Here is a 288,358-nt window from a genome sequence, read left to right as displayed (position 1 = left end):
TCAGAGATTACTCAGCCATGGGGGAGCATTCACTTATTCCACTTACAGTTATTCATTGAGTGCCCATTATTTGCTAGTAACTGTATTAGCAAAATAGGAATAGAAAAATGAACATATCTCTTGCAACAGTGAACTGTAAGATAATGTGTGTTATTTGAAGCCATTGAAGTAGTTCAGATAATCTAGGGAGAGATTGGAGATTGAAAATAGGAGAAGGATGAGGACAAAACCATGTGACACCAGCATTTAATGGACTTACAGAGCATTACTTTCAAAAAAGACAGGAAAGGAGTGGTCATAGGAGAATAGAAAAGAGTAGTGTCACAGAAAAGAGGGAGCAAAAGATATTCATGAGGTACGTTCACTAGATTTCACAAAGATTTATTTTACTTTTCTTTCCTGTGTAACAGGAGTGGTATTTTAAAAAGAATCCCCAATTTACATTACTTTACTGAAAGTGAGTTTCTTTCTACCTATACTCTATCTGATACTTCAGTTTCAGGGAAGTGTGTAGAGGATATGTCAACTCCAAGAATCAGAGAAAGCAATGGGAGCACAGCCAACCCTTCCCAACTCACGAACTGTGGTAAGAATCAAACGAAACAAGATGAGAGTAGAGGGATAGCCGGTGGGTGAGCTATGTGGATCCAACCTCTGGACATTGGCCTAGAATGTGACAAATGCATTAGATAAATGGAAGAGAAGATCAAAGGAATGACACTTTGGAGAAGTAACTGATCTACAAGGTGATTTTCATGCCAACAAAGAGCCTTGCCAGTATATCTATGAGGACTATGTGGTGTGGTCAAATGGGAAAACTCTAGTTCTCATTTTATTAGAATCATGGATGCCAAATTTAGAGCCAATAGATTTGTCATGGGACATGGCATGGCGTGGAAAGAACTGAAAGGTGTACAGTACTGCCACAAATCCAAAGATGGATAAGTAAGAAAAAAAGTCCATCCCGGTTTTGAGCAAACCAAGAAGAAATAGGCCATAACTTAATCAGGTGGGCATCAGCAATCCCCAGTAGACCGAACTGGGACAGAAGAGTTAATCCCTATCTCAGGTGAGAGCTCTGGCACACACAGAACCATCATTGTAAAATCAGAGAACTCCTTTTTCCATCACCACATGGTCCTGAATGTCTCTCCCTCAAACCTCAAGTGTCTTACAGAAGAGCAGGGGAAAGAGGAAGAAATCTGAAAGTTCTAAGTTATTATTCCAAAGTGAGTGAATTAAATCTAAAGAAACCCTTCAAATTAATATGTACTCTAGGTTTTAAACTAAATTGATCACTATTTAATTCTTCCAAGCCTCTGCCCCACAACTACTCAGGGAATGAGAAAGACAAGACAGATCATAGTAGCTTTAGACAATGAGGAAATTGTATATTTTTCTGCACAACTGAGTATAATGTGAGTAATTTTTCAACCAACCCATTATGCTTCATTTGTTTTTATTTCTCATCACTCAGTAGAATCCATTTTGCAAAGTTTACCCTTCATTTGAAAAGAAGATGCAAATTTGGTGAAGTTAGATCTCCCTGCTGTCCTACAACCATCCTTTCCTCAAGCACACACATATTTTTAAAATTACAAAACTTCTAAAAATCTTTAATAACTGATGACTTGTGGAAAAACTCTTAGTAAGAGAGGTATAATGAGTGGCTATTGGCAATTTAGCATATGTTGATTATTTGGTATTTGGTTTATTTCAAGATAGGGCACAGTTTGTATAAACGTTTTGTCAGAGGTAGAAGAAGGGAGGTCTGATGTATGGAATAGTTAGAACATTGAGATAATAGCATCCAGTTGAAGCACAGGAGATTCAAGTGGGGAGAAACTTCGAAACATAGGATATACCTACATTTGGCCAGGAGTCATGGTTCACACCTGTAATCCCAGCAGTTTGGGAGGTCAAGGCAGGCACATCACTTGAGGTCAGCAGTTTGAGACCAGGCTGGCCAACATGACAAAACCCCATTTCTACTAAAAATGCAAAAATTAGGCAGGTGTGTGGTGGTACGCACCTGCAGTCCCAGCTACTAAGGAGGCTGAGGCAGGAGAATCACTGGAACCCAGGAGATAGAGATTACAGTGACCCGAGATCATATCACTCACTGCCCTCCAGCCTGGGTGACAGAGCAAGACTCCATCCGGAGAAGAAGAGAGAAGGAAGAAAGAAGAAGAAGAAGAAGAAGAGGAAGAAGAAGAAGAAGAAGAAGAAGAAGAAGAAGAAGAAGAAGAAGAAGAAGAAGAAGAAGAAGAAGAAGAAGAGGAAGAAAGGAAGAGGAAGAGGAAGAAAGAAGAAGAAGTAGAATAGAAGAAGAAGAGGAGGAGGAGGAGAAAGAGGAAGGAGGAGGGGTGAGGGGGAAGGGGAAAGGAGGGGGAGGGGAAGGGGAGGCTGTGGAAAGGAAGGAAGGAAGGAAGAAAGGAAGGAAGGAAGGAAGGACGGACACACAGATTTTAATCACATGTGATGTTCCAGTGGACTCTCACACCAACCTCAAGATGTGTTATGATCTCTGTTTTACTGAGTCAAAACCCAAGATTCCAAGTGATAAAGTGACTTTTCCAGGATCACATCACATTAAGTCCAAGAATCAGGACTTGAATCCAAGTCTTCTTCCTACATGTCCATTTCTTTTGCCACTACAATTACAGTAGCAACTTTTCAAGCATGATAATTTTACTCACACCCAGTTCCATGTTTTGATCTATCCAGAACAAGCACAAAATCTTCTTTAAAAAAAATGGCCCATCAATTTTTGAGATTGTAAACATTTCAGCTCATGCAATCCAATCTAATCTCTCTAGCTCTGTTTATTAGTAATATTTGTACTTGCTAACAGATGCTTAAAATCTAGGATCAGTGTCTTTGAAATGCTTTTAGTAAAAATGATTTCAGTTTGTCTAAAAGTAAGGAAAAAAATGATAAGTAAGGAAGTAAAGGAAAAGTAAAAGGGAAGACAGGGAAAGTTATCTGTATTTTAGACTTGTTAAAATGAACAAAGCAAATGAAATATAATAATGAATATCAATTAATGACTCAAAGAATATTCAGTTGTATTTGAATGTATAAAAATACAAGATACAAAACATACAAGATATCTCAGTAGAGATACAAGAGGATAACAAAAATGCATTTTTTCTGGTTCTAAGAAATAATATTTTTGCCTTCATAGTTCAATAAAAATAGGAATTTTATTACTGTGCAATGGGCACTTAATAGTAAATGGCTTTGGAGAAAATACTCAATAATTATTACATGAAGAGAATATCTCCAAGGAAGAAGAAAACACAGAATTAAGAAAGAAGGTTAGACATGAAAGCTATTCTCATGTGGCTAATGATAGAAGATACCTAAATTAAGGATGGGGGAAAAGAGGGATAATGCCAACGACATTTATTTTTATTTAAAATGCACAAATATTTTAACCAAATATGATGTTCCATTGGACTTTCACCCCAACCTCTACATGTACTCATCACCATTTATGAAAATCTGTTTTACAAAGAGAGATGTCAAACTGCATAGCTTTCTTTTACCTACTGTTTTTATCATATACATTTTTCATCTTCCAAGTGTCAATATTTCTGTATTTTTTTATTATGGACTTTTTTTGTAAGTAATTCATAGTTAGATTTTGTTTTTTCACCTAGTCTGACGATCTTTGTCTTCTAATGTGAACATTTTTAGTCCACTCACAGCAAAAATGTTTACTCTTGTTGATGTTGCCTAAAAAGTCAGCTGACTGGCTGTCACTAATTTGAAGGGAGTGCATCTTTTTGGCCACACTTAAAGTTTATATTTGTCTTGGTTTTCTATTGTTTACATATTTGGTTTTCTGGAAAGTATTGAATTTCTTGAAATTGTGGATAAGTATCTGTGGCATGTTTTATTATATTCTTCCCTCTCTGCTTCACCATAGCTTAACTGACAATGGACAGCGTGTATGTCTCCAACTCACTGGTAATGAGCTACAGAATGTGCTTTGGTCTGTAGAACGCAGAAGTGAGAATATTTCAGTACCTAGCCAAGCCCTTATGGAATACCAGGTGTTTCTATTTTTACCTCTTGTGCTAACACCAATGACCATGAGAAGAGCATGTTTAAATCAGCTGCTAGTCCCAAAATACGAGTCCCATAGAACATGACTGAACTTGATCCTCTATTAGTCTGATAAATTGTGAGCATAAAAATACACTTGTTTTATTGTAAGTTACTAAAATATGAGAGTTATTTGTTATGTAGCATTATTGATACAAGTTTCTGAGTAATGCAGTATCTTTTGTCAGTTCTGGAAAATTCAAAACCACCATGTCTTTTTTTTTTTTCTTTTGTCTCTCTCTCTCTTGCACTTATACATATGTTAAACCTTTTCACAATTTACTCTCTTTTAGTCACAAATAGCATTTTTTCATCTTTTGATTATTATATACTGTACTTGAGATAATTTCTTCTAACCCATATTCCATATCACAAATGCTAACATTTTAAATCTTCTTTTTAAAATGTCTATTGTGGCTTCTTCATAATTTCAATTTGATTTCTTTTCAAATATGGTTGTATCACTTTAATAGATTTCTTACTCCCTACAGATATCTTCACTCTTGTCTTTTTCCCCTTAACTGTAGTAAGGATATTATATTTTTTATCTGCATGTAATTATTGCATAATCTGAAGTCTTTACAGCTGTTTTTTTTTTCTCTTGTTTCTTCTGATTTACATTTATTTCCTCTGTGACAGATTAATTTTTATCACTGGTTATATTTTTGAAATGTTAAACTATGGGAAAGGTTCCTTTTCATGGGACAAGATTTGTGTTCTCTTATGAGAAACCGAGAGCACTCCCCATCTGTGTTCACCTTAAACTATGCCAAAAGTTTCAATTCTTTGGACCACTCAAGGAGTAGAAAACTGTGTTGTAATTTCATGCAAGAAATAGTTCTTTTCTGGTTTATGTTCACCCAGAGGGTGTAGCCCTTAGAGTTCCAGGTAACATGAGAGTCTCCTGTCACATTCCCTATCTATATGTGCCCCACCTTTGAGTTGTATCTTTTTTATCATAAGGAAGTTTATTTCCTAAGTCAACAAATACCTACAGGACAAAGGAAGCATCTATGTTTGCTTGCTTCCTTGGTTTCAACTCTTCCCCTATTTTACCATGATAATTGATTAAAGTATTTTTTTATTTTCTTACTGTTTTAAAGAGGGGAGTTTTTTTTTTAAGTATTTTACCCAGGCTTTAAATTGCTTTCAGGAGGATGATTGATCTAAAAAATCTATTCCATCATTATCAGAATCAGAGAGCCTCTTAGAGTTTTTCTAGGCCTTTCATTGCACTGCTACGATATTCTGTTTAATTTCCTTTTCTTCTCTCTGTTCTTCCCACCATCTCACATGTTTGTCCTAGAATCAATTTTGACCCAAATTTAAAATACATTTTAAAAAACCTAAAACAGCATAAAGTTAGTGTTGCCATTAGTCTGGCTGTAGTAAAGTCATTTTTTTTTTCCTTCCTACGTAAGAGATCATGTCTAGAAAGCCAGAAAAAATCTCTAGAATGGCAGCACTTTCTTTTCCAGTTCCTCTTTCCCATTACTGAAATCCTGTCTCTGTTCCTCAAACCCCATCACCAATGTCATTTTTTTAAAAACCTCTTATCTTTATACATTATTTTCTATGGAAACCCTGGTTACGTTTTATTTGCCTTATGAAAATCTCAGTGCCACTTTTTAAACCTCCTTGATACTGATTTCTAATCAAATCACCACCTTTCATCCTACTTTCTGGATGCCACCTTCTCCTTCTAACTCACTTTCTTCCACCTCCCATGGTTAGCTATCTGGCATATCCACAGCTTCTGCCTCTTTCATGGACTGGGTGTACTTTCACATCCAGATATCTCTTTGATGATGCTTTTAGCTTCATGAACTTTTTTAAATAAACTTCCATGTCACAAGACAATTCTTCACCATTTACTATTGAAAGGCAAGTAAAAAAAAAAGATAGTAATTAATCAATTATTTGTATACACATTTTATCGAAGGAATGATGTTCAATGGTGAATAAACCAATTGAATTGGCAACGTTTTTTAAAAATAAATATCCCGTGTTCCATATCTATTCCAAAAGTTCTGGTTCACCTCTTAACAACAGTCACACCCTGCTTTTGGCCTTTGAAGGTTGATTGCATTTACAGATCTCTCTCTCTCTCTTTTTCTCTCTCTCTCTCAGTAAAATTTATTAAAGGCACTTCTCTCAGTATTTTTGCTTACTTTTGCAACTTAACTCATGGAGGAAAGGTATCAGACATAAAATCTGAACTACAGCTGTGTTGTTTCAAAATGAATAATGTCTACTGGGTGAGACACTGAGTCAAGGGCTTAGTTTGCAGCATAAGGAAAATATTTGTGAGTGTTGCTGGAAAAGCTGACAGCATACCATATGCAGCCTCACTTTTCGATAGAGAAACATGCAAAAGAGAGCACAATGCTACTTTGGCTAGGAAAGCAGATGCAACTTTTGTAACCAAGTCAGCAGTATCCATAAGAATCTCCATTTGATTACAAGTAACTATCTTCTGTTCTTCCTTGTGCTAGAAAATAAAGCTATAAACTTTAAAAAAAAAATAAAACAAATCTCTGATAATCAGGGGGAATAGAATTCCTGGAAAAAGACAGTGAAAACTTTCCTATTGCTCAACACAGAGCATTATCTACAAAATATAATAGACTTAAAATTAATGAGTTCACTAGCCATTGCTTTCACAAACATAAATCAGGAATATGATTTTTGCCTTGACTGAGGCAATATGCAGATTAATTGAAGGTATATTTTCTAAAATGATAATTTAGATAAAGTTTTTTTATTAAAAATGTCAGTTCTCCCATGAAGCACTTTCACTAGACTATTAATACTAAAAGTCAGAGACAGTAGTAATGACCTTTAAAGAAAAATGGATTTTAAAATATTAGGCAGTCTGCATTTTTTCTATTTTATTTTTAATTTTTTTTATTGCATTTTAGGTTTTGAGGTACATGTGAAAAACATGCAAGATTGTTGCATAGGTGCATACGTGGCCGTGTGATTTGCTGTCTTCCTCCCCTTCACCTATATGTGGCATTTCTCCCCATACTATCTCTCCCCAACTCCCCACCCCCCGCTGTCCCCCCCGCTGTCCCCCAACAGACCCCAGTGTATAGTGCTCCCCTCCCTGTGTCCATGTGTTCTCATTGTTCAACACCTGTCTATGAGTGAGAACATGCGGTGTTTGATTTTGTGTTCTTGTGTCAGTTTGCTGAGAATGATGGTTTCCGGGTTCATCCATGTCCCTACAAAGGATGCGAACTCATTGTTTTTGATGGCTGCATAATATTCCATGGTGTATATGTGCCACATTTTCCCTGTCCAGTCTATCATCGATGGGCATTTGGGTTGGTTCCAGGTCTTTGCTATTGTAAACTGTGCTGCAGTGAACATTTGTGTGCATGTGTCCTTATAGTAGAACGATTTATAATCCTTTGGATACATACCCAGTAATGGGATTGCTGGGTCAAATGGAATTTCTATTTCTAGGTCCTTGAGGAATCGCCACACCATCTTCCACAATGGTTGAACTAATTTACACTCCCACCAACAGTGTAAAAGTGTTCCTATTTCTCCACATCCTCTCCAGCATCTGTTGTCTCCAGAATTTTTAATGATCGCTGTTCTAACTGGTGTGAGATGGTATCTCAATGTAGTTTTGATTTGCATTTCTCTAATGACCAGTGATGATGAGCATTTTTTCATATGCTTGTTGGCCTCATGTATGTCTTCTTTTGTAAAGTATCTATGCAGTCTGCATTTTTAATTCAAATTTTAAAATCATGATCTAAATTAAAGCTACTGAAAAGAAATAGGTGGGTGTTAAGCTAGGTAGAAACCTTAGTGTATTTGGTAAAGGGGTTTTTATTTGCTCTCAATGTCGAGCCAAATGTGTGCTAATATATGAGCATACATGTATATATAATTTGAATGTTTATGTACCTTGATGCAATTGAAATAATACTTGAGTAGCAGTCAGAACAATCTATTTTTTTTTTTTTTTTTTGAGACGGAGTTTCGCTCTTGTTACCCAGGCTGGAGTGCAATGGCGCGATCTCGGCTCACCGCAACCTCCGCCTCCTGGGTTCAGGCAATTCTCCTGCCTCAGCCTCCTGAGTAGCTGGGATTACAGGCACGCGCCACCATGCCCAGCTAATTTTTTGTATTTTTAGTAGAGACGGGGTTTCACCATGTTGACCAGGATGGTCTCGATCTCTTGACCTTGTGATCCACCCGCCTCGGCCTCCCAAAGTGCTGGGATTACAGGCGTGAGCCACCGCGCCCGGCCCAGAACAATCTATTTTTTAAACCACCATAAACTGGCTGTGTAACTGGGAATAAAGAGAAAAGCCTCTCTATTTATATTGAAGCTCTTTGAAAGCACTAAAAGTATAGTAACATGATGAATAGATCATTGAAAGGGAAGACTAAACTTCTCCATAAATCCAAGTATTTTCCAGAGTTAAACAACAAGTATATATTGAGCTTCAGGCTTACATGACGTGATCTTGCGACAAGGAGATCTTCATCTCCTTGTGGAAACAACACTGATACAAAAGCAAAATCCAGAATAGATTATCTGTAAGGTTATTTTCAGTCTTTACATTCTAGGAAAATTCAAGATTAAAATGGGTTTTCTACCTGCATGTAAACTAGGACTTCAGAATCAAAAAAGTTAGGAAAGAAGTACAGTGCACACAGAGTTAATGGGGGAAAATGAGCTAATGAACTCTAGGGAGGCAACCATATTGCAGTATAAAACATTTTCTTGGCTTCTAAAGTAAGTATTGATTTAATAATGCAATAAATGAAGTAATAAGAAAAAAGAGAGCCAATATCAGTCAGTCAAAGTCCACTAGCAGGCTGACAAACATGACCTCGCAACAATCCATTTGCATGAGCAAATAATCACCATTATTAACAAAGTCGGTATAATAGAGAGATATTTAAATTTAACAAGTACATTTTAGGAATAAATTGCAATCATTATGAAAGATGATTGGAATGTTAGATAGCTTTAAACATTTATGATTTATCTGTTTATATGAAAAGGCTTAGTAGTCCCTTTTGATTATTGCAGACAACTAGATTCATTGAAATATCATCATTTGCTAACAGTGCCTAAGATCACGTTTAAAATCAGTAATGTCTTTTAGATGTGGTCCGAGGAAGAAGTTTTCAAACCAATGTATTTGGTACAATATAAGAGACCTGAGCAAAAAAAGTGGGGGCAGGGAAAGAGAAGGGAAAGAAAATATAGTTTCTGATGATTCAACTGGAACTAGTTAAATCCTTAGGGATTACCAACAAAAAGTCCTTTCGTCTTGCTTAAGATGGTTGGTTTTTAAATTTGTCAGACATAGGTGAATTAAATTAAAACAATGATGAAATCAGATAGTACTGCCAGTAAATTTGCCCACTGCCTCCCCGACCTCTAACTCCACTAAGAAAAAATGAGAATGTTCTACAGAATAAAGAACTAAGAAATTAGAAACACATATAAATACGATTTTCTCTTTTCCTTCGCTTAGGCAAATGAGAAAATACTTTTATGATGTAAGATGTCAACAAATTAATATAGTTGCTTTGCAACCTTGTAAATTCAAAATACCGAATTCAATTAGATTCCTTTACCACTATATAATCAGTTTGTTAGCCATTATTATCATGATACATTCTTGACTGATTTTAAGTCACTAATACTACCATTTAAAACAGAATGTGGCACAGTACAATTTCTGAGATATTTCACAGTTATTAAATTAGTTGTTACATGTGTAACCTAATCCTGACATGACTGATTTTCTTCTACACTGAATTATTTCAAAATTAATTTGTGTAAGAAAGCAAAACCTCACATATGCGTAAAGGAAAAAACTAGTCATGCTAGTATCTAAAATAGACTTGAAACCATTATTTAATTCATCCGTGCATGAAATTTCCAAGTCATTTTTTATTAGGGAAACAATTATTTTCAATGTCTTCAAGTTAAGAAAAAGAAAATATGGGTTCTTTACAAAGTAACAAGTCATTTAACTAGCAAAAAAAGAAAGAAGGAAGGAAAATGCTGTACTAGTAAATGTTCTCTATACTTTCTATACAAAATAATACAGGGGCTCTAAAGTTTGTTGCTATGAGAAAATATGTAAGAATTAGTCAGCATTTACTAAAATATGTTTTATATAGCATATTGTATATACCAGTTTGAGTTTTCTTTAATTAAAAAAGCCTAACTAAAATATTTTTACCTCCTTTATAAGACATAAGGAATTTTAGAAAAAGAAGAAATAAATAAATAAGGAAGAGGAAGGAAAGGAAAGAAGAAAAGGAGAAAAGAAATTCAAATCTATGTTACTTTTTCAATAAAGATGTTCTCTTTTCATCTACCTACTCAATGTGTTTCCATCTTTAAATGATCTTTTTTTCTGAGAACTAATTGTAAGATACGGGATTTTATGGGGAAAAAAGTTTTCTTCATACAGTAGTTTTTAAATGCTATTGGACTGATGAATTAGCTAAATATGTATCATTTCTCATAAGCATGGAAGTCCCCCAACTATAATAATGGTATCACTTATAAAGTGATGTCTTTTACTCTCATGGATCCAGCATCGAATTAATGAGACATTAATCCAACCAACACATGGTATAGTTTTTTGTATGTGGGTTAGTATTGAACATTGCATGTCTTGCTGTTATCATGTTTTGATATACTCTTGGGGTTTCTTTTTCCCCTGATGTTGAACATCTGATTTGTAAAGTTAATATATGCAGTTAAATTATACAGTGAGTACTAAGTCCGTATTCCACCTGCCTCAGTTAAGCCAGTGGTCAGTAAGATACTCTTGTTCAAGAACTTGAACCAAAAGCCCTGGAGTGAACAGGCTCTGAGTCACATTAATGATGGCACACCGGAGGGGCAGTCCTTCAAACACCACTGCTCACTCACCTGGCTGAAATCATCATCGCTTATGCACAGATATCCCTGGCATTCTTCTTAGTTATTCAATTTTTGTTCAAACTTTGTAAAACACCTAAGTACTGTTCCACAAATGATATGTATTACTAAAAACCAGTTTTCTTGATTCGAAAGAGGGGAATTACACAAGCATGAAGGAAACTGGAAACTACATACTTTAAAACCTAGGGTAGACCCTTAGAAAGGTTCATATATAGATCTTCATATTTTCTATTATAATATGGGCCTAGATACATCTTTAGAAGAAAGCCTATTGTCATTCATTGCATAAATTTTGTGTAAAGAGTTTATTTTTCTGTGTGGATTTTTGAATTTTTAGTTTTTATAAATATAGCCAAAAACCTCATTAATTCTAAGAAAGTACTCATTGTCAATTAGAAACACAACATTCACAGCATCTTTTATTCTGTTTGTTGTTTTGGAGAGTCAAATACCTAACATGACTTAAAAAGTTTTTTTATTTTTGTTTAAAGCACATGTATCCTTCTTTTCACCAATATGCTTATCAAGCGCCAGATTAAGAGCTAAATCAAGCTGAATCAAGAAGCTAAATATTTGTATTTGACCTTGACTAATAATTGAAATAAATATAAATTTTAAAGTCTAACGATATAGTGGAATTATCCAGAAAATAAAGCAAAAGATGAAAACACACAGAAAAACAAAATACTTGGATTGTTACATGACAGAATCATTCTCTGTGAGATCACGACTTCCCACAGCCTCTACCAGGCAGGGTAAATGGTTTTAAAGGAGGATCATGCTTAAATAAATACATTCTCAGCCGCCCAAGGGTTTGCTGACTTCTGAAGGTCCAGAAACACTGGCGAATGTTTGGCATCTCTGATTTCTGACCTGGATTGAACTGGACATGCTGAAATAATGTGAGAAAGGCTGTTTTCTGGCTAGAACTGGTAGTATATCTGCCAGCATTCCTGTGAACATGCTTTTCTTCTGTCCAGCTTTGACGTTTGAGAAGTCAAGTTATGTTAGACCTCGCTTGTATTCTGAACTATAGCTAGACCATAAAACTGTTTTGAAAATGATAGAAATGTTTAACCCAAATTTGTGAGGGCAGAGCATTTAGAAGTGATGAAATTTTCAAAAGTCAGAAACATGATGAGTGAGAGAAATGAATTGTTAAAACATGTGTCGGTGGAAATGTCATCTCATTCAGGGAAGGTGGATTGAAAATATCTTCTCGCCTAGTGTATATCCAAAAATCACACCAGACAAAAGGCCCCCAGCAGAAGATTTTGAGACATTAGAGATATCTATCACACCATGTTTAGTGGGAAGAAGAGGACACATTAATAGTTAAATCTCCATTTAAGACAAAGCATGCTAAGTTCATATTACACTAACAGGTTATTTGAGATGGCCTAATTTTGTAATTTATAAATAACCTTAAACTTTATTATTCTTCAAATTGATCTCCACCCACCAAACATTCCTTTTCTTTTTAGAGTTACAAATTTTCTAATGGGGAACAAAGAGTGACTAATGACTTACCCAAGTTTGTGTGTTGTTGTTAGCATTCTGAAAGTTTTTTCTCCTACTTATTATTTTATCTTGTTGAAACATAATTTGATTCTCTTTTGGAATCATGAAATAGAGTTGGAAGGCTTCTTTAAAGGTCAAACATCCCAGAAAATCCTTTGAGGAAAAGAGCAGCATATTATCCCCATGTTATACAAACAGTAGATTTTGCCTAGGCCTATGTCCACAAGATCATCACAAATTGAACCCATTTTTTGCCTTTTCAGTCACCAGTAAAGAAGGAGAACAGCTGGCTCCACTCCTTTGTATATTCATCTTTTATATACTTAGCAATCAGCCCTATCTCTCAGTGTTTAACCAAGACTAAACAAGAAAAGATCCTTTGGAACTTACTCATCACTTTCATTCCCAGTTAATTAATAATCATGTAGCTGACCCCTGAAACTTTCCTAAAGTTTTTTCCTGTTCAGTTGTAGGATTATAAGTGAGCATAATTGTCTTGAAAGAACTCAGCCATTACTGAAGAACATATGTTGAAAGTATTTTGTTACATTTCTTAAAGTTTATTACAAATTACTCTTTTTATAAATGAGGATAACACATAGTTGACTCATGTGCTTAAAATGGGTTTGTTTTTTCACTCATTACCAGCCATGTTCTGTGAGTATGCTGATAGTATAGATTTTCTTCTCTGTGTCCTCTATTTTCATCCCTAGCCCCAACTAAGAAGTTAAACATTTCTGTTTGATTTTGACTAATAACCAATCTGATGTCCACAACCACCTCCTGTCTATATGCCTATATGCATATGAAGGGTATTAAAATATTACCACTACCTAAGGCAAACATCCCAAAATTATCTAAATTCACTTCAATATAATATAAACTATATTGAAGACATATTATTACCACTACCTGTTGCAAACACCCCGGAATTACCTAAATTCACTTCAATACAACATAAACTGTATTGAGGAGAGATTATGACCGCTACCTGTTGCAAACACCCCGGAATTACCTAAATTCACTTCAATACAACATAAACTGTATTGAGGAGAGATTATGACCGCTACCTGTTGCAAACACCCCGGAATTACCTAAATTCACTTCAATACAACATAAACTGTATTGAGGAGAGATTATGACCGCTACCTGTTGCAAACACCCCGGAATTACCTAAATTCACTTCAATACAACATAAACTGTATTGAGGAGAGATTATGACCGCTACCTATTGCAAACACCCCGGAATTACCTAAATTCACTTCAATACAACATAAACTATATTGAGGAGATTGCAAACACCCCAAAATCACCTAAATTCACTTCAATACAACATAAACTATATTAAAGAGAGATTATGACCACTACCTGTTGCAAACACCCCAAAATCACCTAAATTCACTTCAGTAAAACATAAACTATATTAAAGAGAGATTATGACCACTACCTATTGCAAATACCCCAAAATTATCTAAATTCACTTCAATAAAACATAAACTATATTAAAGAGATATTATTACCACTACATATTGCAAACACCCCAACATTATCTAAATTCACTTCAATAAAATATAAACTATATTAAAGAGATATAATTTTTAATACAACAGAACATTTGAAATTCAATTATGCCAGAATGAATTACCCTGTGACTATTGCTTCAAATCAAATTGTAATTAAACTTTCAAATGGGCTCTACTGCTAGATAAATAATTGTAACAAGCATTCAGAACTAACCTTCTTCAAGACTTGTTGTTTATCATATAACCTCTGTGGTTTATAGCTAAATTGAAAATATCAGTGTATCTAAATGTATGCTAAATGAGGAAATCATTACTATTTACCTTGTTTTTTGTGAACGGGTATTTAATATTTTAATACGCATATCAAATACTGTTTTCTAAATGGCGGTGTTTGTTAGGAAAGATTTGGCAGCAATTAACACACTGCATCACTGATGGTGGATTAAACCATAAAAATATTTATTGTTTTCTTAATTAAAATCTGTCATAACCTTGTCCAGGCAATTCAGTGATGTCAGCACGGATCCAGGCTTATTCTTCCAGCCTTACCATATTTTCATTTTGTTCCATCTTCATAGCTCAAGGCAAGTTATATCCATCTTCAGAGCAGGAAGAAGGGGATATAGGGGGTTCATTTAACATTAGTCTCAATTATCTCTTTCACTGGGAAATAAATTTACTTTTTCAGAACCACCTCCACCCAGCAGAATATCTCTGTGATCACTTGCTTACTAACACCTGCAAGAAGTCTAGAAAAATAAGTTTCTATCAGATGAGAATTAAAGTTAGCACAATTGGCATAAACAAATCACAACTCATTTCCTGGGTTTGGCAGATTGCCTTGTCTTCCAGAGAGCAAGGGCTCTTAGACCACCACTTAAACAAAATGGGCTCCATTGGCAGAAAAGAAAGATTTGGGGAGTGGCTTTTGGTAGGCAGCCAAAAGTGTCTAGCATAGTAGCCATTCCCCTTGAGCTATTATTGTGCGCTTAAACAGGCACTACATATCATCAAACATCTTGGGGGAGATATGTTTTAGGAAATAACAAAAGATAGTTTTATCTAAAAAGTATGGAGCCATGTAGAAGAGACAAAACGGTTCTTAGTTGAAGAAAGGCTAAAATGTAGAGATGAAAAGGGCTCACTCTGTCTTCAGGCTCCACATCAATGTCTTACCAGGGGTTAGGATTACTGCAGGACTGGGCTTATGCTGAGAAAGCCGCTGGATCTACCAATCTCCCTCTGGTTTCCCTTTCCCCACAATGACCACACTGTTCCCACAGTTATGTCTGCCCTTGCTCGTGCTAACACCCCTCTTCTCAATCCAACAAGATTCAAATGTGAGCAAGACTCATCCCAACCCAGCCTCAAGGAGACTCAAACAGCAGGTAGAGATACCAAGAACACAAAGGACCGTATTGAGAGCTGTAACTAAGTCATAAATAAATATATAAAGTGGAGATAATAATAGTATATGCCTCACTGAGTTGTTGCAAGGATTAAATAAAATAGTTACACATGATAAGAGATAAATTAATATTGTAGTATTATAATAAGGGTGGACTCATATATATGGAATAAAATTAATGGTGAATGGTCACTGCTTAGATACCACTAGTGAAATATTTGAGGTTCAAAGGTAAATAATACGAGAGACTTCTCTTTAAAAAAATATAAATTTTACCTACACAACAAGAAAAATAAGAATTATTTCTTCTTCCTCTTCTACCACATTAAATGCTAAAAGACACTATATCTACTGAGTTTTCAGGGGAAAGGTTTAAGAACTGACCCAATTCTACTCACACAATAAAAACAATAGAAAGACAGTCTCAAATACTCAAGGACTCAGATTATAACCCACACAGTCTTCATGAAAAAAACAGTTATTCAAAACATACTTTAACCAAGAATAGCAGTCAGCGTCAACCTTTTAAAAACTAGGTCAAATCATGTCATTCTTTCTGCTCATAAGCCTCCAGTCATCCCCATTCACCTCACAGTGGTCAACACAAGAAGGACCAGAAAAATCCGGCTCCCTGATTTCTCTTACCTCATGTCCAATTCCCCTCACTCTTGGTCACTCAGCTGCAGTCACAGTGACTTGAAAAACTGGAGACATTCTCACCTCTGAACTTTGTAGAAACAGTCCTCTCTTCCCCCCACTCCCTCCACCATTATCTGAAAGACACTCTGTCATCTTCTTGCTTAAACATCTGTTCTTTCTGCAGACTCCTTGACCAATTGTTCATTGGATTATCCTCATCCCCAGTTCTACTTTCTCTCTTCTGGGCATTTCCAATACGTGCTAGAATGTGAGTTCTCTGTGTCTCCCCTATTAACTTGTCTCATCTTTTTTCTTTTTGGTGTGTGGTCTGGTCATTTTGCTCAACTTTTTTTCCAATGTGCTAATTCTTTTTTAATAGCTCTGTATTGTTTTCAGATTATTTGCTATATATTTTTAATTTTAAAGAGCTCTTCTTGGTCTATAATTACTCCTATTCTCCAATAACTTGTTCTTGGCTTATGGATGATATATGCTTTCAAATATCTATAAGGACACATATTCAAATTTAAAAATTCTCTGCTATTTTTTATATCATTTCTATGTCTGCGATCTGTTAATCTGTTTGTCCACCTTGGTCTTTCTCTCCCAGACTGTTAGTATTCTTCAAATGCCTAGTTATTCTTGGTTATACATTCATATTTATTAACATAATTTTATGTTACTCAGCATTAATTTCTATCATACTTTTTTTAGTAGTGTAATTCTGTCTACCTGAATAGGAAATGCTCATGGAAAGCTCCATGGAAGTTGGTGGATTCTGCTGAAAATCAAGCTTTCCTTTATAGTGTATAACCTTGGAGCAGGGAAGCTAGCTCAAGAACTTCACAAATATCAAAATGAAGCATGTTACTTTGGAAGTAGAATAATTCTCCATAATAGGGTTCTGTTAGGTACTGATTCTTCCTGGAACATTGTGGAAATATGGTTTCCTTTTAGGTTCTTCTTTACTTCATTCAACTCACTCTAAACCTTATGATCAACTCTTCCCCATGTCTATTAATCACTCATTATAGCAGGTAAGTCTTGGGTTTCCATCTGTGAACGAATATTGTAGAATTCTGCTCAAACATGCATGGGAAAATGAGGCACCACCTCAGATTTCTGTGATTCTGCTCAAGTCTTTTTTGGCCTTCCAGCTCCAAATTTATAATTTCTCTGGGGCACAGCCAGAGAAAAAGCCAGGAAGAGCTTTTTCTTAATGTGTAGCATCTTACTCCTGTAACATTTACAAACTATAATCTTTTTTCACACATCTACTTTACTTATCAGTAAATCCCTTCCCAATATCAGAGTTCTACAAGTTTGTCTACTCTACGGTTTGCTGAAGGAATCCTCCCTTGTTTACAGTATTCCCAATAACTCACTGTGTTTTATATCTTTGCTGCCATTTGGTGGCATCTATAGATAGAGAGGAGGCACATGTGCATGCCCAGTTTGCCTTGTAGACTGAAAGACAGGTTGGAAGTGTTAACTGTACAGTGACAAGAAACACATTTCAGATGAAAACAGTAGAAGAATAGGTATAGGAATGTTGATTCAGGGGGTTTTTCCTGAGAGATCACCAGAGCATTCTTGATTTTTCCATTTTTAACCACTGGTAAAAGGAATGTTATCATGTTTTTATATCCTTAGGTCTTAGCTCTCTTTGCTTCCCAAGGCTACTCATCAAATGCAAAATAAAGGCACTTTGGAGCCAATACGTATCTTTGTAATCTGTGGGTAACCCCCCATATAGGCACCAAGGATGGAGAGCTAAGCAAAATCCTGGCACAATTAGTGATGAAGAGTATCACAGTATATAGTGTTACTACTCAGTTATTTCCTTTTATATAATCCTTTATATATAATCATATATTAGTTCATAGAATGAATACCTAAAGAATATCTTACCACTCAGTTATTTCCATATATATATATATATATATAACTATATCTCAGTTCATAATCAGAGGAATGCCTAGAGTAGACATAGTACAGAGCATGAATTAAGGAATAAGCAGCTTATAGTTGGAGGAATATCTGGAGCACACACTGTGCAGAGCATGATTTAAGGGAAAAACAGTTATACCAGGACAGGAATCCATGGCCCAGGCAGCAGCATTCAGTACCATAAAGATACCCACTGTATGGCAGGCTTGGGGCAAGAGCCACTCCTCCTGATATAGGAGTTGTAGGACCTTGCTCCAGTTCTTGTGAAAGGCTGCCCTCAGACTGGCAACCCCTCGAGCATCTGAGGGCTCAAAACCCCTCCGGATAACAGCACCTTGGTGACTGAACTTTATCAGCTCTTGTTACTGTGCTAGCTCAAAAGCATCCTCCTATAGAACTCATTGGAAGCTGCCAGCAGGTGGCAGTAGACCCTGACAGCTCTATCACTGCTGTGTGACTTAAGCATCCTCCTGTAGATCTTAGGAGTAGCATGCCCATACATAGGGGTATTGCACACTGCACCCTCTTCACTGCACATGGCCCACCTCCATGCCTCAGTGACCTAGTAGGGGTGGACCCTTTGCTGCACATGGCCTATCTCCTTGCCTCAATGACCTAGTGGGGGTAGACCCCTTGCTGCAAACTGTCCACCTCCTAGCCTAGGTGGCCTAGTGGGGGTGGACCCCTTGTTTTATTGCTCACAACCCTATTACTATCCTTAAAGATGACTTCACTCACTACCCTGCCCCCTAACCTATACCCAATAAATACAGACCCTTCTAGACATTCAGGGCCTAGCCTGTCTCCGCTTATAGGTGGCATGGCCCCCCTGAACCCAGCTGCATTTTCCTTGTACTTCTGTGTCCTGTCTCTTTATTTCTCAGATCCTACACCTCAGCACAGCATAAGGGACACCCCATAACCCTGTCGGGCCCTTGCCCTACATTAATCTAATTCTAGAATTTCAGAAAACGTAATTGTAGATGCCAACCTGGAAGATTAGGCTCTGGACTAAAGTTTCACGGCAAAGATGTCCATAAACCATCAAAGAAAAGGATGGCCCTTGTTCCAAACCAATTATGTAAACACGACATAAATTTTATGGAAAACAATCTATAAAATTTCATGGCTGAGATTTCTCTCAGTCTTATTTCAACCTATGTCCTTATTCTGACTTTTCTGTTTGCTGATTTTCTTGATTTTTTCCTTTGAATTTGTTCTTTATTCTTTTCATTCCATTTCTCCTGCAAAGTCCTGTAAGAAAATTATTCAAGATGATAGAGAAAGGAACATCTTAACTTGATTATTGTTTTCCATCCCTTAACAAGTATCATGATTAGAGAATGACAGATGTAATTGGCCCAGGAGTCTAACACTAAAACTGAGTTTTTGAGAACAAAAGTTAAAACATCAAAGCCAGAAGGACAAATGAGGAAGGCATAAACATGTGCATTTTCTAATTTGAAATAAAGAAATATAAGTTATTTTTCATTTTAAATTGATGAATCAAATAAAATTAGGGTAAGGGAAAATAGAATGTAATAGAATTGTCCAATTTGATGCAAATGTTATTTCAGTAAATATCATTGTCTTTTTACTTGCCTTAGTAACTACTGAAAGATACGTATATTGATGATGGCTGTCACTTAAGTCTGGTTGTATTAGATGGTGAAGAAGATCCCTTAGGAGGCTTTATAATTAGCATAGACAACCATCATCTGTTTTGGATGATTTTGGAGACAGAATTTTTAGGCCCCTTCCAGCTCTGATCCTGTGTCTGGGTCTAAACAAAATGAATCATTTCCAAACAATGTTCTCAAATGCACACATCAGCACTTCCTGGTGCTGCCTTGTCTGAGAGGCTCAACTACAACCACAGATTTGGAAATAACCCTTTACCTCCCTTATCCTACCACTTACCCCAAAATACATTTTTTGTTTTCACAGTGTGCTCTGTTTCCACCTTCTCACACCTGCTTTTGCTCTCTGTCCTCACCCTGTCCACACACTGTAATCGAATACATATACTTACTGACTCTTTCCAGCTTACCAACTAATCCCTCATTTCCCTCCAAGTCAAGACTGTCCAGCTGTAAGAAGTATCATTAAATCAGAGTTTATATGCTCTCTTTCCTCTTCTTCCTGCTGTAATATGAAGCAAATAATTATTTCAAAAAGTGTTTTTCTCTGGAAAAGTTTTCTGCTTTCATAGACTGAAGTTTTTACATAAATATAAAGGAATCCAAAGTTTTGGACTTGGTAGAAAGAGACACTTGTTCACATTTGCATACAACAATCCACCATTAAGTAAAATTATTAAGCTCAACACAATCCATCTTTGAGCTATAAATTATAGTTACTCTATCTCAGATATACATATATATATAAACATATATATGCACATGCACATACAATTGCAAAAATTTCTCAATAAAATTAATATATCTAATAAAATACTTTAGAGTTAATATATGTCTATGAATCTTATCTTTCCATTGAGTTTTATTTAAAAATTACCAGGAAAAATTAAAATAGTAATAGAAATAGCTAATATTTTTTGAGCTCTTACCATGTTCCAGGCACTATTACCACCACTTCAAATGGAATCATCCATTTAATCCTCATAACATCCCTTTGTACTGGGTGTTATTTCTACCCATATTTTATGGATGATGAAATGAGATACAGAGATTTTACAAATTCTACCCAAGGTCAGTGCTACTAAGTGGCATAGTGAGGATTCAAATCTGTAGTCTAATTTTCAAATTCATGGCCTTAACCAACACAATTTAATGCATCATGTTATAATGAAATAATGCTAAATAGAAATATACCCAAAAAATTATCAAATGGAAACTTAATGAATAGAGTACCAGTGATGTCATTGAACATTTTAATAATAATGTAGTTATATGTGGCACAATTTCATCACAACAGGTTAAAATACATCTTTGCTTGCAAGAATAAAGTGCCTTCTTATGGTAAAATTATGCCATGAAGTGAGTCTTTGTGTACCTCCAAATTTATGTGTTGAAATCCTAATCCCCAAGGTAATGGCATTAGGAGGTGAGGATAATGGGAAGTGATTGGTTCATGAAGGTAGACCCCTCATCAATGAGATAAGAGCCTGTATTAGTCAAGTTTCTCTAGAGGGACAGAACTAATGGAATATATATATATGTATGTATGTATATGGAATATCCATATTCCATATATATATGAGTTTATATATTCCATTAGATCATATATATGATCATATATATATGTATATATGGAATATATACATATGTATAATATATATGGAATATATACATATGTATAATATATATATGGAATATATACATATATATTTTATATATATATGAGTTTATTAAGTATTAACTCACAATTGGCCATCTACAGGCTGAGGAGCAAACAGAACCAGTTCGAGCTCCAAAACCGAAGAACCTGGAGTCCGATATTCGAGGGCAGGAAGCATCCAGCATTGGAGAAAGAAGTAAACTGAAAGGTTAGGTTGGACTCTATTTTCACATTTTTCTGCCTGCTTATATTCTAGCTACACTGGCAGCTGATTAGATTGTGCCCACTCAGATTAAGGGTGGTTCTGCCTTTGCCATCCCACTGACTCAAATGTTAATCTCCTTTGGCAGCACCCTTACAGACACACCCAGTATTAATACTTTGTATCCTTCAAGTGGACACTCACTATTAACCATCACAAGTCCACCCCTTGTCAACTTGAACCCATATACATCTCCTGAGATTATACATAATCTTCAAATAAAAACAATAAAACGTTCATGATCACACCTAACATAATACAACTTTCCTTCATACAACTGAAAATGCACCAATCCCCAACCCAAATCCTATTACATAAAGTTAACAATACTTAAATGCTGATGTGAAGTCAATAAATTTGATGTCACATGATAAAGAAGAGATAAAATAAAATGAAGATATTTTCTTAGTACAAGTGTATACACGCACAAACATGTCTTTAACAAAAGAAGGAGGAAATACTCATGACAATTACACTCCTCCTTTCTGCAGCTGGTCACATGGTCATAGCTATTATTGATGACTACCTTCTTCTACTCCCCATTCTGTATTCCCTTTGCTTTCAGCAAGCACCTTGGCAGGTAGTGTTTTTTTTTTTTCCTGGTGAAGTGACCCAAATATTCATTCAAAAAGGGTCTGCGTCATTTGTAGTCCTGCCTGGATTGAGCTGTTGTAGTTTCCCATTGATCTTAATCACAGGGCATGATAATATTAAGAGACACCCTAATGGATTTCTGTATTCCATGCAATCTCTTCCTTACCTCCATTGTAGAGTAGTAGACAGATTTCATCTTGATAGTCTGGGTCAGTCACCCCAGCCAACACTATAACTCCCTTCTTGCCCTGTTGACTTAAAGGTAGGAGGAGCCCAAAGTATCCAGGTGGCAATCTTAACTTTCAGTTTAATGGAATCCTTGTTGTATCTCTTGGTGGCAGTGTTCCTCCCTCTGAAACTAAGACCTCTAAGCCAGCAGAACGTAATGTCATGGGTATAGGAAGCAAACACTTTGCTAGTGGACCACTAGAGGTGATGGTGAGTGGTGCCACTTTCACTTCCATCCCTTGATTCCTGGACCCATGAATCCCAGCTGTGGAAGAAACAGTACCGTATATTGGATGCTGATTCAGAGCAAGCACAGCTTTCTGGAGAACTTTGCCCCAGCCCTGCAAAGAATTTTCACCTAGTTAGTGTTGTTTGATTTCAAAATGCTATTCCACCATTCTGTCATTCCAGCTGCTTCAGGATGATGGGGAACATGGTAAATTCAGTGAATTCCATGAGCAAGAGCCCACTGCCCCACTTCTTTAGCTGTAAAGTGAGTACCTTGGTCAGAAATGATGCTGTATGGAATATCATGATGCTGGATAAGGCATTCCATGGTTCACAGATGGTAGTCTTGACAAAAGTATTGTTTGCAGATAGGCAAACCCATATCCAGAGTAAGTGTCTATTCTAGTGAGGACAGGCTTCTGCCCTTTCCATGATGGAAGAAGTCCAATATAATCAACCTGCCACCAGGTAGCAGGTTAATCACCCTGAAGAATGGTGTCATAATGAGGGCTCAGCGTTGGTCTCTGCTGCTGGAAAATTGGGCACTCAGCATTGGCTGCAGCCAGGTCATCCTTGAGGAGTGGAATTCCATGTTGTGGAGCTCATGTGTAACCTCCATCCCTATTACCATGGCCACTTTGTTCATGGGTCCATTAAGCAATGACAGGGGTCACTGGGAAAAGAGTCAGGGTGATGTCCACAGAAAGTGTTATCCTCTCCACTTGATTATTAAAATCCTCCTCTGCTGAGATCACCCTTTGGTGAGCACTCACATGGGATACAAGTATCTTCACAGTTTTTGACCACTCAGAAAGGTCCATTCACATACCTCTTCCCCAAATTTATTTGTCACCAATTTTCCAACCATGCTTCTTCCAAGTCCCTGACCATCCAGCCAAACTATTGGCTACAGCCCATTAATCAGTAAATAACCGCACATCTGGCCACTTCTCCTTCAAGCTAAGTGGACAACCAGATGCACTGCTCAAAGTTCTTCCCACTGGGAAGATTTTCCTTCATTGCTGTTTTTCAGGGATGCTCTAGAAAGGGGTGGGAGTGCTGCCACTGTCCACTTTCAGATGGTGCCTGCATATCATGCAGAAACATCTGTGAACCAGGCCCTAGTCTTCTCTACCTCTGTCAACTGATCATAGGGAACTCCCCATGAGGCCATCGGTGCAGACTGAGGGAGAGAAGTCAGGGTGGCAGGAGAGGAGACCATGGGCATCTGAGCCACTTCCTCATGTAACTTACTTGTGCCTTTAGGACCTGCTCAAGACCAATCATGTATATACCACTTCCATTTGATGAAGGAATGCTGCTGTGCAGGACCCACTTTATGGCTAGATGATAAGAAAGCATCCAGTTCATGATATGCAGTTCAGGTCACATGGTGACCTGATGAGCTGTAGTCAAACATTCAGTTTCCATCAACACCCAGAATCAGGCCAAGAAATGTCTCTCAAAAGGAGAGTAGTTATCTGCAGAAGACAGCAAGGCCTTGCTCCAAAATGGGGCCTCCACTTTGATTTACCTGTGGGATCCTGCTATAGGCTACAAACAGCATCTCTATCTGCCTCTGACACCTCAATCAGCACTGGATCTGCTGAGTCATATGGCCCTAGTGGCAGAGCAGCTTGCACAGCAGCCTGGACCTGTTGCAGAGCCTTCTCCTCTTCTGGACACCACACAAAGCTGGCAACCTTTTGGGTCACTTGATAAATGGACCAAAGTAACATACCCAAGTGAGGAATCCAAATTTGCCCACAAGGAAAAATACAAATAGGCCCATAAGGCATTATGTCTCTTTCTTAGTTTTAGGAGAGGCCAAATGCAGTAACTTATCCTTCACCTTACAGGAAATATCTCAACAGGCCCCATGCCACTGGACTTCTAGAAATTTTACTGAGGTAGAAGGTCCCTGAATTTTAGTTGAATTTATTTACTATCCTTTGGTAAGCAAAAGTCTCACCAGTATGTCCAGTGTGTTTGCTATTTCTTTCTCACTGGATCCAACCAGCATAATGTCATCAATGTAAGGGGCCAGTGTGATATCTTGCAGAAGCAAAAAGCAATCAAGGGCTCTCTGAATAAAAATATGACACAAAGCAGAGAGTTGATATACCCCTGAGGTAGGACAGTAAAGTTATGTTGCTGGCCTTGCCAACTGAAGGCATATTGCTTCTGGTGGGCCTTATGGACAAGAGTGGAGAAAAAGGCATTTGCCAAGTAAGTGGCTGCCTCCCAGGTACTAGGAGATGTATTAATTTAGTCAAGCAATGAAACCATATCTGGTACAGCAGCTGCAATTGGAGTCACCACTTTGTTACGCTTACAATAATCCACTGTCAATCTCGAAGATACATTTGTCTTCTGCCCAGGCTAAATGGGAGAGTTGGACTGGAATGTGGTGCTAATCACCACCCCTGTGTCTTTCAAGTCCTTGTTGGTAGCACTAATCTTCACAATTCCTTTAGAAATGCAATCTTGTTTTGGATTTGCTATTTTTTTTTTTTTAGGTAGAGGCACCTCTAATGGCTTCCATTTGGCCTTTCCCCCCATAATAGCCTTCACCCTCCTAGTCAGGGAGCCAACGTGGGGGTTCTGCCAGCTGCTAAGCATGTCTATGCCAATTATGCATTCTGGCACTGGGGAAATGACTACAGGATTAGTCCAGGGCTCCACTTGCCCCACTGTAAGTCAGACCTGAGCTAAAACTCCATTAATTACCTCACTTCCATTAGCCCCTCCTTTAACTGGAGGACCACAGTGACATTTTGGATCCCCTGGAATCTATGTCAGCTCAGAGCCAGTATCCAGTAATCCCCAAAATGTCTGATTATTTCCCTTTCCCCAATGCAGTTACCTTGGTAAAAGGCAGGACATCACCTTGGAAAAGGATGGGAGAAAGATTAACAGCATACATCGTTGGTAATGTAATGGAGTCCTTCCTCAAGGCCACCCAGCCTCCCCTTCATTCAAAGGGTTCTGGGTCTGTAAACAGGCTCAAGTCTGGAAATTGATTGAGGGGCCATGATTCTCTGTTTTTATACTTCAAGTTAGTCTTTTGTCCATTCAACCTAGAAGTTTTCTTCTTTTATAAGTTAAGTAGGAATGCAGTAGCCTTTCTATCAATTTCACTTCTAGGATCACCATGATTAATTAGCCAATGCCAGAGCCCCACATGAGTCAGACTATTCTGATTGGCACTTTTCCTCTGCAGTTCATTACTGTGGTAATGCCCACCTTGCCTTTAACTGTTGAGTGTTGCCACTTGGCCCCTGCCTCCTTGGGGATTCAGTTATTCCCAGTGTATTTAAATTTTGTAGTTGAATGACTGCAGCTAACTCCATTAGATCTGACATACAGAGAAGAGCAATTATAGGGCTCTCCAAAGATGTAGGTGCTGCCTTACAAATCTATTTCATAAGGCATTGGTCAAGGATATATCTGCTGGACCCTCCCAGCTGTGATGAGTAGGTCTAAAGTGACTAATCCACTACACCATACCAATCTCCCTAAGCCTTTGGATTCTTTCCTCTACATTAAAACAAGGGATATCAGGCATTTTCAGGTCACTCACAATGGGCCATCTTTTAATCCATATTTTAGCTAACACAGAAAATAAACTACTAGAATCTTTTTTACATATTAGTCTTTTTATTATGTCAGGTATGTCATGAACATCTTTTTCAACTAAGTACACACTATCATTTTTGCTAACTGTGTATTATATCAATAAAATTGACTATAATGAGTTAATCATTCTTTTAAATTTGTATTATATCTAGAGTAACATTCTACAAAGAACATCTTTCTTAATTGTGTGTATTAGTATAATGATTTTGCTCTTATAAATAAAATCTTTCTTATTTTGTTTAAAAATGATTTTTAGTATAAAGAAAAACTGCTGAACTCTATTTGTCTTGTACCTAGTCCCTTCATGGCATTTATTTTATTAGATTTAACAAATTTTAGTAAAATTTTCTAGGAGTACACTAATATCATCTGAGAATAATTATGATATTAACCCTCCTTTTATGATATTTAGTATGATTAATTGTGCTTGACATATTGTATTTGGTAAAAATTGTGAAAGTTATTTGAACAATAGTGGTAATAGAAATTATCCTAACTTCTTTCCATACTAATACTTGTGAAATACAGTCATTTAAATATATGTGAACAATTAACTTTGACTAATTTTTAGTTATATTTAGGAAGTTCCCTTTTATTATTTATTGACTTTTATCATGAATAAATGCTATTGATGTTTATCAAATGCTTTTTGGAGGGAGAATTTCTTGATGTAATTTCTTACTTTTTCTTTGTTAATGAAATTAATTAATATGGTGAATTTCCTAATAATAAATCACCCTTTCATTCCTGAAATTTATCTGCTTGCACACTAGTTATTATATGCTGCTTTATTCACTTTGTTATACACCTGGATTTTCTTTAAGGACTGGAAGAGGTATGTTTCTGTATCCCTTTGGCCACAGTGGCATGAAGGAATAGTCATGAAATTTTGTTTTTCAATGAAATGAAATCAAATTCTATCTTCATGTTTTAGTACTGTGGGACATAGGCAAATTAAAATCTCTGAGTCTAAATTTTTTCATCTTTATTCAGAAGTGTTACAAGTTGCTGAATATAAATTTTGTGAAGAATAAAATGTAAGAAGATAGATAAAACCCTAGCATGGTCCCACTCTCAGTAAATGTTAATTTACCTGTTCTGTGAGCTAAAAAGTAAGGATGCCAGGACAACATATAGCTATGCTTTCAAGTGTTTTTGTCCTAAACTACGGTGGAAATGTCCAATTGTGTGTACATAAATAGCAAAGGTGATATAAATTTCACACTTTTTTTTTTTTTTTTTTTGTTACTACTTTAATAATAGCAGCTGCCAGTGCGTGAATCTTCTGGCTGGAGTACCTTTACAGCAATCTGTTATTTTTGTAACAGAACTGTTTGATCCAAACATGTGTTTTTGTCAAACCTTTCCCAGGACTCCTTATTTATAACTACAGTAAATGTGTCCAGTGGCCAGTGTAGTTCTCCTTACATATGATCACTAAAACATATTTGCAATTGAATAGTTACTGCTGTTTCCTTCTCTGAATTTCTTTCTAGGACACATGGAAAAGCAGAAGGCCACTGTTTGCACAGCCAAACATCCTCTGTGTCTGGAAATTTTGGCAGTCTATGCAGTAGGTTTCCAAGTATGATTAGCATGCATCTTACATTGGAAATTGTGAAAGCAGCTACCAGTACTACACCTGGCACAAACCAGATTTTAAATAAATATATGAATAAATGAAAGGATAAAAAATTATTAAAATTTTAGTACCTTGAAGAACTAAAACAAATGGTTTTATAGAAAATGTAACTTATCCATTCATTCACACATTCATTCAAATAAATATTGATTGAAGGTTTGCTATTTTTCAGACACTAAGTCACTGCAAACATTCTGCTCACTATGACATCCTGGCCCACATGGAGATTACAGTCTGGTGAATAGATAGTTATTGAACACACATGTAGTTCCAAAATTAGTGAAGGTTATAGAGAAATCTATTATGAAGCTTATAACAGGGAATAAAAATATAGAAATTTCATGTTTTATCTTTAAAAATATGAGATTTGGTGCATCAAATCCTCCTTAATCTGTATTTGTACTGTCAATGTATAAGAATAGCAATTGAACATATCACGATCACCTTCTGAATATAGGATTATCTAAAATCTGATTGAAGCTCTAATATTTAAATGACATTTATTATAAAACTGATTATCTACAAAATCAAGAGATCACTTACAAAGAGAACAACATTGAGTCAGTTATTTAGAGGTTGACTATTTTCTTTCCAAAACTAAACATCTCTTTATCACCCATTAGCAACACAACACTGAAAAATAACACTATTCAAAAATAGGCAGCTAAATCTTTAAATGCTACCATAGTATAATCTAGAAAACCCTGACTGGATATAAGTAACATAAAAGAGAGTAGAATATGCTCAACAAATTGAAACATAATCAAAACAATAAAATACGCTCTAATTCAATATAGAAAAAAATACATAAGGAAAAATCACAGATAAATTTTACATAAGATTGAAGGCCCTACATGGATATTTAAGGAACAACTACTCTTGGACTAGTCTGAGCCTACATGCTAAACATGGCTAACTTTCACTTCTTGTGAGAAAAAGGCAAACCAACTAGCACGCATTGCACTCATCCCTGGCAATATTTATCAAACTCCCTTACTCTCTTCTCATAACCTTCTGGCAACAGTCTATAGGACCTTGAAGATCCGTCAGCTTCTACTCACAGAAATTTCACTATGACTACATGAGGCACTCTTGGTTAGATACTCAAAAACAACATACATCAGTTTTGTGAGCTTTCCCTGACTCTGCCCCATTTAATGCATTAAGAGGACCCCTCCCATCACTTTCTACCCTTATGAAATAATGCTCTCAAGGAGCTCAGACTTCACAAAAGACAAGATTCTGAAAGGCACACTCAACCATCCTTGGAAGAAATTGCCAAGCTCTGGCTCTCCTCTCAGAAAGGGAAATGGAAAAGTAAAGTGAGCACAAAATGCATATCAAAATCTCAATATTCTCAGCAGAAACTTCCTTTCCTTTGGATCCCTTTCATCAGAATTTTAAATCCTTAAGTATTTCCCATCAGCCTAAAAACAAAAATAAAATAAAAAATAATTTGTTTACCATCAATGATATCTACACTGTCAAATTCATGTCAGACTATTTTTTTTCAGCCTTCTGAGTTATTGATCTGATTTTGAATAGAAATAAACTTCAATAACAAACACACTGCTAATCTATCTTCTCAGCTGGTTTTCAACATTTTTGGTTAGCTTTTCCTTCATCAAAGCTAATGAAAGCCATCTTTGACTGTTTTTGTCACAATTCTATAACTAGGCATTTCTAGTATAGGCATTCATTTTCCCCAGGCTTGATTTCTAAATTGTCTGACTGTTCTCTTTGGATCCACTCCTACTGTACTCCAAACCTTTCCTCACACCAACGTTAAAGTAATGTTTTGATAGCTAAAATTTCATCATGCTTTTCTCTCTTACTTAGAAATCCTTCAATAGCATGTTGGCCTATTGAGAAGAAAGTCTTATACCTTCCTATAGTATATAATGCCTTACTCAATTTCATTACTGCCTACATTTCCTGCTTTGTCTTACCAATCCACCCTTGCCATCTGCTCCAGCTTCACTGACATTTTCTCAGTTTCTCAAAATAAATAATGCTCTCTCCCACAACAAGTCTTTTGCTAAAACTATGCCCTATACTCTACTGCTTTCTCAACTTTGAAGAAAGTTCTCATTGATGTCAACTTTCATTTCCTGAGAGTATTTTCATATGTCATAAATCAGGTCAAGAACTTGTGTTATATACTTTGGTAGCACAACACACCAGTTCTTTATAATGGCATTGTTATATATCAAATAGTATTTGTAATAAATTGATCATTGTTCCTCTTTACCAGTTCCTCTCCATGATGGCAAAAATCTTTGAGTGTTTTTGTCACAATTATATAACTAGGGTCTGGCACAGAACTTGCCATGTAATTAATGTTTAATAAATTTTATGGCATGAAAACCCCCAAAAAACTAATTTTATAGAAATAGATACTAGTTAATTTGATAAAGTGAGACTGGGTATGGTAGCTCATGCCTGTAATCCCATCACTTTGGGAGGCTGAGGCAAGTAGATCATTTGAGCCCAGGAGTTCAAAATCAGTCTGGGCAACACAGTGAAACCCTGTCTCTTAAAAAAAAAAAAAAAAAAAGATAGCATAGCCAGACCTGGTGGAACACATCCATAATCCCAGCTACTTGGGAGGCTGAGGTGGGAGGATCACCTGAGCCCAGGTAGATACAGTGAGCCGTGATTATGCCACTGGAATATAGCCTTGGTGGCAGAATGAGACCCTGTCTCAAAGAAAAAAAATGCCATAGGGGAACAAATAACTACCTTTTTTTCAATCATTTATCTTTGATCAAGAAGCACCTGGATACATTTTTAACAATGTACACTGACATTAATAAAAATGCCTATTTTCTTCCCCTTGCATATTTTAATAATATTTTTGAATTATCAGTAGAAAAGCAGGAAAGAGTAAGGTGAAATTTATATTTCTTTCATTTCTCCATTTTCATAATGCAAAATGTTGGCTCTTATTATGTATATATAACCTGAAACATATTGCTGGTTTATATCTATAAATATAGATATAAATATTATATATAAAATAAATGTAACAACAAAGTGTTTAAGGGTATTGGACCCTTCCTATCTTCAATAGTGAAACTTAAATCAGTCTTATTTAAATTTAGGAAGAGATATTTTTGACAACTTCTTGGCAGTAGTAGAAAGTGATAATAAGAATTTATCAAAATGTATCAAAAGATGAAAATGTCAAACAATGCTTAACTGTATTGAGAGACCTATGGAATTTTATTGCACTTGGTAAAACTTGAACATAACTAGCTGATTTACCACTCAACATGTTGGAGGCAAAAACAAACAAACAAAAGGAGGCATCATTTTAAGTAGTTGATGCAATTTATGGTGCTTATTACCAACTTTGAGCCATTTGCAAGCTCAGAAAAAAATTAGACACCACTGATCAAATATATATATCCCAAGGCTATATAGCTAATTTACTAGCATGATCAAATCTTTGAAAATTGCTGTAAAATTTAAATACATACATGCTATCCACTAAGATACAAATGTAATTTTTATGTATAACATAAGATATCAAAATTGATTTTACATTTTTATTTTAAAGTGTTTATTAGGTGTTCATTGACTGTGAGGCTGTCTATTAGTCATAAAATTCTCAGTGGAATATATCCTAAAATATAATAAATTATTATGTGCCACTTTACTGCTAATATTTTCAAATCCAAATTTGTACAACACACTCTCCAACTTCTTTTAAAAAGCTATAAAAACTATGACACATGCAAAAACACTAAGACCAGATTCTAAGTATTTTCAACTGAGAAAAATGGCAAATGCACATTTAGCTCCCAAGCAGAAGACCTCTCTTTATTTTATCCAACAAATAAATTAGCTACATACTACACTGGTAGCTTAGAATATTCGCGACCTCACGGGGCTTCATCTAGTTCTCTCCAAAAATTTTAATCACAACTTTGGTAAATCCTGTGAAATATAGATTTATTTTTACCCTCAAGCATTGTTTGTATTATAATTCTTATTATATTAAAATAGCACTTGAAGTTGACATTTAATTGTTCATATCACACATGTCAAGTAGACAAAATAAGTATTTTGATTCCTTAATATTTGATTTTGTCATTTTTTCAAGTATTTTAAAAAATTAACTTCACATGTACATCAAATGAAAAACAGAATAAATATTGTCTTTAGAAGGGAAATTGGTTTTTCAATTCATCCAATTACCAAAAACTTCATATTTTAAATTATTCTAGGTCATTTTAAAAACAAATGTTCTCATCTGTTCCCCTTCACTATTTATACACCTACATCCCACCCCATAGGTTGGCAGGAATTTGCATGGTTATGTTGTTGGAGGGAAGTATTCATGTTGCTAGAGTGGAGCATGAATGAAAGGGTGTGTCCAGGAATCTGTAAAAATGTTTTTCTCAAACTGTATTGACTATTCTTTAATGCCAGTTGACTCATGCAAGATCACACACTTCCAGTACAATAAAGGGAATAGTCTCTGTTCTCCATCTATGTAATTTGAGTGGATTTTAAAAACCAGCTATCTGGTTTCCTTTATCTGTTCATCACAAAATAATAATTTGCAATTAGATTAACCATAATACCTGGATGTACATAGAAATGATTTGTATACAATTATCACTATTGATAGATTACGTCAGTGGACAAAATCAAAAACGCATTTTAACACTCCTCCCTTTGTCTTATAATTACCAATGATGTGAATGCCTCCTGATCTGGCTCTACCATCACAAGGAAGTTCCTTAAGGACAAAAAAGTACATGTCATTTATATATTGTAATATTCCCAATATTTAGCAAATATTTGGACATTTAATAAGCACTAAAATTTGCAACAGTAGAAACAAAATATGCGAATTATCCATTTAATGGTCTGATAAATTAATCGACAACTCACAATGTACAGAAGAAAGACACTGGAATTATATCACTGATAGGTTAGATTACTGTCATCAACTCTGCCTGTTTGTTGATCTTGAAGTGGTTTTCAATTTTGACCACACATTGGAATAACCTAGAGGATTTAAAAAATGTCCCACCCAGAGCACTTCTCAGATGAAATAAATCAAAGTCTCTGGAGGTAAGATGTCAGCAGCATCTGTGTTTCCTAAAGCTACCCTGTTGATTTCAATGTGGAGCTATATTTGGAACACCTTTCTAGAGAAACCTGAAGAATGCACTTATTTCACTGATACATGTTAAAAGAGAATACTAAGATGATTTCAATAATTGATAACAAAGAAGATAGTTAATTCGAATAGACTTAGAATGTCATGGAGAAGAATGATTAAAATTTTGGTTCCTCAATCCCAATAATTTGGGGAACATTCCCAGATCAAAATATGAAAATGTATGTGTTTGAAAAGTTGCATATGATAGAAAGTACATTAAGTCTGGAGGATGTTTCCTGGGTTCTACAGATGGTCATCCATAAATTAAACTGTACATCTCAGTTTTCTCACCTGTAAAATGATCAGGTTAGGCTGAATAATCTCTATGATTTACTCCAGCCCCACAATTTTATAACTGGTTTATCCTGAATAACTATTTTAAACAGTTTCTAAAATGTATGATTTTTCCATTGGAGGGTATATCCTTTATAATTATGAAGAAATAGGTCTTTGGTAGCAATCAAAATTCTTGGTTTTATATTTAAGAGCTCTATTAAATAAAAAAAATAAATGTAGAGTCTTTTGGTTTTGATGAACGGTTTTTCTTGGCTCAAATTCTTTGAGGTTGAGTACAGATAACAAGATTGCTGCCCATAGTTCACATGAATAATTCCAACAGTATTGGCTACCATACTCTGTAAATCCCAGTTAATGGAACAAGGTTGATTCTGACTGAAAGAAGGCTTTACCACCTAAAGAGAACTGTAAGAATTAGTACTAACTCTGGTAAAATAATATGACATATATTATTGGTTCAGAGTTAGTACAATGAGACTAAAGTTGAACTTACTATTAAAAGATCTTGCTCTGAATTTTAACATCAAGTTGAATCGTCCATATTTCTCCCATGCTGTGTTAGTCCATTTGTGTTGATATAAAGAAATGCCTTAGACTGGATAATTTATAAAGAAAAGAGGTTTATTTTGGCTCATAGTTCTGCAGGTTGCATGGGAAGCATGGTGCTGGCATCTGGATCCTGGTGAGCCCTTAGGAAATTTACAATAATAGCAGAAGGTTAAGGGGAACCAGTCTCTTATTACATGGCAAGAGAAGGATCTAGAGAGAGAGAAAGCAGAGATCCTAGACTCCTTTAAACAATGATATCTCACTTGAACTGAGTGAGAATAAACTCAATACCAAGGGGATGGTGTTAAGCCATTCATGAGGGATCCACTCCCATGATTCAATACCTTCCACCAGAGAGATCCAAGATGGCCGATTACTAGCAGCTCAGGATTGTAGCTCCCAGTGAAAGTGCAGAGAATGAGAGGATGCCACACTTTCAGACAAATTTTTGTTGCTCACGGACCAGGAGATTCCCAGCGGAGGAGCCCCATGGGTCACCAGCACTACTCTTGTGGCTGGCGTGGCGGTTTTGCTGGCACCTCAGTGTGGCAGTTCTCGGTGCAAAGTAAACGGGACTGGGTCCCCTTCTGGTCAATGTTTGGAGCTCCAGGAAGGCAGAGTCGCCCATTCAGCTGATTGAGAAAGGGGGATTCAAGAGGGAAGCCAGACTGGAGATTCCTGGACAGAAAAGCACCATGAATCTTAATGCCGCTGTTTTAGCCAGTGTAGTGGGTTGTTCAGATTCCGGCGCTGGGAATCAATAAGTTTGACATCCACTCAGAGACCTAATTTGAAAGTTGGTAATTACAAAGATGACAGGTGGATAAATTTACAATGATGGGAAGAAACCAGCCTAAAAAGGCTGAGAATACCCAAAATCAGAATGCCTCTTCCTCTACAGGGGATCACAGTTCCTCATCAACAGGGGAACAAGGCCTGATGGAGAATGAGTGTGTTCCATTAACAGAATTAGGCTTCAGAAGGTGGATAATAAGAAACTTCAATGAGTTAAAAGAACATGTTCTAGCCCAACGTAAAGAAACTAAGAACCTTGAAAAAAGGTTTGACGAAATCCTAACAAGAATAGACAATTTAGAGAGGAATATAAGTGAATTAATGGGACTGAAGAATACAATACGAGAACTCCACGAAGTATGCACAGGTATTAACAGTCGAATTGATCAAGCAGAAGAAAGGATATCAGAGGTAGAAGACCAACTTAATGAAATGAAACAAGAAGACAAGATTAGAGAAGAAATAGTAAAAAAGAATGAGCAAAGTCTCCAAGAAATATGGGACTATGTGAAAAGACCTAATTTACATTTGATAGGTGTACCTGAATGTCATGAAAAGAATGAATCCAAACTGGAAAATATTATTCAAGATATTATTCAGGAAAACTTTCCTAACCTAGTAAGGCAGGACAATACTCAACTCCAGGTAATACAGAGAACACCACAAAGATATTCCTCAAGTAGAGCAACCCCAAGACACATAATCATTAGATTCACCAGAGTTGAAATAAAGGAGAAAATTCTAAGGGCAGCTAGAGAGAAAGGTCAGGTTACCCATAAAGGGAAGCCTATCAGACTCACAGCACATCTCTCAGCAGAAACCCTACAAACTAGAAGAGAGTGGGGGTCAATATTCAACATCCTCAGAGAAAAGAATTTTCAACCCAGAATCTCATATCCAGCCAAACTAAGCTTCATAAATGAAGGAAAAATAAAATTTTTCACAAACAAGCAAGCACTCAGAGATTTCATCACCACCAGGCCTGCTTTACAAGAGTGTCTGAAAGAAGCATTACACACAGAAAGGAACAACCAGTATCAGTCATCCCAAAAACTTACCAAAAGGTAAGAGTATCTCCATAATGAAGAATCTATATCAACTAATGGGCAAAATAGCCAGATAGTATTAAATGACAATATTAAACTCACAAGTATCAATATTAATCCTAAATTTAAATGGATTAAATGCGCCAATTGAAGACACAGACAGGCAAATTGAATAAAAAGTCAAAACCCATCAGTCCGCTATATCCCGATCCATCTCATAAGCAAGGACACATAAAGACTCAAAATAAAGGATTGGAGGAAGACTCACCAATCAAATGGAGAGCAAAAAAAAAAAAAAGAAAAGAAAAGAAAAAACAGGAGTTGTAACTTTCATCTCTGACAAAATAGACTTTAATAGTAACAAAGACTAAAAGAAACGAAGGACATTACATAATGGCAAAAGGATCAATGCAATAACAGGAGTCAATGATCATAAATATATATGCACCCAATATAGGAGCACCCAGATACATAAGACAAGTTCTTAATGACTTATAAAGAGACTTGGACTCCCGTACAATAATAGCGGGAGACTTTGACACCACATTGTTAATATTCGATGGATCAAAGAGATAGAAAATTCACAGTGACATCTGTGATTAGAACTCAGACCTGGAACAAGTAAACTCAGCGAATGTTTATAGAATTCTTCACCCCAGGTCCACAGAACATACATTTTTCTCAGTATCACATTACACCTATTTTGAAAGTGACCACATAATTGGAAGTAAATCACTCTTCAGCATTTGCATAGCATTTCACAGACTTAAATGAAATATTGGTTGGCTGTTTGTTATTTCCTTTCATTATTCCTTCCTGTCTCCACTGTTAAGCACAATTATTGGCATAAAAGAGGTTTTTAATACACATAAAACTATCATTTAAAAAATAAATAAAGTATATTTTTCATGGAAGAGCTTTGATATGGCATTTCAAACTTTCTTCAGCAAACATAAATCTAATTTATCCTCCCAAGTATAAGCTATTCCATTTCCAAGCCATTCTAGAAAACCCCTTCCCAACATATTTCTGTGTGAAATCTCACAACTGTGAAATTTCTGTTTAAATCTTCATTTCCCCAGGTTAGTGGCAATTAGTGTAATATATGGATATTACCTGCTGCTCCTACCTAGGTGTGTTATACTTTATATACAAATGTATACATACTGTTGTGAAAATGTAAAAATACACACATAATCTCCTTAAGGCTGTTAGAGATGGAAGGGAAGGAACTGCAATGGGACTTAGAATGGCAGCAAGAACCTAGGGAATTTTAGCAACCATTTTGTTTCTCTTTCATAAACTGCAGGATTTTTCTCTTAATGCATTTCTAACAACCTATTTTCTCTAACTTCTAATAAGTTTAGCTTCATCTTGTCATAATATGATTCACATGTATAGCAAATTTTTTAGTTCTGATCTTTTTCACCATTGGCAAATTATTTCCATACTTCTGACTCAGAGTTGTAAGAGAGAGAACCTGGCTGGATAAGCTCACTTTATTCCACCAGTCCACATTTAAGGCCAGTAGCCAGTCTAAGGAGGGCTACCACTGGATCCCTGAGGCAAAAGAAGGGTGAGATTACAATCTCTAAAATTGACTGCCTATGCAGACAATAGAGATAGCTGCTTCTAAAAACAGACTTTGCCCAGTAGTCATTAGCTCTAATAAAGACCTCATATTTATTTTCTCTGTCTCTCTGATTTACAAACTAAAATTCGCCTTATCTCCTCCTACTGAGATTAGAGAAAAATCACACTTACTAATAGGTGGGAAACATAGGTACAAAAACAAATCTTTTCAATTGAAAAATTACAATACGACTAAGCTTTCCACAGATTTTACCCAAAAATAATTTTCTTGTATGTCACTATAGTTGTATTATAACTATTATGTCTATAAATGTAAATGGAAAATAAAACTAAGCCAAAGTTAATTTTGAAACTATCAGATAATCAGAATTGAGCTGGGAATAAAGTTATTAAATTGTGTCCCTAAATCTTTCAAAAAATATTGACCAATAAATGAAAATTTTGGTTTGACATTGCTTATATTAAGATGAACATTCTGGTTCTAATTTAGCCAACAGTGAGCAATGCTCTGATCAAACTGTTCTTTAATTTCAAGAATATAATAAATGTTATACGAGTTCCAAGGAGATAATGTTACCCTTTTCTTATATAACTAAAAATAACCTGTCAATTTAGTCTTGCCTTTGGATCATTAATGATTCCTAGACACATACAGAACAGGAGAGAAAGGCACAGCCAAACGGGATAATAGTATGAGTAAAAGTAAAGCGAGGGTGAAAATGAACAATGCCAGTTGAGATAATATGAAAACATGGAACAAAGCAATAAAGTGTTTCAGAAGTTGGTTTATAATAAATTAAGCCCTTGATATTCAGGATGTATGGACAGAAATATGTAAAATACACTGCTCATAACAATCTAATGAATATAATACATTTGATAACAATAACTGAGGTTTGTCTGGCCTTTAGTTAACTTTATGTCAGAACCTGTTCTTTATATGTATTAACTTACATAGTTCTCACAATAATCCTTTGATATAGATGTTATTGTTTTTTTCCATTTTACAGATAATGGATCTGAGGCAAAGCAATTAAATGACTTGCCCAAGCTCAAATAGTTAAAAGAGAAAGTTAAAACCAAATATATCTTACAAGCTAATATATAATTTTGTTACTAAACCTACTTTTTCTAACCTGTTTACTTTTCTATTTTGTGTATTACAAGAAAATTAGGTACAGTCTGTAAAGAAATCAATTATATACCTGTGAGTATGGGGAGCTATAGATGAGTATGTTTCTGTGTTACTATTTCAAGAGCTAACTGGAGAGAAAATGGCAACATGAGACTCAAGTTTGGTTTGGATTGGACAAAGCACAAACTTGTTGAACCTAAAGAGTATGTTCATTTTTTAAATGCATTTGGAAAACTAATAAACAATTATTTTATGGGTAAATTTCCTAGTAGGCCATTTTTAACTCTGAAATGTTTTGACTATCCAAGGCAACAATCAATATGCCATTCATTTCAAAGAGCATATAGTTTATAACTCTGAGTTGTTATTTATCCCCAGTTCCCACAATTTATCTATTTGGAGACTACAAACTTGAATTCCTTTTTCAGAATTTAACTATGTTTTCCTTCATCTAGTTTATAAAATTGAGATCTATGGAAGTGTATTCGTTCTTGCATTGGTATAAAGAAATGCCTGAGACTGGATAATTTATAAAGAAAAAAATGTTTAATTGGCTTATGATTCCACAGGCTATACAGAAAACATGGTAGGGTATCTGCTCAGCTTCTGGGCAGGACTGGGGAAACTTAGAATCACGGGAGAAGGTAAAGGGGGAGTGAGCCTTTCACATGGCTAGAGTAGGGGAAAGCAAGTTAGGGGGAAGATGCCACACACTTAACCAGATCTCATGAGAACTCTATCAGGAGAAAAGCAGCAAATGGATGGTGCTATACCATTCATTAAGGATCCATTCCCATGATCCAATCACCTCCCACCAGGCTTCACCTCTAACACTGGGAATTACAACTGAATCCAGATCAGGGTGGAGACACAGATCCAAACCATACCAGGAAGCTTCTTGTCAATTTATTCTCTAGAGGGCAATAATTTGTGATAAATACTAGTCTTAAAAATAAAAGGAAAAAGACGATTTTCTTAAGAAAAAAATCCTAGCCTTTTTTGTGGTGTTTGATTGTTGAATGGACTGACATAAAAAAGAACACATCAAATAAATTAGCAACTAGTGATTTTTTCTCTAAATTTGTACATAGCTACTAATATTCATTGATACTGTCTTTTTATCCATCAAGTTCAGGGAGCTAGAGAAGCATACTTCCCGACCACTCCATTTCGCCTCTTCAGGCAATAGAGCCCTATGTATTACTGATGTATTTTATTCCAATGATGGGCTTATACTCTTGGTTGAAAAAGTTTTCATTAGTCAACTACTCATGTACTGAATTTAACTGAAGGCTGGAGGAATCAAGATCCCCAAAAAATAGGATCACCATAAACTTGCATAAAAATGTAGAGATACTGATCTGTTTAAATGACAGTGGTTAGTAAATTAGTAGTTAATAGTAAATTAGTTTCATTTTAAATAGAAGTAAATTAGTAGTCCATTAATGTTATTTTTAAACAATCTTGGAAATTTTTGAGTAATTGGTTTTCATTTTCCAAATGGAAGTTTTTTGAACATAAAAACTTCTACAACTTATTGAAATGTGATGGTTTTCCTTTGACTCAAGAAACTCTTCATGTGGTCTTCTCATGTTTTCATTGTCTCCAAGTTAACTCTGGTGGTCTAACTGACCCAAAAAAATCAGCAACTTTGAAAGAAACCACTAAGGTTTATATAGTTTTATTAGACATTTCTCTAAAGCCATTTTATTTCAAGCTCTTTAAGCTGTATACAGTCACTTTCAAAAGACATATTTGTTTTCTTTTATCGTTCTCTGTCTAGTCAAAGGTCTTAATTACTTTCTAAGTAAATATATAGTAATTAAATTATAATCTAATGTTTATATGAAAGTTGAAGACTTCATTGCTTTAGGCTTTAGACTTTCAATCTCCTGCAGAGATAAAAATCAGATAATTTCCTTACCAAGTAACATCTGATTTGTATATGCAGTGTTTAATAAATATCATCTAAATGGTCTCTCAGTTGTTCACACATGTGTAAATAACCTAACAGGGAGTGCTTACTAGTGCACAGCTAAATTTTCAGTTTTATTCTGTAAATTTTTTCATGGAATTTTTCTTCTAAGAGCATACTTCAGGTCATATTTTCTTTATCCCGTGAAAGGTAGTCAGAGGTGGCATGCCAATTACCAGTAGGAACAATTAAGAGTGGTCCAATTCTCTGTATTCTCTTCACCTAACACAGAAAACCCTAAAGTTAATAGACAGAAGATCTTGTATCAGTCCAATTCCCTGAGTGACTGCAGTGAGCAGAACCCCCACTGATCTGCAGTGATATGTAGCATAAACACACAATAAATCTCTGTTATTTTAAGAGTTCTTGGTATATTATAAATGTAAGTCTTTTATCACATATGTGTATTTTTTCCCAGTCTGTGGCCTGTCTCTTCACTCTGTTATCAGTGTCATTTACAGAGAAAACTTTTAAATTTTAATAAACTACAAATAATTTTTTTCAATGCATTGTGCTTTTGGTATTGTATTTAAAACTAATACCTGAACATCAGGTCATGCAGATTTTCTCTTATTTTTCTTCTAGAAGTTTTATGGATTTGCATTTTACATTTATATCTTTGATCCATTTTGACTTAATTTTGTGTGAGGTATGAGATTTATATGGATGCTTATATTTTTGCTTAGGGATATCCAATTATTTCAACAGCATTTCTTGAAAACACTATCCTGTTTCCATTGAATAACCTTTCAGTGGAATAACCTTCACACCTTTGTCAAAATCAGACGGCTATACCTGTGTATGCTTACCTTTGGGCTCTCTATTTTGTTCCAGGAATTCATGTATCTAATTTTTTTGTCAATGCCAGACTGCTTTGATGATAGTAACTTTATAATAAATGTTGACATCTGGTAATGAGAGTATTCCAATTGTTTGTTTTCAGAATTGCCTTTGCTTTTCCAGTCCCTCTTCCTTTCCATATAAACTTTAGAATTATTTTTATATTTACAAAACAAGGTTGCAGGAATTGTTATTGGTATTATATTTAATCTATAGATCAGATTGGGAAGAACTGATGTCTTACCACTGTGGAGTCTCCTAATCCAGGAGCATATCTGTTTTTCTATTTAGATATTGTTTGATTTATTTCCATAGTAATTTGCAGTTTTGTGCATACATATTTTATACACACTTTGCTAGATTTATAACTATTTATTTCATTTTTACTTTTGGTGCTACTATTTGTTTTTTAACTTCAAATTCCAGTTTGTCATTGCTGGTACATGGGAAAACAACTGGCTTGTGATTCTTGCTTTAAACTGTTGCATTTTTTCTTTAACAATTGACTATCTCTTAGTGATTATGAAAACAGAACCTAAAGCATAATTATTCCCTTTAAAAAGTCCTAAAATATGTCATGCTGTCTTAGGGACACAATAGCTGGTATTGGGAAAACTGAATCTGGAAACTGAAAAGATAATGATGCGTGCGCTGCAGCATGGAGATAAAACATTTGCTGAAGCCTGTACTAACACGCAAGACAGCTCATGTTCCCAGTGTACTTGTAGCTCTAGGGGAACATATTGGAAAGCAAATGTTGGTTGTCTGTATTGGTTGCCACTGGATAGTTTTGCAATAGATTGCAAGAAACAAAGGAACTCAGGAAAGAATTAGCCAGTTTCCAAAGAAGAGGAGAAAGGAAATAGAATGAGTCCAGAAACTACTTTTTTCATCCCAAACAGCCAAAGATTGAGAAATACTTTGTGAGACAAACATTCACTAAAACCTTTTAATTAATTAAATTACCTCTGGGCATGGAGCAAATTAAAGGTATAAAGCTCAGTAATTTTGTTGTTAGTTTTTTAAAAAAGGATTCATTATTACATGCTCCAGTCTCAAAGGACCTAACACAAAGGAGAGAGTGAGAAAGAGCAAGAGAGAGAAAGCAAAGAAATGTAGCCGTTCTGACAACTGTGTCTCAGAAAATAGTGTTAGTCTGGTTACAGACCCATGACTAAAATCAGACAGATAATACGTTCGGTGAGTTTCTGAGAGAGCTGTACTTCTTAAAGAACCAGGAGTCTGTTCTTCCAGACTTTAAATGATCTTTGAGCACCCAACCATATATAGGCAGTAAATGAGTTAAGAAAGCAGCACAGAGTATTCCCTATTGCCTACTTTAGCTGTGGCCAAGAAATATATTGGAAAAAGCCAACTCTTACAGAGGGTGTAGCTAGTGACTTGCAAAACAATGAACAAAGGAGTTCTTCCCAAGGAATAGAATCAGAGCATAACCAAGGAACATTCTATACCTCCAGGACAGAGAAGCTCATAATATCTTACCAGTGGAATTTTAGAATTGAGGTGAATCAGGGCCTGTAGAAAGTAAGTCCCCTATTCTTTCTGTTTCTGAAGGAAAGTGTTTATGATCTTCCTTTTCCATCATTGCATATTGTGGGTGGGGGGCAGCACAGGGTAGGTGAGTGGTTGGGTAGGTGGTACCTTTTAGCTTTGTTTAGCTCACTATTCTCTAGATCAAAGCAAGCCAAATTCAGACCTAATGAACAGAACAGTGCACATCCTTAGAGAGAGCTTGAAGTTTAAATTCCATACCATGACTGGAATGACTATTGAGTTGCCTCTCTTTAAGTGGTATTGAGTATGTGCTACCTGTGGGAAGGAGAGTAATCAGAATACTTACTGATCAAAAAAGCAAATTGTAATAAGGATGTTATTATGATTTTCCAAGATTTTAGGTCTCCTCTGCTTCCATAATCATTCACTTTTTATGTTTAAGTACAGTCCTAAGACTTATTTTAGTTAATGAAATGTGAGTGAAAGTGATATGTCAGTCTGAACAGAAGCATTTGAAAACTTCAATTCGCCATGTGTTTGTTGATTTATTTTTAACCTAGCAGGGCTAAGCCTGAAGTCTCACTTCGAGTGGCAAAAGAACTTGAATCAAGGTAGTCTTTTTAGAAACCCCTTATCTGCCAACCCACATTCTAAACATATTATGAAAAAGAAAGAAAAAAAATGACATCGCAAACCACTGACACATTTTTTTTTTTACAGTTTTTGTTTTACAGCATAAGGTTATCCTGATTATTGCACCAGGCTTAACAACACTTGACACTTGGAAGATTAAACTCAACAACTTTGTAGATAAGTTAAAATTTTCAGATTATGCATGAAATTCTCAGGGAAAAAAAAATCAAAATTCTACTTCCTTCCAAAATGCATTAGTCATAATAAACACATAAGAAGAATAAGACATGCAGATCTGAAGCTAGGAAACCTTTTGAAGCTTGTTTTTTAAATCCTTCTACTTCCCTTTTCTGTGGATATTCAGTCTCCAGAGAGCCCTCATCTCTATCCACCAACCCTCACCTCTAAATACGTAATTGTACACAATTTAGAACATGATGGTTTTGGAGAATATGCAAAAGCAGTGCCATTTGGAGTTAGCAAAAATTATCTCTATTGTTTGGTTTGGAAACTGGAGAAAACCATATAGGATATAAAAAACAATGAACAGGTTTATACACATTTATCTCTAGATGCAGTAGTCAATAATACTTTCCCTTCTCTTCTTTCTCTTGCCTTCTTTTTTTCACTGTTATCTTTTTCCTGTAGATAAAAGAAAGATCTTTTCCCACTTTGTATTCTTAGAATATGCTTTTGAAAAGGTATTTTTAAGATAAAAATCAAAAATTGGTATGATTTACTAGGATAATATATGTAATGGTATGTCCATTTAAGGTATTTTTTCTCAGAAATCTGTTTTAAGATGTCTTATCTACATATTATACAAAGTCAGAATGTGTTTCGCTTTAGAACTTCAAAACTGAAACACAGAGAAGTTCATTTATCTGGCATTTAATTATAACAGGAAATTTAGGTATTCTTGCTGGTGGAAACAATTTTGACTAAATGGTAATGTAGGATCTCAAATTTCATAAGCATGAGGTGTGCTATTCATTATACTGAGAAGTTTTACTAAATGTTAAAAGATATATTACAATTTTATTATAAAATGAAGGCAGATGTTTTATGGAATACATTCTAGTTCTCCTGTCTCTCAAGATATTATTAACTATTATCCAGCAAACCATTTTCTTATACATTTCTTAACACCTAGATACAGCTTAAACTTTCCAATGTCTTACAGCTATAAGAAATTAAACATATAATACACTAAGCTCCAGGGACAAGAAATCAACAAATACCTGTTTGCAAACAGCATTTTTCAATATTATTTCAACATTAAATGGAGAACAAGTTGATTTTAATAAAATATTATTTTAAAAGTATGGTTTTATAAAGCTATGAAGTGTCAACACAAAATACACACAACAAATTAAGTCTGTTAGTATAGAAGGCATTTTGATTCTCTCAGGAGTATGTTCTCAGGATCAGACCATTTACTGAGTGCTGTTTTCCATGACTGTGATGAAATTCAGCTGGGCCACTAACAGTCTTCTCCAGGGAGCTGGCAAGTCGAAAGGGAATTGCTACAATTGGCGTCCCTTCTCCCCACTCCCACTTCACTGCCCTCAGTGAAATTGACTGTCTGGGAAGACAAAAGTATACAGACAGAGAATTCAACATTGAGTTTAAAGCAGTGCCAAAACCCACTCTATTTAATGTAGACAGTGAGTTTCCACCCACAGCTTCCATGTCCTGTAAGTGTTCCAGTCCTGTCGGCTCATGAACAATCTTTTCCTGTGGACAACTGCCAGTTACTTGATTATTATATTTTTCTTTCTAACTTTGAACTTGAATTATCTTTCACCAGTTGAAAGTCTTTCAAAAATATGCCACAATAAAAATTAACTCTTTCTATTAATTTTTCTTTTTATTTATAGAAAATTTAAGAATATGAGCCTCACTAGCAGCACTAAAGAAAAATTGGAGTCAGAAAAATAAAATCAAGTCTACATATTTTATTGTCAAAGAAGAAGAAACTGGTTGATGAAGAGAAAGTAGTTGATCTTTGATATTGTATATTATTTCTTTCAATGAAGACCTCAACCTCTGCCACTGTATCTTTTCTTTAACTTTTTGGAAAGTTGCATTGAATTTGTTCTCATATTCATGAGTATGACCATACTGGTTGGGTTTCTCCAACCTAATATTTTTTCTGTTAGCATTCTTCATTATAGCTCCTCTTACTTGAGAATAAGGCACTATATGTGACTTTGCATATAATCTAGTATGGCTATATTAGACAAAAAAAGAATAAAAAAGCTTAACCAAGTTCATTACATTCTTAGTACACTGACATTTTTACCAATAAATATGATAATTAGCAATATGGAAATGGTAATAATTGGCTTAAACACTGGACATAACTATCAACTGAAGAGACAACACATAGATATTCTTGAATACTTATCCTCTATGTAAAAATATAATAAATATTAAGCACTAGGTCTGGTTTACCTACACCAACTAAAGTTTTCTATAAATTCCAAAATTTTAAACCATATTTCATTAGGAAAATAATGTGTGAGGCTTAAATCTCATGAGGGATTGATAAGACTTTGTTTTATTGATTTGTGTATATACATTGGTTCATATATGAATATGAAATACCTAACTAATATGAAAAGGAGTGTAAACATGTCCTACCTTCTACAGACAAAAAACAAACTTAAGAGACTTTTTAAAAAATGGTATTTTCTTCAAAAACACTCTTTCTCTGTTACATCCTCATGACACACAATATTTCCAGCTCTCGGGTAAATGGTTCCATTTCATTTGAGGACAGGTGCCATGTGAGGTCAAGAGTACAGTGGTAGAACACGTAGTACACGTTGGCAGTAGGAGACATGACTTCTGGATAAAAGAATGAGAAACTAATGTTTCCATCCAGAGTGTCAGTTAAAAACTCAATATTTGGTGATGATGACAGGAGGGTGGGGAGGGCTTTGTATGACTTTCTCTTAATGTTTTTTTTATGATGTTTCAAAAATTTATACACTGTTCCAAAATAAACCACCTAGTTTTAAATAATAATATAATTGGGGAATTGTACAAATTTGAATGGTGCTATTTGCTTTGATATAAAAAAAATCTGCAAAGTAAAAAATATGGCTTTCCATAGGTAATTGTGGTGTTCAAATAATAATAATAACACAATTAGCAAAGAAAATTATCTATGGACATTCTAAACAGTTGTCATAGGACTAGATTCTTATCCAGTTGGAAGGTGACAGAAAGATTTTTTTAATTCAAATCCAAGATTTCTTTCCATCTTCACTAGAACACCTGTTGTCAAAATCCATCAAAACTTTTAAACAAGGGCACTAGTTATAAATCTTCTTGATATTTAGTAAATTAGTTCTTGAAATAATATTGATTACTTGTCATTTGTGTCTCCTCTATTTTCTTAGCTCATAAATTTTAATTTGAGGTAACTAGTTTAATCTTTACAGGTACTATACAGAGAGTATTTAATTTATTATATGATTTGAGGAAAACTCTCTTTCTATACATTTGTTCATATAAGAGTCCAGGATAGTAATTTCTACTGGCTTGTAAGCTCCTGTCACGTAGAACCAGAGTCTTTTATATTGATTGGAAGCACTGACTTTGTATTAGTTTCCTTTTGTTGTTGTAAAAATTACCACAACATTGTGGCTTAAAACAACACGTATTTATTATCTCATGATTCTGGAGATAAGGAGTCCAAAATGAGTCTCACAGGCTAAAATCAAGATGTCAGAAGAACTTTCTTCCTTTCAAGAGGCTCTAGAAGAGAGTCTGTGTTCTGGCCTTTGCCCGCTTTTAAAGGCTGTCCACATTACTCCACATTACTTAGTTTGTTGTATCCTCCCATCTTCAAAGTCAGCAACGGCTGGTTGAGTCTTTCTCACGTCATATCACTCTGACACTGACTCTTCTGCCTCTCTCTTCCTAATTTACAGACCCTTCTGATTACCTTGGCCCCACTCAGATAACCCACGATAATCACCCCATTTTAAAGTCAACTGATAAGCAACCTCAATTCCATCTGCAGTTTTAATTCCTTTTGCCATGGAACCTAATATATTCACAGCTTCCAAGAATTAGAATATGGGCACCTTGGGCAGGCCATTTTGCTGCTTGCCACAGAGATATTTACACATTTGTGAAACTGAGCATCTTAAAGAGGTGATTTTCAATATAAAATATGTGGTTACTAACATATTTCCATGAACTTTCCCAACAACTGAAAACATCATCTGCTTCTTTTTTTAAGGACATATTTTCATTATATTTAGCACTTTATTTCTCCAGAAAAAATGCTTAGAAATCCATATTTCTTAAACGAGTCAGTTGCTGACATTATATTCAGGCATATAAATTAATTAAAAACTTTGTAGAATGTTATGTAATTTCTGGATTTTAATAATGGCATGTGGCTCAGCAACAGTCTCAATAGAGTAAATGAGTCTTTAATAATAACTGATTTGTAAGAAACTTTCCAAGTTTACAGCTGTCTTCTTTAAGATTGTCTTATATACTAAAATATTTTATCTTTTAAATAAGGACTTTACTTAGTTAAATGCAAAAAACTTTACTTTTTAAATACTGCATCTAGCAAATTTAACATATAAGCACTGCTGTATTTATTGTTTCATATTATGTAAAGGTGTTGTACATACTTTGTTTTAACAAATCACCAAGACATAACTAGGCAAACAGGTGCGTCACTATCCTCCCTTTGTAGATAAGAAAACAAGGGGCTCAGATGAATTAACTGCTTTATCTAACATCACTCTTCTAGAAAATGCTACAGACCAACCCGCAACCCAGAGGTTCTGATGACTTATGGTAAAGGGTGCTTTCTACCATTGCATTTGTTATAGAGGAAAATGTAATAGGAAACACCCATATAGAAACAGAAACAAGATTAGAGTCCATACTCAAACAAATGAATAACCCAAATTTAGAGAAAGAAAACAACCCAATTTAAACATGGGCAAAAGATCTGAATAGATATTTCTCAAAAGAAAATATGCAAATAGACAAAGACATATGAAAAAATACTTAACAACACTAATCATCAGGGAAATGTGAATTATAACCACAATGAGATATCACTTCATATCTGTTAGAATGGCCATTATAAAAAAGAGTCAAGATAAGTGTTGGTGAGGATAAGGGAAAAAAGAGAACCCTAGTACACTGTTTGTAGAATGTAAATTAGTAGGGCCATTGTATTATGGTTACTCAAAAAATAAAATTTGGAACTACCATATGATCCAACAGTTCCACATCTGAGTAAATATCCAAAGGAAATTAAATCAATATGTCAAAGAGATATTTGAATTCCAATATTCATTGCAGCATTATTCACAATTGCCAATATATGGAGTCAACCTAAATGTCCATCATCAGATGCAGGATAAAGAAAATGTGGTACATATACACAGTGAAAATTCAGCCTTAAAAAAAGACAATTCTACTATCTGCAACAAACATGGATCTTGAAGAAATTATGTTACATGAAATAATTCAAGCACAGAAGGAGAAATATCACATGATCTCATTAATATGTGAAATCTAAAGAGTCAAAACTCAGAAGTGGAGTAGAATGGTGGTTACCAGGGGATGGAGGGGCAATGGAGAGATGAGGAAAAGTTACAAAATTTCAATTAGGAGAAATAAATTCTAGAGATCTATCATACAGTATGGTAACTGTAGTTCATAATAACCAATTGTATACCTGAAAATTACTAGGAGAGTAGATTTTAAATGTTTTCAGAATAATAAGTATGTGAAGTAACAAATATGTTAATTAGCTTAATCATTCCATGTATGTACATGTATCAAAACATCACTTTGTACCACATAAGTGTATATATAATTTTGTCAGTTAAAATAAATACATTTAAATAAGATTAGCATTCATAATAATAAATTTATGAATACTGAGTGGAAACAAATTTATGAGAGTAGGTTTCAGCTTCACAGGGAGAAACTGATTTTTGTCTTAGAATATGTTGCCGTTCACCACTAGGATTTTACTTTTTCACTCACCATTGTTGTTTCCCCTTTAGGAAGGTATGTCACCAAAATGAAACATTTTACCAATAATTATGGTCACCAAGCTTCCTCGCCTTTGTTTATTTGCTAGAAAGTATAGAAATTGAAACTAGAACATTGAGTGACAAAGAGAAGCCCAAGAAGGAACTAGGAAAAATCTAGGATGAGATTCAAATAACTATTTTCAAAGACATGAGAAGTGCACTGTAAATTACTGACTTCATGCCTTAGGAAAAGCCAATTAATCTCTATGTGCCTCAATTTCCTCACTTATTAAATTGGGATAAAATGTTTCCCACAAAATTCACAAGAATAAAATACAATGTGTTATAATTAATTTTGGCTAATGCAAGGGTATAATAAATTCAAGATCTTTATTTGAGAAATTTCACATTGTTGTTTTGGTTTTTTTTCTGCTACCATAAGTCCTCTATAAGCATACTTTCTTTCTTTTTTTTTTTTTTTTGAGAAAGAGTCTGGCACTATCGCCTGACCTGGAGTACAGTGGCACGATATCGGCTCACTGCAACCTCCACCTCCCAGGTTCAAGCAATTCTCCTGCCTCAGCCTCTCCAGTAGTTGGGATTACAGATGCCCATCACCACACCCATCTAGTTTTTTGTATTTTTAATAGACAGATTTCACCATGTTGGCCAGGCTGGTCTCGAACTCCTGACCTCGTGATTTGCTCTCCTCAGCCTCCCAAAGAGAGGCTGAGATTACAAGTGTGAGCCACCGTGCCCAGTCCATAAACATATTCCAAAGCATTTTTCTCTATAATTAACAAGGTAAAAAATAAAACCCTAATCAAGTAAAATGAGTTTTACTTTCCTTTGTTCCTTTACCAGACTTCTTACATTTTTCTTGACATAATCTTATTTATTAGGTACAGATTGTCAATACCTATTAGGTTTGGTTTTAATTTTGAAATTGCTATGATGGAACTTCAAATTCATCTATTTTGTAACCATAGTTAAGTCTTTCATGCTGTATCTGTAAATTGGCTAAAAACAGATACTATGATGAGATAAAAATTAAACTTTGAAGAGCCCCATGTGTGATAGAAATGTACCTCTGCATTTCTTCCTCTGAAGGTAAATTTCATGTGCATTGAACTGTCAATGTAGTAAAGTAATTTTTTTCTTTTCTTTTCTTTCTTTTTTTTTTTTGGAGACAAAGTCCTGCTCTGTCACACAGGCTGGAGTGCAGTGGTGTGATCTCAGCTCACTGCAACTTCCACCCCCTGGGTTCAAGCAATTCTTCTGCCTCATCCTCCCTAGTAGCTGGGATTACAGGCACACACTACCAGGCCAGGCTATTTATTTATTTATTTTAATTTTTAGTACAGACAGGATTCAACACGTTGGCTAGACTGGTCTCAAACTCCTGACCTCAAGTGATCTGCCCACCTCGGCCTTCCAAAGTGCTGGGATTACAGGCGTGAGCCACGGCACCCAGTCAGTTTTTTTCTTTTATGCCATTAGTTGCTGTAAATCACACTACTTTTCAATTTGATTCATGACTTTCTGGTAGGACATATATATATATTGGAATATCTAATGTGTCTTATATTTTTGTTTCGTTGACAAAAAAAAAGTTCTCTCAACCCTTAGATTTATCAATTTTTCAACAAAACTGTCTGATTTTCCTACGCATATATGTCCTGGAGCCTCCAGCTTGTGCAGCACTTTCAAACACATGCGCAAAGATCTTGAATTGATCTGCGTCATATCAGCCTCATATATCACTCCCCACTTTGTATTTGCATGCACTGACACTGAAATCCTCCCTCTACATCCTTTGGCCAATTAGACTCTCATCATCATCAACATGCCCATTCTACTATTTTTGGAGTCCTAGCCAAGAGAATAAACAGAGGCTACATGAATGCAGCTAAATATTTAAAGGCTGTAAGTTAAGTCAACAGCTGCTAATAAATTTTGCTTTATCTTTGCTTCTTAACAAATTCATTCATTAATAAATCAAAATTCTTAATAAATACACAGTTTTTAACAAATTCAAATTCTTAATATTCAGACAAACATAACTTAAAAGTAGGTGTAAAGAGATGGTTTGTATATTACTAAGGTCAAAATAATATCAAGGGTGACTGAATTGAATCATTATTGTGCATTTAGGCATTCTATCAGTGAACTGACACTTTTTAGGGAACAGGACTAAAACCCAGATATAGATAACTCAAATTATCATTAATTTACTCTGTAAAATTTGCTTTTACTTATTATCATTTCAGCATAATATATGTTATATAATAATATAAAGGAGAGAGGCAAAGAGGTGTCTGAATTCCAGGGGAAGATTATCTCTGCCCCAACCCCCACCCCACCTTCCCACTCCAGTTCCTTATCTCACTGAAAGCCACTTCCACTGCTCATTCAAGTCTTCACATTCTTCATCTTTCAAATAGTTCTTGTGACCTGATTTGTCCAGGACAGGCAGTTAAGATGCTGAGGGTTAACACTCAGCCCTCCCCTAGGGCAGAGCTAAAGGAGCATTGTAACACACCCCTAGATGATGCTGTAAGGCAGGAGCACAAAGAGCCCCTGGCTCCTGCACTGGCTCACCTCCATGCTGCCCCTCCCGAGAGGGGTTCCAGCTGTGGGCTGAGTTGTGGGCTGAGGGAAACAAACCATTCCAGTTCCCTCATGCCCACCAAGGGGGTCAAGGGAACGCTCCCTACTCACCAGTTCAAATTATGCATGTTTAGAGTAATGCGTTGCTCTGTTTTGGTGCTAAGCGCTAGATCCTGAGTGAAAGATGTACCAGTATTGTACATACAGAAATATCACATGATAGAGGAACTCATATGTTCCTTAGTGTACAGTGAATAATTAACTTTACCCAAAGAGGGGTCTGGTCTTTGTCCTTAACTACTGGGAAATTTGCTTTTACTTATTTTGGCATAATAATTATAATCAACATATTTAATATTTAAATCAAAATTATTTAAATAAAGCTAAATTTTTAGTCAATCTTATGGAAATTAATATCTATCTAGTTGCCAATTTAAAGAATCTATAACACACTTTTTTTTTTTTTTTGAGACGGAGTTTCGTTCTTGTTACCCAGGCTGGAGTGCAATGGCGCGATCTCGGCTCACCGCAACCTCCGCCTCCCGGGTTCAAGCAATTCTCCTGCCTCAGCCTCCTGAGTAGCTGAGATTACAGGCATGCACCACCGTGCCCAGCTAATTTTTGTATTTTTAGTAGAGACGGGGTTTCACCATGTTGACCAGGATGGTCTCGATCTCTTGACCTCGTGATCCACCCGCCTCGGCCTCCCAAAGTGCTGGGATTACAGGCGTGAGCCACCGTGCCCTGCAACACACTTTAAATATGTTTGTTCTAGCATCCCAGAGAAACAAAGTAAAAGTAATATGAGTTGTTAAAAGTTTCAAAATACTCTTCAACTGTCATGGGCAATGCTTGTGAATATGATGCTAATTTGTTAATGTCTCCAAAACCACAAATGGAAATGTAAAATGGAACACAACAAATGGATCTTAATCCTACTAGGCAAGAGCTTTACATTAGGCAAGAATGCATTATGATAGTACAGTGGAAGGAGATGATATATTAACTATTTTGAGTTTTCTCCTGTCCAAGCTCTACTACCTTTCGAATCCTCTGAACACTCCTAAGTACTGTAATCCCCAGCTTTAGCATCACACAAACCAAAATTTTAAAGGTATTGAAACTGGGTTGATTTTTGCCTCTAGAATATAGGGCAACAGAAACAGTTTCCTTGGAGTCTGAATGGGATTATTGATACAGGAAGAGGGCAGGGAAATGTGGAGTAGAAAAGGGCAAGGACCCTGGTGAGGGCTCCGCCCTCAATCTTGTACCCTCGAACCTAAATGAGAACAGGCACTCTTGTTTTCACACCAGAACGTTGCAGTTTCCAAGACCACTCTGGCCCGCCACGCCCCTTATCCTGTGCTCATATACGCTCGAGGCCTGGGCTGGCTCAGACACACAAGTCACTGAATGCTGAGAGGAACAGAGGAGGACACTGGCAGAGAACAGAAGGGCAGAGAGCAGCAGACCAGTAGACCAGCATGGCAGAGGTAGAGAAGAGAAGTGTCTGCATTCCAGGGGAAAATTATCGCTGCCCCCACCCTCACCTCACCTTCCCACTCCAGCTCCCCATTCCACTGAAAGCCACCTCCACTGCTCAATAAAGTCTTCACATTCTTCATCTTTCAAACAGTTCTTGTGACCTGATTTGTCCAGGACAGGCAGATAAGAAGCTGAGGGTTAACACTCAGCCCTCCCCCAGGGCAGAGCTAAAGGAGCATTGTAACACACCCCTAGATGATGCTGTGGGACCGGAGCTCAAAGGCACTCACCCCTGGCTCCTACACTGGGACACCTGCATGCTGCCCCTCCCAGTAGGGGTTCCAGCTGTGGGCTGAGGAAAACAAGCCACTCCAGTTCCCTCATGCCCACCAAGGGGGTCAAGGGAACACTCTCCACTCATCAGTTCAAATTATGCATGTCTAGAGTAATGCATTGCTCTGTTTTGGTGCTAAATGCTAGATCCTGAGTGAAAGATGTACCAGTATTGTACATATAGAAATATCACATGACAGAGGAACTCATATGTTCCTTAGTGTACAGTGAATAATTAACTTTACCCAAAGATGGATCTGGTCTTTGTCCTTAACTACTGGGAAATTTGCTTTTACTTATTACCATTTTGGCATAATATATGTTGTATAATAATAAAGAAACACAAAATAAAAATTAACTGTATTAAAATACACATGATTTACTATGTATATTAAAAATGTAGATGCAAAAAATTAAAATGACTGTTATATTTGCAAATATAATAAACTTTTTTTCCAAAAAAAGTTTAATTTCAAATCTATTAGAATTTTGAGGAGAAAAATTATAATCAACATATATTTAATATTTAAATCAAAATTATTTAAATAAAACTAAATTTTTAGTCAACCTTATGGAAATTAAGTTGTATCTTATTATATCAATATCTATCTAGTTGCCAATTTAAAGAATCTGTAACACACTTCAAATATGTTTTGTCTAGCCTCCTAGAGAAACAAAGTAAAAGTAACATGAGTTGTTTAAAATTCCAAAATACTCTTCAACTGCCATGGGCAGTACTTGTAAATATAATGCTAATTTTTTAATGTCTCCAAAACCAAAAATGGAAAAGTAAAATGAAACACAATAAATGGATCTTAGTACTACTGGGCAAGAGTTTTATGTAGGCAAGAATCTCTTATGACAGGTTTCTGCAATGTCTTAGGAGTGTTTTTGTATACCGGGGACTTTGGCCACTAGGCAATCTAACAATGTGATTTATGATGGAGGCTTTGGAACATACCATATCAGTTTCACCCTCTGGGAAATGGAGAGTAAAGATATGAACCAAACTCCTGGATACTGGAGACCAAAGGTCAGCTATGTGGGCTATATGTAACTGAGCCCCAATACAAACTCTGGACACTGACGACTAGTGGAGCTTCCCTGGTTGGCAATACAGTTGGCCCAGCTTTACCATGAATTCCACCAACTGTGGATCAAAAATATTAAGAAAAAATAGGAATACAATAATAAAAAGTAATACAAACTAAAACCCAATAAAATATAACAACTATTTAAATAGCATTTCCATTGTATTAGGCATTTTAAGTAGACTAGACATGTTTTAAAGTATATGGGTGGATATGCATAGGTTATATGCAAATCCTATGCCATTTTATATAAGGAACTTCAGCATCTATGCATTTTAGTATCAGCAGAAAGTCCTTGAACCATTTCTCCATAGATACCAACAGACAATTGTATTCTTTGAGTATTGTCACACTTCAGTACCAAGAAGGTAATGTGTCCCTGATGATGATGGAAGCTTCATTTTCAGAACCCATGCAGATTTGCCCTATGTTCTCTTCTTTCAGCTGGTTCTAATTTGTATTATTTCATTGTAATAAAACTGTAATCATAAATATGCAGTTTTCTTGAGTTCTGTGAGCTATTCTAGCAAATGACTGAATCTGAAAGTGGTCATGGGAACTCCCAAATTTGTAGCCCGTTGGTCTAAAGTAAGGGTGGTCTTGGGATCCCCAGCTTTGTGGCTAGCATCTGAAGCAGGGGAAATATTGTAGGAACTATTCCCTCACTATGCAGTTTGTCTAAATGCCATTATATCTAACACTTCGCATTTTACATGGTTAGGATATGTGAGCCCTCTATAGCAGACTGCCAAGTTCCTCTGTACCTAACAAAGTGGGGCCCTGTTCCCCACAGCATCTCTGTATTTGTTTTGTTTAATCCACAAGTTCTATTTATCCACATCTTGCAAAAGTCTCTTGTGTACTGATTATCCTCCCCCTATTTTCTTCAGTTGTGTATAGTTTTTTCTTTTTAAAAACAGCTGAATTTAAATACAGTAAACATAAAATAAGCTGCACATGATTAAAGTAAACTGATAAGATTTGACATATGTATACACCCATGCCAACATCACCACAATCAAGGTAATAAACATATTATCTACAAAAGTTTCCTTGTGCCTCTTTGCAGTCCTCTCCCTGCCCCTCCTGACTCCCTTTACCAAAGAACAGCATTCATTTTCTTTCTATCTATAAGCACACTTTCTATAGATAAGTTTGAATTTTATAGAATTTTACATAAACAGAATGATACAGCAGTACTCCTTTTAGTCTGGTTTCTTTCATTCAGCGTAATTATTCTGAGAGTCTCAAGACTGATAAACGATTCAATAGTTATTGCTTTCTATTGCTGAGTGGTATTCTATTGTATATAAAATTCCATGATATGTTTCCCATTGACCTATTGCTGGAGATGTGGATTGTTTTTAGTTTGGGTTGTTATAAATAGAGTTGCTATGAACATTTATGAACAAGTATGGACATATACTTTCCTTGCTATTGAGTAAATACTAAAAATAAAATGACTGGATCATGTGGTATATGTTTAACTTCTTAAGAAACTGAAAAACTGTTTTTCAAAGCAGTTATATCATTTTACATTTGTATTAATAGTGCATGAGAGTTTCAGTTGCTATGCATCCTCGACACTTTACATTTTAATTTTAGACCTTCTAATAAGTGTGCAATGTTATAAAATTGCTTTTCTAATTTGCATTTCTCCAGTGACTAATGATGTTGAGCATCATTTTAATATACTTATTACCATCCATTAATATTTTTTTATAAAGCATCCTTTCACATTTTTTATTTTTTAAAAAATTGGGTTCTTTGTTGTCTGAGTTTCAAGAGTTCTATATATACTCTCTCTATATATAGGTATAGAGTTTGCAGATATTTTCTTTCGATGTGTGACTTCTCTTCTCAATTCCTTAACAATGTTGTTCAAAGAGCCAGTTTTTAACTTTGATAAGCTTCCATTTTACAACTCTTTCTTTTACGTATTGTGATTCTGGTGTTGTCTCTAAGAAATCTTCAGTCAACCCAAGGTTAAAACAATGTGTTCTTATATTTTCCTCTAGTGAATTTATGGTTTGAGATGTTACATTTAGTTCTATGACCTATTTTGAGTCATTTTTTTTGTATCTGGAGGTAGGTATGAAAAAAAGTTCTGTTTTTTAAATGAATATCCAATCCAGAACAATTAAACAATTACATTCTTTTTTCATGGAATTAACTTCATACTTTTGCCAAATATCAATTGACTATGTAACTATTTAATTAATCTGCTTGTTTATACATACACCATTATCAGTTTGTGTTGAATACCTTAACTTTAAAATAAGTCCTGAAGCCGGATAGTTTGTCTTCCAACTTAAATCTTTTTTTCAAGTTGGTTTGTCTATTCTAAGTGCTTTGTGTTTTTATATGAAACTTAGAATGAGCTTGCCAATTTCTAAAAACAAATTGTGCTAAGATTTTGATGATTGAGACAGCATTAAATCTATAGTTCAACTTGAGGAGAATCGCTACCTTAACATTATTATGTGTTTCAATTTATAAACAAGATATACCTCTCCATTTATTTAGATCTTTTGTTATTAGAGTTTTACAATTTTTAGTGCACAGGCAAGCCTTGCACGTGTTTTTCTTTTGAGATTTGTTCTTAAGTATTTTGTATTTCAGTGTTACTATAGATGGTATTTATTTAAATTTCATTTTCCAATTTTAAGTTGCTAACATGTATAATACAATTAATTTTAGTATATTCATCTTTTACCCTACAGTGTGCTAAGCTTACTTAGTAGTTCTAATTTCTTATAGTCTAATCTAAATGACTTTATTTTCTTGGCTTATTGCACTGTCAAAAACATCCTATATAATGCTGAATAGATAAGAGTGAACATCCTTCCCTTCTTGATGATCTTAGAGAAAAAGTATTCAGTCTTTCATCATAAAGTATGTTTAACTGTAGATTTTTCATAACGATTCTTTATCAGGTTGAGAAAGTTTCCTTATATGCTTAGAAAGCTGAAAGCTTATGGATGGTTGATGTTGTCAGATGCTATTTCTGTACCTACTGGAATTATTATGTATTTTTATTTTCTAGTCCACTGATATAATGAACTACATTGATTTTCAAACTTGAAACAGATTTCATATTCCTCAGATGAAACCCACTTGGTCAGTGATTTTTGCTTTATGAAGTATTCTTGGATTGAATTTGCTATCATTTTGTTAAGAATTTTTACACCTATGTTCACAAGGCATGTAGGTTTGCTATGTTCTATTTGTGTAATATTTTTTGTGTGTATGTGTGAGACACAGTCTTGCACTACCTGGGCTAAAGTGCAGTGGTGCGATCTTGGCACACTGCAATCTCTGCCTCCCAGGTTCAAGAGGTTCAAGGGATTCTCCTGCTTCAGCTTTCCAAGTAGCTGGGATTACAAGTGCCTGCCACCATGCCCAGCTAATATTTTGTATTTTTAGTGGAGGCAGGGTTTCACCATTTTGGCAAGACTCAACTCTGGACCTTGTGATTCTCTCGCCTCTGCCAAAATGCAGGGATTACAGGCATGAGCTACCGCACCTGGCTATGTAATATCTTAATCTGATTTTAGGATCACAGAACACTAGTCTCATATAATGAGTTTTATTTTTATTGACGATTTGGTATAGTATAGATATTATGTCCTCTTTATTTAATTGAATTCATCAGTTATCTAAAATTAAATTTCTTTCTGGGAAGATTTCTTTTTATCTGCAATAACATTATTTCTAATAGATGTATGGCTGTTCATGTTATCTATTTCTTCTTGGTTATCTATTTCTATATCACTTATTTGTCCAATTTGATAAGCTTTACATTTTAACAGGGTGTTTAGTCCATTTATATTTAATGTTATTATTATTAAAATTAGTCTTAAATCTATTTCTCTAAATTTTATCTATTAATATACATTTTTTTCTGTACCATTTGAGAACAAATTACATACACCATAAACCTTTGCCCTTAGAAACTTTGATGTGCATTTTCTAAAAATAAAGATGTACTCTCATGTAATCCCAGTACAATTATCAATTTCCTAAGTTTATATTGATATAATATTTACATCTATTTTACCTTCTATACCTTAATTTTATCAGCTGATCAATTAATGTCTTTTGTATCATTTTCTGCTCTCATTCAGGATCCAGTCTAGAGTAAGATAATGTGCTGTCTGCCATGTTTCTTTATCTTTCTTTAATCTGGTACATTTTCAGAGTTTTTAAAAAAATCTTTTATAACGTTGACACTTTGAAGAATAAAAATCACCTTTTAGACTCGAATTTCTCTTTATTATTGTATTTGATGTTTTCTCATAATTGGATTATGGTTATGTATTCTCACCTGAAACACTACATAGTTGATTTTACGTCTTTCTAAATTATCACATCTGGAGATACAGATTGTCCCTCTCTCCCTCACAGGTGATGTTAATTTTTTGATCACCTGGTCACAATACAGTGCTAAAATCTCCATTGAATAATTACTATCTTTTTTCTCCATTGAAATTAATATGCAGCCTTTGGGTGACACTTTAAGACAATGTATATATTCTCCTAATGAAAACTTCTTTCTAAAATTAGCACAGTCATGACCTTGCCTAAATCAATATATCACATAATATTTACCAAATGATTATTTTTCAAGTCTAACATTTCCTCCATCTTTGTCACTTAGTCATCAATATTTACTTTAAGGAAGATCGCTCTCCTCTCCATTTATTTAGTTGTCTATTTATACATTTCCATTTGTTCAGCAGATTATAATTTATTAAGCTATGCAATTATTTTGGTGCTCAAATTGTCCTAGATTTGGCCAATCAGAGCCCTTTCAGCCTGGCACCTGTATCCTTATGACAAACCTCCATTGTTTTTTAGTGCTTTCTTACTTTCTAGTGTAACGAGAAGAGCCACAGTCATTTTGAACCTGCTATACCTCAGCCGTGGTATTAGATATGTCTTCAAGGTGTCCTGGTTCGTTTTAATGAAGAAGGTAACAGAGAACAAAACAAGGGCATCAAGTGGGTTCGTTGGTATTGCTATCTCTTCTTGAATGAGGGTATATATTTAAATATCATATTCATAAGTTACTTTGATTAGTTTGTTATTTATTTTCCCTTCTTTGTGGTTATGATATTCCCCATTGAAATGCAATTAGATCCATTTGTTTCAGTGTTCTTTCAGTTTTTTGGTTATATTTCCCCTTTCACATTTCTATTAATTTATTTTTAAAATAAATGTAGACTTACACAGTTTCAAATACCACAATTATACAAAAGAGTATACTCAAGAAAATGTCATTCTCTCCCCTTATAACTCCCACTTTATTCGTGAGAGTTTTTCTATCACTTGTCTTTTTGAACTACAGTGAAATTTTATATAGCAAGCCATGACAGCGTTGGAACTTTGTTATTTTTGACATTATTTGATAATAAAAGAGTGATATCTATTTTATGGAGTATAAATATGCATATGTATAGTTGTGCATCATCAAAATAACAACACAAAGATATTAAAGTGTCATAGAGAATGAATTGACTTCTAAGAATTCATCTGTGGATTCAAGTACAAGAAATGTGCTTTTTTTATTTTCTTCAGGAATCATATCATATAACAGAGAAAAAAAGAGAGATAAGCAAAGAGAAAGAAAGAAAGAAGGAAAGGAAAGAAGGAAGGAAGGAAGAGAAAGAAGAAGGGAGAGAAAGAGAAGGAGGAGGAAAAGGAGAAAGAAGAAGAAAAGGAAAAAGAGGAAGAAGAGGAAAAGGAAGAAGAAGGAAGAGGAGGAGGAGGAGAAGAAAAAGAAGAAGGAGAAAAGGAATGAAGGAAGGAAAGAAGGAGGGAGGGAGGAAGGAAGGGTGGGCTGCCAGTGCTCTGCAACAGTATGTATTTTTCATGGGGTATATAAATATAAAGTTATATTTTGAAAAAATAAGTAGTATATGTAGGTTATGGTAAATACAATGCATGCCTATTCTTCCTAATGGTATGAATGTGGCGAAAAACAAGAAAAAAACTTGTACTTAACTAATAAGTATTTTTTCATATTTCTCACTTGAGTTTTGCTAGAGTGTATTATCATACAAGATTATTTATTAACTGAAGAATTAGTAGAATTCAATATTAATATTCAAATTATGAGTATAAAATAAAATAAGAGTTACCCAATACCTGTTTCCCACATATCTTCTTCCTTTCTTCTCTTGAACTCCTAGTCAGCACTTCTGGCTCCTACAACACAAACTCGTTCAGTACTTTTTTCCATCTGAAAATTCAACTCCGACTCAATTCCTCTTCCAAGTTATATTATATGTTAATTACACATTCTTTCCCCTCACTTCTAATATCTCACTTTCATATATCAAGTTTTGTTAGTCATGTCATAATTCTAGAAATTACATTGCAATAAACTGACAATTTTGAGGTAATTTAATATCCAACATGCTATGAAGTCATTTTAGTAATTTCACATAAAACCAAAAAGGCAATAAGTAACCAGTATCAGACATTTGGATTTAAATAACAAAATTTGATTAAATTTCATTTTCTTAGCACTTCATAACTTAATGCTTCTTCCCACATATTATCCCTTTGTTTAGTTAGAAAATAATTATCTTTGTCATAGATATCTTATCTAAGCAGAACTATAAGAAAAGCATTACATTAAAATGTGATTAGAGATATTTTGGCTGCAGCAAAGAAAGAAATTCCAGGCACAATAAAAATAAAAAGCAAATAAAATGTTCCAGTGTAAACTGTGTATTTTTAAACTATTTTGTTGTTGTTGTTTTGTTTTGTTTCAGTGTGCATATAATTTTGCTAATATGGTATGAAAGAGAAAGTTCTATTTACTAATATATGAGAAATTCTCAGCAGCATATTTGTCTTAAGCATGAAGATTAAGTTTAGTTCTCTAATAATACCAGATGGTCTGCTATCCTTCTATATTAGCTCATAGTCTGAGGAGAATTCTAACATGTGGCAGACTCAGTAAAGAGATGAATTCCAAATTCTTAGCAGAGATCTGAAAGATGGCAATAACACTGACAAGGAAAATAATACACAGATTCTCAGGCTCCAACTGGTTCCTCCCTCTTTCTTCACCCACGTTTCCAACATTTTTTCAAATTGGAGTTTTGGTTTTGAGAAAAGTGCACAAACGAAAAACCTCTTATTGGTCTACACATCCTTGAGAGTCCACACCACCCTATCTGTATTACTCTAATGAGCCATTTCTGTTCCATTTAAAATAGCATATTCTTACCATCCCTCTAGCTTCTCTTTACTGCTTTATTTTTCTTTTCACCAGTTATGACCCCTTGATATACTATCTATTTTATACCTGTTTAGTGTTACTGTCTTTATAAATGGAGATGTCAGGTCCATGCAGGACTTCCAGGTCCATGTGTACCGGAAATATTTGCCTCTGTTTCCTTGAAAGGCAAAAGCAAATAAGAAATTTGGGCAAACTTAAGGAAAACAAGAGGAGAGGCTAAGCCTTTGGTGGTTTGGAGTGGTTTGGGAAGTCCAAAAATATTAGAAGCATCCCAGATAGCTTTATTAGGTAGTTTTAGAACAATTGAGAACATTTATTTAACACAGTGACTGATAACTTGATTGCCCAAGAGTTGATGCTGCCTGAAGACGTAAGCAATTTAATAGTAATTCTTATAGTAAGAAAATTAAGGTAAAAATACAGTTCATTTAAAATTACTTGATTAAAACATCATATTGAGACAACCTTTGAGAATCAATACATCCATTTCTAGCTATGGTGTCATTGTCAGAATCTTGGTGAATACAAGGCTGGCTGTACCATTTTCTGGCCTGGGGGGCATTTTGAATACTCTCACTAGAATATAGTAAATGTATTGAACAAACAATCTATGTACATTCACAGAGTTTACCTCTATTATCTGTCTTTTGTATTAATTTTCAGATATTTATTTAGCACCTGCTATGGGCCAGGGAGAAAATTGGTTATTTAAACAATAGAATGGCTTAAAGATAACTGTTGAAATACTCTTTGCTGCATTTTAGACATGTTTTTATTATCCAATGAAAAACTTTAAGAAAAGTTATTTCCATGGGTAATCTAAGCTTACTTTCTTTTAAAACAATAAAATCTAATTCCACATCCTCCTTTCCATTCATTCTTATTCTTACTTTCTTTTCCTTAAAAATAGATATCAAACACATACTAGGAGCTAGGGGCTATGCTACCTTTTAGGGATCTAGGTGTGAGTGAAACAAGCAAGATGATTATCTCCTTGATTCTTAGACTCCATTACAATTAACACAGAAATCATCAATTTAAATAACATATGATGACTGTTTTGACAAAATGTAGGTACTTATGGGAAACAACTAACCTTTCTATGCTTCAGAGAAAACTCGTAGATTATCACCATGTGACAATGAAAAATGGTTAGGATATAGTCTGATAAAGTGGGTTGTGGGAAGAATGTCAAGTAGAATATATTTAACAATCTGGAGGTTAAGAAAGAAGATGATGGCCGGGCGCGGTGGCTCAAGCCTGTAATCCCAGCACTTTGGGAGGCCGAGGCGGGTGGATCACGAGGTCGAGAGATCGAGACCATCCTGGTCAACATTGTGAAACCCCGTCTCTATTAATACAAAAAAATTAGCTGGGCACGGTGGCGCGTGCCTGTAATCCCAGCTACTCAGGAGGCTGAGGCAGGAGAATTGCCTGAACCCAGGAGGCGGAGGTTGCGGTGAGCCAAGATCGCGCCATTGCACTCCAGCCTGGGCAACAAGAGCGAGACTCCGTCTCAAAAAAAAAAAAAAAAAAAAAAAAAAAAAAAAAAAAAAAAAGAAAGAAGATGATTAGTTTTGAGGAACGTAAACAGGTTCAGCATGGTCAGAATGAAGACTAGCATGTTGAGACCCGAGACAAGAAAGTGAGATGAGGAAGAATTAGGAAATTCTTCTTAAGGTGTAAGTTTTTATCCTATGAGTGGTGAAATGCCATTGATAATTTATGAGTTGGAGAGTAGAAGGATGAGATTTGGATTTTAGAACAATTTCTCAAGAAAGTAAATAAAATACATATTTTTTAAAAACTGGAAATAGGGCTAGAAACTTGGAGGATGTTACATAAATCTAGGCAAGAGATAGACTATATTGATGATCTCTGGGTTAGTGATGTGCATAGATTTGAAATGATAAATACAGTGTTTAGAACATGGAATTTAAGTTACCCAAGAGATCTTCAAGTGGATGTATTTAATAAACAGTTGGATATATGGCTTAGCAACTGGAAAAGAAATCAGAGGTGAAGTCAATGTTTGAGTTTATTTTGTGATTCATTTATATTAAAAATATTTGTTTATGACTTACAATGTTCCACACTGGGGACTGAAACTAGCCATTGGTGCTGCAAAATAGAACAAACTAGACAATGGTTGTAAGATTTTACAAGCCAGCTAGAGAGAGAATAACATAAAAATAGGTAAAATAGATAGTGTATCAAAGAATCACAAGTAGTGAGAAGAAAAATAAAGTAGGACAGAGAAGGAAGAGTGCTGATAAGAATATGCTATTTTAAATGAATGAGGAAAGTACTAACTAGAATTACGTTTGAGTGAAGACCTGAAGAAGATGAGGAAGCAACCCATGAAGCCATTGGGAAGGAACAATCCAGGTAACAAACCAGCAAGTGCAAAGCCTTAGGCAGGGATATGCCCAACAAGTGCAAAGCCTTAGGCAGGGATATGCCCAACAAGTGCAAAGCCTTAGGCAGGGATATGCCCAATATATACATAAGGATACACTGGTAATTAAAATAATAGGATATGGTTTCAAGTCTTAGATTTAAGTCTTTGATCTATCTTGAGTAGATTTTTGTATAAGGTTAGAGATGAGAATCCAGTTTCATTCTTCTACATGTGGCTTGCCAATTATCCCAGCAACATGTGTTGAATGAGGTGTCTTTTCCCCACTTTAGGTTTTTGTTTGCTGTTGAAGATCATTGACTGAAAGTATTGGGTTTATTTCTGGGTTCTCTATTTTATTCCATTGGTCTATGTGGCTATTTTTACATCAGTACCATGCTGTTTTGGTGACTATGGCCTTATAGTATAGTTTGAAGTCAGGTAGTGTGATGCCTCCAGACTTGTTCTTTTTGCTTAGTCTTACTTTGGCTATTTGGGCTGTTTTTTTGTTCCATATGAATTTTAGCATTGTTTTTTCTAGTTCTCTGAGAATGATGGTGGTTTTTGATGGGAATTGCATTGAATTTGCATATTGCTTTGGTAGTATGATCATTTTCACAATATTGATTTTACCATCCATGAGTATGGGTTGTGTTTCCATTTGTTTGTGTCATCTACGATTTCTTTCTGCAGTGTTTTGTAGTTTTCCTTGCAGAAGTCTTTCACCTCCTTGGTTAGGTATATTCCTAAATATTTTATTTTATTTTGTTTTATTTTTTGCAGCTGTTGTAGAAGGATTTGAGTTATTTATTTGATTCTTAGCTCTGTCATTTTTGGTGTATAACAGAGCTACTGATTTGTATACATTAATTTTGTATCCTGAAACTTTGGTGAATTCATTTACCAGTTCTAGGAGCTTTTTGATGAGTCTTTCAGGTTTTCTAGATATACAATCATATCATCAGCAAACAGCAGTAATTTGACTTCCTCTTCACCAATTTGGATGCCTTTGATTTATTTCTTTTGTCTGATTGCTCTGGCTAGAACTTCCAGTACTTTGCTGAATAGAAATGGTAAAAGTGGGCAGCCTTGTCGGGTTCCAATTCTCAACTTTATCCCTATTCAGTATAATGTTGGCTGTGGGTTTGTCATAGATGGCTTTTATTACCTTAAGTTATATCCCTTCTCTGTCAATTTTGCTGAGGGTTTTAATCATAAAGCAATGCTGGATTTTGTCAAATGCCTTTTCTGCATCTACTGATATGATCAAGTGATTTTTGTTTTTAATTCTGTTTATGTGGTGTATCACATTATTTATTGACTTGCAGGTGTTAAACCATCTCTGCATCCCTGGTATGAAAACCACTTGATCATAGTGGAGTATCTTTTTGATATGCTGTTGGATTCAGTTAGCTAGTAATTTGTTGAAGATTTTTGCATCTATGTTCATCAAGGATATTGGTCTGCAGTTTTCTTTTTTTGTTATGTTTTTCCCTGATTTTGGTATTAGGGTTATAGTGGCTTCATAGAATGATTTAGGGAGGATTCCCTCTTTCCCTGTCTTGTGAAATAGTGTCTTTGGCAAAGACTTCATGACCAAGAACCCAAAAGCAAATGCAACAAAAACAAATATTAAAAATGGGACTTAATTAAGCTAAAAAGCTTATGCAAAGAAAAAGAAATAGTCAGCAGAGTTAACAGACAACCCACAGAGTGGGAGAAAAATCTTCACTATCTATAAATCTGACAAAGGACTAATATCCAGAATCTACAAAGAACTCAAATAAATCATCAAGAAAACAAACAATCCCGTCAAAAAGTGGGCTAAGGATGAATAGACAATTCTCAAAAGAAGATATACAAATGGCCAGCAAGCATACGGAAGACTGCTCAACAACACTAATTATCAGGGAAATGCTAATCAAAATCACAATGCAATACCACCTCACTTCTCAAAAAACTAATAGATGTAGGCATGGATGCGGTGAAAAGGGAACACTTTGACACTGTTGGTGGGATTGTAAACTGGTACAACCACAATGCTAACCAGTGTAGAGGTTCCTTAAAAAACTAAAAGTAGATCTACCATTTGATTCAGCATTCCCACTACTATCTATTCAGAGGAAAAGAAGTCATTATACAAAAAAGATACTTGCACACACATGTTTATGGCAGCACAATTTGCAATTGCAAAAATAAGGAACCAGCCCAAATTCCCATCAATCAATGAGTGGGTAAAAAAAATGTGGCATGTACATACTATAGAATACTACTTGGCCATAAAAAGGAATGGAATAATGACATTCATAGTAACCTAGATGGAATTGGAGACTATTATTCTAAATGAAATAACTCAGGAATGGAAAACCAAACATCGTATGTTCTCACTCATAATTCAGAGCTAAGCTATGAGAATGCAAAGTCATAAGAATGATACAATGACTTTGGGGACTAGGGGGAAAGGGTGGGAGTGGGATGAGGAATAAAAGACTACAACATTGAGTACAGTTTATACTGCTTGAGTGATGGGTGCACCAAAATCTCAGAAATTGCCGCTAAAGAACTTATTTATGTAATCGAACACCGCCTGTTCCCCCAAAACCTATTGAAATATAAAATACATTTAAAAAAAGAAAAAAAGTCATAGGATAATAAGGAATAGAAGAGGAAGGACAAGGAGAAGGAGGAAAGGAAGACATGCAGGCAAGAAGGAAGGAAGGGATGGGGGAGGGAGGGAGGGAGAGAGGAAGAGGAGAGGAGGGGAAAGGAGGTAAGGAAAGGGAAGGCAAGGGAAGAAAAAAGAAAAGGTATCTTTTACTTTAAAATAAAGGATACCTGTATTACTGCCAAAATATCCATTTAGATAAAGTCTTCTTCAAATGCATTACAAAATTGCCTGTCTCCTTTATGTCGTATATAGCATTCCACTTTTACTGGTAAACACTATTGACAGAACTATGGAATAGGGTATATTCAGGCTTTTGTAGATGTGCTTGCTCCAACGCTGGATGTTTTAAGGATACTGGGATTATGATCTATACATTAAAAAAAAAAAACTAGTCTGCCTTTTAGAGTGATTTTATCTATTCTATTTCCTATTTATCTCATAGACAAACTTTTCTGAAGCCCATCTAATTTTTTTCATATCAACTACTGCTATGCAACCATATTTCTCTTCACCATATTCTTGTGCAATCAACTATTTTACAAATGCTTTTGCATTTATCTCTTACACAACTTTATTATGTTGGTATTGGTCACAATAGTCTAATAGAAAAATTTTTTCTTTTAATCTTAAGGCTATCATGCAACGTGTAGCTTTGTCATACCTACTAACGGTATGAATTTTTGTTATATTTACTAATTATTATTATATAGAAATATTGGAAAATAATTTCATACATCTTATTTCAATAGCATTTCACCAAGAGGTGTTCACTTACCTATCGAGGGATAATATGGGCTTTGCCCAAATTCACTAACATGAACTCTGCAGTATTAGGAAGTAGGTTGAGCATCTCTGCTTAGTCTCAAACATGTAGAATTGTCCAAGCAAAAGGTAGTACTTTGCAATTTATGCCCCATCATTTTTAAGTACATTCACTCTTTTTTACACAAATAAGTTTACATCATGTTTAAATTTACCACTTTATAAGTGAGAGAATTTATACCAAGAGTGGACAAATAATCTCTTTAATATTAACTAGATTATAATGTCTTCAAGGCTAGGGCTTATGCATTGCTTTTTTGCTTATATCCTGAAAAATTCAGTATGGTTCTTTTCACACAGTATGTATTTGAATAGCATAGTCAACTAATAGAAAGAAAATATGTAAAGTACACCACTATCCAACCAGAGGGACTTACATGAATGATCAGAAAGTAATTAGGAGGCAATATGTGCAAAGTGGATAATGCCCTTGAAAACCCAATCTATAAAGTGAGAATAAATGACACATATATCAAATGATTAATGTCTAAAAGTAAATACTATAAAACTTGGAATTTGGTTAGCTGTCTTCATTTATTTAATGTACAAAGTCCTTCAGTTTAACTGTTGTTCATGTTCTTCACCTGCTTTTTGGCACTGCATAATTTTTATATGTGTATATATATACACATATATATAATTATGCATAATATATATTTATAATTTTATAAATATATACATATATATTTATACTATATAATACATATATATTTATACTATATATTTATATATGTATATATATATGTGTGTGTGTATATACATATACAAAAATTATGCAGTGCCAAAAAGCAATTGAAGGACATGAATGACAGTTAAACCGAAGGACTTTGTACATTAAATAAATGAAGACAGCTAACCAAATTCCAAGTTTTATAGTATTTACTTTAAAATATTTACATATATACATTTATGTGTATATATATTTAACAAACATAAATATATATTTATACTCTATATATATATGTATATAGTTATGTGTGTGCATATATATGCATATATATATGCATATATATGCACATATAATAATTAAAATGTTGTTTGAGGCAAAAACTTTTCTTTGAAGAAACGGGAATTTATCAAGCTTGAAAAAGTGATAAAGAGATGTCTAAGTTGAGAAATGTTGGAAAATCTGCGAGAGTGTTGTAAAGAAAAACCTATGATCCTTTTGGAAATACTTGCCTAAGTATGTCATTTCAGGACAGCTCCCTGCCACATAAGTAAGTTTTGTTGGAGACTGTTTTCATTTGTGCATGGTCAGGATGGGATCATTTTGTACAGTTTACAACGTGGACAGGCCCTGAGGGGAGGGAAAGCCTAATTTTTCACTTTCTGGCTTTACTTGACTAATCTAAGCTTAATACTGACTACAGTAAAACTTGGATTATCCTAACAGATTTTAAGAAAAATAAAAAATAGGATTAAAAAATCTAGTTGAGTAGAAGAACAGGATTTTACTTACTTAGATCTTTTGTATTCCATTGTATAGTTACAACACCTCAATTCAAAGCAATAAATTTAAAGGACCCTTCCACTGACTTTTAAATTTCATAGAGTACTGAGTTTTTCCCTTTTCTATTATTTACTTTTATTTTTGCAATCACAACAGAAAGAACGTGTGTTTGACTGGATCCTCACATATTTTTCAAAAACATTTTTGGAACTATTCTATGGAATTTCCTTTAGGATCATTTTATGAAACATTCAAAAATCAGAATCGTTTCCATACATTTATTTTTTTAATACAATGTCAAACCACAACGTGCAACAAATTGTTTTTGTCATAAAAAAAAAATTAAGCCTACCCTCAATGGTTACACCAATAGAAACATGAAAATAATATGTTTTGAACAAATAAGTGATTGAGAAAAAATTGAACAAAATGTAGTTACTCAAAATTATTCCATCGAAGAGGAAACGATTCATTTGAATATATAGTTTTGACATGTTTAAAAGCATATCGGGCATGGTGGCTCAGGCCTATAATCCCGGTACTTTGGGAGGCCGAAGCCAGTGAATCACCTGAGGTCATGAGTTTGAGACCAGCCTAGCCAACCTGAACAAATTCCTTCTCTACTAAAAATACAAAAAATTAGCCGGGCGTTGTGGCCAGCGCCTGTAATCCCAGCTGCTTGGGAGGCGAAGGCAGGAGAATTGCTTGAACCCAAGAGGCGGAGGTAGAAGTGAGCCGAGATCGCGCCATTGCACTCCTGCCTGAGCAGCAGAGTGAGACTCTGTCTCAAAAAAAAAATTTTTTTTTTAAGCATAGGACTACTAAATTCACATAATATGTGGGTATTAAAAGAATGGATTGCGGAACCAGATTTCCTGGATAAGCATCTTGGCTCTGTCATTTACCAAATGTGCAATCTTAGGCAAATCGTTTTGCTTATTTATAAAACAGATATAGGCTGGACCTGGTGGCTCACGCCTGTAATCCCATCACTTTGGGAGGCCAAGGCTGGCAGATCACGAGGTCAGGAGATTGAAACCATCCTGGCCAACATGGTGAAACCTCGTCTCTACTAAAATACAAAAAAAATTTAGCCAGGAGTGGTGGCATGCACCTGTTGTCCCAGCTACTGAGGAGCCTGAGGCAGGGGAATCACTTGAACCCGGGAGGCTGAGGTTGCAATGAGGGGAGTTTGCTCTACTGCACTCCAGCCTGGCGACAGAGCGAGACTCCGTCAAAACAAAGAAACAAAAACTAAAAAACTACCACAGATATAAAAGTAGTACACGTTCATAAGATTGTGATGAGGGTACTTTGTGTGTGTATGTCAGAGAGAGAGAGAGAGAGAGAGAGAGAGTGTGTGTGTGTGTGTGTGTGTGTGTGTGGTACTTAGTATGCAGGAGCCCTATTCTAAGACAGGCTTTATTGTTTTAATTATAAATAATCATCTACAATTATTTTTCCATAACAACTTTTTTCATACTAATAAAATCAAAATACGTAGCCCATTTCATAGTTCATCTTTAAACAGACATTTAGTAAGCAACAAACATGCCAGGAACTGCATCAGACATTAGATATTTAATATTTCTCAGATTTTAGTTTGAGATGATTGAAGCTCTCTGCATAACACTTTTTAGGGCTAACTACTTAAATCACAGAGTCAAAAACCATTTCTGAGACTATTTTAACTGTGTAAGACTCTCTTCCTCTTCTTCACTCAACCCCATTTTTCGCCTTTATCTATGCAAACTAACATTTGCAAGCCAAGCTTTTTCTTACAAGCTTTTGGGAAAAAAAAATTATCTCTTGGATAAGGATCCAAAATAAACAGTTCAAATAAGATAGGCTTTGGGAAAATGTTAATAAATTTGCCTTTGGCAAATTATTTGAGTTTCCTTGTATTTCTTTCACTTGGCAGGGCTTTTAATTTTGAAGTTAAAAAAAAAGAAATGAAGAAAAATGTCATAAGATTTCACAGATGGGTACTTTTTTTTATTATAAAGTGACAATTTTCTCATAAAACCACAACTCAAGATTGAAAATTTGGGGGCCTTTAATTTAAACTTAAATTATATAAAATGGACTGGACAAATAATGATATTGCCAGAAAACTTTGAATCATCCATATTTGACTAGAATCTCAGCATCTCATCAGTCAACAGGTCCTTACCAAATGCCTGCCCTTTTGGACTGCTTGCTAGGTGCTAAAGAAACAGTGGCCACCAAAACAGACGCAACCCTTTCCCCAAGGAGCTGCCAGTCTTGCAGGAAACATAAAGTAGTAATTATGGGCAAATTATTATAACTATCAGAAAATAAATGAAGCACTTTGGGAATGTAGCCATTCAATATGGTCCATATTTTGGTATTCTTCAATATTTTAAAATATCTTTGCCCAAGATTTTGATGCCCATTGTCCCTAAATTCTAAACTTTTGAGAAGAAGAAATGAGAAGCATTATCTTTATCTTTTCTAGTGAAGCAAAAGAAAAGTTAACTACACCAGTGTGGTGATGGGAATAGCAATGAAGAAAGCTGACACCGTGATGGTTACATTCAGGCACTGGAGTTGCTGATTGGCTATCACTGCTGCTGTTGTTTTCTCTGGTTGTCTTGTCATACTTTCTTCTTAATAAGAGCTAGGAAGGATTTTGCTAACTAGTGGGCTGCAATCATTAAGGATTTGGTGAAATTCCAAAATCCACAACCCCTAGAAATTTTCCTGGATCCCCTACTTGGAGAAACATTGTAAGCAACTTACAGCACACTAAATCAGAAAGGTTGGCCTGTAAAACCATTTATGTAATTTCTCTGCTTTTGTTTTGGGGAATCTTCCAAAAGAAGTGTCTAGAGAATCAGATACAATTTGAGCAGAGTATGCTAACGTGGCTTCAACAATGATTTTACTTTTCTTGTAATTTTGTACTCAACAATCATTTTTTCCAGTGATGTGTCATGCTGTCCCAGTTGACTGTCTGGCCATATTTTGCCCTGGTGTTTGCAATAGCAAAAAGTGCAGCTATAAAATTATCTTCTTCAGTTTGATGTTAATTTCAATGAAATCTTCCAAGATGTATCCCCTCTCTCTTTTCTCCTCTTATGTAATAACAAAAGAACCAACAGTTCTTGATCATATTTTGAATGGGAAATACTGGTATCTTAAAATAATTCAAGACCTTTATTTTAGTTACTTATTTCTTCCTAGTCATCATAACAAATAACTGACAAATATACTTTTGTTTTTCCCTTCCTCACCATAAAAAGTGTATCACTTGTACCACTTCAAGTTAGGAAATGGGAAGGGTCAGGGAACTCTCACACAGTCCTACCCAGTTTGATCACACATTACCTCCAATGCTAGCCTTCAGCTGCTGATCTGCCACCATCAACCACACCCTAACTAAAATTTTAGAAGTCACTGTTTCAGCAGAACACCAGGACACGATCAATGGAGACACAATCTGCTGAATCTAGGTCAATGTGGTTGCTCACTTTGTAGCTAACCTCGCCCTTAACAACCAAAAAATTGATGCAATTCCTATAAATAAAGGAACCACTCTAGAACACCATTACCTGCTGTGTATATACCGTTGACATGCTCAACTAAACAGACTGAAGTTCCCTCAATTCTCATGAGAATTGAAACTAATAAATGAAGTAATAAAAAATAAAGCTTTAGACATTTGTCTTACATTACATGTGGGGTGTCTGTATTTGTGGGAAGGTAGGAATTTTCAGTATTTTAATTTGACATTTTGTCTTTTTTTTTTAACATTTTGCACAATTTTTTCCTTTTAAAAATTTTACTGTAAGGAAATTGAGTCAAGAAAAGTAAAAACAATTTTAACAAAAAGTGTGATAATTCCTCTTTGAAACATTTTAATCTCATGATACACATTTTATGCCATTTTTTCTTTCTGTCCTAAAATATGAATTGAAATTATAATGCATTTTTTAGTTCAATTATTTCAGTTCATTTGAAATTGACTTTTGGCTTTTCTGTCATTCTCTTTCATAACCCTTGGAAAATTACCTGTGTTTCTTTCTATTTTATAATGTTTTTAAGTGGTCTCTCACTTGTAACACTTGTGGTGAACACAGAGTTTGACTGCTTTCAATTTATTTGCTAACTAGTTCTATTGTTTATTTTTTTCTATTTTATAAATAAATTCATAACATCTGGAAGTTTTTAAAATCCATTATAAATCCAAAGACTTCCTATGCTGGACAGAGTAACCTTCCTTTTTGAGAGTGATGGAAATACTGGAAATAATTAACTCATTGAAAATTACATGAGTTCTAAAGGATACAAAGGAAATAGATTACTTCAGATGTATTTTGCTGGATTAAGTGTTTCATATTTTAAATCACATGCCATTTGATTCTTATTAATTTCCTACTATGCACAAGGCCGCATAATAGCTATGATGGCATATAAAGTGAAGGATAAATCATAGTTTTTCCCTGGAATAGCTTTCGACCTAGTAAAGAACATAAAAGGCTGTAAATTAAAATAAACTAAGAGGCATAGGAAAGGCAAGGTAAATTAGAGGAAGAGCAAAAAGATTTTAACGAGAGAATCAGAAAGATTTTGTAGATCAGCTGATCTTTGGGTTGAATCTTCAAAATAGATAGGATTTGAACATATAGAATGAGGAACAACCATTTAAGATAGACAGCATATGCAAAGGCATAGAAACCCATAAATATATATTAGGTATTGGAAAAAGAGAGCCATTTGATTTGGTAAGAAGGTAGTATTTGAATCAAGATGAATTGCATATTAATTAGAATTATGTAAAACAGTGTTTTGTCTCTTGCTGGGTTTGGATTGAGAAATGGAGAAATGGAGAGGGTGGCTGGACGTGAAATAATAGAAATCAAATTATGTTAATCTATTTAGCATCATTATGGAAAGGTTAGCACTTCGAATAAGCAATATGGCATCTTTTTATGTGAGAACTTTCTACTTGGAGTCGTTTATTTTCATTAGTCACATGTTTTACCTTAATTACTTCATGAAATATATCTGATATTTATAAAATAAAGAGGTGAAGGGCAGAAACTGATCCACAGTGTGAGTGCTATAATTTTTTTAAAGAAATGCTTATATTCCTAAACACTTAATATTTTAAATACTATTTAATACCATCCTAATTCCGTCATTCTCCTTTACATTTATCAGTGTCTGTTATGTACGAGGGACTGTGTTTACTACTGTGCATGATGTTTAAAAGTGGGTGAGGGTGGAAAACAAATAAGTTATAAAAAGGAATAAAATAAGTACATAAAGAAATAGTAAACAATGCTTCTAAAATGGATGTTGCCACAAGAAAGCCAAGACTCCAGAGGGCAGCACTTGGATCCTTGGGAACAAAAGGAGACTATTTGCTGTGGACTCCTTCCTCCAAGAATAATGTCCATATACCAATAATGTACCTAAATATAGAGTTCTTTAAACATGTTTTAATGTATAGACAAAAACGAAGGCTTTAGACAATTTAGTGGACTGTTTATCATATGAGCAATAATGTTGACCTGACAAGGGGCTGTACGAAGTAATAGTCATGGCAAGTTAAACACAGAAAGGCCACATTTATGTCTGTTTATTTTAGGCAAGGGAGCCTGATGAGGAGGCATTCCATTTTTGTGTACTTAAGAATTATTTGGATTCAAAGATCCTAAATCTGAGCCCCCATTGTGTATCTGAACAGAAAGGATATTGGTAGGAATTAAAATCAGTCTCCATTTGAAGCATGTAGATTCCCTGTTTGGCTTTGACCTATCTCATGCATCTATCAGAAGATCACAATTTGGGCCTTTCTTTTATCTTTACACAGAATTGGCTACAGCTGAAGAGCTGTTACAGCTGTGTTGGATATTGCTGAAAATTCCTAAGGATGACTCAGATGACAAATTATATTTGATAGAGAGTCTAGTGGGATTTGCAGAGTAGAGCTTCAACCCTGAGAATGATTAAGTTAACTGAAGACTCAACAGGGAACTCCTAAGCTGCTTCACCATGTGGCATCCCAGCTTCTGTGTCACCCCTGTGGTAAATTTATAAAGTAATCACACTATTCAGGAATGAGATTAGGTAAGGAGATGAATTTCAATTTTCTGTCAATTTTCAAATATAATTACAATAATAATGATGATAACAAAACTATAATTAAAACATAAATATAGAAGGACTTTGTTCAAGAGAACATGCTTACAATACCTCAGAAAGTTTCACAATTCAAGTAGGGGCTGGCCAGTAGTTTCTCTTTCAATTATTAATAGTCTGTTACGTAAATGAGACTTCAGGTGACAGGTCTATGTCTACATAAGAGAAAAATCATAGATACTTATCTACTTATGTGAAGCAACATTGATATAACAAATTCAAATTACCTTACATGTATATTAAGGCAGTTTCCTAGAAATTTTTACTTGCTCCAATTTTTGTCAGCTTTTAAAAGAATATACATATGTATTTAGTTATACATATATATGTGGGGGATATATAAACATATACATATATACACACAAAGACACATATGCGATTTCTTTTGCATGCCCTAAGATTGTGCTTCATTAATAAGTGTAAAGTAGTGAACTTTTACTTAAATACAATACTGAAAATTACTGAAAGATTAATGACAGGACAAAAATCAGCATAGTAATTTTTGTAAATTGGCCACTAACTCTATATCATTTTTTTTTATCCTTTCACAATGCCTCATTAGAAAAAATATAAAGTTAAGTGTCAGATTTGTATTTACCACACTCCTAAATTGCATAATAATACCTTTACCACAATCAGTGACTAGTGGAAAGCATGGCGAAAATATTTGGAAAGTGTGCTAGTTAGTCCCAATTGCAATGAGTTATTTTGAGGGTCATGTAACCTCTTTGAACTTTCTGTTCAAGCTTAGGATACTTTCCAGCTGCAAAATACAGAGTTAAAAATTCAGAGCCTTAAGTTTAATAGCAAATAATAGATAGGATTCAAGATGCTTAGTTTTTTCTAACTAAGTTTTACTGAAACTTTATTTTACTAAATGTCAAGAAAATATGAATTTTGTAAAAAAAGCAAATTTTTTTAGTTAATTCCAATTCCAATGAGTAATTTTCAGAGTCATGTAATCTCTTTAAACTTTCTGTTCAATCTTGGATCCCAAGATACTTTTCAGCTGTAAAATACAAGATAAAAATTTAGATTTTAGGTTTAATAGCAAATAATAGATAGCAATTGAGATATTTCATGTTCCTCACTAAATTCTGCTAAAACTTCATTTTACTAAATGTCAAGAAAACATGAATTTTGTAAAAAAGTGAAATTTCTAGGCTAAAAAGAAATGGTTATTAATATAGTTTATAAGAACAAAAACAAGGGGTCAATGAACTCTACCTTGGGGACTAGAGGGAAATTAAAGAAAAGAGTCTTGAAGACTTGGTCATATAATCACTCAAATACTGGACTATCATGTCCCACTGCCATTGTAATTGCCTCAATCTTGGAAATATCTAGAGTTAAATATATTTAAGTCCTGCAAGTACAACATGACTTTTCAACCATATTTTTGGTTCTATTTGCACATACTAGTATTTGTTCAAATTCTTTTAAAGGAAACACAACTCTTCAAATGTGGTTTTACCCTTATAAACTGAATGAACTGATCCACCTCTCTGGGAATAATAAAGAAGACCTGGATTGTATTTTACAATTGTATTGGTAGTTATATTATCACAAGTACTTTTCAAAAGGCTTTACAGTGATTTGAAATCTAGAAAGTGTCCCTAAAAATAAAGCATCTTGTTGGCTTCAAAAAGAAAATCACACATAAAGCAGCACAACAAAGTGGAGGGGAATGGAAAGAGAGAAAGACTGAAACATTTCTGTTCCATGTGTTTTCCATGATGGAGATAATTGATTTTCTTAGTGCTCTTGTAGAAAGTGCTGCTGGCATTCTCTGGCCTACTGAGTTCATCACAGCTGTGCTTGTGCATCTCTTCCCAAGCTCCACTTTCCACTGAATTGGAAAAGATTTGAATTTTTGGTTGATAATCTGCCACACCCTTGCTTTGCCTCATCTTTCCAGGCATTCTCTTTGTTAAAGGAGATCCAGATTAATCAGTGCTTTAGTTGGTGCAGGTATTTTGATTTGTGTTAAAACTCCAAATGCAGTCCAAAAAGCAAAATGACATGTTTATGTGTCCTGGTTAACATCCGTGAAGTCATGGAGGTGTGGGAAGAAATGGGTGTCTAGGTAACAATGAGGACAGCAGATCCTGGATGGCATAATAGGATTCAGAAGTGTATGCATTTCACCTAGTTCAGACCCCGTATTAATAAATGCCTTGCCAGGAGAAGACATAGGATCTGACACTCAGGATGCAAAGGATCCTAGTGAAAAACCTCCAAATATAATAATATATTTGAGGTAGTGAAGAATGGTAAATCAGAATATCTGGAGAACGAATTATCTAGGTCTTGTCTGAAGACCTTAAAAATACAACAATCCTTCCATATGCAAAATATCAGCTAATGTTTTGAAAGTGAGTGCATCAATCATGAATTTTCCTTATGAGTATAAGGCTTTTAATTGAAATAGCTAATCAAATTAAGAACTTCAGAATAATAGTACTTTTATTTATAATACCTAAAATAAAGCATAACAGCATTATTTTTAAAATAACATTTCTAATTTTTTATGTTGGAAAATAAATCTAATGAAGAAACTCAATAAATTTCAACTTTTATAGACCATCTAAAACAATGAGAGAAATCTATTTAATATAGATGCATCAATTATATGTAGATACAAAGACATGAGAAAAACTAATTATGTTTCTGAATTGGACTGAACACAGGAAATATTTTTTGAGTACGGGACAAAGATGTTTGAAGGACAGAAACATGCATATATAACAATCTTTCCCCAACATCTCTACTGTGATCCAATAGAAAAGCTTATATTCATGACCATTCTCAAAAGTTACTTTCCCCCCACGCCCCCAAGCAAAAACTCCCCAATCCAAACTAAGAAGATACACAGGAGGTTGGTCTTGTTCTAGTTTTTCTTTCCTGTTGTCAAATGATGTCATTTACAGTGAGATGTCTTGGTTTGTGCTCCTTGTGATTAAAGATATAAGAAAGCAAGTGTGCGACTGCCCATGCTTACAGGATTCATGTACATCTGGGAATATACATACGATATAAATCGAGTGAAAATTGAGTAACACAAATTGGAAGAAAGAGAAAGATGAAAATAAGTTTAAAGGAGGTAATTTACTTAAGGAGCAAAGTTTTGCATTGAGGCATGAGGAAGTGACTTCCATGAACAGCTGTAAAATGGGGAGAATTTCATGTGCACGGGCATAGAGATGGACGTGTTTAGGTTAACATGGAGAAAATTCGTTCAAGTGACCTCAATTACAATTGAAATGTCCACTGTAGATTATAGAGATAGATGAACTTATGATTAGGATATAAAGAGATAGATAACTATGAACTTATGATTAGAGTATAAAGAAATATCTCCATTGCCAGATATATCCTTATACTTTGGACAAGCATATTTTTCCTGCAGAGATTTATCAAAGACCTATAAATGGTATTTGCCCCTCTTTCATATATGACACAAAAATTACTGCTTAGATAGATCCTGAAATGCATTGGAAAGTTTTGTGGATGAGGATCTGGAAAGTATACACATGAAAGTCTAAATTAGAAATATTTATACTGATCTTTAGAGTAATGCAGAAAAAAATGACAACTTTCTCTGGTACTCTTTTGCTATTCTATGTGATAAACTCTTTCTCTTCCAGTTTCCTAAAAAGTTATATCATGAGAAGCCTGAATTTTTCTCTAGAAAAATCTGTTTATCTTTCCCAGGCAACATAAAAATTGGAAATCTCACAAGAAAGCACTCTAGCTTGCTAAAGAAATTTGTGAGAAATGGAAACAGCTATAGATAAGTATCTAACTTTCAGGAAGCCATTCAAACATAGCTCAAATACTTTGTCTTTTGACATTTGCCTGAAACCTAACTTCTGGGACCAGGGTGGGTGGATGAGTCGAAGGGTCAAACGGAGGCTGTTTTATTCCAGTGAATCTCTTACAGTTTCCTATTTAAATTGAGTTAGGGTTAATTCTGGTAAAATCCCAACAAAAAAATCTGGGAAGATCAGTTCTGCAAATTAGACCTACCGGAGAAATGGGCATCAAACAACTATTCAAAATGATGCAGTTGTTAACTTTATAAGGGAAAATAAAAATATATACGTTTAAATTATATATATTAAAACATAAGGCAGAGCATTTCTATATACATTCCAAGTTATACAAACATATATGTAAGACTGAAATATGTAACAAACTTTTACATAAGCAGATGCATACAAACTCCAGATGTACTCTTTTTCTTACTGTGGGTTGTGTGTTCTATACGGGAAAAAGAAATATTTATCATTTCTTTTACTGCTGAGGGGATGGGTGCGGCTCTCATATTTCAGAAAGGGGCTGGAAAGTGAGGGAAGCCAAACTTTTTCCTATTTAAGGCCAAAGCAAAGGAATCTCAGTGGCTGAGTTTTATGACGGGCCCGGTGCTGAAGCGCAGGGAACAACTGATGGTGCTACTTTGAACTGCTTTTCTTTTCTCCTTTTTGCACAAAGAGTCTCATGTCTGATATTTAGACATGATGAGCTTTGTGCAAAAGGGGAGCTGGCTACTTCTTGCTCTGCTTCATCCCACTGTTATTTTGGCACAACAGGAAGGTGAGTAGGTACTAATTTCAAGAAACTTTATGGGATTTTTGTCTTTTCTTCTCCTCACAAAGAAAGGTATAAAAGGGAGTATCAGCTACCTGATTAAAAATAATTTTCTCTATAAGCTCCCAATTGTGAATCATTGAACTGGCCATGACTGTGCTTTTCACATTTGTTGAAAAATAATAGTATTATGTTACGTGTGTATTTAAGAGTTCTGTGGTTGTTTAAGAAAAGATGTTCTTGTACTAACTTGTTTTCATGTTAAAGGCACTGGAAACTTTTAAAAATGGCTTTAAAAATTTTCCCTCCTGGATTGTTAACATCTTGGAATGCTTCCCCAGGCAGTCTGGAAGTTATTGGTCTCTTGTGATAATTTTATATTCCTCTTTGTCTGCTGGATTCTTTGTAAGGTTAGAATATTGAACATTGTTTTCTAAATAAGAATGCATTTCAAATAGCATGGATTAAGAACAGTCTAAAGGAAGGTACTATGCATTCAGAATCATTGAATATATTTCTGTAAAATGGCAACAAGATATCTATAAACGTTCTTCAAAGGGATCAAACTGCTAAAATATTTTATTATTCCTGTTTTAGTCTGTTTCAAGAATGACTGATTAATTCATATTTTCTAGTAGCTTGTTGTTAAGGGACTAATATTTTCCACATATTCTACATTTTAACTGCATTCGCATTAATGAAGAAAATCCTTTTTAAAAAATGTTTTCAACAGGAGTTTTGACTTTTCTACAAACAAGGTAAAGATACTAGTACTGTTTGACTCCAGAAAGCCATTTTGCTGTATTTTCTAATAATTGCATGTAATGTTTGTCATATTCTATTTTCTCCTAAAAAACACATTTGTCTCATTATTTATGTAAAGGTATTATTTTATTTACCATAGTCATGAAAACACTGAACAAATTGGAATACAAACTTCCATAGAAATAAATAATTAAATGTTAAATGTAAAGATAGGAGAACTTACTAGACAATTTTTATTGCACATAACTAAACACGGTTACATTTAAAACTGTAGATTTTGCAAAGACATTGCATGAAAATTTGTCTTTTGTTCGTAATATCAAATCTTTGTTGTCTTCACAAGTAATACATGTAAATGTATGTAGGGGGGCAGGGGTAGATATATGATGAAATGTCTTTAGTTATCTTTGGCCCATGGACACAAAAGAAAAGAAACACCCATATTCCTTGTTCCCTTAATTTCCTCTCCTCCTTACCCCTCCTCTCCTTCCCTTCCCCTCCTCCTTATCTCTCTCTGCCCTGTTTGGCTCCTTTAGACTCCTCTTCACTCATCACCCCACCCCTTCCTAGGCAAGCCCATTCTCTACTCCTCCTCTGTCTTCCCTGCCTGTTACTCCCTCTCTATTCCCCATGTGGCCTCCTTATGTCTCCATTTCTTTTTTCAGTTCTCTCTCTCCTTGTCTCCTCACCCTTTCTTTCCCCAGAACTCTCAATCCTTCTTCCTTTCTTATTCCTTTCTCCTTTTTTCTCTCTATCCTGCTCCTCCTACAAGATGCCACAACTACCAGCCCTTTCTTAGGATAACAAACAACTGCTATCCCCCACCACCCATTTATTGAGAAGACTACGAACTTTGGGATTTTAGCTCAAAAAACTGCAACACATTTGTAGTTGCCTAGTGTAGTTGCCTAGTTGCAATACATTTGTAGTTGCAGTTAGAAGCTTTTTATAACCACTGCAGCTATTTTTCTTCCCAATCCAACTTTAGAGGAGGAGTGTTTGATACTTACAGTACCTTGACATCACATTAAGCTCTATTTTCCTTTTTCTCTTTAGATGCAAAAAATAATCAATAAGTATAAAATTTTGCTGATGTGTTTGTGTGCTCTTAAGCTCAAAAAGAGTTGAAAGAGATCTTGTTCAGCCAATTTTTTTTTTTGTCATGAATTAAAGTTTCAGCAATTTAAGACAGTACATCTTATGTTCCCTATGGGTTTTACAAGAATATTGTGTGAGTAGATAGCTTTGGAAAAGTTACAGGAGGTATCTGAATATACAGCATACTGGGAACTGTCATAAAATTCTGGAGTGGGGGTTTCTTATATATGTCCTTATAAATTCGGAGACAGCACAGCTCTAATGGACACTCACTTCTAGTTCACACACAGGCAATTTCTGGAACATAAGTCCTCAAAAAGAATTTTGGTCTTTTTACAAATTTGTGAAAGTTGTATTTAATTCATGTGTTTTACTTCACCAATGGAGAAACATGGTCTGTTTTATATTTCCTGTAGTTTTTAAACATGCCAAATTTTAAGTGCAAAGATGCGTCACCTAGTGGCTGACAAGCCAGGTTACCATTTGCACGATGAATGCCAATATTAATGTTACATAGCTGGTTTCAGTAGTTTATAATGTGCTTTAAAAAAAATAACATGCATGAATTTTGAATGTTAACACTGCTTTCCTAAGGAAATTAGTATATTATGGATAAAATAATATAAACACACATACTGACACAAAAACACAATGGCAACAATATTCAGAGACTTTTTGGAAATTAGCTTAAGTGTTACGGCTATTAAAAAATTCCACATATGACTATTTTTTGAATGAATTTTTCATAACTCTGATATAGTCTTTATTTGACATAAGTATTTTATTCACTCTATTTGCTAGATAGATTATAGACAGCTGTTACTAAGTAATATTGCTTCATTCAAGCAAAAACAAACTTTATTTTAATTAAATGTGTACTAATATTTGAGTTTCTGTATTTTGCTATAGTGATAATTCCAGTAAAGTGAACTGTGGGCCTTTAGTTGTTTTAGAATTTTGAAACTGTAAATAAACACAGAGAATCAGTTTCTTATTAGAGGTCATAAGAGTTTATTTTTCATTATGCTTTATGAGAGAATTTGTAACTTGATCAAGTAACATTCAAGATTTCTGCTTTGTGTTTGTCCCTGCAATTAAACATACTGAACTAACAGAAAAATGAAGCATAAATTTAGAAACAATTGCACTTTTAAGGGGAGATGATGCATCCTTGCTCACATATCTCAGGGTCAGTCATCTAACATGGATCAGTGCTTCATTTGAGATTAAAAAACTAGCAAATGACGGAGTCAAGGTTAGGACCAAAATTCTGTTAAGTCCTAGATAATTACAGAACACACATTAAAATCACAGTATTTGAATTTTTTGTAACTATTTGTCATTGAAAGAAGATACTAAAAAAATTATTTATCATCCTAGAAAGTACATGAGCTAATGATACATTTCTAAAGGTCAAAAAAGAGTAGGTATTTTTCTGTTTAATACTCAACTTTATAGAAAGTAGTAAATTTAACCCCAGAAGCTCAGGATCTTATGATTTTAAAAGAAATTATCAGTTCCATGTGAGTAAATAAAGTATTATAATACAAAATTTTGTGTTTTTGTATCCATGGTACCTTGCATTTCCTTATCTGAGCTTTGAAAAGTTTGGATTTTCAAAACTGTCTATTTATGTATAGGCCTTTAGATCACCTGATGTTGAATACTCTCCAGATGATCTAAAGGCCTATACATAAAAAGATATTTTTATTAAATTCTGGAATTAAACATTTCAGCATTATAAGAAAAGAAAGCAAAGCCACTGGAACAATTCTGGGAAAGAAGGAAAGACTGTGTGATTAAATGCCTTTTAACTAATTCAGATTCCTGGATTGATGTCTTATCTACAGGCTTCTTTTTAAAAATCAAGAATGATTGGCTGTGAGTTTGCCAGGATTATAGTTGAGGCTAAAGGACAGCTCCTCAGGAAATCCCTGTTCTACATCTACAGTCACATGCTGGACCTTGAGTTGTCACTCAGAGAAAAGAGTGCCATCTACCGAAACTCCACGGTTTCCATTGTGAATGGCTTCTTTGGTGCAGAGTTCCAAAAATTATGTAGCCCAGCTCTTTTATTTTGTAACATCTAGGGATATCACCGTCTTGAAGTGATTAAAGTAGATTGCTTAAGAATTAAAGCTTTAAAGATGAAAGATGTTATTGCTTTTGCTGGACATGAGGAACAGTTGTAAAGTTTCCAGGTCTACAATAACTTTCTGGAACCCTCTCAGTGAACTGTTTCTTGTAAAACAGTTTTCCCTAGGAAAAAAAGCTCAATCTCATTGTTTCCACACTCCAAGAAAAAAAAAAAAAAAAAAAAAAAAAAAAAAAAAAGGTCATCTAGTGTAAAAAAACTATCCAGACTTTTCAAAGGGGAAACTTTGTCTGTTTCATGTCAAGATGACAACGGAAAAAATGAGATAGCTATTCTTACATAAATCATTTGTGAACTGCAGTTTGGGGAGTTACATTAACCACTAAAGTTTCAGTCTGTGTCTAATGAAAACACAGCAGAAGTGGATTCCTTTCAGATTAACTAATAAAACCCTTGCTTTTTTCCATGACTGAGGTCAAGCACTGCTGTTTAGAATGTAGCCTTAATGAACAAAATGAAACACTGAAAGAGGATGAGTCAAAATGTCCAAAAGATGTAAACATAAAAGAGAAAAGATCCAGAAATTATTAAAAGTTAAATTTGCCTCAAAAACTAGTATTGAGAGAGTACTGCGTCAGTAAAATGACGTATATTTTTCTGAAACTGTTTCTTTATAGTATTTCACATTGAAGGATGACAGAGACTGCATTTATCAAGTAAATTAAAATCATAGAAATACTCTTTGGAGTTGCATAGCATATTCACAACTTTCAAGTTTCATTCAACGAAAACATCTAATGAACATAGATATGCATTAATATGAATCATTTAATAATTATATTTTCTGAAAAATAGGGTGCTAATGAGACATCTTAAACATATTTTTGCATTGGATCCAGAAGTCTTGTCTGTCTGGTATTGTTGTTATTAGAATCCTACTTCTGTGTATATAGCAAAACATATGCTGGGTTTCTGAATCACACATTTATTTTGTTGGTGGTCTGGATGTCATCAGGGTGGCTTTAGAGATATAACCCTTCTTCATAAGGTCAAGAGAAAATAAACAGGAGAATTTAACTGCAAATGGCATCTTCCTGTTTTGAGGCCAGACAAAAAAGATATTTTGCAGAGAACTGTTTTCCTTAAAAATACACCTATCTATACTCAGATTTTAACTTTGCAGGGATAAGAAAAATCACATATGACAGAGCTTTGAAGTTGGTTTCTTTAATCATACTCAGTTTTGAAATAGCAGAAAGAAAATAGAATGCAGTAATTTAGAGTATCAAATTTAGAGAAAGCCTTCTTACACTCAAATCTTCTTTTTTACCCTGACTATGTAACCTTGGGAAAATTACTTAATGTTTCTATGGTTTAGATTCCTCATCTGTAAAATTAGGATTACGACAGCTCTAAGCTCACAGGGCCTTTAGGAGTATGAAGCAAAATAGATATGCAAACTACTCAGACCAGTTCCTACAAGACAGAAGGTACTATACAAGCTCTGCCTACCACTAGTTTTACTAACACTGGCAAATAAAATGAAGGAAGAAATTAAAGTACTTAGTAACTCAGTGATAAGGATGGTGAAATGTAAAATTTTATTTATAAGAATATAAAATTTAAAGTTATTTTCCAACTGTAATAAGACAAGTAGAATATATTTTCTTCGATGTTTTTTATAATTTGACTCTAAGCAGATTTTATTATATATGCAATTGTTGGTGGTTAGATATATGATATTTTAAATTTTCTAATTATCTAATTATTTTATTTTAACAGAATAAAATACTAATCAACTTAAAGGAAATTTCTAATTGAAGATTGAAAAATCATGTATTTATAAAATATGAAACAAGAAAATATCTACAAATGCTAATTTATCAATTTATTTTTCCTGGAGAGAGCAAGAATAAATAGAATCTTTTTTGTCAATGCAAAACAATGCTTTTAAATTAAAATTATTCACCTATAATGTCTACAGATATTTTCTTCAGAGTCCTTTTTGTTAAGTCATCTAACATATTTTAAGATACTCTAACGGATACATAAGCAGTAGAAAAAAAATATTTTATTAAAATTTATGTTTTCCAAACAGTATCAATTTTTTTTTCAAACAGTATCACTTAAAAGCCAAACCAAACATGTTTCAATTGGAAACTATATGAACTCCAACTGCCCACATGTACAAAATATTCAGCTTTTTAAAGTAATAAAAATAAATTATGATAATTTATATATCAAATCTGTGATTGTTAGATTTTAAGATTAAAGAACACCTCTTCTCAGATAAAGATTCAGCAAGAAGAGAAAAGGAAAAAATACTAACTTGTTATTTAAGCCAAATTAACAATTTTATTAGGTGCTTTAGGGAATAATATTATTGCTCCAAAAGTAGTATTAAGATAAACATAAATTGCATTTTTATTTGGTCCTAGCAATATGATTTCTTCAAGTCAGCATGATTTAACATAAAGAATAGAAACAAAAATCACAAAAAAGTAAGCTTTACACACGTCTAAAAATATAAAATTATGTTATCTGGCTTTATTTTTCTCTAAAATTCCAAAAAAGAAAACTAGGAAAGAGCTAAGAGTAGTTTAAGTCATGTGATAACTTCAATATGTTTTATGTTATAGATCCCAGCAAGGAGATGATTGAGTTTAATGCATTGCTTGTGTGATCACAAGGAAATTTCTTTCAGAATTTACTCTGTAGTAAGGAATAGAAACACCAAACGACATGGGAGATGGAGTTTAAAATTAATTACAAATTGAAACAGAGAGATTTAGTTTAAACAACAAAAATAAAGGAAGTAATTGGAAAATCCATTACTTTCCAATAGTAAAATGAAATCATTTGCCTTTTATTTAATACTTTTGGGAAAAAAATAAACATTTTTTATCAAAGCTACTCTGAATAGAGATATCTAAGAAATGAAGAAAATAATATGAGATGACTTATCTCTGAATCCCATTTTCTATTCTATTTCTAAATGTTGCAAATGGCTAACTAGAGCATTTTCATTCCTCTTGAAACAAAACACTTTCTCCCTTGACCTTGCCATGATTTTCCCACATATTACCAGGTGTTAAACTAAGGTCCACGAAACACCAGTCTAAGAGGTTTAGCTTTCAGTGGAATATACTACTAACCATATTTTGTCATGCATAGGATAATAAAGAAAGCTACACAAAACTCAATATTTTCAGCAAAGGTAAATAAGTTTGAAAAACACAGAAAGGCCTAATTTTCAGCCACAAGTTTTTACAGGAACTGACTTTTCAGGAGAGCCAAATTTATTTCAAGTGGACGTGAAATAGTTATGGCAATAAACAAAGCTGCTACATTAATTCTTATTTTTTAAGCATTCCAACTCTCTTTTCTTTTTTTACTTAAAACAGTATGACTTTCTAAAGTAAAACAAAGTATGCACACACCATGTTGACTGTCATGTGCAGGTCAGGAGGAAAAAAAATACCTTAAGAATATGACAATGTTTTAAATTGCACTAAAATAATCTTTATATTGAGACCTCTGTGTTTTAAAAAAGTACTATAATATGTTTCTAATAAAATTTGGAAACAATAAGCTAAATAACTACTTAAATTTTTATAACATCGAGTTTAACCCAATTTTAACAGATTCATTTACAATTTTAATGTCAACATTGTGCTCATTTATTTAATAATTAGCAGAACAAATGGAAAGTACTGTATTTCTAATGATGTGAGGACACCCTTAATGAGGCATGAACATAGAAGGATGAATACATAGGAGGGAAAAGTATTTATGTTAATTTCTAGGCAGATCAATAACATATAGAAGATGTTTAAAATAGGAAATGTTTGACCCTAACTTTAACTATTATCCTCATTTGTCTTTAATATGCCTTTAGTATTTAAGAGCTGCTTTTTGTAACCCACATGCTGTATTAAATGTTAAAAGATATTTCTGATTCAGAGGCAAAGAGCTAAAAGAATCATCAGTAACAATCTAACCATGTTTTTGAGGATGGATCTGGGAGGGCTTAAAATATACATTAATGGGAAAATCTTGAGTTGAAACTAATCTGTAGGAACATTTCACAAAAAGTTGATCTAGAGAAAAATTTTAAGTCGTTCATTTTAAGGAAAAGTACCAATGCAAAGCATGTGTTCCATGTAATTTTACTGCACAATCTTCCAACCCCAAATCTTCAGACTTTTTCTGTAAACTGGTGAACTTAAGACTTAAATGTAAGATGCCACTTCCGTCTAGAGAACAAATGGGTTTAAAGCATTGACCCTTCTATGTTATTGGTGTTCACACCAATGTGTAAATGATTATTTGTTCTTCTCTTAAATATATTTTCCATAACACCATTCAGATAGGCCTACTTCATTTGCACCGAGATAAGCTTTTTGGTGTTCAGCTTCTAGATTCACTAAGAATTAAGAAATGCTCCTTTAAAAGCTTAGGAAATGTATATAGAAAATATAGCCCATGTTTTCATGTATGTGTTTCAAGCATAAGGGAGGAATTATAATAACTTTTTTAAATAAACAAATTACTTGCCTACTTAAAATTGCAATTAAAAAATGAAGCTTTCCTTCAGTAGCTGTAAACTACATTGAGAAATTGTAACATAAAGTAAGAATGGATTTTTTAAACTTCTCAAATAGATCAAGTGTGTTGTATAATATTAAATTTGTATCAGAACACAAAAATGGAAATGAAATGGGGAAGCAATTTCAGTACTCTCTAGAGTCTAGGCTTTGAAATTCTTTTTGGTGAACATTTAGTAAATCAGCTAAACATTTTGACTTATTTAAATATGAACCTAAATTATTATTTCCCCGGATAGAGAGATGATATAGAAACAAGAATTTGAAAAGGTAATTTTTGTGGATGCACGTAGTGCCCAGATGGAAAAATCTCAGGAACACCGAAAGGCCTCTTGACCACTAGGTAGTAAAAAGTAGTTTTGAACTACTTGCCTACCCAGAAGCAGCCCTCCTTTAGTAGACACTTTAACGATCATGGCTTTGAGAAATAAAAGTTTGGCTGTCTCACAAAAATATAAATTACTAAACGGTACATCATTTGTTGTTTGCAACAATTTTTGCAGCTGCTTAGAGACTTATTATTTATTTACTCAATTACTGGCAAACTATCACACTAATTCTCAAGAATTAAAGTTGTATTTAAGCACAATCCACAGCTAATGCTTTAAGAATTGAGACCAGGTTTTGTTTTGGCAATTCCTAAGCTGATTCATTGTTAATAGCTGCTGAAATTTCAGTACCTTGCAGATAATTATGAAGCAAGTCTAAAATTTTGGTTGAAGCAAATTTTTTAACATTTCAAGCCACAAATACAGATGGTTGTGATTCATATTTTCCCTATTATTTTTACTTATTCCTTGCCAATATTTATTTTAAAAACATCTTTTTTTTCTTTTTGGTGATTTGGAAATGACTTTCCATCCATATGGGATATACAGTATATTATGTCATATCATGTTGACCTACTAATGCCAAACAGAGCTAACAGTGACATTCAATACACACAATAAGTTCTGTTAAAGCTTTCCCAGGAAAATCTGGTAAAGTTTTATGGTGCCAAGATTAGCTCAGTTTTCCCTTGAATTTCTCAAATAGGTTAATAAAATCCAGAAAGTCTTCAGAGTTAGTGACAAAATCATCTTTTTAGTTTAGTTTAATGCTCCCATCTGCTGTTAAAGCAAAGAATAGCAATTGGGTAGAAAAGCTTATTTTCAACTGTGCAATTGTGCAATTAATACATACATGTTTAAATATTGTGTGGTATACATTGGTGTTAAATCCTACTGTAAATGAAATTAAAATACCTGCTGGTATTAAGGAAAATTGACTATGGTGTGCCAATTTTATGTTAATAAGTAGATATGATATTTTAATTAATTTCTTACTGCTTAGCAAATTATGTAGGGAAAATAGAATTTTCTAATGAAAGGAAGAAATTATTTGTTTCAAACCATCTCAGGTTTGGCTATTGTTAATTAATAGTCCTGACAGAGTAACAAAAATCATATTTCAGCAAAACCTAAGGGAACTTCATGTCATCTAACTTGTTTTTCAGCTGTCGAAGGAGGATGTTCCCATCTTGGCCAGACCTATGCGGATAGAGATGTCTGGAAGCCAGAACCATGCCAAATATGTGTCTGTGACTCAGGATCCGTTCTCTGCGATGACATAATATGTGACGATCAAGAATTAGACTGCCCCAACCCAGAAATTCCATTTGGAGAATGTTGCGCAGTTTGCCCACAGCCTCCAACTGCTGTGAGTTTAAAGATAAACTGTACATCTTCAATATTCATTTTTAGACACATGCATAGTTCCTATATCATAGGAGCCTAGAGGAAATGAAAGTCATGTCTGTCAAACAGCCATGTTGGTATTCCAAGTAAAAAGGAGACATTTCAATTTAGAGATAAGGATTGGTTAGAATCTGGGTTAAGAAATAATGTGCAAATTCTGTGTCTATTTTAAATTGTTTCTTTTCCATTTATTAGCCTACTCGCCCTCCTAATGGCCAAGGACCTCAAGGCCCCAAGGGAGATCCAGTAAGTAAACATTCTTCAGTGGAATAAAATTAATACTAATGATAATTCTAGTAAGAGTTTGCTTTTTTTCTTCTCATATCCCTTCTAGATTTGAACGTCCATCATACATTCTCTTTAGTACCACATATTTGAATAATGGCACCAAACAACAAACTGAGAATCCATAATTGTACATGTAAAGATTTCAATTCCCCAAAATTCATATTATATCTTCATCCCCATGATCAGTTTGAAGAAAACATATAGGTCAATATACAAAGGAATACATTATGCTTAAATTATTCACAGATTTTAAGAAGTATGTGTTATGAAGAAAATATATTACATTGATTCCTAATATTATAAAGCAGGGAAACAACAATCTGATAATGATTCTGAATCACCAGGATTTTTCACTATTTACCTCTTTTTTTATTAGGGCCCTCCTGGTATTCCTGGGAGAAATGGTGACCCTGGTATTCCAGGACAACCAGGTTCCCCTGGTTCTCCTGGCCCTCCTGGAATCTGTGAATCATGCCCTACTGGTCCTCAGGTATAATAAATTACAATATTTAAAAATCCCATTATAAAGTTTATCTAGTTCATCTTCTTTCTTTACTCTATACTGTATCTCACTATTATGAGTTCTTCGTATGTGTTCTCTGATTCTATGTATTTAATAAATCTTTATTTAGTGTTTTTATGTATTAGGCACTATCCTAAGTGCTCTATAAGTATTCATTCTTCCTCATAATGCTAATGTCATTGCTACTATATCCTTGGAAAATTTGTCAATTTCTCAGTAGATATATAGCATACACATTATGTAGACGTGAACTATCAACTTATAAAAAATTAACCTACATAATTCAGTTAGTACTACCTCTATACTTTATTCCCTTAGTAACACCAACGTCAAAGCCTCTAAAAGTTTAGACAAAAAGCAGTTGAATAACTGCAAACATTCATACTGAACTCAAATCAACAAGATAATTTCTGCCTATGAAACTGCTCTTGCTAATACTTCAGAGCACATCGTGGTTCTCCTGAGGCGTGGCAACCAACTAACTCTGCATATAAAACAATCAAACAAATAAATATGACAAAATTTCTGCTGCATGAAATTAGGTGAAATAAGAAAACATATGACACAAATCTTTGTGAGGTTAAAAAGTGCTTTTCAAAAAGCAATTCAGCAAGAGCCAAAGGATATTGTCTAACTTCTTACTCTGGTAACCAAATAGAACCTAACTCTAGGCCTAGAACTTAGAATAAAGTTTTGAAGAAATCCAACAAGCATATGAGTTTTTCTACTATTTTTTGACTTATTTTCTACGGAGATGTTTATTTGAGTGAATCTTTTAGTCATATTAACCAGAATCCAGGGGATATGAATTTTACTTGTATCATTCACTGTTGGAAAAATAATTTGACTTCATTTTTTTTTGGCTCAAAATGAGAAGGTGTATTATACGATCTCAAGAGTCTTTTGGCCTCAAACAGCCTATGATCCCATGTTTGTAGTGATGGAGGTACTGCTTAGAAATAATAGCTGCATGATAAGAAAATTGGGGGGAATTAACATTGAACACAGTGGAAAGATCAGTGTATCAAACAACAAAATGTTTCTGTAGGATATCTAATGTCTAAATCTACAAAAAGACAGGATAAGCAAGATAATGAATTAACACATACCACATCTTTTGGCACACAAAAATCTATCAGTGGATAGTAGATGTTGCATGCCCTTCTAAATGCTTTTTAAAAGAATGATGAACTGTATATTAACATGATCACATATGTTTGGTCTCCTTGCCACAGAACTATTCTCCCCAGTATGATTCATACGATGTCAAGTCTGGAGTAGCAGTAGGCGGAGTTGGTGGCTATCCTGGGCCAGCCGTATGTACAAATGTTTCTTAGCACTTTAGAGCTTTATTATCTTTCTGGTTTGTTAAATTTTGAATGGTTGCTCTTTTAGGAATTCAGTATTTTTATGGAATTGTGCAAAATAGCTTATTCTTACTAAGGTTGGAAAAGAAAATGATAGCATTATCATGTTTTTTCTATCTCAACTCATTTTTTCTCATATTATGCCTGTATTGCCACTTCTCCTTTATATAACCACCTGGTGTACAGAGGTCCATCTTCCTTCATGCTTAGGTCTCACACTCATATATTCTCTAATTTTAATCACATTTTGTTACTCACTTCTGCTTTTCCTCTTTCTCACCTAAGTTCTTCAGAATCTTCCTTTTATGTCTTTTCTTTCATCAAATGCTGCTTTCCAGATGACAGTCCAGATAATGAATGTCAAATGCCACAATCAGTGTCACCTGCAATTCTCAAATCAAAAATCAATATTTCCAGAATTCATTGATTCTTCAAGTTTATCTTCTTTAAATAATAGCTATTCATCTTGTACATAAAGGGTTTTCATCATTGTAAATGACCTAGAGTTTCGATAGAAGAAAATAATGAAAATAATTGAAATCTGGGCACATGTGCACAATATGTACTGGCCCATGTGCACGACCCTGGTTATAGAACAGGCTCTCAGGAGAATCAATAGTAGTGAAAGTTATAATTTCACTGCAGGCAACAAGTACATAAGTGTAAATAAAGCACAGCTCTGGATTCTCTGTTATTGAGGAGGATTGCTGCTCAGACCATTGGACTGTATATTCATGACTTCCAAAATTAGAGAGAACAAAATTTTTCCCAATAGATTTAAATGACATATAAAGAAAGACCTTTAGCATTAACATAAAGTATATCACAAAAACAGAATTTTATGTATCTTGACTATTTTAGGAACTGTGATTTTTTTGTATGTCTTTCAAAGCCAGAAAGAAAATTATGTTAATTTACGTATACATTGAGTCTTACTCAGCTACATTCACATTATATTAATCCTATTTTTAATCAAATATAAAGTTTTTACAAAAAACAAAAACAAGTCAACACGCATTGACATTTCAGAAAAGTGTTTTTAAGAGAAAATGTAAATATACAAACTACTGTTTTATAAATTTACTATCTGTATTTAGAAACAGCATGCTACAAACCTGAAGCATGCTGCTTTCAGCATGCTGAAGGTTTTCTAGTTTAATCTGTATTTTGGAACAGTAATAAATCAAGTGTCCTATGTAAGATGATTCTTGTGTGATCATATGAATCTCTGTCAATTAACTCTGTGATATCTATATCAACATAATTATGGATTTAGGGTTGATTTACATTATTATTTTAGATACCTGATACAGTATTTATAATGTGGCAATAAATATTGTTCCACACTGAGTTTCACTGCCAATTGAGAAATTGATTCTCATATTGCAGGGATTTTCATATCATTGTGTACTAATTTTTCCAGATTTTCAATTCCCCTCCTTAGGAGTTCAGGACAACATTTTATAATGTTTATTAATAATTTACATGGAATCAGTAAGAATTTCATTAATGTTTGCTTGCTAATATCTTTATTGTAGATCTCATGAATCAAAAATAGTTATTAAAAATGAGATATAATTGGTCACAGTTTTAACAATGCCAGTATTATTCTTAAAGAGTGTTATCACTTTGAGGCATGAATAAAGTGGATTCTACATTCATTTATTTTGTTTTTCATTCAAATTCACATTTCAGGGCCCCCCAGGTCCTCCCGGTCCCCCTGGTACATCTGGTCACCCTGGTTCCCCTGTAAGTATAGCCATTAGTGGTGTTTTCTTCATTGTTAGAAAAATCAAATTAATATATATTCTGCTATAATTCAACCATTCCAGCATGCATAATCCCAATTAACTAAAGAAGTCATACCAAGAAAATGTTTAAGTCTTCAAAGATGGAATTCCATATTTAATTCCTTTCCACCAACAATTATTAGCAATTAAGACTTTGGTAAAATTAAACCACATTAATTTGCATGTGTTATGGCTTTTAGTCCAAAACCATTCTTTTTGAACTAAAAGCCATACCACATGCAAATTAATGGAATGCAATATATTAACTTCATTCTGATCTGAAAAAATTTTGGTCTCAATATTTATAAACTGGAGTAAAATTTTGCTGATTACATTCACAATCCTGATTTCTTACTGTCAAGACATAAATGAATTATATGAAGATTTTTGTTACTTTTAAAATATTTACATATTCTACTCACTAGGGATCTCCAGGCTACCAAGGCCCCCCTGGTGAACCTGGGCAAGCTGGTCCTGCAGTAAGTAACAATTCAATTTATATTCAATAAGTTGATAATTCTATATGGAACCTACCTTTGTTTTCTCGAACAAGTATAGATCCTTACAAAATGAAGATTACATTTACCTTTAAATGTGTAAATAACAAAAAGCATTTTATCGAGTCTTTTGGACTCTTTCAATTGTTTAGCCATCTTACAGACACTCCTTAATAAGGGAATTCCCTTATGATTAGACATCAAAATAGTCCACTTCCCAGAGCTTATACACATTCTATATATATTAAATATAGGTTTCATTTTTCTGTAACCACTCAGTTCACTCTTACATCTACTCTACTGAAAAATATGTATAATTATATGTATTTACATATGTAAATATGTACATATGTAAAAATGTATGTATGCATATATGTTAGACAGTAACATATGATCTAAGAGAGTCTTCCAGAAGGATATGCTGTGCAAATGAGCAAATAAAATGGAATTATTTAAATTCAATATTTCATGAAATTTAGAAATATATTTATATTTAAACATGTTTAATATTCCAAAAAGTGTAGAAATACATTTGAATTTATGAATACACACATGTAATATCAAATACAGATATATGATGCTTTTAATTTTTATTAACAATAAGTTGATATAATAGATGTATAATATTAACTCAGTAAGTATCATTTTCATTATGTGAAACATTAAAAGTTTTTTCTAAAGGAGGTTCCTTGCCGGAATACATACTGTTTAATAATAAATTGTAACAGAAAAACTTACCAGTCTATTTGTTTTTTACTTCCTTATTTTCAGGGCCCTCCAGGACCTCCTGGTACTATGGGTCCATCTGGTCCTGCTGGAAAAGATGTAAGTTTTTAAAAATTCAATAAGAATACAGCAAAATTTAACTTGGGATATTCTAAACAGCATTTGTTTTATGTCAGAATCCCAGAAGAAAAAAATGTTATTCAAAATATTGTTGTCTTAACAACATTTTAGCTCATACTAATCTTTGAGTAGCTATACAGCATTTGCATACATACATATAGATAGATCTTATTTGTGGAATTCCAAAATAAAACCCCCAAAGTGCTTTTTGACTGTTGAGATGGCTCATCCATTGAATATACTATTTAACTGGAGGAGAAGTAAGCGTTTCTGTGTGCCTCTTGTAATGATGAAATCGATACCACTACTTAATGAACTTGGGAAGTTATAGATACCTTCAATTCTATGGCATTCTTTCTTTCCCTTTTAATTTCCAATAGCAAATTATTTTTACTGGGTTGAGGAAGGGCTATATTATTTCAGTGACTAGAAGCACCTGCATTATCTTTCATAAGCTTATGTCAACTTAAGCTTATAAAAGATGGGAAAGGTCCTCATCACGCCTTCTACCAAGAAAGCTGATCTCAACTATACATTTTGGGTAACCATTTTAATGAGTCCTTCATGAGAAAAATGCAAAGTAATCACTTTGCTTATTGGCTACAATGTATTTTCTCATACATGATCACCTAAGTATTCTTTATTTCTCCACGTAGGGAGAGTCAGGTAGACCTGGACGACCTGGAGAGCGAGGATTGCCTGGACCTCCAGTAAGTCTTCAGCATCTAATAAATTAATCGTAGTAATCTTAGCTTGAAAACTATTATGTAATTTAATTGAATTAAACTTAAAACAGAAAGTGTTTTACTACTAGATTGTGATTCTATTTGAAGGTTCATTAATATTTTTTCATTAATTATTTTTAGGGTATTAAAGGTCCAGCTGGGATACCTGGATTCCCTGGTATGAAAGGACACAGAGTAAGTAGTTTCTACCTTGCTTACAAGGTATCCCATTGGGCTATGTTTACTTGCCTAATGAATTTTACTGGACAATTATGTGCCAAAAAAGGTAATTCTGACAATGAGTTAATTTGGGTTTTTTAAGTTTGCAAAGTTTATTTGTTGACCAAACTAGTCATTGTATGCAAATTAAAGGAGTTGATTTCTAGTGTATAAAATAATCTTGAAATATATAGTTTTCTTACTATCACTATCAGAAAAAATAAAAACCTTTTACGAATTATGGTTTTTATTAACTTAGCATGATTTATAGATTGAGTTGAACAACTTTATTCTATTCAAAACCTTATGTACGTTCAACCAACTGGGCCTAAAACCTATCAACTTAATTATGATAAAATCTATGAAACTCATGTTTGCTACTCTATAGTTAAGGCAACTTTCTTATGAGACTAAATTGCACTTTCTAGTTAGTTCATATTTTCCTGCTGTAAAATCAGTGTGAAATATCTTCAACCCATTTAAACAAGTTTTAAATCATTTAAGGTAATTTTGCAAGTAGTGTTATAAAGATCAATTATAAAAATTCAATGTAAATTTTATCAATCATTCTAGATTATTAACAGATTTTAATAATTTTGCTATTTTTATACACTTTCTAGGGCTTTGATGGACGAAATGGAGAAAAAGGTGAAACAGGTGCTCCTGGCTTAAAGGTAAATCACAACAAAATCATATTTTATAAGTAAATTTATTAACTATTAAAGCTATATTTAAGATTTGCATTGTGAGGCTTAACTTGTTTTCTGAAATTTATCTGAATTTTCCTATTAGGTGTGAATAATTGTAACTAATTGAGATATTAACATTTCCATGAAAACTGATAACTTGAAGAGTCTAGATTAGAAATAGTTGAGCATCTTAGTATAATTTATCAATTACTTCTCTTTAGTCTTTAAGTTTTTAAATACAGAAATTGAGATTTCTGGTAAATAAAATAGTAACAAAAATTAATATTGTTAAAATGTATATCTTTTTCTAGGCTCCGTAAACTTTTCCATGATATTCTATATTTAAAAATCGATAATGTTATCTTCCTCTTATATAAAATGCTAACATATTTTATATTCATCTAGGGCGAAAACGGTCTTCCAGGTGAAAATGGAGCTCCTGGACCCATGGTAATTACGTTTCTTACATATAATGTTCAGTTTTATTACTAACCTCATGGTTACCCAAAACTGGCTTTGCTCCCACCCCAACTGTTCTTACACTTGTTAAGATTAGAGTAAGACCATACTATCAATTTTACTCTGTAGGGTCCAAGAGGGGCTCCTGGTGAGAGAGGACGGCCAGGACTTCCTGGAGCCGCAGTGAGTATTGTTACTAACATTGCACAACTACACTCAAAGTGACAGATCAATGTCTCAGTAAAGTTTCAGGCTGTACAAATATGTTAGGAAAATGACTTTCCTACAAAATCATACTCAAAGATACTGTGATAAAGTTGTGGCTATAGTTAAAAGGAAATAAATAAATGTTTTACAATTATTATCTCTATTGAGAATTTTTGTGTTAACTTTTCATATGCCATTAGAGCCATTTTATCTGCTTTCAGTCCTGAAAACAGAATCCAATCTTTCTACATTTGATCGTTGCTGTATATATCAGAATTGTAACCATTGACTTTAAAATATATCATTAGTAAGCAGATTTTAATGTACTTGAAGAAAATTCAACTCACTTGAGTCAGAATTTTAGTCAAAATATTATTCATGACCAGTCATTCAGAATTAAAAAGATATTTGATGTAAACTTCTCTTTATAGGGTGCTCGGGGTAATGACGGTGCTCGAGGCAGTGATGGTCAACCAGTAAGTAACTTTGTATCTAACTCTTATTTGCTTCAGGATAAAGAGAAATTATGGATTGTGGATTATTTAATATTTTATAAATATCAACTCAGGTATATACATATATATATGTGTGTGTATCTAGTACACACATTAGCATCTTTAAAATTTAAAAAGTGAAAATATATTGTAGTCCCAATATTCAATATTGTATATATACATGTGATTAAAACTGGCACTGAGCCCACAAACAAATCTAGGTTCTGACACTCATTCTACTTGACCAACTGCTAACATTTGAATGGTGCTCTCAATGTTAGTTAATATCCAATATAAGACATGGCACTTAAAAGAGCCCTACAAAATGGATACAATAGATATTATGTCCATTTTTAAACTGGAGTACGAAAGCTTCAGGGAAAAGTAACCTGCACTAAGTCACAGAATTCATGGCAAAGTAGGGAGAAGCCAAAACTTTCTAACTTTAGATTTCACTCTCTTCTTATTTTACCATATTGTTTCTCCACATAATATCCATAAAATATAAATATCATTTTAATCTGCATAAATATCTTCTTTACTTTATATGTGCTCACTTATTTACTAGTATGTCAGCTTTCGTTTATTTGAAAAAGAGCTCTTGAAATTGTATTTAATTTTTTCAGGGCCCTCCTGGTCCTCCTGGAACTGCCGGATTCCCTGGATCCCCTGGTGCTAAGGTAAACATGTGTTTCTATAGAAGGGTATAAAAATATTTTGGAGACAACAGAAAATCATTAGATTGCTTCTTGCAACTGATTTTTTTTAATCAGTCAAATGGATAGCATTTATCTATACATGTCTTAAAAGCCCTATTCTTGATTCTAAAAAAGGTGTCCCTAGCATTCAACTATCTTGACATTTCTTCTGATGCCTTCTCTCTTTCCCCAGACTCTTTCCAGGAAACAGATAACACAGTCACACACATAGTTATCATTTTTCTCTGCCTTTATGATTAATGATTCCTTGCTTTACTGGCAGTAACCTTTGGGATGTGTGTTTAAACAGAACTGAAGAGTGAATTGGCTAAGTGAATAGAAGTGGTAAGAGAAACTGACTACATAAAGTTTTACCATTAGGGTGAAGTTGGACCTGCAGGGTCTCCTGGTTCAAGTGGCGCCCCTGGACAAAGAGGAGAACCTGGACCTCAGGGACATGCTGGTGCTCAAGGTCCTCCTGTAAGTGTGGCAGTTGAAGGAAGAGTGCAGCTTCACTTACTCCGTGAAAGCATGTGCTTCAATACGGCTATCAATGAAAATTACTTTGAAAAAAAGTTGCTTAGAGCCCTACAACGATCCTCCTGTGATACATATTGATTTGATTAGTGATTAAAATGATAGTTTTCGACTGTTGTACTAGTCTATAATTCATGATTTTTTATGTATATATAAAAGAATAGAGGGTAGTTTTCTGATGTTTTCAACAATGTGCCCCAAACTAATCACCAATCATAAAAACTCAGAGAAGAACCAAACTCAAAATCTCTCCTATTTATGTATTGTTTAATAATTTATACCAAGTACATATTATCTCTAATTTATTTAGATAATGATTCTTCTGACTACATTTCATATGTGTGTTACAGTTGGAGGATTCACCTAATTTCTACAAAGCCTAACACTCACCCATAAATTTATTTTCATACAAACAACTTCAAATATATACGAACTATTTGCATTACTATTAATACATTATCTGTTTTTTGTATACTTAGGGCCCTCCTGGGATTAGCGGTAGTCCTGGTGGTAAAGGCGAAATGGTAAGCTGCCCCCCACTATTCACCCTTACCTCATCCACACATTACTGGCTTCTTTTACATTTTGTGTGACAATAGATTTGTGATATTTAAGTGAGATATTCAGAAAAGAACATTCAAGTTTGGCTAATGTTAGTGTCTGGTTTGTTCTTAGGGTCCTGCTGGCATTCCTGGAGCTCCTGGACTGATCGGAGCCAGGGGTCCTCCAGGACCACCCGGTGCTAATGGTGCTCCTGGACTGCGAGGTGGTGCAGTAAGTTCTCTTGTTTTTTTTCTCTGTTGCCTGAAAGTTATAGTTTAATTCCAACAACAAAAACTTAATAGCAAACTTTTTGCTCCTGTTCAGTTGAATTTATATTGATTTCATTCTTGTCTTATAACTGAATTTTGTGTTATTGGTGACGATTTTGTTAGTCGAATCTTCCCTGTTTTTCAACCAAGACTTTGTTATACTTTAGGGTGAGCCTGGTAAGAATGGTGCCAAAGGAGAGCCAGGACCACGAGGTGAACGCGTAAGTATTACTGCAACAGATCTGGTTATTTCTTGGGAAACTACAACATAATTAGAAAGTAAACAGGTAAAACTTTGAAGTAAATTCTTTATTTTACCTTTTTCTTTTCTTTAGGGTGAGGCTGGTACTCCAGGTATTCCAGGAGCTAAAGGTGAAGATGGCAAGGACGGATCACCTGGAGAACCTGGTGCAAATGGGCTTCCAGGAGCCGCAGGAGAAAGGGTATGGTTTCCATGGGGCATTAAAAAAAAAAAAAAAAAACCAGCATCACTGTCATCTACATAAACCTCAGGGTGAAATAGCCAATATTTCTTATGTTGAGTGCTCAATGGCAAATATTGTTTAAAGCATTTGTAACTTAAAAATATTATTTGCCACTCTATGAAAAAGAATTACAATCTTTTGGACTGAAATATTTGTCTTTCATTATTGTCAGGGTGCCCCTGGGTTCCGAGGACCTGCTGGACCAAATGGTGTTCCAGGAGAAAAGGTAAATAACTTTAGTTTCTATATTCCTAAATGCTAGCACCACAAATAGGTATTTCTTCTATGCAATTTCCCATTAATGAAAGCCTAAATATCTGAAAAACATATATTGGAGCTAAAAAACATTCCTAATGTAAAACAACAATTGAGTCTTCTGTTCAACCAGTTTAAGCCACTTACTTACCCTCTATGAGAATCCTTCACTTATCTGTTAATTGGAAAGCATTTATCTGAGCATCATTGCAAGAGTACAATAAACTAAAATGCCTGAAAGGTCTTTAAAAAGTTATATGCAAATATTTTATATCATTAAGATATTTGATTTTAGATGCACAAAATATGTTTTTAACCACACTAAATATTGTTTTTTTAAGCATGTGATGTTCACACAGTTGCTTCAAAATTTTTTCAGTATGGCAATCTAAGCTAAGATAATTGATTTTACATAGAAATTTTTCAGCAACACATCACCCCTTTTGAAAAGTCCAAATGATGTTCTCTATTTGTAACCAAAATATTGTTGATATCTAGGTTAGTGAAGGCTATGTTAATTTTTTTTATTTCTTTCACTAACTAGGGTCCCGCTGGAGAGCGTGGTGCTCCAGGACCTGCAGGGCCCAGAGGAGCAGCTGGAGAACCTGGCAGAGATGGTCTCCCTGGAGGTCCAGGCATGAGGGTACAGAGAAACATTTGTTTGAATGACAATTTAATTTAGTAAGAAGAAATATAAGACAAATGAAGATAGATCAAAAGTAACTTAAATCAATCAGATTACATCTTTTGTAAGGCCCAAAACAAAACAAAATTATTTTAAGTTAACTAAAGCCAGGATAGTTCAAGGAGAACAGAGCAGAACATAGAACACTTACCTAAGATTCTTTATAGACAGAGAAAAGATGTGCAAATCTGAGGACTTCGCATGTAAATGAAAATATCAAAATTGTACAAATAGTATATGTTGCATTTTTTTTATGATTTCATTTTGAATCACCTAACAACTGACTTCTTTACTTCAGGGCATGCCCGGAAGTCCAGGAGGACCAGGCAGTGATGGGAAACCAGGGCCTCCCGTATGTACATTTTTAAAATCTCATTTTAAAAGGCCAGTTAAAATGGAATGTATATGTTGGCTTATCCTTGATGATATTATCTTTATCAAACCTTTATTAAGGTAATGTTTTTCTCATTAGGGTAGTCAAGGAGAAAGTGGCCGACCAGGTCCTCCTGGGCCGTCTGGTCCCCGAGGTCAGCCTGGTGTCATGGGCTTCCCTGGTCCTAAAGGCAATGATGTGAGTTTCCTCATTAATTTATTCAATAAATATTTGACAGGAGGGCTTTTATTTTCCATATGGAGTGTAGAGATGGTCAAAGCTCAGTCTCCCCTTCAAAGCATGGAGGAGTATATGAAAATAAAATCGTATGTAGGAAGGGAGCTGACTATATAATTGGTTATGGTTGTACGAGTATATATGGAGCAGGCAGATAAAAAATATGAGACAATGATATGATGAGTTATTAGTAAATACTGACCACTTCTTCTTTAGGGTGCTCCTGGTAAGAATGGAGAACGAGGTGGCCCTGGAGGACCTGGCCCTCAGGTATGTAGCTTTCATCAGTTTATTTCTAGCCTTCAAATAGATGCATTCATCTCTAACCTTATCTAATTTGTATTATTTCTACTTCCCTAACTGCTCTTGTTTTTATTGTTTTTAGGGTCCTGCTGGAAAGAATGGTGAAACTGGACCTCAGGGACCCCCAGGGCCTACTGTAAGTTTACTCACATAAAATTGGAGATGAAAATAGGGTGGAGGAGGGGCAGGAGGAATGCTTCAAAAATTACATGATCTCTGACACTGTGTTATTATAGCTTACTAAAGCAATGATGAAACTTGCTGATCTAGTTATCTGGCTAAATGCTGGCACTGAGTTTAGAGCTTACATGTGTGCTTTGGGCCCAGATCCTCCCATTTCTTCACATCACTACTTTTAAAATGAAGCAACAGGCCTGTTGAAGTGGATACTGTAGACTAAATACAAAAGGATGTTTATAATAAAGTGTATCATTATACTTTTCCAGGGGCCTGGTGGTGACAAAGGAGACACAGGACCCCCTGGTCCACCGGGATTACAAGTAAGAGCTTGTTTTTAAATGTCATGGCATACCTGACTGTTCAAATTGTGTCCCTAATAGATTATAAATTATCTGAAGCTTAATCTGTGAGTCTGCCTTTCACCTGAAAATAAAATGTCAGGCAATATTAATAGATAGGCATATCTTCCATCTCCATTCCAGAGTACATTAATAAGTTATTTAGAAGAATTAATGAAACTCATATAATTCTATTTGCTTATACTTATTTTTATTATAACGTAAATCTATATAGCCAAATCTATCATGCCATGCTTGTCAATACATTTTTATATGTAGCAACTGAAAGAACAGAGAGAGATGAACATGGATTTGTAAGATATGATTATCACGTATGTGTCACTGGATTTTGAGTGGCACAATGCTTCTACCCCTAAAAAGAACACTGAAAATGTTTTTTTAATATCTTTCAGAAACACGTGTACATATGAGAAGCTTTTCTATAAGCCATGTTTGAAGTAATTACCTGATGCAATCATGATTCTTTCTAGGGCTTGCCTGGAACAGGTGGTCCTCCAGGAGAAAACGGAAAACCTGGGGAACCAGTGAGTAACATTTCATTTTTCAAAACTCAGAAACTGAAGGAATACATAATAATTGTTTGTCAACTATTAACTTTTTACATTTCTTATGCCGTGATATCTGAGATTTAACATTTAATTTTGAAATATTATCAAAACAAAGACAAATTATTTAAAATATAACTATTATATAGAGTTTGAATTTTTCCATAGAGTTCATAGTTTCAAGATTTGAAAAATTCTATAATATGCCAACATAACAAATGCATATTTTGCTTATACTTACATAAAATGCATTCTGATGTGGGTCTTACCATATAATGCCAACCTCCTAGGGTCCAAAGGGTGATGCCGGTGCACCTGGAGCTCCAGGAGGCAAGGTAGTATTTCAATTTATTCTCTAACTTCTTCAGTATGTTATAGAGCAATTGATTAGTGGTATATTTTTAGTATATCAAGCCAAAATACTCTTTCTTTAAAAGAGCATTGTTGCAAATGTTTGATAAGTATGCTTAGAGAAACTCAAGACATTTGCAATACATTAAATTTGCTTTAATCTGGAAAGTCCAATTCTCTGACATTCATCATCACTACAGAATCAAATACAGACTTAAAATTTCAAATGGAAAATACTGCCAATATGTTGATTCTATGTAGGAAAACTATTCTTATAAAAGAACTTTAAAATGTTGCCCTTGTGACTAAGATAGTATGTGTTTCAACGACAGCTCACACTTAAGCAGACTAAGTATCCAGGTTCTCTTTTATACACTCTTTTAAGTGTCCAGTTCCCACTCAGCTGATCAACTATTTATAAGTTACAAATTTCCAAATTGTTCACAATTTAAGGTGCAATTTAAGGTGTTTCGGTTTTGGCTTTGGGTTTTCTAATATGGTTATATACATATTTTTATCACAGGGTGATGCTGGTGCCCCTGGTGAACGTGGACCTCCTGGACTGGCAGGGGCCCCAGGACTTAGAGGTGGAGCTGGTCCTCCTGGTCCCGAAGGAGGAAAGGTACCTTCACATAATTCCATTCACCTGGGTTTTAAAAATGCATTTGGTTTCCTTCTGATCATTTATTATTTCTCACTTATTTTCAGGGACCTGCTGGTCCTCCTGGGCCACCTGGTACAGCTGGTAGTCCTGGTCTGCAAGGAATGCCTGGAGAAAGAGGAGGTCCTGGAAGTCCTGGTCCAAAAGGTGACAAGGTATTGACATGTTTTCTCTTAATTATTCAATAAATCAGACATTGTAGGTTTTTAAAAAAGCAACACTCCTGGAAAGTAATTAACTCTATTTTCAAAATTAATGTTATCATTTTATAGTAAGTGCAATTAAGAGGGATTCCTAGAGCAACAATGAATTAGAACACCCAATGTATATATCAACGAATGCTAAGGGTTACTCCTTCTTGGCCAGTTTTCTCTGAATATACTTTGAATCTGATGACATTGGATGTTATTTGACAGGGTGAACCAGGCGGTGCAGGTGCTGATGGTGTCCCAGGGAAAGATGGTCCGAGGGTAAGTATTTGCAGTGAGGAGAAGCAGGCCTTATGTATATGTTATATGGGACAGTCTTGCACTTCAACATTTATTTTTTCCAAAAACTACTCCAGATAAATTAGATAGTTTACCACATTTTGAGCATGAAAAAACTCAAATGACTTGATTTATAATTAAATTCTTGGTTTATATCTATGGCTACCTGATAGGTCTACAGTGATCAAAGAATGAAAAAAAACTTTAAAAGTATGAACGGTCACAAACTAGCATTTGTAAGTCACTAAAATCTGAAATAATCACCAAATTTAAGATGATCAATGCTGCTCATTAAGAAACTAAAAGTCATCAAAATTCAGTATAATAAATACTCCTCATTAATAGACTTTATATTAAAAGTTATAATAGTATGATGATTCTCACTATGGAACAGTATTTAGCAACAAAAAGGGATGAACAGTTGATGTACACACAGCAAATTGTACAAACCTCAAGGACAACACACTCAGTGAAAAACGTTCAGTCTCCATGGGATACATACTGCCTAATTCCATTCCTGTAATATTTACAAAATAACATCCCTTTAGAGCTGTAGAACAGATTAGTGGTTGTCAATAGTTAGCAATGAGAAAGAGAGAGATGAATGTGGCTATGGAGATGTGACATAAGGGAGTCGTATGGTGACTGAACATTTGAGTATCTTGATTGTGTGGTAATCATGCAAGTCTACCCATGGAATAAAATTCTATATAGCTGCATACACATACACACATGAATGAGTGTGTGTATCACTGGTGAAATCTGAGCAAGCTCTATGGATGGTATCAATGTCAATTTCCTAGTTTTAATATTATACTATAGTTGTGTAAGATGTTAACATTAGGGGAGGCTAGGAGAAGGATGCACAGAAAGTCCCTGTATGTTTCTTTGCAACCTCCTGTGAATCTATAATTCAAACAAAAAGTCAAAACCAAAACAAAAAACATATTCTAAATATGATTATAATTAAGTCAGTTAATACATTTATATAAGTTACCTTAAAGAAATTCATAACTACTTCACTTTTGACAGACTAAATAGATAAGCCGTCATTCAAGAAAAAAATAAAAAAGGCTCAATACTTATGTAATATAAGTAAAACTACTATTTGGAAATTTCAAGTTGAAAGATTTAATATGTACAATAATACTTTGAGAAAACATTTAAATTATCAATCAATTGAATAAAGAAATGCACTTTAAAAAGACATTACTGGAAGATCTTACATGACATCCTATTTATCTTCTACAATAGAGATAAAGATAAATGAATCAATAAACCACTGCTGAATCCTATTTTCTTCTGGAGTCATCCCCAAAGAGTCTTGTATTTACTGAGCTCTGCAGTATTTACACATTGAGTGAAAAGCATTGCATTCAAGCCATAAAAAATTTAAAAATTACGTTATCTAGTTTGCTGGATATCTATGTCTATACACTCACTAATTATTACCAAAAAAAGTTGTATCTTCAAAATCAAAACGTATTTTTATTTTCTCTAGGGTCCTACTGGTCCTATTGGTCCTCCTGGTCCAGCTGGCCAGCCTGGAGATAAGGTAACACTTAGTACTCTCTGGAAATAAAAAGAAACTATCTGTGTCTTTTGGATGCAAGACAGTGTGACATTGTTTCTCTTTTTCCAGGGTGAAGGTGGTGCCCCCGGGCTTCCAGGTATAGCTGGACCTCGTGGTGGCCCTGTAAGTGTTAAAGACATTCTCAACATATTTTTAACCCCATACAGACAGTAGCTTCTTACACTTCCCTTTTTAGCAATTCTGCCCTGGGTTCCTTGAGCCTCAATTTGGAGATAACTATCTTCAGGAACCATATAGCATGCAAGGGAATGTTAAATTTTTAAAATCTAAAATTCACAAGAGACCATTTTAAATCAGGATTTCTTTCCTAAATAACCGGAAAAATATAGAAATTGTACAAGTAGTATATGTTTGTAATTAGGAATGTCTTAATGTATAGAATCTCTGCCTGAGACTTCTTTTCGATTTAAAATTGTTGACCTTCAGGATTTAACACTCTGGAAAGATATTTAGTAAATGTTTTTTAAAAATAAATCAGTTAATTTTTCAATTGAGCCTCTACCATATATTGAAATACATAAATATCTATATATATAATTAAATCTGTTAAATACTTTAAAATTCTCAAACTATTTTTCTTGCAAATACTATCACAGTAGGAGGCAGAAGGAATCTGTGGTTCTAATAATGGCCAATCACAATTTTGTTGTGAAATGGAAAAGTCTTCAGAAGTTTATTCATTACTCTGCACATTTCCTGCTTAAAGGAAAGAAAAGATAAGATGATAATAGACATTTCCTGCTTAAAAGAGATGATGCACACTCCCCTCGGGATGTCTTCACTGTGACTAAGAAGGATATTTTTCTCTTCAGGGTGAGAGAGGTGAACCTGGCCCTCCAGGACCTGCTGGCTTCCCTGGTGCTCCTGTAAGTGTGAACATTTACACGTACATGACTCATAGCCCAGAACCTCTATCTTGCTGAAAAATCACAAAAGTACAGTCAAGTTTGGGTTCTAGTCCCATTTTAGCCAGTCATTCCTTATAAGATTATTGTACCCCTATTTTTATTTGACTTTACTCCTATTGTCACTCTTTAAAAGATGAAAATAAAAACACCTGTCCTGCCTTTATGACTGGGTAATGAACTAAAGCAGCACCGTAGATTTAAATGCACTCTGAATTTTTGTGAGTTCGTCCATTATAAAGTGGTACTAATTAAAATTTGCTCTTAAATCCAGTCTTTCTCAAATAAATTTACCGGTGCTAATTTTCAAATGCTTAATCCTTAGAGAGACTTCCTCACTATTGGCAAATAACGTACAGTTTATGCTTTCTTAGTCGTGTTCTTTGATCATGAAAATATTTTGATTGCCTTTGTTTTGTCATGTCTTCAGAGAGCCTTATTTTGAAATTTTATTTCAACTCCTTCCATCTGAAGACTTCTCTATTCTGAAGAAAAATAATAATAAGCCAAGTGAATCATAAAGAATGTCAGCTGAGAGATTGTTGCTGTTGTTGCATGTAGGGACAAAATGGTGAACCTGGTGGTAAAGGAGAAAGAGGGGCTCCAGGCGAGAAAGGTGAAGGAGGCCCTCCTGGAGTTGCAGGACCCCCTGGAGGTTCCGGACCTGCTGTAAGTTCTCGCCTGTCTATCTATTTATCTATCATCTGTATATCCCTCTCTCTCTCCCTCTCCTCCATCTCTAAGTGCTAAGTGTTCTAATGGAAAAACACAGAAGTTTATCAGTAATTTAATACTTTATACTGAGATAGCATGTCATAGTGGCAAGAGTAAAACCTTTATATGAACATAGCCGAAGTTTGAATCTCGGCACTAGCAGCCTAAATGTTATTTTAACCTCTTCACAGTTACTGGTTTTCAAAGGCTTAATCCTTTCCCCAAATTTTGATGTTGGTGCTATAATTATCTATCTTCCTTCCATTTCATATAGGGTCCTCCTGGTCCCCAAGGTGTCAAAGGTGAACGTGGCAGTCCTGGTGGACCCGTAAGTATTGATTCTCTTCACTATTATTCTCTAAACTATTACTGAAATGCATTCATTGATATTAACATATATAAAAGCTGCATTTGAGACACTAGATCCATAAAGAGGAAGCAAAAATTGTAATCGCTCATTCATACATGAGTTATATGTAAATTCCAAGGGGAAAAAGCAAACCATGAGTGAATTTCAGGTACAATGCAGATCATACCACATGTTGTATTTTTTATTTGTTGTATAGCTATTTGTTCTACTTTTGAAATTCAAAACTATATTACCATTTCACAGGGTGCTGCTGGCTTCCCTGGTGCTCGTGGTCTTCCTGGTCCTCCTGGTAGTAACGTAAGTATGTTTTAAAGTCTTTTCTCATCATATACTTCGGAAAGAGCATTCATATATGTATAGGATGAGAAACTTACACATTGCTACTTATTTCTCTATTAAGTCTCAAATAAAATTATTTGAAGTAAAAAAGGAATGAAAAAAGTGCATTTTTATTATGAATATTCAAATTTCAAACAATTCTTTGTAGGGTAACCCAGGACCCCCAGGTCCCGGTGGTTCTCCAGGCAAGGATGGGCCCCCAGGTCCTGCGGGTAACACTGGTGCTCCTGGCAGCCCCGGAGTGTCTGGACCAAAAGGTGATGCTGGCCAACCAGGAGAGAAGGGATCACCTGGTGCCCAGGGCCCCCCAGTAAGTAACTTCATTTTTTTTATTGATTGACAGTACTATTTTGGTTTTTATCACAAACTGATTAGAGAAAAGCATTGTCACATAAAGATGAGCTAAGTCTTCATTATCTGTATTAGGGAGCTCCAGGCCCACTTGGAATTGCTGGAATTACAGGAGCACGGGGTCTTGCAGGACCACCAGGCATGCCAGGTCCTAGGGGAAGCCCTGGCCCTCAGGGCGTCAAGGTGAGTATAGTCGTTTTTCACTACACTCTTGCTTTCTTTGGTAGCCTTCGGAGATCACTTAACCATATCCAGGATGAAAGGTTCTCCTGTCATTGGGGTACCAAGTAGCCAAAAAATTATTTTTTAAATATTTTTAGATTTTTCAAAGCATATATTTTATTAAATGGTTCCAGAACACAAAAACAGGACACATCACAGACCAACCTTGAATATAGACACAAATAAATTATTATAACAGAAAAATCTTGCCATCTCAAACACCTCTTTTAGGAAACTTATGAATATTCTTCAATTTATTGACTGTCAGTTTTAAAGGGGGAAATGGTGTTAGCTTATAGATCTAGGAAACTCTTTCATTGATGCCTGTTATCCATCTATTCAAGTCGTCTTGCATTCCTGGCTCTTATTCACTAGTGTTATATTCTTATAATATTCTAGTGCTTAGCATCTAAAACATTCATTTGGTAAATAGAGTAATAAAATTGCATTTTTATTAGGGCTCATAGTATGACACTTTAAGCACTTATTTCAACAAAATGTTATATAATATTGTCATAAAATTAATATTTAACATTTAAGTGTATTCAGTTGATATGATATTTCTAGTAAGTATATATTCTTAAGATAGAGACAAATAACCTAATTTTAATGGTCTCCATAAATCTAGTTTCATAATGGCTCATTATTATTTTTTTCTTGTAATACTCATGTCTATGTATATATCTCATATTAGAATGTACAGTATTCTGAATTAGATAATCAATGTAACTTTTCAGCCCTTTGGCATCCAGAGTCACTGGGCAAGTTAGGAAATGCAAGAGGCTTACTCCCCCAAACTTTTTCCTCATAGCTGGTATAGTTTTAATTTTACAGTTCAATAAAAATTGAATAAAATAAGATTTTTTTCCTGAAAATAAAGATATCTGGTAACACCATATTAATTGATTTCTTAAGTTAAAACGAAATATCTTTCATTTCTTTGTATACAGGGTGAAAGTGGGAAACCAGGTGCTAACGGTCTCAGTGGAGAACGTGGTCCCCCTGGACCCCAGGGTCTTCCTGGTCTGGCTGGTACAGCTGGTGAACCTGGAAGAGATGTGAGTAGCCATGTTCAACCAGCTGTGTTCTGGAACCAGTAGGAAATGTTCAACCAGCCAGGTAGAATTTGATAATTTATTTAAGCAAAGGTGAAATTGAGCCTTAATGTTTGTGAGTGTAAATATGGCCTAATAACAGAAATTCTTTCATTACAGCTTAGAATAGGCTTAAAGGCCCCTGTTCATTAATATTTACCCAGTGAATAATCATTAGTGGAGAAAATATTATCTCTAACTAAATTAGGAAAAAAGTTAATAGAGAGAACCACAATTTACATGTTTTCTGAGTGAAAATGTTCTGCAGTATCTGTGATCAGTCTTTTATTAATTTTAAATAATTTTAAATTAATATTATTTATAATTGACAAATCATAATTGTATACATTTATGAGGGACAATGTGATGCTTTAATATATGTATACAAGGTAGAATGATTAAAGCAAACTAATTTTTAAACTATAGATTTCCATTAACAGTTTAGATCACTATTTCTAAACTTTTACTTATTAGAGGTCTGTTAAGACTCTTTTTGGATATTATTTTTGTAATCACCTCTCCTCCTCTCGCCCTGTGAAATTTTGGTACCACAAACATACTAAATATCTGTTTGGATATTGTGACCCTTTGAAAGACCACACTTCATTGTAATATCTAAGAAATTTTACCCCTGAGAACCAATTTTCACCCCCTTGAAAACTATATTGCCCTGTTGACAATGCATGGCTTAAATGGCATTTTGGAAGGTTTCAAGAAACTTTATTTCCTTTCTCATTTTTTAATCAGGGAAACCCTGGATCAGATGGTCTTCCAGGCAGAGATGGATCTCCTGGTGGCAAGGTATAATAAACACATATGCAGTAGTTTTGTGTAATTAAAAAAAGTGATCATCATGTTTATTTTGGACCTGTGAAATTGTTCACAGGGTGATCGTGGTGAAAACGGCTCTCCTGGTGCCCCTGGCACTCCTGGTCATCCAGGCCCACCCGGTCCTGTCGGTCCATCTGGAAAGAGTGGTGACAGAGGAGAAACTGTGAGTTCCTAGGAGCAGCATCTCTTGTTTGTCTATTTCCTTCAATAAAGACATTTGTAGGTAGAAGATAGAATGTCAGATCTGCTAACCAAAATATCATTTATTTTACAGTTTTAATGCCAATTGTTCCTTGGAAAAATGTGTTAATAAGGAAATACCAGAAGTACCTGGCAGTAGTCAATGAAGAATTCATTACTAAAACCCAAAATCATATTAATCAGACCAACTATCTATTTGCTGGGTGAATGTAGGGCCAAATTAACAGGGCTCTTGTGTAGCTTTTCTGTTTAGATTCCTATAAAGCTGTAAACAGGGCTTCAGGACTTTGAAGGAAAAACAATATTAACTTCCAATAATTGCATGCATACTATAATTCTATCCTAATGAAATTATTTACTTTTGAAAACAAAGTTGTGTCAGCACATAAAAATAATTCCGTGTATGTTAGCTCATTTGAATGTTTTCATCTTAGGGTCCTGCTGGCCCTGCTGGTGCTCCTGGTCCTGCTGGAGCCCGAGGTGCTCCTGTAAGTTTTGTCACATGTTATTTTGTTGTTTTTTTGTGGTTTGTTTTATTTTGTTTTTAAACTCATTCTACAGGCAGGAAAAATTTTATTTTCTGGCATGTTCATGAACAAAGGATGAGAAAAAGAAAAAAAAATCTATATATACATATAGATATATATATGTATTTATGGAACAACTGTAAACTCTCCTTTGATGATGATAATATGGAAAACAGTTCAGGATCTAAACGTTCTTTGGAGCCAAGGATAGAAATATCAGTTGTTAGGGTTCCATGCAATTATCAGTCCAAAATTAAAACAACCACAAAAACAATCTCATTTCATATATCAAGTGTCTGTTGATGGGGGACTTTTTAGCTGATAGAAAGCCATAAAATATAATTATTATAAATTCTATTTTATTTTTCCAATATGTATGTGTGTATATGACTTCAATTCAAAATGTGTTTCTAAAGGGTCCTCAAGGCCCACGTGGTGACAAAGGTGAAACAGGTGAACGTGGCGCTAGTGGCATCAAAGGACATCGAGGATTCCCTGGTAATCCAGGTGCCCCAGGTTCTCCAGTAAGTGCATTCATTTTGTTGGAAAATCCCTTCAATGTATAACTGACAAATTTTAGAGATTAAGAGAAGAAAGCTTTCCATCTCTAAAAGAATGTGCTAGAAGAGATGAGAAATTGACTTGAGGGCTAATTCGAAACAACGATCAACATGAAACAATGGGGAGATTAAAGAAAGAAAAAAAATTCATCATAATCCCCACGTTTCTTAATCTGATCTTGAATGCAGAGTTTCCCAAAGTTTTTTAAGGCCTTCACTCATATGCACACTTCCTTTCCTTCCAGGGTCCTGCTGGTCACCAGGGTGCAGTCGGTAGTCCAGGACCTGCAGGCCCCAGAGTAAGTAGCACAGAAAGATGTTAGAGGTCCACGTGTTTAAAATGTCTGCACTTCAGAAAGATATTCTAGCATTGTGGTATCATGATACTTTTTTAGGGACCTGTTGGACCCAGTGGGCCTCCTGGCAAAGATGGAACCAGTGGACATCCAGGTCCCATTGGACCACCAGGGCCTCGAGGTAACAGAGGTGAAAGAGGATCTGAGGTAAGACATCACTTATACGCATGTGTATTTAATTTGCTGTAAGCTTCCAATTTTCAGAAACACTGTGCATTATCTTTAAACTGAAATAGACACAAGGCAATCACTCAATTTAAAAACTGAACAATGACTTTAAGACATTCTCCATCACATTAAAAATTTTTCTACCACACTATAACAGGAGAAAAATATCTTTTTTATAATTTGATGAAGTAACCATGGTATCAGAATAATGACATCTGCCCAAGTTACCAAATGAACCCATGCCACACTGCTATCACACTAGAGATCTCGGAATTACAACATTCATAATTATTTGCATTTATGTAGTGCCTTTCACTTCTCAAACAGCTTCTCTGGTTACTATTTTGTTAATGATACCATCACTCATAATACTGTCTATCCCATGCCTTTGGGGTAAATGACATAAAAACTATTATCCCAACAAATTACATGCCCTTTTGTCATGTCAATATTAGAGTCATAGCTCATGGGTATTTACTTACGTCATTCATCCAGAAGGAAGAATGATAGAGAAAACTTGTGCTCTGACACTACTGATTCTTACATAGTGGAATAACACCTTTCTTGGTAATGAATTGTAGTTATTATAAATCAGTGATCACGTTACCCTAGAAGCACCCAAATAAACCTTTAGTAAAATAATTATGATGACACAATGAGTGAATGATTTGAATTATTTTTAAGTCATTTTCTTGGACTGGCATTGTATTCTTAGATTGGTGACCAAACAAGCATACCTCAATGATTCATGTTTTACTCATTCTAGGGCTCCCCAGGCCACCCAGGGCAACCAGGCCCCCCTGGACCTCCTGGTGCCCCTGGTCCTTGCTGTGGTGGTGGAGCCGCTGCCATTGCTGGGATTGGAGGTGAAAAAGCTGGCGGTTTTGCCCCATATTATGGAGATGAACCAATGGATTTCAAAATCAACACCGATGAGATTATGAATTCACTCAAGTCTGTTAATGGACAAATAGAAAGCCTCATTAGTCCTGATGGTTCTCGTAAAAACCCTGCTAGAAACTGCAGAGACCTGAATTTCTGCCATCCTGAACTCAAGAGTGGTATGTTTGGGAGTCTTTCATCTTAATGGCAACAGGATTACAGAGAAAGCTGCTTAGATTAGAATGAGAAAGAAAAAACATTCACTTTCAATGGAAAGCTGAAATAGTACTTTAAGAAAGTTTACTTAAAGAAAGTAAACTTTGCAGATATAAAATATAATATAAATAACTTCAGAATATGCCAAATATAGAAAGATATAAAAATAATTTTGTAGAAGTTGTAATATAAATCATAAGTTATTTGAGTATAAAGTAACATATCATTTTTTTCTCAGGATTAAAGATACATAAATTGATAGAGACAATTGTGATCTGATTATTGCAATATTTACTACTAATAATTATCTAATTACTATATTTTTTAATTAAACACATGAAAAATTTCAGAATACTGTACAAAATTAAATAGAATATTATAACATTTTAAGGTTTTACATATATTGGGTTAAATATTTCTGTAAAGCAAAATTATTTCAGGTTTTCAATTATCTTGTATGGAACATTGCCTTTAATAGGAGTCATTTCTATAAATTAATTAAAATAGGAGACAAGCATCAATCATAGGGACTTCAGCTTTAGAGCTATTGGAATAAATCTAGGTTAGACAACCAGCTTATATTGTTAAGGAAGATTACATATAATAATTATTTTTTTAATAAAAAAGGAGAGACTTTTGCAAATATTATACAACGAGAAGGTCTTAGCTTAGTGTATCATCCTTATTAGAAACCATGATGCTACATTTTATTTCAGTGCTTTCTATAGACATAGCTAACTCTTTTACCTCACCAATTTTAATCAAAAAGTCTGTCTATCATTCTATACATAAAATGCAGACACATTAGCAGTCAACATTAGAAATGCTTTTACAGGTAAACGAACAAAATCATTTTATTAATGGATTTTATAACCAAATCCCATTCTTCTTTTTGTGACTATTCAGGAGAATATTGGATTGACCCTAACCAAGGATGCAAATTGGATGCTATCAAGGTATTCTGTAATATGGAAACTGGGGAAACATGTATAAGTGCCAGTCCTTCGAATGTTCCACGGAAACACTGGTGGACAGATTCTGGTGCTGAGAAGAAACACGTTTGGTTTGGAGAGTCCATGGATGGTGGTTTTCAGGTAAGAAAGGATATACCTTTTTTTAAATAAGTCATCACTATTTTCTTTTTGTTCTTCCTATATGTTTGTCACAAAGCAAAGTTATTAAGTTGGTGCAAATGTAACTGTGGTTTTTGCCTTTGAAAGTGACAGCAAAAACCACAATTATATTTGCTCCAACCTAATAACTAATAACTAGAAGAGCTCAAATGATTTTATATAGCCAGGCAACTATACTTTTATAATCTTATTGTCAATAAAATCTAAGCTATATTAAATTATTTTTGTATGCAGATACCTTTCTTTCACATCTTAAGACCTTTTTTACTCTGGCATGCAATAAAAAATATGTTCACACATAAAATATCACACATAAAATATATAAAAAGCCCATACTACAATATGCATGCACATACTACTTGAATCCCTCGCATGCAGTTGCAGCTAAAATGGTTGACCTGGTTTATTTGTTTCCTATTCCAGTTTAGCTATGGCAATCCTGAACTTCCTGAAGATATCCTTGATGTGCAGCTGGCATTCCTTCGACTTCTCTCTAGCCGAGCCTCCCAGAACATCACATATCACTGCAAAAATAGCATTGCATACATGGATCAGGCCAGTGGAAACGTAAAGAAGGCTCTGAAGCTGATGGGGTCAAATGAAGGTGAATTCAAGGCTGAAGGAAATAGCAAATTCACCTATACAGTTCTGGAGGATGGTTGCAAGGTAAGAAAGAACATTTTGCTATATATAGGTCATAATGCAGTCAGCATTTCTAGTTTAATCATGAAAGTTATTTTGAATAGATGAAATAAAATTAATAGGATGAAATAAAGATAGCATTTGGTATGATACATTGCATCTCCTGATTCATTGCAAGGAGTGTTAAATGCAACAAAAAGTGAGTGGATTTTAGACTCCAGATGAAAACCAGTTGACGTAAAAGCATTTGAAATTTAAATCTATATTGCAAACGTTGTCAGATGATTGAGACAGTTGCTACGTGTTTTGAATAATATCTGTCACATTAACTCAATCTGAAATGTCTGCTTTTTTAAATTTTAAAGGTTAACTTCAAATCTCTCCTTTGTTATTGTTATTTGTGAACAAAAGGAACACTCACTTCTAATATTAGCAAATTTCATCCAGAGTGACCTATTATAAAACTATTAGCAATGACCAGAACCAGGTCTCCTGAGGATGCACTGGTCTATAGCAATCTCCCTGCTGCATTTACTAAGAATCCCTACAAGGCATTTGTTTAAGAATAGTGTTTATCAACTAAGAAGATTACAGTTTTGAAGTGGAGCAGATCTCATATACATGAATAATAACATGGCACACTGAATGGTCCTTTAGAGCAAAAAGGTTTTTTTAACTTGATCAGTCAGAGTTGTCTTAATAATTTTAATGTCATGGTCACTTATATTTTGTCCTTTTTAACAGAAACACACTGGGGAATGGAGCAAAACAGTCTTTGAGTATCGAACGCGCAAGGCCGTGAGACTACCTATTGTAGATATTGCACCCTACGACATTGGTGGTCCTAATCAAGAATTTGGTGTGGACGTTGGACCTGTTTGCTTTTTATAAACCAAACTCTATCTGAAACCCCAACAACAACAAAATTCACTCCATATGTGTTCCTTTTGTTCTAATCTTGTCAACCAGTACAAGTGACCAACAAAATTCCAGTTATTTATTTCCAAAATGTTTGGAAAGAGTATAATTTGACAAAGAAAAATGATAGGTTTTTTTTTTTTTTTTTTTTGCTGTTCCTCCACATACAAGTCAAATGCTTTTTGTTTTATTTTTTTACCAATTCCAATTTCAAAATGTCTCAATGGTGCTATAATAAATAAACTTCAACACTCTTAACGATAACAACACTGTGTTATATTCTTTGAATCCTAGCCCATCTGCAGAGCAATGACTATGCTCACCAGTAAAAGATAACATTTCTTTCTGAAATAGTCAGACATGAAATTAGAAAAGCCCTTCCTATTTTAACTACCTCAACTGGTCAGAAACACAGATTGTATTCTATGAGTCCCAGAAGACAAAAAAAAATTTATAAGTTGATAAAACTTATAAATGTCATTGATTAATCTCCTGGAAGATTGGTTTATAAAGAAGAGTATAGTGCAAGAATTTAAAGAAATATTTTTAAAGCCACAATTATTTTAATCTTGGATATCAACTGCTTTTAAAGGTGCTTCTCTTTTTTCTTGTCATTGCTGGTCAAGATTACTAATATTTGGGAAGGCTTTAAAGACACATGGTGCTAATGTACTTTCACTTCTAAACTCTAGATCAAAATTGTTGACTTGCATTCAGAACATAAATGCACAAAATCTGTACATGTCTCCTGTCAGAAAGATTAGTTGGCATGCCTCAGGGGATTCTCCCCCTTCATCCTGTAAAAGTCAACAATAAAAACCAAATTATGGGGCTGCTTTTGTCACAATAGCATAGAGAATGTGTTGAAATTTAACTTTGTAAGCTTGTATGTGGTTGTTGATCTTTTTTTTTCTTACAGACACCCATAATAAAATATCATATTAAAAGTCTCCTGGTTTTTGTCACTTTTCAGACATTTTAAAATTCATATCTACACTAATGAACTCCAGTAATCTTTAAAAAGTATATTGAATTCTAATTCTATAGATTAATAATGCAATAACTTTTAAGAATATGAAATAATGTAGCATATGTTCAGACTAGAGATAATGCTCAGCGAGGAATCCTGTAGATTTTTAGAGCGTATTTGGAGACCCCCTGTGTGTCATATTGAACACTGAGAGCATTCTGTTTGAGAGGATCAATCCCTGGAAATGGTAACAGTAAATCAAGGTGTCCCCAAAGTGGGAAGTTGATAGTTTGTCAGAAAGTCATTGTAATATGGATATCTGGAGAAACACATTAATATGAAGAAAAATTGACAAGTACCACATGATCTCATTTCTATGTGGAATATAAAAGAGTTGAATTCGTTAATGTAGAATAGAATGGATGAGGGTGGGGTGAGGTTGGGAGATGTTAGTCTATGGATACAAAATTTCAGTGAGATAGGAGTAATAAGTTCAAGAGATCTATTGTCCAACATGGTGACCACAGTCAATAATGATGTATTATGTTTTTAAGAATTACTAAGAGTGTAAGTGTTCTCACCACAAGAAATGATGAGAATGTGAGCTACTGCATATGTATGTATATATGTATTTGTATCTCTGTCTACATATATATACACATACACATATGTATACTATATATATATATATATACAGAGAGAGAGAGAGAGAGAGAGAGACAGAGAGAGAGAGAGAACTCAAACCAATAGTGTGAATTAATAAACTAGATGCTTGGAGTTTTATTTTAGACCAAGAAAGATAACTAGATCACAATGTTCTGTCTCCTGTATTTGTAACATAACATATCATGGAAAGTAGTTCATTTCACTATGTATAGCTCTAATTTATTGTGTGTCATTGATCCCAATACTCAGTTTAGTGAACACACTAGAGTTAAAATTACTTGTTTGCCTATTTGTTTATTTATTTGCTACCAAACATCTAAAGTCCTATCTCACTGCAGGGAAGTTACAATCAAATGAGTCTTGGTTGAGGTTGGAGGCCATAGACCCTTGCTTTCCTAACCTCTCTTGAGTTAGGCTTTAGGCAAGTGACCATGTGACCTGAGCTTGACAAGTTAGAGACACACACCTGAAGGTTTCAATCTGTAGACAGTTGCATTCATTTCATCTTACTGTGATAGCAAGTTACCATAAATTTAGGGACTTAAAAACCACACAGATTTGTTGTCTTACATTTCTGAACATCAAAAGTCTAAACTGAGTCTTGCTGGGCTAAAATCCAAGTGTCAAGCAAAGTTGTCTTCCTTCCTAGGGACACTAGGGAGAAACTGTGGGTTCCCATTTTCAGCTTCTAGAGGCTACCCGGCTTCCTTGGTTCATGAGCCATTTCCAGCATCAAAGCCAGAAATATCTGGTCAAGTCTTTCTCACATTGTGTCATTCTGACATTGGCTCTTCTGCCTTCCTATTTCACTTATAAGAAGCAGAATTTTTGCATTGGTCCCAACTGGATAATCCAAGATACTCTCCCTATTTCAAGGTCAGTTGGTAAGCAACCTTAATGCCTGCTGCAACCTTAATTTATCCTTACCTTGCCAAATAAGGTAATATATTTACTGGTTCTGGGGATTAGGATATGAACGTATTTGAGGGAGTACTATTTCATCTACCAATGATAGTGATGCAAAGACGTCAAAAGAGTTAAAAATCCAGTTTGGAGGTGATCACAGCTAACAGTTGGGGAAACAACTGCCAGATATCACAAGAAGCATGGCCAGTAGTGCCAGAAATGGCATCCAGTGTCTTGTGTTTATGACAGCTTTGCCAGGTTGCTTTTAGGGTATGATTTTGAAGATGGCTCTGAATGTCAGCATTCACTTCATTTTTGTTGATTTTATGAACCTGGATTCTATAGCTTTCACTGAGTCCCTCTGAACTTCAGATAAAAATCTATAAATTACATTTTTACTTCAGTCAGCCAAAGTCAGTTTAGATTGTTTACAACTAAGAAGCCTGACTAGACCAGCAATTGCTAACAGCAGAGCTGGCAGGAAGCAAAAATGCAAGCAAATGGAAAGAGTCTGAGATCAAATGTTTGAACTAGTTAAGGGTGAAAGTAGAAAATCCAGCTTGTATCCAGGAATGAGAATTTGGAAGCCCATGGAAATAGGATTAATCATTTATGATTACATGGAGTGATTTGCACTTTAAAGACAAGGCTTAGGGAGATAAGTGGCCTCTACTACATGACAGTATGTTTGAATTTCATGAGAAATTGCAGGACCGCATGAGAATGTGGCTGCTGTGAATGGTGGTCAACCAAAAGAGAATGACAAGTTCAAGTCCCTAACTTTTTTGGTTTAAGACACAGAAGAAAATCTATGCCCCTTCCCTGACTATGCTAAAATAAAGACATACTATCTTTCTGGGAAAAAAAAATCATATTTTTCCAAAGGTTTGATATACTAAAAACCAAATACAAATCTTAATTCCGCAGATCACTAGACTTCAACATAAATCTAAATTTTATGTTATTTTATATTTTCCAATTCTCTATTTGATTGCTCTATAATTGGGAAATAGCAAGACCCTGGAAATTTAAATGGGGTTTATGGAAGAATTCCCTTCAAACATTCCAGTTTTACATTAAGTTTCTTTAGACATCTGAAATGGGATCTGCATTTCCTTGCCCGGTAATTGCTTTCCCATTCTTAAAATGCAAGACGACAAAAAAAAAGCCGATTTTCTTCAGACCTCATTCTCACCACTGCTTATTGTCTCCAGATTTGTAACTGAAGTCAGATCCCAGAATGCCTCAGGGATAGCAATTTAAAGGTCAATCTCAAGAAGAGGTTTACACATAAAAAGAATGAAAGGATTTAACTAATTTATATTGTTTATAATCTGAGAAATCTGTGTGGGTTTTGAGATACTAGACAAAAAAAGAACTGTGAAATTTGGACAAATGTATCAATATATGAATGTAACAAAGAGTTATAGGAATATTATAATTATTGACATGGTTGAACCGAACTCAGGCCTCAGAGGTTGCCCAAACTGAATGAATTTGAGACATCACAAACTTTCTGAGAGGTGGAGAATGTAATTCAAAAACATAAGAAGATAGAAATATTAGGATGAATTTTTCATACGTGACACAATCATTCACCTTCTGAGTACATTCTCAAGGTGGACCAGTAAGGTTTTGAGAAACACTTGGTGGGCTTCATGCCAGCACCTTTGAAAATCTCCTTGTGTGTGTGCAGTCTGGAGATGGAAGTAGAAAAAAAAAATCTAGCTGAAATAGGCTTCCTGATTCCAACGGAGGTGACAGGATCCAAGCTTGCAGAGGACAAAGGGGGACTCTAGACTACCAGAAACAAAGTGAGGATGATATTGTACAAGATAGCAGGACTGTCATGGTAGAAAAAAAAAAAATAGCATTAACTCAGAAGTAACGTTGTTGGTGGCTGATTAATAATGAGAATGAAGGGCTGCCAGGGACAGTCACACTTAGGTCTTTTATAAACAATAATGATTAACTTATTTAATTCAGGTGCAAGAGATCTCAGATCAGCAACCACACAGGCCTCAAGACTTTGCTCAAGTCCTGGACTATAAGATGGTTAATAAACCCAGTGCCCTTAAAGGAAGCAGAAGTTCACTGCTCTGGAGGAAATCTCCTGCAATAGAATCGTAATTGATAAGCACTTACCATGGGCCAAGCATTGTTCTAGTCACTTTAAGCTGATTAATTTATGTATTACTCACTTTAATTCAATGTGGTACTAGCATTTTCATTTTACGAAAAAAAAAAAAAAAAAAGGAAAGAAAATGAGGTACAAGAGATTAAGTAAATTGTTCCAAGTCCCCTAACTAATAAGAGAGAGGGCTTAGATTTTAACCCAAACATTTTGGCTTTACAGCTAATACTCTAAGCCATGACACTAAACAGTCTAAAATATTTACTATACTCTTTCTCCAAATGAAACCTACGTTAACATTTTTGTGGTACACTGAAAGAAGGTCAGTTGCCTGACTTTGGGGAAACTATGGAAGAGTAATGATAAATTATTATTACCAGTTACTATAGATTCATAATGCCGCTCTAAAACTTGAATTGGAATTTTGATTACTCACTTCCAGGGTTGTCATAGGTAATTCGGGTACCATAATTCAGGTAAGCACGCATTTACCTTATTTAGTAAGTCACATAATCATAAGAGGTTTATCGAGCATGTAATGTGTACCATGTGTGGACATCATATCTTATCCTACGTGAATTTCCTCCCTTTTTTAGGCCACGCCTTCTCTATCTCCATTATCTTCCTCTACCCAGTCCTTAGAGTACCATCAGTCACTCTACTATCTCTCCTTGACAATCTCATCTATTTCCATAACCCTACTCATTAATTAAAGATAATTCACAAATTGACTTCTGGCTTCGTGGAACTAAGGATCCTTATGTTCTATGGATTAATTACAATTGCCATGGAAGTTTTGAAATATCTTTAGTGAAGGAAGTAATATAAAGCTTTTAAAGAAATTATTCCAGGAAGAGAGAAGAGCAATAGCATGAGGAGAGGAATGTTCCAGATGTGTTCAAGGAAAAACAAAGGGAACATGTTGGGGCAAAGTTAGCACCTGGAGGAGGAGTATAAGAGAAGGACATAGAAAACAAGAAGGAGACAAACCATGTGGAATCCTATAAGAGGGGTGACCATAGGTGCAGCTTTGCCTGGAAAGTAACAGTTTATGCCTATGTTCCTAATGTCTAATAAGATTTAGCATTGTAGAACTCAGAAATATCCTAGTCTGATGACATTATATGGTCACCCTAATTTTATTTGACACTGTAAGGATGGCCGTTGCCTTAGTGAGATGAGAAACTACTATGATAATGGATTACTGCTCCATTCTGTGACTGCTCTTTTGAGATGACTGTGTGTTAAGGGCAGAAGCCATGAGAACAGTCAGGAGTCCATGGCAGTATTCTAAGCCAAGAATGATAGTCGTCTCCACCAGGATGGCAATAGTAGAAGTGATTAATAGTCATGTTCTGGATGCATTTTGAATACGGAGCCAACAGGGCTTAAGAGAAAGAGAGATACCTGGTCAGGCGCAGTGGCTCAGGCCTGTAATCCCAGCACTTTGGGAGGCCGAGGCGGGTGGATCACTTAAGGTCAGGAGTTTGAAACCAGCCTGACCAACATGGTGAAACCCTGTCTCTACTAAAAATTACAAAAATTAGCCAGGCATGGTGGCGCATGCCTGTAATCCCAGCTACTCAGGAGGCTGAGACAGGAGAATCACTTGAAACCTGCAGGCAGAGGTTGCAGTGAGCCGAGATTGCACCATGCACTCCACCCTGGGCAAGCCAGACTCTGTCTCAAAAAAAAAAAGAGAGAGAGAGAGAGAAAGAGACATATCAAGCATAATCCAAGACTTTTGGTCCATGTAGCTGCTGGGAGAATAGAGCTGTAACTAAGATGAGGGAGACTAAGATGAAAAATTTTAAGGAACTCAATACTTTGAAGCTGGGCATGTTACATTTTGCATGCCTATCACTCTTCTAAGCAGACTTGCCGGAAATCAGAAGAGAGGTCAAGGCTAGAGAAATAAACTTAAGAGTTTCAGTATATGGCTTTTACATCCTTAGAAGTAGTGAAGATCATCAAATAATGTAGTGTAGAACGACAGAAGAAAATATGAAAGCCTGGGATACTTTAATATTCACAAACTGGAGAAATGAAGAGGAAGCAACAAAAGAGACAGAAAAGGAAAGAAAATCATGAAAGTGTAGTGAGTTAGGTGCCAGGTGAAAAGTTTGCCGTTTAAATTTTAGAATTGTGGCAGAAATGAATTTAGAGTCAATGTAATCCAAGACCACTAATTACAGATTTTTAAAAGTGAGGTCAAGTGAGGTTATATGAGGTTTTCTGCCCGTAAATGGCAGATAGTGATGCAATACAATCCTTTAATTCATAGTTATGTTATCTCCTTATTATCTCTTTCATGATGGAGGATTCAATACAACTTTCTTCACCCTCAAACTGGCATTTTAACAAAAATTATTCTACTTCTTTGGCTGAAATAAAATGTATTTTATAAGGATTGAGGATGAAGTTTATACAACCATTATAACATAGTTAGAAAATGCAGAAAACTAAGAAGAAAAATTGAGAATCCATGTTCTAGATCAGTGTCTATTTCCTTAAAGTCTTCTTTGCATATTCTAACATAACTGGGATAATATCATATATGCAATATTGTATGTTGCTTATTTTACTTAACATAATATTATTTTATTCATAAACATGTATTTTTAAATTTTTGGTCAAATTAGGAGAAATATAGAGGAAACTGTTCTTACAAAGTAACGACTCCAAAGTTAGAAATCACTTCAAAGGAAACTTCCTTTTATCTAGTTTATACTAAAATCCTGTTTATCTAGGTTCTGTCCTAGAGGAATGTGCCTATTTTTAAGAGTGAGTCAGAAACTATGAAAAAATATTTTCTTTTCAGACATAATTCGTCATTGAGTCATAACTCGCTAAGATAGCTTGAGACGATATTGGTGAAAACATTTTAAACAGCACGGAATACTTGAAAGATCTCCCCAAATCTCCACATTCTCTAGTCTGCTCCATTGAAGGTTTTCAGAGACCTTGCAAAGAATCACTTGTTGAGTCATTGCCATAAACAAAAGACTATCATCCATGGCTAATATTTTTTATTAAATAAGATTTTCTCTGATATTTTGCTAATCCTTTTTCTTCTCATTGCTTAGTCTTCCTCAAAAACATCTTTACTTTTAAAACACCTGAATGCGTTCACTAAAATGCATTGAATTACTTTGTATTTTTAGACCACATCTGCTATAATGTTTATTAATAGAAGTCAGGCTGCCTTTTGAGGTCCATACAATTTAGAATTAGGAGTTATGATATTTCACACCATTTTCGTGATGATGTGAGAGAAATGATATGCTTTCTTTTATCTTGAAAATGAGATACTTTATAATGGAATAGAAAAAAAGCAAGAGTTAAGCTCTGTCTTTGGTTGAGTTCCCTGAAAACAGACTCTAAAGCAGCTAATGATAGGCAGAAGATTTATTGGGGAATTACTTTGGGAGATACATCTGTAAGGAGATGAGAAAGGAAGGTTTAGACAGAGGGAGAAGCTGACCCCATGCAATTGATGGATGTTTCAGGGGACTCTACAGGAAACTTTGGAACTAAGATGGCCCTTCAGAGTTGCTATCATTCATAGTAAGAGGGATAGGTCTTTGTATTCCTGAATCAGACAATCATTGACTGTGGGCTGAAATTTGGAAGGGGTGGAGTTTACATCTGGTAAAGCAGTCTTTGTAACTGGGGGCAATTCTAAGTGAGAGACACTGCTATGAACCCTCAGTAACAACTATTTTCAGCGGCTGATAGATCAATGTTTTGGCTTTGCAAAGGGCATACATGTGGACTGACAAATTATAGGCTCCTCCTATATGTTCAGTACTCTTCTGAACACTATAGGGAAATATAACACATGATTGTTCCTCCTTAGGTGTGTGTTGTCTAGGGTAGATAAGTTGAACCCATATGAAATGGCACAAAAGCATTCAAGACAAGCAATTAAGTGCTAAATTGTGCTGGGCTGCCTTACCTATAAGAGATATAGATAGTAGATGAGAAAAAGAATTGGCCAATGATGATTATATTTTCAAGACTGTCTTCTTTAAAAAGATAAAATGTATTGTGCAATTAAAAAGGAGTGTTATTGAAATAAATGGTGGAGAAAAGGAAAACCACTTTGCACTAATAAAGATAAGAAGAGGACAAATAGAAGAATGATTATCTTCTGTCCATAGCACAGTAAGGAATCCAGGCTACCTAAATCCATTCATTTTAATTCAGAAACAGTTTTGAGCAATTACTAAATGCAAGGCTCAGAACCAAGTGCCTAAGAGGACTCAAGGAGAATAAGAGATTATGAATTTTAGTACAAGTATGATGACACAAGCATGTCACAAGACTTAACATGATAATTTGAATTAAGGAAACACAAAGTACTAGTGATGGCAGTGGTTGTAGCCATCTTGCAGGCTGCAGCAGGGAGGCACATGGAGACATAGCTGGGGCTGCACACTCCAGGGAGCTGGTAGGAGCCCTGACTCTTCTGAGTTGGTGCAGGAGCTCTCCAGGTGCCACTGCAGCTGCCCAAACGGTGCTGCAGACCCAGGCCTCCTGCTCTGTGGAGCAGGCAGGAGCCCTGCCCTCCTGGATTGGGGTGCACCCACCCACGCTGTGGCTGTGGCTATAAGCCTCCCTGTGCTCTTGGAGGGGGCAGCAGCTTCTTGGGTGCAGGTGCAACTGCCCTCTCAGGCCCAGGACCTGGACGTCTCTGTAGCCTGCATCCTTGGGGACCCAGGAAGTTCCCTCTCCCCACACATCCTTGCAGGCTTGGGAGTGTCTGCTCTGACTACCTGGCCTCTTTCCTCTGCCACCCTGGCTCTGATCTCGCCCCCAGTTGCAACTAAGCCCTGGGGTCCTGAATAACAGTGAGACACAGAGTCCTGGACAGAAGTTGGTGGGTCCCTGGTGAGGTCCCATGGATGACCTGCCTGCAGAGAGGAGCTACTCACTGCGGGTCTCCTCTGAGCTGTTGTAACACTCAATAAAGCTCATCTTCATCTTGTTCACACTTCACTTGTCTGTGTACCTTGTTCTTCTTGCATGCAGAACAACAACTTAGGCCAATGCACCATGGCCACAGAGGTTTCCAGCCAGAAAATTGACACCCCAAAGATCCCGTAACACTAGAATGGCACGAGCAATGAACAGACATGTCTACTTGGAGGCTCTCAAGACAGGCTACATGAAGCAGGTGACATGTGGGGCCAACTTTAAATAATACAATGTTTTTCAGGGAGCAAGAGAAAGGAAGACCATGGAAAATACTGTAAGGAAAGAGGTGCAGAGTTTGGATGCATACTTGTCAATTTAAATTAGCCCAGTTTCAGATGGAGAATGGGTTTCAAGCAGTGGTGTTGTAAGAGATGAGGCTGGAAATACAGTCTAGACATGAGACCTTAGAATAGCAAGGTGATGAGCTTTTATTTTGTCTGCTTGCCAATCCAGTGTCATAAAAAGGTATTAAATATTGAAAGACTTGAGGAGAGCACAAAATTAAGGGAAACACAGGGAGCCATGGTCATCTTTACAGGCAATGAAGAGATACCTATTGTGGAAAGAAGGAGGCAGACTGGATCTCCATTTTAGGAAGGATGAGGATGAGACAAAACAATTTTAGCAGGGAGTCAGAGCACATTTTCTTCAAAGACTAGACTGAAGAAAGAGCCACAGAGTGTACATATACTTGCTGGGAAAATTAGGTTAAGGAGGGAAATGGGGTCAGGTTGAAAGAGAACATCAAAAATCAGGCAAGAGACGTTTCCTTTTAATAAGGACTGAGCGGAAAGTTACACAACTTCAGCCTTACTCACAGCTTTCTACGTGGCAGTTAAACATGACAGTGATTCATTTGGAAGGGTGGTTGAACATGATAAAATGTGTGACTGATTGGAGAATACTAGGTCAGAGGCAGCTAAGTCAATTTGGAAATTATCCTTCTGCAGATGGTGGATGAAATCATCTGGCTCCAGAATGAAATCATCAGGGAGCAAACCTTTCAAAGGAAAGGGGAAAAGAACAGCATGGTGTGTACATGGTGAGAAGGAGGACGTGAGGGAAGCATCACTAAGGGTCTGATTAGGAGTACTAAAGCTTTTAATCATTTTTAAAAAGGAGGATTCAATTTTGAGGTCTGAGGTTGTGATTAATTCAAGGGCTATGAGGAGAGACAGGAAACTGAACAGAAGGAGGGCTTCATTAGTGCTATTGATAAAAATGGTTTGGGACTGATTTTCAAATTTGTCTTGAATTTAAACCACCTGGAGCCTGTCCTCAGCAGAGTCAGCAAAGCACAGCCTTGAAAGAGGCGATCACTTTCCTAAGAACCCAACAAAGCACAGCATTATGCAAGGAAACATGTCAAATGTCTCTGGGAGGGACTTGTACTTTAGCTTCCTTTGAGTCTTTAAGGCTAAAATTCTAACTACAGATGTTTTCAATTTATATTGCATTTTTTTCTCATTAAATTGGCAAACAATTGTGATTATTCTGTATCTCCAGCTGCCTTTCATTATAGGCTCTATCACATAACAGTTTCAACTGCTGGGAAAATTGTTCATATTACCGTTACAGCTCCACCTATCTCTATTTATTACCACTTGAATCTACATTTGTACTTCACATATATGCAGACCAACTCTCTGCCCTATCAGTTTAACCATAACTGCTTACATGCATATGCTTTTGGTATGCACTCTTTAAAATGTGATGAATCATATTCTTTTATTAAAAATAAATGCATTTGGGAGGCCAAGGTGGGCAGATCACTTGAGGCCAGCAGTTTGAGACCAGCCTGGCCAACATGGTGAAACCCTAACTCTATTAAAAGTTAGCTGGGCATGGTGGTGCATGCCTATAATCCCAGCTACTCAGGGGGCTGAGGCAGGAGAATCAATTGAACCTGGGAAGCAGAGGTGGCAGTGAGCCAAGATCCCACCGCTGCTCTTTAACCTGGGCAACAGAGCAAGAGTCTGTCTCAAAGTAAAATAAAATAGACGATTCTCAAAAGAAGATATACAAATAACAAACATATGAAAAAACTGCTAACCATCACTAACAATTAGAGAAATGCAAATCAAAACCATAATACAATACCATCTTACTCCTCTAAAAATGGCCATAATAAAAAAATAATAGATGTTGGCATGGACGCGGTGAACAGGAACATGCACTTCTACACTGCTGAAAGGAATGTAAACTAGTAAAACCACTGTGGAAAACAGTGTGAAGATTCCTTAAAGAACTAAAAGTAGAATTACTATTTGATTCAGCAATCCCACTACTGGGTATCTACCTAGAGGAAAAGAAATCATTATACCAAAAAGATACTTGCATGTGCATGTTTATAGCAGCACAATTTGCAATTGAAAAAATGTGGAACCAACCCAAATGCCCATTAATCAATGAGGGGATAAAGAAACTGTGGTATGTATATATGATGGAATACTACTCAGCCATAAAAAGGAATGAGTTAATGACATTAGCAGCAATGTGGATGAGATTGGAGACTACTATTCTAAGTGAAGTAACTCATGAATGAAAAACCAAACATTGTATGTTCTTACTCATAAGTGGGAGCTAAGCTACGAGGATGCAACAGCATAATAGTGACACTGGACTTTGGGGAATCAGGAGAAAGAGGGTGGAAAAGGAGTGAGCTATAAAAGTACAAATTGGGTGCCGTGTATACTGCTTAGATGATAGGTTCACCAAAAATCTCAGCAATCACCACTATAGAACTTACTTAGGTAACCAAACACCATCTGTTCCCCCAAAACCTATGGAAATAAAAAATTTAGAAAAAGAAAAGAAAAATAAATGCAATCTCTGGGGTATTTTTTAACCTATAAGATAGTCACATAATGTGAATTAAATATCATTTGAGGTTTCTGTTGATAGCATCAAAAGAATATCCAGCAGAGAATTATAAGCAAATTTTTATAAGACGTTGCTAAATTTTTAGTTTTATCTCTAGAGCTCCCTGTTACATCTCACAAATGCTTTTGTCTAGTTCAATTTTCCAATAGAATTTTCATTTTCTTTCATATTTCATTGTGTCAGTTTTATTGAATTGAGTCATGAAAGTATAAAAATGAGAATAAGAGATGCAGTATAGCATTAGACACGGCTTCAAGCCCTCTTCTCTGACTTCAGTTAATTATAACATCCAAGGTTTAGAATTTTATGACTAAAAAGTAATATTCATACAACATATTCTCCTTTTACTCTTTCCCCTTAAACTTCAGCATTCTCCAGTGGTCTCTTCTGGGCCCACTATTCTCCTCTGCTGTGAATGACTGCACTACATTGCAATCTCCAACAACTACTGGATGAGATGGCTCACATGTCTTTATATATAATCCTGACTATCTCCAGCTAGATGCTCCATGGACATAGAACACATGTCCTCAGCCAGCCCCCTTTGTTAGTCCCCATCTCAGCATATGCCAGCACCTTTCTTCCAGATACGTGAGCCAGAAACTTGCAAATGATCTGAAAATCCTTGGTCCTTCACTCTTTCATCAGATTGTGTTGATGCTTTTTCTTAAATATCTCCCAAATCCATCTCTCTCCAGCTGCAGTGACATGAACTGCTCCTTCTTGCTTCTTTAGCTTATATATTGTTCTAACCAATCTTTCTCTTTTCAGTTTTACTCAAGTTAAAAATTCTTCCTTCAGTATTGCTGCCAAGGTGATCTTTCTAACATGCAAATCACAATGTGTTTTACTTGCCAAAACACTTCGATATTTTTCAGTGAAACTTCTATTGGTATTTTGGGTGGTTCAGATTTTTTTAAAGGGATTGGCCTACATGCAAGAATTTCAACATCTTTGGCTCATCTACAAAATGCCTAAAATATTCCCCAATCTTTATTACAACCACAAATACCCTCCTCACACATTTCCAAGGGTCCCTCTAGAGGGTATGGTTACACATCCAGCTAAGAACCACAGATAATTTCCTTAAAACACCCTCAAAATAATTTTTAATTTCTTTATTTCTACATATAAGTCCCTTTATGATATCTTTTCCTGCTTCTCTAACTTCTCCTACCAACCCCTTGCATGCAGTGTAGCATAGAAACTGCCCACTAGTGGCTCCCCAGGCAAGGCATGACTTTTAAGAACTTCATGCCTTGATGTATGTTATTCTCTATGTCTTACGTTCTTTTATTGCTCAAGACACTGTCTTTAACCCTCACAACTCATTAAGAAACAGTGTATTATAGCTACTCTTCCTTGCTTCCTCTCCTCTCCAAATTCCAGCCTAGCTTACATGGCTAGGTCCCATGCTTCCCATGTACATATCTAATTAATATTACTTATTACCATGTATTTATTCAGCTTAGTTGGTATGTTGGTCTGTTTTTCCCACTAAATAGTATTAACAGCATATAAAGCAAGGAGTGACCTCCTGCACCACGTGCTGGGTAATAATTTTACATTCCAAGGCAAAAATACCAGTATCTGACATGAAATCCACATGAAAAGCATGTACCCACAATAGATTCCTAGTGGTACAAAACCATTGTGAAATTGGTTTGGCCATGTTAAGTTCTATTCTATCTTATATCTATATTTATTTTATGTAATTTGTTGGGGATTTTGCCTTTTGTTGTTTTTTGTTTTACAAATAATGTTTTAAGTTACTTGTCACTGGGTAAAATCAACAGCCCCAGAGGACATCCTAGTGTGTACTACTCTATCCTCAACCTCTGACTCACTTTTGGGCCTACTACCTTCTCACATTTATGGGAACGATGAATAAACCAACTAGAGAAGATGAGTTTATTCTTTCCACATTCCAGAGGGAAAAACAGACAAAAGACATATGTGTTTTTCCCCTGACACTTAATACTATCAGGCATTTAATGTTGTCAAATTCTGATAGAATTTAATATCTTATTGTATCTGTTGTATTTTCATTTCTAATGATATCAAATATCTTCCACATTTATCAGTTTTTATATTGTGGCTTTTGTAAATTACATGTGTAGGACTATGCATATTTTGGAGGTTTTTACAGAAACTGTATTAAACCATTTCTGTAATATATATTACATAAATTTTCCCAACTTGAACATGCTTTGAAGCATTTTATATATATATATATATATATATTTTTTAAGGTAGGATCTCACTGTCTTGCCAGGGCTGGCCTTGAACTCCTGAACTCAAGTGATCCTCCCACCTCAGACTACTGAATAGCTAGGACTACAAGTGAGCAGCATTGTGCCTGGTTATAGTACAGATTTAAGACATATTTTAGAATCTGATCTTTCAACATTTTATTACTTATGTATTTGTTTTCATTTCCATTCCAAGATTATTAAACTACGCAATAATTTTTATGCTAATATATTGAGAGGTTTTAAAAATTGAATCAGTTCATTTGGGAACTTTTTTGGCATAAGAATTAAAGAAAGAAACATGCTTTCAAATGATACATAGTTATCACTTTAATAGTATTTACTGAATAAATGGGGATTAATTTTTTTCTATGTTAATTCTAATATAGGTACATAGGTTAATTTCTAAATATTTTTCTTTCCCTATGACCAGTAGCTTTTTTATTATTTTTAAATATTTACTTGGGCCAGGGCCCACTTTTATTCACCATTTCTGTTTTGGAGGAGATTTTTTTTTAATCATTTTTCTTGCATATTTTTCATTCTAATGACCTTCAGAATAGTTTTGTCATGTTTTCTGTTTTTAAGATCTTATAGGGATTTTCAGTAGAAGTATTTATCTATTAATTTAGGAAAAAAATTACATTTTTCAAATATTGAGCTTCCCTATGTTAAGTGAGGTTTAGCCCTAATTTTATTTTACATGTCTCAGTCAAGTGTTATGGATTTTTTCAATCAGGTTATGCAAATTTCTTGTCATGTTTAGGAATATGTTGTATGTTGCTATTGTCGTTGGATAATAATCCCTTCTTCAATTGTGTTTCTGTGCAGTAGTACTAATAGCAACAGTAACATATTATGGTAATAACAATGTATGCTTCACACTAGTACATAAATCAAGTATGATTACTCTTGAAATGTAATTTTCCAATTACACATAGTATACAATTTTTCATCATTCACTCAATGAATGTATGTTGAGCATGCACAAATACTAAGAAAATTTTTAGAACCAGTGTAAACAGTCTCTGCCTTTGTAACAAATACAATTAATACAAAAGACTGACACTATCCAAATAATCACACCCTATACAAAACTTTGTAATTTGTGCTATAAAGAAGAAATACAGTGTGCCAAGAAAACTTACCTGCGTTGTGATGAGGAGTGAGGAGTCTATGAGGCATTGAGAAGAGTTCTGAAAGATAAGTACAAGTAAACTGGGCAAAAGAATGCACATTCAAATGGTTTTCAGCAGGACAGGGAATCTAGAAGTTTTTAGAAAATTGACAAAATCCCATGTGAGTGGAGCACAGAGTAAGGCAGATAGTGGTGTAAGGAAGCCTGGGAAGAAGGCAGGAGTCAGGTCATACCAGTACCTCATAGTTTGAAGATTTTTGTCTTTATCCTAGAAGCTACCACTGAAGCTCAATAAGATGAGTGCATGTGTGTTATGTTAGCCAGGGTGGTGGGAGAGAGTGAGAGGTGACATATTCGGATTTTTACTACAAATTGATTTATCTGGCTGTAGTGAGAAGACTGGATCAGAAGAGGGCAAGAGTAGATGCCTCAGAACCTGTCAGAGGCTATTGAAAATGCTCAGGTGAGACATAATGATTATGTGGACAAGGATACTGGCAGTGGAGATAAAGAGAAGGATATGGCCTTAGGGAATGTTTAGGGTGCAGAATTGGAAATATTTAACAAGGACAGGACTCTGGCATGGTCTGAGAGAGAGAGAGGTGACAAAAATGACTTCCATGTTTCTGGCCTGCCTACATGAATAGATAATGAGGCTATTGCCTTTTTTATCTGTTAATTTTGAGAATTTTTATTTTTATTTTTTAAATTAATCAACAATAAATGTATGCCACCATCCTCTTCAAATGTAGATTATTTCACTTTTTGTAGTATAGAATTTGAAGTGTCTATGGGACAGGAAAGTAAAGAAATCCACTAGTATAATAGGACCAACAGATCTAAAACATAGGCAAGAAATTTGAGAGCTTTGGCACAGTCTGGGCAGGCTTTTATTTGTAGCATTCCCAAAATCCAAATAAGAACTGTCATTTCTGTAGCCAAAAATTGTTAGTGTTTGTGACTTAAAAGTATTGCCACATATTTCTGGTTCATCTACATAAACTTATATAATCTGTATGGTTTATACTTGAAGGAAGTCAAACAAACCTCACACATTTTTTTAGGCATATAAATACTCAAATTTAAGATATAGAGTTCAAAATATAACCAGTTTGGGGGAAAATGATGTTGTAAACTAAATACTGAAAATAAAACTGAAAACATTTAGGCTAAATTCATATGTGATACACTTTGAGACTTATGTTTTATCATCACAGTTTATTCAGTCATGAAAAATCTATGGCTTTCCCTTTTTATCAATAATACTACCCTGACATTTTTAAGGGCAGAGACAGTATTGTCTCTGCCCTTAAAATACCAATTATCAGATAATTGGTATTATGTTGCTTTTGTGGGTAATGTTGTAGATAGATTTTCATTTATAAACCAGTACATACATGATGGAAGGTATTTGTTGTATCTTTTAAACAAATGGCAAACAAAGTATACCACCACATCTCCTTTTCACTATTGGAAATGAAGTAGATCTAATATGGTCAAAGGAATTCCACAAAACAAAAACCACTGACATGACAAAAGCGTGCATTTAATTTGATGCTTTGCAGAGATACATGACCAAAGTTGGGTGCATGGCTTGTCTTTCGGGATGGTCCCAGCTGTTTATTTTTAAAGAAAATAATTAAAATAGAGGCAACAAATGCAATTAAGAAAAAAAGAGTCTTGAGACACAAGGGGACCTACATGTTCTGGTCTTGAGCATGCAAGTATTACAAAGCATTCCAGATACAGTATGACAGAGGAACGGTGAACAAGCATTGGAACGATGCTCTTTCTCTCAGAAACGGGAAGTCTAACAGTTATGTTTTCACAATGGTAGTGACTAAACCATCTTTATTTTTAAAGAAATTTATAGGAAGAATTTTAGCACCATCATTAAAGGAAAAATAATAATTTTTTAGCCCTGCCTATCTCCAGTCTTGGAATAATAACAGAAGCATAGCACCTTTCAGTATCTAAAATATAAACAAGAATAGTAAGTCCATCCCAGCTTCTAGAGATGAGGTAGCTCATGCTAAGAAATGTTGGGTCATTTTTCCTATGAAAGTTCAAAGGCCAAATGGTCTAATTCCGATCATCACATTTGATTAGAGTCAGCTCCACAACTCAAGTTTCTAGATCTTTTTCTTCATTATAGGCTTCAGGATGATGAGATTGTACATGTGGAAGAGTCTCAACTTGGGGTCCTTGGACATGTCTGTAAAGTTCTATATGTCAATTATTTTGCATTCAATATCTTCTTAAATAAGAAAGTGCAAATGTATTAAATGGTATATACTAGTGTAACTTCTATCAATATTGATAGATTGAGTCAAGAGGAGAAAGATATCTTTAAATTTGAATGAGAAAGATGTCTAAACTTAGCATATTTGACAAAAATTTAAGAAGTAGAAGTAAATTCACTTTGTTCTTCAAAATGCCACTGTATATATACTATTTAAAAATTCTATTTGAGACAGTGAAAAACTGGTGTATTTTTAAGATTCTCCTTAAAGAGTCTCTATTATAGTTACACAGTATCAAGACATGCATGTAGGTCTCAATCACAAGTTAAACATTTTGATGTCACTTTTAATTGACAATCTTGGAATGAGAGGCCACAAAAGGGCACTAATTTCTATTTTTCAACTACAGCCAAGCAAAATAAACAGGTGTTGTGGCTCTATATACCCCACTCTTTAAGCTACCTGCCAGGAAGAATAATTTCCTCATAAATACTAAGCAACTTTTCCATTACACTGAAATAAATTGAAGAAAACGGAGATTTATTTATTCAATCAGTTTACTTTCTGTAAAGGTGGTCATTGTCATTGGTCATCTTAAACCTAAACTGTTGTATTGAAAAATATTTAAAATCAATTAAAACTTGAGGATTGTAAGTAAAATAAATATTCTGAAGGATAAGGAGGCCAGGCACTTAAGACCATATATACAATGCTGATGCAGGATCAGCCATTACTTCAAGAGTCTCAGGATCAACTTCAAACAGTCAAAGTTCTTGTGAATGGCGGTGGTCATTGATGGTGGTGCTCATTGTCAATGCATCTTGGCTTACTTTACACAAAACAAACTGGCCCAATTTCAACGCCGAATTCCTGGTCTGTGCCGCCAACATCCACAGGGGCAAGATCTATGATGGGCAAGCGTGCCACATTCTGTGTTCTATATTCAAAGACAGTCTTGCCCACATTTCCATTTCGCTTCTGAAATTAAATGGTACAATGGGTTAAAAGCACATACAAGTTTTTCCAAGTATTTTAGACAGCAACATTCCCAGACAACTTTTATAATGTAAAGGCAATGATTTTTAGAGTACTACTTAAAAAAAATGAAAACATAAAGTGAGTTATTAGTGTACTTATGTGACAGAATTTCTTTCATCCTTTAAGTAAATTCCCATGGTTCTTCTGCAGCTTTCCAAATGATCACTACCAATATAAATTATGACAGCTTTTTTGTTTTCCACAAATGAAACTATAATTTACCATTCAGTATTATTTTTGTTTTATATCTCAATATGCAAGTGGGGAGACTTACAATTTGGTGAAAAAAAATAAAGAATCTTGGATTGATTACACATTTTAGAAATAAGAAATTTTAAGCATGGGACTGAGATTCAGTAAGTTAAACAACTTGGAAAAGAACCAAAGACAGTCTGCAGAAGAACTGATCAGATCTTAGGCATCCAGTTCTTTCTTTACTATATGTATTCAAACCCCTGTCATGCTTCATGTCCTAACACACACTCGAGTTTACCCTAAAGAATGACTATAAACAAACTGCTAGTATGCTCATACACAAAGTAAAACTGCCCCCAGTTCTAGTGCCATAATAGTATTTTTAACAAAATTAATTTCTTTCCTCAACCAGATCAATGTCAATAAAAAAGTACTTACAGAGCAAGTGTCTTGAAGAACTATATATCTGAATCTAATATTTCCCTCTGCTTTGATATCTAAGTCATTTGCCCCTTTGAGAACCACAGCTTTTTTGAGGTTCTTAGCTTGATCATCCATGTATCCTACACTGTTTTTACAGACGTAAGTAATGTTCTGGGAGGCTTCTTTTGATAAAAGGCGCAAGAAGGTCATCTGAGTAATGGCTGTGTTAGGTGATTGGTGGTCTCCATAAACAAACTAGAAAAACAAAGAGCCTTTGTCACACACAAGACTGAAGGTTTCATAATGGCTTATACATGTATAGATAAATTGATTTCAGATAAATTAATTTTGAAGAGTATTACTTTAATTCTTGTCATAAAGCAAGCTATTCTACCTATACATCTAAACATAGGTATCTAAAATATCTATGAATACTCACAAGAACCTCTGTGAGTATGATGTGAGAACTAACCTAGACAAAGGGTAATGAAACCAAATATAACTATACTTCACCAGAACAAGCATAAATATTTTTAAATCTGCTTCAATCACATATCAAAAATAAGTCATTATTTTTATTGCTAATTTAAATAAAAATTAGGAATTAACTAGTAGTACAAAATCTTTTTACCCCAACTATTACATAATTGTAAGAAATAAGAATTAAAAGTCTTCCATTAGCTAACAAAAATAAATAATGAAAAAAAAATTTGTATACACTTTCCTACTCACCTTCACCTCTGAGCACTCCCATCTGAGCTTTTTTTACGTTTTATATTAGCTATATTTCAACTATTTATATTTAAAATTTAAATTTTCATGCTAATTAAATGATAGATTCTAGTTTATCTTGTATATGCACCCTTAATGTTCTTATATAATGTTTATTCCGAACGTGAGTTCTAGGAAAAGGTCAGAAGCAGAAGTGAGAAGAATCTTTCTGTTAGGCTGCCATCAAGAGATGCAAAATGAAATATTCACATTGCAAGAGGCAGTGGCATGGCCAGATGGTTGTCTGAACACTGGACTGTGATAGAAACAGGGTAGACTGGGACTCAGGAAAATATCAATCGACTTCATAACATTACAAAAATGACTTAAGTTTAAATAATATTAAAAATTTGACAGAATGATTCAATTATTTAAAACATTGTTATAGCCATTATCTAATATTAATTTACCATTTATCCCAAAATACAAGACCCTAAACTAAGTATTTTATATCCACATGGAAACTATGCAATAAATATTATCACCATTACTTTAAACTAGCAAAACTGAGTCTCCAAAATGTTCAGTGACTTTATGAGGCCCCAAAGTCAGTAAGAGATCCTGGTGAGGTACCCAGGTCTCCTGAAGCTGAATATACAGAAATAACTGTTTGTCAACTGTGGTAAGATCCCTTCCGGGACACTCCACAGTCCATGTCATATATATTAGAGAAACTTACAGTAAAAATAATTATTTTTCTATATTTTATCAATGAGAAAATTTTAATTAAAAATTTATGTTGACTTACAGCGAAACCTTGTTTATGCAATGGTATTACAATTGTAACTAATGAGAATATATCATTTCAAAATAAACATAGTAAAATAATCCTGGTTAAAAAAAAATAGCAAAGTCCTAAATAACTAAAGAAATGTAATAAGTAATTAAAAGTAAAGAATACAGTTTTAAGTAAGCATATTAAATTACCTGAGATCCTCTATTCATATCAAGACCATACCACACAGGTTTATGGTCAGGAGATTTACTGGCCCACCAGGTTTTACGTGGTACACTGGATGGGTTTGCTGAAATACATGTTTCCCCTGTTTCCATGTTGCAGTAAACTTTGATTGCATCCTCAACAGATCCTTGGTTAGGATCAATCCAGTATTCACCTATTTTTCAAAATAGGAATTTTACTAAATAAAGTCAATCTCAATCATGATTATGAGTATCCAAAAGAATTAGCAGAGAGTTTGAAAATATATATTCCCTGATTAATAATTATTTTAAGAGAGAGTACCCCTTAAGAAAAAAGTAACCATTATGCATCGAGGGACCTTTCTACATGTTAGTTGCCATTGTAAGGCAATTTGCCAAACCATGTACTTAAGGCCCAAAACTTCCATGTAAAGGAAATATCATTACCCCCATTTTATAGATGAGAAAACAATACTGAAAAGAGACAACTACAGTAAGTGGCTTTGCCAAAATAGATGTGTTCCCCTTAAATTTATAAAGCCAATCTTTTAAAGTAAATTAAAATTAGAATATAATAATGTAACATCAAAATGATGAGTGAACAAATGAGTTGAATTACAATTAGAATGCTATGAATCATTTCATTGGCTCTTTTTAAAATTAATCTCATATCTGGGAGATTCTTAAAACAGGAAATACCAAGGCAGTGCTTGGTGGTAGGCATACAGTCAAATACACAATTTTATTTGCATATATGGGTGTATATATTTTATATATATATAGTGTGTATATTATATACATAATATGTGATAATTGCATTTTAAATGAAATTAAAGTGGTGGAATGTATATAGAGTTAATAAAATTGTCCTTTCTTCAAAGATAATAATTTTAGCTATTTTTGTCAATGTCATTTCAAAGTTAACAGAAACTTTTAAGCACTTTGTAGATCATTTGTCTCCTATGACTTAGGATCCCTCTTCTCTAGATCTTATTAGATTAATTAAAATGACAGAATAAGGTAAACTCTAAGCCTGGTACATGCAACTAGGGCAGAAAAACTATTTTATTCCAAAATGCCTTGGAACCTCATAATAATATAATCCTACCAGCAGAGATTCCAAAAGTATGATTTACAGAACATTAAACTACATGAAAGGAATTACATATTTAAATAAATTTGGGAAATATATGATTGATGATCCAACAATATTTTAACATTAAGACACTGACAGGTTATGCAAGTAAATAAATATTTTTAACAATACTAAAGCAAGTATTTTCCACATTTCCACGAAATGCTTTTACTCCAAAAAAATCAGTATTTTAAGATTTCTGGATGGAAATGGAAGTGCCATCATGAAACTGGATTATTGATAGGATATATCATCTATTATAGTACATTTTTTAAAGTTAACTTTTATTTTAGATAGGGTCCTCTGCAGGTTTGTTACATGGGAATATTGTACAATGCTGAGGTTTGGTGTACAGATCATGTCACTCAGGTAGTGAGCATAGTACCCAATAGGTAATTTCTCAACCCTCACTCCCATCCACACCCTCCCCCAATAGCAGCCTGCAGCGTTTATGGTTTCATATTTATGTCCATGTGTGCTCATTAGCTCTTACTTATAGGTGAGAACATATGATATTTGGTTTTCTGTTCCTGCATTAATTTGTTTAGGATTATGGTTTCCAGTTACATCTATGTTTCTGCAAAGGACATGATTTCATTCTTTTTTATGGCTACATAGTGTTTCATCATGTGTATATATCACATTTTCTTTATCCAATCTACCATGATGGGCACCTGGGTTGATTTCATGTCTTTGCTACTGTGAGCAGCACAGTGATGAATATACGAATGCATGGGTCTTTTTGGTAGAATGATTTATTTTCCTTTGGCATATACCCAGTAATGAGATTGCTAGGTCAAATGGTAGCTATGCTTTAAGTTCTTTGAGAAATCTCCAGACTGCTTTCCATAATGGCTGAATTAATTTACATTCCCACCAGTAAGTGTATAAGTGTTCCCTTTTCTCCACAGCCTTGTCAGTATCTGTTATTTTGTGACATTTTAATGACAGCCATTCTGACTTGTGTGAGATGGTATCTCATAGTGACTTTGATTTTTATTTCTCTGATAATTAGCGATGCTGAGCATTTTTTCATGTTTTCACAAAATTGACTGTTTTTACCATTCAATTATAAGCTCTATGTTTACTATTTTTATCTCATATCTATCACTAAGTAGAAAGTCAGTAACATATTTTGGAATGCAGTTGAGAATAAAACAATCAGAAACAATGGGTTTTGTTCAAATGGCCCGTGGTCTACTCACCACTCTGCTTTGTGGAATGGCAAAGCTTTAAGTCATCACATGTGCGGGCTGGGTGCTTTTTCGAGCCATCGGGGCTGCGCATGGTTTCAATCTGACTACTGAGTGACTTCAAGGTAGCATGAACCCCTGGGTCTGTTTTGTTTTTGTCATCAGGAGCCGCCTGATCTTCAGTAAACTCTGGAAGTGGATCTGGCATGCTGTCATCATAGTGCCCCATGATATCCCCAAGAGCAGCTGTAAGGTGGCCAGGGGGACCTGGAGGGCCAGGTGGACCAGGTTCACCAGGAGGGCCCTAATTAAAAATAAATTGGATGGACATTTAACACATTGTTTTTGTTTTACTTAACTGGTAGAACTTGGTGCATAGGAACTTCCAATAAGACAGTCCAATCTGACAGCAAAGGGAGATCTATGACTCCTGCTCTTTTGTAACTAGATGGGGGTGATCTAACAGGCTGTAACATTCAAGGATGAGAAATGATGCCTAACCATTTTCAGGCAACAGATCTTCAAGTCATTATCCAAGATAAAGAAAGATCAAAGCACAAAATATTTGCTCAGGTTTTTACCTTGAAGATACAATATATTTTATGCAAACAGTATGCAAATATGTGTGTTCATTTGCAAACTATTTTGGTCAAGGTACAACCAAAATGTTTTAAAAGTACTTTTGGACAGAAGCTGAACAAAGGATGCTGGGGAATAGTGGGTGCCCGTTCTATAAGATTATATGTCAATAACAAGAAAATACCCACAAGAAACACCCATAAGAGAATTATACTACTACTTCCAAATGAGAGGGAGAGAAACTTAGGAAGTCTTTTTATGTGCATTAATTACTGTCCAGATAAAAATTATCTGTCCTAAGCAAAATCGAAGAAATAGTCTTAGCTTTTAGAGATAGGGTCTTGCTGCTATGTTGCCCGGGCTGGATTCAAACTGCAGGCTCAAGCAACACTCCCGATTGAAAATAAGACACATTGAAGTAAGAGGGAGATAAACACAAAAAGTGGCAGAGACAACGAAATGGATCCTCTCTATTAATTCCCTTCTGCACTTCCCCAAGGAAGAACTCAGCAACTTGAAAGAACCAGGTGACAATATGAAGAGACACATAGTTCACATCTCAAGTAGAGAGCAAGATTTGGGAGCAAGGACTCTCCAGAAAGCTGGAGTTCTACTATTGGCTCTGCCACTTGTTATATGGCTCCAGACAAGTTGCTTTCACCTTCAATGCCAATGCTTCCTCGCTCTCAAAGAGCAGTTACATAGTTTTTTTTTTCTTTCTATCTCTAAGGTCATATATTGAGTCCATGCATTCCCTTACACTAATTTCAGGAGAAAGGAAAAGGTTTTTATTTTTTATTATTTTTTTTTAATATCAAGGACCACTGAACCACAAAATAAAATCAATCAACAGCCACATAAGCCAAAGGTATTCCAATTCTCTAGCTGTTTCCTATTCACAGTTAGAGAAATAAATGAGTAGAAACTATTTTTCTTGCCCACAGGAAATATAAGACTATTTGATCCACATAAGAAATAAATATCTGGCATAACAGTACTGCTATGAAAGGCAAAGAAAAGGGAAGGAAGAGAAGGCAAAGAAGACCAACGAGGAAGAAATACCAGCGAGGGACACATAAGCTCATATACAAACAGGCACATGAGTACACTTGTGCATGGAAGACGTATGAAGATGTTTTCCAGACATGAAAGAAGCAGGGATCTAACTAACGTAGTATATAACTTTGTATCATCCTCAAGACTATTGAAACTTTTTACAAAAAGTTTTAATTGAAATCCTCCCTGAATGTTGTTTTCAATGTAGAAAAACTTCAATTTCATACTCTCCATTTTCCAGCATTTTTATGCGTTTTCATGAAGTAGTAACTATACCTCACAGACATTTAAAATATTGCCCTTGAGAGCAAATCAACATTTTCATAACTTTAATTATAAAAACAATCATAACATGTTCTTTGCTCTTATTGGTATCACATTATGTTAATGTCTGGGTAGGCTGGACTCTGATTTTATGTGATCTAACTTATCCATATTAAAATCTTTGAAATAGTTACTTATACAAACTCTTGTGTGACTTTTAGGTTTGCTTTCAGAGTCCCTTAAGTCTCTTGTCCATCAGGCTGCACAGATATTTCTTGGATAGAATCGGAGCAATTGAAATGAATAGCATTTCTTGCATGCAAACCCTTGTGACTTTACCTCAGGTCCTGCTTCTCCTACACTGCCTCGTACACCTGGAGGTCCAATTGGCCCAAGTGGCCCAGGGTTTCCTTCTTTACCTGAAGGACCAACTGGGCCTGGAGGACCCTGCAAGAAACAAAGACTGTAGTTAAGATTCTATGAAGAAGAACTTTTGCAATGCTTTTCTCTAATCAAAGAACTATTTTATGTATTGAGCTATTAACAATGATTTCTAAGATTCATTTTCTTACTGATTAATAAATGAACTTCTGGTACTTTGTAACATTTATGATTTCATCACACAAGAATTTTCCATCATCCATGCATGGTAAAAGATGAATATGAGTTTACATATTTAATGGACTAGTCACCTACTTTTACTGGTAATAACTTTCATTAAACCTTAAATATTGTAAATTCAATTAACTTGAAATAAGAAAATGACAAAAGTTGGAGTGTTTAAGTGAAATTTCTGTGCTTATGGCTTAGAATTTCATGATGTCCTATTATTCTCAATTTTGTGTATGATTTGTTTATACTGCATTTAGATATAGCAGATTTTTTAAAATTATTTTTTCTATTTTTTTCTACAAAATGTTTTCTATTTTCCTAAGTAATTATATACATCAATTGTCTTATGCCATCAATGACTTTTACAAGCAGCATTAATACAAATGGAGAATTTCTAAAAGCTTCAAATATTGGTTTCATTTTATTATTTACTTCCAAATTAGCCTTATGCAAACTACTTCTGTGGAATAATCACAATTACTTACTTTGTCTTTTAAGACAAAATATATTCAGTTTTAAAATCTGTCTCCACTTCATGGTAAATCCTATTTTATCATCTCAAAAAGTGAAAGTTTAATAGAAATTATAATTAACACAATGTAACCAAATGAACTAACAGAGGAATATATCCAAACCCTAGGTAAGGAAGTTTAATGTGGCCCCATGAGGTAATATGTCATATTTCATGGCATTTCTACTTAAAATTAATTGCTAAATACCTTGTCTCATACATGTGTTGCCAACCTGAGGAGACGAGCCAACTTCAGCTTCAATACCATGAAAATGATACTCAAGCATTAGCAGTACATCACCAAAGGCATTATTATTTACACCTGCAACTTATTCATTTTTGTTACTTACTCTTGGGCCAAATGGTCCAGGGATTCCAGCACTTCCTTGTTCACCATTTGGACCCTAAGAAGGAATACAATTTAAAAAATGTTGCAAAATCTTTGGATTCTGCTTTGTACTGTTCTCAAAAATGTGCTGTCATTGACTTTAGTGGCATAAACTACTTTGATAAAGTCATCAATCTCTGCAATGTCTACATGAGTTGATCAATGTTAAAGACACGGGTAGGAGTAAAAGTGCATATAACCTTTGCTTTATTTCTTCCCTACAAATTATAGCTTATTATTGGCAATTATCATTTGTTATTCATCAAGATATTCGTTGAACTGAAAATAAGATAAAAACATATCCACCTATTTTATAGACAGATAAATGTTCATGTCAAGATACCTATGTAGTTTCAACTGGTGGGCAAATAATACTTAAAGAAATAACTTACAGGAGGGCCAGGAAGACCCTGAAGACCTGTAAAGCCTCTGTGGCCCTTCTGACCTCTGTCGCCTCGATCTCCATGATCACCTTTGTCACCACGAGGTCCTTGGGGTCCCTAGAAATAGTCATGACATGAAAATTAGTTGCCACATATTATTGTTGAAACTACAATTTACTGTAATTTTACTGTTTATAATTGTATTTACTATAATTTTGTATATGGTATTTTATATGGATTAATATACTTGCTTATTTAAATAGTATTAGACCTAGAAATTTCTGTATACTTTTCCCAAAGAATCATAGGTGATTACTGAAAAAAGATATAACAATACTTTTCTAAATGTTCCTTTTTTTACATGCTTATCTTATATTCATACTAAAATTAGATATTTTTAGGTTTGAGCTAGCCTATCTGAAATGTTTTCCAAAGATTATGTTTTACATATTTAGTTATTATTATACAAAAATATTGCCACCATATGAAGGTTTTTTTAAATTAAAACATTTCATACAATTTTTAACAATGAAATGATTTTAAATTTGGATATGTAAATAAACAGCTGGGACTATATTAGGAAATGGCAAAAACTCGCTTGAACAAATTAAACAGAAATGTCATCATTAAGCCACTCTCCTCTAAAGGACAAAGCAACTCTATGTTATCCCATATCTGCAATATCTGTAACCAAATGCAGTGATCTTGATGCTGAGAAACTACAAAGAAAGCCATAATTAAGGATCTTATTTGGGGATAGAAGGTATACCCAGAGAAGAGGTAAAAATTATCTAATCAATTTCAGATGTTTTGTTATTGTTGTTGCTTTTGGTTTTTTGATTTAAGTCCTGGGAAATTAAAAACAGCTCCAGGGTTCACAGCAAATTGTGGTTCCAATGATTTACTGTAAACTGACACGTGACATAGAGTCATCTACTATAGAGCTGGCTTCTATTGCTTTTAGTGTTTTCCCAAAAGAGAATTGGATCCCTATTTATCTGATTTTGGAAGATTACTGCAATCATCAAATCAGCTGGCTCTCAGGTTAATATTTCCCTTATTGTTTTGATTTTGAGTTCATATTTCCTAATTATCATACAGTCTAGGAACCCACTTTTAATAAAAATAAGATATCAGTAGCTTTTACATATTTTATATAACAATGTAAATTTAAATACTATCAAAATCAGCCTGAAGTTTTTCATAATGTTAGAAAGCTTCTTTTATTTGGGGGATGACCCAACGTTTCATAATTTAAAATAAATTAAATCAGAAGGTACATATTTGAATTACTAACTACAATGTATTTATTCAAGAAAACAAAATTACAATGTTTCTATAACTTTTCAGAAAACTATTTACTTGACATGCTTTGCAACTGTAAAATATTCACCAGTCAAGCTCAAATTAAAGCTGAGAATTATTTAATAATATGGCCATGATTTTAAAAATATAATTGTTCTTTTTGAGAACAGACATTAATTTACCTGATGGGCATGAAAAGAATATGACCTGTTAGACTGCACATGAGATGATTCATTCATGATAAGACATCTATATAATAAAGTTAACCTGAAAGTGATTCATTGCAAATAGCACAAAGATCAGAACATAGAAAAATCTAGTTGAAAATGAAACAATATTTGAATAGTGCTTTTCAAGTTTACAAAGAGCTTTCAAATCCATTTTCCTATGTGATTTTTAGAATAGCTCAGAGGGAAGCGGAATAATCCCTATATTTTAGGAGAAATCTGTGACTTTAAAAGTCTCCATGATTATTGATAGAATTCATGGTTAAATTCAGAAGAATTGTGTTAAAATTTTTAAAAATAAACTTGTATTTTTTTAAAAAGTAAACTCAAATAATTTTAAATTAATATTTTTGTTCAAGTTTAAGGAATTTCATATTTTTCAGTTATGAATCTTAAATCATACTTCTTTCTTTCTTTCTTTCTTTCTTTATTTTTATTGCATTTTAGGTTTTGGGGTACATGTGAAAAACATGCAAAGTTGTTGCATAGGTGCATACGTGGCAGTGTGGTTTGCTGCCTTCCTCCCCTTCACCTATATCTGGCATTTCTCCCCATGCTATCCCTCCCCTTTTGGAGTATATTTCATATAAGAAAACATTAAAAAAAAAAAAAAAAAACAGAGAACTTACAGGTAATCCACGTTTCCCAGCTCGACCAGGTGGTCCTATAGGACCCCGAGATCCCTAAAAGAAATTTTCAAAACAAAATTGGCGTAAGAAAAGATATTCACCTATTAATAGGTATAGGATATCAAAACTATGTGTGTATAGTAGGATGCTTATATATATGTCTGTGTGTGTATGCATATTCTTATGATTAATTAATTGAAATCAGGCAAATGACAGTATGTAGGTAAGACTGTGGTCACTATAACTTCAATGACACTTTTTTAGTCCATTTTATTCATTGACTTCATTGAATAAGTACCACCTTAGTTGAATACAGTAAGACATTACTCACATTTAACATAACACATACTTATTACATTCTCAAATGACAGCATTTTCAGATGATGGAGGTCAACGAATCAGTCTCTTGTATTCCTTCTTATAAATGAAATTTTGCTTTTCATACTAAGAAACATATACTAATTCATAATTAACTGTTTGCCATTCATTATTTACAGTGTTTAACGCAGTGCACTTGTATGATTGTGTATGTGCATATATGTAGCTTATAACATAGCATATGGGTGTGTAAAACTGTCAGTGTGAAAATGACTCCCTCCTTACCGGATCTCCTCTTTGTCCTGCATCTCCTGGAGCACCCACAGGGCCAGGAGTTCCAGGGGCACCCTGAGAGCCTGGCAGACCTGCGGGCCCAGGGTCTCCACGATCACCCTGACAAGAATAACCATGATATTATTTTTTAACATTTATTCTAAAACCGCAATATTCCATATGTTCATGTTATTCATATAGTATTAATGATGGAAAAATATACCCTTTAAAACTTATTTTAACTTATTATTTTACTTATATTTACTAACTAATAAATTGAATGAAAAAGAGTAAAGTTATTCACCCTAATTTCAGGTCTCATCATTCCCCTCACCTACTCCCTATTGCTCTCACAGTCAAGATCATTGGAGTATAGAATTGATCACCTCCAGAATTTAACATGTTTTCTAGACCACCAGTCTTTAAGCTGCCATATCATTATACTTGGAATACACAAAGACTTTCCAAAGATCGTGAAAACAAAGAAATTTTCAAGGAAACCACCTTCTAGATTTTCCTCTCCATATGCAATCTTTCAGAAAACTAAATTGTGATTACCCTTCCTTACTTTCCCTTCAATAGTCCACCTTCTTCTGTTTTACAAAAGAAAGGCAGAAATCATAGCATCTGCAATCTTATTATGATGCAAAGTCTCAAGGAATAAATACCTCTAGGCACTGAACTAAGGGACATTTCCAGAATGCATAGTTTTCTTGAGTATAAAGCTAAGAAGGATGAGGAAAATAAAGAGACTCCTTTTTATTTTATCCAGATGACCCAATTATGACAAGGCTCCAAATATTACTTGTCTCCTTAAGAAGTCAGAGGTGAGGTAAGTGTTATATGAACATGTCTAAATATAAATATTTGACTTGAAAAATGGACTATATATTTACATATTTTCTGACAAAATCATCTTATTTGACTGATTAATTTATCAACCTAGATAAACTTTGACAATTAGGTTACTGAACAGACACATAATAAATTGAATAAGCTAAATTAGCAATTTCAAGGATTTGGAAAAAACAAAAAAACTTGGTCAGGTGCGGTGGCTCACGCCTGTAATCCCAGCACTTTGGGAGGCCGAGGTGGGCGGATCGTGAGGTCAAGAGATCAAGATTGTCCTGGCCAACATGGTGAAACTCTGTATCTACTAAAAATACAAAAACTAGCTGGGCGAAGTGGCAAGCACCTGTAGTCCCAGCTACCTCAGGAGGCTGAGGCAGGACAATTGCTTGAACCCGGGGGTGGAAGTTGCAGTGAACCGAGACTGCACCACTGCATTCCAGCCTGGAGACAGAATGAGACTCCGTCTCAAAAAAAACAAAAATAAAAAATACTTAAAGCACTTATATATCTAGAATTTACCAGGACTCACCTCCTTTGCAACTATTTCAACTCTATATATACATATTCAAATCTCATTTCATTTACAAGATTTAAAAATTATGACCTTACAAAAAAGGTTGTTATTCAGAAAAATCACAGCTGCATTGGAACTATGAGGAAAAATGATAGTTTTTAATATAAATTTAAAATATTTCAGATTTGCCTGACTTTAGATTTTTTAATCAGCGAAATGTCTCTTACACGTTCTCCAACAGCACCATCCCGTCCTGGGGTACCATCATTACCAGCTGGACCCTATAAAGAATAATAGTTTGAAAACCTACTTAACAGAGTAATAAAAAAACCTCATTCCAATTGCCAGAAAAATGACAGTATGTTTTGCACCTGTTTTATAAACTGTAAATTAGCATTTATGGAAATGTCAGCAGAAGAAAGGGTTCTGCCTCTTTTTTATTATTTTGAATTAGTGTATATTAACACATTCTTACTTTATCCATATTCTTCATTTATATTTCTTATTTTGAAAAAATTAAAATCCTGAAATACTTTGAAATAAACAATTACATCCTTACCACTTTGTTTTGCTTGTATTACCAATGAATGGTTTTTCCTACATTTACTTCTTAAGATTATTCAAATAATATCCTTAAAGTTTTGAAATAAAATAACTGTGTTTCAATGATATTAAATTACTTTAAGAAATATATAGTCTTCCTTTTCTATTTTATTGTGATTTTTATTATAAATATGTCCTTACTATCTGGTCAAATATTGTTACAAAAGCTATTGATTCTTTCTTTCAATAAAATGTTACATTAACTGTTTGATGATTGACCCCTTAAAACGCTGAATAGAGGATATTCCAACCTTAAACTTTTCAAATTGCCTATCAAAAACTGATTTCCTCTGAAAAGTGCCTAAAGGAACATGACATCCATTATGTTACTTTATCGTGATATTTAAGTAAAATAACCTCTACTAGCTTTACCCTTTTTGCAAGCTGTAATAGCTATATTAATCCTATCACCATAAAACTTGGCAATTTTGATAAATATGCCATTACAAAATGAAATAATAACAAGGGAAAAGATGAATGGATGTGTCCTTTCACTTTCAAAACAATTTGGCAACAGTTTAAATGAACTAAAATACTTAGCTCCAGACTAGAGGAAGGTCAGTGCAAAGACACCAATCCTGTTACCTTGTCTTTATGTCATCATATAGCCAACTCTCTAGGGAAGTAGAGTACATCAAATAACATTACTAAGAAACTTCTTGAGGTCAAATATTAAATCAAATTCTAAATCATTTGCTGAATGAAAAAATTGTTCCCATGACATTCAGATAACAAGAGAAGAGTTATTTTCACTATAGTACTCACTTCTGGTCCAGGTTCCCCTACAGGACCGTTGGAACCTGGGGGTCCCACAGGTCCAGGTGGACCTTTATCTCCTGTTGCACCAGTTGGTCCTACTTTTCCTGGTGTGCCCTGAAATAGAAGTATAAATGTCAAACACTTCCGACGAAATTGAAGAATGCTAGTTCCTATAAAGGCTGTTTTCAAAATGGTGCCTCCAGGCTCCCTGTATAACAGTAATTTTGCATTATCTTACAACACCCATGTAATTATAATGCTTTCTTAGAGGCATGCTCACCTCCTATCAGACTCCTCCTGACATATCTAAGGGACCAAAAACCAGCCATTTTTTTTGCCACCAGCACAGGTGTGCAATTTTGGGTTCTAATCATGTATACCATGGTTGATTCTAGCTGCCCTTCCGGAATTTGCATCACTCTCATCCTTTTTCAATTCTGCTTTGTCTGTTCATTTTATTTCTATGTTCTGATACTTTGGTCTCACTCTTGAGAGATTTTACTTTCAAGTCTTTGGCTCACTTCTGATAACAGTAAGACTTCCCTTAACTCCTACTTTGTTGGTTTCATATTTCTACCCACATGTCTCCCAGTTCCAAGATCCCATATATCTCTCTGTCTACATTCCATATAAAAACATCATTAATTTTTTCAAGCACTGTAATCTTTTAGTAGTAAAATGTAGTCTCTTCAAAGCTAAATTTGAATCAAATTTTATCCATACTCCAGGGAATATAAAATCCTAAAGCACTCTCCAGGGAACAGGAGATTACCTTCAGATCATTCTTTAGCGTTCACCCCACGTTCATCTCAAATATTACTTTAGCTCAACTGTGTCTTCCCTTTGATGGTTTACTGTGAAATACCGTGTTTTCGATAAGCGTGTTTACTTAAAAAGACACTACCTACTCACCAGGAGATTATCCCCCTCCTCTAGCTCCAGGGATCTTTTTAATCTTTGAAGAAAGATTTAAAGGTCACCAAAAATCCATATCCTTATTTGTCTACTTTTCTAGCTCAGGGTTAAACAAATATATATTTTCAAAGACTTTGTAAGGTAGTTAAGAATTTGACTTTTAAAATCAAAAGGTTTTTAAGATACTCAAAAATTAATGTCCTTACAATACTGTTTAAATCGATTCATCAAGCAAAAAAAGAAAAATCAATTCTCTAAACAATTTGTATTGCACATATTATATAAAATATTGACCGTATAAAATATGCAGCTACTCACCGCTGGGCCTGGCAGGCCAGGCATGCCTCTCTCTCCACGTTGCCCAGGCATGCCAACAATTCCTCTCTGCCCGGTAGTTCCAGCTGGACCAGGCGGGCCATCTGGACCCTAATATTGAGGACAAACTAAAATCTGGAACTATTCAGGGTAAAACCGTACCCACGGAATTTACTGTAAGTTGGGTACAGCTTTATAGGTTTTTCAGTATGAGAAAGAACTTCTCTGTTTCACAAAACCACACTATATATGAGTACTCATAAATTGTAATCCACACAGAATCTCTAACATATTATTTAAAGGTGAAACTCATCAGTTGGAAAGAAACTGAAGATTAATGTGAATATTGACTCAATAAAAGAGGTAACTTCAGAGAAATTTTTTTTGTCTTTTTAAAAAGACAGAAAGTTCAAAAATAAAGAAAAAATATTTATCTAAACACAATATTTAAAGGTATTTGCATTTAAAATATAATATACATCTATTTTTTAAAGTTATTAATAATGAACATTTAATTTTTTTGTTTAGTATTTAGATACCATATCCATTACTGCTATATTTTATATCTCTCTATATATATATATTTTTCTTAAAGCAGAGAATTATAAATTAAAATCTATAGGGCATAATGCACTTTAAAAATTTAGGAATGTGCCCAGCATAATAGTCAAGCATTTTTGTGACACTGGTCATTACGGCTTTCTATTTGTAAATATCTCAGTTGAAGGTGGTCTGGAACAAATATGCCAAACTTACAGGTTGCCCATCTTCTCCTGGGTCCCCTTTGTCTCCTGGGCCACCAGGGGGGCCAGCTGGTCCTCGATCTCCCACACGCCCATGAGAGCCAGGGTCCCCACGAAGACCTGGAGGTCCCTCCTTCCCAGGTTCCCCTAAGGGCCCCGCGGGTCCTGGAGCTCCCTAGTATTACAAAGAAAGAAAGACACAGGAGGGCAAAGTGGAAGCCAAGTAAGAGCGACTGATAATGCTGTCTGCCTCAGATGCAGATGTCCAAGCCTGCAGGTTCATTTTGCCTGTGAGATAATCAGTCATTCAATAGGATTTATACAAAAGAAAACACAGCTGTAGATTCATTCCCCAGGGGAAAAACTAAATATCATTTGCAGTCAATTTCCTTTGAATAATTTTTAAAGAGTGGTGCAACTGACTTGAATTTTCAGACTTATTTAAGGCTCCATTCCAATTATGAATATCCAATATTTTATTCTGTTATAATTATTAATTGTTATGATTTTATCTTATAATGAAATAACATTTATTAAAGAAAGTTTCATAGATACATCTTAACTGAAGAGAATGATTATTAGCACATAATATTGTAAGTGTTCAGTATCTAAATGGAATAATAATCAAACATTGGTGTTAAAAAGAGCTTGCAAATTAGCTCCTCCAAGAAATACTAGATTACTAAGGATGATTTGCTTTGCTGAAATTTTCTTGGCATTATTGGAATAAGAGTTGTTAAATAAGAAAACATAACATTAAGGAATTAAATAGAATAATAAATATAACTCAAATGTATACATGTGTGTGTAATTATTTCACTATTAATGACTTGACTCACTAAGTTGACTTACAGCAGGGCCTGGAGGTCCAACTCTGCCAGCAGAACCTGGAAATCCTGTAGCACCCTAGAAACAGAATATCATATAAGCAAATTTTAAAGTAATATCAATTAGTTACATGTAGTTTCCTGAGATTTGTTTTACAGGAAGACTGAAGCCTTTAGATTTACTTTCATGTTGCAAGCAATACATTTTTTTCTTCACGTGCATCTCATATTTGAAGGAATTAACCTAGATTAACTGGCAAGAAGGGCACTATTTTCTTTTGCCATGCAAGTAGTGCTAGAGTCACATTAATATTTTATGTAACTGAATTAAATAAAGTGCTTTCATATTTTTTATTCTTTTATATAGGTAATATGTTACTTACATTACAGATGAGGCACCTGGGTCTCCAAGATTATAAACTTGATTTTAACTCAAATCTCCATCTGAGTTAAGTGCCTTTTGCACTACAGTACAGTTGATACAGATAGTAATTTGTTATTACAGCTTCAGATGAAAATGATCTTTTTCATGACCAGGAAGCCCTAGATAACTAGAATTAGCTATGCATACTTTGCAAAACATCAAAGAAACTTACAGGCGGACCTTGGGTTCCTCGACCACCTTTTAGTCCAGGAACACCATTAGGACCCTAAATAGAAACAAACAAAAGAGCACTGTAGTGAAGCAAAAGAGGCTCTATGTACACTCCAAACATGGGGCACTTGATTCAAGTTAAGCCTTTTTGTTGTTAACTTACATGAGGGCCAGGGGATCCTGCTAACCCTTGTGGTCCAGGAGAACCAGCATCTCCCTTCTGTCCTGGCTCTCCAGGTTCACCTTTTACTCCAGGCTGTCCATCAGGGCCCTACATGAAATTATACAAACAAGAAATTGATTATAAGACAGGAAAATTATTTTAGAGTAATTATTACTAATGTATCAATTAATCATATATTTTGAAACAGTGCTTTTTAATCAGTATTAAAGCATAGTAAAGGAAAAAAAAACTACTCTGATGAGATCTTTCAGGACAGCCTGAAAAATAAGCTATCCCACCACATTTTCATTTTAATAATTACAGCTCAACTAGCACAAACTCAAGTTTTGTGCCAGTCTATAAAAAAATGTATTGAAAATGAGAATATTGTCTAGAAAACTGTAAACTTTCCAGAATTATTAATACGTCTTAAAAACATATGACAATGATCATTAAACTTATTAAGAGAAGTGTTTACTTGTAAATTAGGGATATTTGAAAATTATACCTGGGGTCCAGCAAAACCAACAGCTCCAGTTGGGCCATTTTCACCACGAGAACCCTAGACGGAGACAAAGATTACTGTAGCTTTCACACATTATTCTAAACAGGAACAATATTTTAAAATATGATCATATAAATTTGATATTTAGACATGTAAATATAGAAAGATTACACATATTGCTTAAGAAAGACCCTTAAGAATTATATAAAAATATAGGTCACAGAACAAAATTCCCAAGGTCAGAAGTCTCAAAGCAGCCTCCAAATTATTCAGTAAACAAGCCGTCTAGCTAGACTTAGTAGATTTTATAGCAGGTAATTTTTAAATGTAATTAGAAATACAAAAGCTAAAGACCAGGAAGTAATAAATAGCCTAAAATCAATAAGCATCATTTTATATAAATACCAAAACCAAATGATGAATTGTTTTATTGCTCAGTCTTGCACTAAAGAACACCAAAATACTGTCACTTACAGGATTGCCCCGGGAGCCTGGAGGGCCAACTAGACCTCGAGGACCAGGTTCACCCTAGAAAGCAGATTTCAGATGGTTATTGTCCAAAACAGCAGCTAAACAGAATACAATTTTAGGACACTAGTCATTGTGTAGGGGGAGACAGTGGAAAAGAACTCTGAAATGATCTTGCTCGCCTACCATATGTTATAAAATGGAAAGATTTATGAAAGAGCCAGCTATTCAAAACTCATAATTTTGAGTAGACAAATTAAAAACTTGTGACTTACCTTTTCTCCAGTAGGACCTGCAGGACCTGGAGGGCCCAAAGGACCCGGAAGACCCTGTCAATTAACAGAACATAGGCATATTGAGGGAAGAAAATGCACAGAAATCTTCATGCCTAAACAAATAAACAAACAAAAAAGAAACGACTATTTTGTTTTAACTTGAGTGCTTTTGCAAATCACTATCTATAATAAAGATAAAAATCATTATCTATAATAAATGATATAATGTATATATTTTCAAAATTTTTCCGTCTAGTTTAAAACCATTCCCATCAGATTTTCTCCACATGGCATTTTATCTCTTTCATGCAGCTCAACTCATGCATACCTGAAACTGTTTTCAGGTATTAGGGCTAAATTAATGCTAAGCTTCAAAAGTGTTTCTGCTTCTTAGCCTAATTAGCTTTGCTAAAATTTATTCTGATACTTGACCACAAATTGAAAAGAGGCGTTCCTTCTTTTGCATGTAGTACTATATTCTTAAATTATAATAGCAAATTATCACTTTTTATTTTTAAAAAATGAAATCGTGTTAAGGCATTTTAGGTTTTTGTTTGTTTGTTTTTGTTTTTGTTTCTGTTTTGGCACAGGGTCTCCACTCTACATTGTCCAGGCTGGAGTGCAGTGGCTATTCACAGATGTGCTCACAGCACGTGCATCTTTGAACTCTTGGCCTGGACTCAAGTGATCCTCCCATTTCAGACTCCAGACTAACTGGGACTACAGGCACAAGTCACCATGCCTGGCTTAGTTTTCTTGAGATGAAAAGGAAAAGTAGTTAAGGTTTACAGCCTAAAACCTCGGCTACTTTGAGATTTCTAGGAATAAGAGAGCTAACACTTAGAGGACAGGACAGCTAACACATGGGGACACAACCTGAGTCTTCTTGACACATTATCATAGTCTTGAAACTGCTGGAATATTGGAGTCCTCTCTCAAACAAGTTCTCTATCTGATATCTGCATATGCAGCCCAAATATACTTTTATCATTTAATTTCTGTATTTATTACTGAAGAAACTTAAGGAACAAAAATGACTTTAATTTTACAGTTTTGACAAGCACCTAAGAAATCTGTGTTCTTATAATCTCTGGGACTATAATGGAATATACGTCCATATTAGTAGAAATACATATATTCCATATATTGCAATTTATATAATACAATTCCCTAAAGGATTTGATGGAATATAAATATCACTTCATTGCTTATGTTTATAGATTTTTTATACAGAGGAAACATGTTATTCATTTTTTCCCTACTATGAGATGACAGTAAGTGTTTTGCTCTGCTTCTTTCCTGCAGCAATGTATTATCCTCATTAAAAATAAAGCAGTCATTGCTTACATCCTGATCCTAGCACACTGCAATTTCAAAGTTAGTTCATAGGCACAATAGATACATATTTTGGAGTTTCCCTTAAAACAAACTACCAATGCATCATTCCTACAAATAGTACTGCACTACTTATTCATTCCAGGATATTTATGATGTAAAATATTAAAAATATACCAGATTTACTTGACTATTTTTGAAATGTTAATCAAATATTAGATTTAACTAAAAGGCAAGGTACATCTTTTGTGCATAATTTGTTAAAAGAAGTGGTGTATCATTAATTAAATTTGCATAAAAAGGACTAATTACCCTAAGGTGAAACTTTTCTACTACATTTCACCATATTTTCTTAATCCAAAGCTATTATAACCAATATATTAACAATTACTCAATGCAGAACCAAATAGCAGTTCTCTTTCATTACGTTACAACCGCTATTGCCAGGGCATACATGACAACTAACAGCAAACGATGTCATACTGAGACAGAAATCATTCATCAAATATCAGGCACTATTCCAGAAAATGATGGATGTTAAAGCCATTGTAACTAGCCACACTTACATGAGGAAATCATTTATGTCTGAAAATATATTGTCCTTCAAGTCTGATTGTCCCAGGAATTATAAATATACATTCTAATTTCAAAGACCTACTGCTCGTCTTTGCAGTTGAGCTGCAGTTGAGCTGCACGTCAGTTTCTGACATGACATTAAACAATGCTTTGAGGTGGACCATCCTTCTTGACATTCTGCTTATTCAAACTCTTTATTAGTGAAAACATTAATGATGATTTACTGTGCAGTAAATTTCTCACCCCAAATATCCAGTATACTGAGAAAGAGTTATCACAACTTTGGTGACTCCACAAAGCTCTACTTGCTATTGCTGGAATGAGGGATTGGCCAACTCACTAGATTAGCATTTTAACAGAAATAAACCTTGTATATGAAATAAAAAGATGATAGAGAAGAATAAAGAGGGTTCCCACCTCCTTAAAGCACCTATCTCATAGGGACAATAAATATGTTTTTACTTAAGTTTCTCTATTTAATTCAGGGCAAGCAAAATAAATACCCATTGCTGGGTATTCATGTGAGCAGATCTCACATGTCATTATTCTCCAGTTCCTGACTACCAAGGAAACATTATTAACTTTATTTTGGAAAGTTCAGGCAAACTTATATGATACTGTAATGTTGGTTACTAGCCCAGCTAGAAAAAGAATGCTTTTACTTACTCTGGCACCATCATTTCCAGCTGTGCCTTCAGCACCTTTTTCTCCTATGCCACCCTGGGAAAACACACAAAATATAATTTATTCATTTAATTGTCTCTTTCCCACATTTGTGTGTAAGTTTCATGAGAGTGAAGGGTTAATTGTCATTTTCCTAGTTGTATCCAGTTGAGCCTGGGATGGCGGCTCACACTGTGCATTTTTTCAGTATTTATTAGAAGAATGAATGAATGAATGAATGAATGAATGACTTGTGACTCAGGATGATAGAAATAAAACCCGCTCAGGAAATCACTTTCAGTATAAAGTCTGAATAAATGAACTTAAAAAAAAAAGACTTACTCTGTCACCCTTGGGGCCAGGAGTTCCTGCAATTCCTCTTTCTCCCGGCATACCTTGAAGACCCGGTGGACCTGTATCTCCAGGGGTCCCAGATGGACCTGGGCTGCCCTAAAATGAACCAACATTAAATGACCACACCAATACATTAAGATTAATGAAACTGCTTTTTAGCGGGTCAAAAATAGTTGATATCAGCAATTTCATGTAGTTCAACTTAGTACTTATATTTTTATCTAAGATAGTTGTCTTTGAGTGAGTTGATAATTTTGAAATTTGAAAAATCAGATTTGCTTTTTTGATTGTTGGTTTACATTTTCAACTTTTCTCTTATGAGGCAATTGAACACTAATTCAAATAAAAATAATACAGTTGCCTTTTTTCCCCCTCTGTTGGCAACATAATAGAAGATACTAAGAAAGAAAGACATTACATTTGGAGAAATATTTCATTCTCTCTTTAATGAAACTGATATTTGATATTAGCCTGGCTTTTCAGCTAATATAGTATCTAAATTGTAGTAGACCATATCAATCACTATAACTGTGAAAATATTAAGGGGTCTCATCCCGTGATCATGAAAAATTCTACTTCAGTTGTTTCTACTAAAGTTGGCCACATTATCTTCCACCAATCGCTAAATGGCACACATTTCTGCCTTATGATGCATTGTATTTTCAAATTTCAAAAATTCCATATTTTCACATATGTAGTAAGCACAATTGTGGGACCTGAGACAAGGAAAGTGAAGCATATTATTATAAAAGCCTCCTAATAAATTACGGAATTTTCTATTTCTTTCCTCTGCATTTTCATAGAAGCCACTAATAAAATGTACATAAACATTAGGAATGTTTTTGTATATGGAAATCTATCATCATGTGCACTAAACCACAATCCCCATCACAGAAGAGAGTCTTCTGTTTAGCTGATACTTTAGTTGCAAGGGAAAACCCTAGTAAGCACTCATTAAATATTTGTGGAAAAAGAAAATGATGTAATCAAATTATCTTTCAAACACAAGACAAATGCATTCTAGCACCATCATGTGTTTATTGAGCAGTACTTTTAAAGAATTTTTAAATACGGAGATCACTAGGATACTTACTTTTGGGCCATCAGGACCATGTCCTCCAGCCATTCCCTTCTCACCAGGGAGTCCAGTTATTCCTGGTTCTCCTCTTTCCCCAGGATTTCCTCGTTCTCCCTAGCACAAAATTGGAATGTCAAATAATCTCAATACTTGATCTAAAAATGGGTTAAAATATTTCTGAGAAACGGCTTCTACCAGGAAACATTCAGAAATGAGACATTGCTAAAGCTCAATTTTCTAATTTAGCAATAAGAAATAAATTTGAAGTTTAAGGATATGCTAGTTTCATAGCACAAAATATTTCTCACAAAATTGATTTTTATCTAGTCAAAGCATTTAATGGTTAAAATAAATCTCAGTTTAAGAGTTAAAAAGATACCTTTTAAAACTGAAGCAAGTGGGAAACAAAATTAATCATGAAGATTGAAATACTTACTCTAGGTCCTAGTGGGCCAACTGCTCCGGGATCTCCAGGAACACCCTATAAATACATTTTTTTAATGGAACAAGAGCTTTGAGTTTTGGCATTTATCAGAAAACTTTCCAGTTCATACACCTAGTCTCTATTCATGTGCCATTAGAAGGCTGCATAAGCCAACAATATTAAAGAAAGAAAAGTACATATATTTTTATAAATAAGAGAATATCACATATCTTAGATGAAAACATTTTTCCAAAAAACTTCGTGTTATACCTGAATGCTTGATTTTCAGCAATGTGAGAGAACATGCAAAATACTGTTTCACAAAGATAGAGCATTAGTTTTCTTAGAGGCAACAAAATACATGCTAAATGTCTTTTTTTTACTAATGGAAGATGAAAAAGTTTAAATAAAGAAAAGTTATATAAAAAGGGCTAAAGAGTTGATCTTTTAAATAGAACCAATTCAATTCTACTCAATTTAGTAAATCTTTCTTGAGCCTATAATATGGACAAAGAACTCTATTAGATATAGTGGGTTCAAACTAGTGCAGTCGCTTCTACGTTAAAAGTTTCAGTTTGTTCTTAAATCAAATAAAGTTTGTCATTTTGAAATTTCTTTATTTGATAAAGATGGTAACTTTATTAAATAGGCCTCCAATTTTCTCCCCTGAAATGGACTGTCTTCATTGTGGCCTGATCTCCCTAAAAGCCAAATCTGATCATATTATTCCTTCCTTAAAAACCCTTTTTTCTTTTTTTCTTTGAGATGGACTCTCGCTCTGTCACCCAGACTAGAGTACAGTGGCATGATCTTAGCTCACTGCAAACTTGGCCTCCTGGGTTCAAGCCCTCCTGTGTCAGCCTCCTGAGTAGCTGTAATTACAGGTGTGTGCCACCACGCCCAGCTAATTTTTGTACTTTCAGTAGAGGCAATGTTTCACCATGTTGGCCAGGCTGGTCTTGAACTCCTGACCCCAAGTGATCCACCTGCCTCAGCCTCCCAAAGTGCTGGGATTACAGGCATGAGTCGCTGCACCCAGCCTAAAAACCCTTCCTTAGCTTCCCATTACTGTAATGATGAAGAACAAATTAGAATCAAATTAAAACCATCCATGATGTGGCCCCTGATTCACACTCCAGTCTCCTTTCTCCCCTCCCAAAATTATACTTCCCACTCTGATTTAGTAAGGTTGTCTCATTTTCTGGAGTTTTTTCCTATCTTTCCTCCTTCACTTTTACCATCATTCATCCTTCAGATCTCATATATTACTTTGTCTGGAAAATTTTTCCTAAACCCCCCAAGTCTTATTTAGGTGCATCTTTTTTTGTTTCCATAAACATAGTATCATAGTATCCCCTATCATAGCATTTAGAGCTTGCTATTATTGTAATTGTCCCATACTGTTTGACTCCTACTATACTGTAAGGAGGGCAAGGTCCAGATTGATTTTGTTCAGCTTGTTCAAGCCAGTGCTTTGTAGAGCCAAGCACACAGAGTGTTCATCAAATATTTATTAAATGGTTAATTAACAAATGAATCACTCAAAGAAAAATAAATAAATCTATGTGCCAGGAAAATTACAGAATAAAATTGTTAGTATTCATTCATAACTGTTTATATAAGTGGTTAAGAACACATCTGGGGAAGCAGATGACCTGGATTGAAATCATATTAGCTGTGTGACTTTGGGAAAGTAATCTAACATCTGTAATTTTCCTCATCTATAAAATAAAGATAAAGATAATGATAGTACCAGTATATAGGGCTGTTTTGAGAACTCAAAGAGATAATGTATGTAAAGGAAAGCACAACAGAGTCTCATGCACAGAAACTGATAATTGAGCCAGCAACATGTGGTGTTGCCATTATTATTATTTAAACACTTACTTGATCACCTGGCTTTCCACCTTCTCCAGGAGGCCCTGGAGGACCAGGAAGCCCCTAAAATGAAAGTAAATAAAATTGTGCATCTGTGAAAGTTTAATAGTCTACCAGTGTTAACAGTTTACCTTTTACAATTCATGGAGTCTTCAAGACTATATTTTCAAGGAAAATATATTGTTCAGACATTTTAAGCAAAATATATTGTTCAGAAGCATTACAAAAAAAAACTACCAACAAAACACAACAGCTAGTCAATTCATAGGATTATATTTTCATCTGCACATCACTTAGCAAAAAAGAGATAATGTAAGAGGAGTTTATTCATATTTGTTGAGTCTTTATGGCTCTGTGAACAGTATTTTAGACTGCTAGAATATTATTTAAAGTCAGTCCATAAAGTTTTTTTTACAAATTATGATCATTCCTCTTACTAATGTACATATTGATATATGTAGATAAATTATGAAAATTTGTTCAATAAAAAATTCTAGTCACTGTGCCAGTTAAAACTAGATCAGCCTTAAAATGGTTTAATCAACTTTGTTGAGATATCAGAAACAGTTTATTCCTGATATCTTTTTATTACTTTTTTGTTTTTTTATTTATTATTGAACATTTTATTCCTAACATACTTTTATTACTTTTCTTTTTTTTTTTTATTTGTTTTGTTCATAATTTGGGGTTTTGATCAGTATTTTTAGAAGTCCATTACTTTACTTTGAACAAAAGTGTTTGATTTTATCTATGTTATCTACTAAAAGAGGAATGACTTTTTGAAAACTGTAGAATTTAAAATCTTCTGACCATATATTTTGTATATATATTTTAAAAGCATTTCAGTTAATGGAAGACGAAATGGAAAACTGAATTAACACATACCTGAAAACCTGTGGGGCCTGGAGGTCCCTGTTCTCCTCTTTCACCAGCTAAACCCTAAGTTGTAAAGGAAAAAAAAAATTGTGAATATAGCCATATCTTTGTCTGCTTCCTGTCTATGTGAACCACTAGAAGTATTGCTGTTTCTTTGTATTTCTTCTAATCACATGTTTTTCACTTTAGCTAGGTAGTAAACTAGTATTAATAGTCATCAAATGGTATTGTTTTAAGTCTGTGGAGATGAGAAAATCTTCTAAAGCCAGTGAAGTAACTGATAACATGTATTTATTTTTTGATCCAAACTTAAATGTCTGGAGGCAACTGTAAACCTATGGGAAAATTGGATTGAATATGGGAAAACCAATTACTTTTGTATATCTAATCAAAAAACGTAATATTTATTGTAGTTTATTTCTGAATGTTGTAAGAATTATTTATCAAGACTTCAAAACCAGAATGACTACAGAAAGCAAAGCTAACATTTTAGAAAGATATTTAAACTTTCCCACCCCAAAACAAATAAATATGCCGAAATATTTCTGATAAACACTTCATTTTAAAAACCTAAAATGAAAATACGACCTCAAAGAGTAAGTATTATTCCTTTTGCCTCCTAAAAAATGACTTGAGTACTTTTTCTACTTTTTTGGAGGTGGAGTCTCACTCTGTGGCCCAAGCTGGAGTGCAATGGCGCAATCTCGACTCACTGCAACCACCAGTTCACTGGCTCAAGCGATTCTCCTGCCTTAGCCTCCCAAGTAGCTAGGATTACAGGCACACACCACCATGCCTGGCTAATTTTTGTATTTTTAGTAGAGATGGGGTTTCACCATGTTGGCGAAGCTGGTCTTGAACTCCTGACCTCACGTAATCACACCACAGGCGTGAGCCACTATGCCCAGCCTTAAATAAATTTTTATGAGATGCATTATTGAGAGAATTAGATAATTGAGTATTTAAATATTTTAAATAAAATACGTTATAAATAATTGTTACACATGATTTTCCTCAGTTGATATACTCTTTGTGACATATAAAGACCTTTGCAGTCAGACTTTTGAAGGAGTTTGAAGTAAAAGATCAATCATTATATTTAAAAAGACAGAAGACACTATATCATAGGAATCAAAAGAGAAGATATAACAGAAATTCTTCATTCCCATACATTCTTATTCACTTTTCCTGAAACTTAATGCATAATTCTTGAACAAACATCATTGAAAAATACTATACATATATATATATTCTCAATAAAAAAAAAAAATCACATACCGGTGGGCCGACGGGACCAGAAGGACCAACTTCACCATCTTTTCCAGGAGCTCCCTAATATCACACACAGATAAGTTGTGAGGTGAAGCCATGAGAATTTGAATAGTTCCTCTATTATTTTTCTTTAGCAAAAAATGTATACTTGCCCTCTGCCCAGGAACGCCAGCATTTCCTGCTTCTCCAGGTTTCCCAGGGTCACCCTAAAGAATAAATGAAGCTTTTGTAAAGTTCAAGTAGTTTGTCAAAAATATGCCTGCTCCAAATGAGGGCCATGATGAGATGACAAACATATTATACACTGTACTCACACTGCTACCTTTGGGGCCTGGAAGACCCATGCTCCCAGGCTGCCCTCTGATTCCTATGGAACCTGGAGGACCTGGACGACCATCTTCCCCTGGAGCACCCTATGGAATTAACAGGAGCCATTAAGTTTCCTGTAAGTTTTTTCTAAATATTGCATCACCTAAAGTGTCACTTGCCTTTAATTACTATAATGTTACATAAAGTTTAAATTATCTTGCATTTTTATGTTAAGGAATCAGGACAGTCAAATGGGTTTTTTAAAACCACTGAAGTATTTTGAGTATCTAGAACAGAGCTTTTATTGTTATCACGACATAAGCTTCCTCATGATGTTTCCTGACAATCATATTAATAGGGGAAATATTTCTTCTTTCATTTACTCTGGTTTGTGGTCATGAAAATTCAGGACTTCTATTTCACATTGCAGGACAAGGGAAGCTCTTAGAATATATAAGCTGTCAAAATTCATGCCTACTTATCCATCAAACATATAAAATTGGAAGGATATCAAAAAATGAGAATATTGCTAATAGACAAATTTCACCAATATTAAAAATTATTATCATTTTAACTTTTTCACTGATGTCAGGCAGAGAAGCAATTTCAACCTCAAACATTTATCTTAGTAAAATTTGATCTACATTTTTGTCAACTTGAAAACAGATCCTAAGAATATGCTTCCAGGTGTTTTAAATATGCAAATATGAGCAGCATCCACATGATCAAAAACATTTTAACCTCAAATAAATATCATTTAAGTTTCATGTCTATTGAAAAATGTTAGTGGTGTGGATTTCTGTTTAAATTACTTACCAAAGGTCCAAGTTTTCCTTCAGGACCTTGAACACCAGGATTTCCTGTCAAACCCTGAAAATAAAAAAGCAGCTCTTAGTTTGTTGCTGACCTGCAGTTGAAGTAAAGATTCTCAGTAGTAAAACTAGTGTTGCATTTTTGTCAACTGAATGGAAGGACATTTCTGTAAATCAGATAAATTTTTACGTGATATATTGTTAAAATAAAATTTATCAGAATTTCTCTGCCAAAATTACTTTACTTGCTATATTGCTATAAAATTATATTTACAAATATTCATAAATTCTTTACTTGCTAACAAGTTATAAAATATAACAAACAGTATTTTTCCCCTTCCAATTGATAAAGCTATTCATATATACTTTTTGAGAAAGAGAGATTAGAAGTTACTGTGTTTTCTATATATGATAAAAATCACAAACCAGTATTTTTTTAAATAGCGAATTGGGTCAAAACCGTAAAAACAAATGTTCTAAACTGTAAATATAAACCAAATCTAAAAACAAAGAAACAAAAACCCTTCAATGCATGCTCAGGAGCACTCCTCCCAATCAATGGAGAAAACACTTGCTACATTCTTACCCGAGCGCCTGGAAGCCCAGGTTCGCCTGGACGTCCTGGATCCCCCTGGCTTCCTTTAGGTCCTGAAGAACCTACAGGACCCCGTTCTCCTTGAGCGCCCTGTACCAAGGCAAAGCAGATGCATGAGGAAAAAGAGTATAGAAAAATAAAAGCAAGCAGAAATAAAATTACTGTTTTACAAATCAAGGCACTAATGTAACATACAAATATTTTGTCACCACATTCCTCCAACTAGCATTCTTCTCCCTATGCCTCTTAATACAGGAATTACACAAGAGGGGATTGGGGTTAGGCCTGACATCTGTATCCATATCCTTTCTGTATCTGAGCCCATGCAGGGCATAGCTAGATCACCATGCTGAAAAATGGCATCTTCTGGAGCACCCCCCACGTAAGTATCAACATTGACAGGGCAACCTCACCTTTGGCCCCGGTAAACCATCAGAGCCTGGAAAACCACGATTGCCAGGAGCACCCTACAAATGACCAAAATATGATTCTTAATTAACTGTTGTGGATTTTTTGCAATATGTAATGAATAGTTGGTTTCTATTTTTAGTACTATAAAGTTTTAGGAGCTGTGTTCAGTCAACATAGCTATAGATATGCATAAAAAAATCTGACTTGATGGGAAAAAATTTTAAATTTTGAAGAATATATAAGTACTGAGCCAAATAATTCTTCAAATCAAGAAATATTCTGCACTTTGGGAGACTGAGGCAGGCAGATCACCTGAGGTCAGGAGTTCAAGACCACCCTAACCAACATGGTGAAAACCTGTGTCTACTAAAAATATAAAAATTAGCTGGGTATGGTGGCAGGTGCCTATAATCCCAGCTACTGAAAAGGCTGAGGTACAAGAATCTCTTAAACCCAGGAGGCAGAAGTTGCAGTGAGCTGAGATGTTGCCACTACACTCCAGCCTGAGCAACAGAGCAAGACTGTCAAAAAGAAAAAAAAGAGAGAGAAGGAGAGAAAGAGAGAAAAAGAAGGAAGGAAGGAAGGAAGGAAGGAAGGAAGGAAGGAAGGAAGGAAGGAAGGAAGGAAGGGAAGGAAGATTCTAATAATTCATTGTAAAGTCAAACAGAGAAAAGCCAATATCTAGAGATGAGAGGCAAAAGTACCATCTAAAGCAATTAAAATGTCAACAATAACATGCATTAATGAGATTTTTATGAAACTCTTTACATTCTCCAAAGTGCTAGACAAATGTGAGATTATGGTTCTTCTTTTCAGACCTGTCTCACTATGCTCCAGTCACAGCTACCTCTTCTGTTCTTTAAAATCACCAAGTCCTTTCTGCCCTCCTTTGCTTTGCATTTGTTTTTTCTCTGCTAAGAATGTTCTTTCTTCCAAGTATTCTACTGGCCTATTGTCATCTTCAGGTTTCAGCCAAAATGTTATCTTCTCAGAGGACTCTCTTTCCTAACTACCTAATCTAACATTACACCACTGACATACATGAGTAGTTACTCTCCAACGTATCATGACTTTATTTAGTGTGTGTATGGCACTTTAAAAAGTGTGTACCTCTATTTTTATTTACCTGTTGACTTGTTTATTGTTTACCTCTCCATTAAAGTAAACAACTATTTACTAGTCGCCATATGAGGACTAGGACCATAGACTTCTTGTTCGCTGACATAATTCCAAGTACAGATGGCTCAAATTGGCATAGAGTACTGATTTAACCAATATTAGCTGAATCAATGAAGAATGATTAGTCAGTTGGCTCTTTGTATTTGCAGATAACTGTACTGACCTGTGCAAGGCATCTGAAAGCATTTCTCTTAACTGTTCTAGTTTTCCTTACTATTCTTATATTACTCAGGTAATTCCCTCACAACTATAAGAATGTGTTGTATTATTCAAATTTACCCTTTCTCCTACTGGTCCTGGAGGACCAACTGTTCCTGGGTCACCTCGGGGACCTCTTTTGCCTTCTTCACCAGGTGGACCTATCGGACCCTGAATACCATGTGGCCCCTGTTAAAAACAGAAGGACAGTTACCAGAAAGACCCATTCAACCAATGAATTATAGTTGGAAGACCCATTTAATGAAGTCAGTATTTTAAATTTTAAAGTATATGGAAAAATTAGATATTTTCATCTCAAGCTATTATAATTCTCATTATTATTTTAAACCCTTGAGCATTCTGAGCTGTATACTTCTAGAAAATACTATGATCTTCTTATCATTAAAACAATGAAACCTTACTGGTTCTCCTTTTGGGCCAGCTTCTCCTTTGAAACCTGGAACTCCTGGATCACCCTGAAAAAAATATATTGGTCTAAGAACCAGGACAGTTAGCTAGTCCAATAGTTACAAAAAACAGGCTTTAAAAATTCTCTACAGCTGAGTCTGTTTTGCATCAGTAGTATAATATAATTATTTTTAAATGAATGCGTGTGAATGTGTTAATTAGTATGTGTAAATTCTTATGAAATTCAGTATAATTTGGTAGCCATTTATTTAATTTACGGTGGTCTTTAAGATATTTATTTTTAAATCATGTTTTTTATCATGTATAGTACAATAAATGGAATTACTGAGTACTCAAATTTGAAAATTAAAATTGGAACTGTCAATGACAACTTCTATAGAGAAATATATTTAGGTTGTATTTTAGGATGTGAACTTGTTTACCCAGAATCAAAATAATTTTATATTTATGTTATATTTATTGAGAATTTAGCAACTACAAATAGGGCATCTCACTCTTGGAGTGTTCAGGGGTTTTCTATACGTGTGTCTTTAAATACCAATCATAATTTAGGTTGTAAGAACTGATTACAAAATTCAGAACTTGGTAAATGTGATACATTAGCAACACTCATGTTTTAATAGATCTGTCACCAGCACTTCGAATTTATCAGCATGACCACATTACTTGGAACAGATTTGAAAATATTTGTTTAAATATTTATTTTTATTTATCAAGCTAAAAGCTATTAAGCACAACTTCTCAATGTGTTTATTTCTTATGGGTTCATAAAAATATTTTTCTAATAAATAATTTCTGTAAAGTATGAAAACATTCAATCTGATTAATATTTTTGAATCACTCTTTAAGAATAACTTTCAAGAAATAGTTGTTGAACCCATTTTAAGCCAAACTGTCATCATAAGTTCCTATTAAAGCTTCATATTTCCTCACATTGGCTTGCATAATATTTTCATAATTTCATTATTCAATTATTTATAAAATTCTATGAGGTGAACCATAAAGTTACAATTTTATTATTTTAAACAAAAGAACACTAAAATTTAACATACTGCAATAATGTTTCACTTAGAATTTAAACATCCAAATTGTACCTTAACATTTAACTTTTACTTTACAAAGACTTCAATCTTTATTTCCCTCACTTGGATAACTCACATTATCTACGTTTCATTGCATCACATTACATGTTATTACTTTTGATGCTCTCAGTTAGATCATACTAAAAGATGACAGTTCTTTCAAAGGTCATTACCGGTTGGCCTCGAATTCCCTGAGGACCAGTGCTACCCTGAGGTCCTGGAGATCCAGGAGGCCCTGCTGAGCCAGGAGGACCAGAAGTACCCGGAGAGCCCTATGAAACAGCAAGGGTGATGTGATAAGTAGAGACACAGGTAGCCGTCTAGGGCCAGTGTCTAAAGAATCATGTCCATTTGAGCTTCACATGGCATAAACGCAGTACTCACCGTTGGACCTTTGGCACCAGGAGTACCATCAGTTCCTATTGCACCCTAAAAGGTACATTAAAAGTTTATGAAATATTAAGCAATATCTAGATACAAATATGGTAGTATACAGAGTCCAGCCATCTTCCAAAAGGAAATAGAAACATTTTTTAAAAATAACCAATGTTATATCATAAAAATTACTTTTTTTGGACTAATTTTCTTTTATTTATTTTTTTTTTTTATTGTACTTTAGGTTCTGGGGTACATGTGCAGATCATGTAGGCTTGTTGCATAGGTACACACATGGCAATGTGGTTTGCTGCCTTCATCCCCCCGTCACTCTTTTATATAAAAAATGTAAAACTTACAGGCTTGACAAGGGAAATATGTTTTTTCACAGTTTCAAGCACTCATTCAGAATTCAGAGAATATATTAAATTTTATATTTCAAAATAGCTAGAAAAGAGGACTTAAAATGTTCCCAACACATAGAAGTGATATATGCTCAACGGAATGGATATCCTAAATAACCTGACTTGATTATTAGACATCTTAGGCATATAACAAAACATTGCAGGTACCTCCTAAATATGTACAAATATTATATATCAGTAAAAAAAAATTAGGTTGAATTTGTTCTGATGTTACAAGAAATATCCAGCTTTCTGAGCTGGTTCTCAGATATGCTAGGAACTTACAGGAAGACCTGGAGAACCAACTGGACCTGGGGGCCCAGTTTCACCTCTCTGCCCCTGAGGACCTTCAGGACCTCGTGCTCCTGTTGGACCTGCTTCTCCCTAAAAGGGTGCAAAGGGAAATGTTAATTTAAGAAAAATACAGGAGTGGCATTGTACAAAGTTGACTGCTTATTTGGAATTTTACATTTGAAACCCAAATATTTAAAGAGTCCAAGGGTAAAAAGAGTATTGCAGGACATGTGTGTCCAACCAAGCTTAAGGAGTGGACTCAGTTTCCCACTTCCTTCTTAAGGGATGACGCTGGTGGCCTCTTCACTAGGAATATTTTCCATATGCAATCTCCAGTTAGAGAAGCACTACACATCCATCAGGGTTAGCTTAAGTTCCCTCACCGCTGAACCTCCACAAAATCTGAAATTTTTCTTTACACCTCTATCAGAATGTTACACTTATTAACATATTTAACAGTTAAGATCATCTAGATTCATAAAGAAAAACTAGAAACATCCCTACACCTCAGGCACAGCAAGTTACTAAAATATTAAGAATAGATATTCTTAAATGTGCCTGGTTTACTTTTAATATGTTCTTACATAAATACTCAGGCTATTCAAGCCCATTTCTGTATAGTGTATACATTCAGACTCTTTAACACAAATCAAATGAGGGAGAAAAACTGACTGACTCACTGTGTTCACAGGAGTTGTTTTTGTTCAATGTAAAGCTAGACATTTCAAGTCTAGCAACTTACCATGCAATTACAGCTTCGTGCCATCATTACGGGATGAATTATATTATTTTCCACTATTTATAAAACAACCTAATATGAGCTAAAATGTGAGTCAAGATTCAGACGATAGTTTTCCAAATGTGTGAGACTCACTGTAAAAAAGTCTATATAAAATTTCATATCCTCATTACTGAACAAGAAATTGTTTTCTTGCTATATAAGCAATATAGCGAATCATATTTCAGAGCATAAGATTTGAGTTGTAAAAATTCAATTCCATTGACCTTCAAGAAAGCATTTATCAGTAAAGTGGAAAACATCTGGACTACAAATGTCTAATCAACTTAAGTTTTGGTAACCTTATAAGCAAAATCCCATCTATTTTTAAACTAAAAAAACAACACTTCTTTGATAAGAATTAAAAGATATTTTTTTAAAAAACGCAAGTTTTTAAGAGCAGAACGAAGTGGTTAAGGTAACTCAATAGCTCCCTTTATTTCAAGTCAAGATAGTGAGTCCCGCTGGCAAATAAAAATGCCTAGTTAAGTTTTAATTTATATGAACAACAACTTTTAGCATAAGTTTTTCCCATGCAATATTTGGGACATACCTATACTAAACATGTATTCTTTGCTTATCTGAAATTCAAACTTAATGTGGTTTCTGTGTATTATCTGACTTATTATGTACCTGTGTGGGTCTAATCCTAAAGGGACCTGAAAAACTAAAATTCTAAGCCTTAGGAATCTCATCAGTATCAATAAAGCATATTGAATCTCTATTTCAATTCACTGAAATACAAAGAACTGGATGTGGAAGTTTGTTCTTTATTCAGAGAGCAGAGACCATGGTAGAACTTTGTAGGGAAAGCAGGATCCTATCCAAAAACAAAGATCCAGGAATTTTATGGTGGAGAGAGGTAGGAAGGAAAAGACAGAAAATTTCTAACAGAAACAGTTTTGCTAGATGTTTGAGTTTTATTAAGCAGTTTTCAGTAGCCAACATCCAGTACTACAAACATCCAGGAGGAGAGAGAAGTAACCAGAGTGAATGGTTGTATATAAACTATGATTGCTAGTGAAGTTAAAGTAAACCCCATGAAAGTTGGAGTATAAACCTCTTTCTGCTAATTCATAGCTTTGTGAGTATTTCCTTAACTAACTCAGTTTGGGGGTGGAGGGTCTCATAAAAAGAGTGAAGGGATTTTGCATGTTTGATAGGGGTATATAGAGAGTCTGGGCCAGAGTCTGTGGTAGTGACAATTATTAGGACTTCAGGGAGCAGATCAGATTCAGAGGAGAACCCAAGAAGATCCCGCCCACTTGAGTTCACATTGAGTTCTCAGTGAATGCAGGGAAAGGAATTAAGGCACCATTTTTAAAAAGCTGCATCCCTATAGCACAGCATTTGAAAATGTCATTAAAGAGAGCCTACAGAATCATTTGACTTGGTGATTCTCACATATTCAAGGAATATTTGAAATGTCAGCTACAGACATTTTTCTTCTGGTATATTTCAAAGTTTAAATCCAATTTGAGTAACATAACTAATAAAAAGCATGAACCTACATTGAGGGTGCCCTCGGCAACAGGCACTATGTGAAGGGTTTACATAGATGATGTCATTTAGCATAAGTTTTTCCCATGCAATATTTGGGACAACAAAATTCCATGAGAAAACAAGGTTTGGAGGGTCCAGGTGACTGTCCGTGACCACAGTCATTTTTGTACAGCATAATCTGGTGCATAATCTTTTCAGGATGAAAAAAGTCATTGCCAAAGGGAAACATGGTATCAGGGGGAATTGGATGTATTGTATTGCTTACAATTTGAAAGAAGTGTTCTGAATTAATTCTCCAGTTTATCTAACGTAATCTTAATGTCCTTCTACTGTCATCCTTGAATTTCTCCCAAAGTACTGAAAGAACCAGTTGTGACTTACTACAAATGTAAGTCATCCTACAAAATATGTTAATCCATTCCCACATGGAGAGCCAAATATTCTCCAAGCCCACTGCTTTAATGACTGTGTAGAATTGGGTCCGGGGATTGTGGGGTGCGGAATGATAACAAATGTTAGGTGAAAGAACAGCCTTTTGACAACCTCTAATTTATATAATCCTCCTATTGTTTGGAACATTCTGTTGTTTATTACATCTGGATACTCTATTCAAGAATAGAGAATTGAGTTCCAATTCAGCTTAAAGCTCCTATTCCTTATAGCTGTTCTGATTGGGGCATTAGAGTCCTAACACATCAGGTTCTTTGATATTATAAGGGTATAATTATAAGAAATTCTCTTTTAATTACAATTATACAGTTAATTTTATTTTTTCATTTATCTTTTTCCATATAATGATGGACAATGAGCATACTCTAGGCTCTTCCCTTAGTTGAAAGTAACTTCCACACTCTTTAATTAAATGTCATTCATCATTTTGGGACTCGTAATCACACAGCATTAAATATTGTATATTAACATTAACATCTTACCTTCATTCCAGGATTTCCTGGAAAACCAGAAGAGCCTGGTATCCCAAGAGGACCCTATTAAAAGAAACCAGAAAAGTAATCAGACATATATTTAATTAGTATCTAATTAGGCCAGTTTTAGCCTTTGGCATCATTTTGTATTTGACACATAAGAAAAACCTGGTTTTCACTTTAAAATCACAAAGATAACAGTGTAATTGTATTCTAAGTTTCCTTCAACATCAATTAGTAATGCTAAAAGATATATCCAAGGCATTACATATAATTGGATTACTCAAATAGCATAAAGGATTAAGTCAATCACAAGCATAAAGTGTTTGAAACAATTGCCTCTTGAGAGATATACTTTCTTTGTGTTAATCAAATAATGAAGTCTTTAGAAAGTTATATTTTATATCTAGTACTTCCTTCTATAAAAATGATGCTTAAGAATCATCTGGAGGCCAGGCACAGTGGCTCATGCCTTTAATCCCAGCACTTTGAGAGGCCGAGGCAGGCAGGCCACCTGAGGTGAAGAGTAAGACCAGCCTGGCCAACATGGTGAAACAATTGTGTATATTTAATCTCTACTAAAAATACAAAAATTAGCTGGGTGTGGTGGCGGGTGCCTGTAATCCCAGCTACTTGGGAAGCTGAGGCAGAAGAATTGCTGGAACCTGGGAGGTGGAGGTTGCAGTGAGCCAAGATCATGCCATTGCACTCTGTCTCCAAAAAAAGGAAAGAAAAAAAGAAAAGAAAAGAATCATCTGAATATTTTAGAGAGATTTTTCAGGCAATAATAAGTGGATATTTATATTACCCTACATTTGGGTAATGCACAGAATTTAAACCATTGATTATCACTGATTAAAAAGCTACATTTTTCAAAAGTGAGGGTAAGAGGAATTCTAGTACAGATTATTCTGACTCTTCAAGGATTGAACTTTAATCCCATCAGTTTTGAAATAATAAAAGCCCTTTCAAAGTATACTTTTTTTTTTCATCCTATGTTTTGTTTCCTACATACGAGAAAGAGGAAAAGATCCTTGGGGCAAATGATCTCAATTACTGTAATTATACTTTACTTTTGGCTAATAGCTTTAAATTTTTTTACCTGATGATATTTCAGTATTGGCTCATGTTGATCATGAATATTTCCTACTCTTTCTCTCTTTCCCTCATAATACTTTCTTTCCTTGGTGTTTTGTTAGTATAATTTACCTTGTAAATTGACGCTACTTTTGCTGTTGCAACAAAATAAAATTGTTCCACAGAATATTTATTTAGGAACATTTTCAGCCACAACTTTGTGCTCAATTACTATGTTAAAAAATGGCTATAATCCCAGCATTTTGGGAGGCTGAGGCTGGTGGATCACCTGAGGTCAGGAGTTCCAGATCAGGCTGGCCTACGTGGTGAAACCCTGTTTCTGCTTAAAAAGAAAAAAAATAGCTATAGAAAACATTTTATAAATATATTTGTGCAATTATAAAACACCACTTTTTGGTTTCCTGCAACAGCTATTCACATTAATGACCCTGTGGAATCATCTGCAGAACTTTAAAAAATACTGATTCCTGAGTCCACCTCTAGAGATTACATTTAGATTGGATTGGACATCAATATTTTTAAAAGTTTCCAGGCAACTTGAATGTACAGCCAAAGTTGAGAACCACTAATTTCATGACTAACAGATAAAGTTTACTACATGATGACTACAATATAAGTATGTACATTTTACTAATAACCAGTGTTAGTCATTTATGAAATAATTTATTCTAGATACCATTATATCTTCCTTTTTAAAGTCAGGGCACCACTATTTAAAGTCACATAATTTGATGGGAAAAGCACATGTATAAGTTGCTCTATAGTTCAGAAAATAACCTTATGACTTTAAGCTCTTTTTAAAAATTAAATTAGTTTTGTATTGCTTGTAGAGATACAATTTAAGTGTCCTTGACAGAATAATAGTAGAGGCTTTGATCCATAGCACTGTTACAACAAAAATCTACTTTATCTCCACAGAGCTCTTAGGATCCTTTGTACCTCTGGGTAACTCAGCAGTTAATGAGCAGCAATTGAGGCCATTCACAAGTGAAAACTATTGCAAGTAAGGGACTTTTAAAAAGGTAGTATGTTAGAAATGTGTCAAAATTTAAAATTGTGCCTTTGTTTATAATTTACATTTGATTATTTGTTTATAATTTACAGATGATTCTTTAGTCTCAGCTGTCTTAATTTCATCATCCACATTTCCAGGAGATTATCTTTCTCATCATAAAGTTTCTATGTTTAAAATCTCTGAATGATCTCACATTAATTACTATATAAAAGAGCTCAAAAACCCTTTAACAGGTAAGTATAGCCCTTCATGATCTAGATCTAGTTATTTAGCTAATTTGCAATGGCTAAATAAGTGTTCAGATTTTCATCTTCAAATGTGAATTATCACAGTTACAGATGATTACTTATGAAATAGTATAAGACAGTCCGAAGCAAAATACAATAGCATTGTCCATAGTAGGCATAAACAGCACAGTGTACAAAATATTGGTACACATTGAGACCTCATCATTTCTCATTCCATGTTACACTTTTACTCCCACAGCTGTATTTATTGCCTGTATGTTAAAAATTTCCAAAACTACATTTGAACTTTAAATTTCTATCTTGAGCTCCACTCTTGCATATCTAATCACAAAATTGAACTCATTTATTCTCATTCTAAACTCAAACCCACAAACAGTAGCCTGTTCCTCTTTCTTTATTTCCAATTTCAGATAAATTGCATCATCCATCAAATACTTAAAACCACAAATCTACTGGGCCATGTCCATTAGAGTTCTTAGCTCATTGATATGCAGTTGGCCTCTGTTAATATTAAAATAACTTTAGTTCCCATCTTTTCAATTTCTCTCTGGAATTATGCCAATGGTGTTCAAACTCATTCTTTAGTCTTAGCCATCTTCATTTCATCTTCAACATTACCACCTGTAATTCTTCTGGTCATCATATTCCTGTGTTTAAAATCCCTGAATGATCTCACATTAACTACTATAGAAAAGAGCTCAAAAACCATTTAACACAGTAAATATAGCCCTTCATGATTTAGCACCTGCCTCTCAATCCAATTTTACCTTCCTAGAATTTTCTGAGCCCACTGGGTTTTGTCATCTATCCATCCTATGGACCATGCTATATTCTTGCCCATTTTATATATTAAATACTTATCTCTCAGGGCTTGGCTTGAAAGTTGTTCCCATACCTCAAGTTGTATACTATATTATAGAGTTAGCAATCATGTTATACAACAATATTGATCTCTCTCTCTTCCTTAATAGAACAGTTTTGAAGAAGTACTGTGTGTCCACCAGCTTTTTATTCCAAGTATCTGAAACATGGTGAGTGCTCTGTAAATGTTTTGGAATGTACAAATGGAAGAATGAATGAGTAAATTAATGAATTAATATGAAATATAACTCACCATTGGTCCAGGTTTTCCAGGCATACCATGTGCACCTCGTTGTCCCTAATTAAGAGAAAAAGATGATAGGATAAAATTACATTTTATATATTTTCTCATAATTCATTTGCTTTATAAAAAATTTCCATGTTACAAATTGAAGAATAAATATTAAAGTTAACTAACAATAACCCTCACTCAGTTAATAGCAATATAAATACATTTACACAAGCTGATATGGTAGTAATAAATTTATCTATTCTTATAGCAATAAAAAATAAATCAAGATTTAAAAAATAAGACTGATTAAAATGATTCATTTTACTTTATTAACTTCTAACAAATGAACTCAGAGACAATAAAAATTTGGACAACTCAATATTCTTAATATGATTCATTTTTCTTTAATGTATCACCTTCTAACAAATGAACTCAGAGACAATAAAAATTTGAACACCTCAATATTCTTAATATCCAAATAAACTCAAAGAAACAATGTCCAGAAAACAAAACACACATAGATAAATTAAGTTAAAGTGAATTCTGTGGGTTTCACCCAAATCTCCCTTAAGTACTGAGGTATTCATTCTGTCAGCTGGAAATAAAACCTACTGATGGCTCACGATTGAGACATTGCCTAGGAATTGCCCTCAGCTAAAGGGAATTAGCTCTCCCAAGACTGTGCTCTTTTCTTGGTCAATGCAGGGATACAAAGCATTGGCTCCTATTTGAGACAAGTCTGCAAAAGCCATCTCAGCTCTATAGTTCCTCTGACACTGACTGAGGTCTCTGTTATAATTGCAACACAATTCAATTTCTCCCTCTGACAAACCCTGCTTTTATTCATTCCTTCAAAATTACAGTTTCTAAGAGTACTCACCAATAAATTTCCTGTACTGTATACAAGTCACTTTTTTGAGGCTGTTTCCTAGGAAACCTGACCTAAGACTCTAAGACCACTGATGCCAGAGTGGTACAAGAAAGCAAATTCTAAAATTGGAATTTTAAGCTGAATTTCCCGCTGGTAAACTGGTGACAGAGTTATGAATCACCCTTGGCATGCTGCGATGGCACAATGGTAAATATTGTCATCAGTGGTGAACAGAGATATTTTAAGGGAATGAGCTAGTGATGCAATATCTCAGACATTTGAGAAGAAATAAGAAAATAGCGATTAGAAAGCTTTTTATAATTGCATGGGTCTTGTATAGTGCATCTGTTAGAGAAGGACACTAAAAGGCTGATGGTGATTAATCACCAATGTAAGAATCCTCGGCAGCATTTTTTAAAATTCTCATCTTCTACAATCAGAGAGAAGAAAAAGATAAATATCAGGCCCAGCCCAGAACTTAATGCTTAGAGTATAAGAGCTCTTGGGATGGTTGAATTCTCAAACCTAGAAAGTCTGTTATGTCATGGTCAGAGTTCTGGACTGGGAGGAGTGGGACTCTGAGATTCAGCATTAGGATATATGGGTCAACACACTTAAGAACTTCAGCTGGGCCCAGTGACTCATGCCTTCCAACACTTTGGGAGGCTGAGACAGGAGGATTACTTGAAGCCAGGAGTTTGAGACAAGCTTGGACAACAATGTGAGACCCTATCTCTACAGAAAAATTAGTCAAGAATGGTGGCATGCATCTGTAGTCCCAGCTATTTGGGAGGCTGAGGTGAGAGAGTATCACTTGAGCCCAGGAGTTCAAGGCTACAGTGAGCAGTGACTGTGCCACCGCACCGTAGCTTGGGCAACAGAGCAAGATCATGTCCCCAAAATTTAAAGGAAAAAAAAAAAGAACTTTAAAATTTCATGCCCATCTAAAGTCTGGGCATACAGAAGTGGCCCATTCCCCCATTAATAGTTGGTACTTCTTTCTTGTTTGAAGATGATACCTAAGCCTCTACTTTAGCAGACAACATAAGCCTCCCTTCTGGACACTAGACCGATAACTAGCACTACTCCTGATTTTTAAAAAAGATATCTTACACCAAAGCATCTATAAGACCTAAACATCAGGTAGAGGTGGGATCTGAGAAAGAATATATGGGTCTTGGTCCTGAAGGCACTGAATCAAAAAAAAACAATATAAAGTTGGGAAACTTTAATGATGTGGAAACACACTCTCATGATATTGTGATTTAAAACCCTGATAAGAACCCTGAGAAATAATGCTAACACAGGAGACAGTTCTTAGAGATGTGGAAAGAGCAATGGCCCATGCTGGGGCAGAAATGTCAGAACTTCCTTGGCAGATGGTACAAGAAAGCACAAAGAAGTGAACATACTATGTTGATAGACTATGTCAGCCTGGATAAGCCAATAGCTGACTCTATTCTACAATATTTTCTATATCCCCTTAGGACACCTTGCTTACTAGAGTGATAAAGAATGGCCTGGTGAGAGGGTCTTATGCTTTCCAAACCAGGGTCCCTGAATTTGGTACTGTTGAGAAGCTCTGAGTTGGTTGTCTTCTATGGGCTGAAGGTAATAGCAGAGACAGTATAAACCTGGGATTTCTAATAGTAATGGGGATGACTGGATCTTGAAATAATAGAGGAAAGGTGGCAGTCCGTAACTCTCTAAAGCAAAGTAGGTGCAACGTAATGAAATATAAGTTTGAAATATTAGTCACAATAGCCTGACCTTCAGAGAGGTGTGAAAATAACAGAATATGCCTCCTACACAGGTTCAAGTTACATAAGTAGCCACAAGAGTATTTCTCAATCTATATAATTAAAATGAATCGAGGACAGGTGATCAGGAGGTGCAGCTCTTTCAAAAAGTACACTCAGAGTATCCACCTCTTAGGAGTATGAGGAACATAAAATGCTTGGAAGAATTTTTTATATACAATAAGCACTTGATAAATGTTTCCTATTACTGTAATTTTATTACTATATCAAAGTTTGTGTTTTTCTATGGACTATATTCCATGCTGCTATAAGTATTCATTATTTTCTTAATTTTTGTATTAAAGTAGATGACAAATGTACTGTGGTTATATGTTAACATTAAAAGCAAAGTGAAGACCATTCAAGAATTCGCTGTACTTTCTTTCCAACTTTTCTGTAAACCTGACTTTATTCCAAAAGAAAAATATAGGTGACCAGTTACTCATTTAAAAGGCAAGTCCAGTAAACCAAATCTGAAAAAGAATCGAAATATACATCTCAGCAGTATAAATAAAAGCAGATATACTTACAGGAGCACCCTGCGGCCCAAGTCTCCCTCTCTCTCCTGGCATTCCCCTTGGACCCTGTAGATGATAGAGAAGAAATATCTCTTGAAGCACCTAATTTGAAATTTAAGGTAGTCTGACTATCCCACTCAATTCAATTGAGATTCAAGATAACTGGCCTCATAGCAGTAGTATTTCCAGGGGCAATGTTAGGTTTGAAACACTCTCCCCCTGTGGAGATAAATAACCTATCACCTCTTACATAAATAGATTTCACTTAACTTAGCTTTATTAACGGGCTAAGTCTATAATAATCTTGATTTGATCACTGAGTATAGAAAAAGAATAAGGGCATTCAACTGTTAAGAAAAACAATGAAATGGAGGAAGCCTTTTCTATTAGAAGGGCTCAACTGTCTTGTGCTTGTTTGTCAGCTGGTTATCAAGATTATTTTACCAACCAACATATGGTCTCCATTTATTTTTATTTTTCATTTAAAAATTATCTTGTTATAATCTGAAAAGCAAGGAAATATAAAATTAGAAATTTAAGAAACAAGAAAACCAGCACATACCAGAGGACCCATGGCACCCATTGGACCAGTAGGGCCTGCTTCACCCTAAAACAAAAATGAGAATACATTACAACTCATACTCAAATCACTTTGTTCCATGTGCATAATTTTAAAAGCATATTTTCAAAGAGGACATATGAAGGATGTACTTATGATATAGGATCTCAGAATGTTTCATTACCTCTTCTCAAAATAGAATAAGTAGTTTTAAAGAAATACATCTAAAATAATATTGGGGACTTAAGATTGATGGAAACTATCACAGCTAGCCACAGTAACTAGTCTCGGGAAAGGACTTATATGGCTGTGTCCCACATGTCTCAAGTAAAACTTTACAAAGCTAAAATTGATTGTAATATTCTCTTAAGATCTATTCTAAAAGACTTAGAAATAAAAAATGTTAAAGCCAAATGATTTTCCACATTAGGTTCATGATGCTTTCCACTAAAAATTCCTTTATACTTCCTTGATGTTTTTTCTTCCTGCAGAAATACAAATAAATTTTGAGAAGAAACAATGGGCAGAAGGTCCTGGTATTAAAGGAGTCCTCAATAATGGGGCAAATGAATAACCTAAACCTTTCAGATATTTTTTAAGGAGAAAAAAAAAGATTGTATCTTAGAAGATAGATTCATAGTGCCATCTTCGTATGAAGATAACACCTATCCTACACTGGCAGACACCCAGTGCCATCATGGCTATCCTTGGGGGCATATTTAAGTCATGTCATGGTAAAGCCCTCACCACTCATCTTTGGAAAATTATATTTATTTATCAAACTATTTATTTATTTATAGCTCTCTCTCCTGCTGAATTAAGGTGGTCCTGAAAAATCTGTAGGCATTTGAAGTAAAACTAAGATGCCAAGGTGAGGTTACAGTGAGATAATTATAAGATTACCTTGGATCCAGGTGCTCCAACTTCACCTTTAGGGCCTTCAAGACCTTTGTGTCCCTGAGAAGAAAATTATAAATTTGTATTTGTATCTGTTTTTTCAATTCTCAAAGGCATAAGAGAAGAACCAAAAATAAGCTTGCAGAAATTGCCTTATAAAAACAAATCTCAAAGTTAAAGTTGTTGTTCAAAATATTTTCAAATTCTCAACCTTTTCTGAAAGCTTATTCAAGGAAAATTAGAGTTTTCACCTTTAAACAACATTTTCAGCTTGCAGTGTTCTCACCCTTCAAATATTTGTGACTTCATAGAAATTTAATCTGTAGCCACAAATAAAAAACTTATAGTGGCTTTAGAGAAAACACATAACTACCGAGTTCATATTGTTAACAAATATCATTTGTATTCATGGTGAATATTCAAAATGCTTAATAACAAGTATAGCAGCAGACATCCTAATCAAAATCTCAACTACTCAAAACAGAGGCCAGTCAGTGTATATTGATTGAATATCACTATTTGATATTATGATAAATAGATTAGATAGATGATAGATTCTACATACATAAACAATATATGATAGCTACATCATAATTATCTTTGGTAATAAGAAAGGCATTCTATCGCTTTCCAAGTCTAGGTAGACTGGGCCCCTTCTGTGACCTAGTACTCTCTATCACTACCATGTCATTTATTCTACTATATAGGAATTGCCTGTCTTTTCATCCGTATCCCCCATTAGCCTGAAAGCTTCAGGCCAGAGATTTCTCTCATTCATCACTGTATCCTCTTTTGTAGTATGGTATCCAGTACATAGTAAGAACTCAAAATATATTTCTTTATCAAATCAAATTAAACTCAAAGGAAATGTACTATTCTGCACCATCTGCACATGTACCCCAGAACTCAGTTTAATAATAATAATAAAAAGCATTGTAATTTCAGTAACCACAGATGAATGCTCAACCTGCAACCATAGACAGTTAAGCACAATTGATAAACTGACTGGTAAAAACTTTGAAGGTAATGCTCCCCAGAGCCGATTCACTAAACCACAGTATCTAAGAGGATTACAATAGATTTAACTTACTCGGTGACCCTTCAGACCTGGAAGACCAGGAGCCCCAGGAAAGCCACGAGCTCCCTGGAAGGAAAACATAGATAAGGCATTTTAGAGTCATTAATAAAGATGCAAAATTCCTTAACATATCATTTTCTTCAAAAGATAGCTAGTACACAGTTTTTCAGCAACATATTAAGAAGAACAACAACAAAAAAAGCAGTATACTTTTATCTGTCAAAATATATCTGGGTGACCAAAATTAGCAAAGTAAATAGCTAAAAATTAGCTGTTAGAAATGGAAATATAACTTATACAAGAATATAAATTAATGCCAGGTATTGAGTTAATGACATTTTAAATTTTTCACATGACGTCCCCATGTTATAATTAGTAGTGAAAACAAAACAAGAACATAAGCTTGAATCAATATGTCCAATGTCAGAATTGACTATACCAAGGTAGAGAAAAAAATATTCAGGAGAGAAATTCATGATAAAATATCCATTTCCTTCTTTATTGGGCTTTGTTTATAGTATAAGATTAAATGCCTTTGTAGCAAACCAATGTTTTTATTTTCTATGAATTTCTGAATATTGGTAGTGGAATATGATGGGAAGAATAGTATTATAATGTGATCAGGAATGTTTTTAATAAATGGTTTAGGAGAAACATTGTGGATTTATGATTTAAAAAACTAAATGAATAAATAAGTGAAATATCCAACAGAAAAGAAAGTCAAGAAATATGAGAATGCTTTGTTTCCTGACTAAATAATTACTTAATTTCTGCAAATTCTAAGTAGCTTTCACCTAAACATATTAAATAAAAAACAATAGAAATACCACAGAAAATCAAATCCGGTGGTACAATTATTTTGAAAAGATGCTTGAAACTTTTTCCTTGTACTCTCTTAAAATAGACACTAAGCCAGTGACTTAATTATTTACTTATTATCATGGCCTACATTAATTTGATTTTGCAATGAATTGCCATTACCACTGCACCAGTATATTGAGCACCTTGATAGCATTGATTGATGTTATAAATTAATGATTATTATTATTAATTTATGTATATCTGGCACTTAGCCTTATATCTGGTTAATGAGCATTCAATGAGTAATCATTGGATTAACAACTGAATAAAGAAATGGTTTAATATTTCTAACTCTCAAAGCACTTTAATTTTTCCTAAGGAACTTCTCTTATCCTAGCATGATCTTACACAGATAACAAAATCCTTCTGCTCTACAAATATAGGTTTCATTCACTATTTTCTAAAATAAGCAACTCAATGAATGAAATTCATATAATAAAATCAAAGCAATAATTCCTCTATGACCTCTTGAAAGAAAATTATTTCTTTAGTATTTTAGGGGGTTATCACAGTAGGGGTAGAACAAATCATGCTCTCTGAACAAATGAAGTCCCATTAATTCTTCTGTTTACACCTTGTTCAAGAATTGTTTCACATCAAGAACTCCCTTTAAGTGTTCAACTTAATGCTTCATTGTACAGAGATCTGTCTTTTCTCCATTCTTAACAGACAACTTAGTGCAGACCCATCTAAGCCTATAGTGAAGTTGCTGAGCTATGTTATTTCAAATAATTAGTTAACTTCAATTTTTATGGTCTGCAAGGGAAATCCTCATGCGATTAAATATCTCTAATGTAACAAGAAAATGAACCAGATGTCCTAATCCTCATAAAAAAAATTATCATTCTGCTGACCCAGGACTGTCATTACAGCACAATCACACATTGCACTGAGCTTGCACAGTGCATCTGTGGTGTGCTGGCAGGGCACCCTTCCTCCCCATGGAGGGCCCACACTGTGAGCATGAGCAAGAGTGCAGTAGGACATGGGAAGTTCAAATCTGGATTGGCTGAAAAGGACATCTGTGCTAATAACTAAACCTCATGCCTTTGTCTGCATTTATTTCCCAGGCTGATGGAGGAGGAAAGAAAGCAGGGAGTTGAGAGACTGATTTATAATTGCAACCAAATAATCCTTTGAGCTTTGTAAATTTCCCTTAAATGAAAAGGGAACATTCGTTTGTTTAAAAAAATTCCTAGCATTGAACCTCATCAATTTTCAGAAAGTAATGTGGTACTGTTGATTGTACTAAGTGGTAGAAACATAAGGAAACAATAGTAAATATAATAAATAGGAGAGGAATGTTTAGGGGCTGTTGGGCAGGAGAAACCCAAGAAGTAGGAATGTTTAAGGAAGATTTTTGCTTGCTTATCATTCTCTAATTTTCCCCATGGCCAGTGTAACAAATTTTAGAAGAGGGCCTGGCAAAGTAATTTGAGTGATGACAGACAGGTGGGTTCAGAGAATGGCCAAGGGGCCAGGTCCTGGATTCTGATGGAGTAGTTGCCAGGGGATGATTCTTTTAGGGAGCCAAGGGAGAAGAAAACAGCTGTGTTAGGAGGGCTGGAAATCAGTGTATATTGTCATATGATTTTAGGACCCAGAACATTAATCAAGAATTTCAGCCAAAATTAGAGTTTGGGGAGCAGCCAAAGAGGCATCCTGTCCATAATTTATTGTCCCAAGTTGATAAAACAAACAAACAAAAAAAAAAAAAAAAAAAAAAACAAGGCAAGGCAACAAGCTTTTCTTCAAGCTATTGTTTAGACATGTGTGACAATATAAAGTAAAAATATTTAAGAGATTTTTAAAAAGCTAAAATAGGATTAAAGTATAAATTGTAAATAGGTCAAGCTGGTAACTCATTTTATGAAAAAAATCTTTTTTATGAATTTTCTGAGGATTTAACACTCAGTTTGGGGAGTATTCATGTTATGTTTGACATACTTTTCTAACTCCAGAAGGCTTATTTATGGTGGCAATGCAAAGCAGAGAATTGGAGTTAACTATCACTATGGCAAAATGTCCTGTGACATTTCACATTTTTACGGAAAGGAACAATGCTTGGTTGTCTCCATTTACTTAGTGCCTGATACATGTGCATACAATGAATTGCAATTTAATTCAATGTGCTTTATTTTTCAAAGTTTACCTTTATGTTGTTCTATTGATAAGTGTAAACTTACCGGAGATCCTGCAAATCCCACTTCACCAGGATTTCCATTTCTGCCAGGTTCACCCTTTATAGAAAAAATGTAGGAGATTGGGGAGGCAAAAGTGATTAAAAGGTTCTTCTCTGAAACTACATGATAAATAAATTACTGATAAAACAGTCTTCTTTAGAAAGCTAATGGGCAATTCTCTAAAGAGTGCAAAAAATAAAATAAAAATAAGTTCCATTCTTACTATTCCTGAAAATACTCCATTCTATCAAGTTAGTCTGTGGCTTTTATTAATTTACTCAGAAGAATACATTGCTATAAATTATCCTTATCTGATCAAGCTCATCATTTTATGAACATGAAATTTATACATGCAAACATACATGTACACTATAGGATATATACTATAGAATTTATACGATCACATGACACTGAATTAAAGTATTGCTTCTTAAAATACTACTTTCCATTTCTTTACTGTGGTTAAAAAAAAAAAGGACTACCAGAAATATGTGCTCTATGGCCAAATTCAATGTAACCTGTTTAAATTAATCTTATGACTCACAAGGAGAAAATATTTATTAATACTTGGTTTAGTATCGCAAAGAAATAATGGCCTACTCATAATTTGATCCTTAACTTTGGTACAACTGAGAATCTAGAAATGTAAGTCTGCTATTGTACACTGTTCTCTGATTACATGTTCTTAATGTTAATATCTGGAGCTGGGTCTTAACTTTAATTAAAAATCCAATTGAAATCATTTTTTCATCATTGGAAAGCCATGTTGGCACTATATTACTAACACATTTTAAAAATTCCTTTCAAATAAGACCTCATAATGATGTATTGCCATCAGAGCAACATATTTCTTTTTCAGGTAATTTCAGTGGGTTCACTAGGAAAGGTTGTCGCTACTGTGACAACAAGCCTAGCATTTAATAGAGAAATCTGAACAAAAAACCTGGGGAATGCAGAAAGAGACAGTAGTACCTAATAATATAATACTATGCAAATTAAGAGTGTTTTTAGATATTTGCAAAATTCAATTCTGAGTTCTCCAGTTTACATTGAATTTAATGGAAGCTCAAAGGGTGGGGAAATGAAATGGAAATTAATACAGAACATTCTTTTTAACATTGTAACTCCTTCATCTCTTCAAAACCTGAATGGAAAATGAGGAAAGGTAGCTTACATCTTCCCCAGGTTTACCAGGAGGGCCCTCTGGTCCACGTGTACCAATCGGACCCTAATAATTAAAAAAAAAAAAAAGGAAAAAAAAAGAATATTTATTTTTACTTGCCAATAATATAATTCAAAATATTGTTGAGACAAATGAAATGTCAAAATATTATTGAGACAAATGAAAATGATATTGTTGAGACAGAGAAATACTTTCATTAATGTTTTGAATTTTATGTTACATCCCTCAGATCATGTTCTCAACAGGAAAAAAAATGTATAATTGCACAAATGCAAATCACTCAGCACTAATGATCATAATCAGTCTTGGAATTTAAATATTCTGTTACAAGAAACATATAGCTTAATAACAGTTCATAGAACAGGACTCCCAAACTGGATTGCTATTTCTTGCTACATCAGGGAGGACCTGGGAAGATAAATAACTCAATATTTGACATCATTATAATGGTGGACCCAAATGTAACTGGGTCTACATGCTTACTTGACATTTACCATTGGTCCAGGGTCACCAGGTTCACCAGGAGGTCCTGTTGGTCCTGCACCACCCTACAATTAAGAACAAATTATGTAAATAAACCAAGGAAAAATAGAATACTAAATCCTATACTTCTCAATATACAGTGTAATTTTTCAGACAGCTGGCTCTGCCTTTTTCGAGTTGTGTGACTTTGGACAAGTTACTTAATCTGTCTATAACTGTTTCCTAATGTGTAAACTCAGAATAATATTGGTACTTACCTTATTAAGCTGTTATGGCTGGTTAAGTAATTAATGTGTGTTCAGAATCTAGAATAGTGCTGGCACAGAGTGTGTGAGGGCTCAATCAATGGTAGCCCTCCTCATCAACATCATCACATCTTCATCACCATTATCAACCATCTTTTCTATTCACTGATAGCTTGAAGTAAAACTCCACACACACGATAATGATAATGTGATAACCTTGACTGAACTAAAGATCATTTTCTTTCTTTCTTTTGAAATATTATTTCCTGATGCCTGTTAAATTGCTATAAAAAATAAAAATAGCTCTACATCACTATTTTATTGGCATCTGATCAGCATTTAAAAATTATATCATATTATGTTCTTCCTAATGATCCCCTGGAACAAACATCTTAATTCTTTTTTCTAATAATGCCACATGGGAACTGCCTTCTATGAACTGATTTCATAGCTTCAGAGTCAGTATATAACCAATTATGAACATTTTCATGACATAACATAATGATCTCTTGCTTCAGACGCAAATGTATATAATCTTGTTCTCAAAGGTCAGTCACATAAAGCAATCAGATGATAAAAATTTACCCCAATAAACTTTGCAAAAACATGCTGCATATATTTCTAAATAAATAAAAACTAATATATCCCATTTGAAGTGAACATTACAATAAAAAATTTAATACCAGCCAAAAGCAGTCATGTCACAGAGACCTCATGTAATATATGTGTGTGTGTATTTTTTTCCTATAGTATGTAATTTAATTATAAAAAGACTTACTTGCTGTCCTTGTAAACCTTGTGGTCCCCTTGGGCCAACAGGACCCTTAAAAACAAACGAGGAGAAACGTTGCATAGCATTCATGACAATTAGGTCGATATTTCAAAAATGTTGAATCATCTCTAGAATCTGAAAAAGTGAAGCTTTGACAAAGGGGGATATTATCCATCTGTACTCATTTGGAAGGCAGCTAAATTCAAGGAGATTAAAGCTTGGACAACATTTGGGATGATTTTATACATACACTCAGTGTTATAAAGAGAAATGAGCCATATGCCTGTACACACCCCATGTCTTTAGAACAAGAATGCTTGCATGTTTAATGAGTGGCTCTGTTAAGTGAGAACATCCGAATAAAGAAAAATCTTGGCAGACATAAGTTAGTTCTCAAACTTCCTATTTAATTCTTCAGATTCACAACAGATAATTCCTATAACTTAAATAAATACATTGAATTAAAGGTTTATGAAACATCAACAATAATGACTAGATTATTTTAAACGTGGGTTGAAAACTGGGGCACTGAGTTTCCTGGGTGATTTCTTTCTTTCACAACATAGATTGAACATATAAACACAGGCTTTCCTCATTTAAACATGAAATCGTTGCCTTTGTAACCTTTGACAACCATGACTCTGTGGATAAGGTTGTCATTCAGAAATACCATACTGTGAATGGCCACAATTGTGAAGTTAGGAAAGCCCTGTCAAAGCAAGAGATGGCTAGTGCTTCATCCAGCCAAAGAGGTCGAAGTGGTTCTGGAAACTTTGGTGGTGGTCGTGGAGGTGGTTTCGGTGGGAATGACAACTTTGGTCATGGAGGAAACTTCAGTGGTCATGGTGGCTTTGGTGGCAGCCATGGTGGTGGTGGATATGGTGGCAGTGGGGATGGCTATAATGGATTTGGTAATGATGGAGGCAATTTTGGAGGTGGTGGAAGCTACAGTGATTTTGGCAGTTACAACAATCAGTCTTCAAATTTTGGACCCATGAAAGGAGGAAACTTTGGAGGCAGAAGCTCTGGCCCCTATGGTGGTGGTGGCCAATACTTTGCCAAACCATGAAACCAAGGTGGCTATGGCGGTTCCAGTAGCAGCAGTAGCTATGGCAGTGGCAGAAGATTTTAATTAGGAAACAAAGCTTAGTAGGAGAGGAGAGCCAGAGAAGTGACAGGGAAGCTACAGGTTACAACAGATTTGTGAACTCAGCCAAGCACAGTGGTGGCAGGGCCTAGCTGCTACAAAGAAGACATGTTTTAGACAAATACTCATGTGTATGGGCAAAAAACTTGAGGACTGTATTTGTGACTAATTGTATAACAGGTTATTTTAGTTTCTGTTCTGTGGAAAGTGTAAAGCATTCCAACAAAGGGTTTTAATGTAGATTTTTTCTTTTTCTTTTTCTTTATTTTTGCACCCATGCTGTTGATTGCTAAATGTAATAGTCTGATTGTGACGCTGAATAAATGTCTTTTTTTTTTAAAAAAAAAAAAAAAGAAATCGTTCCACTGAGGCATACTAAGGGAAGAAAAGAAAAATGCAATTTTAGAACATTTGTTATTATACGTCTATCACTATTTTTAAATGCCATATTTTAAAAAGTAAAATAAATTAAAATCAAATTTATTCTTATGGCAAAATTTTAAATTTTTAATGGAATATATAGTAAGAAAAGCTCCATTTAAAAAAAAACCACATATATGTAATTTAAACTCCAAATGGATAAAAACATGTAGCTAAAAACAAAAACCCAAAAGAATCACTAAATGATGCCATACTACTAGCAACTTAAAAACACACAACTAATTTTTAAAATGCTGATAATGCTGGCCTTAAGGATGGATAGGAAGGGTGGTTATCTATGAGGTCTAATTTTATACTTCTTATTGCCTGAAATTCTATTAACCTGGAATTAGCTTGAACTATGTTATGAGCAATAAAACATGGGAGAGATGGGTTTAAAGTGTTAATTTATTCAATAAAATTGTACTGCTCCAAATATCCAGGAAAAAAATGGGAGTCTTTCTGATATAGAAGAAATTCAAAAGACGATAGGAATGTTGAGAAGACTCAGCCAGGAAACCATAGAGCTGTTGGAACAAGGCAGCCAGAGGATGTTACGCAGAAGATAATAAAAATGAAAATAGCAAAACATCTAATTTCAAAATTTTACCAAACCACTGTTTCTACCACCATCAAAAAATAGTTTTGTTTTTTATTTATAAAGGTATAGGTTTTATTATTGTTCTTGTGGGTATGTCTTAAACTTCTTTATTTTTTTTCCAATATTAAATGAAATATATAGCTAGACCTTTGTTAATATCAGCAAACACTTGGCATATTGTGAACAGAACAGGCTAGGCTTTTAACTGGCACATAGTAGAGTTAATAAATCAAATGAATGAATGAGAATGTTTAAGAAGATGTATATTATTCTTCTTTGACTAGTTAACTCAAGATTCTCTTTTTAAAATAATTTTTTCACTGAAGTACTTCAATGATCAGTAAAATTTATGCTTACCACAGAGCCAGGCATTAGTCCTACTTGACTCCCAAGTCCAGATTTTTCATCCAACCCAGCCATTTGAGCTGAAAACGGCTGTAAAAGCAATGTGGTGACATTATTTCTGCAGTAAAAGACATACATCAACATCCTTTTCAAATGGAGAAACATAAACTCTCTGGAATTCATAATTACAGAATGACTCTTCTGAGAATCATTTTAAATGCTTGACTTTAAAGCCTGGAAAAAGACTTAAGTTGTCTTTATTGTTGTTGCTTTTGATTGACCATTCTTTCCCAGAGTATTTTATAAATATGTTGCTCCAGAGCAATTTCTGCAATGTGGCAAATGTGTGATACTTGATAAAAGCATGGATCATTCTGATAAGTACTAGCTAGTCTAATTGATTGCAGGTTTAAGTGTCTTTAACTGATTTCTTCCCACATTAGAAATGCCAAATATCTAAACAAAGCCTAAAAGATGTCTTTAAAACATTTGTCCTAAAGATTCCAGATTCCATTTTGGACTATTTTTAGATGATTTTTTTTTTTGTTTCAATGCCCAGTAAATTTTAAATTATATTTATGTAAGTTGATAAAACTTTTATAGTCCTTTTAATGAATCCCTGAATGTTCCAAGATTGGAAACAGTTTGTCCTACTCCCTTTCACAATTAAAAAACCCTAGTAATCAAACTGATCAAAATTGTTCATATACATTTTAGTAGTCACATTAATTTCCAAATTTTGGTGGGAAAGAATGTGTGTACTGTTTATAAATAAATTGGCAATTTCCTCTATAATCAGTTCAGAAAAATATGTATGAACTTTGGAAAGCAAAAATCATATTCAGATTTCATGTGTCTCCTTGTTATACTCTCAATCTACAGGCATGCCTCGTTTTACTCTGCTTTACCAGTACTGTGCTTATTACAAATTCAAGTCTTGTGGCAACCCTGCACCAAGCAAGACAACTGGTGCCATTTTTGCAATAGCATGTGTTCACTTTGTGTCTCTGTGGCACATTTTGGCAGTTCCCATAATACTTCAATGTCATTATTGTTCTTATTATATTTGTTATGATGATCTGTGTTCAGTGATCTTTGATATTACTAAAGTAATTGTTTTGGGTGCCTTGAATCATGCCCATATAAGACAATAAACTTGATGGATAAATATTGTGTGTGTTGTTCTACCAACCAGTTGTTCCCCATCTCTCTTCCTCTCATGGGCCTCCCTATTTCCTGAGACTCAACAATATTAAAATTAGGTTAATTAATAACCCACAAATGGCCTCTAAATGTTCAAGTGAAAGAAAGAGTCTCACATCTCTCACTCTACATTGTAAGCTAGAAATGATCTAGTAAGGAAGGCATGGTGAAACCCAAGATAGGCCAAAGCTAGACATCTTGAACCAAACGGTCATCCAACTTATGAATGCAAAGTGAAAGTTCTTAAAGAAAATTAGAAGTACCATTTCAGTAAACACACAAATAATAAGAAAGTGAAATAGCCTTAACGCTGATATGGAGAAAGGTTTAGTAGTCTGTATAGAAAATCAAACCAGCCACAACATTATCTTACCCAAAACTGAATCCAGAGCAAGGCCCTAACCCTCTTCAATTCTGTGAAGGCTGAAAGAAGTAAGGAAGTGGCAGAAGAAAAGTTGGAAGTTAGAAAATGTCAGTTTATGAGGTTTAAGGAAAGAGGCCATCTCCATAATATAAAAGTGCAAAGTGAAGCAGCAAATGCTGATGCAGACGCTGCAGCTAGTCATCCAGAAGATTAAGTTAACATCATTGATGAACTTGATGGCTACACTTGACAACAGAATTTCAATGTACATAAAGCAGCCTTCTGTTGGAAGTATATGCCATCTAAGACTTCCATTTTCAGAGAAGAGAAGTCAATGCCTGTCTTCGAAGCTTGCAAGAACAGGCTTACTCTCTTGTTAGGGGTTAATGTAGCTGGTGACTTTAAGCCAAGACCAATGTTTATTTCTTATTATGGAAATCCCAGGGCCCTTAAGAATTATGATAATACGACTTTGCCTGTACCCTATAAATGGAACAACAAGGCCTGGATAACAGCACATCCGTTTACAGCCTTTACAGCATTGTTTACTGAATATTTCAAGCCCACTGTTGAGACCTATTGCTCAGAAACAAAGGATTTCTTTCAATATATTACTGCTCAGTGACAATGCACCTGGTCACACAAGAGCTCTGATGGAGATTTACAAGGATATTAATGTTGTTTTCATGCCTGCTGATACAAAATCCATTTTGGAGCCCATGGATCAAAATAAATTTCAACTTTTAAATCTTATTACTTAAAAATATAATGGTCAAAAAAAACTGAGAACCTTCTGGAGAGGATTCACCATTTTAGGTGCCATTAAGAACATTCTTGATTGACTGGTAGAATGAGGTCAAAATATCAGCTTCAACAGGAGTTTGGAAGAAGTTGATTTCAATCCTCATGAATAAATTTTAGTGGTTGAAGACTGCAATGGGGAAGTAACTGCAGATATGCTGGCAATAGCAACAGAATTAGAATTACAAGTAGAGCCTGAAGATGTTGCTTAATTGTTACAATCTCATGATAAAACTAACAGATGAGGACTTGTTTCTTATGAATGAGCAAAGAAAGTAGTTTCTCAAGATGCAATCTCTTCCTAGTGAAGATGCTGTGAATATTGTTGAAATGACAACAAAGGATTTTGATACGGCAAACTTCATTGTTGTCTTATTTTTTAAATTACCATAGCAACTCCATTCAGCAATACCACTCTTATTAGTCAGCAACTATCAGCATCAAAGCAAAACACCCCATCAGCAAATGGCTTGCTGAAAGGTCAGATGATTATTAACAATTTTTAGCAATAAGCTATTTTTAATTAGGAAAATACTTTGTTTTTTAGACATAATGCTACTGCACGCTTTATAACAGACTACATTGTGGAAAAACATAAGTTTATATGCACTGGGAAACAAAAATCTCACACAACTCACTTTATTGTAGTATTTCACTTTATTGAGGTGATTTGAAACTGAATCCACAGGATCTCCATGGTATTCCTATCTTCATAAATCTTCTATGTCTGCCACTAACCATTCAAAGAAGTAGGTATAGAAAGACATTTTGTTGGACTTTACTTCAAGTAAAAAAACTAAAATTGAGAAAATAATTAGGTGTCGTTTTTAGAGTCAACTCAATGACTTTCTCTCATCATGGATGTGTCATCCTCTCTTGCGGAGGATGCAGAGCAGATTTTGTTGGCATTCTGAGCATAGAGAATAGGACAGATAAATCTCTCATTTCATTCAAAGGGTGGAAAAAGCAGTGATCCCTTAGAATCAATAGAAAAAAGCAAAGCTCATGGAGTCCAGAGCTGACATTCAGAAATACAAACAATTTGAAGCAGTACTTTAGAGAATATGTCTTCAAATGTTTCCAACAATTCCCTGTGGATTCATTAGTTTTATTGTCCATAGCAGTGTTGACCTTATTTAACTGCTCTTATAGTCAATTGTCAATATCTAAACTGATACAGTTTAAAATACTAACAGTATATCAATAATTTAATACATGACCTATACATGACATTAACAATGCACACAACTCACCCTGCTCATGCCATCGGGTCCTGGGTGGGACGGATGTCCAGGGGGTCCTGGAGCACCAGGTTGACCAGGAACACCTGGTTCTCCATCAATTCCCTGAGGTCCACGAGGACCCTGGAAGACAAGCCAGTGAAAATTAGAACCCACTGACAAATACATACTTAGTAGAAAGCTAAAGGTGCAGACTTCTTAATGGCAAGGGAGTGTTTATTATTTTAAAAATAAATGGCAATTTAGCCACTTAGAGTAATTTCATAAGCCACGTCACTGCCGATTTCAGCATGCCTCTGAACTACCATGCAGATGTGGCCTGGGTAAGAATTTTACGTGGTGTGTTAAAGGCCCAGAAATCAGTATTCTCAGAATAATTATTTTTAAAATTTTCAGTTCAACAGTATTCTAGAGTGAATTTCCTTATTTGATTCAGGTTTTGCTGTTCAAGGGTATTTAATCAACAATTATAAATTCACCTGTCAGGGATATTACAGTGGATTGTCAGTGGATTACGATTATGTTAACTATGTATATGTCTGCTTAACTTCTCCCTCCTCCCAAAAATTCAAGAGCCCCTTGATTGGAGTTTGTAGAGGTTTTCTATCTAATTGTTTAATGTTTTACATAGTTCCTGGTACATACCAGACACTCAATACATACATATTATATTGTTACCTTTCAGTCCTCTTTAATCCTTTAAGCCTGGCACACTTTTCCTTCCCAACCCCAGAGGAAGACTAGACCAATGAGAAATTGGAGGCAAAGGCACTGTGACCCAGCCAAGTCTAAGTTCTCAGAGAAGTGAGCAATGATTTCTAGCTGCCAAATTCCACCCTTCTCCTAACCCACATTCTGCAGGCAGCTTGGGGAAGAGCCACGTCCTCAGTTCTGGAAATGCTCTGTCCCCTAACCTCATAATTCCCACAAGGCTAGTTAAGTATTTTCTGGCTCCTTAACCCCAAAGAATATTGACAGGCTTTAAAAAGAAAGAATCAAAAAGTCATAAGACAATATGCTTTTTATAATTAGAAGCAGGGATCGAGGGAAATATGGTAAATGACATTTAATAGTTTAAAAAAAAAAACTCCCATGCTTAAACATGAGAATACCTGCACGCCCACAATAAGCAATCCAAATAGGAGCTGATAATGCAGAGGGAGTAAAGACAGGATAAGCTTAGGTAGCAGAGGCGGCAGTTTGCATATGATGGTTTGGGGGAGGGTGGCAAAATAGCAATGTAGAAATTTAATTATTTTAATATATTTAAACTTGTATATAGACATATTTACTTCTTGCAGTAGTAGGATAAATAAGCAAATTTATCTATTAAATAGAAAACTCAGCCTGAAAAACTTACATTAAAAAAAATTTAGAAAATTATTCTCAGTTTTTAAAAATCAAAACTTGTCTGACTCCTAAACTACTAACAATTTACTTCACACTTTATTATGGTTCACAGAGGCTGATTTCAATTGTTCTCTAGGACTTCTGGATTAAACGAATGTCAGTAACATGAACTGGATAGGTATACAGCAGCATAGACAAACTAACAGTCTGTTTTAATCATAGAGCCTTGTGTAGAAAACTCTGAATCTGTTCTTTCAATGTTCAATTGCTAATTAATAACTAGATATTATTATACACAAAAAGTGAATTGATGCATAATCTCTACTCCCAATGAGATTTCCAAAGAGATACACAAAAAACTACATTTAGTGTCAATAGCAGTGGAGAGAAGTTTGTGAAATATCCATTTTTCCTCCAAAGAGATTGTGACTTTCTCCATTCTGTAATTAACAATCATATTGCAAAGTCTGATCCTAAGATTTTCATTGACTTCCTGATTCATTATATGCCTCCATGGAATACCCTCTAAATAGCTTATGTAACATACTGTTACACAAATTAAAATAAAAATTAATAAAGACTTATAAAAATTGTCAAAAATTAAGTGAACACAAACAAGACAACAAGTGACATTAAGAGAAAATAGCATAATGTTTATTGGTAAATACCAAAAGCAAACTAGAATCTGGGAGCTCATTAAAAGTATCTATTTTTATATCTCCAAGTGAGCTGAATTGCATAATTCTTCTTATATTAAGGTAAATGTTATATTTATTATCATTCCCTTCCATTTCCAAGATACTCAAGTATCTCCGCAGTAATCTACAATAAAAAGTACCTCCAGATTGCCACTAGGTGGCGATGTTTAAACAGCCACAAGTAGAAAAGACGAATGACCGGGAATTGTCAAGAATTTCATTTTTCTCTTTCTCCTCTGTCTCTGACTCTGTCTCTGTCTGTCTGTCTCTCTCTCTCTCTCTCTCTCTCTCTCTCTCTCTCTCTCTCTCTCTCTATATATATATATATATATATATATATATATATATATATATATGTGTGTGTGTGTGTGTGTGTCTGTGTGTGTATATATGTGTATATATATGTGTGTATATATATATATATATATGTGTATATATATACACATATATACACACACAGACACACACATATATATATCTCACACGCAGACACACACAACCACAATAACATGTTACAGATGTTAAGATCTAGTATATTTCCCATTTTACAGATCAGGAAACATACCAATAGTGGTTAAGTGTCATGTGCAACTAGAACTTAGCATATTATTGACCTGACAGGTTGCTAGTTTGTCACTATGAAGTTATCTGAACTTAAAACTGAGGATGTATGATGAGAAACAGTCATGAAAATCATTAGCTAATCCTAAAAGTTTTGTGGGAGTATCTTATACTGAACTACTGACATAGTAGTTCTCGGGCCAGAGCTATTTTGCCTGGATTTGGCAATATCAAGAAACATTTTTAATTGTCACAACCGTATGGGGGATGGCAGTTTCAACTGGCATCTAATGGGTAGATACCAGGAATGCTACAAAACTTCCTACAATGCATATCGAATTACTTGGCCTAAAATATCAATAGTGTTGACAATGAAAAATCATGCTGTATATTGTGAGCCTTCTGTACTGTTTGATGGTAACAGAACTGCAGGGGCGGTTGGCGGGGGGGAATGCTATTTATGATTGCAGAACCCCCCTATATTGTGACAACCATAATTTTTGTCCAGCTAAGCAGCTCCTAGAAGGCTTGAGATGAGGTAAAACGTTCTACCTATGGGCATTCTGTTACATCATGCCCATCATTTAATATACATCATTTCATGCAAAACTATCATTTCATGTTTTGAAATCTGTGTAGGTGGGCATAAGAAGAGAGTTCTTAAACACCGTCACACTACTTCTTCGCTAGGATTAAGAGAAGAACAGATTTCCTTCTAGGACATCTGCCAGGATTGTCTCACTGCTACTCCCCATTCTCTCTCTCTCTCTCTCTCTCTCTCTCTCTCTCTCTCTCTCTCTCACACACACACACACACACACACACACACACACACACACACACTCTTATACCCAATTGACATTTATTGTCTCAGGCCTACCAAGATAGGAAATTGACCACATCACAAAGTCAGACAGGGAAAATAAGTGAGAAGGGCTGGAGAGTAGATTCTTTGGATTTTAACCAAGAACTCTGGAAGTCTGGTTCCACAACAACTTCTACCTAGAGTTAGAACCCAATGTTATCAATTACTTACAGTGTACAGGTACGTTGGTTCAAAATCTTTTTTTCATGACCTCCCACCTTCCACCCAACCGATGTTATTACCTATTTCTGTCTTTCTAGATCTAGAACAGACATCTGGAGAGCTACAGCAGTGTTTAAGCTACCAGCACTAGTGAGAAAACTCAATACAACAGCAGTGAAGAATGGGGCATAAAATAATCTAAACACAGTCTTGCTGCTCACCTGTATGGATATGCACAACCTCTTGGGGCACTGCTTTGCACCCACATGCCTGTAAATACCATACGTACTCCAGACCCATTTCAAAAAAACTACTGACATCACACTGTATATGAGGTGAAATGAGTAGAAGGAGAATGTAGTAACAAGGATGAAACCAGTGGCACATGATCTAAAATTTATCTTATCCTCATTTATATATTCAAGGTTGTCTGTTGCTTCCTTGCCTTTCTAACCCTCCCATTTAAATACAGATAAATATATATTTAAAAGGATAAAAATCTACTGAGAGTTTTAGTAGATATCATTAGAGAAAATAACTAAACAGTACAAATTTTTCTAATTGAAACATGGGATAAGAGCAATATACAAATTAATATCGTTATTTAAGATACAAAAGACATTAGATCTTACAAGTGATATATAAGGGAAAAAATTGTAACCCTAACACTTGAGAACATGTATTCTATGCAGGTAGGTAATAAAAGAAAACCTTTGGTATATATTATATATTATTCTCAGATTTTATATCAAGCATATTGAGGTCATTATTTTATTTTAAAGGTATTTCCTTTGGTAATGGGATTGTTGATTTTTAAAATTAATCCTTTGATATCTCTGCAGTGGTTGCTGAGTGAAAAAGTCAGAGTGCTACCTGGGAAATAAACTTGTGCAACCACTTAAAAGAAAATTTTATCCTCTAATAATTTTTTCCCATATCCAGCTTGGTTATTCCTGTAGCAACCACAGATCACATAACTTGGATCTTTTATCTCAACAGTGCATTCTTGGCATTGCTTACTCATGAGTGAAACTCATGATATGTTAATTATGCTTCCTTAAGTTTTACTTTATTTTGATTTGACCTCATAAGGGACAAGGAAATATCATTTGTGTTACCTACTAAGATAATATACAATTATTATTGTATTTTGTAACATTTAATGGAGGTGAAAGGGGAACAGGCTCCCAGCTCCTTGCTGCATTCAGGGAGCACAGTGTAGACTGACTGGCTACACGTTCCCAAAAAGGAACCCTCCTGTCAACTTACAGGTCTTCCTTTTGGCCCTCGCTCTCCTCTTGGTCCCTGTGATCCTGGAGGTCCCTAAAACAGAAAATGATGATTATGCATGTAAAAATTTATACTTTCTTACTGAATTTTGTTTAAATTTGCTTGGTAAAAGAAAATTGGAAACACCACACTTAATTCAGTTCAGTTGAAGACTATAGAGAATAAAGCCATGTGCATACAAAAGTTCTGTACACTTAGAAGAATTGTTTATTTTTTAATAATCAGTGAAATTTAAAGATCTATAAAGAACTAGGTGCACATTACGGCATCATGGAGCATAATGAGCTAAATAGATTAGCTTGACTAGTAATTCCAAATTTTTAAGGATCGTATTTGCTGTCTTCTCCTAGGTAAAACCTTTGCCACTAAACTCTGAGCGTAAAAACTTACAGTTCTGATTTTGAAAATTACATAAATGCATAAACCACAAATTATCAATTATTCCAGGGGTTGTATGAAATCAAATTGGTACAGGATACTCCAAAATGTTCATCACTGTTCAAGTTGCTGATGAAAGCAATGGAAAGGAAAGCCTCTTAGCCTAGTACAGTACTGCTTTATGTACATTCAAACATCTTTTCTTTTTACTGGATTTAGAATATTGCATTATTTCCCTTGTATGTTTAAAACTCACTGAGGATTTTCCAAATCTTAACTACAGTTACTTTTCCCTTAAATAACAAATGACTATTATATTTCAAAAGTGGTATTATTGTGCTAGTATCTTAAAATGGCTTTTTTCCCCTGGGAAATGGCTGTTGCCAGGGGCACTTTGTTTCTCTTTAAAAGGGGATTTCAACTGACTTATGAAGATTATATTCTGTATTTACTCAACCCAACATATAGCATTGTTTAAAAGTAAGGGCTTCAGAAGAACCAGAGTAAGTCTGTTAAAACTGAATTAGAATTTGATTTGATTTGATGTATTTAACATTTACATGAAGTGTGTGTGTGTGTGTATGTGTGTGTGTTATGAACACTGCTGATAATCCAAACTTGAAAAAATTGGTCTTTTAAACTAAGCCATAAATATGCTATCCTGCTATATGATTTCTCAAATTCTACTGCAATATATCATTTAATTTTATTAAGCAGATAAAACTAGCTCATCATTAATAATCATAGTCAAACAGCACACAAGTATGCCCTAATTTCAGGGAACAAAGTCACACTAAAATTAACAAATGTAACAATGGAGTGTTTTGCCTTTTATATAATCAATAGCAAGACTAACATAATGTTTCTTCCATTTCAGAATAAATTGATTCCTTATCTACCATTCATTGCTGCAAAGAAATGCCTTAACTTGAAGAAGGTTTAAGACAAACTGTTTTAAGAAACAAAGACTCATTGTTTTAATTATTTATCTTATCATGGATATAATATCTGTAAAGATTTTCAGTACCTCAAGGAACACAAGAGTACCATGAATATTGGGAGAAACTACTTACTGCTGGTCCTGGCCGACCACGTATGCCTGTTACCTAAACAATAAATAAGAAAATTTGTAAAGGTACAGTTTTCTGCAGATATTCAAAAAAGTCTATAGTCAACAAATAAGAATAACAACAAAAATCCCAGTAATTTTTTTAACAAATAGATGTCAACTGATGCCCATTTTCTCCTCTTCTTAAGATTTAAGATGTTATCTAGTTTTAAGTCTAATCTAGGGAGGCAGTGCTGGCCTAGTGATAAAGAGCACCAACACTGGAGCCAAGAGGCCTGCATTCAATATCTTCATATTACCCCTTGCCAGATGTGTGACGTTGGACTAATTACTTATCCTCTCTGTTCTCAAGAACCTTAAATGGAAACTTAAATGTAAAATGATAGTGATGATTACGTAATTACCTCCCTCATAGAATTATGAAGACAAATGAATAAATATTTGTATTTGTAAAGCAAAGACATAGTAAGCACACATAAATGCTTTTCTAAATGAAATAAAACAATATGAATTATTTAATTTTTAGGTAATCTTTGTTTAAAAAAATAAACAAGCCAAGTAAAGACAAATAAAGAATGTAAACACTGCTAAATAAATCAATAGGCATATTCTTTTTGCCTTGACCAAATGATGATAATGTCTTTAAAACCCAGGACAATGAGGCCAAGGCAGGTAGATCACTTGAGGTTAGGAGATGAAGACCAGTCTAATCAAAATTGTGAAACCCTGTCTCTATGAAAAATGCAAAATTTAGCCAGGCCTGGTGGCTTGCACCTGTAGTCTCAACTACTCGGGAGGCTGAGGCACGAGAATCGCCTGAATCTGGGAGGTGGAGGTTGCGGTGAGCTGAGATTGTGCCACTACACTCCAGCATGGGTGAGAGAGTGAGACGCTGTTACAAAAAAAATAAAAATAAAAATAAATAAAACCCAGGAGATAGATTGTTGAAGTGCTTTAATCCTATTTAGTAATATACTTCTTGATCCATTTACAAATTTAAAGAAGTCTTAGGAATTCTTATGCAACATAGAATTTTGATCAAGTCAGGGCATGACATATTTCCAAAAGTATAGAACAATAAACCACTATACTAACTAGTGCTAGTATTAACTATCAGTGTATCTCACATGTAATATATTTAACTTTTTTAAACCATGGCTTTATTCCTTCAGTCATGGGACTACAAAAGTCAGGAACACAGAATATAAAATACTGTATTAAATAACTGATCTGTTCTGGTTTGCTTGTGTTATATTAAAAACTTGTTTTTAAAATAACTAATTTGTTTTTGAGGGTATGTATACAAGCAATAATATACAACTAGACTATAATCTAAGTTTATTTAAGGCACATTGAAACAATGATTATACATATACTTACAACAGGCACTAATCCTGGTTCTCCTTTTTGTCCCTATGACATTAAAAACAATTTAAAAGTTCAATTAGCACAATATAATGGCTGGCTGGGCAAAACATGTCACACTAGAATATGCCATGTAATCACAGGAAATTTCTGTGTAAGAAATGCAAAAAAAAAAAATGCAAAAAGAAAGTTAACAATTTTTACGATATTTAGTCAGACATTATTCATTAAAAAATTACTGCTCACCTGAAAGACATAAAAAAATCCAATGTGCAAAATATATAAAGCTATTTTGCTTCAGTTTTTACACAGATCAAATCCAAAGAGTTGACTACAGCACAAAATAGTTTCAACAACGAGATGTAAAGACAAAGCTCCAGAGGAAAAACAACTGAAAGACTGAAAACACAAAAAGAGCCAGAAATTGTAATATATAGTAATTAACATAAATTAATATGTATAAATTCAGACTTTTAGTATGTGACACATAGTTTTCAGGATCTAATTAGATGCCCTTCCTGAACCACTAGCACCCTTTTTAGTACTCATGGAAGGGCACTAAAAATGAGTACCTGTGCTCATCTTTAATAAAAAGAAAGAAAAAAATGTAAGAATTCTACTCAGAAAATTCTCAATAACTGAAGAAAATCTAGGGAAAAAAATCAATTGACTAGGAAAATCAAACAAAATAAGAAACTATCATATAAGCAAATAGGGTCAGGTCAGTATAATTGCTTTTATAATAGATGTAGCAAATATAACAGATGTAGATGAAATTTATTTCATCTACATTTAATTCTTAGAACTTTTCTCAGAAATTAAATTCTCATTGCATGATATCAGGTACATAGATTAAATAATATTGGATGGATTGTAGCTTTATATATTTCTACCTAATCACATACTAATTTGTGTTCTTCATTTCAAAATTTGTCTTCCAACAGATTTTGGTCTCCTCAAAGTCACGGCTGTGTCTTAGTCTACTTCACATGCTCAGCGTAGCACATGGAAGCATGCAATAAATTCTTAAATGTATTATTTTTCCATTAATATATTATGAAATAATGCTCTTTACTGGGCAATTTTGTAGAACAAATATGAATTTAACAACTATCTCTAAAATGTAGAAAGAAACAAGAGGAATGAGGTCTAGTTTATTTCTTCTTTCATATATATTATTCTTTAATCTGATTATAAAAATGATATGTGTTCATAGTAGGGAATTTTGAAAATAGAAGAAATACACAAAAAACAAACAAACTAAATATCCTACTCAACACCCCAGAGATATTCACTGTTAATGTTCTGGCATTCTTAGTGTTTCACCATGAACATGCACTTTGAGAATCGAATCAATGTCTCATTATCTTACTCTTATTTTTTTTTTTCATTTTTAAGTTTAAGAATGACATTACAATAAATATCCTTGTTTATTAATGTGTGCATGGAATCTCTGATTAATACCTTATGATATGTTTTTAGAAGTTAAATTTGCGGATTAAAGATATTTTAAGTTTTGTAACCCAGATCACCAAATTGTATTACTAAAGATACAATCTAATTATATCCTTCCAATACTATTCTGACAAAATTTTATGAAGTGAAATGATGGACTCAAGGGCGGAACTAATAATAACTCAATCACACTTGCTGAATCTAATGCTGAAGCAGCAAATATTCTGGAAGTCAGGAATAAATCGAGAATACGAAAGAGGGAAAGGGCCCTCCAAAAGCAGGTGGGAGTTCTACAGGATAAGTTCAAGATAGAAACACTAGGTACTAATGACCAACCTACACAAGGCCTAGGGGAAGAAAAAATTAATATATGTGGGCTCAAAGTAAAATAGGCTTATTTCCACATGTTCGCATCTGCTACCTTCTAGAGTCCTTCCATTCTGAAAAATGCAAAAATAATAAAAATTAACCATAAGAGCTACAATAAAAGATATTTTTTGAAATGCTGGTAAGAATTTGAACTGTTTAGAAAGGATGCACACATGATAAAACCTAGGAGTACATACTAAGGTTACATATTAAATAAAATCGATAAGCTTATTTCTTCATGTTCACATCTGCTACCTTACAGTGGCTTACGCCTGTAATCCCCGCACTTTAGGAGGCCAAGGCAGGTGGATCATGAGGTCAGGAGTTTGAGACCAGCCTGGCCAACATGATGAAACTCCATTTCTACTAAAAATACAAAAAATTAGCCAGGCATGGTGGTGCGTGCCTCTAATCTCAGCTACTCAGGAGGCTGAGGCAGGAGAATCACTTGAACCCAGGAGGTAGAGGTTGCGGTGAACAGAGATCGTGCCATTGCACTCCAGCCTGGGTGACAGAGCAAGACTTCATCTCTAAAAACATTAACAACAACAACAACAAAAAGAAAGGGTATATAAATGTGTGTCCAATAAACAAAGGACTTTATAAGGATGACGCTGAAACAATGCTCCTTCTAGAGCAAGACTAGAAAAACAAATAAAAAGAGAGGACAAATTATTTCAGTCAGAATAAGAAAAAATAGAATAGCCTGTTAAGAATAGTTGTGAAATTTCCATCCTAAGAGACCTACAAGAAAAACGCAGACTTTACATTTGCTTTGTATGTAGGGGAATAGAACTCTCTGATACCTGTCTTACCAAATTGTAGGCTTTTTGATATGACTGTTCTGTTGCTGCACAATATTTAAAAGGGATTAAATGTTCAATTATAAGTTTCTGATAATAAATTCCCTAATGATTCTATACATTTCTTATTTTGGATATAAGCCACAAATATAAATATTTGTTTCCACTGTTTTTTTTAATATGGGCTTTGAGTAAGTTAATTTGTATGGAATAATGGTTGTCTAAAGTTTTACTAAATTTAATTTTCATACCCACTGAGAAACATAAAGTTCATGTACTCAGATCCAGATGTGAATTACAAATACTTATCATTTAATACCATGTGAACATGCTTTGTAGGATGTCATTACCATGGAAGCAGTCATAGTGTTTTCCTCACATTTGTATCATCTATATCATTTGCCGACAGCCATATAAAAAAGGTTCAATAACTATGTTGGGGTTAACATGAATGAATGAATGAATCAATCAATGAGTTATAAGTAAATATCAATATGAATATAAACCAAAAACAAAATGCATTTTTATAGCATTGCTTTGCTCTTGTGTTTCTAATGATACCTGATGACAAATTAAAACAAGTCATGAAGATAGTGGCACATAACTACAGTCTGCTACATTGGCAGCTGCTTTGAGTATATCCTTCACCCAGTTTGCCCACTACTTTTGGAGAAAGGCAGCAAATGACACAGCCTACCAGCTGTCTCTCTAAGTTGGGTAACTGCTAACTGAATTAAACTGATTATTTCAAGGCAGTACTCATTGTTAGTTTTTATTTCCATTAAAGTTCATCAAATTATTATATTAGCTATTAAAGCTATTCATTACAATAGCTTTCTTTTCATAGATTGATCTGTCTCTCTACCTATCTATCCATGCATCCATCCATCTTTCACCTATCTATGAAGTTTGTTTAAGGCCTATAACAATCTGCTAAGTTTCAATTTATTTTAGTTTTCACAGTAAATTAAATGTGAGACAGCATTTGCAGTCCTTCGTAAAACTGGCCAAGATCTCCCCTTGATAGCATCACTCTCATCATGAAGGTGCAGCATTGCTTTATCTGTTATCTGATAAATCATTTTATTAAAGTTCCACTGTGTACAAAAGTAAAGAAAATTTATGAAAATTGGGACCAGTAACCATTTCTACTCCCTTGATCCCTGTGCCCATCTCATTTGAATAATACTGAAGCAAATGCCATAATCTTCAAGATAACCGGAAAACTGAGTGCACTCTTACGGAAAAAAGAACTTTCTTCACTCCATAAGATTACCTTACTGATGGCAAGTGACCAAGCTGACCAGCTATACTCGGGTCATAGATGCAGCCTACCTTGTTTTCAAGTGTAAAGCTTGTGTCCAGAATTTGATTTTAAGCTGTCTGAAGGTGAAGGAGGGCAGAGGAGGGGAGGAAATGTCTGTTTGATAAAATGTTCAACTAATTCTCGATCTTTACTTCCCAGCCAATGAGAGAGGGCTACAGTCCCATTGAAGTCAAATTTACATTCTTCATTCCTTCCTTCCTTCCTTCCTCCCTCTCTTTCTTCCTTCCTCCTTCCCTTCCTCTTATCCCTTCTTTCTTCCATCATATGTGTATTGTACTTCTAATATGTCCAAGCTATATACTATACAATGATAAATGTGGAGAATAAAAAGGTTAATAAAACATTGCCAATCCCTAAAGATTTCACAACTTTCTGGCAGAAACAGATACACAAACAGAAATTAACCATAAAGTGAATGGGTTAGAGGCATCTGTCCTTTGGAAACACAGTAGCTGAACTGTGCTCATATATTTGTCATAATGTACTTGTATGGTACTTGGTACTTTTCAAAAGCTTTCAAACATTTCAGAGCACAGTTCTGTGTAGATAGTATCAGATATAACTCTGCTTATGGAAAAGAAACTATGCAAAGTAAAACTTACCTTTCTTCCTCTACCTGTAAAAAGAAAAGAGTAAATGCATTATTTTATGAAGAAACAATTATTGAGAATCTGCTAAATATTTACTTTCAATAATTGGTATCTTGTGGAGTCAGAATTATAGTGATAGTGATTACACTATCAGCAGTAGGCAGAACTCAAACAGTTTTGGATCAAAACTTCAATAAAAGGCAAAAACTACATCTTTTTGGAAAATTCTGAAATGATATTAATATTCTTCACAACAGTTATATGACATGTTAAGTTCATTAAATTATTATATTAGCTATTAAAGCTATAATGAATTATTGTTCATCAATATTCTCTATTTTTGCTTTTTGTAATTTTATGAGTAAGGCTGTTTATTCATATGGTTCAAAAGCAAAAATGTATTAAAAATATACAATTATACACTAAAAAATTTCATTTTTCATTCCATCCTATCCTATTTGCTCTATTTCCATTTCACCCCGAGCCCCACAGGAGGCCACTATTACTGGTTTCTTGCACATTGTTCTCAAGTTTAGCTTTGCATATGTAAGAAAATTATTATAGACTCATTGTTCTACATTTTCCATACTGTTCTTCAGTTGTATGTCATATGGATTGTTAAATCTTACAGATCTTTGCTTATCAGTATATAGTTTGTTTACTGTTTTTCTTAATTTTTTAATAAGATTCCACTATATGATCTAACACAATCTATTTAACTAATCGTTACCTTTACCCATTAAGGACATTTGGATTGTTTCTAATCTTTTGTTATCACTAGAATATACTTTATCGTCTAACCAGGACAATTTTTAGCAAGAAAATTGATATAATTTGGGGTTTTCCTGGGCATTCTAGAATGGGTGGTTATGCTGGCTATTAAAAATAATACTGTAATGAGTAATTGTTATATATATGCTACATGCAAATATATTTGTAAGGTAAATTCCCCAATATCCTTTTTGAGTTGAAGGATATTGGCATTGGTAATTTCATAGATATTACCAATATCCTTTCATAGAAATTATGCCACTTTACACTACACAAATAATAGACACATTTCCCCACAGGCAATACACAGGGATACGCAGTATGCTATCAGACATTTTAATTTTGGCCAATTTGATAGGTAAAACATGATAGCTCAGTATAGTTTTCATTCACATTTATTGTATTATGAAAAAATTTGACAGTCTTATCATATATTGAAGAATCATTTGTATTTCCTTTTTGAATGATTAGCTAATTTTCCTTGCCTGTATTTTTATTAGGTCACTAATATTTTATTTATATCTACTATTTCTTTATATGTAAAGAATATTAAATCTTTGTGAATTGAGTTACAAACATTTCTACTTTGCTCATTTTTGTGTGCCACACAAATGTTTATTATTTTTGTACATTTTTATGGCATCTGGGCTTTGAGTCAGAATTAATAAAGTCATATATTTTAAAGGACTATAAAGAAATTCTCCTGTTATCTTTGAAATCATTATGATTTAATTTTTCTTATTTAAATCATTGCTTTATTTAGAATTTGCACTAGTGTAGAACATACTTTTATTATTCAACTTCACTTTTTTCCAGATGACTGCCTAGCCATTCCAGCAAGATTTATGAAGTAATTCTTTTCTCCACTGTTAAGATGTGGTCTTCACTGTATTCAGTCTGATCCTGTATATTTGTATCTACTTCAAGATTTTATTTATGTGTCTACATCACATTTTTTAAATTAATGATTCCTTTTAAAAATCTTGTAGGCCTAGTCATCCTTAATTGCTCTTATTCTTAAAGATTTGTCTTTCTTGTTTATTCTATGTAAACTTTAATTTACAACATACTGAATTCTCAAAGAAAGTGTGCTCTGTTTATATTGGGATCATGTTAAAATCATTAATTAACTTATGGAGAATTTATGTGAGTATAAAGTTTAGTCTTTCTAACTAAGAACAAAGTAGGACATTCTGTTTTTTAAAGACTTCATTTGGCAGTATTTAAAAATTTTCTTCAGATCTCATATATTTTGTGTTGTTTATCCTTAAGTATCTGTTGCTATTACAAATGAGGAATTTTTATTGCTATTATGTATTCTATGATGTCAGTGTTTATACATAGTAAATCTATTAATTTCTGCTTGTTAATTTTTCACTTCCATGTCTCACTAATTTTTTTTAGTATTTTTTTTACTCAATTTAATAGGTTAATAAGTATACAATTGTATTTTCTGCAAATGGATAACTTTTATTCTTCTTTTTAGAGTTTGGAGACCTCTGATTTTTTTTTTTTTTTAAGTCAAATTATTTATTCAGACACAGTACTGTTGAATGGTACTGGTGATAATGGACACTTCTTCTATCTTTGTGTTTAGTAGGGATGCTTTTAGTATTAAGTATAATGAAACTTTTACACTGAGATGTCAATATTGTATTATGTAAATGTCATTTATTACCAAGTTAGTAACTGTCTTTATCAAGAATATTTGCTGATCATTGTCAAATACCTTTACTTTAATTATGAAGGAATTTATATACTTTCTATTCATAGATCTGTTAAGATAATTATTTTCATTAATAGCTTTCTTAATATTGAATTACTTTGCCCTTGTGGAATAATCTCTACTTTTTGATGACTGATTACTCCCTTACTATGCTAATAGACTAACATTTTATTTAGAATTTTAAACAAATATTTATAAAATCAGTTCATAATTTTTCTGTGTGTCACTGTTATTACTTTTGCTGTGAATGATATACTTCCTTCATTGCAAAATTTTGAAAGTTTGCCTTTTCTTTCCATATTCAAGAAGAGGTTTTAAAGCATTAAAACCATCTGATTTCTTTTAAGATCTTTTCGTTGTTTGGCACAACTGTGAAAACACCTGGACTTGCTGCTTTGGGAGTCTAGCTGCTTTACAAATTTCTCTGTTTCTTCTAAGAAAATCCATATTCTTAGATTTTCTCTTTCTACTAGGGCTACTCTTAATGAATTACATTGTCCTAGAAAATTATTCCTTTCATTTTGGTTTTTAAATTTATGGAGGTACAGTTGAATAAAGGGACCTCTTAATGATTCTTCTATGTTGCTTTATTTTCATTAGATAATTTTCTCTTTATCATTTTTTGCTTTAGATTCAATTTTTTGGTTGGATTTTTATAGGACCATGTTTTGGTTGGACATATTATTTCTACTATATTTCAGTTTTCTCACTTTTCAGTTTCTGCTTTTTCCTTTACAATTTTTTTCTTCTACTTACTTTCAGTTTATTTTGTTGATTCTTTTTAACTTTTTGAGACAGGTGCTAAATGCACATATTTTTATTCTTTCTTTTTATTTACATAGGCATAGAACTATGATTTTTCATTATAATTTTAAAAATAAAATTTTCACTATGTTTTCAAGTAACTTTGTTTGGTATGTTAGGCCTTCTTATGTTTAAAAAGATTTATATATTAGTTCTATCAATTATATTCCATATTCTATTAAATTATGTTAGCATTCTTTTACATTACTCATAGATCTATATTAGTTTAGAGTTTCTATTAGTTCCACTAAAATGAGAAATGATAAAATTGAGTGTTTATTTTTCCTTACATGCCCCTGAAGTTTTCTTCTAGCATTCAATTTTAACAAGGAAATGCTCTTTTTTAGCATTTATTTTTGTGGTGTTAAATGTGCCACTACTTTGTCCAAGTGATTTGTCAGGTTTGAATGATATTACTTAACTTTCACCCTTAAAGATGAAGAATTACCAAACTCACTCTAGTTCACACTTTCCTTTGCCTCTCCCTTTCATTATACATTAATTTAATAATTATTTCTGCATTGTCAGAGCTGTAATGTTTATATTCCCATCTGTCACCCTAACTTACACTTTTGTTTGAATCTTTTTCTAGAGTTAAATATAACAAATGCTCACATAAGTTATTTGACAGTTTCCTCAATTAACTCTTGGTTGAGTTGCATTTAGCTGATGGTAGTTTCCCTGAGAAGTTTATAGAAACAATATTCCCAGAGCCCCAGAGAAAATTTTTTTCTGTAGCTTTTATATTTCAAGGAGAGATGGATTTACATGTAACTTTAATTAACCATATTCTCTCCTTAAGAAATAAGTATATATCGCTCCACTGTCTTCTGACACTGGATATGCTGAAGAAATTTGTGACCAGTCTTTATAATTTTTCCCTTGAAAATAATCTGTTCTTATTCTCTGACATTCTAAAGAAGTATTTATCTTTAAAATTTAATGACTTTATTAAGTTATATATGTCTGTTAACTCTTCTAGGTCAGTTTTTCAGACATGTGGTTGTCATTCAATATCTAAATTAATGTCTTACTTCATAAAAGTATTCTTGTATTACATCATGATTTATTCTATTCAATTACACTAATTTTTTTCTTTGGGTACTCTTCTTCAGGGTTATCCTTTGCTTGTCTTCTACATCTATTATTTTTTAACTCTAAAAATTGTGATTCATTATTTTCCTATTCACATGGTTATCATCGGTATCCCTTGCTTTATTTTGTGTAGTGTCGCCTCTCCTTGTGATCCCTCCTATTTCATCTTCATTTCTTTGTGATGATTTGATTTTCCTTCTATTTATTTTCTGAGACCATTACTTTTTTTCCTGCTTCATAGCCTTCTTTCTTAAAAAGAAACATTTTAAGTTTTTTTTTTTTTTTTTTTTTGGTTCATGGTAAAATCATAGGTCAGAATTTTCACATAACAGAGATATATCTAACTTAATAAAGTCATTAAATTTTAAGATAAATACTTCTTTAGAATGTCAGAGAATAAGAACAGATTATTTATCAAGGGAAAAATTATTAAGACTGGTCACAAATTTCTCCAGTGTATCCAGTGTCAGAAGACAGTGGAGTAATATATACATATTTCTTAAGGAGAGAATATGGTTAATTAAAGTTAAATATAAATCCATTCTCTCTTATAGCAATATATGTTCTGGTGTGTTCTTATTTCATAAATGTAGATGAGCTCAACCACTTTTTATCTTATGGCATCTGTGTATAATGTGATTGCCAGCTCCTAGACCAACTGTTTGAAGGAGATTGTACATTTTGGTGTGTTTTCTGATACTTGCCACCATTGTTTCCATTTACTATTCACTTATCTCCACAGACTTAATTTTACTTTATTCCTGGGCTTCTTTGAAGATTGTATTTGTTTTGGGTAACTCTTACACATCTTGTTTTTAATACTTTCTTTCATACGTTTCTTATTACATTACTGAAAATTGAGTGTAGGTATTTATCCAAGGCACATTGTTTCTGTTCAAGAAGCAGAGAAGAGGTAAGTTGCTGTTTCCATGTACATACCATTGAACCCTTTATTGTATTTGCTGTTATTTGCAATGAAATTTTGAAAAAAATAAAGCCTTGATATTGTCTTGACAATGATGAATTAGAAGTCTCATGACTGCTAACACAAATTACCTAAAGGTGTAATATTGCTCTTACCTAGTTTATTGAAACCTATAAATATAAACTTATTTCCCTTACATGTATCTTTAAAATATATACTCATACTGAAATACATAATGTCTTTTAAACACAGAAACTTTTTCTTCAAAAGTTTTGAAAGTTTTACTTTATATTATTTTTTCTCCTGGAAATCTAATTCATTCTTTTACCTAGCCAACATGGAAAGCATTCTGCATTTAAGAGCCAATGTAATAAAGGGTGCTGTTGCACTAAATTACATTAGGAATAAGTATTCCATTCACTATGACAAAGTTGGCATCAAGGTAGATAAATGTGTTTTCTAGATCTTCTCTCAGGCATTAATGGACTTCAAGGAAAACTGAAAAATAACTTGGAGGCACTCGTCAGGCATATGGTAACAAATGACCATCTTAAGTGATTCAAGAAATTCTCAGATTAGACATAACCACTCAAAATTCAGCCCCAAATGCTTCAGATATTTAAGAAGACAGGAAATTACTGCCTGATTCTACCTAATTTTAAAGTGAGTGAGAAAAATCATTAATCATTAACCCCAAAGGCCACTGAAAAAAGCTGCTTAATTATTCTCTTGGGTTGCTGAATGCTGAGAGTAAAAAACATTGCAACTATAAAGGTGAGTAACTGCATCAATTATGAGTTGTCCTAAGTATTCTTACCAAAATTTGTATTGCCACCTCCAGGTGTTTGTGAACAGACAGGACAGCATTCCCCAGGGGGTGTTACAGGGTCGGCACAGTCCAGCACATCCTGGCACTCTATCTTGTCACAGAGAATGGCTCCATTGTCACAGACACAGATCTGGCAAGGAGCAGGTTTCCAAATGTCCCTGTTTAAGTACATCTGGCCATTCTGAGTGCAGGCTATTTCTTCACCATATCCTTCTAAAATAAGAAGAAAAGAAAGAAGAGGTTAGTAATGTGAAATTATGGAATTGGGAAAATATTTTAAAAGGTGAGTCATCTTGTGGATTCTAAAACATTCTGGACTAAGAAGTAACCTTCCAAGAAGCCAAACACAGATGAACTGATTTCATATTGTAAGAAAATAATATGTAATTCACCATGAAATGATGATAATGTATCCTTGCATGGTAGGGGAAGAAATAAAAGTGATCTAATGGAGATATATTTTTTAACCAGGTAATGCTTCCTTCAGGATTTTATTCCTGAATGTATGAATGATCAAACATGAGAATATCAGTAAAGAGGGATAAAAGAGAACCATCTGAAAATTGGGAAAAAATGAATACTTCAAAGGAGAATATATAATTTGAGTGTTTGGTGAACCCTATTATGACTTGTAACTCACTAGAAACTAGTAAATTCCACAACAGGAGACAGTATGTTTTCATGTACCATAGAAAAAAACTTCAAAAATGAAAAAGGTATATGCTTTTATTAAAATTATTTCTAAAATACAGTAAAAAAGAATAGCCATGTCCCATTTCATGGAGTAGAATTCCATTAGATATCCTAAACCAATGGTGTTTACTAAACTGTGGCAGAAATGCAAAATTTATGCAGGTAATGAGTTAATTTATGTTTGCATCAAAATTAATTAAGAAAAACCGCAACCAAAATAATACACTGAGTTAATATATATTTCTCTAGTGCTTTTCTACATTTACATTACAATTTAAGACAGCTTGGGAAAATATATTTATTTATATGTGTATGCACATATTACACAATAGCCCTAATATTATACATTTACCACCAAGTAAACACACGTATTACATCAATAACTTTGTGATTTTATGAGAAACAATAGTATAGAATTTTAAAACATAATGTGGATCAAATCATCCATGCTTAAATATATCAGAAAATTCCCAACTACTTAAATTCAAAACTCCTTTATAAAAGCTAAAGACGTTCTTTCCCATTTCTTGCACAACTTGATCCCTTTTGCCTAACACTACCTCTCCTTCCTTCATTCCAGGCCCTCATGGCTAGCTATCATGACTTACTTCAATGTCATCTACCCTTGAAATTCTTTTCTGACTACCCTGCAAAAATTAGACTTCCTTTACCCAATTGATATTTTTCATAAAACTTTTCAAAGAACTCATGCCCTCAGCCATTCATTCATTCATTCATTGTGTATTATATGCTAGGTAATTTAAGAGATACTAAAATGTGAACAAATAGGCAGAAAACACTGCCCTCGGGAATTTTATTAGAATGAGTATTAATTTTTAATTTTATCTCCCTCACTAGAAAAAAATTACATGAAAGTAAGGACTAGGTGTCTTGTTCATCATTGTATTTCTTTTTCTTTTTCCTTTTTTCTTTTCTTTTTTTGGAGATGAAATTTCACTCTTGTCACCCAGGCTGGAGTGCAATGGCATGATCTCAGCTCACTGCAACCTCTGCCTCCTGGATTCAAGTGATTCTCTTGCCTCAGTCTCCTGAGTAGCAGGGATTACCGATGCCCACCACCATGCCCAGCTAATTTTTGTATTTTTAGTGGAGACAGAGTTTCTCCATGTTGGTCAGGCTGGTCTCGAACTCCTGACCTCAGTTGATCCACCTCAACTTCCCAAGGTGCTGGGATTACAGGCATGAGCCATTGCGCCCCACCTCATCACTGTATTCCTAAAAGTTGATGCTATACTTTTCATAAACCTGCCATTTCATGTCTACTGGATGGATATAATGAATGAATCTAAACTAACTATGGTTCACTAGTTTAACTGCACAGCAGAAACTTTGTACTTCATAAAAAGATGTTTTAATGTAGTTGTAATCAGTTTATGAAAGATGCTATCTGGCCAGGCACAGTCGCTCATGTCAGTAATCTCAGCACTTTGGGAGGCTGAGGTGGGCGGATCACGAGGTCAAGGTATCAAGACTATCCTGGCCAAAATGGTGAAACCCCATCTCTACTAACAATACAAAAATTAGCTGGGCGTGGTGGTGTGCGCCTATAGTCCTAGCTTCTTGGGAGGCTGAGGCAGGAGCATTGCTTGAACCTGGAAGGCAACGGTTGCAGTGAGCTGAGATCGTGCCAGTGCATTCCAGCCTGCCTGGCAACAGAGCAAGACTCCATCTCAAAAAAAAAAAAAAAAAAAAAAAAAAAAAAAAAAAAGGAAATATATTATGATTTGGCATATAAATATATTCAAATGATAATGCAAAGCCATATATGAAAATTATTTTAATTATTTTAGCTTACAGTACAGATATTAATCCAAAAATCTGCTTTATATAATTTTTATCAATTATACTTTAATAAAGCTTAAATAAAAACATTTTTCTGACTGTCCTGTGGAATATTTTGCTTCATATATTTAGTTTATCATCATCACAGATATTTGGTAAATGGAAAAGTGCTTTCAGAGAATAAAACTACTATATCCTAATGGTTTGTGTGCTGTTTTATAAGGTGAGGACTAAGTTTCTAATCTGTTTTATCTTCATTAAAAGACTTGTATCACAAAATACATATCTAATCAACAAAACAGTATTAGCTCTATGCCCATAGTGCTATTGTAGTCATTTAAAACCAATGGGAAAATAGAACTTATGTTTTAATATGCTTTTCTGGAAGACTATTTCGAAAAAATGAGACATGTATTCATCAAATAAATAGTGTGACTTTTAGATGAAATATCACTTTAACACAATGTAGTTGCATCACGAACATTTCCAAAGACACAACCTGTACTGTATAAAAATGGGCTTATGTTCACAGTTCACTGAACAATTCCATTAAGCAGGTAAATTAAGAGTAACTTTGCTCATTAAGTTTTATGATTGAGAAGGAAATATCCACTTACAAATGTTAAATTCTATTACCTGATAATGAGATACTAGTTCAATTAGCTTGTTTCTCCCATTCCACACTCTTGGGTGGGGGTGGGTAACAGTGTTTAAAATTATTAACTGGGAGTTAAGTGCAAATGTGCCTAATACTAACCGTGCAAAATGTTGAAAGCATATGTAGCTGGGTGTAGTGGCTCACACTTAGAATCCCAGCACTTTGGAAGGCCAAGGAGGGAGGACTGCTTGAGGCCAAGAGTTCAAGACCAGCCTGGCAATACAGTGAGACACTATCTCTACAAAAATTTAAAAGTTAGCCAAGCATAGTGGTACATGCCTGTAGCTCCATCAACTTGAAGGGTGAGTCAGGAGGATCATTTTACCTCAGGAGTTCTAGGCTGCAGTGAGCTATGGGCAAGCTACTGCAGTCCAGCTTGAGCAACACAGTGGGAACCTGACTCACAAAAAGAAAAGAAGGAAGCATATGTGTTCCTTTCTGTCCTCAAAAATACATATTATTGTGGGGTATTATATATATTATATATGTTACACATATGATAACAATATATGTTTTATATATAAAATTGTGGAGTGCTATATTTGTTTATATAATAAATGAATATAATTAACCTATAAGTTTAATTATACTATATTTGTTTATTGTATAAATCTTGAAAGAGCCATAGAGAACAGGATAAGTTAGCTCCTGAAGTTTTATTAAATAAAATCTTATAACAAAGCATATATTATTATTGGACAGACAGTATATTATATATGAGGATATATATCGCTGATGAAACAATTAGATATTTGGAAGTAGAGAATATGAAAATCAAAAACAAGATGGCATGTAATAATGTTGTCAAGTAAACATTAAAATATATGAGGGACTCTTCAGGGGTAGCTTATCTTATTCTTTGTTCCTCCTTTAGGTTGGAACTAACACATTGTCTCAGTCTTGTGTTAACCCCTAGAAGAGCAGTTTCTCTCTGAAAGTTTAAGACAACATAACCTCTACTCAAGGGGCAAAGAAGTGGGCCACTGGGTTACTTTCTTTAAATTATAATGTTAAAAGTTAGTTTTGTACTGTGAGTCATCACTGGTTCCTTTCTCCTGAGAATTTATAATTAAATTTAAGATGATGTGGAAAGTTAGTTGAAATGCTTTTAAATAGCAAGGAGATGAAAAACCACATTCACTCTGCTAAACCTTGTCTTCTCTTCACTCAGACAAGAATCCATATACATCACAGAGGGCTCAAAAACTCAGTGAACGCTCATTGTTCATGTCTGAATGAAAGGCATGTACAAAGAAACAGTGGGTAGAAAATACAGGGTATCACGCAGTTTTGACGGATCTACATGGTCGTTGTACACCATATAATTAAGTTGTCCCTTCTGTTTTCTACATAGACACTTAAATGAAAAGTAAAATAGAAAGAAAATTGCAGCCAATTTGTTGAAAAATATTGCAGTAAAGTTGTCATAATAGAATTATTTTATAAATGACAATGTGGTATAAAATAAAATAATTTTTAAATGACATTCTGAGAAATTTAATTCTGTCCTCCTGATTCCTCTACCCAAATCATAAAATTAATCCAAGCTGATATGCAAGGCTTAGATTCAAGGCCCAGAACTAAAATAAATAAATAAATATTTCTTAAAATACTTGGATACTGGGGCCAGTGCGGGGTTGGGGTGGAGTTGGGGGAGGAAGACCATTAGGAAAAATTAGGAAAGATAGCTAATGCATGCTGGAACTAATACTTAGGTGATGGATCGACAGTGCAGCAAACCATAATGGCACACATTTACCTATGTAAGAAACCTGCACATCCTGCACATGTACCCTGGAACTTAAAATAAAAATAAAATTTAAATTTAAAAATTGAATAAACAAATATTTTTAAATAATCTAAACAAGAACTCCAAAACTTTAATTTTGCATTACTTGTATTTTTTGCTGTTTATGTTTTTTTAAGTTTCCTAAAATTGATTAGGACTGGTATAAATCTGATAATATCATGACTATTTTGTAATTTTCATGGTGTTTTAACTTTCAAAATTTTTATCTCCCAAGCTACAAGATTCTTTTACCCTCACCAAATGTTCCAACAAATTGAATCTATTGTGAAGTCATTCCCACAAAAATTCTGGCACTGATATATACAGAGAAGAGATATATTTAATCTGATCACATTTTATTTTAAATCAACTCAGTTGTTCTGTATCTCGTATATCCTCATAGATTTCTCTTCTCATAAATCTTAAGTGCTTTTATATTTAGTTGTAAGAATTCAGTTCTTAATCACTAGATGGCAGACCAAATCCACCATCTTATAATAATTAGAAACTAAATTATCACAATTGCAGCTTGCCAACTATACGTTAGGCTCTGCATCCACATTTTTTCATACAATTATACTTATGGAAAAAAAAAAAGCCTGCATAGAAATGGCCATGTTGAAACCTTGGACTGGCCAAGAGAGATTATTGTATTTGTATATCAAATTATTGGAATCTACTTAAAGGCTTTGAAAAATATATGAAATATAAGTCCCTAAAATTATGCCAGATATTCTCTAGCCATTAACTAAAGTTCTCCCATGCAGAAATAATATAGAGTGCACATGTGTTACAAAAATTTTAAATCTCTTATTCAGACGAATGCTTGTATAGATCATTTTCCCTCATTAGACTGTGAGCTCCTCAAGAGCAATTGTGTTTACCTCAGCAACCTTCACACTTAATGTCATAATCTGTCTTTGATAAATGTATGTGTAGCTTGGATGAATGCAGATGTGATTGAGGAAAGGAAGGAACTAGTTCATTGATACTCCTGTTTAAAAGATAGCACTTTTAGCTCTCTTTCCTCCTCCCCTAATCTTCCCAGGGAGGAAGTGCACTTAGGACCCCTTTTTTGAATGAAAGGGAAATGGTCACTTGGTGGTTCTTACCAGGTGTGTCCCTGACATTCAGGCCTCTGTGTAACCAGAAAGGAAGAATTCTGTGTCAGCCACGGCATTTCATATTTTAGAACAATCTTCAGAAAGCTACAGCAACCCTTCAGCCTTCCTGATCCAGCTCATTTAGGCCCCTTTTGGGAGTGTGAAGGACTGGGATACCATTATTTAAAGTTTCTCTAACTGTAAAGGTCCTTGAGGGACTATAATCATGGCACTGTCAGACAGTGACCTCATGAAATGGAGAGAGAATGTCTTGAGGGACAAAGGAGGAGGCAGTAAAGCAGTCCACGTGTCCCTCTGGATGTGCAGATGCTGCCTTTAGTAACACACAGAACAGCATGGGCTGCTGGATGGGGTTCCAAAGAGCCTACCAAGGAAATCCTTCCCTTCCTTCTGCTCTAGGGCACTGTTTATCATTAGAAGAGAACGACAAAGAGGGACAGCATTCAATTCCTTCTTTAGACCCTGTGAAGGAGACGCCAAAAATTCCACATTCCTCATTTTGCTTTCTTTAAACAACTCCCAAAGTTTAAAAGTAAGTTACATATGAAGCCACCAGGGATAGCTGAGGGGGATCTATTACATACTTTGACAATTTTTTTCTATTTCAGCCTCAAGATCTATGGGATGGTGGGAGGGTAAGTATGTATGGAGCAGGCCTATGGGGTTTTACATCTTCTGTTCTTCAATCCACTACATATAGACTTTTACCTTGTAGTGAGCCCACAAACTTCAATCTGGTTTTAGGATAGTTATCCAAATTACTACTTTTTCCGTGCCCTCCTCCTCTTTTTCCTTTATCAACTGAACAGAAGTAGGCATTCAATAATGATTTGACCTGAGTTAAATTTCTGTTCCACTAAGGACAATCATGTTTTATACTCTAAAGCAAGATAACGGCAATTTTGAAAAATTTCCTTGAAATCTAAAAAATTAAAAAGGAAACAGCTCATACATAGCACTTCAATGCATTTCAGTTAGCATATAAATTTTTAAAAATTAGATAAACTGCCTGCAAAGGTGGTTTGTTTCTTCAGTGCAACCATTAAATGTTTTCCAATCTCATAAGCAAAGGTTTTTCAGTTAACTAGTAAAACTTCTGTTTTTACTTTACTTAAAATGGAAAAAATAGAAAGGAAAAACTCTCCTATTAGGTACTATTTAAGTTTTTTTCCATGTATCATTGGGAAATCTAAATGACTGCGGCCAAAATGGGAAACTAAAACTACACTTACTGCACATGCAATGCTCATCTACAGTTCTGTCTGGAAGACTAGCTTTCGGTCTGCTAATGCATTTGACATAGATTTCTTTTTTTCCCAAACACATATCTCAAGCTACAAAATAACTGCAAAACATCACAAAGAGAATTGAGAGAAGTCATAATCTATACACCAGAAATTTCAGTAGTAATTTTTATAGCCAATCTTAGTTCTAATCTTAAATATTAATCCTTTGTGAATAAATTTGATACAGAGCTATGCCAAATGTGTCTGTCTACTTAAACACATGAAGAATTTGTAATTGTTTTGAATGACATCTACTTAATCTCTCCTAGCATAATAGTGTTTGAGATAAACAGAAGAACCAAAAATCTGCTTACCTATTTCTCTTTCAAATGAGAAGTAAACACTCAGTAATACCTAGTATCCACATTCCAGATTTCCTTCATCTCCTTTCTGTCTTAGCTCAAATATTACCCACTCTGATCACCCTACCAAAAAAATTGCACATGACTACACATACATACAACCATAATACTCTCAATTCACCAAGTCTTATTCTTTTTTTCTTTTAATTTAGTATTTATCACTTTCAAGCCTACTATATGATATTGGATTTATTATGTTTATCGTTTGTCACTCCATGATAGATTTATAGCTCTGTGAGAACAGATAGAATTTATTTTGCTCCCTTTGTTGATATATCCTGATATCCTCGAATAGTGTCAGGATCATCGTAAATGCTCAATAAGTATTTGTTAAATTAATTTGTTGAATATTAGTTGTTTGCTTAAGAAGCTTTAGATGGTAAAGTCATTTTATAATATTCTTTTGTATATAAAAAGGGATTTTTATAACTAAAGTCAATTGTAAGAATACCAAGTAAGAGATCTAGGCCACATTTAATACAAAATGATATGTTTTGATCCTGGGATATTACCTGATTTTTAGAGAAGCCCCATTTTAGCTGTAATTTATGTGGGCCAAATCTTCAAGGCTTTAAAATACTAGTAATTAAGAGAATATTATGTATTATTATTTATTCCTGACATTATATCCTAAGAAGAATGTATATTTTACTCATTTTTATAACTGAAAATAATAATTATTATGAGGATATTCAGTATGGGATACTCTATGAATATAAAATTAAGTATTTTACATAAAATATTTTAGAATCAATTTAACTTTGTATTTTATTATGTCTTTGCAGCTGCATTTTGCCTTCTTTTTCAATTTTCCCTGATACAGAAGAATATTTAAGGCCTCTAGAGAAAATCCAGACATTGTAGTCAGCTTATTTCTTCCAATTCATTCTTTATTCACTGCCCTTGCCTTGAGCAAGTTGAAATTTCTTTTACAATCCACCAAACATTCCACAGTTCTCAATGGCTCTTTGATCCCATTCATTTCACTACCAAAGTTTCTAAAATATTTTGAAGAAAGTTTCTAAGAGGAATTTAAAGGGATGCCTCTTTCTGCATTATTCCCTCTGGAGCTCAGTTCTGGAGGCATGGGGTGAGGGGGACTAGTGCTGTCATTCTGAAGGCATAATTTCTAATTTTATACTCTTGGAAATATCTAGTGACTTGAATTAGCATTCAGTTTTGTTCTACTTTACATCGATTTAACTTATATCTATTTTGTAGCCATTAAAAAATAAGTGATTTTGCTGAAGAATAAAACTAAAACTAGATTTTACTCTTCTTTCTGGCATTCCTTTCCAAGTTACTTTCAGAACAGTTAATAGACTCTTTAAATAAAATTCAGAACCTAAGTTTATCTCTTAATCTTCATATTTAATTTCTCCCTTATAATGTGCATAATTGTATGGAAGTCAACTTATTTATCGCATGTTTAAGATCAAAACTCAATATTCTCTGAATCTCAAAACCAGCCAAATGCTATAGCAATACTTGGTAGGAGAAAGAGAAGTTGTTGCTTTTACTGGAAAGTTACATTAATAACTTTTTAGATGCACAGCAGAGCTCTTCATTAGATAATTTCTCCACTTCTAGGGAGAACAAAAGACAAGAGAAGCAAACAGACAAGGAGGATGAAGAGTGGAAGGAGGAAGAGGGGTAGAGGAAGGAGGATGAGATGATTGTCTTCTTTCCATGTAACTTTATTACATCAAGAAGAAGGATTTACAAGTTTCTTTAGAAAACAACAGAATTAACCTGAAAATACTTCTTTATCCTATTAGGGAAAATACAAAGAATGAATCCAAGATTTTTCACGTGCAAAACGTGAAAGGAGAAGATGCTATTTTCCTTACTAAGTAAATATAGTAAATTATTACAATTTCAAAAGTTTTAGATTATTACTTAATGTTATTCATTCAGTTTTTAAATTCTGCATTTTATCATTATTATATAATTCATATTTTAATTTCTTAAAACATGATGCCAATGAATAAAATATCTATAAAGGAAAATAATACTTTGTCATTTTCTTTAAATATCTATGGAAAGATTAAAAGTTTCTAAAATCTTTCAATAATTTGCTTAATTCCAAATAACTACAGAACATTTATTTGGTGCTAATTCAGTGGTTAGCATGTGCTGAGATCAGAGGAGAAAATTTATAGCATTTCCTAAAGTATAAAATTTAGTTTAGGCAAAAAGGTTAACTAAGTTGTTTACTAGTCAACTGATTATTACTATATTAATATATGAAAAGTGTGCCTCAATATTTCCACTTGTTAACATATAGGAAAAGATAAATATATAGAAAAAGATAAAATATGAGCCTTTACTTTTGGGGAAAAGAAATCTTTAAAGATGTCATAAAGAAGTTTGCTTTAAAGTATTGAAATTTTATCCTATTAAATTTGTCAATCTGGAAAAAAGAATAGGGGCATTAGTTAATCCATTTAATTAATAATTATCTAGCAAATAATAACAATTTTATTAAATACTTGTTTAGTATAAAAGCAAACTTTGGATCAGAGAATGAGACATTTGGAGTTCAACTTTCAAACAACCAAAATACACAAAAGCTGCAAAAGATAATGAAATTTTTTGTAGAATAATTTTATACATATCTGTATTTCACCAGTGCATTCTAGAAAAATTACATTCACACTGAAACTTCATAAATGCATTCTATTTTCTCATTAACCTACATTTATCCTGGGGCCTTTTGAATTATTGGTCCTTATCTTGGAAGTCTTCCTGTGATTTGAGAGGTCTTTGCCTAATGCTGTTTATTTTCATTAATTACAGCTAAGTCTGGGGAACATCAACCTGAGGATTTTCTAGAATCCAAAACAAAAACAATCTTCAATCATTATGGAAATATAAAACTCTGTTTATCAAAGCAAACTTCAATTAGCAAGGAGTGAACAGAATACAAAATGACATTAAATTCTCTTAAGAGTGTATCACCTCTTGACTCTTCTTTGTATCCTATTTGGTAATGAAACATGTTTTAAACTCTTAGACAGCAAGACAGCTGGATACATAGAGGAGAGAAAGTGGAAACCCATATATGCAAATCATTCATTGATCCCTGAGAATATAGCAGCTATAATAATGGCTAAGGCCACAGTTTTGAGATCCCCTGTGTGAGTTTCAGTCCTCCTTGTTTGTTTTAGTCTTTCAACAACTTTGGCATTAAGAATGTGTTCAAATCATAAAATAAATGCATTTATTTTTGAAGCAAACATTTGAATAACATAATGTGTGCATTTTGATAATATCGTTTATTTATTCAACAAATATTTTTCTGTTATTTTGCGAAGCATTGGGAATACAGTTAAAGTAGTGAATTCCTCCCTACCTTTAAGGAGTTTACAGACTACTGAGAGAACCCGTGCTGTTGAGAAACATTAAGCTTACTCTGCTCCCTTGGCTCCTTTGTGGAGGATACCTTGTAGTTTGTAATTTGTCATAGGTGAGTACCAGCTGCCTACCTGGTATATTCCTGAGTTATGTGTATATGTAGAACACCTGTGTATTCATAAGAATCACCTGTCGAAGAGCAAATAAGTGCGTGGATGAATCTCTGCTCTGGGCCTTCAGTCCTGGAGAGCTGCAAACCCCACAGGCTCTCAGGCTGTTGGTCCCCAGGATAGATAGACTCTGTTGGCTATCTAGGTGTCTGCCTCTCTCAATACCTTCAGCCCGCCTGGGTGGGAGTCTCCCGGCTCAGCTGGTTCTCAGTACAGTGCAGTAACAGATTATTAGAACATAAATCTTTAAATATAAAATTATAGGCAAACCTTGGCTGTTGTGGGAACACGTAGGAAGAGCATATCATCTAGGCTGGAGATCAGGGAAATCAAGAGAGTTCTGGGATTTGAGTTCTTTAACTTCCTTATTTCCTTTTTTTAATTTATTGTTTTGGGTTTCTTTTTTAAGTGAGAAAATTAAAATCAAAAGCAGTTTCTTCCAAAAATTCACTTCCAAGGTGGATAAATTGTTACACTTGGCTCCTTGCTGGTAATTGGCAACAGATTCCTTTTCTCTGCCAACTGGCCAGGATGGATCTGAAGCAGCCCAGGTACTTTCTCTCACCCATGACTCTGATTTTAACTTCTTTACCATCTCTCCCTTTGCCTGAGGGTAAAACAACGGCACTCTGTTTCTAAGCTAACTGGCATGTCCATGGGAAGATGCCTTGGAGGAGGGGTGGGGATCATGTGTAGGTGCTGCAGGCCAGCAGTCCGGAGGCCAAGACAGTGTGCACAGCAACATGGCAGGAACCATTTGTTGCTGATGACTAACTCTAGCAACACTGGGACAAACTACAAATGCGTTTTTCTAGGTATAATTCCACAGTCTTTCTTCAAATTTAGATGTAGAATTCTGGATTATAGTGTTTTGACATTTTAGGAAGTCAAAAAAATACAGTGTAATGTCTAGTTTGAAAGAAGCTGACTTTTGTAATTTAGAAAACACTGCGAAGTAAGATATTAAATAAGTGTACTAAAAGTTTATACCTAGCACATCCACTTATACTCACTTTTTTAGATTACTTACGCATTTATTGAGTTTACTTACTCTATGCCTGACTATATCCCATGGAAGAAAGATACAAAAGTTAAAGACACACAAGCTACTCCAGAGGACCTTAAAGGAAAGTTTATACGATCACACCTCTAACAAATATTTACTAGGAACATTCAAAATGTAAAGTATCTTCTATCCAGTTGTTTCTTTAATGACCACAATTAGTTGAGGCAGCAAATAGTTTATATAAGATACTAGATTTGAGAAATTACAAATAAGAAATCTGAAAAGATGAGATCAATATAAGCTGAAATTATCTCAGCAGGGGTAAGTAGAAGTGGGTTCTTAAGCAGGCCTTGAAAAATGGAAGGTATTTATGATGGTGGGGGTAAGGAAAACTCTGTCGGGGAAAAAGGCAGGAAACCACCTAAAAGAGGAATAGAGAGGGGGGAAAACATGTCACATACATAGTGTCAGGAGGGGATGGTTTAATTTATCGAAAAGAAGAGGGATGAGAATACTTGGTAAAAGTGATGCCTCTTCCACTAGGAAGGTTTTAACAACTTGCCCACATGGAATTTGGCCATTCTCTTCTTTTGCCCTCATCTCACCTTATCCATATACCTGGAAAATACCTGGAACATTCTATTATACTTATTGGTTTGTGTACATGTAAAATCTACTGGGCTGTACATTTCTTAAGGATGAAAAACATTTAATTTCTCTCTATATCATGAGTATATAAAAGTGCCTGATACATGGAAAACATCCAATAAATGCTTGCTGAATGAATGAATAAAGTTAATAAATAGGAGAATGTTTAAGTAGCTTTCAGGAATATTAACCTAACTACGGAATTAAATAAGAAATAAATGGGACCAAAGACCACTAGTGAAAATGTTATACTGAAGTAAGAAGAATCAGTAGTTTTAGAAATGAATAGAGAGAGGTAAAGCCAAGAGACACTAGGTAGAAAATACAAAGGGTTTGATGAAGTATGGGTGAGAAAAAGTATGTATTTATTTATTTAGAGATGGAATTTCACTCTTGTTGCCCAGGCTGGAGTGCAATGGTGCAATCTTGACTCACTGCAATCTCTGCCTCCCAGGTTCAAGTGATTCTCCTGCCTCAGCCTCCCAAGTAGCTGGGATTACAGGCGTGCACCATCACGCCCAGCCAATTTTGTATTTTTAATAGAGACAAGGTTTCACCATGTTGGTCAGGCTGGTCTCAAACTGCTGACTTCAAGTGATCAACCCACTTCGGCCTCCCAAAGTGCTGGGATTACAGGCATGAGCCACTGTGCCTGGCCTAAACATTTTTAAAGATAACTTCAGAGTCTCAGAAATGGAGGAAGACATATCTACTGGGTATCTATGGGTTAAATTGTGTCCTGCTAAACAATATATTGAATTTCTAATCCTCCGTACTTCAGAATGTGACATTATTTGGAAATAAGGTCATTTAAGATGACCTAATTAGTTAAGATGAAGTCATACTGGAATATGATGGGCCCTTAATCCAATATGACTGGTGTCCTTATAAGGAAGGAAGAGGGGCAGAGACACAGAGAGTCAGACATTCATTTCTCTTGTCATAAGCCACCCGGTTTGTGGTACTTTATTATCAAGCAGACCTAGGAGAGTAACACAGGTGAATAGTCCAGACATATTAAATAAAGGTTTTGGAGAGATAAACAAATTTAATTTTAAAAATTCTAAACTCTATTTAAGGCATGTTGGAGTGAATCTTAAGGAAGTTATTACCCAGTAGAAATATTAATAGCAGCTATTAATTTTGTTCTAAGAGCTATGTTAAGTGCCTGATAAAAATTTTCCACGTAGTCCTAACAACCATCCTGGTAGAGGCTTGGAGTCAACCATGATCACAAAGCTAGTGAGTGGCAGCGCCAATATTTAAACAAAAATACACCTGTAACCATTATACATTATGTTAGACAACCAGACTGCTATATTAGAGAGAGGACAAGGGGATGGCACATTTACATGTGCAAAAGTCTTAAGTCACACTCTAAATGTGGGTTTTAAATAAGAGAGTGGTAAAGTGACAAATAGAGCTCATATGAAGAATGAACAGCAATAGAAGCTTCCATCTCTAAGGTAAAGCCTGGTTTACCTTAGAGATGAAAAAAGGAAGCTATTTAAGGTGGGTGTTTTAAAAGGAAACGTGTTAGTACAGAGAAGCAATTAAAACATACTAAGATTGTGAACCCCATTCTTTCTATTCAGCTCCCAACACTAAATGGTGGAAATTTCATTTCCTGGTGCTCTGCCTGTGTAGCCACCAAATGTTACCATCCTAATATCCGGTGAAATTTCCCCTAGCTTTCCTGAGGCGTCACAGGATATTGATGGGGGAAAGACTATCTCCATGACATGAATAAGTCTTTCAGGTATTTTAATGAGTAGGGATAGTAAATGATTGCATACCAACTATTATTTAGTTCTTTTTAGATTAGTTTATAGGGCACAGGAAATGAAATTTTTCCCCAGAATATTCAGCTTGCATTATATAAACATGATTCCCCTCAGCAAACAGAATGCACTATGCTTGCTATTTAACTAAAACTAAACAGGGGATGATAAAAAAGTCATTGAGGAAAATTTAATAATATTCAACACTATAAAATACAATTTAAGAAAACTATCAACTGCCGCTTTTTAAATTACATTACATTCATGTTTTCATTTTCTTTCATTTTTCTGAAGTCTGAACAAATATTTTCAAAATTTCTTAACTGTGTTTTCCTTTGTTTTATTTTTTTATTTAATCTTTGCTATAGATTTGAAAATGGAATCTTCCTCCAGGGACCAATTTATACCTTCGATTTTTTTCCTATTTAGTAACTGTCAGGTTAGTCACAATAGAATTGATTAGCAATAAGGATTAGAAATAAAAGTAAATAATGAAATAAATGTAATTGCTCATTTTGCTTTATAGTAATAAAAGAAAGCATGTGATATAATAAAAAACTTCTAAATAAGACCTATTTGTATATTGATTTAATGGAAGATAACTGAGTGAATCTGGATATGCTTATGGTGTTCATAGAATAGCAATGACTGAAAATTATTTAATGGAATTTTACTGGCTAAATATCAAGTATAAAGATTATGGGATTTATCATGAACTCAAACAAACTTTTCATGACTGGACCATATTATAAAATTAGATGACAAGATGTGCTGAATACAAAAAGAAAACCAAGGTATGTACCCACCATTGGAAACCTCTCCGACATTGCAGAGGTTCAGCCATTTGGGAATAGGGCCATTCGCAGCATCTGACTTGGTAATAGAACAGTTAAATAGATTTAGAGGCATTATTTTATGTCCAAATGTATTTTGGTAAATACATTTACCAATGACTTTCCTGGGAGTTAGGTATTCTAAGGCATAGATAAAATTATTCTCCATATCCACACCAAATTGCATTTACAACAGTGTTCACATACAGTTGACTCTTGAGCAACATGGGTTTGAACTGCATGGGTCCACTTATAAGGGGATTTCCTTCCACCTCTGCCACCCCTGGGACAAACCCCTTCTCTTCCTCCTCCTTTTCAGCCTACTCAAAGTGAAGACGGTAAGAATGAATACATTCATGATGAACCACATCCACTTAATAAATCATAAATATATTTTCCCTTCCTTATGATTTTCTTAAGAACATCTTCCTTTTTCTAGCTTCATTTAAGAATACAGTATATAATACAAACAACATATAAAATATGTGTTAATCATCTGTTTATGTTATAGGTAAGGTTTCCAGTCAACAATAGGCTATTAGCAGTTAATTTTTTAGGGAGTTAAAAGTTGTACATGGATTTTTCAGCTGCAACCATGACCCACATATTGTTCAACAGACAACTGTATTCAGCATGATTCTTCCTCATCTGATAAAATTAAGAGAAAGTTGTTTATTTCTTATGGGACCCAGGCTTTGGATTCCTTTAACTGTAGAAGGAGTAGGTGAAGAGTTTAGTCAAAACTTACAGGAATGTGAAATCTGTAATGATAACCCTCTCCCAGCCATGACTTACACTACTTTATGCCAGCCTATACATGATGAATTACAAACTCCACTATTTATGTTTCTAAAGTTTTCAGAAATGTAAAAATTGATTTTTACATGGGAACTATGTTATACTTAAATTTGTTGGAGATTAATTTTACTTAACAATCATTCAGCTTGCTCATCTTAAGACATAAATGATTAGAAATATTAGTAAGGGAAATAAACCAATATGATGATACAGGAGCAAAATCTATATTACCTAAAAGTCAGTATATGTGGATTCTTTCCAATTATAATATTTTGTGTAATGAAAGAGTTTATGAAAAATTTCTTTCAGTTATGATTAAACCCAAAGTGATAATTTTATTTTAAAATGCTAACATCTAGTGTTTATTAACAAAAGAAATCATTTCTCTCTCTTAAAATTATTTTAAAAATGAGCTTTTAAATTTATTTTCATAGTGCTAAACAAGAGTGAATTTCAAGAAAAGTGACATGGCACTTAGTGCACATCAAGTGGAACATTCTGCAGAATTTCTTAAGAGGAAAGAGGAAATCAGCTCTTTGGCTTCTAAAGCTCAGAAGGAATAAATTAGGGTTTTTAGTAAACCATGTAAGTCAAATCTAATTTCCCCTACAGAGGTAGCATTATAATAATAAAATGCATTCCAAACCAAGGGACTAATAACAGCTTAACAAAAATAGCCACATTTACTAAATGAAATATATGCAGTCCATTGTGTCATGTAGGGGATTTGAAGTGGTCTTGGCAGGGTGAGGAAACAGACTGGGGTCTCCAAAGAAATATCCACAGAAATACTGCACGGCACAGAATGCTAAGGCTATGAGCAAAGACAGTCTTTTTCCATCCAATAAATACTGAGTACCTATTATGTGCCATTTCTTTTTTAGGTCCCAAAACTAAACAAAACACAAGACACCTTTCTAACTCCAAGTAGCTATATCCTATTGAAGAAAACAATCAGATAAGCAAGCAACTAAAGTAGATAATGATAAGCAATTTATAGAAATAAATACAGAGTGCTAAGGGAGCATGTACAAGCATTGCTTAGGCATTGTAGGAGGACTGGGATACCTTTTCTGGTGGAAGTGATGTATGAACTGAGAACTGAGAAAGAAGAATTTATCCAGGAACCATTTGTAATTCACTACGATTAAAAGAAAGGGAAAGAGAAGAGAAAAAAAAAGAGTGGTTAAAAAAGGGACAGTGTTGGAAAAAATGGCAGCATCAGGTGTCTGGAACACAGATTTCTGATGTCCTTCGGTCCTCTTTTTTGGCTCCATCTTCAGAGAGAGTAGGACCTTGCCAACCCAAATCAAAAGAATGAGAAATGGAGAAAGAGAAAGCAAATTTGCAGCTCTAACTAATAGCCTTTCAGATGTATTTTGGCTCTTAATCTAGTCACTGGAAACCCTTAAGAGGCAAAACGATGCAGGAGGAATGGAAATTGAGGAGTTCAGAAAACCTAGGCTTTTTAATTTATTTTACTTTTTCACACCAACACTGAAAATTACTTGCTATGTAACTTTTGGCAAATTACAACTTTATTGATTGTCATTTACTTTCATCTAAAGAATAGGGATAATATACCCCCTTACCAAGGTTGTTTTGAGAATCAAATAGATGTGAGAGTGCTTTGAAAACTAAGCATGTGTTATTCAAACACAAACTATTATTATTTAGCGCAGAGGTTCCCAGATTTCTCTTGCCTGATTCAAATCCATTTACACGTATATCAAATGAAGAGTCAGGCTCACCTCTCTCCTCCTTATAGGGCTTATCAGAATCTGGAGTAAGATGAAGCAGGAGAGAAAAATCTACATTATTTTGACAAAAATCCATTTATATAAGGCTATGATCACAGTGAAGGAGTGCTGCTTCTCCCACAAAACGCCCTGAGGTCAAGTCTGTCTATATAAATAATGTCATGAAACAGAAATGCACTCAGATTTCAAGAACAGAAATGATAAGAGTAGGAAAGAGGAGAAAGTGACTTCTGCAGGGCAAGATAAATTTTTCTGGGTAAGCATATGATACTGCACAAAGCCACTGCAGCAATTAGTTGGGCCTATTAATGCCACAGTACCTGATCTAGCTGTGCACAGCAATACACCTGTGTTTAATGGAATCACAGCTGGAAGACTTTCGAAGCTAATTCTAATTATAGGGCACCTTGACAAGAGGCATTTTAAGCCATTGAAGTATGTTTTGTGACTTCTGCCAATATAACCCATACATACCTTGCTAGTTATGTTTAAAAAAGTAAAAACTTTTTTAAAAAAGTTAAAAGTAGTTGGCATTTTGCTTGCAGAACTGGGAGGCAAATCCCATAATTATCTTTCCAAGCCATCCAAAGCTTCAGGTTCCTTTTGTAACCATATATTTATGATCTTTCGGTTCTTCTGTAATTCAAATATTTTATCCAAAATCAGTTCAATAAAAATTATATGTAGTTTGTGATTTTAAATGCTGTGTATCCCTCATCTTGTGGAGTTTTTTGTTTTTATTTTTAATTTCAGCCTTGATTTTGTTTGAAGTTGGTGCTCCTCAAACCTGACTTTGCATCAGAATCACTCAGAGAATTTTTTAAAATACTGATTCCTAGACCCTACTTCTGATATTGTTTTGAAACTGGAAATTTGTGTATTTTAGAAGCTTCTCTAGTATTTTGATGCCAGATTCAGAAATAATTACTGTCGTCCTCACAAGAAGCATTTCAATGATGTGCACCAAGAAAACTGTTGTTCTTTAGAATGATCATTCCCATTTGAGACCTTTCCTTCCTTACGTTCAGTTGTTAGAGAAGACTCTATCTTCTACTTCTTGCTTATAATAACAGAGAAAAAGCTCAATGGCACTTGACTCCTTAGGAAAGTTTACCACTGAAAACTACCACAGTCCTGAAATCTCTCTCATTAAACATCTGTTGTAAGGCATAATCATTTTTGAATTACAATTGCTTTAATCAGTTAGAACTCTTTGGTATTTCAGTAATAAATCTCCACAAAAAAAAGGTCTCCAATTTAGATTAGTAAAGTGAAATTCTGGTGTGAACATAAGAAGTCACAAAGCTCTCCCAGATTCCATTTGTGCCTTTATAGTCCCCTGGTGAGTTTTATCACTGGGTAGAATTCACAAACCAAAAAAAAAAAAGGTTCAATAAATACATTTCACACAGGGAACTTAACAAGAAAAAACAACTACCTTATAGAAAACAGATGGCTAGCGATACCAAAGCCGAAAGGCTGTCAGCTGTGTCTTCAGCCTGTTTTTCTGTGCTGGTATAAATTGGCAGAGAAACCTCCTTACATTTCACTAAGAGGGGCCCAGCCCATAAATGACTTGCTAAAGAAATCTGAAAATCTGAAAATCATATGTTTTTCAATATGAAATATGTAAAATGTTTGAAGACTGACTTTTTTAATGAAGATTTTTCAACCTTCTATTTTGAGATGATTCTGGGACATTCCTTGAATTATCCAGAAATGAAGAGAAAATGGTATAGATAAAATAATAATTTTATGTCAAATTTCATTTTTTTCTCATCTTTTAAAATCTTTTCTCTTTTACATGCAAAAGCTAGGTACCAGGTGACATTTACTTTGTAAATCACCTGTTTGATTTCGAAATGGACACGTTATAGTATATGATTTAGGAAATCATTTTCAAACTAGGAATTGAAGAGCAACTTATCTGTATCATACAACCATTTAAACTTCATCCATATTACTATTTAGAGGAAGAGCTTTCATTATAACTTAGCTATTTACCAAATATACATATTAGGCAGCTACATTAAAGACTGTGTGCTGGGAGGTTTACCGTAATATAAAGTTTAGGTCCTCATGTGGCTTACACTTTACTTGTTTTAAATTGTGCTCTCTTAATGGTTCTGCCTGCAGCAGTTATAAATTATATAAGCATAAGTGACCTTGAAGCAAAAAAAGATGAAAGAAATTAATAGTTAGCTAAAGATGTCTATATTGTGATATTCTAGAAATCTTTTTGGCCACAGAACTAAAATTTTTTCCCTCCTATAGTCCTTCAGTTTGATTCAACAAAAATGCATTTTCTGTCTTCTCCATGCCAGACACTGCTCTGGATAGTGGTGATAGAGCAATGAACAAACACATTCCTGAACACTTTTATTTCTGAGAGAAACAGTCTTGTCTAATTTCACATGAGAATTTTCCTTCCTTTAGTAATGTGTGGGAAGATAGAAGTATTTTGTGGTTAGAACCTATGAGTATGCTTTTATACAATTTCCTCCAAATCCTTTTAGTCACTGAGCTATTTTAAGAGGTGAGTCTATGAAATAGACTTCTAGAAGTACGTGTAAGGATTTAAGTTTTTATATACAACCTCTTTACAAATTCATTTACTGATTTATTTAACGATAATTTTTGAGCACCTAATATGTGCTTAGTTTAAAAGGGCATTTACTTGTAAAAACACTGATCATATTTATTCCTAATTTTTGCTTTAATAGTTAGACTACTCTCCACTGAAGCAGGATATCTGTGTATTGCTCGTAGCTGTATCCCTTACATCTAGCAAGGGATCTAGGACATAGTGGGTTTCCACTGTAGCCACATGAACTAAAAAGGAAAGGAGGAAATGAAATCAGAGGATTGCCACCATATTTAAATAGCCACCTTGGCTCTGAAAAGATTTCAAATAGGTCTAGCATCTAGCATCTCTTCTATACAGATAAGTTTCCATTTAATTTTATAAATAAAGTATTCAGAGAGTAAACTTGTCTACAAACCTACCTTTTACACAGGTGACTATGAAAAATTAATACAGTTTATAAAGCCCAAGTCACATCACAAAAGTTTAATATATTTATTTTTATTTATTCAACACATTCTTGACTGCTTTCTATATCTTAGGCACCATATCAATGTTAGACATGCAAGTGTGAACAGACAGAAAAGATTTAGTCCTTAAAGAGATTATATTCTAATGGAAAGAAACAGGAAATAAACAAATATTTTACTTACTAATCATACAATATGTCTAGTAGCAAGAAGTGTTATCAAAAAAAATCCAGCAAATTAAAGACAGAGAGTGCCAGGAGAAAAGTGAATTGAGTGGAAAGGGGAGACTGGGCTTAATTTTGAATAATCAGGGACAGGCTCACAAATAAAGTAGAATTTGAGCAGAGACCTGAGGGAAATAACATAGTATTTTCAAGTGACGATTCTTATTAGAAGAAATGTCATCTTTAAGTCCTGTCATCATAAAAAGTGATTTCAAGTTCTTTCTTGGGTTACAGGAAATGACTTTGACAGCTAAGTGAATTGTAAAGTTCATAAAATGGAGTAATGAGTTTCTTTGCCTATGTAATTCCCCAGCAAATAAAATGCAAAGCACCAAAAAGGTTTTTGTCTTCTTAAACTGTTCAAACCATTGGAAAAATTTCATGAAAATATAAAATTTGCTGAGAAAATTTAACATTTGCTTAATTTCTTAGGTGAAAAAAAAGTCATAATCAATCAGGTTTAAAAGACCACAATCAGGATACTTTATTGGACAAAAAATTTAGGGTCAAAGGTTTACTTTGAGCTGCCATTGGACACTGAATATTTCTTAGAGTAAAAACAGAAACTAGGCCTGGAGCTCAATAACAAGCTCTGTCTGGACCTGGAGGAGGGAAAATATGTGATAATTTTTCATGTAATTGGGCTTCAGGAAAACACACTGATGGTACCCTCTTTTGTTCAAAAAGGTGAAAATCTAGGAACTCTAATGAAATGTACATTAAAAAACTGAATTGTTGAAAAGAACAAATATATCAAGTATGATTCAATTAGTTTTAGAGTCTAAGAGAATTTCTTCATCCATATATATAACTTATAGTTAAATTTACTTCTCATACTTATTAAAACAAATTAGAGGAGAAAGAAATTCTACATGTAAATTAGAAATTATGTATTTTTCATAATATTTAAATATTTCAAACAAGGCAATTCTATGCAATATAATTGATAAAATGTGAATACTGAACTTTGGGTTAATTCAGAGGCTGACATGTTTTGATTATAAGGTATCTATTAATTCATCCACAGAGGTTCATATTTTGATTGTCTTGTATTAAAATATCTGTTCTTTGAAAAAATAAGTCATCGAGTTGTACGGACATGTAATTAAACATAGTCATGGCAAAGTTCTCTGACCTCAAGTGGCCAGAAAAGCCACGTTTTGCATCTATTTTTATGATACGTAATCATGGCCTAGTTTTTAGAGACATAAGTAGAAGTTTCCTACCACATCAACATTCCAGAATAACAGTATCATTTTGGTACAGACAACTTCAGAAAATCAGAGAAGAAAAAAAAGGGAACTTGTTTTTGGAAAGATTACAAACCTGATTTTACTTTTTTTAAAAATTTCTGTTAAACAGAGAAAATGAACTTTGTGTATTTAAGGGAGTTGCATAAACTTATTAGCCCTGGCTTCACATATTAAGTAAAAACTGTCTTAACTTTATAATAATTTGACTGTACTATTACTTAATCAATTATCTTTAATATCTTTGAAAAAAGAATAGTATTAAAAAACAATGAACTAAATTCAAATAACCAAATCATAATGTATAGGAATAAAAGAGGTATTTCACGTAGTTTTTAACAATTCATCCCATTTATTGTCAAAATTAATAAAACAGGCCAGGTGCAGTGGCACATGCCTGTAATCCCAGCAATTTGGAAGGCCAAAGTGGGCAGATCACTCAAGGTTGGGAGTTTGAGACCAGCCTGGCCAACATCATGAAACCCCATCTCTACCAAAAATACAAAAATTATCTGGGTGTGGTGGCGCACACCTGCAATCCAAGCTACTCGGAAGGCTGAGGTAGGAAAATTGCTTGAACTTGGGTGGGTGACGGAGGTTGCAGTGAGCCAAGATTGTGCCACTGCACTCCAGCCTGGGGGACAGAGTGAGACTCCATCTCAAAAATTAAAAGAAAAAATAAAGTACATCATTGTCAACAGTTTTGCATAAAGCAAATTCAAAATTGATGAACTCCTAGAGCAAAAACATCCTACATAATACCTTCCTGGAATTTGAGAGTCAGCAAACAACAAACCAAGGGCAAATTTCAAGAAAATGAAACAAGTTATGTCATAAATGTCAATTCAAAAGAGTTCCACATACATCTCTTAAGCTTGGCTAAAACGAGGAAAACAGGGTGGATAATCAGTTATTATTTACAAAATGAAATCCTTCTAATCCCAATTAATCTTTCATTAGTAATAACACTAGCTTCTGCATGCCTTATTAATTAAATGAAATTAGTACAGACTGAGAAGTTACACAGAGCATTAATTTTAAAGCTTTGAAAAGTTTTCTTGCCCTTAAGGACAGTATTCGTATCTCCAGCTCACAACCTTGGGTCAGCTGTACTATGTATAAATAAATTACATATTATGTATGTAATAAATCTTCAAGTCACAGTTTTTCTTCTTGTTATCTTTCTATTCCTATTTTCCATTTCAGCTTACATCATGGCTGCAGTCAATAAAAAATGACAGGCTTAATTTAAAACCACATACATTCTAATTCAAACCAACCAAATAACAAAAACAGAACCTACCACAGATGGTCATGGATTACTGGACTATTACCTCAACCCTATTAGCAACTTTTTTTATTCCTAACCTGGACATTTAAGTAATATGTAATTTATAATGGAGATATTTTATGACAAAATATTGCCAAACAGTCAGTTGGGAGTTATTAAGAGTAACACAAGGGCTTTGAATGCTCCTTGAATCAGCAGAGTACCTACCTGGTAAAAGAAATACTGCCTAAGCTTGAAAATGAAGTACTGCAATGATTTCTGACAAATCCTACTCCTCTGTGTCATAAATACTGGTTACAAACAGTGAACTGAAGAACAAAACATAGTGCTCCACATGGCAGTTTATCATTCATAATCTGTAGGCTAATGTCTTTCAATTCTTTCCACTTCAAGCAGTTGTAAACACTATGTTCATATCTACATATTTAGGAAATCTCCAGATTAATGAAAAAGAACACATACTTTATAAGAGATATTAAAAGATTATTCAGTTTAAAAGGATTTTGTTTAAATTGATAGTAGCTATAATAGTGGTAATAGGAGAGGTAACAATAGAAGCTTACATTTATTGACTACTTAATAGGTGGTAAATATTGTCTTAACTCTTTTATGTTCTCAATCTCACTTAATCCTCAATAAACAGTAGCTCACAGAAATTCTCATCCCTCATAAGCGATAGGCCCTGGATTTGAAACAAGAGAGTGTTATTGCAGGTGTAAACCTTTTCATCAGTAAGGAGGATCAGCAGAGAAAGAGGTCCACCAGTCACATTTGTTCCCTGGATGTGCTGTGGTCAGGGAGGTGTTAGAATAAAATGATTGCTAGCATGGGACCTACGGGGCGAGGCCCTGACTAAAGCTTTGGTTTCTCAGCACTGAAAGTGCAGAAACTTAATAGTTAACTCATCCTGTATTCATCAGATTAATTTTTAATGCTAATCTATGCTACATATGTTCATAGGAAATTATTTTGTATATAAAAAGACAATATATTATTCTGCAAACCAGAAGTTTCCAGTGAGCTAATCAGCATCTTCTAATGAAAACCTTACTGTTATGTACACAAAAAATACCTGAGTAAAAATTTACATGTATATAAATACATATTTATGTATATATGTTTATACGTATATACCTTATATATATATATAAAACCTTCATATGTGTGTATTGAGGGTGTAGATATTTTATTTTACACAGGTGTAGTTACACAGGTTAACCAGGAAGTAGTTATATACACACTCATATTGGGCAGCTGTATATATTTCCTTTTTTATAAATACATATATGTACATTAAAATATCATACATATATAACGATGGTGAAATCTTGGGTTTGTATGTTTACACAGACAGACATAAACACTGAAATTTTATGATGCTAACAATAATACAATGATACGGAGAGTAGGGAAGGGTCAAATTTCAAACTCTGATCTTTTCATACTTTTAATGTTATACTATATAATATTTATTACATTTTATCTTACATTTATTTTTAATACTTGGAGTTAGACCGAAACGCAACCTTACTGAAATAATTACACTGCTTTTTTCCATTTTCTTGCCATAAGTACATTGTCTTGCCAAATATATTTAGTTTGGTTCAGTTAGTAAAACATGGCAAGCTATAAACTTGCTTCACTTCCAGCTACTTACAATCTGAACTTTATTTTCATTTTAACTGATGATGGCCCAAACTTTTTATTATCTCATAATACTCATCAGTTTGAAAACCAGAAGTCAAATTTCACATAAAATACTGAATCTAAATTCCATCTCTTTAGTGTAGCAGACATCTATATTATAGATTCTGTAATTACAATTATTAATCTACAATTAATAAATTTTTTCTTCATTCATGTTTCTTCTGAATAAAACTGGAGCAATCTCTTCAAGCAAAAACACAAACCTAACACATTAAATATGGCAATAGAATGTGGTTTACAGATCTTGAGTGAATTATTATTGATCTTTTACAGGAAATGATATAGCTCAAGAGGCATAAAAATTATCACAGAAAATAAAATCCTACTCTTACATGAGATATGTCTTCTGAAGTTTTGAAATCTAATGATAATATACATATCAAGGCCACACCTAAATTCAATTCTGTATTGGCTCATGTTAAAGAAGACCAAATTTAGTGAGCTGGGTTGATTTTGTACTGAAATTTTAAGTAATATTCTTTTGATGTAGTCACACATTGTGTATTAAACAATGACAGTTTTCACTTAGAGGAAAATGCTTTCTCTCATCTTACTAATTTGTTAGCCATGAATCCAGGAAATATTTTCCTTTCTTCTTTACAATAGAAAAAAACAACAGCACATGGGCTAGAACAGGAGCTAGCTCCTAATTGTGCAGAAGACTGTAAGGTGGGGGCGGGGCGGGTAGATGGGCTGTTGAACTGGGGCTTGTGCAATACTTATGAAGGCTTGAACCACTATTCACCGCAAGGTGATGGGTGCATAAATGATGTGTGTCTAGGATTTCTCAGACCTGGAAAATTTAAAGAGAAGATAGAAATCAGTATTTGTGTTTGACAGCTTTCAATTTTTTGATGTTAATAATGTAATTCAAATAGTTTTTCAAAGCACTGTTTGAGCCCAGCAAACTATCTATGCGGGCCTAATCCAGCTGAGGACTCCAGGTTTAGGGTGTGTGTGTGTGTGTGTGTGTGTGTGTGTGTGTGTGTGTGTGTATATATATATATATATGTATGTATATAAATATATGTGTATTTATAATATATTTATTTATAATTATATTATATATAATAATTTATAAATTATATATTTATTTATACAAATATAAATATATATACTTATATATAATATATATTTATATTATATGTATTTTTATATATATTTTTTAGAAAGAGTCTTGCTCTGTCACTCAGGCTGGAGTGCAGTAGCATGATCTTGGCTCACTGCAACCTTCACCTCCCAGGTTCAAGCAATTCTCCTGCCTTAGCCTCCCAAGTAGCTGGGATTACAGGCACATGCCACCATGCCTGGCTACTTTTTGCATTTTTTTAGTAGAGACGGGGTTTCACCATGTTGGCCAGGTTAGCCTCAAACTCCTGACCTTGTGATCCACCTGCCTCGGCCTCCCAAAGTGCTGGGATTATAGGTGTGAGCCACCACACCCAGCTGGATATTTTGGGTAGTATTTCCAGCCTCTTTCTAACTCTACTCTTATTCATTAATATGTCTTGATTTGCTTCTGTTTATATACCACTTGTAGGAAAAGTTTGAGAAGAAATGCTATAAAACCCAAGGCTCTTCTATGGTCTCTGCCTCCAAATATTAACATACACATGCTTCACTGAAATATTTATAGATATGTGTATATACACCTATTAGTACACATACATATATTTCCTTGCTCTGTCAGCTGACGGAATACAGAAGCAACAACTCCTAAGTAGCAATGAACACACCTCAGTCCCAGACTGTGGTTTCTGATAGCATTCTCCAATATAAGAACAAGAGCTCTTTGAATAAACAGCTGATTCTAGGATGGGGCCAATAAATATACAAAATGAGCCTAAAACACCTTATAGTAACAGAAAGTAAAAAAGTACGTACACACAAAAATGCCCACATGATGGGGAAAAATCGAATGGACACAGAAGCCAACTAAAGGACCTTCCAATAGCCAAAACTGAAACAGTTTGACAAATAAAATAAGAAAAGTAGCATTTGATTATCACCAAAAATGTAAAATAAATATGTATGAGTACATATTGATATAAATACAAACAAAATATAAAATAGAATAGGACAAATCTCCTATGCAGAATTGCAAATGATTTATGTAGCTACTCCACCCTTAAGGAGTTGGAGACTAACTCTCCAACTCCTTAAGCATGAACTGTATGTACATAGTGACTTCCTTCCAAAAGGTACAGAATGGAAAGGGGAGGAAATAGCAAATTTACATTGGAGACATAGGACAAATACCACCCTAGACAGGTGATCAAATTTAACATCATGCCTGGCACAGTGGATCACATCTGTAATCCCAGCACTTTGGGAGGCTGAGACAGGAGAATCACTTGAACCTGGCGGCCGAGGTTGCCATTGTATTCCAAGATCACTCCATTGCACCCAGCTAGGGGAACAAGAGCGGAACTCCATCAAAAAATAAAATAAAAAAGTTTAACATCAGTAATAATAATTCATGTTGATAGTTGAGAATGGCACTTTACCTCCTCCCAACACCCATAACTCCGCTAATCATGAAAACAAAAATCATACACATCCTAATTGAGGGACATGGTACAAAATATCAGGTCAGTACTCCTGAAAACTGTCAAAATCCTAAAAAACAAGGAATGTCTGGAAACTGTCATAGCCAAAAGGAGCCTAAGGAGACATGCCAACTAAATGTAATATGCGATCCTGGGGGGTCCTGGAACAGAAAGGGGTCATTAGGTAAACACTAAGAAAACCTAAAGTATGACTCTAGTTAATAGTAAAATATCAATATTGGTTTATTAGTTCTGAATGTAAGATGTTAAGAAGAAGGAAAATTGGGTCTAGAGTATTTGAGAACACTTTGCACTATCTTTACAATTACTTTGTAAATTTAAAATTTCCAAAATTAAAAGGATATTTTAAAAGCAACCAGATGTTACATCACATTCAAAATACAATTGGTTAGCATTTCTAGAATTCTCCAGTCATAAAAATCAAGAATAAAAATAAAAATCAAACTGTAAAAAACTGTATTTATACCAAAATAATCACACTTTAACATATGCACATACATCATACAATACCATACAGAGCAAAAAATAAAATCAACATTTTCCAGCAATTGTAAACAGAAAAAACATGCCCAAGGCCTCATTGCAGAACAGAGCCCTCTGATTCTACATGGCCTTTTTCCCTTTATTCTGTCTTAAAAGAGATTAGAAGACTCTTCTGAACATTAATACATTTTAAGCCAGGAGGCACATTTGGTATATATTATGAAACAAAGATATGTTTATAGACCAGAAATTTAAACATAGCGACACTATTGTGATTCAACAAAGCTTATAATAAAAATACAGAAAATCCATGTGTAAAGGTATATGTGCATATATAAGAAAAGAAAGAAAGAATGGGGAAGTTGACCGTTATTCAAAATGTACAATGCTATAGTTAGAGCTTTAAATTTCCTTGCTATTTTCCTTTTAGATTATATCTATATCCCCTCCCCTTCTTTTTATTAAATCTTATTTCTCATTGTAGAGGCTTAATGTATACTAGGAAAAACAGCTTCTAGTATCAGAAGACATAGCTCTAGTAATTACCATCATGGAGACCTTGAGTAAGTCATATATTTTTCTAAGGCTCACTTTTCCCATATTAAAAATTAGTTTTAACAATTCTTATTGCAAATGAAATAGCTAAATTACATTAAAAAAGCATTTTAAACTATTAAGCACAACACGGATATTACTTGTTAGTTGATCTAGATTCAAATATTTTATTCTAAAATATACTAAAATTTTCACGTTGCTCATTTAAGATTTAAAAATATTTTAATGAGAAATCAGCATTATTTTATTAAAAGGAACTACAAAATAGCTGGATGTATTCCTTTTAATAGAGATGTGCTGGAAGTGAGATATTCTGGGAAATGAAGCAGGACTTTGACAGGCAGAAATGGGACTGGGTAAAATGAGTTGAGGATTCCCCATGGTCTTGTAAGGAAGCTAAGTTTGAAGTTAGCTGGAAATACAGTGTGCAATAGACCAGTAAAAACATTGGTGAATTAATATGCTTAAGGTTACCACTAATAATAATAATAAAGACCATCTAGTGTTTACTTTATACAAGGCAGTTTTCAGATGTTATCTGACAAATGCTCATGACTGTTCAAGGGAAAAATTATTTGCCTATTTTCCCTTATTACATATAAGGAGATTGGGGTTCACAGGAGCAATATGATTCCACTGACAGTGAAAAGTCAGTTTTCAGAGCCTTATCTTTGCAGATACATTCTTTTTATTATTTTAACCAAAGACTACATTGTTGATACATTAATATATACAATCATCTGACTGGGATAATTTATTTATGGCTCCGGTTAAAGTTTTACTCTTAGCAAACAATATAAAATAAGTTCATATAGTCACATGGGTCCTGTAGTTAATAAAAGTTTTAAAGTTAGCACACTCATTTCCCAACTTTCCCCTGAATTCTTGAAATTTACTAATGCAATGTCAAAATAGCAAAATGCACTGTTAAATTTTCTCTAGATTCTTAAGGTGGATTTTGACTTAAAAACTTAAGCGAACAGTCCTGTTCATTGGGTCAAGGAGATTATAGAATCTAACAGTGAAGTCATCTCTTTTTACTTGAAGAAATTCAGTTGTTCTATATATTTCACCTGCAAAATCTGATAACGAAGTGTATGTCAAGTATCAAAGACTAAAAGTTGAGCTTCAACAAATTAAGGAAAAATATTTAAGATGTTTTATAGATAATAATTTTATAAATAATGTCAAATTCTTTTCTGGAAATTCTTATGCCTATGGTGAGAGATAATATAAATCTGATATAATCAAGACCTAGATTTTTCCCTATTATATGTAAATATAAACATTGCATATACTTGATAAGTTATCATTGTAATTGATACAGATTATTCCAAATCATTAACAGTTAAAACTATGTTTTTATATTATGATTGACAACAATTTTAAACAAAAATGTTTTTAATAATAAAATACATTGTAGTGTGAAACAAGATACCTCTTCGAACTAGGTGTATTTATTTATTTTTAATTTATTTATTATACTTTAAGTTCTAGGGTACATGTGCAGATCATGCAGGTTTGCTACATAGGTATACACGTGCCACGGTGGTGGTTTGCTGCATCCATAGCCCTGTCATCTACATTAGGTATTTTTCCTAATGCTATCCCTACCCACCCCCTGCTATTCGTCCCCTAGACTGCCACCCCCCAGGCCCCGGTGTGTGATGTTCCCCTCCCTGTGTCCGTGTGTTCTCATTGTTCAACACCCACTTATGAGTGAGAACATGCGGTGTAACATCAATACTTCCCCTGAAAATCCTTGTTTTTTTAATTTTTAAAATAAATGCTTAACATTTATGATATATGTATACCATAGATTAGTATTTTCCATACTGCTGTCAACTAACTCACCATAATTATAAATGTTTTATATCTGTGCATATCATTTACCAATACTTACGTGCTTTGCTTAATTAAAATATATTTTGACTTGATTCTTCCCTTTCTTAAACCTTAGTTTTAAATCAATCTCAGATTTAATAAGCTATATAGTTTTTCCTATTATACATATAAGCATTTAACTTACAAATATAAAATGTTGTGTGTTACTTGAAATTATCTCATGTACTACTAGTGACTGGTGTCACTCATAGATCATAGAATTCATAGATCAGAGAATTCCAGAGAGTGAATAATTTCTAAAGTTAGCTGATGCCATAAAAATTATGAGTAGATTGTAAACTGAGGAAATTAAATGGTACTATAATAAAAATAATACTTTAAACCTATTCTGAGGAGATATAACAATGCCACTTTAACACTATGTACTAGCTTTATTTATAAGAATACACTATACATGTGCTTAATAATTGAGTGCACTTATTAAGCACTCAATAAATGGTAGCCTCAAAGTAATGATTAACCATATATTAATTAATGTCTACTAAAGAATAATAATTTAAATGCTTATTATCTTATGCCCACTCTTTCATAAAGTCAACCAAAAACTTCTCTTCATATTGTACTATAATTAATTCCTGTTCATTCTGCTTTTAATAGGACAGACACCCTTCAGATTTCTTTGTACTATAATTATCCTGCAATCTAGTTTAAATGGAGCTCTCAAAACTTCTTCTTAAATGGCCCTTCAATCATGTCACCTTTCTCAAACCTCAGCAATTGCTCTCAGTTGCACTCTGGCCCACTAACAACTTTGTCCTCACCTTCAGAATTGTGTCATTTTTTTTTCCTCTCTGGTTGTTGTTCACACCTTATACATCTCATCGACTGCTTTCTGACCTACTCTCCCATTCTTTAGGCTATTAATTCTCTTAAATATTATTTTTATATAACAACAAAATCTCTACATTCTTAAGTAAATATTTTCTGCATCAGTCATGACTGTTCAGTCTCTCCTAATGCGTAACATGTAAAATTTGTAGGTGCTTAGCCTCTAGCTTCATGCCACACAGAGTATGCAGTATTAGCTACTTCATAAGCCACCAAGCCGCCTCGACTTGCCTGCATTATCTGTATCACTATTTGTAGGGCTGTTGTATATTGTTTGCAGTTTGTACACTTCACAAAGACTCCAACTGGGGAGGTCAGTGAGAAATGACATAAAATCCAAGCTTTTCTTGTCATACTATGAACCCTAGCGTGGGGCTTCCTCCCAGAAGAAGAAATGCCTTTTCTTTTGCACAAGGGCCCTGTCCACTTGCTTAGGGTTACCTGGAGGTAGCACTGTTTTCTATTTCAGACAAAAGGCGTGTAAAGACCTAGTGTAACCCTGTAATTGAGGTTAATATTTCCCATTGTAAAATGTTCTGCCTAACTTAATCCCATCCTAATATAGTCTTTCTCATATCTCCTATTAGAATGAGGCTTCTTCAATGGCTTTAACAAAGTATTAATTCAACAATTAGGTTCTAAATATCCATTGTGTTTATTATCCTATGATTACAAAACATAAAAAACAATCTGTAATCAAACAACTCATACTGTGATTAGGGAGCTAAGCCCATGCATGAAACTTATAAACAAATAATATACCTTGCTTTGGTGTGAAGGCAAGTCTTCCAGGCAATGAAAGAGAGACATGTGGAAGTTAGAATAACTAGTAAGGACTTCACAGGGGAAACAGGTCTTAAACTGGACTTTGAAAAAGGGGTAAGATATTACTAGACTGTAGGAAGAAATTAAGACATTATAACAACATAAAAAATCCTACAAATGGTATATCATATGTATTATGTGTTCAGTCTTTAAACAATATATAGCTGCAGAACTGGAATTCTTAAAGTACTAGACATGGTAATGAAGATTAATATAATGGGATCACCAGAGTAGAATTTTTAAGTTCAATCTGTTTTCCAGATCTTTAGGGGAGAAAAAAAAAAAGTAGTGTTTGTATTTATCATCTGCAAACCAGATGGTTATGGCAAGCGGTGTGGACATTCAAACACATTCTTCGTTGCAAGAAACCATGTTGCTGTGATGCAAGACTCTTGGGCCTCTGAAAACAGTGAACATAAAAGTACTTGAGGGTTTTCTGAACAATTCAAAAACTCAAAAGACAAATAAAACAGAACAAAAGCTACAATTTGACACACATTAAGAGAAAGAATCTCAGTTTCAGTAAACAAGTACATAGTTGGGAATTTGCTTAGTTTTACCTAGTTAGGAGAGCAAAAATTTTATTTTTGAGCAAGAATCTTCTCAAAGGAGAGGGGAGAAAAACAAATAAAAAGTGCTTATTTATTGCAAATTCTGAATTAGAGAACTGGTCTGTGTTTGTATGACATACATAGTCATGTATGTTAGCTTCAGAAGGACACTGTAGGTTGCAGTATCCTTGTTATAACCATACAGTGCTGAATGAGAACAAACAGAAATATGTGTGCTTACATACATACATATATATGTTATATGTGTGTGTTATGTTTATATAATAAATTTTTCAAGACTCAATAAAATCCATTTGCCATCTTCTTAAATTAAAAAATACATATATTTTATATATGCAGTTTTATCAGAGTTTTTTAATCCTAATGAACTGGGAAGATGATAAGTGCTTATAATTCCAAGAAATAATGTGAAACCTCAGATGCACTAACCAGTCAGCATGAGTAGAATATCCTGAGCAGTAAGCACATTTAGGGCACTAAACAGGCCTCTAGCAGGCCTGACTTGTTAATGTAGATGAAGAATTCTCCATTTGGTTCTGAGTGGGAACAGATGCCTCATATCTTTTAGAAAGGAAATTACATTCTACAGAAGAGGAACTCAACACTGCCAAATTAATAAGATGAGAGATTTCATCATCTCCTGGAATACATTACGATGCAATTTTCCTCTTATTCCAATGATCCTTCCTGAACTAGCCCTTCTTAGAGTTTAGAAGCTCATGGAAGGCTGAACTAACCTAGAACAACCAGAATTGCCTTCAGAGCACTGCAAAATTTTTACTGAACAGCCAGAATTGCCTTCAGAGCACTGCAAAATTTTTTCTTAATTCCTATATATATGGAACAGTAGAAGCCATGAGTGCTTCCATGTTTGTATAAAAACTTCCTTATTTTAAACTCTGAGTAAGTGGGATGTGAGAGCATGTAAGGGTTCTTGCATTTAGAAAGGGTTAGAAATATGACATGGGAACTATACCGCCAATAAAAATGTTACTGAAATGAGTAAGGTAATGTGATAAAATGCACACATCAGGAATTAAGAATGATATATTTCTTGAGCATCTTTTTCTTCTTGTTTATCTTTTACATGGATTCAAGGCAATGTTCACTAAATTTCCTATTTAAATAGTAAAACACAGTAATGTAGATATACTATAATTCACTAAAATAATACAACTAAGCTGAAAATATAAAATATTCACTTGCATAACCCCAAATAGCTATTGAATATCTACTGCAGTTGAGTTTACTATATGCAGGTGCTATAGTTGACTTTAAGAATACAAAATCAAATAAGATATCATTCCTCTTTTGAGAGTTTACAGACTAATAGATAAATCCCACAGATAATCAATATAATAATGCATGGTTATGTGTAGGAACAGAAGCATGTATTGGATGCTATGGTAGCACATAGGAATGGCATTCAAATCAAACTGGAGGTCCAAATGAAATAATTTACAATTATGTATTGCTATTTGAATCACACACCAAAACTTCAAGAACACAAAAACTGACATGCAATTTTCTTGCTATGTAATCAGTGTCTATTATATTGCCTAGATCATTCTGGGTTCTTTAAAAACTATGGTCAATTAATGAGCTGAAGAAGATCATATTCAGAAGGGTTTTTACTGAGCAAGTACAATATTTTAAAGAAAAATATAACTTTTCTAAGCTACTTATAGTATAGGGGAAAACCTGTATAATAGGTGAGACCAGGCTACAAAAGTATATGAGATATGGCATAATCATTGTTTTCTGAGAAGGATAAAAAGGAGAAAATAGATAGATACATTTTAATACTGTGTTCCTTCTTTGGAACCCAAAATCTTCAGTTAAATTATTAAATTCCCAAAGACTTGACATGAGTGGAGTTTGCTGTGCACATGAGTGAGGTAATGACTCTCACACCTAGACTCATACAGAGCAAGACAGTAGAATCACATTGAAGGCAAGGACCAAGGATTTACGAAGGATTACATGCAATTTAACTGAAGAGGCACCTACAGCTAACATCTTGATTAGGATGATAATATCTTAATGACATTTGAATGGATGAATATTAAAGGAAATGGGAAAGATATTCCAAGATCTGGGAGAAGGTACAGTTATGAAATTTTACAATTTAGTAAGAATTGTACTGCAAAAGGAAAGAAAAAGTTCAGTGGGAGGTGAATGAAGATAGAATAATTGGGCATCAAATTGTGAAAGGCATTGGTTGTTAAACTGAAAAATATTAACTTTATTTATAGGCTACAGGGACACTTTTTAAGCAAAATTATCTGAATAGTATATAACAAAAAGAAAGTGAAAACGTTGATAAAGTATAAATAAGGTGAATTTATTTTATAATCCTATCATAGACCTAAAGAATGCCCATTGAAATACAAGAATACAGATGATTACAGACATTGCCAAAATTGGATTTTCTGAGTCTAGGCAGAATTGAGCAGGAATTGATGCAGGTTGTTTCATGGGTGCCCACTTCTGTCCACTCAGTATTCACAATGATTAAGCCTAGCATTTGGCAAGAAAAAAGGAATGCCATATAAAATAATTTAATTTTAGTAAGGGGAACTTAGGAAAATCTGGCTGTTATTAAAAAAGAAGTAAAAAGAAATAGTTTAAAATAAAATGAACCACAGAACGTCTGGAGACTATTTTAAAATATGCCATTAGAAGCCCAAGATGAATTTTGTGTCATGAATCATAAAAACAAGCCAGATGCATTAAAAAATGCTTTCACAGCAAACTATTACAGTAAAAGCTGCTTTCATGGGGAGAAACAAGCATCTAAATCAGATTTTCCCAAGTAAAGGGAAAAGGGAAGCCTCCAAATTTTGACAATCAGATACAACTGGAAATTAGACCAGAAAAAGATTTGTGAAACTATCTTACAAGCAACTTCAAAGCCAATAATAAGGAGATCCTTAAAAATGTCAAAGAGAGGAAGGAATCCAATTCCAGAATCCAAAGAAATCCTAAATATAAAATTGGATTATTTGGGGAACATTCAAAGAATAGTTAGTTCTTTTCTCTTTTACTGTATTCATTTGATGATTTCAACACTTAAACTACATATTAAAGTACTTGTGTCATAAGTACTGGATCCAACTGCCAAAAAAAAAGTTGTTAAATTTAACACAGATAAATATCTAAGATGCTAATAGCATATATACAAAAATTAAGAAAAATGTAAGGGTTAAATGTGGAATAATAAGCCAAGACATATGACCTGTCAGTAACAAATTAAGCAAATCAGAAAAGACAAGCTGTCAATATGATCCCCATTCATAAAGACAGAATTCAGTGAATACCCTAGAAATCTAAGGTTTACTTCCAACCAGGTAATCTGGTAGAATCTCTACAAAGGAGAGAATAACTATGTTCTTGAAACAATGTAACTCATAGAGGAATCATGGTACTGGGAGGGAAAATGATGCTTGAATACTTGTATGACTAGGTTCATACAAAAACTGATTAAAGATTGAATCACCATGGGATTTTGAAAGATGTTCTAACATGCATTAGGAGCTATCTTAGAGTCAAAAACAAAGACCAAAAAATATTTCTTCAGGTGGAAAAGTTCAAATACTTAGGCCTTCCTAGGACTATAGTGCTATAACATCTCTAGAAAAAACATTACCCAGAGAATGTTCTGGACTTACAGATATCACAGTACTTCTTTACCTTGCAATCCATCTACTTGCCTTCAATAATACCCCAAGGTCCTAGCAAGGTCCCAAGGGTAAGGAGGTAGATGGAGAAGGAGGAGGAAAAGTTTTATCTCCTCTCTGATGGTCGCCAAGCTTCTACCAAATGAGCTGGTGGAGAATTTCTTGAGGATTCTATCACAGATATTTAGAACCATTTCTGGATTATCTAAACTTCAGGAATTTAAAACAATGTGAATGATTATCATTAAAAAGCTCCATGATGATCTTAGTATTAATGGAAAAAGGACTAATCTTTGTGGAAAATGTACATGCATTCACACAAAAAAATATGTTACTATTCACTGGGGAGAGGGTGATCCAAATTTTGTTTAGATGACAAACTATATTATGATGGGAAAGACACAGAAAAATGATCCCAGAGTGTGTTGCACACTCATCCTTTGAGACAGCCAAGCAAGATGCTAGTTTTATAAGTCAACAATTATTTGTCAAGAAAAAAGAATATATATATACATATATATATAGTAGTATGTGACACTTAAAGTCATAATATGGGTAGGTTTGAAATATGTCATGTGGCATAAGTTGCTACATCTAAGAAAAGACACATAGAGGTGGAAAGAATCAAGCAAAGGGCAACCACAGACCAAAGGGAGGTAAGGACTTTGGATGAATCCATGCAGAAGACCTAGGGCTTCTTGGCTGGAAAGATGAAACTAAAAAATAGTGTGATAGGCCAGTGAAGTCTTCTAAACTGTGAAGGATGTAAATTGAGACTTAAAAGATGTAAAAATAGAATTAAGAAGAAAAGAACATTATAAAGTCAGTAATAAACATGAATCTATATCGCCCTCAATATGGTGTCAGAAAATTATGAAATACTGTAACAATCAAAAAGACTGAGCTAAACCTAGGAATGCATATTCTAGAATCATAACTTTAGATGAATCTTCATTTTTCCATAAAGAACAAACTAAATCTCACATATAGAGTTACAGACCATTGCCTTAGCCAAAAATGGAAATTCCCAAAACATATGAGTGGACATTAAGCTTACTATAATTTTGACATGGTCTTCAAGAATAAATGCTAACTTTGGCTGGATGCAGTGGCTCCTGCCTGTAACCCTAGCACTTAGAGAGGCCAAGGCAGGTGAATAACTTGAGGTCAGGAGTTGCAGACCAGCTTGGCCAAAGTGGCAAAAAGCCACCTCTACTAATATATAAAAAATTAATCAGGCATGGTGGTACGTACCTGTAATCCCACCTACTCAGGAGACCGAGGCAGGAGAATCACTTGAACCCAGAGGCAGAGGTTGCAGTGAGCTGTTATCATGCCACTGCACTCTAGCCTGGGCAGCAGAAATAAGACTCACTGTACTCCAATAAAATTTTGAAAAATGAAAAATACTCCTCCAGCCAAGGACACTTCAACTTCCTTCTACCAAAAAGAAAACTTGATATGACAATGTTAGGTGAAGATTTTCCCATGATAACATCTTTTATGTTGCTTCAGAAACTAGTGAAACAACAGAAATCAGGTTCTACAAACTTCAAACAAAATTGTTTTATAAAGTGAAATAAATGAAGTAATACTTGCTGATTAATAATACTGGAACATTAATATCTGATTGACAATTAAAACTTTTGGTCTCCACCATCTAAGAGAAATTACTGGTAAACATATTTAATATTGGCTCCATATTCCACTAACTTCTGAAAGCCTATGAATTGTAAATGGTCACATAGAATGCAATTTCATTTGCAGAAGTCTTGTGTATATTTTATATTTTTAAAAATTGACTACACTATTAACCAAAAAAAAATGAAAAAGGTTAATTATAAAATGAAATTGAACTTGGCTAAACATCAACACATTCTGAAATTTCAAGAATGAAGAAACTATAAGTGAATTTTGAAAATCACTGATGTTTTCAGGGGATAAAGATATAAATTCTACATTTGCATTTTCCTAAGTGTGCAGTGGTTTAAAGACTGTTTGGAAGCCTAGCATTAGAAATTTCTATCATCAAGTCAGTATCCTCCAGAATAAAAACACTGGCAGTCCTCTTTCTTAGCCAAGTTTTTCTAGAGAAAAACTCCATGGTAATGCTTATTAAAATAGAAGCTTTTATATAGTGTTCTTTGTAAAGTCCTAGTAGAAACTTAAACACACACTTTTCAAAAATGATGTGTGTCTTATGGCAATATAATTCCAAGCTTGGTACAATGCAAGGGCTTTAAAATCTCTCTGTGAAGTGTATTTTATGTGTACCCTCAGTTGTTATGGTTTGCTTTAATTTATGTAATTATGTATGAGGTCAATATGGAAAACTAGCCCTCACTCATTACTGGCAAACATTCCTGAACAATGTGTGTGCCTTCAGGAATCAAATTAACAGGCTCACAGTCTATAACAAGGTCAAATGAAAGCAACCAATTGTTCAGGCACTAAACAGTTGTGATTGTTTACTGTATTACAATCGTACTTTAGAGATGACTTAACAGGCATTAAATTATATCCAGAATGCTCTCAGATGACAATCAACTGAGCACACAAGGCAAACAGAGCTCATGCTAATTGCCAAATATGAGGACACAAATGCAACTCTCATTCTGTCATATCAATATAAAAATCCTTAGGACACAGGGCTGAGGTGATTGCTGTTTGGAATTTAATCAACTGGAGTTCTTTTGGACACACTAATTTTTGAAGATGTAAATTTTAAAGTTATTTAAAAATTCTCAAAAATTGAAATGCTAGTGTGAAATGCCAGTGTCTCCATCTTATAAGAAAATCAACCTAAATCAAGCTTAGATTTCTTCATATAACCTCCTACCCCCATTTTAAAAAACCTTGAAAGATAAAAAGTTTTCTGCAGACAATAAATGTTTCTTGATGTTTATTGGAACCTCTACTCTTTTCAAACCTTTGTCCTGGAATAAACTTAGGAAGTTTATCTTTGGTTCCTTGAACACTAAATTCATTTATACAGAGCATCAGAAGAGAACAAGAAGCTATTTAGTCTAATTTCTTAGGAATTTCTTCTATAGCATCCATAAGTGGCTGTAAAGCACCTGCCTGGTTACTTCGAGAAATGGAGGATTCATTACTTCAAAGGGAACCCATTGTATTCTTAGGTCAAATGTTAAAAAAGGTTTTCTACAAGGACTCCCACATAACATTTTAGAAATTATTGCCATGCATAAATGTGGAGCAGAGGAGCAAAGTAGTCTGTAAGGTAATTTGATGAAAAAAATCATGGATTATCTGGCAGCCAAAATTGACTGTTATTCTTTCTACCATAAGGCGCTACCATGACCTATAATAAAAAATAAATGTAACCCATTTCCACACAGATTATCACTGAAACATTTTAAGACACACTAACCAGGACCTCCCCCCAGCATCTTACTCTCACGTTCTTTGAAATGAATTTATACCCTTCACCCCTTCCATTAAAATAGAATAAACATATTTTTACCTGGATATACATCCAAAATGTACCTTCTTTAAAGCAAACTAATTTCTATAGTAAATGGTGCTATAGTAGGTCTTTACATTGTTTTATGTTTTATATTTAATAAAGGCATAATGACAGATGAAGCAATCTTCAGAGTGAAGACAATCTAGATAACAGATCTCCTCAAGAAAAGCAATAGTGAAAATAACTGGGTTTTGACTGTCTTATTTTCTGTTGCATCCATTTACATGATGGTAAATGTTTAAAGAGTAATGATGATCCAGATAATAGGGAAATCAAATAAACACCTGACAGTTAGCTATTGCTTCCATACAATTCCATTTCAGTTAGTTTATCCCCTTCCATGATGAGTTGCTAAAGTGTGTTTAAATTAAAATCTAAGCAAGGCCATAAAACACTTATTCATCTGTAACTCTTTTTCTTACCTTCTTAACTGTAAAACTCGCTAGTGTACCTTCTCTAATTTTACTCTACAATTTTTCTTAAGACTCTGCTGTAATGGAGCCTCTCCAACTGACTGCACACACCTTATATAGTTCTCAAGAACTTTGGTTAAACTCTATCCTAGTAAGTAATTATATAAAAGCCATATTTATTTAAAAGCCACTTTACTTTAAAAATCACATAACTATGGAGTTCACTTCAAAGTTGTACTGTTGGGTCTAAGACCCCAGTAGTTGTATTAGAAAGAGAACTATTATGCTCTTTTGCTTACTTCAGAGCTTAAATAAATAAATCTCTGTTTTTCAGTCAGTAAAGGGAAAGAGTCAAATAATTACAATGCAATATGAACAAAATTCTTCAAAATCTTAGAGGAGAACTAGGAAGTAAGCCATCTACTTTGCTTTAAGTACTTCAACACATGATTTCATTCAATCCTCACACACTGCAAAGTATCAGAGCAAGTATTCTCATCCCTTATATTTTTTAGATATAGAATATGGGACTTATCTGTATGATTTAAAATACAAGATTATGCAGCTCATAGATCAAAAATCTAGGATTTAAGATGAAAGTTTCTAACTCCCTGTACAATAATAGGTAAGGTCAGCACTCCATCACTTTCAGGCTACAAGTTATGATTCCAAAAAGTTCTAAATTGTATCTCTGTGGTGTTTCTTCATAGAAATTAGGATGGCAAAGGGTAATATGGTAAGTTAAAATGGCAGGAAAGCCAACACACAATGTAGCTCAACTCAAAATATAGATGTCAAAAGCTTCCCTAGAGAATTCACAGTGGAACACAGCCAGGTGTCCAGGTGTGGAATGAGCTAGTTCCCTACAGTGATCCCTTCCTGTTATCCTGGCTCCTGTTGCTCCACCCCCAGGGAAACAGTTGCAGTATGAATTAGATTTTTAGGTTCCAACTCCCGCAGAGGCTGGCTTTTTGGAAGAGCCTGGCTGTTTCTGGCCCTGGACCAGACTTAGCACAGATATTGGAAAAATCTCTTTCTCAGAAAGGAGCTAGGGTGGAAAGCATTATAGTAGTAAGGAGGGAGAGAGTGGTGAGGAATCAAATAGTTTAGAAATGAAGATCAAAAATCTCACCAAGATGTGAAGGCAGATGGCGAGTTTTATTTATCTTGACTTGCTTAGAACTGGTTGGTTTGGGATGGCAGTTAATAGTCTGCATTGTAAATCAACATATGTGTTTAAAACAATGTTGGGGGAAAAGAAACATAGCAGATATTCAGAGTGTAAAAGGACACATTCAATCAATGTTGGATTTTTATTTTTGTATTTTCTCATCTTTTAGAAAGCAATCTCAAGTGGGTACCTGATTTGTAGACACAGTGTCTGGTTGCCTATGTGGTTCTAAACCAAGAGCCCACAAAAAGTCAACCTAGCTAAACATTTTCAATATGTGAGTCTGCTAACATTACATTCAATTCTCAGATATCTTCTGAAAATGTAATTTTCCTAACTGAACAAAAATGTAATGTTACTTCTGGAAATTGGTTGGAAGGAGTCAGATGGAAGAAGAAACCCATTCTTGCATGCTCTTCACATACATTATTTCATTTGGTTCTCAAGCTCCTTGGCAATAGCTCCTTGGCAATAACATTATAAACTCCATTCTACAAATGAAAACACTGAACCATTTAGAGATTATGCGATTCAGTCAAGACTATCATGTCAAGAATAAACTCAAGATTTGAAGGGAAATCTGTTTAACCCCAGTCATGCATGCTTCACTAACCCATAATATCTAACAAGTATATTAGCCAGGAAGACTTTTCCTGATTAACATAATAACAACAATAGTTACAGGAAAGATAATGAAGAAGGCACAGGAAAGGGTAAGTGGGGTGCACAGGGGTGATAAGCTTGGGTATGCATCATCATACAGAGGCAGATATGCTTTTACTATATGTAATTACTGGAGCTCTAAAGTTTGTTCTCTTGGCTTAACTATCACCCCTATATCTATACTCTCTGGTTTCTGCTTGCCTTGCTTTCCATGGTCTGAACCCGCTTACATCAGTGCTTCACATCCCTTTTGGTTGTTCTGGCAACACATGTTTCAGTTTTCTGTAGCAGTTGCCAAAACAAGCATTTGAACATCTGGAAATCATCCTCCATCACTTTCACCGGTAAGATGCATTTTCCTTAAAAGATAGTTCCCATATAGACCCTCTAAGATTCTGCATTACCTATGAATAACAGTTTTCCAATATTCCCTGGCTATGGAAAATAGCAACCCACTGACTGCAAATTCTAGCACTTTCAGTCATGTTAATAACCACACATTTTATGAGTCAACATTATGGTGTCTTGAAGTAATACATTTTTTAAAAAAATTAAGATAATCAAGCAAACAAAAAAGGCACATACACATACACATATCTGCATGCACACATACACACAACCACAACTCTTTGGATTCCTTAAAGGAGATTACTATATCAGAAGCTCTATTTTTTATTCTCTAAGACATGATACTTGAAAGTCAATGCCATTAATATCAACTACAAAGAAATAATGAAATGAATGCATAGCAGTAACACCAACAAAAATACAGTATTACGCTAAAGTTCTAGTTCAAGACGTATTGGCATGACTTAACAAGGTTTAATAAAGATGCTGCTCATTTGCAAAGGGAATCATAATTCAAGACTCCTTTTTCTTCCACAAATATGATGTGGGTTGATGCCAGAGTAGTATCAGGTCCACAAAATGACCTGGCAAATGTCTCTGATACTGGACAAGGGGGCAGTACCCAGCGTCGCAGAATCTTGCCAGTTTCCCTCTTCCCTCACTCTCCCTAGCATGATGAGAAATATGTTGCCAAGGCTGTTCTTGAACTCCTGGCTCAAGCAATCCTCCCAACTCGGCCATCCAAAGTGCTGGGATTACAGCAGTGAGCTACCATGGTGTCCAAATGAACTATAATTTTTAAAATGAGAATTTTAGTAGACTTTGGTTCTATGGGGTTAGCATCTCCATTATATTCACTTTTGTATATATTTTACCTGGCATAAAACTTAGGTTGTCAGTAAATGCTTGATGAATGAATGAATAAATGAGTGGTTATGAGTACTTAGAAACAAAATAAGGTCCCTAAAGTTTTATTTATTTATTTATTTATGTTAGAGACAGGGTCTCATTCTAACATGCAAGTTGGAGTGGCACCATAAGAGTTTACTGCACCCTTGAGCTCCTGGGCTCAAGGGACCCTCCCATCTCAGCCTCTTAACAGGGACTATAGGTGCACGCCATCAAGCCTGGCTAACTTTTTTTGAGAAAACAGTGTCTTACTATGTTGCCCAGGCTGGTCTTGAATTCCTGGCCTCAAGCAATCCTTCAGCTTTGGCCTCCCAAAGTGCTTTGATAACAGGCATGAGCCATTGCACAGGGCTTTTGGGAGATTTTAAAATGCTTTATATCACATCTGTTTCATTTATTTTATAGCAAATATTGCTCTACATTTTGCTCCTTTGGCCTTTCACCTGCCAGGTTCCATCTTCTAAGATCTTCATGCAAATTGAATCCACTCTGTGTGAAGTTGTACCATTCTCCAGAACAGCACTGGCCAAGACAAGTTTCTATGATGATGGCAATGTTCTATTATCTGCATTGTCCAAGACAGTGGTCACTGGCATTAGTCTATATTATATGGGACAGCACTGTTTCAGAATCCTATCCCATTTTTAATTTACTTACAGAACTATTCCTTTATGGCACTTATTATTGGAAATTATCTTTTTAAAATATATATTTTTGTTCATTTATTGTCTTTTATTTCTCTGTATTAACTTCTGCCATAACACACTAGCACAAACCTAGTGACTTAAAACACCAAAAATTTTCCAGGTTCTAGAGGCCACAACATCACTTTACTCATGGCTCCCTCTTCATTATCAGAAACAGAAGAGTGGCATCTTCAACTATCTTTCTCTGGCTCTGATTCCTGCTTTTGTCATCACATCTTCCCCCTCTTTCTTTTTCTTAGAAGGATGCAGGAGATTACGTGGGACCCAGCTAGTTACTCCAAGATAACCTCTGTATTTTAAAATTAGCTGATTAGCAATCATAATGTCATCTAAAAACTTAATTCCCCTTTTCCATATAAGGTAACATATTCACAGGTTACAGAAATTAGAGCATGGACATCTTTGGAGGTGGCCATTATTTTGCCATTCACACCCTGAAATAGAATTCAAGTTCCATGAATCTCAGAGACTTGCTCATTACTGCATCCTCAGAGTGGCAACACTTCCCTCAATAAATAAATATTTATTTAAAAAGAAATTTCAAAATTTCTTCTTTGTGGAACAAGTTTTGGTGTATACTGAGGACTGCAGAATTTTAAAAATATAAAAATTACATTTGAAGACAAACCCATATATAAAATTCTTCTTTTTAACATATTATCCTTTCACAAGGCTTTGTCAAGACTTGAAAGTTTCAATTGTGCTCAGTTTTCTGATGTATATTGATAGTCCTGTCCTCGTAAATTAATTGTAAAAGATTCTGGCTATCCAGCTTTGTTGGAGAGACTGTACCAATAAGACATAGGCTTATATAAGCAGAATATTATCACACCTTGATGTTTTAGTACAAAAAATTAATATTCTTCTTCTATAGCCAAAAACATGTATTGACATTTCTCAACTATGTTTTTGTGCTGAATATTTGAGTCTGTTATCTGATAATAAGTTCCACTAAACTCACAGTGTAAAATCACATTATCTTTTGAAACTTCCAAAATAGCTAGCATGAAATCCACTATTAATTCACACTAGAGAATATTATAAGCATATGATCTATTCACTCACTCTAATAATTTACAATAAAATAGTGGAAATATGGCTGAAGATAAGTTGCCAGAGTAGCTGAAAAAAGTATCTGTTAACAAAATAGAAAATTCAGCCTAGCCAACTCTTAATATGACTATGCAATAGTTCTAACCACCTGTCTATATTTTTTTACTCATCTCCGCAATGGATAGCACTGAGGCTATACTGAAGTGAGTTGTTAAGTATTTTGCACAATTTAATGAAACTTCCAGCTGTGAGATATACATATGTGTCACCACATGAAGCCACAAATACAAATAATGCTAAGACTTTTAGATCACATTTCACATTAAAAATGAAAGTTGTATAAGTATGCTTTCTTTTTTTAATGTTTCTGCCAAGTGTATTAAAGTGTATACAAATAATCACAAATTTGGAAGTTTAACCCAAAACAAAGATAAAGACAAAAAAGAAAAGAGTGGTACAGGAGAATCTAAAATATTCACTAAATTGACAGAGCATGCTAACAAAATTTAAATAAAGAGATCTAAAAGAAGCAAGAATATAATTTCATCATATATCTTCAACAATAATTACAAACACACTGCTCTGTTATCTTCTAGAGAAGGTGATATTTCACTACTTTGCAAACCTGACTGGATAGAGTAAACTACATGGAATTCCAATCCAGGCTGTTATCTACTTCAAAGTGTTTTTCACACATACCAGTAAAAGGAAGATTGGAATGTAATGTGCTTTGGATGACAAAAATAAAATGTGGGCTAATTCTTCAGTGGAACTAAATGTTTTGTGGTATTCTTGTTTGAAATAAAATTTTGCCAAAGCTTTAGTCAAAATGTCCTACTTCCTCTGGTATGTCCTGGTTTGAAGAAACAACTTATTATTTTTACCATTTGCAATAATAAACTACAGTATTTTATTCTGATATTAGGCATACATCTATTATTTGTTCTTGACCTAAAGAGGAAATAATATTTTAGTGGCAACTAAATTTTCAAAACATTACCATTCTATACATCCGTTTTTTTCTCTCTCTAGATAGACTTCAATGAAGGTAGGGACTGTGTCTTACATACTGTGGTATCCCTACAACCTAGCACAATACCTGAAATGTAGTGCACGTCCAGTAAATATTTGCTGTATTTTAATTATGAAGTCACAGTGTTAGGTAATCATACAGTAAAAAGTAAATGAATTACTAAGCATCATTACCGTAATAGCTACAGATACGTGCAATGACTGAATCTATAGTAATGACTTTTATGAGTAATTTATAGAAATTTGGGATTATTTATGTTAACCAATATTATTATTATGTAAAGGATTAAATATCAAGCCAGAACATTTTTGCAATTCTTTATTAAAGCCACTGATTACAGTCCTCTATTTTTGTAGTGCTATGAACATTTCTTAGCACTAAAAAGTATTAACACAGTACAAATACCAATAGACCACACCCGTCATTTTATTAGTATTTAAGAGATCCCTAAGATTAAGAAACAATATAGAACTAAAAGAAATTAGCAGAGTAGAATTTAAGTCAAATATATGACCCAAATGGCTACTATGTGAAATTAGTTCAGGAATCGATATGTTTGAATATGTAAGAGATTTAACCTCTGGAAATTTTACTTTGGTTCTTAACTGTAAAGACAACTACTCTCTCAAAAATAGTTAGAAAACACCATATTACCAGATCCAATATCTTTTCTTCATCCTTCCTTGGATCTCTATGAGGCAGGAACTGTCAATCTCTCATAAGAATATCTCTGATAACTTCCATAACTCTATATTCTCCTGTCTGCTTCCTCTCTGAAATCTTTCACTCATTTCCCAACATCTCCAGCTTTTCCCCTTTCCTGAACTGACTCTAGACTTATTACCAAAACTTTAACGTCTTTTTGTTTGGTGCTTATCTATCCTATTTCTTAGCCTAATTATTTCAAGTGCTTTGCAACTAAATTTGAAACTTCCCAAGGTCAGAAATGGAGGATTCTACTTCTGAATTCTTTACTAAATATATAGATCAAATGCACCATTGTACTTTGTTTGGTGCAAGGAAGTCACACAAATATTTATTATCTATGGATTGATTGATTATAAATGGGTAGCATTCATACAAACTGGCAAAACATATCTGCAGGCAATTAAACTTTTAACTAATTAGTAACTACTTTTAAGAAAACCTGAACAAAGGTGTTGATCATCTATGTCACTACATCAGGAAGAAGAGTAGCAAATAAATATTTTAATTAGAGAACCTCCTACTGAAAATATTTGGTTCAGATGTGGTCTCTGCTTAAGCTGGTCTATATGCATGTTGTTAGTTATATACCCATCAGTTCTCTTTACCAAAATCTATAGCTAACTGTATCGCTCATATCAGGTATCTAAGTAAGACTGCTTTTAATTCTTCTTTCTACTTGCACTGTCTAACATGGTGCTTAGAATTCAGAGACCCAGAAACCACTCAATAAATATTTGACAAATGACTGTTTCATTGATTTTAAATCAGCAGAGTATACAAAGCTATGGCAGAAAATCTAACAGGAGTGTCTCACTGAATGCTGAACAAGCATTATTTTTTTCTCAAAAGTCATTTTTAGCCCTTGCACTGTCACAGAGCCTGTGATTACATTTGTTTTCAACTCTACACAGATTCCAGCTACAAGGTTGCTGCTTTTATTACAAGTAAATGCATTAGTTGAGTAAATTACAAGCTGTGTGATTCTGTCTTCCTAACTACAGCTCTTTATGCATATCCACAACTTCAGGGACTGAAAAAATTATTTTAAAAAATCTAAGCTTCTTAAACATTCAGTTGGCCAGGCATGGTGGCTCGTGCCTATAATCCCAGCACTTTGGAAAGCCGAGGCAGGAGAATTACCTGAGGTTAGGAGTTTGAGACTAGCCTGGCCCACATGGTAAAACCTCATCTCCACTAAAAAATACAAAAATTAGCCCGGCATAGTGGTGAGCACCTGTAATTCCAGCTACTGGGAGGCTGAGGCATGAGAATCACTTTAACCCAGGAGGCAGAAGTTGTTGTGATCCAGCCTGGGTGGCAGAGCAGGATCCTGTTTCAAAAAATAAATAAATAATAAATAAATTTTAAAAATAAAACATTAAATTATATTTTTCCTCATTATTGCCTGCCACAGGTTTGGTCTCACTGAAGTCTCTAAGAACTCAGCACTGATCACAGATTATTTTCATGTAAGATAGAGTGTTGTTCTTGGTGGCTAAAATTGCCATCCTCTATTTTTTTCTTCTCTCTGTAAGATACAATTTAGAGAGGCCTGAAATACGAGCCAGAAAATTGAGGCTCTATTCCTCTGTCCAACATCCTCTGCATCATTCATTCCTTTTAGATTCAGTGTCCTCATCTTTAATCTGACGTTCTGAGAATGTATGATAAAAGAAGTGGGTATACTTCATGAATTGTATAATACCACTTACATGTAGTGTGGTCTTACTATTTATAGAGGCAGAAGACACCAAAAATAAATGTCAACAGAGAACAGACCACTAGCCATCTCAGAAAACTCTATTTAACTTTGTCTCTAAGAAAAACTTTATCTTGGCAATCTTTATCCCCCCTTTTTTGTATCTTGAACATCTTTCTCTTTCTGGAGCTTTTTTCTGAAGCCTATAAGCAGCCGACTCTGCCTTCTGAAAATAAAATAAACCAAAATTCCTCACTGGACTCTACGTCTTGTTCTGACTAGGGTCCCATAGCTCTTCTTCCCTTTACAACTCAGCTTCTCAATGCACAAAGAAAGAAAAAATAAAGTCTATACCTCTGTCTTCCCTACTACTGAAGGCTGAGTTTATAATTAATCAATAAATAAATTGTCAAAAAAATCAAAACTCTAATAATAATGTCTTCCTACCTTCTATTCTATGCTCTAAGACATTAAAGTAGTTGTAGTTTTCTACAAAACAATGCTAATTACTATTCCTGAGAATTTCTTCATGTACTTTTTCTTATCTAGATGCCATCCTCTTGCCTTCCCTCTTGTCTCATTTCTGCTAGTTACTGCATATCTATCCTTTATGTTTTGGATACATGTGCAAGAAACAAACCCATGCAATCAAGGGTGCATTGGACACTATTCCTATGCCATTCTTTTTTACTGTATTTATTACAAAGCATTACAGTTATTTGTTCATGTATCTATTCCTCTCATTATGTATTCCTTAAATACAAGATAATATGTCAATCATCTTTGTGATTGACATATTACATATTCTGACTCGAGTCACTATAATAAAACAGGTTAGATATAAAATCAACTTTGTTCCCATGTAATTACAGTGCTTTGATGTACATATTTTTATAAGGATTTGGACCAAAAGATGCTAAATACATCTAAATTATGCATAAGAGCTGGTTCCATGTTCTTCAGTTCAATGCTATGTATATAAAAACTTAGGCAAGGTTATGTAATGTAATTAGACAGCAATCTAAAAACAGAGAGAAAGCACTTAATTTTGATACATGAAGAAAAATATATTTTGTTTGAAATATCAGTCACAAACTTTTATTGAGTTCCTACTGTATGCATAGCACTAGATCTGAATCTGACTTTCTGGGTTTGAGAGATGGTCTTTATCCTCAAGAAGCATATAACTAAAATATCAATGACATTTATAATAAATGTAATTTAGAAAACAGGGGACAATGAATAAAAAGATTTACTGTGTGCTAAATGTGTTAAAGAAAGAGAAAGTGCTACTATTTAGAGAAAAGAGAAAAAAGATGTCTATGATGTTCAAAAATGTTTTCAAAGAGGATGGACATCAGACTTGATGGCAGACTTGAAAGATTTGGATGTGAAGGAGAGGAGAAAATAAAGAATAAGGAACATAATAGAATTCATGCAGAGGAATGACTTCTCAGGTGTGCCATCCACAGAGGCTTTCCCTGAGCTCCCACCCATCCCCACCTCTCAGGCAGTAGAAGTCTTCTGTTATTCCCCTGATTCTTTGTCTGCTTCTGCCACAGCACAGACCTCAAAGTATTATCCTTGTTTCATTCCCCTTAGATGATTAACTTCTTGGGAATAAGGATTAAATATTTGTTTCTGTAGCAATCAGTAAAGAGCCTGATAAATAGAATGCTTACCAAATTAATGAATAAATAAAGGTATATGCCTCATAACTTGCATGGTGGGGGATATACTTCTCTGTAGAGAAAAGCAAGTTGAAATCTTCATCATTTGAGACCAGAGCATCATTTTGTTTAATAAAATGTTAGATTTGTCGGAGTCATCTAAAGCAAATTCTAATGTTACTGGTAACACTTTCGTAATGATTTCTGAATATAGAATGGGTTTTAAATTCCCCAAATTAGTAAATTATTGGCAAGTGCTTTAAGATGACCAAAGTATATGTCACTTATTGAAGAGTACATTAAGCTAGAACCTAATAGTTTCCTCCCACTGGAATCCCTGATGTAAACATGGATGTGAGCATTTGTGTGTAGACTGGTTTTCTAAAATACTATCAGATTTTTAATCTGAATGTTTCATGCACTTGAATTCAACACACATATTACTTGTAAGAATGTAAAAACGAAGCTTATTTTCTGCCCAGAATCCCTGAGAAAGGAATTCTAGCAGGACTTGAGAAGATAAATGTTTGCAGGACTCAGTCATTACTAGCAAAGGTGGGAAATGGGAGAACAAACACAAAAATGGAGTCTCATTTTCCCAGAAGATAAAGGAGGACAAGCAGCATATTCAAAAAAATTTCTGTGGTCAAGGAATATCAAGGGCATAAATCAAATCTTCTAAATATTCATGGTAAACACTTATATATCTATATATGTCCCAACACAATTGCAAAGAAAAATAAGAAGTCAAGAAGATACAAAAAATAAAAAAATTAAGAACAAATATGATCTACTCCTCAGGTTAAAGCCCACAACCATTTAATAATAATAATTCACCTTCTCTCTTGCCCCATTTTTCTGCTCCTTCTCCACCTCTCCCATTTTTCTCCTTCTTTTCTTCATTATTATTTGTATTCTGGATGAAATAGCAATTTAGTATGTTCAAAGGTTGTTGAAAAAAATAAGTACTACAAAGGTGAATGCACCAGCTGTAAGGGCAAGAAGGCATCCTGCTAAACTCTGACATCCCATCTCACCAAAACACATTTAGAGAACACTGAGTCTGTGGTTAAACAGTGTAACACAACACATGATACATTTACATATTTCTCTCTAATTGGAAAATTCAGTTAATATGAAAAATTTGATATCAGATTACTTTGAATTTTTTTACAATCATCTTCTTTTATATCAGTGTCTAGAAACTCTGTTGTAGAGTCACTCAGTGAAAAGCAGATCAATTCACAAGTTATAAATTGGGAGCTGTGCTCCTTAAATAAACCATATTTAGGGAAATAACTACAAACTTGAATTGATCAAAACTTCAAATGCAGATTTACAAGTACAGAAACATATTACCACTCAGATTATTTGTGATGCTTGCATCTACAAAAATGTGTACATGAGACTTTCCACTGTATTACAGCACAAATATGACTTAAGTTAAGTACCTTTATGTAAATATTCTATAGTCATAGGCTTTCAAAGCAGACAGTGGCCCTGGGTAATGTATCATAGGTTTTCCAACAGAAGTAACTGAGGTTCAGAGAATTTAAGTCACTTCCACAAAATCACCAAGTTAGCCCATACAGAGCTGCAATTATGATGCAGATTTCCTGTGTCCTGGTCCAGTTTTAATTTAAAAGCTTTTCTTTCAAATTATTTCAACAATTCATTCATGAAAGTAACAGTCTATTTAGTTAAGGCCCTCATATCTTTAACTGCATGTTTCTCTCTACACAAGTAGAGTCTTAAAATACCAGAATGTAGACAGGCCTGAGGGATGATAGGAACTTTTTCTAAACATTTGGCTCAGATGCCTGTGGATATTTGTCACCAGTTTAAACTTCCAGCTTCACGTCACCTTCTGACCCAGGGAAAAGGGATACCATACTACAAACAGAACTTAGCGTTTAACATTGAATCTGAGACAAGCTTCCTGATGTGAGATGAATAAAGAAAAAGTAATAATAACAGTGATCAAGGTTTCTGCCAGGAAGCTACACTTTTGCTTGTAGGGAGACTACAGTCCAGTTAGAGCAGAAAAATCACATTTTGTTTTTCTATCTGTTCTGTTTTTCGTGAAGTCAAAGCCTCTATTCTTATTTTTTTCCTATTTAATTCCTATTCTGGGGCTTTGGGAGATGTTCTAGATAGTTATATAAGAAGTCTATTTTATTTTGCTAAACAAAAGATTTAAATAAGATTTTGAAAAAATACAACTTTGCCTTCTTTTATTTCTATGAAGAGTCTTATATTCCTTTGGATTATTATTACTATTGTTTACTTCAAATAAGAATTTTATTTTGCATTTAGCTGACTGTTCATCACAGTAAAAGTATACTAAATAATAACACCTTTATATAATATATGCTTATATAATAGGGTTTTACAGCTAAGAATTTCCACAGATATTATGAACTCTTTCTTTTGAACCAGTAAGGTAGAAAAATGTTAAGTATTACCTCTGTTTTGTAAATAAGAAAATTAAGACCCCAACACATTATGTTTATAAAGAATTTAAAAGGAAAGAGTCAGAGCTTTATTGCAGTCCTCTGACACAGGGCCAGTTGCTATCTGGACTCTATCCACGTTGAGTTAGCAGAAGTTGGGCAAGCTCAAACAGCTGCTTTCTCTTCATTGACTGCTCAGGCAAGGTGCATGCCATCCCTCACAAAAACACTGCCCCAGGGCTCAAATAAGTCTGTCTTGACATCAGTAAAATGTCATTAAAGTAAACAGATGTTTTACATATTGAGCATATTTCCACTTTTCTCAAACAACTCTACCTGAGCCAATGTACAAGCAATTGCCAAAACCTTTATATTAGAAAAAAAGAATTAAATTAAATTAGTATATGTACCACAAAATGTGCAAAATGCATTTTAATACCAAAGGATAATTTTGGGGGTTTTCGCTGCTTTGCTTTTCCTGAATTGCTTTGTAAATAATCAAGAGCTGAGCACAAACCTGGCCAAAGGGAAAAACATGAGACAAATAAAAATAACTATAAATATAAATAGTAAATGAAACTTTACTATTGTCATTTCAAATCTCCCAGTTATACTTCTTCTTCTTCCACTCCCTCCACAATTTTGCCCCACATGCCTAGGATTCACTGCTCCCTTATCCTTCCTCCTATCAAACCTAGTAACTGGGAATAATCTGATAAAAATTGTTTTAGGTATTGAAGGAAACAATCTGTAATGAGCCAATCAAGGAATCCATTCTAAAAGTACTAATAACATCCACATTTGTTCAGTGCCCGTTAAGGCCACGCATTTTAATTTAACTCCTCAGCATGCAGATGAGGAGAGGAACCTGAATCTTAAAGATCACGAACTTGCAAGGTTGCAAGGTTAGCAAACGGCAAAGTCTGGACCCAAAGATAAGAATCCAAAGACCCTTCTTTTGTTAACTGTGTATTGAAAATAAATGGAAAGAAGTGCTAACTGTAAAAAGCTTTATGTGGAAAAATGGTAATAGGAACTCTTGGGAAGCTCTCAAAATAAAAATTAAAAACAAAAACTCACTACTGAGTCAGTGTCCTAGTCCTATTGCTTGTAGGTAGGTCTAGTTGACAGAATATGTGTTTTTAGCCAAACAAATATAGTATTGTGACACAGTTTATTTACTTATCTATTTGTTTATTCTAAAATGACTATGTTTAAAAAATAGGGTAAAAAATAGAAGAGTCAAAGAACAGATGTTGAGAGATATCATCTACTTTCCCAAATTTTTAAAAATTCACTAAATAAATCCCACAATACATCATTTAGGTATGGTCATACTAAATTAGCATGGAGCCTTACATTTTAGTGCATTTCAATGAGGCTATCTGAGCCACCTGTCCATCGGTATCACTTGTATACTCTCAGAGAGCCCTTCTTCCCAGGCTCTTACTGCTTTCCATACCCTCTCTCCTGTCTTCCACATCCTGCAGACTCCATAGAGGCATAAAGTTCTACCCAGGTGTGACTTGAAATATGCTTTTGAAGAGAAAAAAGATTGAATTTTTTTAAAAAAATGACTTAAGACAGGAAAGGAACATTGCAGGCAAAGAGGTACTCATTCTGAAATCATTCCAGTGAAACTGTCATCTTAGAGGGCTTCTTCCAGAAATTCAGCTGGCCATGTTAGGTCACTTTGAGCATGTATCATGAGGCAATTTTAGGCCTCTATCCTGAAGAAACTTAAAAGCCCTCTTCAGAAACAGTAGGAATATAGTGGACAAATTTGCATTTTGATTATAACCAGGCAACTTTCAGTTTCTAATAGAAAATACTTAAAGTGATTTTAACATTTTGATTGTGGAACCCTCCGTGGGGAAGCAGGGTGTCTATGACACCTGAATTTTATTCTCCTATAGTGTCAGCCACAGAGTCCATCTGGTTTACTGTGATTTTTACCCAGAGCCTCTATGATTTTCATGGCCAGAAAATATTGAGGAAAAGCATCTTAAAAGGCAAATTACCACATAACAAGCTTGCATTACAAAGGTGTAATATCATTGAATCTGTGTCCTAGGATGGTAACTATAGAGCATCTGGACTATATTAGTTCCCTGTGGGCTAGAAAAAAAAAAGAACACCAAACAGGTAAATTGTGATAAAAGGTCAGGCTGGAAGGAAAAGTCTTAAATTTGAAAGAAAATCTGGGAAAGAGACATCCAGATGGAGCTTAGTAAAACACTGGAAAGACAAAGATGGCCTCCAAATCCTAAAAAAATGCCTTTTCTTCAAACAGAAATGAAAAGGAAAGCATATTTCCCTTAAAAACTAAAAACAAGCCACCTATTCAAAATTATTTTCTTAGAACTGGGCCTGCTTTACTCCTAGGACTTTAGCAAATGTTGCACCCAAGGATAGTGAAGAGGTACAAGGTAGCTCAGGTGACAGGGACACTCGGCAAGTTTACAAGATGTATGTATATTCTGAATATACTAAAACTTACCAATTCTATTTTATTTTGTCATCCGCCCTATTCCCAAACACAAACACTCACAGAGAAACTTGGAGTCTATTCATTGATTTACCTCTATAGAACTAATTCTATTTCCATTTGTTCTCATTGTTTACATAAAGGAATACACTCCCCTACTCCATTTTTTAAAACAAACAAACAAAAATGATTCTAAGTGCTATATAATGAAATATTTCTGGGCCAATGGGAACTCCACTGGTTTACAAACCTATGAGTTGTTTCTAAGCAAAATTCAGTTCAGTTATACTATGCTTAAGAGAGAACAACAAAAGTCACCAATAAAAAACTTGCCTAATCTAATCAACAGATATCAAAACTTAAGGAAAAATAGGGAAGGAATGAAGAAAGAAGAGATTTTTCTTTTTTTTTACAAACACCTAGCTGGGCACAGCACTGTAGCACCTTAAAGGTTTGAACACCAACTCCCTGACAGAATTTGCAGTTACTCTTTATTCATCAGCTGCAAGTCTCCTTTTTCCCAGTACAGACTTTTTTTTTAAATTCTTACATCAGAATCTCTCACTTGCCATGGAATTGTCAGTGCCCTCTGTCCTCTCAAAGCAAATATAACCCTTTTTGCTGAAACCTCAGAAGTTTTATGTTTGTAGCCCAAGATCAGAAAACTAGGAACTTTGTAGCTGATCCTTCCATGGTAGTCAGTTAACCTCACTGTCCACCAATCCATTCCACAAAAAAATTCTAGCTAAAAATTCATCACAATGTGAGAAACATAGTGCCCTTAATTAAACTGTAACTTTCAATTTATTTAATATAAAAATCTGAGAATGAAAGAATGAGAAAAAAAGGCTTTAAAATACTTCCAAACTAGCATAAATGAATCTGGTAAGGTTCTTCTGTTTCAAGAACAAATAAACCTATTACTGCTATGAAAGCTAAATGAAAATATTAAATCTCTATAAATAAATTGTATTTGCTATGGGAACCATCCATATTTTCAGAATTGAATAATAAAAAATCTAAAGCTGATGACTATAGAACAACCATTGAATATCAAAAATGTAATTAAAGAACTTCATAGCTACAAATTATCTGGTAAAATTCCACCTGCATCTCTCCTTCCAAGTTAAACCTGTCATTTTTTTTATTATGAATTTGAAAAACTACAAAGAAATAAAAAGTACAGCAAAGTAAGGAAAGTGTGAGCATGAAAAATGTGCCAATATCCCTCATCAGTTTCTGCTTTCTGGAGTCAATTTCATAAAAGTCTCCTGGGAGTGAAGGGAGTGAGGTAAATTAACAGCTTTTGGAAAGTGAAGAGACTTGCTACAGAATCTGGGAAAAGATGGTCACCCTTACTACTGTATCCAAATAGTCCTGGAGCTGCCTTGTAAATCCCTGTGTAGTGAAGCAATGCCTCTCATTCCAAATGCAACCCAGAGCAATGCAGAGTGGAAAACAGGTTTTCAGCCTTTAATAGAGACTTTATGGCTATCATAGTTTCACAAAGTAAACTCTGAAGCAGACAGGGCTGGTAGACAGGCATGAGGTGGCACTGGGGCACGGAGTGGATCGTGCTTGGCTTGCTCACAACTGAGAACCAGCATAAAGATTTAAATGCATGTGGGGCTGTGAAGCAGGAGAGAGGCAGTGATGCTTCAAATCACAGGGCCATTAGAAACTCTCCAATTGGAAGTGCCTTTTGTTTACTCTTTCTTTTGTTTTTTGTAGTAGTAAATCTACAAAAACAGAAAACACAATACAGTCTTTTTATCTGAAGAGTAACAATTTAAAATGGGGTTTAAAAGCTTATTAATGCATAGATAAAATCACTGATATATTATCAAAATGATCATAGCAGAAAAATATACAAAAATTACATTTTAAAAGTTTTATGCTAGGTTTAATCTCTCTGAGAGCAAAAGTTGTTTCTTTGTAACATCTAACATCTTGATTCTCATAATCACCCAATAAGCATTTATTATCTCTATTATTATTAAATTTTATATATTTAATAATAGTAAGATGGAGTTTCACTCTTGTTGCCCAGGCTGGAGTGCAATGGTGCAACCTCCACCTCCCGGGTTCAAGTGATTCTCCTGCCTCAGCTTCCCAAGTAGCCAGGAGCTTGGATTAGAGGCATGCGCCACCATGCCTGGCTAATTTTGTATTTTTAGTAGAGAATGGTTTTCACCATGTTGGTCAGGCTGTTCTCAAACTCTCGACCTCAGGTGATCCACCCACCTTGGCCTTCCAAAGTGCTGGGATTACAGGCATGAGCCACTGTGCTTGGCCTGTTATTATTAAATAGTAATCTAATAATAATATATATATTGTTTATATATATATTTAAATGTTTATATATATATATAAACACCTACATGGTAGCATATATATGTATGTATATATATGATAGTATTCATCATAATTATTTGAAGTATCATTCCAATTTGATAGATGACACTGTGACACAGAGAAATCAGGTAAAATTCCCAAGAATAGGAAAATACAACTTGCAAAACCTAAATTTGAATTCAGATCACTCATATTTGACTGAATGAATGGTGAGAAAGATTTTTCTAGATTTTCACAAATAGAATTCAATTGGCATATATGCATGGGTGGATCTAAAACATAAAATGAATTCATGACATGGTCCCTATCTCCCAGGAAACTTATTCCTGGTTAACACCAACACATTTGCAACACAAGGACGATCCCTTGAAAGGAAAGGTGATATTTATTGCAGATAAGAATCTCCTGGTTTCTTAGAGGATATAAGATTTGAAATAGGACTTGGAGGAAAAGGTCAATAGGCAGAGGGAAGATAAAAAGAGAAGCATGGAAGTACTTAAATCACAAAAGTTAGATGTGGGAACAGTAAAAAGTTAGATCTGAACTGAGAAAGGATGCTGCATGGTGTGCAGCAATCAATAGTGTTAAGAACAATAATAGAAATCATGGTAGCTATTTAGATAGAGTGGAGAATATGAGCAGTCTTGCAAGGCAGCTGGATACTCTTGGCATTCTTAGGTTAAAAAGAAAGTCACACAGAAGTAAGGTCAATGTAATGTGTTAAGTGTGATGCAATAGTCAATAGCAGCTCAGAACAAACTGTTAAACTGGAAAGTGACATTATAAAAATAGGACTTAGAAAGACTAATCTTGTTGGAATATTAAAATGGATTCATGGGAAGAAAGCATTCTCAGTATGGTATGGTTCCTGCATGGCAAAGGTGTACTGACTATTGAGAGATGGCCAAAGAGGATCACTTAGCTCAACTAATGAGAGAATGTCAGTTCTGAGTGGAATCTGGACAGTAAAGAATAAAACGGATAGAGAGAGAGTGAGAGAAAGAGTTTGTGTGTGTCTGTCTGTGTTGTGGGTGGGAGCCTCAAGCAATGCCTTATTTCGAGTCTGAGAATGACAGCTGATGTGACTAAAACTCATAAATGGGCTAGATCAGTAGGGTCTTATATGTCACATTAAGAAGCTTGAACCCTATTCTTTCTATAAGTTATGGGAGCCAATGAAAGTTGTTAAGGAAGGTAAAGACATAATTAGATATTCATTTTATAACACATTAGTAATAGAGGGCATCAGTATATGTGTGGTTGGAAAGCAGACACACAGAAGGCAAGGAGATGAATTAGATGCTATTGCAGTAACCCAGGGATAGACGATGAGAGCCTAAACCGAGGCATTTGTAGTAGAGATGGAGAAGAGGTATACTTGAGAAATATTTAGCAGATAAAATGGTAGATATTAGTGAATGACTGGAATCGTGCTGACTGAATGACTGGGTAGCAACATGTTGCCATTAACCGGCATAAGGAGGACTACATAAGAAAAATGACCAAGTCTTGAAGAGAAGCCAATAAATTGGGTTTTGGATACACTGAACTTGCAGTGGTTCTAGGCTGCCCCAGGGATAGTTGAAAATATGTATTTATCTGAAATTCATGTGAAAGATCAGGGTTGAAGAGATTTTATAATTATCAGCATTCAGCTGTTAAACAAAATCCTTATTTCTAGATGGCCTAGGAAGAGAATATACAGAGAGAATCAATGAACTAAATCCTGTAAGAAGAGCAAAATGCTAAAGGAAAAAAGAAGGAGCCCTTGAATGAAGCTGAGAGGGAAAGGTCGGGGAGGTGGAGGGAGAACCTTCAGGGATAGCACTTTAAGAAAGCTGGAGTGATCAATGGTCTCCAACAAATAGGAAAGGTCTGATAAGATAAGATGAAAAGGGCCCCTTGGAACACCACACATTTTAATCCTCACCATGCCAGAGCAGCCTAAGTGGAATGGAGAGGCCAAGTGAGGGCATAGAAGGCAGAGACAGAAAACTGCACTGCTCCCTTTAAAGCAGCTGAGCTAAGAATAAAGACTGGCTGGGAGCTAGACACAGGCTGTGGGAGAGCTGAACTTGTCTACAGGCTAAAAAGAGCGAGCAGATAGAAAGGAAGTGGCTGAAGTTATACAAAGGAGAGCACGACTGATGGAACAAGTTCCCCAAAGAGATGGAGAACAAATAAAACACAAAAGAACAAATCCAGGAGGTGCTTCAAAACAATTCAAAGATTTGGTGAAAGCAAAAAATACACCACTAGGGTTTACATCTGTGGTCACTGAAATAGATTGTAATGTCACTTTCAGCATCTCATTTAAGTACTCTAAAATTACTTTTAGGAAAATTTCTTAAATGATCCTCCTAAGAATCTCATCAGATCACAAAGGTTTATACTATTTCCTCAAAATTTCAGATGAGGACACAAATTCCCAGTGAGGGTAAAGGACCCTCGGCAGGTAGCAAAACTGCTAAACAAAACAAGGACCAGAATCCAGATGTTCTCTCACATGATGGCTGGACCACACCTTACTATACTTGTTATACTACATAGACTACAACAAGGCTATGATGCTTATGTTGAAAGTAGCGTTTCCACCAAAAGTATAGTTTGCTGTCATCTTAAACCTGAATTCACAATTCTGATTGGACACCCCAAAAAAAAAGCGAAAAAAAGGATACAAAACTAAGACTGTCTTTCCTCCTTCCTAGTCCTAAACTTAAAAAAAAAAAAACATGTCAACATTTTTGACTTTGAATATAACACTAGAAGGCTATAGTAACAAAGTTTGATTAATTCATTAATATTAATTTATTAATTTAGTTAACATTTCTATCTTCTTCCTTTTTTTTTTTTGAGACAGCGCCTCACTTTGTTGCCCAGGCTGGAGTGCAGTGGCATGATCTCAGCTCACCGGAGCCTCCATCTCCCAGGTTCAAGCAATTCTCCTGCCTCAGCCTCCCGAATAGGTGGGATTACAGGTGCAGATCATTTTTTTTTGGTATTTTCAGTAGAGGTGGAGTTTCGCCATGATGGCCAGCTGGTATCAAACTCCTGACCTTAGGTAATCCGCCCACTTCAGCCTCTCAAAGTGCTGAGATTACAGGCGGAGCCACCACACCTGGCCTCTATTGTCTCTGTAGAAGGCAAGATTTAGATAGGAAAAATCTTGCTTTATTGTAATTTCCCTTATACATTGTTTCTTAGTGAATATTTTAGTGTAAGATGAAATCAACTTGATTTATTTGAAGGGTTTAGTTTTTTAAATATTGATAAAATAAAAACCTTAAGGTTGCCAATATGATCACACCTTTAAGGCAAAATTTTCCATAGGACAGATTTCCCATGCCAATGCCAAGGGTAAATAGTCTTTTAAATATTGAATATGACAGTCTATCTTACATAAAATTTAGATAAATATATCTGAAATTTATATTGAAATACATTTAAAAGGAAAACTAAATTATCAGTATCTTCCTGATAATTTTATTCAGACTCCAAAAGCCTATTCAAGCTGTGACTTTTAGTTATAAGAAAAGTTCAAAGACTTCAATTCATATTTATCAGTAAGTTGATAATGTCTCATGTTACCTTTTTAGTGAAAACTCTAGCTTCGTGGAAATAAATAAAAAATATTAAATCAAGGAATATCTTTACATAACTTTAAGATTTGTCTTATATAAACTTATGCAACTTCCCCAAATTTATACAATAGATCCAATTAATAATTAACACTTCCAGTCTTTTCCCCTTTCCTTTATGATATCTCTTATGTGTAAATCTAAGCTTTACAATGTTGCCATCTCAGAGAAGAAAATCAGATTAAAAATCAGCTGACCTTTGTTCATACATTTTAAGAATGCCAGGTGTAAGGCCAGGTGATGATGTATGAATCATTCTTCAACCTGGAAAAACTGTATGATTTTTTAAAATTACATGCTGTGGCCATAGATTAACATGATTCCAATCTTCTAATTTCCAGCTTCTTAAAACAAAGCTTCCTCTTTCTGCTTTTGCCTCACATCCTGCATTAAGTACTTGTCTGGAATGATGAACACAATACATTTCAGGCCTGTAGTGATAGTGCTAAAAATGTGAGGAGCAGAAAGAGAGAGGAAACGATGAAAATGAAAAAGATACATTCACCTGGAAACACATTTGAATAGCATGTGTCTTTTGCATAGTAGAATGATTAGTCTAACCCACCATGAGGGGGATTGGGCCTTAAGTTATTTCACCATCACCAAGTGATGGTGAATTTGCAATGGTTTATCTACAGACTTCAATTAAGTAGCCTTATAAGTAAAATGAATAACTAAAATAGCAAGTTATTACCAAAGTCTTAATGTGTAGCCTTGGAACACATAAGCCAACAAGTCCACATTAAGATTCAGAGTGTCAGTCAAAGATTTAATACGGTGGTTCGCCAGTGTAAATCAGAGTCACCTGGAGAGCTCTTAAAAACATACAGATGCCCAGACTCCATCCAAACCTCCTAGATATTAGGAAAGTAGGCGGGGGTGGGGGGAGCTAGAGGGCTAGAATCTATATTAATCAGAAGATCTTAGGTGATTTTTTATACCATTTTTATCAACACTGATCTGTGGCTTGCTTACTATCTACCGCACAGAGTCATGGTCCAAGTATACATTGTGTTAGTCAATATTAAGAATTCACTAAATCTATGAATCTACCAATGTACATACGTGGAAAGAGATAGACTCTTCAAACTCAGCTTCAGTTTAGTTTGAATAAAAGTTACGTGTCAAAATTTATCTAAAGACAATTAGATTAGGAAGCAAAGAAAATGCAGCCTAATATTTAAGTGCCATTCAGTCTTGGCTTCACAGTCTACTCAGAAATGAACCATAACCAAGGTGGATCTAGTCACACAACTATATTTTGTCCATTGAAACCATAAGATCTAGGCCACTAAAAGCAGCTGACTTTTTGCTCACTGAGGTAGGGACCATAGGACTCTAATAGTGCTGCTTCCTTATATCTTTCATAGTAGAACTCAATTCAGTAGAGTATGTTGCCAGCGCCACTCAAGTAAAGGCTGCATTTCCTGGCCCCTTTTGAAGCTTTGTATGACCATATGACTAAATTCTGGCCAACGGTAAGTTTAAATGTTTTGAAGACTTTAAAGTCTTCATAAAAGGGAGCAGGGTGGGGAATGGCTCACGGTCTTAGTTTCCCATCCTCTATCCACATGCCTAGAAAGTACATGCAATGGCTGGAGCTTCAGCAGCCATTTAGGACCATAAAAATAAAAAACCATAACCTAGAGATATGGGAGCCAGGAGAGGTAGAAAAAGCTTCAGTCCTTAATGACTTTGTGGGGCCAATATGCCAGCCTTTCACTACCTACTTATAAGCATTTCTTTATATTTAAAAAAGAAAATCTTTTCTTTTTTTTTTTTGGGATACAGTCTTGCTCTGTCACCCAGGCTGGAGTGCAGTGGCATGATCTCAGCTCACTGCAACCCCTGCCTCCCAGGTTCAAGCGATTTCTTGTGCCTCAGTCTCCTGAGTAGCTGGGACTGTAGGCACACAACACCACGCCAACTTAATTTTTGTATCTGGGGTAGAGACAGAGTTTCACCACGTTGTCCAGGCTGGTCACAAACTCCTGACTTCAGATGATCCGCTCACCTCGGCCTCCCAAAGTGCCAGGATTATAAGCATGAGCCACTGTGCCCAGCCAGAAAACCTTTTTTGTTTGTTTAAACTACTGCATTCTGCTACATGTACCCGCTGTAAAAGTCTGCATGTCCTACATGATTCATAGTATGTATTTCAATAGTAATGAGTTTAAAACAATTTATGAGTGAACATATATCTTATGCTATGCATTCATATTCTGTACTTCCTTTAAAATGATGTCATCCAAGTACTGCTGAGTGTTAACTATCTGCTTCCTCATATTTGTATTGTAATAATGTGATAAACGGCAGACATATCATAAAAATGCAAGAGACCATGACATATAAGACTGTGAGCCCCTCATCTCCCAGAATGCAAAAGTTAGCTTGGGTCCAGGATATCGATGTAGGATTGCAACATGATGGCTGTAAATTCATGGCCCATAAGCCAAATATATACTCAGATATATTTTATTTGGCATATGCAATACCTTCTGAAAATGTTACTTTTGAATGTCTTAAAGTGGGCATGCACCTTCAGTTCTCCACAGGCCCCATCATCCCCTGTTGATGTACAAACACTGGCTTGCTTCACTTGTTTATGTTATCTGCCTGGCCTCTGAAAGCATGGAAGTGAAGTTTACAGTATTTGGAAACAAAATGATACATTTCTGCACCTTCCTTTCTACATTGCTTATCCCATGATGAATACAATGATTCATAACAAAGTTTATTTTCTAAAATTAAGTATATAGCTTCTAATAACAAGAATGTCTATAGCTCACTAGATGCTAGGCATTAACTTAGGAATATAAAATATACTGTAAATGCTCTAGTATTTTCCTTAACACAAATATGGAATCTTTCAAACACTACCACCCCCATGCACACAAACTCTCACCACACACACACATACATACACACACACACACAAATTCTTTAAAAGCTAATTTTGTCATTTTAACTCCCTGATTTTTCACACACACACATACACCCACACAAACCCTTTAAAAGCTAATTTTGTCATTTTACTCCCTAATTTTGATACTTTAGTTTTGTTACTTTAGTTTTAACTAAAGTCAGCCCAACTCCTAAACTTTCTCCTTTCGGTTTCTTATGAATTTAAAAATTCAAATCAGTTCTTAAAACTTAGTGAGAATGGAACTGATTTGGGCTTAAAATGCCTAAAACTTTATTTATTTACTTTTATCTTCTCATTCATATGTATTTCTATCAGGCAGGCAGACTCTGATTATATTTTAGATTTCTGGTAAAGAACTACAGTCAAGTAAAGGGAAATATACCCTGAAGTCATAAAAGGAAAGAACAAATAAAAAAACTTATTAATACGCTCTTACATGCAAAAACAGATCTCCACATTTCCAAGGAGACATATTTGTACAAAATGTAAATATCACATTATGGGACTGTTACAGCCAAAATTTGAAAAAAGTGTACTTGCTTTTCATGTGTGCCTTAGATATTTTTTTCATTTAAAGCATCTGTTTAAGCTTACACTTCCCCAAACTCAAAATCAAATGGAGTTTCTAAATTCTGACACTTCTATTAAGCTTGTGACATGTCTAAACAGGAAAAAGAAAGTATTGCCAAGTATCCATACAATACCAACTTAAACAAGACATGCATGGTAAGTAAGTACAACACAAGTTAAGTAGCTCTGAATATACTATATTCTGGAATTCTTTTCTCTACTATCTTGAATTAGGGCCATAACGACTTTCTTTTGCTGTTGAATTTTTATCACGTATATTCTCTAAAGTTGAGAAATAAAATACTGGAATTTTTTACAATACATATGCAAGCAATTACACATTCTGTAAAATCTGATGTTTGGAATTCCATTTTCTGTGCTGTTTGGTTATACTGCGGGATGTGGGCACTGGGGTTGGATTGGAGTTGGGGACTTTTTTGCACCAAGCATCACATTCCTTACATTTATGTCAATTACTATCAAGAAAAATTAAATTCTGCTCATTTTTCAGAAACATCTACAGAGTAATTACAACTATTTGGGAATGTCTTTTATAATATGGCCTATTTCATATACCCTGTGAAACATTCCTTTCATTTATTCACATATTCAATTATTTCCATATTTTATTAAAGTACTTTATTTATTTTAACATAAATTAACAAAGAAAGTGGTATTAAAAGTTTAAAATTAAAGTTGGTTGCTTTGGTGGGGGAGGGGAGTAAGTTGTTCTTTTTAGAGTCAAATTTTCAATTTCTTTTGTAATTTTTCTGTTTTTTTTCTCCTGTTTGCTGACTTCTACTTTCTATTCAATTATTTTTGCCACCCTTCAAAACAACACATGCTTTTCATGCCATTATAAAGAAACTCAAAACTTTTTACCTTTTATAAATTACCTAATATTTTAAAAACATAAAATGTAACATAAAAAGTTCCAAGTCTTAGAAAGTGCCCCCTCTATGGGACTCCTGACAGATTATTGGATATTCATCTCCAGATTCGTATTTTCACTTTTTAAACTTTTTAGAACTTCTGATCTCTAGATTAATTTTATAAACATTTTAGAAGCAAAAACACAGAAGCAGATACTTGTCCTAAAAATATATGCATAGTTTATACACATGTATGTACAAAAGGTAAGTGAATGTCCAAAGTTTTAAAAGCTTGAGTTTGATGTTAAATAGTTGAGTTGATGAAAATCTATAATGGCTTATTCTAAAAGAGTACATGTCTGTATTTGAAAGTGCAACCCTCAAGAGTAAAGACTTAATAGAGGAATCAATTTAAATATTTTCTTATATTCTATAACAGCTATGCATTTTTGCTTAACCATACCATATAACCCAACTGTAACATAGGCAAATTGCACAGGAAAAAACACTTGGTCACCAGGCAAGATTTATCTTTAAAAAAAAAAAAAGCTTGTATCTAGAGGGTAATGTCCATGCAAATATTCCATGCCAAATAAGATACATATAAGGCATGCTGATTTCCTGCCTTCCGCCATCCAGCCGGGAACCACCACTGTCCTGTTAATCAAGCCAGTAGGGTGGGAAAATACCACCGTTTAAGAAATCTGGCTTCTATCAGCCTCTGTCATGGAGAAACAAATGAGACTGCCTCCCAGTAAGCAAAAGTGATCACATTTTCACAAATGAAAATGGTAAAGAAGTGTAAATTGTTAAAGAGGAAAGAATGAGGAGCCAAAGACAAAGAAAAATCAAAGCTATCAGAGTTGCTGCAGAGGTTTTTCTAAACAAAGAATTTTATGAAGCAGCTGAAGTTCAGTACAAAAAGACTCCACCCTACCCAGCTTCTGCCGCGACTTTTCCTTGCTCTGAAAACTCCAGCCCACAGAACAGAGCTCTTCTAACTAAAATGCCTTTAATGCTCCGTTTTAAGCATTCACTCGTTTCTTCTTTTAAACTTCCCACTCTCACACTCAGGCAAAAGGACTTATGGTAGGCTTTTCCAGAAACATTTAGTAGTGTACTCTCTCCAACGGCAAATCTAGAAGCTCCGGGTTTACAAACATCCCAATTGTCTTTCAAGTCGTTTTCCAGGTGCAAATCCGTCAGCCCCCTTCTCAAACTTCAAACCAGAACCTCCTCTTCACGCTCTTCCTGAGGCTTAACATTCCATCTATTTCCCAAACCGTGCAATAAACACTACAAGCAAAGCAAATGGCAAACTCACCATCCTCGCCTTCTTCCTGGGCTTTTATTGAGACAAATTGCCCTAATAAAACAGTAAGAATGAGGAGAGGTCTTGCTTCCGCCCAGTTTGCCATCATGTCTAAATATTAGACATGTGGGTTCTCCTGAGAGTGAAAAGTAGATTCTGAGGTTATTGTAGCACCATGAAGTCAGCTGTGGGCTCTTCTTTCAGCACCAGCCCCAGGGCAGCCTCTGCAAACCCCGTTTTTCAGCACCAGCTCCAGCACAGTCTGCGAAAACTTTTTTCAAGCGATGCAGCTTTAAATAGGAAGAATGCTGCCTCCACTTCTTTTCCTGCCCCTTTTCAGCTTGTTCAGGCTCATAACCATCCAGTGTCTGCCAAGCAACGGTCTGATTGATGGTAAACAACCAAATCAGAACACGCGTCTCTGTGCCTGAACTTTCCCTATTTCATTTAACTTTTAAGCATAGATGGGGCTTAATAACAGAAACAAACATTTGTTTCTCATTTCTTTTATTTTTAAGAAAGTCTGTTAAAACAAAAGGGTCCTATTTTCCCCTCCCTAACCTTTCCCCCAGACACACACCCTTTAACTTTTCCCCTATAAGCTGAAAAAGACATTCCGGAGGAAATCCAGCCTTTTAACCTAGTGGTGTTGTTGTTGTTGTTTTAATATGTAGGTATTTCAAGACTCTCTTCTCCACCTTAAATCCTTAAAGAATCACATTTTAACCCTTTCTTTTAACTGAATAGGGAGTATTCTTATCCCCTTCTCAGATTCGATTTATTTTCCCATACTCTGAAAGGGAATTATTAGAATGTTGCCCAGGTAAAATCCAGGTGAGAAAACCATTTTGTAAAAATGAATTTGTGATACATTGTAATTCGAATTAAGAAGGCAGGTCCTTTCCTAACGTCTCCACATCCCTTATTAAGGGGCCACATCTGCAGATTCCTCTTGTCCTGGAAAGTTTTACCATGTTGAAAAACAGTCTACTAAGCAGTGCAGAGGAATGGCAAGTACTCCACCTTGGGATGAAAAAAGGCTTGTTTCTGCCTTTCTTGAGTGGTTCTGCCACTCAACAATTTTGTTGAGTGCCCATAGTCCTTTATCTCTGGGCACTCCAATTTTCTCATTTGAGAAAAGGGCTTTACCGTGACCAGTGTACAGGGTGGTTTAGTGACACTGAAATGAGTAATGTATTATTAACAAAGTTCCAAATTGCAAAGAACTACATAAAATTAGATGGTGATATTATTCACTCTAAGCCAGTTTTGCAGGGAATATAATAGACTCAGTTGCACATACCTTTTAAAGACAATATCCATGAACTTTTGTGCCACCCTCACACTTGCAAACATCTTAGTAACCTCAGAGGGCTCTATATAATCTAATGTATTTGCCACCTCGAGTCTCCCTAGAATCAGAATTGATGTTCTGTACAATACAAGTGAGTCAATTGTTTATAATTATTCGGCAACAGGTGCCTTGCACTGTGCTAAGCACTGGACAGAAAGGATGACACAAAAGAAATAAAAGACATACTCATCACATTCAAGGAACATATGTAGGTGTTGAAAAACTAAATTTACAGGAAATAAAGATACATAAGCCAGAGTATATAAATAAATATGTGAGGGATGCATTAGCCCAGCAGAAGTTCAGAGAAAGGAGAAATTATAAAATAAGATTAGGCAAGTAAGACATTATTACTTGTTTTCTTAATAGAAGAAATCTAAGAACGTTTGCATTTTAGCTTTGGAACTAGACTGGATAAATATTCCAGTGGAGGTCAACTTTCCCAGTTGTTTCCAGCTTTTTAACCCTGTACCCCTCAGTTTATATTTTCATTTAGACATAGCACATTTCAGTGACTTCTGTCACCACCACACTGTTCTCAGTGATGCCCTTACACTTAATGAATTGGCTAAGTGAGGACCAAAAACCACCTTTCAGTTAATTCTTTCTAGAATGCCTGAGAGAGACTAGGACTTGAAAACCACCTGACTAAATATTCAAAGATAACAGGAAAATAAATAAATGTGGGAGGAAGGAATTAACCTTTTTCTGAGCTTGCCAGTTCTAGTCTACCATGATGCAATTTTAGACCAATACCACCCTGATATCGAAGGGCTGGCACAATTTTCAGGCACTCTGTGCAGCATTTTTACTAAACTGCAAAACAACAGACATTTATGGAGAATCTACAACTCTCGGAACCTATGCTGGAGATACAACAATGATTGGATAAGATTGCAGGACTTGAAAGCAGTCAGTGTAGAAAACACTCAGTGGCTGCTCAGATCAGTAGTTTAGTATCTGTCATTAAAAGTTATCATCTGTTTGTTAATAAAGTTGTTTTAATAACTATAAACATGGCTTATATAAGAAAGATTAAAACTACAATGCAATCTCTCACAGTTGCCACCAGTTTCAGTCTCCTCTTCCCACCATACTGAAAGCACATGGTATGACAGGGGCATAGCAAATATTTGTCAAAAGAGCTAAGATAAATAAATCTTCCATATTGTCCTTGTGAACTCTTAAAATCTTATTGCTGTCAAGTCATAAATAGCAAAATGTTTTGCAACTTGGGCTTTTTCTCTATGTCTGCTTTTAGGGTCCCACATTACAATTTGGAAAAGACTAAAATATACACAAGTGTTGACCAGGAATGTCTGTTTAATATATGTGGTTGGATTCAGAATCGAAGACAACACCATTTCTTTGCCCTTAAAGAACTGATTATAGGCCAGGCACGGTGGATCACACACCGTGGATCCCAGCACTTTGGGAGGCCGAGACAAGTGGATCACTTGAGGCCAGGAGTTGGAGATCAGCCTGGCCAATATGGTGAAACCTCGTCTCTACTAAAAATACAAAAATTAGCTGGGCATCGTGGTGCACGCCTGTAATCCCAGCTACTCGGAGGTTGAAGCTGGAGTATTGCTTGAACCTGAGAGGCAGAGGTTGCAGTGAGCTGAGATCATGCCAGTGCACTCCAGCCTGGGCAACAGAGCAAGACTCCATCTCAAAAAAAAAAAAAAAAAAGAACTGATTATAGACCTCACTGCAGCAGTGGGGCACTCAGAAATCTGTCCCAATTACAGTGAAGCCTATCCCAACAGTATATGTTTCATAATAATATGTGCTAGTAAGTGAATATTTTCTAATTCTCACAGCAATCCTGAAAGATATTTATTATTTTTTTCCAATTATATGTAGGTGATTATGGTTCAAAGACATTTACTTGCTCAAGTTTGCTCACCTACTAAGCAGTAAATCTAGAATTCTACTTCAGTGATGTTTGACTCCAAAGTGAATGTTCTCATCCATTTTTAAGCTCTTTTTAGATCTCCCTGACACTCAAACTTCTATTACCACCACACTGTCCCCAGGAGGAGGCTACTTCCACTTAATTAATGGGCTGAGTAAGCACCAAAAATCACCTTCCGCTACTTCTTTCTATAATATATAAGAAAATCAGTACTTACAAACCACCTTGCTAAACATTCAGGAAGAATAACAGAAAAACAAATAATAAAATTCAAAGATTCTTATATTTCTTCCACCAAGAAAAGTGATAATAATGCCTTACTTGCTTGCCTAATCTCATTTTATAATCTTCCCTTTCTCTGAACTTCTGCTGAGCTTAATGCATGCCACATATATTTATATGCTCTGGCTTACAAGAAAAGGTGTCTCAGTGCCCTTTCAGGGTTGATCTCTCCCTCTGCACTCCTCATCCCATTCCTTCACATTTCCTTGAAGATGTGACTCTGTCAGCGTCTCCTCTCTTCTCTACCTTTCACCTTTCTTCCTCTACGAGCACCTTTCCTACAGCCTGTAAAGCTGCTCCTCACCAATAGCCGATCTTTAACACAAAAAAAGAAGGGGAGATTTCCCTTAACCCCACATCTTCTGTGGTCTCTTTTTCCCTTCCACTCCTTCTTTCAGTCATCCTCCATCCCTGTATCAGAATCTCATTTCTAGGACTCTACTATAGATTACACTGCCAGAGACATCAACACCCCTTTGTTAATAAACCCAAAGGTCTTTCTCTTTTCTCCTCCTAACAACTGATATTCTGATTACTTCCTTAATGCTGAAACACTTTCCATTCATGGCTTCCCTGGTCTCACATATCCTTTTATGCCTGCTGCTTTGCTAGTCAAACTTCCTCTACTAATTCATCTCAGAAAGTCATCTATGCTCTCCACTCTTGTACTATCAGCTTTTTTCTCTTCTTATCCATTGACTTGGGGTATATTTACTATTAAATTAGATTCCTTGACTTTATTTCTATTTACATGCTAATGACTCCAAGTCAAGGCTTCCCTCCTGAGCTTCAGACCTATATTTCCAAGTGTCTCCATTAAACATCTCCCACTGCCGAGGCGTAAAACTCAGAACCTAAAATGAAACTATTGTGGGCGGATACTCTTCATTTTCCCTAAACCTGCATCCTATTGCTCACCAAGTCCTCTTGATTTTGTCATGCATTCTTTCATTCAATTACTCCTCTTTCTAAGAAAGCTGACTCCCAGTTACCTACAAAATATAATAACATGAGTTTAAAATAATAATAATAATGATGCATGCCTATTTCTTGGTTCCAATCTTCTGCTTTCCTCTTGTTGTTTTATCCAGAGGAAACACAGATTTTCCCAGACATATAAAGCAGTTTCACACCTCATAATTTTACTCAGGCTCTGACCTTTGCCTGAAGTAACCACCTCCCTGGTCTAATTCATTCTCTCATTTAACAAATATTTATTGAGGGTCTATTATTTGTCAGCTTCTAATGAAGGCACTAAGGTTATAGCTGTGAACAACACAGACAAGGTCTCTGATTCCACACAGCATACAACCATGAGTAGAAAAACAGCAATAAACAAGTAGGTAAATATACAAACAAGGTGATTTTAGACAATTAAATGCCATAAAGGAAATAAACAGTTGATTATTTTAGAGTTGCTCAGGAGTTGGAGGAAGGAGGGATGCTTCAATAGAGCCATCAGGAAAGACCTGTTTTAAGGAAGCAGCAGTGAACCTGAGACCTAAAATTTCAAAAAAAAAAAAAAAAATTATCATTGGAAAACAGAAAAGAAGACACTGCAAGCTAAAGAAATAGCAAGTGGGAATGGCCTGGACTGGTGTATGTGTTTTCTATTGCTGCCATAAAAATGTGACATAAAACACTAATGTATCATCTTATATCAGAAATCTGACATGGATCTCATTGGAATAAAATCAAAGTGTTAGCAGGGCTGCATTCCTTCTTAGAGGTGCTTGGGGAAAATATTTTCTTGTTTTTTGAACTTTCAGAAGTTATCTGCATTCCTTGTCTTGTGGCCTCTTCCTCCATCTTCAAAGTCAACAGCATAGCATATCCCTGACATGTCTTTGTTGTCATGTTTTTCCCTGACTATGGCCTGGAAAGGACTTTTAAGAACCCATGTGACAACATTGGGCCCATCTGAATATTCCAGGATAATTTCCCTCATCTCAAGGTCTTTAATAACATAGCCAAGTCCTTTCTGATGTATAATGTAACATACTCACAGGTTCTAGGGATCGGGACATGAGCATCTTTGGTTGCTATTTTTCTTACTACCATAGATAGAAATAAACTTTGATTGTATAAAAATAGGCAGAAAGCCATTATGGCTGGCATGATATGATATAAGATTGGACATAAGGTTTATCCTTCATTCCTTGTTGGTCATGGGAAGGAATTCAAATTTTTTTTTCCTAAATGCAAGGAGAAATCAACAAAGCATTGTTGTACAAACAAATGACATGCTCTAATATGCTAATTTTCAAAAGATCTGTTGGCATGTGAGAAACATATTATGTGAAGGCAAAGATAGAAGTGGGGACACCAGTTAGAAGTACTTTTAGTCCAAATGGGAAATAATGGAGTCCTAAGAAAGGACAGTGGAAATAGAAAGAAGCAGAAAGATTCAGGATATATTTTGGAAATAAAATTTCTGCTGGATTATGAAGAGCTAGACAAAAATGAGAAGCTGAGGAGGCCACTTCTGCTGACTGAGTGGATGATACAGCTGGCAAAGCTCAACTGTTGCCTCTTCTGACAAACAGGTCTGCTCCTTCATAAAACCCACCACCGTGTTCTGAGTAGACCTCTGTTAACATCACACTATATTTACATGTCTGTTTCCCTTGTCATATTGAAAATTTCCTGAGATTAAAGACATTGTTGGGTACTTTATATTTGCTCAATAGCTATTTGTTGAACATACATTGTTTGATAAGGAATCAATAGAACATGATGATTAGATGACCATGAGATGAGTGGCTGTGAACATAAATAAGTATGATTCCAAGGTTTCAGTCCTAGAGAACCAGGAAAATGATTGCCCTAGAGAAAGAAATATCTAAACAAGGAGGAGAAACTAGTAATAAAGTAGGAGAGCACCGAAATGATTAGGTGCATCTGTGCACATACATGCTTTGAAATAGTAAACCATAATCTTTTTTATTCCTTAAGAGATGGGGTCTTGCTTTCTTGCCCAGGTTGGAGTGCAGTAGCATGATCACAGCTCACTGCATCCTCAAACTCCTTGGCTCAAGGGATCCTCCTGCATCAGCCTCCTGGGCATGCACCACCACAATCAGCTATTTATTTAAATTTTTTTGTAGAGACAGATCTCTCCATCTTTCCCAGGCTGGTTTTGAATTCCTGGGCTCAAGCAATCCTCCTGCCTCGGCCTCCCAAAGTGCTGGGATTACAGACATAAGCCACCTTGCTAAGCCAACAAACCATAATTTTTGAACAGAAAAAGATTGTATATTATGAATATACTTTTTTCTCACTGAAGGCACTATGAAAATGATAACCAGAACAACAACAATAATAATGGTTAGAATTTATTTAGTACTTACTATGTGTCAAATACTATGTAAGCACTTTATATGTATTAACTAATTTAATCCTAAAATTGATGCTGTGGGGTGTTATTATCTTTCCTAGTCTGCAGATGAGGAAGGAAATCGAGGCTAGTAGAAGGAACTAATTTGTATCAAATTACACACCAAGGAATAACTATTAATAAATCCTGCTCTGAAATCCTGGCTGCACAGTTTTTTCTCTTAACAAGGAAGTTCAAAGAAATTATATGATGTTTATTTTCTTAGCTTAAGCTCTATCACTGCTCTAAAAAAATTACAATATTGGGAGAATCACTCAAAATGTCTTTATAATATTTTTCCAAGGAAAACAAATGTCTGTACCAATGAATTTAATTATCAATGCTATCTATATCCAAACTTTATAAATATGTTACCTCTATCTGAAAATCTCTGCTGAAAATATGTCTTTAACATTAAGACATTATTAGAGGTATTTCCATTTTTGTGTTAGAAATTTATACCTTCATTTAACAATCTTAGATATGAATTTTCATTGTAATCTGAATACTTATATTTTAGCTTAGTCATATTTTGAGAAAAAATTTGCATTTTACATTTTAGAATATTGTGCTGTTTCCTAAGGCATCAATCATTACATTTAGAGATGATGGAGAATACTGTGAGCCAAGATCATAAATAATATGAGAGCTTGGCTTGTGCAGCACTCTTCTCTTTACATACTACTCGAGCTCACACATACTCTTTGAGACTTACAATAACCGAGTGAAATAATATGCACTAAGATGACTGCTCCCATTTTACATTGAGATTCGAGAGATTAAGTTGTCAGAAGTTACACAATGTAATGAATGGCCTCTTATATTGGTTTACAAGACCTAGCACCCTATCCACTGTACCTTAATAATTAAACTGCAATTCAAATTTTATGAACTACAAAGATAGCAACAAAAATGTCTACAGATATGTGGTGGTTATGAACAAGACAGAGTCCAAATGCT

The 288,358-nt window shown here is 34.5% G+C and overlaps 2 protein-coding genes across 2 annotated transcripts; one reads left to right on the top strand and one right to left on the bottom strand.

Annotated features, from left to right (window-relative positions):
- The first annotated feature begins 80,245 nt into the window (after positions 1-80,245).
- Positions 80,246-118,799, top strand: COL3A1 (collagen type III alpha 1 chain). Its single transcript, XM_012464103.2, has 51 exons — positions 80,246-80,458; positions 90,513-90,715; positions 90,949-90,999; positions 91,418-91,531; positions 92,800-92,880; positions 94,627-94,680; positions 95,147-95,200; positions 95,990-96,043; positions 96,721-96,774; positions 96,931-96,984; positions 97,629-97,682; positions 98,103-98,147; positions 98,286-98,339; positions 98,795-98,839; positions 99,484-99,537; positions 99,937-100,035; positions 100,572-100,616; positions 100,768-100,866; positions 101,072-101,125; positions 101,240-101,347; positions 101,562-101,615; positions 102,189-102,287; positions 102,628-102,681; positions 102,802-102,900; positions 103,156-103,209; positions 103,325-103,378; positions 103,689-103,742; positions 104,252-104,305; positions 104,617-104,661; positions 105,201-105,299; positions 105,386-105,493; positions 105,755-105,808; positions 107,328-107,381; positions 107,469-107,522; positions 108,233-108,286; positions 108,887-108,994; positions 109,314-109,367; positions 109,653-109,706; positions 109,897-110,058; positions 110,175-110,282; positions 111,272-111,379; positions 112,163-112,216; positions 112,302-112,409; positions 112,882-112,935; positions 113,391-113,498; positions 113,780-113,833; positions 113,930-114,037; positions 114,825-115,119; positions 116,063-116,250; positions 116,713-116,955; positions 117,676-118,799. The coding sequence occupies exons 1-51, from the start codon at positions 80,380-80,382 to the stop codon at positions 117,820-117,822; spliced, it is 4,398 nt and encodes a 1,465-aa protein (XP_012319526.2). The 5' UTR covers positions 80,246-80,379; the 3' UTR covers positions 117,823-118,799.
- A 16,504-nt stretch (positions 118,800-135,303) lies between these two features.
- COL5A2 (collagen type V alpha 2 chain) lies at positions 135,304-280,580 on the bottom strand. The gene is made up of 54 exons (XM_012464104.2): positions 280,481-280,580; positions 212,970-213,194; positions 206,844-206,857; positions 202,303-202,335; positions 200,927-200,959; positions 199,455-199,508; positions 194,562-194,672; positions 190,953-191,030; positions 188,434-188,478; positions 187,422-187,475; positions 186,919-186,972; positions 185,748-185,801; positions 182,713-182,766; positions 181,629-181,682; positions 180,729-180,773; positions 180,179-180,232; positions 177,000-177,044; positions 173,534-173,587; positions 170,312-170,410; positions 169,632-169,676; positions 169,421-169,519; positions 168,159-168,212; positions 167,818-167,925; positions 166,362-166,415; positions 165,940-166,038; positions 165,358-165,411; positions 164,547-164,645; positions 164,385-164,438; positions 164,239-164,292; positions 162,970-163,023; positions 162,094-162,147; positions 160,219-160,263; positions 159,798-159,896; positions 158,693-158,800; positions 158,354-158,407; positions 155,777-155,830; positions 155,508-155,561; positions 155,037-155,090; positions 154,529-154,636; positions 154,367-154,420; positions 153,796-153,849; positions 152,957-153,118; positions 152,204-152,311; positions 150,977-151,084; positions 149,836-149,889; positions 148,255-148,362; positions 147,652-147,705; positions 145,500-145,607; positions 145,070-145,123; positions 143,936-144,043; positions 141,710-142,001; positions 139,376-139,563; positions 137,693-137,932; positions 135,304-136,999 (listed from the first exon to the last, which is right to left on the bottom strand). The coding sequence occupies exons 1-54, from the start codon at positions 280,575-280,577 to the stop codon at positions 136,853-136,855; spliced, it is 4,500 nt and encodes a 1,499-aa protein (XP_012319527.2). The 5' UTR covers positions 280,578-280,580; the 3' UTR covers positions 135,304-136,852.
- Positions 280,581-288,358: the final 7,778 nt, after the last annotated feature.

The sequence above is a fragment of the Aotus nancymaae genome, unplaced genomic scaffold (genome assembly GCF_030222135.1).
Source record: "Aotus nancymaae isolate 86718 unplaced genomic scaffold, 86718_ANA_hifiasm-v0.15.2.pri h1tg000008l, whole genome shotgun sequence".
NCBI lineage: Eukaryota > Metazoa > Chordata > Mammalia > Primates > Aotidae > Aotus > Aotus nancymaae.
Note: the sequence above shows the minus strand (reverse complement) of the source record. Positions and strands in the feature narration are given on the sequence as shown.

Coding starts and splice junctions, on each gene's coding strand:
- COL5A2 (XM_012464104.2), bottom strand. CDS start 280,577: ATGATGGCAAACTGGGCGGAAGCAAGACCTCTCCTCATTCTTACTGTT. Junction 186,973..187,421: donor CTGGTGACCCTGGACCAATG/GTAAATGTCAAG, acceptor TTTAATTATTAG/GGTCCGATTGGTACACGTGG. Junction 145,124..145,499: donor AGGGTCTTCCTGGCCCTCCT/GTAAGTTATTTC, acceptor ATTCCTTCTTAG/GGTCCAAATGGTGAACAAGG.
- COL3A1 (XM_012464103.2), top strand. CDS start 80,380: ATGATGAGCTTTGTGCAAAAGGGGAGCTGGCTACTTCTTGCTCTGCTT. Junction 105,300..105,385: donor CTGGTCCCGAAGGAGGAAAG/GTACCTTCACAT, acceptor ACTTATTTTCAG/GGACCTGCTGGTCCTCCTGG. Junction 116,251..116,712: donor CCATGGATGGTGGTTTTCAG/GTAAGAAAGGAT, acceptor TTCCTATTCCAG/TTTAGCTATGGCAATCCTGA.